General features: G+C 40.5%; 14 protein-coding genes across 19 annotated transcripts; 8 read left to right on the forward strand and 6 right to left on the reverse strand.

Moving 5' to 3' along the window:
* Positions 1-2,524: 2,524 nt before the first annotated feature.
* On the reverse strand, positions 2,525-55,476 carry hk2 (hexokinase 2). The gene is made up of 18 exons (XM_034692008.1): positions 55,193-55,476; positions 42,908-43,070; positions 40,622-40,770; positions 39,524-39,643; positions 33,353-33,448; positions 32,416-32,515; positions 26,138-26,321; positions 20,854-21,015; positions 17,100-17,330; positions 15,548-15,852; positions 15,293-15,441; positions 13,727-13,846; positions 11,821-11,916; positions 10,268-10,367; positions 9,788-9,971; positions 8,012-8,167; positions 6,052-6,288; positions 2,525-4,088 (listed from the first exon to the last, which is right to left on the reverse strand). The coding sequence occupies exons 1-18, from the start codon at positions 55,253-55,255 to the stop codon at positions 3,944-3,946; spliced, it is 2,760 nt and encodes a 919-aa protein (XP_034547899.1). The 5' UTR covers positions 55,256-55,476; the 3' UTR covers positions 2,525-3,943.
* Positions 55,477-60,375: 4,899 nt separating this feature from the next.
* figla (folliculogenesis specific bHLH transcription factor) lies at positions 60,376-71,627 on the forward strand. Of its 2 annotated transcripts, none has more exons than XR_004632563.1 (6): positions 60,376-60,712; positions 63,392-63,538; positions 63,655-63,744; positions 67,142-67,294; positions 69,050-69,160; positions 71,455-71,627. XR_004632563.1 is itself a non-coding variant. In XM_034692937.1 (6 exons), exons 1-5 carry the CDS (start codon positions 60,512-60,514, stop codon positions 69,065-69,067), a joined length of 609 nt encoding a protein of 202 aa, XP_034548828.1. In that variant the 5' UTR covers positions 60,376-60,511; the 3' UTR covers positions 69,068-69,112; positions 71,455-71,627. The 2 variants fall into 2 exon arrangements, 1 of the variants encoding a protein (XP_034548828.1); XM_034692937.1 differs by having other exon boundaries at positions 69,050-69,112.
* A 1,318-nt stretch (positions 71,628-72,945) lies between these two features.
* add2 (adducin 2 (beta)) lies at positions 72,946-98,765 on the forward strand. 5 transcript variants are annotated; one of them, XM_034692304.1, is made up of 15 exons: positions 72,973-73,376; positions 79,817-80,972; positions 82,202-82,391; positions 82,943-83,084; positions 85,479-85,630; positions 85,884-85,964; positions 87,681-87,830; positions 88,052-88,195; positions 88,503-88,601; positions 89,039-89,215; positions 92,150-92,398; positions 93,166-93,279; positions 93,367-93,450; positions 93,560-93,686; positions 97,385-98,765. In XM_034692304.1, the coding sequence occupies exons 3-15, from the start codon at positions 82,245-82,247 to the stop codon at positions 97,639-97,641; spliced, it is 1,923 nt and encodes a 640-aa protein (XP_034548195.1). In that variant the 5' UTR covers positions 72,973-73,376; positions 79,817-80,972; positions 82,202-82,244; the 3' UTR covers positions 97,642-98,765. The 5 variants fall into 5 exon arrangements, with proteins under 5 accessions (XP_034548194.1, XP_034548195.1, XP_034548198.1 ...); XM_034692307.1 differs by lacking the exon at positions 79,817-80,972 and adding an exon at positions 97,203-97,236 and having other exon boundaries at positions 72,987-73,376; XM_034692305.1 differs by having other exon boundaries at positions 73,001-73,376; positions 79,817-80,071.
* Positions 98,766-100,623: 1,858 nt separating this feature from the next.
* On the forward strand, positions 100,624-105,732 carry snrnp27 (small nuclear ribonucleoprotein 27 (U4/U6.U5)). Its single transcript, XM_034692309.1, has 6 exons — positions 100,624-100,828; positions 102,753-102,885; positions 103,170-103,264; positions 103,396-103,475; positions 104,989-105,053; positions 105,419-105,732. The coding sequence occupies exons 1-6, from the start codon at positions 100,792-100,794 to the stop codon at positions 105,471-105,473; spliced, it is 465 nt and encodes a 154-aa protein (XP_034548200.1). The 5' UTR covers positions 100,624-100,791; the 3' UTR covers positions 105,474-105,732.
* Positions 105,733-107,711: 1,979 nt separating this feature from the next.
* On the forward strand, positions 107,712-127,011 carry mxd1 (MAX dimerization protein 1). The gene is made up of 6 exons (XM_034692782.1): positions 107,712-108,541; positions 109,144-109,246; positions 116,474-116,503; positions 122,964-123,078; positions 123,240-123,399; positions 123,533-127,011. The coding sequence occupies exons 1-6, from the start codon at positions 108,475-108,477 to the stop codon at positions 123,727-123,729; spliced, it is 672 nt and encodes a 223-aa protein (XP_034548673.1). The 5' UTR covers positions 107,712-108,474; the 3' UTR covers positions 123,730-127,011.
* An 8,287-nt stretch (positions 127,012-135,298) lies between these two features.
* LOC117818617 lies at positions 135,299-142,578 on the reverse strand. Its single transcript, XM_034691568.1, has 6 exons — positions 142,569-142,578; positions 139,505-139,828; positions 139,149-139,397; positions 138,893-139,018; positions 135,407-135,493; positions 135,299-135,318 (listed from the first exon to the last, which is right to left on the reverse strand). The coding sequence occupies exons 2-6, from the start codon at positions 139,698-139,700 to the stop codon at positions 135,299-135,301; spliced, it is 678 nt and encodes a 225-aa protein (XP_034547459.1). The 5' UTR covers positions 139,701-139,828; positions 142,569-142,578.
* A 5,460-nt stretch (positions 142,579-148,038) lies between these two features.
* Positions 148,039-154,395, forward strand: zgc:65851 (uncharacterized protein LOC321113 homolog). The gene is made up of 4 exons (XM_034692193.1): positions 148,039-148,952; positions 151,091-151,408; positions 151,550-151,674; positions 152,416-154,395. The coding sequence occupies exons 1-4, from the start codon at positions 148,209-148,211 to the stop codon at positions 152,786-152,788; spliced, it is 1,560 nt and encodes a 519-aa protein (XP_034548084.1). The 5' UTR covers positions 148,039-148,208; the 3' UTR covers positions 152,789-154,395.
* A 14,468-nt stretch (positions 154,396-168,863) lies between these two features.
* cds2 (CDP-diacylglycerol synthase (phosphatidate cytidylyltransferase) 2) lies at positions 168,864-192,575 on the forward strand. The gene is made up of 13 exons (XM_034692224.1): positions 168,864-169,113; positions 179,464-179,606; positions 181,215-181,311; positions 182,557-182,654; positions 183,149-183,288; positions 184,605-184,663; positions 185,596-185,678; positions 185,916-186,003; positions 186,205-186,273; positions 188,192-188,344; positions 188,487-188,606; positions 188,810-188,913; positions 190,883-192,575. Exons 1-13 carry the CDS (start codon positions 169,042-169,044, stop codon positions 191,016-191,018), a joined length of 1,362 nt encoding a protein of 453 aa, XP_034548115.1. The 5' UTR covers positions 168,864-169,041; the 3' UTR covers positions 191,019-192,575.
* Positions 192,576-194,899: 2,324 nt separating this feature from the next.
* On the forward strand, positions 194,900-210,349 carry arhgap25 (Rho GTPase activating protein 25). Its single transcript, XM_034691014.1, has 11 exons — positions 194,900-195,276; positions 199,734-199,936; positions 202,341-202,428; positions 202,766-202,879; positions 204,198-204,402; positions 206,146-206,278; positions 206,395-206,468; positions 206,712-206,833; positions 207,331-207,485; positions 208,438-208,979; positions 209,420-210,349. Exons 1-11 carry the CDS (start codon positions 195,213-195,215, stop codon positions 209,619-209,621), a joined length of 1,902 nt encoding a protein of 633 aa, XP_034546905.1. The 5' UTR covers positions 194,900-195,212; the 3' UTR covers positions 209,622-210,349.
* A 2,693-nt stretch (positions 210,350-213,042) lies between these two features.
* On the forward strand, positions 213,043-215,770 carry bmp10 (bone morphogenetic protein 10). Its single transcript, XM_034692638.1, has 2 exons — positions 213,043-213,457; positions 213,922-215,770. Exons 1-2 carry the CDS (start codon positions 213,043-213,045, stop codon positions 214,998-215,000), a joined length of 1,494 nt encoding a protein of 497 aa, XP_034548529.1. The 3' UTR covers positions 215,001-215,770.
* A 3,422-nt stretch (positions 215,771-219,192) lies between these two features.
* Positions 219,193-226,734, reverse strand: ch25hl3 (cholesterol 25-hydroxylase like 3). The gene is made up of 2 exons (XM_034691087.1): positions 225,918-226,734; positions 219,193-223,047 (listed from the first exon to the last, which is right to left on the reverse strand). Exons 1-2 carry the CDS (start codon positions 226,355-226,357, stop codon positions 222,684-222,686), a joined length of 804 nt encoding a protein of 267 aa, XP_034546978.1. The 5' UTR covers positions 226,358-226,734; the 3' UTR covers positions 219,193-222,683.
* Positions 226,735-230,438: 3,704 nt separating this feature from the next.
* erlin2 (ER lipid raft associated 2) lies at positions 230,439-245,814 on the reverse strand. Its single transcript, XM_034691439.1, is given in 12 exon segments — positions 230,439-233,284; positions 233,370-233,449; positions 235,257-235,346; positions 235,436-235,527; positions 237,674-237,732; positions 240,650-240,723; positions 241,373-241,498; positions 241,625-241,686; positions 241,900-241,946; positions 243,693-243,774; positions 245,709-245,718; positions 245,721-245,814. Coding segments are annotated over 12 exon segments (996 nt in total). The 3' UTR covers positions 230,439-233,104.
* A 13,382-nt stretch (positions 245,815-259,196) lies between these two features.
* LOC117819256 (homeodomain-interacting protein kinase 1-like) lies at positions 259,197-261,609 on the reverse strand. Its single transcript, XM_034692536.1, has 8 exons — positions 261,319-261,609; positions 260,964-261,155; positions 260,634-260,815; positions 260,393-260,516; positions 260,159-260,278; positions 259,957-260,039; positions 259,695-259,867; positions 259,197-259,594 (listed from the first exon to the last, which is right to left on the reverse strand). The coding sequence occupies exons 2-7, from the start codon at positions 261,147-261,149 to the stop codon at positions 259,852-259,854; spliced, it is 711 nt and encodes a 236-aa protein (XP_034548427.1). The 5' UTR covers positions 261,150-261,155; positions 261,319-261,609; the 3' UTR covers positions 259,197-259,594; positions 259,695-259,851.
* Positions 261,610-276,235: 14,626 nt separating this feature from the next.
* znf703 (zinc finger protein 703) lies at positions 276,236-279,839 on the reverse strand. Its single transcript, XM_034691245.1, has 2 exons — positions 279,188-279,839; positions 276,236-278,583 (listed from the first exon to the last, which is right to left on the reverse strand). Exons 1-2 carry the CDS (start codon positions 279,452-279,454, stop codon positions 277,075-277,077), a joined length of 1,776 nt encoding a protein of 591 aa, XP_034547136.1. The 5' UTR covers positions 279,455-279,839; the 3' UTR covers positions 276,236-277,074.
* Between the last annotated feature and the right edge of the window lie 8,519 nt (positions 279,840-288,358).

Genomic DNA, 288,358 nt, shown 5'->3' on the forward strand with positions numbered 1-288,358 from the left:
GCGTAAAACAAAGCTTCAGGTTCATTATGACATTTATAAAGAAATACTTCACATGTTTAATCTAGAACTGAAAAAGTCAAGGCAGACCTTCTTCTCAGACATTATCACCAAAAACAAAGATAATGCACACGCCCTGTTTGCTACAGTCGACAGGCTAACAAACCTCCCTGTGCCAGGGCCCTCTGAACATTTATCTACCAAGGCCTGCAATGAATTTGCATCCTTCTTCACTGCCAAAATTCAGAAAATCAGACAAGCAGTCAGCACTACTGTACGAGGTACTGGGAATGTGTAATCTGTGTGTCCACCAAAAAACAACTCAATCACTATGACACAATTTAATCCAATAAATTACAAAAACCTAAAAGATATAATACAACATTTGAAATCCTCATCCTGCTGCCTTGATATTCTACCATCACCATTTTTCAAATAGGTTTCAGACTGCATGACCTCAGATCTGCTTCAAATTGTCAACATGTCTCTTCTTTCAGGTGTCTTCCCCCAGGCCATGATAACAGCAATAATTAAACCACTCCTGAAGAAGAACAATTTAGATGCATCAGAAATGAACAACTATAGGCCGATATCAAACTTCCCTTTTTTAAGTAAAATTATTGAAAAAGCTGTTTTTCCAACAATTGAACAATTATCTAATGATAAATGACTGTTTTGATGTCTTCCAATCAGGATTCCGATCACATCACAGCACAGAGACCGCTCTAGTCAAGGTCCTCAATGATATTAATTTAAACACAGACAATGGCAAATTTTCAGTTTTGGTAGCACTTGATCTTAGTGCTGCTTTTGACACAGTTGACCACAAGATACTACTGGACAGACTTGAAAACTGGGTGGGACTCTCTGATGCAGTACTAAATTGACTTAAGTCCTATTTAAATGACCGGGACTATTTTGTGTCTATAGGTAAATACACATTTGAGCGGATGAAAATCGTATGTGGAGTACCTCAGGGATCCATTCTGGGGCCTCTGCTATTCAACATCTACATGCTCCCCTTAGGTCAGATAATAAGCAACAACAAAATAAAATACCATAGCTATGCAGATGACACACACATTTACATCACCATATCACCAGGGGATTATAGTCCCATACAAACACTGAGTAAATGCATTGAACAAATCAATGACTGGACGAGCCAGAACTTTCTTCAGGTAAACAAAGAAAAAACTAAAATGATTGTTTTTGGAGCCAAGGAAGAAAGGTTAAAGGTTACTGCTCAGCTCCAATCTGCACAGATGAAATGTTCAAACCAAGCCAAAAACCTTGGTGTAATCATAGACTCAGACCTTAATTTCAGCAGCCACATTGAGACCATCACAAAGTCTGCCTACTATCACCTTAAGAATATATCAAGGATTAAAAGGACTTATGTCTCAGCAGGATGCAGAAAAACTCATCCATGCATTTATCTTTAGCAGACTAGACTACTGTACTGGGGTCTTTCTGTATTAGTAACCCTAGGTCTTCCTTGTGTTTAGTGATCCATGTCTTGTGTTGTATTCATTGTGTACCTTAAGTCTTGTGTTTACTGTTTTAATTTTGTAGTTCTTGATCCCTGTGTTTCCAGTTTAGTGTTACTTCCTGTCCTTGTGTGTTTCCCTCATTCTTTTTGATTAACCTGATTAGTCTCACCTGTGTCCTGTGTTCACACCTGTGTCAATTACTCTGTGTATTTAGCTTCTCTGTCTCCCCTGTCCTGTGTTGGATCATTGTTTGTCTTTTTCTGTTCTCTGTGTTTCGTTTTCTCAGTGTTTTATTTTGGATTTGGTTCTTGGACTTTAAGAACGTTTTGTTTGTACCTTTTTATTCATTTATTATTAAAACTTGTATTTATTCTGCACATGGGTCTTCCTCCATTTTCCCCCAGTGTGACAGAAGTACACATTGGCAGGCAGGACATCTCCAGTTTTCTATGTGAACTTCAACGGTCTTCTTCGTCTCATTTTGGCAAGAAAAGATGTGCACTGCATGTAAAAAAGTGATGCATCTTATTACAGAATTCAAAGCTACAGGTAGAAACAGCAAGAAAATGCTTAACTCTGTGTCACACTCACTCACCTACACTACTCTGCCTGCCATGTCACTGTCCCATACTCTTATTTTAAACTGTTATTATTACTTGTATATAGTTATTATGCTAAGTTATTTAAGTCTAAGTTATAATAGGATTTACTGCCCATGTACACTGCTGGTCCCAAGGAGAGATTTGTTTTTTATGTGGGAACATGTAATGACAATAAATAACCTTGAACCTTTGATAAAGGAGATTAACCCAGTTAGTTTTTAGACCGAGTTATTTTGTATTCTTTTGTTTCTAGAATCAATGCAACACATTTTGTAATCATGTACTGTATTCATCAGCGTTTTTGGTTAGGCCTCATTAATATTATTGACATTTGCTAATCCCAGAATCTCTGTTTGTTAGATTGAAGCAGTCCCAAGTGTGTGCATGTTCGAGCATTGACATCAACAAGCATTGAATAAGAACAGACAGCAGTTCAGACAATTACTATATTGTGGATGTTTTGCTTCATGACATTGTTCAGACTGCAGCAGTACATCAATGATCATCGTAAAACAGCTGTTAGCCTACATCTAAATGAAAAAGCAGAAAAACAAGCTTTCTTCTATAAATATTGGACAAGTACTTACTGGAGCAGATATCAGTGTAGCACAGGGAGATGTTTATTCTGGTGTAATCAGTGAAATGGATAGAATAATATAAAATATCGAGGGTCTTTTGGAACAACTCCAAAAACACTTGTTCCCACTGGTGGAGATTTGTTTATGGTTGTCACATAGTTTAATTAATTGTACTTTTCTTTGATTCGGTAACTTTCAGAGATTCCTGTATGGACAGTGGACAGCTGACTGGATGCCATAGATGGTCAATATTTGTATTTCTTCATACAATCCAAATTAAATACATGAGAGAAAAAATAAATAAAATAAAACAAACACACAGTAAGAAAAAATACAAGATTTAACACCCTCATTATTCCTTTGAATCCCCTTTAACCCCCGGAGCGCTGCTTATCTTTGGATTTTACTTTCACACCACTGCGGTTTTATTGAGTCCCCCCTTCAGTGAAGCAAACACAGATGCCTTTGTTAATCCCTTTTGGAACGGTTTGATGGGGGGCTAAGCTCGCAACAGGTTTTAGATGTGCTCACACAAAATAAAGGCTTTTCTTATCAGTGGTAGATCAACTCAATTCACCTGCTTTACTTACTTACTTGCTTTCCGATGTGATTTTAATGACCCATTATTATGAGTTATGCTGCGATGACATAACTAAACTAACGAAACTAAAAGGCATCAAAGGTGACTGTAAAGTTGATGTGAAGCCATACATGTGCTGTGGAAAAATGCATTCAGTTTTGATTTGATATAATATAGAGCTAAAGGCACTGTTTTAAAAATGTATTCGTAATACAAAAATCCTGCAGGTGCATTTCATGTAGTTACTCAGAGTATTTCCAGGTAGAGCCTGATATTCAAGGGTGAAACTTTTCTGTATCTGGTGTCGACAAAACTCTACTAATTACCAACGAAATTCCTTTTACAGTGTCTTTCTTCTCACTCGATCCTGAGGATGTGATGTTTGACCTGCTGTATAAATAGAGGGAGTGTACAAAAATAAGCCCCACAGCTTGTAACAGTCATATTTCTCTAAAGGTGCAACTCTCTACACACACAATGAACAATGTTTAACTATGATGAACTAATTTCTGAAGCTACATACTAAAATCATGCGATGGACTCAGAGTCACACGTGTCATGTCAGATTAAACTCTACAGCTGTAAAAATTTGAAAACTCAGGGCCAGGCCTGTGGGACTTTACTTTCCTGGCCTATTACAGTGTGTCAGTCTTAGAGGCTCTGGCTCGACCTGTCAGCTGCTGTCAAACCCTTTCAGTGCTGCTCCTCGTTTTTGACCCGACAGGCCACAGCTGTGATCAGAGCTGCTCCCTTCCCACTCCCGTCCTCTGACTTGTGGAAAGTCACCTGACACTGCGGAGCCAAATCTTGCAGTGTCTCTTGCATGATGCTGGAGAAACTTTAGAAAGAGAAAAGAGATTAATCAAGCTTCAATATTAATATCTTATATTAGATGGACTGTAATTGTGAGGTTTTATAAATATGAAGTACAGCTGAGGTTTCTCAACTTTAGGGAATCTCCTATCACTGTTATGCTGACGACATTCAATTGTATGTTTCTTTTAAGCTTGATGACACTGAAAAACTGTCTACTCTGCTCAACGGTTGGACTGCTGTACAGGACTGGATGAATGACAATTTCCTTCAGTGAAACACAAAAAAAACTGAGGTCCTCGTTATTGCCTCTGACTGCAATGCGGCCAGGGTTACTGATTATCTGGATTCCCTTTCTACGTCTGTGAAAAAATCTCTCAGAAATCTTTGTGTACCTTTGATAATGGATTTCTTTTTGACCAACACATTCAATCAATAACCCATTCATGTTACTTCCACCAAAGAAACATAGCTAAAATTAAATCCCTGGTCTCACATGCAGTTAGAAAAGCTGGTTTATGCTTTTATTTCCTCACAGCTTGATTATTGCAATTCTCTTTTCACCAGCCTTATTAATCCTCTCATGACCGACTACAATTCATTCAAAATAATAATAATAATAATAATAATAATAATAAGAAGAAGAAGAAGAAGAAGAAGAAGAAATGTTTTTTAAAGGTGCCTTTCTCTGAGGGAGCGGGAGGTAGTGGGAACATGGAGGAGGTCGGACAGATATGGGGGGGCGAGGTTGTGGATGGGCTTGAATGTTAGCAGGAGGACTTTGAACTGAATACGGAACTGAGGACAGTTGGAGGACAGGAGTGATGTGGTGGATGGAGGGGGTTCGGGTAATGATGAGGGAAAATGCTGCCGCAAGACTGTTAACCAGGTCCAGTAAAACAACCCACATCACCCCCATCCTAATCTCCTTACATTGGCTGCCAATCAAATCCAGAGTACAGTTTAAGATCCTCAAATTAACATATAAAGCAATCCATCATCAAGAACCCACATATACCTTCGACCTGCTCCACCCTTACATCCCGAGTAGACCCCTCAGATCCTCAGACCAGGGTTTACTTGCTGTGCCTTGTGTCAGGCTAAAAACCTAAAGGTGACCGCGCCTTTGAGCTTATGGCTCCCTCCGACTCTGTGGAACAATCTTCTGCTCCAAGTGCGCTGTGCTGTCTCCACTGAGACTTTTAAAAAGCATCTTAAGACACATTTGTTTGCTATGGCTTTTGACCATCTTATGCAATTTGTTGTTACTTTGTCTGCTTGCATTATAATCTTATTTATTGCACATTGTATTTTCTTGTTGATACTCTGTGAAGCACTTTGTGACTATGCTTTGTGAAAGACGCTATACGAAATAAAGTTGACTTACTTTATAAACTTTAAGTGTTTGGTGTAAAAGTACATTTTCTTACACCCTAATTAAGTTAATAATATCACAATTAAAAACCTTCTGGCCTAAAACAATAATAATACATGATCATAATAATTCAAATATCATTTTGGGTCATCACTGAATGTCGAGCATCACTTCAGTCAACATTAAACTGCATCATAAGACCAGCTTTACCACTTGGCGTTCGACTGTTTTTTTCATTGTTAATGAATAAATGAGGAGTCTGATTGTGACCCACACTGAGCTGTTAACATGGTTCACACTATATTAGACATCAAGTCCACTCTGATACTCCCTGAGGTTATACAAATCGAAAATCACTGAAGTAAACTGTTAAAGAATAAGGAAATTAAAGAAACTCTCAGTGCTCTTGAAATGGATCTGACCTCCATTAAACTCTTCATTAGTTCATTGATTATGATGATGAGGATGAACTTTACGCACAGAGTGAGAAGAAGGCTCTTTAGCTGCACAGAATCAAGGCAGGATGATTGAATAAAGGTAGTGAAAAAGCTGAATTCTCTATTTCTGTTTGGTGACCTAATTTGGAAACAGGAAGAACGTGACAGCTCCTTACTGAGGGTGTGTCTTGTAAAGGGTGCCATCCACTCCCACAGTGATGGACAGCTGATTCAGGTTGCGGTTCTCTCGGATCTTGTCGACCATGGCGGCTAAACCGGCACCACAGAGCTGAGCTGCACGGCGGGCGACCACACTGCACACCTCCTTCACCAGGACGCTGTCGTCACACGTGGAGCTGGTGAGGCCCAGGTGCTGCAGAATGGAGCGGACCTGTCGCATCGCCAGACGATCCCTTTGGGATCAGGGAGAAGGACGAGGGTTACACATGTGAAACATGGGCATCAACAAACCAATCAATCTTTTTTATATAGCGCCAAATCACAAGAAATGTTGAGACGCTTTACAAAGAGAGCGGGTCTAGACTGTACTCTATGTTGTATTATTAACAAAGACTAGGGATGTAAGGGTATATCCAAAATTGGTAAAAAATTGTTACAAATAAGGGTGGATTAAAATCGATTCAACATAATTTGTATCTGGATATTATCTTTAAACAGAATAAGGCGCTATCTACACTTTACTCCGCTTGTTCAACATCATTAAGTCTCTTGCGCTGTTCTCTCTTCACTCGCTGAGTGGAGGTGTTTTAAGTTTAAAGAATGTTTCAGAATCAGCTGACTGCACACAGCGGAGACACTGAGCTGGGGGCTGCGGCTGAGTGACAGGTCTCCACGAGCGCCGTTTTTCTCCACTGCCGGACTGATTATGACCCGGTTGCACTCCCGGCTGACACATGACCTTGTTCACATGCTTATTTTTCTCAATAAGAATGAGTAGGCAGAAAACTGGACACTGTGAGTCTGAAATATGATCCTGTTCAGTTCCCTTGTTGCAGTAAATCCACATGTTGTAGTCTGAGTCTTCACTCTATGACCATTCGTCCACAGTGATTATTTATAAGCCTGCTCCTCATGTTGATATTCAGCGTGTTTAACATTTTGAACACCTCAATATGATCAGAAGCTGTTTAATACCGTCAGTAATATACATTGTGTCGTGAAGGAAAATTTGATTTAGTGGCAAAAAAACGCATTTGGCATTCTTTTTGACATGGAAAACATTCACGTTTTTTTAATGATTAAACGATAATTGATCGTTAACATTTCCAGAGATCGATCACAGAGAATTCTTGAAATTTACATCCCTAGTTTAAAGAGATTTACCTTATTTGCTTTAATATTTACTTTAATTTGGGAATTGTTCACTTTCCATTTCTCTATAATTTTTCTGAAATTTGCAAACAAGGTATTTTTGTGTGCAGTGGTTTTGAGTTACAACACACCTTAAAAAAGAAAAAGGATTACTTTGTTTACAAAGAAATATGAGAGAAAAAATATATATTGCAACTGTGTATCCTTACATCCCTAATCCGCGTGTTGATACTTCTTAGCTTTGTTGTCTCAAACCAGTCTCAGAGATCTTTGTTGAATGCCTCTGTAAAAGTAATCCCTGAGATTGCTTTGTGACAACAAAGCTGAGATGTGTCATGTGAATCCATGCTTACTGAAGCAGGCTGATAAATCAGAGCTAAGAAGCAGCTTAGTGAGGCCAGATGATCCTTCGCTAACTGAGTCTTGCTAAGTAACGGAGCCCCAAGCCTGTATTTTCAATGATTATCATATGAAATGTTTATCATCATCCATGACTTTAAGTTCTTGTTGTTTTCTGATCACTAAGTTACTTTAGCTAGGTATTTGAGTTAAAGGTTTTTTCCTCAGCTGGTTTGACGATACCCTGCAGCACAGCATTTTACATGCTAGAGGGGAAAACATCCTTCAATAAATAAAATATTTCTGGTACCAAAAAGCTGCAGGTTTATGCAGCGCCTCCATGATGTCAGCCTGCTCCACTTTCAGGTTTCTCTGTATGTTTTAGACATATCACTTGGCGTGTAGCTGGACCGCTCCCACTGTTCCGTTCACAGTGAACCAACACAAGAGCTGTCTATCACTCACTTTTCAATCTGTGCCAGGAACTTGGTCTCAAAGATCCCCCGCGTCTTGAGTCGCTCCGACAGTTTGCCTCTGAAGAGCAAGCCCTTGGAGGTGTAATCCATCAGAACGTTCCTCACTATTTCCCCCAGGTACATGCCGCTGATCATCTTCTCGTACCTCAGAGAGAAACAAACCCAATCTGATTACTCTCGACAGATACTGTGCAGATACAGACATGCTGAAAATAACAATGATGAAATGCTACAGTTCATTAGTTTACGGGTGAAAGCTTGGTAAAAAAACAAAGGTTCCTGTAGCAAAGTTGCTGCAGAGGTAGGTTTAATTGGCATAAATTAGCAGGTCATCTGAGAGAGGCTGCACCACCTCCAGCTCCTTTATAAGTCTCCACCCTCTCCTCCCAGTGCTCTTGTTTTGAAGACTGCTAATGTAAAGGATTTACTGCACTCCAGATTCTTTATTTAAAGTAATGGATGTCTACCCTGAGGCATCTCAGGGTTGACCGCATGATCAATCAACCAGCTCACTGTGTTAGGACTAAAAATAGAGATCAATCTGCCCACACATTGTCCGTACAGGAAGATTTGGTGGTCTTGGAGCAGCAGGAACAGCAGACTTGTTTATACGAGCTGCTGAAGTCAGGGGACTTCTTTGAGTCCTCTGTGTTTACAAGTGAGTTATGTGTCCACATTGCACAGCCTTATCCCCTCATGAACTGCACACAGTTCCAATGTTCTCTAATATAGTGCCTCTAAAACCAAAGCTGTTTTTACATATAACAATGAACAAACTGACTGTGTAAATCATTTGGAGAAATGAAGTAGATACTTTATTCATCTTAATCAGAATGTTTTTGTTATTACCATTATTTTTTATCTGAAAACATCAAATTCAAGCAAATCTATTTTGGTGTCCAGCTTTTCTTGTGCAACCAGTTTGACAATCTTGCACTATCTTGTAATCTAAAGCTCATGTGAGGAACTTCTTGTTTGTTGATTTGCCCCTGTGGAGAAATTAATGCCTGTTTTATCTTTAATGACCACGTCCTCTGTCAGTCATGTTTCCAGACAGAACATCTCCTCCTGTTTTCTGTTATCAGTCAGATGTATCTTTGCTCTGGTCTTAAAAAAGTATCAGTATTTATTTCAATCTGTTTCACAGCCAGTCAAAAACTCCTCGCAGAGACTGTCATATGTTGCTTTTGTTTGGTTTTGATTGCTTTTGTTTGCTTTCCTGTCATATAGTTGTAGGTTCACCTTGCCTTTCAGCCCCGTTTATATTCTGTATTAGTTATAAGTTCCTGAAGACCTCCTTGTGTCTCTTGGTACCTTGTGTTGTGTTGTATTCCTTGTGTGTAGTTGTAGTCTAAGTTTCATGTTTTATTTTGTAGTTCTTGCTCCCTGTGTGTCTGGTTTAGTTTTACTCCCTGCCTTTGTGTTTCCCTACATTTTGATTGCACTGATTAGTTTCACCTGTGTCCACACCTGTTGCTCGTTACCCTGTGTGTATTTGGTTTCTCTGTTTCCCCTCTCCTGTAATACTTCAAGTTACTTGTTTTTCAACATTACATGTTTGGTCATCAACCAAGGGTCAATCATCAATCATGGCACACAAGAACAAAACTTTTAAAACAAAATGTTGAGTGTATGTAGAATCGTCACTGACATGTTTGGTTTATACTGAGTATTTGTTGACATGTGATGCAGTTTGAGCTGGTTTTTGGTTATTCGTAGAAACTACAGGGCAGATTTGATCGGTCAGATATCACTCATCCAGTACCTTTGTTTCCCGGGGTAGTTAGAGCTCTCATCCACAACGTGATCAAACTCAGTGCAGAAGTCATCAAGTTCCCCATATTCCCCAAAGGCTCCCCACTCCATGTTGACACACATCCGACCTTCCCCTCCCTCCACCAGTTCGATGTTCCGCATTTCCTCCATGTAGCAGGCATTGGTGCCTGTGCCTGAGTTTATTACAGTCGAGAAGTTATCACAAGCACAGTTATAAAAGATAACTTCAGGAAGTTCATGCATTTGTTTTGTTTTTTCATCCCACACTAAAACAAATATATTTTTAAACAACTCCAGGTCTTTTCACAGTCAAAGATGTTCATGCTTCATTTGCATGTAACAATGAGTCTGCTCTTTATGTCAAGTGTCTTCAGATAACATTGATCATTCATTAGTTATATTAATAATACAATTGCTTTCTGGATTGATTGATTGATTAAAAGAAGTAGCTGAGGGCAAACAGACTTACCAACAATGAGTCCCACTTCACATTGGGGGTCTTCATAGCCACATGTCATCATTGTCCCCACTGTGTCATTTACCACTGCCACAAAGTTCAAGTCAAACTCCTGGAAGCAGTGACAAACTGATGATGATTTTCATTTCCCAGCAAAACAATCAAAAAATATTAGATCTAAGGTGAAGAGCGATAGCTTCAAAAACTTGTTAAAAAGACTTAAAAGAAATATCGAACTGTGAACACACAGTAGGAGTCTGTGGGCTGGAAGACATGGAAGTCAACTTAACAGCAGATGCAAAGTGTAGAATATCTAAATATTAAATACACTGGCTGAATGCACCTTGGCTTCGTGTCTTCTTCGTCTTCTCTGGCATAAATATCATTTGACAAAGGAGGGACTTAAAATAACTCTAAAATACTCTTTTCTTTCCAGCCTCGACCATTTACTCCATGTCCTCCACTCCCCACATTTCCTGTCTCTCTTCAGCTGTCCTGTCCAATAAAAGGCAAACATTTTCAAATATATGACTTAAAAAATAAATAAAAAGTTACTTTGAAAAAAGGCACAATTATATAGATATATTTTCTTTTGTTGAGGCTCCAAAACGGCCGTGACTTGATTGGACTGACTTCTGTTCAGGACAGATTTTTACCAAGCAGCAACCTCCGGTCTCAAAATATGAAGCCCATGCACAAGTAAACTGTAGTTCATTGAGTGTCCACTTGAGGCTAGCTGCAGAAACACTTGAAACCGCATATACACCAGTTCAAAGCGACGATCTTTGCAGCAGAAATAAACACGTTTACTGCCTAGTTCAGAAAACAGCTTTGGTATGAAGAGCTAATTTCTTTATTGGCACACGCTGTCCGGGGGGTGAATTCATTTCTGAAGAGATGACGAGTTTTGCCCATTTAAGGACATGACTGACTTGATTGACAGGCAGGAACACTGTAGCTGTTGGCGAGGAGGCTCAATGCCCACCTCTTTAACTCACACTAGCCCGACAGAAGTTAGGTTGAGTTCAGCATTTTCAATATGGCTCCCGCCGATGATCGGCTTCAAAACAGCGCTTCTTTGTTTACATGTTTGTTGGTAAATGCATTTAATTTCATCCAAATGAATGCATGAATACAGATAACCTTTATTATTCTAATAGCTAATAAAAGTGTTGTGGTTAAATAGTGTTCAATGTGTTTTTTATGTCCCATTTATTCAAGGTTTAATGGAAAGACCCTAATAAGATCCTATCTTGCTTTAAAGTGAAGAGGATAGGGAAAGACTATTCTGGACAGACTTCAGGGTGAAGAAGATGACACCTAAATATGTGATGGCTGAATCAAAACATAAATCTCTGAGGAAACAAACATGATCAGTGTCACTTTTTCAGCTCAAGTCTGCACATCAAGAAGATGACTGCTCCTTTGAGTTCACAACAGAGAGACAGATCATTATCTTCCAGTCAGAGTACAAGTTGTCTGTAAACCATTGTTATTCAACTTATTATGTGTTTCAAGAGTGACTCACAGGCTGTGTCTCAGGAACAGTTCACATAAATACTGACCTGTCTGCGGCGGACAGCATCTTTGAGTAACATAATGACATCTTGCCCCTCACAGCCACTCGCCTTGAAACCCTTTGTCCACTTCAGAAGAATGCCCTTGAGGAAAAATAAAAAGGCCACCATTGATTTATGTTCAAGTGTGTGATTCACTGTGTACCAACAACACACGCCTTCCTATCTTAGCTCATTTTAACCCACTTTAAATAAAAAAATGTAATTTTTAATATATTTCTAATTTTCCTTTTCTTTTCTGTTTTATCATATTTGTCATTTTAATTGTGTTCTTTTGTGCCTGTCTGAATGTCTCCAATGCTTTTAATGTCTTAATGTAAAGCACATTGAGTTGCCCTCGTGTATGAAATGCGCTATACAAATAAAGCTGCCTTGCCTTGCCAAGCATCTGACTAACGTAACATACACACGAAGATCATGGCAAGGGCTGCTGTAACTAGATTTTCTCCTGTAATGGCACATTACTTCATCTTTGTAAACAACAGTCTTTAAGATATATGTGTTAATGTGACATACTGTTGTGTATAAATTTTGTATTGTGTTTAGTTGTTTGAAAATTAGATTGTATTGTGTGTTCTGAGATTCCTGCCCAGAGACCACAGATGTCAATTAGCTCCTTTAGCTGACTCTGACTCAGCAGTTGTGTTGTGCATGGTCCCTGTCAAATAAACTAACTAATAAACAAAGAATCATGATACAAGTTAATTACTTTAACTTGAAATTAAAATGTTGCATACCACCTTATTGTGGGAAATAGCGTTGTGCTATATTTATCCAAAATGAATGAACTCAATCTGATGTCTTCTAATGTAGTATTGTAAGTAACTTTGCATTTTATACAAATGTTCAGACAATTCACAAATATTACATTACATTGTTTCACTACATACGATATGAAAAGAAAAGTGAAATGATTGTTTTTGGTAAACCTGATCTTCTTGATGGCATAAACAGTGTTTTGGGTAATTTAGTGTCTCACTGTCACCCTTCTGTCAGGAACCCTGGTGTCATCATTGACAGTACTTTTCAGTTTGACAACAGATTTGCTCTGTTGTGAAGATGAGCTTCTTCCTGTTGAGACTTCTAGGCAAAGTAAAGGCCTACCTCCCTCTTCATGAGGACTATTGTAATTCTTTGTATGTTGGTGTTAATCAGTCGTCTCTTTGTCGCCTACAGCAGGTCCAAAATGCAGCTGCACGCCTGCTGACTGGGAGGAGACGGCGAGATCACATCACGCCTGTACTGGATTCCCTTCACTGGCTTCCTGTCAGTTTCAGGATCCAGTTCATGATTGTGTTGTTGGTTTTTAAAGTTTACATGGGTTGGCACCTCCATACCTGAGTGACTGTTTGCACCTGCATGCTCCAGCCAGAGCACTCAGGTCAACGCACCAGATGCTTTTAGATGTGCACTTCATTTATCTTCCATCACGATATTTCAACTCAATATGTATGAACCTGCTTTTCAATTTACCACTATATCTACCACAATTTATCACTTTCAGCCTTTCTACCTGTTTCCTGATACCCTCCAGAGACAAAACAAACACATCATACTTCACAGACACAGGCCAAGGTGAGTGCGTATTTGTACGAGTGTTTTCTTACTCATCTGTGATAATGGGTAGAGCCATAGAAGCAAAATGCCATAGCCTCATTCTAATATGATAAGAGCATTATATTTCTATTCAATCTTAAATGATGATGATATTTTTAAGTATATTGTAAAAAGGACGAAGAATGACACAGTTGATACAGCCCTGGTTGCTGTTGCTTTAATATCATGCACAGTTGAGGTTTAGGTTAATGTGTGGTTAAACGGGTCAGTTTAATAGGGTATCATTTGTATGATTGCCCACCCTGCTAAATTTGATTGACATTACATCAAACATTACCTGATCCAGTCTGCTTTGATGACAGGGGAAGGAGAAGGTAAATCCCAGAGGTAAGGATGCCCCTCTCATGCCTATGTAATCCAGAAAGTCAGCGATGCAGTCCACGATGTGATTGAAGAGCTGGCAGATATTGAAAATGGAAGAAAATGCAGAAGAAGTGCAGAGGTATACAGATATTACAGATAAAGGACTCTGTGATTTGTATTCTACAAATGTATGACCATAACCACTACTTCTGCAGTTTGATTCAATTATTCTCTGTTTAAGAAGCAGAAGCTGTTCAATCTGACATGAGGGCATTAATAAAGAAATGTTCTCTACAACATGCATATCATTTCAAATGTCACTGTTTGACTGCACAATCTTTTACAGAGCGGTGAGCCTCTCCACAGCTTTACATCACAAAGACTCAGCCTCACTGGGATGTTCTTTTTATACTCAAACATATGACTAACCTGTGTAAACAACCTTTGCAGCTTAAAGATTCTGAATCATATGTATTATTTTAATATTTCACAACTTTGCCCGCCGTATATTTGAAAAATGTTGCTAAACTAAAAACTCATTTTTGCTGTCTTTGTGCCATTTCTAATAAAAAACAGGATTTCATTGTGTTTCAAAATGTAACATCATGTTCCTATTTTCATTTTCCACACGGTTTAGACTAGCGATGTTAAAAATGAATTGAGTATTGATTAATTGATTGTTAAGAACTTACTGGAATAAGTTTTTTTGTTTATGGTTTTCTATCACGTGGAGCAAACATCATGTGGTTCCATATTTCGTTCATCTATCATGGAGGTGTTTTAGGTTTGAAGCATGTTTTGATGTGCATCAGCTGCTTGAAGGTGTTGCGCACAGCGGAGACACTCAGCTCGGGGCTGTGCTCCCGGCTGATAGCTGACTACGTACATATGCTTATTTTTCTCAATAAGAATGAAAAGGCGGATGTTGCAGTAAATCCACATGTTGAGGTCTGAGCCTTCACTTTATATGACTGTACATCCCCAGAGATTATCTTCTTGCATCTGCTCCACACCTTGATATTCAGCTTGTTTAACAATTTGTATGCCTCAATATGATCCATAACTATTCAATATTGTCAATAATATATATTGTGTAAATAAGGAACATTTGATTTAGGGGAAAAAATGCATTTGGCATTGTTCTTGAAATGTAAAATGCTGAAGTTTTTTGTGTGATTAATCAATAATTTATCGTTAAAATTTCCAAAGATTGATCACGGAGAATACTTAAAATTTACAACCCTAGTCCACACCTTGTTTTGAAAACAATCAAACTAGAATCCAATGCAATGTTCCACTGTTAAGCATCAAACCTCTTCTCATGTTGAATTAAGCTTTAATGTATGTGTGACTTTTCAACTGCAGTTTGCTTGTGACCAAAAACAACTTTGTTTTAGGATCAGATCAACTGATGACACATTATTTGTTGACTTGTTTTTTTAACTTTACAAACAAAGCAGTGCTCTCCTTCAGTGTCATCTTTTTTAGATTGTTAATAACGTATTCTGTAAATTATGAAGTGCCCAGATTGATGTTTTACCTCTTCCCCTGTGCTCTGCATGGTCTCCTGTGGGATACTGTAGATCTTCTGTTGCATGTCAACAGAATGCTTCTTTCCTTTTCGCACTTGCACCAGCAACACTCGGAAGCTGGAGCCCCCAAGATCCAAAGCCAAGAAGTCGCCGTGCTCTGAAGGGGACATAAAAGACGAGAATGACGAACGCTTACATCTACATGATGGACAATATGAAAACACTTCTCTGTAACATGGAAGGTGTGGGTTCTTTGAGGGTACCTGTTCCGTCTGGTGTGGATCTCACATAGGTGGGAAGCATCTTGACACTTGACTGCTCATGGGATTGCCTTGACAAACCTCGCACCATCGCTTCACTCATCCGATTCTTCACATCTAGGAGCTGCTCTCGACTCAAACGCAGGGTGTCAAGGATGCGCTGACGCTCGGCATTTTGAGCAGCAAGACGATACGCAACTGCTGTTACCATAGCAGCACCTTTACCGCTGCCACACTGAGACTGCAGAAAGCGTACATCACAGTCTGGCACGAGTCGCCGTACCATCTTGTGGAGCCTCCTGGAAAACCTAAAAATAGAAGATACATTAAGCTGTGACAAAATAAATCTGGGCTGTGTTGACCACCTCTGTGGTTCCTTTCCTTTTGCTTGGCTCAGCTAAGGCGCCAAACATGTAGGTGTCACGCCATCTCTCATGTCTGCTATAAGTCCTCCTTACTGCCCCTGTCACTCCTTCCTCACAGGAGCTCTCTGAAAGGCTTGTGAAAAACTTTTATCTACACCAGGATCTCCTCTTAACTTCAAGGGGAAGCTCTTACAACACATCATGAATCAAAGAATTTCATCCCTGGTACTCTTTGTAAACATGGCCGCTGGTCTCTTACTGCACGCCTCTCTCTGTTTCTTTCTGTGTCTGACCTGCTCACTATCTTCATGGTAAGTATGTTTTTGTACTTTCAGACTCAACTGGCATTTTAAAATTGTCCCTTAACTTATTTTAGCTTAACACTAAATCCTGGGCCTGCAGAGGATCTTTATTAGGTGCTTGGGTACTCATATTCCCAATGGCAATAGCTTTTAATTTATAAAGCATATTCCATCACATGTAGGTCTAATCTAAAATATAACTTCCAAAGAACATTATAATTTTACTGTATAGGAAAAAATACTGAATAAAGCAGCTTTAGATTCAAAGTCTACATTTAAAACTTCTACAGACCTGTTTGTATGTATGTTTGTTTTTTTCAGCTTTGCCTATTTTAAAACAAGTTGTAATGTTATTTGTGTTTCTTATCCAAAGAGCTTAACCAGAGTCAGGCCATAAAACTGTCATGTGCTGCTTTTGTTTTAGTTTTGATTGCCTTTGTCTTGTTAGATTTACCTTGTGCTTCAGGTTATATTCTATATTAGTTGTAAATTCCTTTAATCCTCCTTGTGTACCTTGTTTTATGTCAAGTCTTCCTCTGTGAGTTTGGTTACGTTTTCTCCAGAGCTTAACATGTTTCTCTTGCTTCTTGTGGATTTTGAAAAAAAAGTGTTTGTTTTTCTCTCAGGTTTTTCTTTCTTTTGTTATCAAATCTTAAATTTTTAGTCTGCACTTTGGGTCCTCCTCTTTTTGTTTCCCTTAAACGTGACAGAATGAACTGACCAAACTTTGAAAGCATCTAATTCTGGAGCCACCCTAAACAGATCATCAAAAACATAGGTTCAAAGGTTCATCACACAGGTAGGTGTGTAGGTGTGTGTTTGTGTGTGTGTGTGTGTGTGTGTGTGTGTGTGTGTGTTTGTTTGTGTTTGTTTGTCTGGATTACTTACTCGGTATGATTCTTGTAAACAGAGCCGTCCACTCCAATCGTGGTACGCAGCTTCTCAGCTGCTTTGTTGTCCCGGATCTGCCGCAGCACCGCCACCAGAGAAGCAGAACACAAGTGTGCAGCCCTTGTAGAAACAATCTCACACACCCTCTTAGTGGCAATGCAGTCCTCAAGTGAAGGGTCCAGGCCAAGGTCCCGAAGCACCTCTTCAGCCCTCAAAAGACTTTCATCTCTGCAGTTAAGGCACAAAAGCAATGCTTGACTAAGGTTGTGTAAGAAGAGCCCCTTTAAGAACAGAAAAGTATTTTCCGCTGGAGTACACATGGATGCTTAACAATGTAATGAAACACCACCAAAGAACCATGCATTGCACATAAAGCTGTTCTTCTTCAACAGAGCAATGAGAGCAAACAAACATGAAGACTTTGTCTTGAGAAGCATGTTAACAAACTCAATAGTCAGCAGCACAAACACAGCTCTGTAGTCATATCCTCCTACCGGCACATTTCTATTTGGCTGAGGAAGTTAAACACATGCGAATGGGGCTGCGATGTCATCGCTTTCAGAGGAACCATATTGTTTGTTTACATGCCATGGATGGGGGATGCCTTTTCATAAATTACACTCCATTTTCAAAAGTTTTCATTTACAGTCACCTGAAATACTGATTCTGTGTCAATGAACACCAAAATAATAGTTGAGCATTTTCTATTGCAAAAGGTTTCAGTGCAAACAGGGCCTCAGACTGTGGCTGTAGAATGTGATGAACAACAGACTGAGCAGTGATGAAGACTGAAGAATTTAACAGACATGCTGTCACGGCCTCAAGGCTGACCTTTCTATTGTTTGTCGTTTCCCCCTTTGTTGGCTTCTTGTTTCAAGTAGATGTGGGCGGAGCCTTCAGTGAGAGTTTGTCAGAGATGCAGCACACCACTCGGTCTCTCTGCCCTGGCCTGCTGACTGCCTTACACTTTTGTTTTTAGATTGAGTTGCTGGACCTCTACACATTTACATACTTACACTCAACACTGCATACAGCTGATTACCTCACACATTCACACTTTAAAAAATACATTATATATATTTGCAGAGTATGTGCGGTCTCCCTTCTTGAACATTGGATGGAGAAGTCGGTTATCCTAAAGGGGGCAGAGCTAAGTCCCTACTACAACCCATAGCTAGATTCAAAGTTTTTCACAACTCACAAGATCATACTCCTCACTCACTCTCCTCACAGTGAGCTCCTGTTTATTCCTGATCCCATAAAAACGGGTAGAGTCACAGAGTTTGGGGAGTCGTACAGAGATATGAGCAATGTCCCATATATTCCAAATGAATGAATCTCTGCTGGTCCATATGTCACACCACACGTCACCCAGAGATCTGCACACTGATTGTCTATCGCAGCGCGATGGATAAGCTGAATTTGCGTGTATTGCTCGATTCGTGCTCAATTTGCGCCGCCAGACCAACACATACAGTTTTTTGGTACAAATGCACACACATGCAGTGAACGTGCTTAGGGAGAGATGTCAGAGTGAGGATACTGCCGTCAACCAGTGCACCCAGAGCAGTTGGAGGTTCAGTGCCTTGCTCCAGTGCACCTCTGTAGTGCCCAGGCAAGTGAACCAGCACCTCTCCAGCCACCAGTCCACTTGCCAAACTTCATCCATACTGGGACTCGAACCGGCGACCTTTCGTGCCTATGGACTGAGCTACTGCCGCCCCCAAATACTATGTCCCTTATTTATACAGCCAATGAGGTGTTGGCATGGATTAGGAGTTGAAATTCACACTCTTCAAGTGACTTTGCATGATAAACAAAAAAAGCTATTCAACAAAGAAGGTGAAAAAATGTCCTTTTGTGATGACAAAAGTGTCCTGGTGGAACCTTGTTCAACTCTACGGGAGACGAATATTAAACCAAACACAGATTAAAAACACGTAATCAGTAATTGAGGACAGGCAAGATCCGCATGAGACTGTCAGAGCTGGAAAACATTGTAACTCTGGCAAAATCTCTTAAAGGACTGATTTCCAAGATATATACTTCACTACTTTATTCTGATTCTTCAGGCTATGACCCTCTGAAGTCGTTATGGGAGCGCGACCTGGAGGTGACATTTAATCATGTGGACTGGGACAAAATTTGTAGCAGGTTTTTTCCTAAATGTACCTCAATCTCTATTCATGAACAGAACTTTAAATTTTTTCACCGAACCTATTACACACCGGTTCGCCTCCAGAGAATGTACCCTGACACTTCCAATCTTTGTTCTAAATGTAATATACATAAAGGTACAGTTATCCATTTGTTTTGGTCTTGTGACCGCATTCAAACTTTCTGGAGGGAGGTTCACTCTGTGATCCAGAAGGTGATTGGTAAACAGCTTTCGCTGACTCCTTCTTTCTGTCTACTTAACCACGCTCCAGACAATTCCTTCGACTCGGACACTACATCTCTGTTGACAATTCTTTTGTTTCTGGCTAAAAAATGTATCTTACTGCGGTGGTCTACTCCCCAGGCCCCTTCAGTTGACATGTGGATATCACAAATCTCTGCTCTTATTCCTCTCGAGAAGTTGACTCATGACCTTAATCAAAAACCAGACAAGTTCTGGAGGATCTGGAAACCACTGCATTCCTTCTTGCTGAAGACATAACCTATCATATGTGCCTGGAGGATAAGGAATGTTTGCCCTTTCATTTATTTCTTATATGTGCTCTATGTTTACCTGTCTCCTGTCGTCTTTTCATTTACTTATTTGTCTTGTGTATATGTACAGCGCAGCGCTCTTTGTTAGTTTGGGGTGGGACTTTTTATGTTTTCTATGTGTTTTGCTTTATTTTGTTACAATGTTTGTGTTTATAAAATTGAAAAATCAATAAAAAAGAGTATTATAAAAAAAAAATAACTCATGTAGTTGATCAGATATCAGGTTCAGGGTTGTATCAAGTGTTAAAATGGTCAACTTTTCCCTCTTTTAACACTTTTGCTAGTGTAATATCTTATGTTAAGTGATTCAGCCTGTCCCTGCTAAAAAGTCAAAATAAAACATTCTTGATGTGAAAAAAAAATTAAAAAAAACAAAAACACGTAATCACCGAATCTGAGTCTGATTGAAGAGCTGGTAGATATTGAAAGTGGAAGCAAATGCAGAAGAAATGCAGAGTCTGTGATTTGTATTCTAGAAACGTATGACCATAACGACTACTTCTGCAGTTGCCTGTTTGAGAAGCAGAAGCTGTTCAATCTGACATGAGGGCATTATTATCAAAGTGTTCTCTATAAGATGCATATAATTTCAAATGTCACTGTTTGACAGCACAATCTGTTTCAGAGCGATGAGCCTCTGCACAGCTTTACATCACAAAGACTCAGCCTCACTGGGATGTTCTATTTATACCCAAACATATGACTAACCTGTGTAAAGTCAACCTTTGCAGCTTAAAGATTCTGAATCATATGTATTATTTTAATATTTCACAACTTTGACAGCCGTATATTTAAAAAATGTTGCTGAACTCTGAATGCTGAAAGTCAACAGACTCCAAGTAAAACCACACAACTGCTGCTGTAATTTAAAAACACATTCTCAGCCTGTCTCATAGATGACAGTGGAGAACAAAGTTTTAGTGACTGATGCAGCCTGCAGAGTATTCTTATTTATGCCTTATGATGCCAGGTCCAAGTAAAGCTCATAAGATTTCACTGAAGCATTGGACACTTTTCCCACATACACACACAGACTTACTTGTCAGAGTCAATGTTATAGATGTAGCTGGTTTTGAAGCGTCCAGTTGTAAGGAGCTGTGCTGTAGTCTTGCCTTGAAACAGCAGCTTGTCTTTGGTCATCTTCACCAGGATGAGACGCACCATCTCCCCCATGTACATGCCGCTGATCATCTTCTCAAACCTGCAAGCAAATATGAAAAAAGACAAACAAACATTTTGATTACATCCTTGTTTTTAATAAAATAGATCCTTCTGCTCATTGTGCTCGAACTTAATCAAAGCTTTTAGGCTTGGTAAAAAGAGGAAACCTGTGAGAATACATCCACTCTAGAGATAGACCGATATGTTTATTTCAGAGCCGTTACCGTTACCGATAATTAGCAGTCAAGGAGGCCGATAACCGATATTTGTAGCCGATATTTATGTGGAAGAGCACATCTATGTTCGGGCCGTAAATAGTGCAAAAATGAACTGACTTTCTGGCAGCAAATTTAAGTGCTGAAAAAATCCAAGTGGAGCGTACACCTAAACAGAAGTAAGGGCTTGGGTTCATAGACTGTAAATAAAAATGGACAGTGTTGCTCCGCCTCTTCCCGTTGTACGGTTCTGAAGCCAAAAAATCCCGCTCCTGGGCGCCGCCATTGTGCAGCCAGAGCCTGTGAAGCCACTGTAATAAGCTCTACCCTACAGCGTGACGTCACGAGACGCTGTGTGTCCTTTGAAGTTTCCCTCTACGGCGGCTGTGAATCAAAGGAAACCCGGAAGTAAAACCCCGTCTTTTCAACTCTAATAACTAACGAAAAAGAAACTTTTCAGGAAAAAGATGCCTTGAACACAAAACAGTCACATACTAACTACATATCACCACAGCATACGGATGTGAGAAACATTCGTACAACTTGTATTCATTTTTTAAAGTTTGACTGACGGATTTTTTGACCTATACTGCAGCCAGCCACCAGGGGGCAGTCACACTGCTGAAAGCCTCACCACCAGCCACCGGAACCTCTCCCTTGCTCGGGTTGGAATCTTTCAAAATACGCGAAATCAAGTGGCAGAAATGACACCGTCTGCAGAAACGGTAGCCTAGCTTCCGTTCCATTTCTCCCTGCAGTTTCTCATTGGCTGATACCCATGCAGTGGCTCTGTGTGTAACCAATCAGATGGTGCTGTGAGTGGAACAATGCTGGAGATAGAGAAGTGACAGCAGACAGAGAGGGGTGGCTGTATCAGAGCCAAAATAACCCAGTTTTAAATTGATCTCTTGTCGGCAGTTGGATTTTTAAAAAGGCCGATGCCGATATGCGTCAAAATGCTGAATATCGGCGCCAATAATCGACCTGGTAGATAATCGGTCTATCCCTAATCCACTCTCAGCACTGTGGTCAACATGTCAACAGCTTCATGACAGACTGGCAACAAACTTTGTCTGTTGTGCAACACACAACATCTCACAGAGCATCAATCAGCACAGAGGAGCTAGAGGGCACAGAGTTAATGCCTTTCGCCTTTCATTTCTTTCAATAACACATTGACAGTTTCATTGATTATGTACCGACCTGCCATTCCCAAAGAGTGAGTAGAACCCTACATACGATAATAAAATCACTACATGGTATGCTAATTATCAATGCTTTGGTTTGCATTGCCTCTGCACACTGCTGGGGTATATTGTGTTTGTCAGTAATTGCATTGCAGCTCTTGATTAAAGTTGTTATCCACTTTTATAATGGATGCTAAGAAAGCCTGCAAGTATGTGATAGTATGAGGGAAGTAACATTTAAAGACATTGTAAGACGAAGTGTTGCTTCAGAGATAAGCAGGTCAGGCAAACTAAACCTATAAATCAATCAACGTAGTCCATCCATGAACGAAGCGTTATAAAACTGCTTTAAAAGTCATCTTGTCTTTGAATTAGAGCCATCTGAAACCTTGGAATAAAAACTGTCCATCAGTGGATAAAACTAAAAGTACTATCTACAGTACGGGACCTGGCCTTTAAGTGTTTGAAGGGTGAGGAGACAGATGTCAAGCTCCCTTCTGAATTTCACAGGGAGCTTGAAACAGTCTCTTCTCTTAGTTCTCATCAGTGGAATACACACAGTGCTTTAAGTGAGCTCTAGATTGTAAACATGGTCAGTCTGATAACTGTATAAGAAACTGTAAAGTGGAGATGGGACATGATTTTTGAATGCTGGAATATTCGTTCACTTACTAAAAATCGAAGAGTCAAAACGAATATTATCTAATTTTAAAAGTATAATTTTACTCGTTTTCATCTGGTGCCTGGTTGTAATACGGTATTCCCTCAAGACGGTGACTGTAGAGCATCTTGATGATGTTTGCTAACTGCATTAATTGACAGTAGGACAAGAATGCTAACTGCTTTAAATATCTAAAGAGGAAGAAAACATGAGCGGCAGTCGCTGGAAATACGTGTGCAGTGGTGTGAGATGCAGAGAAAATCAAAGAGACTGAGCGTGGCTGTTAATGTTAACAAACACGCCACGCTGCTGCGTCACAGAAACACCGACATGAAGGTCGAGACAGACGCTGCCAGTGACCGCTACTAGCAGCACCTCGTCCCGGTGCTGGTTAACGGGACTGTCACACAAATGGACCGTTAACGAGACAAGTGTCTCGCGGAGTGTTTACTATTACTGTCAGCACCTGCAGCACATTAAGTGAAGAGATGTGTGAGTCACTGTTGTCTCTACTGAAACATACCTCTATCACAGAGCCTTCCCGGATTTTATCTGAATCTTATTTTATTTCATTTTAACCTTCTTGAAAAAATTTTTTTTAAATAATTGTATTCCTTTAGAGTTCGTTTAGGGGAACTTTATGTCTTTTAAAATATGTTTTATTTCTTTATCTTGACTCGTGGGTTTTTATTAACTGCCTGTTTTATTTTGCTGCCCATGTAAAGCACTTTGTAACTCAGTTTTGAAAAGTGCTGTATAAATACAATTATTATTATTATTATCATTACATAACATTTCAAACCCGCAGTCAGAGGGCTGGAGCCTTTGAATACAGACTTAAAGATTCAAATCAATAACACTGGGATCGTATGAATGATCACTCAATTAATATACATGAAATCACACTACTTTAGGAGTCACAAAAGGAAGTTCTAAAGACATTTTGCACTGTAAATAGCAAAGCATCATATCAACTCACTCTAGCACAGCTAAGAAGGGAAACCCTACAACACTGGTTAAACTTGAGTTCATCAACTGCTTCTCAAAGATGCAGATCCATTATTCCCACCAAAGAAAATTAAGCATAAAATACATCAATGTTGGCAATTAATTCACTGCCACAAGCATGTATGATATGGATTTATGATCGATGTTGAGACAGTGAAAGGGGAAAGCAGAGGTGTTTTTTTGTTGATGTTTGACCATTTAATGAGTTGAAATGTTAGAGACTTCCACAAACATATTTTAAAAAAAGGTTGCAGCTTATGATTTCAGTTGGGAGTTTTTAAAGTCTGATTTTATTCTAGTCTTCATTCAAACTGAATCAAAATATTTGACAATACAGGTGAAGATGTTTTCTTTTGCTTTCAGAGGAGGCTCACTGTGAACAGCTGGGTAATGGAGGACTGGGCAGCCTCTTAAAAAAACTACAACATCTTCAATTGACTGAGCGACTGTGTTTGAATCTTGTCTTAAGTCCCACACCAGATCAAAACTCTGCTGACAACTACAATAATTCTGCAGCTTCACTAGGTCACACAGACTCCTCGGGTCAACACCAAGGCAGATAAACACTGCTCTGGGAAATCTACGGGGCAACAACCCTGAGGAGTATCAATATAAAAAACTATTTATCTCTTTGAAGCAAGTCAATTTCACTGAGACTGGAAAATACTGTTGAAAACTTAATACATCTAGACTACAGTGGGACTTATGTAACTATGTGCAACGCTGATATACACAACTAGAGAGCAGATCAAATCAAACTTGCACAGGAGGGAGAGGCATCTGTCTGCTTTCACCACAGATCACAGAGGTGAGTGCAGCATGACGAAGATGTTGTCCAGTGAAAAACAGAAAAAAAGGAAATGTTCATTATTCAAAATCAAGCATAACAGAGGATATTAATTGCAAGGAACCTTGGCATTTGGTTTGATAGCAACCTTAACTTTGAAAACCATCTCACAAAACTTCTAGTCATGTTTTTATCATCCTAGAAGTGTTTCAAAAATGCTATCTTTTTTAACTTTTAAAGACACTGAGATGATTTGACATGCTTTTATATCAACATGGCTAGATTACTGCAACAACCTTTTTACCTGTCTTAAAAAATCCCTCAACAGACTGCAGATAGTACAGAACTCAGCTGCCTGGGGTTTTATCTGGAACAAAGAAATATCCCGCCTGTTTTAGCTTCTCTACATTGGCTGCCAGTACGTTTTACAATTGATTTTAAGATTTTATTGGTTTCTTTTAAAGCTCTGCACAGTCTCGGCCCAAGTTTTATCTCTGACCTTTTAACATCATACACTCCAGTGTGCAATCTGCGATCCTCGGACAAAGAGCTGCTTTTGGTCCCAAAAGCTTGTCTGAAAACCCCACAGCTGCGGAAATGAACTGCCGGAGGACATTAGGTTGGCGGTCTCTGTGCTCTCTTTTAAGTCATTGCTCACAACGTACTTTCATCGGAGAGCATTTCCTGATTTTATTTGATCAAAGTGTATTACACAAGGTCCTGCTTTTATTTTGTTTTTATTTTATTTTTATGATTCTAAGTTATTTTGATAGTTATGATACTTGCACTAATTGTATGGTCTTTTAAAATGTTCTTTATTTTGCACATGTCCTTTGAGGCATTGTAAAGCACCTTGTAACATAGTTTTTGAAAAGTGCTCTATAAATAGAGATTTGTATTATTATTTTATTATCATTATTATCATTATAATCATTATTATTATTATTACAATTATTATTATTATTATTACCATTATTATTATTATAATTGTTGTTATTATTATTATTATTGTTATATTATTATAATTAAAGATCCGTGATCAACAGTGATTGAAACATGAGCAGACATTAAAGAGGGTTTGACTAAGAAACGATCTGACACACGCCTTCAACACTAAATTAATTATCAAATGTATTAAATAAATTGTATGTATATACTAAACTGAGTGTGTAGCATGACCAAAAAATAACACAAGTAGAAAAATTGAATTTCCCCCATGGGGATTAATAAAGTACGTTTCTTCTTCTTCTTCTCTCTTCTCTCATGTGAAGCATCAACTTGTAGTTAATCTCAAAGTAACTTACAGCTGCTTGCCAGGGTTGAAAGAGCCGGCGTCTATTTCACGGTCAATATCAGTGCGTAGATCCTCCAGGGCTCCATCATCTCCAAAAGCCCCCCACTCTGTGTTCACACACATCCGGCCCTCGTCTCCATCCAGCAGCTCCAGATTCCTCATCTGCTCCATGTAACAGGCGTTGGTCCCGGTTCCTTCAGGGGAGGGATTAAACATTAGTGTTTTTCATCTAAATTGAAGACATGAATGCCAAAAAAATAAGTTTCTGTATGTGAATCAGTCATGTTTGTATCAGTGTTGTTTTTGGCAGCTATCTTAGTTTTAGTCTTAGTCTTATGGACCAAAATGCTCATTAGTTTTAGTCACATTTTAGTCATTTCTAAGTGTGATAGTTTTAGTGCAGTTTTAGTCAGTTTTAGTAAAAAAGGATTAGTCTTTTAACAAATTAATTACTGGAAATTGTATCAAATCTCATATTGTTTATTGTTATAAATAAACAATATCAGATGTATTATACACAAATTCCCAAATTGTTCTTTCTCATAGGCTAGGCTTATGTTAAAGGGGACATATCACGCTTTTTTCATCAATATATATTGGTCTAAGAGGTCCCCAAAACATGTCTTTAAAGTTTATGCTCAAAAAAACACTTTGAAATCAGATTTTGGCATGCCTGAAAAGCATGCCTCTTCTTCATTCCTCATCAGAACACTCTGTTTTCCCTCTGACCACGCCCCCTCCGGAAGTGGATGTGCCTCGGCTCTCCAGCACGTTGATCTAATGTTTACATGTTGGCTGAATATACAGGGCTGCTCAGAGATCGCGTTACTTCAACCCTCTGAATCTGATCCTGACGGAGAGGCGCCTGTAGCAGGACCTTTCTGAACGATTGGTCATAGATTTAGTATTTCTTGTTGTTTTATTTATCAGTATGTAGACGTGTGTCTTGGTACACAGCTACGAACATGTAGCTATGTGGCTATGCTAACTAGCGCTAGCACTTATCCATGATAAATAAAAATCATCCACTAGATCTTCAAATCTGCAGACGTGGGGAGTAAAACAGACCTCTGCCAGAAAGGCAGCGGGACCTTTCTGAAGGATTGGTCACAGATTTAGTGTTTCTTGTTGTTTTATTTGTCAGTATGTCGACGTGTGTCTTGGTACACAGCTACAGCTACAGCTATGAACATGTAGCTATGTAGCTATGCTAACTAGCGCTAGCACTTATCCATGATAAATAAAAATCCTCCACTAGATCTTCAAATCTGCAGACGTGGGGAGTAAAACCGACCTTTGTGTTTATTAAGACAGCCTACAACTAGCATGCCTCCCTCCTAAGCTCCTTGTTAGCACACATTTGTGCAGGGAATGAAAAACGGAGGAGGGATTCAGTATTATTTTATACAGTCTATGGGCTGAACAAGCTCCGAGCTCTGACTTTGTGACAGACTGGATATTGTTGTTACGTAACAAAAACACGGAAGTCTGAAACGGCTCGTTTCACACACATTTACAGAAAGGTGTAGAAATCAAAACAGGGGCAGAATGGATTTTTTTCATTCTCGGGGGGTTTGTAGACATGCCAGGGACACATATTTCAGGTAGAGAACCATTAAAAAGTCCATTTTGCATGATATGTCACCTTTAAGATAAAGGCAAATGAAGCATGAATTAATATAAAAGACGGTTTATTTATCTACTTCAATTACAGTTGTAAGCTTACTAAATACTTTGACTTGCAGTCTTGTAAGCGTTCACCACAACTATTTAACAAATTCTGCCAAACAAGTGTTTTAAGTTTAAAGCATGTTTCGATGTGAATCAGCTGACTGCGCACAGAGGAGACGCTCAGCTGGCGGGCTTGTGGTTTTACCTCGTGAGGTAGAAACAGTAGCAAGGCAGGTTCTGCACAATACCTGACGTTGCACAGCATCCTCTTGTTTACGGCAGATTACTCGCACAATAGGCAGAAATGTCATGCATTTGAAACATCTTGACAGACCACTTACTAACATTTTAGTCCAGTCTCGTCTCGTCAACGAAAACTCACACACGTCTCGTCATGTTTTAGTCATCAAAGAGCCATGTTTAGCTCATCACTGTCTCGTTATCGTCATGAAAAAAAGGGGCGTCAACGAAATAATTTCGTCATCGTCATCGTTGACGAACACAACACTGGTTTGTATCACATGTGCTACCCTTTCAAGCTGTTACCCTCTCCTATGAAGGAAAAACGTACTCAGGAACCAGAAGTCCCACCAGAGTCTACCCTTTTATTTGAATATTTATACTCCTGGTTTTTGTCATTTTAAATATTTCCCTCCTCAAGTTTGAATCCATTTCTGTACTGACTTGTATAACTAACTTCCTGTGACAAACATGCAGCTTTCATAGCAGCAAAACCCTTGAAACTCAAAATCAGCTGGACAGGTGCGTTTGTGTTGGTCTAACGCTGGAACAGGAGGGGTCCAAATCAATGAAAGTTTAACCCTCTAGGGACCCACGATTATTTACATTCCCTGTACAGGGGCTCCCAATCTTTACTCCCACAAATTCTAGTCTCTCTTAAAGGGCCGGGAAATCAATTGTTCTTCAATTTCTAATACCATTTTGGCTTCTCACAGTCATGACAATATGATAATCTAGAATAAACTATTACTGTGTCATCTGCCATGCAGCCCTCTTTTAGTCCCACATGCAGTGAATGGAGCCCACTCTCCCTTTCATCCTTCATAGCAAGGCATGTGCTCTGACCCTCTTCTCACAAATCAACACACAATAAAGCACTGAATTACAAAAATGTCATTTTGAGCGGAAGCAGGCCTGTAGTCATCAAGTCAGAGGTTTTCAGAGGACCATAAGGACAACATGGATGAGGAAAGGAGGAGGATAATCCTAGATTCAGTGATTAATGCTGGAAAACCTCGGTCACATGACTCCAGCTCTCCGGCGGTCATGCTCCGTGCTGCGTTCCGAAAAATGAATGAACACCGAGCCGGACTGCAGCGGATGGGAGACCAGACACGGATCTAGTGGAAGTCCCTTGTCACAGAAAAGGTAAGATGTATTTTTTCACTCTTTCATTTTAATTTATTTTGTTTTTCAAAGTGTTTGAGATGTTTCAGTGTTGAAACTGTGGAATCATGTTTGATCGTCTCAATATCGATCAAAATAATCGTGATTATGATGTTTGTCATTTGAGCTTACCCTCTGATGTGAAATCTGTACCAATCCAGAAACACAGACGCATTAGCAAAGTTCTACAATTCAAACTTGCTAATCTCATTCAAAATTCTTTCAAATGTTTCTCTTCATCCTCATCAATGCCATTATTTCTACCATTCTTAGGTTTGCCGTTGATATTTCCATCAACACATCAATCAGGGTGCAGATTTCACTCAAATGGAAGAGAAGCCACCCAATTTACGGAGGTCACACTGGTCATAGGCTATTGGTAATTGATAACCAATCCTGACATGATCTGGTGCGTGTCAACCCCATCCTCTCCCCACATTTATCCCATCTATGAAAAATGAAAATCACAGTATCGACAAGTAAGGGGCTTCATTACCATGGAAATAATCAACTCAAGGATCACCACAAGGATCACCTCAATCGATACTGAATTGGAAAAAAAATTGTAATGCACAGATGAATGGATTTTTTTATTCAGCCCTTGGCACAAAGGCACAAAGGCCCAATGAACCTTTTGATGACCAGGAAGTTTCTGGAAATCATTTGTATGTGGCCTTCACAGTCACCATATCTTAACTATACTGAACACTAGGGGTGACCCAAAATGGTCGAATATTCGACGATTCGTTCTAACGAGCCTTAATCGACTGCCAATCTCGTAGTCGAATATTTGCATATGAAATGTGGATCATTCCATTCAAACCATGGGGGTGCTCAATGTCTAATTTTACATTATTTTCCTGTTTCACGTAAAAATAGTGTCTCATTTAGCCTATTTTAATATAAATGTAGACTTATTTAATGTAATTCTGAGAACAGGTCTTGAAGTGTTAAATCTCCTTAAAGTGGTAATTAAATCTCCCCTGGTAATTAAAGGTGGACCATTTAGCGGGGACCTGTGGAGCAGACGTACCTCAGCTGGCCTTTTAATCTTTCTACGTTAATGGTAGCTCAAAATGTCAGGAAATAAAACTTCAGATGATCCTAAAAAATAGTGATGAAGATGAGGAGCAGCTTCATGAAGAGGGCTGTGAGATCAAGGATTACTGGACCACACAAAAACTGTACGGGGCCAAAAGAACAAGGAGGAATACCCAAAGCTGTCCGACGCCTCAAAAACAATCCACAGCATCCCATCCACCTCAACGCCATCAGAGAGGATATTCTCAAAGACAGGATTTACAGTCAACAAAGCAAGGAGCGCACCTCTGCCCGTAAACACGATGGTTTTTCTCACGTACAATGTGAAAAGACTCAAGCGGACAAAGACGCGATGAAAGACTGTTTTAAAAGGTTCTGTTAAAAGATTTAAAAACCCTTTAGCTGGTTCAGGTTTGATTTTGAACATTATACAAATGTTTAGGCTTTAGTTGGACGAACTACCCTCCGCAGCGCTGCTCTCCGCTGTGTGAACACTGTTTACATATCTCCTGATTCCTTATTCTATAACGGCGCATTGTTCCATGTTTAACGGATGGTGGCCTTATTTAAGTTTTCTCTCCATCACCTCATTGTTTTTGCAATATAGATTTAAAAAGTTAAGTTTTATGCTTATAATATTCTGTTGTCCCTTTTACTTTAAGCTATGAGTCTCTTAATTGTAAAGGGTTATGCGTAATATTGTCATGCGGTCACCATCATGCAGACTTTGGGTCAATAAGGAAAAACAACAAACATTTGAATATTCGTCGACTATGGGCAAAATCTGATTAATCAGACTCGACTAAGCAAATCCTTAGTCGGTCTCACCCCTACTGAACACCCATGGGAGATTTGGGTTTGAAAAATTATGTTAGCTTGTAGTCTTTTTGGAATTGTTTAGATTAAAGCTGGGGTTGGTAGTCACGTAAAACTAGCATGAATTTGAATGTAGCATTTCCCTCGGACTCCATCTAACCCCTCCCCCCTCCCCTCGGAGCTCCTCCAAAACGACGCCCCCGCTCACATGCACAAGCACCGCTGATTCATGACCATATGATCGTGACTGATTCAAAACCGGTCCTTAGCACATCGTTTGTGTTTTGAACTACGTCAACTCATGTCTCACTCAGCGGTAAGAAAACATCAAAACATTATCATAGTGAAAGTAAAAAAATAGGGATGCACCGATCCAATCCTGGTATCCGATATCGGCTAGATCGGACTCAAAAAGCTAGATCGGATATCGTTGACAAAGGGCCGATATATAGTGCCGATCCATATGGCAGATCTATTCATCTCAGTTCTATGCTTTTCTGTGTTTACAACAGCCATGTGCGTCTCCTACGTCATCAGCGCCGGCCAGTCTGTGCATTTACCCCGGAGGAGCATGATGACAGATAACTATAGAGGCTCTGCAGTTTAAGTGCATGCTTCTTTTGCTAACAACTCCTCCAGAAACTTGCAACATGTGCAGCAGTAATGTTTCGACGAATGGCAGTCGCACTGAAAAGTATAATGGGGGCCAAAAGGAAGAAGTTTACGTCAGCTGTAGCCTACTGCAAAGAAGCAAGAAACCTTCTATTACACATTGGAAGGATTACACCTGCTGTGGGCGGACAGGATACAGGAGAGCAAGCCTGAACACAATGGGGAGGAAGGCCAGCTTAGTCCTGGACCCTGTGGAGGTGGTGGCTGACTGGAGAAGTATGGCCAAGCTGTTGTCTTTGATGAACTTTTTCCATATATATTCTTGTTGAAATTATTCTTTTTGTTTGCTGATGTAACTCCATGAATTTCCCCATTGTGGGACGAATAAAGGAGTATCTTATCTTATTTAAGCTCAACGTGTTCACGAATCGGGGCGGGCAGAACGGCAGGACGGGATTTGATTAGTTTCATAAAACTGGACCCTAATGGCAGGGATTGGTTGATGTTTTCTCAGATTTACTCCGGCTGTAGATAGCGGCTTTTTTCTCTCTTTTTTAAGAGCACATTATGTATTGATTGCCATCGGGACATAAAGATCATTTTAACCAGTATAACAAGAAGTGTATCTAAATCTGACTACCAAACCCAGCTTTAAATGTCAGCACCAGTATTAAGTCTGACAGAAAGGGTTCAAAGTCCTTCACTGTGGTATTTGTATCCGTTCAGTCACAAGTGACTCACCCACTATGAGTCCAATCTCACAGAGATGATCATCATAGCCACAGGTCATCATGGTTCCAACCGTGTCGTTGATCACAGCTAAAATGTCAACTTTGAAGTCCTGCAAGAAGATGTTATTGTACAGTTACTACAGGCTTTAAAAACACGTAAACTTCCGATTCACAAAAATATTTTCACACAGTATGTTTCTCATGCCTTCAAGTCCCTACACTACTCATGCAGGTTGAAAGCATAAAGTAACATCTGCATTACATTCCTGTGTGGATGCAGTCGTATTTGTAAGAACGCTGCCTGCAAGCAAAAGGTGCATAGTCCACCTTTTAGAGTTACTGACTGAAAGCTGGAAGGTCACAGAAAATCGATACATTTTGACAATGAACATCTGCCCGTCTCCCAGCACTCTCCATATATCAAGTTTATTGACTGGTTACTGCTGCATCCATCTTTTCTGTATGCCAGATGTGTTTTGAGGCAGAACTGTTACTTTCATCACTTATAATAAGAAAGATGTGCCAATACAGCTTTGAGCGAGCAGATGGCTCTCATCAATTCAGTCCAATACCTTCTTGCTTAAAGTGACTGTCAGGAATGATGAGGGCAGCTTGCGTGAGCCTTTGCTCTCATTGCTACTCCTGCTCTGTCCATGGAAAACTGAAGCAAAGGCTCTCTGACAGGATGCTGCAAATCCCCCTGATGGACACTCGCACAGGAATTAAGAAATAACCAGTGGTGGACAAAGTACACAGCTTCATTACTTAAGTCAAAGTATAGATCCTCCTGGTCAAACATTACTCTAATACAAGGGAAAGTTGTTCTGTCAAATTATTACTGGAGTTAAAGTCCCGGAGCACACTGGATTGACTTCAGAATTTAAAAGAGTTCCAGGCCATTATAGCTATGGAAGCATTGCAGACAGAACTGTAATTTGGACGCTTACCCCTCGTTTTGCGATGGCTTTCCTCAGGAGGCTGACCACATCCTTTCCCTCTACTCCACTTGCCCTGAAGGCTTTGGTCCAAGACATCAGAACACCCTACAGACATCACATCAAAAACACAATTGAGGTATTATGCCTGTTTCATCTGAGCTAGATCACATGTCAAAATCATCAGAAGTCTCCCCAAAAACATTCAGCCTGCCTGACAACTAAAACCAAAAACTGTTTTCATCCTGACTCAATGCGGACTTTGGACTAGGAGGAATCAAATCAAGCCACATTTTGACGGTTCCATTGTTTTGCATTTCTATACAGTTTTGAACAGTCTTTTAACAAACAACTCTTACCAGTTCCCTTATTTAGGAATCAAATGAGCTATGAAATATACCTCATGACAAAAACAAGGCTGTCAGAGCTTCTTTTATCCTTGCTTCTGTTGAAACGCTTAATTTGCCAAACTCAGTTGTTGTTTTTTATATGAAATGTATTGTATCTAGAATCTTAGTTTTACCTTCTTTACTTACATATTTCTATATCTATTTATCCTAACTTGACTAAATAACCGTTAATTCTTCTTGCCCCTGCACAGCACTTTATCTGACTCATTAAAAGACTTAACTGTGCCGCTTTGTAAGTGATTACATTTCTGCTAAGCTGTAGTAGGAGCATCTTAATCTCTGCTTGATTTTGTGGAATTTATTGAAATAATTTTGTATCTTAATGCTGTACTTTATTTCGTTTCTGTGTGTTCAAAGAAATGCTGCTCTGAAACCACAACTTAGAGATGGGAGACTGCTTTAAAGTGCTTACAGTATCACATGTATATTTATATTTATGCATATATTTATATTTATACATGCACATTTACAAAATTCACTGTTTATTTTTGCATGTATGAAATGTTCGATTTGGTTTCATCCACAGAATCTGAGGTGATTCTCCCACTCCAAAGTAATGCTCTGCTGGTTTTTGTGACACAGTTACCCACTAACATCCCTTGTTTGCTCTGCCTGCAGGTGGTAGCTCAAACTCAAAGGGACAAGTACAAACTACTTTTGACCTATTCAGGGAGTTAGTATTAATCGCACCGTGACTAATGCGTTAGCATTGGCAGGGTTTTAATTCATCTTTATGTAAGTGTCTTTAATGAAACGCTGCAATTGACACCAAAATAAGAGGTCCTTGTATAGAAATATAAAGTTAAATGAAAAAGCTCATCATGCAGACTGCAATTATCACAGCAGCAGCAGTGAGTCGCTGCAGCAGCTGAAAGGGACAAATTAGGATTAACCGCACCATGATTAATGTGTTAATGCTGACAGGGCTGAAATTAATTAAGCTAAGTATCTCAAATGAAGCGCTGTTGGAAGGAAGTCCTCGAATAGAAATATAAGGTTTAAGTGAAAATGCTCATCATGAAGACTGCAACCATTGTTGAACTGGGAAGCTTCAGTAGAAGAGGTCCAATCTGGCACATCTGCAGAGTTGGTCATATCTGGAAAGACCCCAGCATGCAAAAGAAGTCTGAAAGATTATTCTTACAAAGGCAGAAAGAGGAGTGAGGAGAGAAGGAGCTTATTAGAGATACAAATAGATGCTGCTGTTGATTGAAGAGTAAGCAGGGAGATAATGGGTCCATACTACAGCATTGAGGTAGGCCATAATGCAAACAAATGTATATCACATATTGGTAGAATCATGATCAGGAGGTTTTTTTTTAATTTCAGATGAAGACAAGTTACTTCAGGAATGATGAGTGTTGAATGAAGAAACCCATCCCATCACGCCCTCCACTTGTATGATTTGTCACCTACCACAAGGCTCCTCATAACACCACACAGCCCAAAAATGGTTGCGACAGATGGGCAGCGAGAGCCAGCACATCACTGAGGTTATCAAGTGGGCACCTCCCTTCACTGATATGTCGTTAAGGTAAGTACACAACACCTCAGAGAGGCTTTAAGGTTGGCTCTGGCATCCCAGGGCCAACCCCTCCATGCCAGCTCCCACCACCCATCTTACCCACAAGCAGAACCTTCCTATAATACAACACAACCCATTCAGCACTGTCACATTCAAAGGACCCAGGATCCAGATAGTGACAACACTGATGCAACCTAGCCTACCACAAGGGCCCTACTGGCCCCCACAACCCAAAACACATCAAAGAGAAGGGCAGAGCCAGAAGCGAAAAGCCTGTTTGGGTTAGAACACATCCCGGCTGGTTTAGGCTATATGCTCAACCTCCTGAGAGGATAGAAGAAAAAAAACAGAGAAGCTGTAGAGAGGTGTTAAAGAGAAGGCAGAGCCAGGGCAAGAAGCCCATTAAAGCTATAGAGCTTACCCCTGCCAAATTAGACTGTATGCTCTACCTACCCCAACTTCCCAATTTTCATGGGGGATGAGAGTTGATGGTTCGTGTAGCCTACAACGATGCTGCAGGACAAGAAAAGTATTGTGTAGTCTTTAATGTGAGTGGTAAAAAAGACCTAAAAGGCACTGTCAGTAAATGTACAGTCGATGATAGGGTTGCAAAATTCCGGGAATTTTCAAAGTTGGAAACTATCCATGGGAATTAACAGGAATTTATGGGAAATAACGAGAATAAACCAGGAATTTACTAAATTGAAGGTTGGAATTTAATAGGGAACTTAAAAATAGTTGGTGAAAATATATATTTAGCATAATCCTGACTAAAACAACCAGATTTCATGCAAGTACAGTTGAATATCTATGCTATTCCTCAATCACATGCACATAGCACACTGCTTACTGCAGGGCTATTGAGACCACGCCCCCTACATGCACTGTGCATTCCTCCATCACATGCACAGATGATTTCTAGAATCCTGCAGAGGCTTGTTAATTTTTGAATGGGTTGGGTCGGGGGATGAGTAATATTTAACTCCACATTGATGTTTTTGTTCTTCAATGAAATAATTGATTGTTAAAGGTGACATATCATGCAAAATGGACTTTTTAATGGTTCTCTACCTGAAATATGTTTCCCTGGCATGTCTACAAACCCCCCGAGAATGAAAAAAATCCATTCTGCTCCTGTTTTGATTTCTACACCTTTCTGTAAATGTGTGCTGAAACCTGAAACGAGTCGTTTCAGACATCCGTGTTTTTCATACGTAACAACAATATCCGGTCTGTCACGGAGTCAGAGCTCGGAGCTTGTTCAGCCCATAGACTGTATAAAATACAACTCAACCCCTCCTCCGTTTTTCATTCCCTGCACAAATGTGTGCTAACTAGGAGCTTAGGAGGGAGGCATGCTAGTTGTAGGCTGTCTTAATAAACACAAAGGTCGGTTTTACTCCCCACGTCTGCAGATTTGAAGATCTAGTGGATGATTTTTATTTATCATGGATAAATGCTAGCGCTAGTTAGTATAGCTACATAGCTACATGTCGTAGCTGTAGCTGTGTACCAAGACACACGTCTACATACAACAAGAAACACAATCTGTGACCAATCCTTCAGAAAAGGTCCCGCTGCCTTTCTGGTAGAGGTCGGTTTTATTCCCCACGTCTGCAGATTTGAAGATCTAGTGGATGATTTTTATTTGTCATGGATAAGTGCTAGCGCTAATTAGCATAGCCACATAGCTACATGTGCATAGCTGTAGCTGTAGCTGTGTACCAAGACACACGTCGACATATTGACAAATAAAACAACAAGAAACACTAAATCTGTGACCAATCCTTCAGAAAGGTCCTGCTGTAGAGGTCGGTTTTACTCCCCAGGCCTGCAGATTTGAAGATCTAGTGGATGATTTTTATTTATCATGGATAAGTGCTAGTGCTAGTTAGCATAGCCACATAGCTACATGTTCGTAGCTGTGTACCAAGACACACGTCGACATACTGATAAATAAAACAACAAGAAACACTAAATCTATGACCAATCCTTCAGAAAGGTCCTGCTACAGGCGCCTCTCCGTCAGGATCAGATTCAGAGGGTTGCAGTAACGTGATCTCTGAGCAGCCGTGTATATTCAGCCAACATGTAAACATTAGATCAAAGTGCTTGACAGCCGAGGCACATTCCCTTCCTGAGGGGGCGTGGTCAGAGAGAAACAGAGTGTTCTGAGGAGGACTGAAGAAGAGGGCTTTTCAGGCATGCCAAAATCAAAAGTGTTTTTTTGAGCATAAACTTTAAAGACATGTTTCGGGGACCTCTAAGAACAATATATATTGATGAAAAAAGCGTGATATGTCACCTTTAAATAAAATATTTAACACTTGATAAAGTTCTGCTTACAAATAAATCTGTGTTAATTGTATTATTTTGGATGGATGTCTGTTTATAACAAAACATATTTGTGCTTGGATATGATACCTTTCCATTAAATTACCCTCAATTCCCAGTTAATTCCCATGGAAAGTTTACAATTCAGAATATTTCCAAAATTCCCCAGCTTAACTTCCCATGGAAATTTACCGGAAACTTTCCGGAAATTTTCCACCCCTTTGCAACCCTAATCGATGACAATGAAGGTAGCTGATGAACTGTTATAGTGATGTGTCGGTCGCGAACAATCCGGCTCTAAGAGCCGGCTCTTTGAAGTGAACGACGGGAGCCGGCTCCTGACAGGGAGCCGTTTTTGTTTTTTTTCCTCGTCTTTTTCTGTGAAAGCCTCACGTGATTGGTCAAGACAAGGTGGCGTCTTGACCAATCACGTGTCTACATTGAGCAGAACGGGGAGGGGAGGGGTCAGAGACACAGACAGCACAGTGAGCAGCAACAGGAGGGAGACGAGAGGGAGAACGTGTGCGACAGAAAGAACGCACTGGAAAGGTGAGAAAACGAGTGACTGCAGAAAACACAGAAAACTTTAGACACATTTAAAAGGCATAGACTGTTCAACGGCAGAGGGATGACTGCAAGGTGAAAGTGAAAGTCCCCCCGCCCACCGTTATGGGGAATGTAAGATCTATCTATGATAAGGTGGACAAGCTAACCCAGCACCAGAGGGAATACTGGCAGAGTAGCATCATGCTAACAGAGCTAACACTGGACACGAACACCACATTGGAAGGATTTCACCTGATGTGGGCGGACAGGATACAGGAGAGTAAGACTGAACTAAATGGGGAAGAAGGCCAACTCAGTCCTGGACCCTGTGGAGGTGGTGGCTGACAGGAGAATTATGGCCAAGCTGTCGTCTTTGATGAACTTTTTTTTATATATATATATATATATATATATTCTTGTTGAAATTATTGTACTGTACACCTTTTTGTTTGCTGCTGTAACTCCATGAATTTCCCTGTTGTGGGACGAATAAAGGAGTATCTTATCTTATCTTATCTTATATGGTCTTCCAACCACTCAGGTCAATGTGACATGTAATTTAAAAGAACTCTTTCACACCACATTCCCACCCCGATGGTAGAGGCTGCTCTGTAAAGAGCCCATCAGTATTGACTCATCCCATTCACACCACCCTGGAGCTGCTTTCAGGGGTAGTTTTGAGGTTGAGGTTAAGTGCCCAGCCAGAGGAGCAGGAGCTGGGATGAAACCACCAACATTCCTGCTGACAGATAACCAGCTCCACCACTAAGATATACTCCACCCTGAATATCAGCTATTGCTGCTGCTGCTGCTGCTGCTGCTGCTGCTGGCTGAGGAATTGCATTCCATTTAGCAGGAACTTGCTCTCAGGCTCTACGTGTCAGGTGGTACCAGGGTGATGAAATGGAGCGGACCTAGTCATTGCTTTGCAGAAGAAAATGAAATGGTCATCAATTTCAACATGGCCTAACAAACAGCGAAAGAGGAACTCCGGTTTAAGTCAAAGATCACAATGATGAGGAAGAAATCTGAGTGAAATCTGACATATGGAAAAGACAGGGTCCGAAGATAGTATAAAGGAGTGATATTAAAGGAGTGAGATAATAGGAGTGAGATTAATTGACAACCAGAAAATAGGACAAAATCAGAGAACAAATCACATCAGTTATTTTTAGCATGCAAAGTCACTGATGATTGTGACAGGCTCATGGAACCCGCTAAGAAAGGTGGTGGCACCAGTTTTCTGATTTGCCTGTAACTTGGCAACCATTTCTATTCTCTGCTAAAAGATCTGTGCAGGAAATCTTTACCACCACAGGAAGTTCTCATGATAGTGATAACAAAGTTTCAGTGGTTGAAATCACTCACCTCATCTAACTTTTTCTGCTCACATGGAAAAGAGAAGGTGAAGCCCAGAGGAAGCTTTTTATCCTTTATTCCCAACTTCTCCATGAAGTCAGCCAGACATTCAGCGATGTGATCAAACAGCTTCAGGAGAGACACAAGAAAGATTTATTATCTAATGAAAAACTGAGAATGTGCAAGTTTAAGTTTCAGCATTGTGTATTTTTCTTTACATGAGTGCGTGTATAGTGTCCTCCTCTTCACGAAGGACTGTGACCTCACTAGGGCTGTCAAAATTGCTCCAAAATGACGTTCGAATATTCCCTCTTAAAAAAAAAACATAGGTTCGAACCATTCGAATATCTATATTTGCACATTATGTCAATAACGTGGACAAACTAATACAAGGAGACATAACAACTTGTATAGTTATTTTTATTTCAGATTTAACATTCCTAAAACATACCTACACATTACAAAACAAGTAAATGACCTACCGAAATACTTTTAAGACCATAGACCTCTTGCTCGCTCCCCCCCCGTGCGCAATGCGCTGAGTGAGTGCTGAGCAAGACTTGTTCGAGCAACTAAAGGTCCCGACTCTTGTCCCCAATATAGGCAGGCTTCATTCAGTGATTGAAGCAAATATTATTAACATTAATTGAAGTTAAAGTTAAAACGAAAAATTTGTCCACTTACAATCTTGGAGCTTGTATAAAAAAAAGAGAGGAAAAACTGAAGTGTCCCAGTGTCACTGATTGTCGGGCTCTTTTAGTCCACTGTCAATGTAGGGTCTTAGGCCTGACAGGTTATGCCAAAAACACAAGACAGTCCACATGTGAAGAGTCCACTGAGGATCCAGGGACGGAAAGATTTCTCTCTGCCGTCTGCTTCACGCTGTGCATGTGTGACTCCTGTGACCTGTCCCTGACCCGTCATGCAGTGCATCACTTGCAAAGCAGTCGCTGATGTGTTTTTTTTTTCACAGTCGAATATTCATTTTCACAATCGAATCTCCGTTTTTTTTTTATATTCGAATATATATTCAAATTTAGAATATTCGTTGACAGCCCTAGACCTCACCGTCACCACACACAAATGATAATGTGAAACACTGCTTACCTCTGACCCGCTGCCCCTCATAAGGTTTTCAGGGATGGTATAAATCTGATCTTCCATCTCCACTTCTTGCTTGCCATTGGCCATAACTTTGACAAGGAGCACTCTGAAGTTAGATCCACCAAGGTCAAGGGCCAAAAATTCCCCTTGTTCTGGGAAGAAGAAATAAAAAACAAAAACAAACGTATAAAAAAGAACATATCGCTCATAGAGAAGACTAACACCAGAGCTCCTTCTGTGAAACGCATAAAGACAGCTGTTTTTAAACACTCTCCTCATTTACATTTAAATGATCAGCAGCACACACTCTACTTTTCATTGCCTTTAGCTTGCACACTTCTCATTTCCTTGTTTGTTACTCTTTTCAATCTCAAACCGTCAAAAGCTTGAGTTGACGAAACCTTTAGGACAAAAAAGAGGAATTTGTCTGAAGCAGGAGCGCAACTAATTATTAATTACGATAAAGAAGGAAATTATTTCCTCAACTATTTGATTGGTTATATGCAACAAATTTCTAATTAAATCAATTTGCTTTTTAATTTCAAAGTGCCCAAAGAAATGTCCTCAAATGCCTGCTGTCATTTTTGGACAAAACTCAAAGCAAGATTTGACATTCTGCAGGAAAAACAACCGAGTTCAAGCAAAATAAGAAACATACAAAGGTAAATCTATTTAGCTGTTGCAAACATTATTTGATTGATATTCTTAAAAGGTACAGTGTGTAGAAACAGAAACAATATAAAGCAGTCTGAGTCTCAATTGAGATGCCCTCTTTTTCACCCCTGCCGCTGGAAAAGTTCTAAGTATGATGACGGCCTTCGAGGACAAGAAGCTTCAGTGAAGAGTGAGAACTATGATCCTTCATTTGTTAAGTTTTTACCATCAGAAATGTCTAACAATACAAATTCCTTTGAGTGTGTTCTGCTTAATGTCGTTAAATACTACACGCTGTACCTTTAAAGCACAGTTATATGGATGAAAGGATATATCGCAAGACGGTAAAAAATCGGTACAAATAAGGGTGGATTAAAATCGATTCAACATCATTTGTATCTGGATATTATTTTTAAACAGTAGAAGGCGCTATCTGCATTATACTCCGCTTTTTCAACATCATTAAGTCTCTTGCGCAGCTCTCTCGTCACTCGCTGAGTGGAGGTGTTTTACAAAGAATGTTTCAGAATCAGCTGACTGCATACAGCGGAGACACTCAGCTGGGAGCTGCAGCTGAGTGACAGGTCTCCATGAGCGCTTTTTTTCTCCACCGCTGGAGTGATTATGACCCGGTTGCTCTCCCGGCTGACATGTGACCACGTTCACATGCTTATTTTTCTCAATAAGAACGAGAAAACTGGACACTGTGAGTCTGAAATATGATTCTGTTCAGTTGTCCTGTTGCAGTAAATCCACATGTTGTAGTCTGAGTCTTCACTCTATGACCATGCGTCCACAGTGATTATTTATAAGCCTGCTCCTTATGTTGATATTCAGCGTGTTTAACATTTTGAACACCTCAATATGATCGTAGCTGTTTAACACCGTCAGTAATATACACTGTGTCAAAGGAAAATTTGATTTAGGAGGAAATAACGCATTTTGCATTATTTTTTACATGGAAAACATTCACGTTCTTTTAATGATTAAACCATAATTGATCGTTAACATTTCCAAAGATCGATCACGTAAAATACTTGAAATTTACATCCCTAATTTAAAGAGATTTAACTAATTTGTTTTAATATTTAAAACAAATAAATTTCATTTGTGAATCGTTCACTTTCCATTTCTCTAGAATTGTTCTGAAATTTTCCAACAAGGAATTTGTGTGTGGTGATTTTAGTTTTTTTGAAAGTGGCAGGAAAAAAGTGTTCAGTGGTTTCATTTGAGTTACAACACACCTTAAAAATTTAAAAATGACTACTTTGTTTACAAAGGAATATACGAGAAAAAATATATATTGCAACTGTCCATATCTGAGAATTGAAATAAAATAATAGTTATTTAAATTTTGAGTTATATCCAGTTTTCTTGAAAATCGTTAGAGACTCAGGAGTGAATCGCATTGTGAACCAAAAATTGGGAATTGAATCGAATCGTGGGTTGAGTGTATCCTTACATCCCTAGACCCTGTCTTTTCCATATGCCAGATTTCATTCAGATTTCTTCTTCAACATTGTGATCTTTGACTTAAACGGGAGTTCCTCTTTCGCTGTTTGTTAGGCCATGTTGAAATTGATGACCATTTCATTCTCTCCTGAAAAGCAATGACAAGGTCCACAACACAGTTACCTGTTCCATCCGGAGTGGAGAGCACAAATGTGGGCAGCATCTTGACAGCGGCTGCAGAGTTGGTGTCTCTGCACAGGCCTTTGTCCATCTCACGTCGAAATCTTACCGACACATCCATGATGGTCTCCATTGACAGATGTAGATGGGGCAGGTATCTGTCCACCTTCATCATTTTAGAGGAGGAGAAGGTGTACAGCAGTGTATCAATAAATCAATAATAAATGTATTTTGATTACAATCAATAAATAAAATGCACAATTTATGTTTACTCTACTTTGCATACAAACAGCAGCTTGTTAAAGGTATTGTGCACACAAAATGTAAAAAAAACATTCTTGTTTGCTTAAAAGCAGCTCTGTTTGTATGTTTGTTGACACAGTAAAGACAGTTAAGACATTCAGCGAAGCCCTGGGGTTCAGGGCATTAAATGCTGAGTGGCGAAATCAGTCAAATTACCCAGAGACTGATTTGCAGCAGCACAGCAGTGACGCTCCTCCGTTACACCATATTTATACTTTTACACTCAAATAAACAACCCCAACATAATGGTGTCCCTGTTTGTGATCCTGTGCAGAACTAAGACGTTAAAGCTCTTGATTATTTTTGCTAATCTGAGGAAAAGAAGAAGTGAAGAAAAAAAAAACATAACACCTGTGATATGGGATTATTTTGGATTGAGTTATGATGGCATTGCACAGAAAGATGGGGTGTGCAAAAACTTGCTACATGTATCGACACCTGAACAGCACAGAGAAAACAGTTTATGGAAATACCACAGTACTATTGTCTTTTCACTTTGGAGAAATGCATTCATTTTTAAAGAAAAAAAAACAAGTTTCATTCCATGTTGAATCTGTTCAGTTATTTTGTAAACAGTAGAGTACATGTTTTACTTTTTGCATTTTCTAAATTCAAAATGTATTTACTTTATATTTGTATGTTTTAAATTGAGAAATACACATTTAAAAATGATCAATAATCTCTGCATGTTCCTTGATTATCATTATTATTATCATTATTATTATTCAGTCACAATGTGCACATCACAGTGGATTCTTAAAGATTATTCTGCACTAGTACACTTGCTTTGTTTAAATCATCGGAAGTTGCTGCTTGATTTACTTGTGTATGTCGGTAACGTCGCTATCTATCCGTCTCGTGTTCACAACATCCCTGCAGCTGGCGATCATGGAGAAAAACAATCATGGCGTCAGCTAACAGGTGAACACGTGAAGGCAATTCCAAAATGAGCTCTACAACCAGCCCTTTTAAGATAACCATCATCAGGTCAGTCTGCTAACAACTAAATACACCAGAGGGAAGAGGTGGACACAGCTCAAACTTAGATGAGGGGATGTGGAACGAGTTGAGCCAGATTAAGTTGATCAACCTGTTTCTAGAGTTCTGCGTACAGTCAACATTATCTCTTCTCGGATGAGATAATGAAAGGCACGTACCTGCTTGAGGTGTGCACAGACTATAACTTTACTACAGAGATGCTCAAATAAAAAAAAGAAAAATGCATTAACTTTGAAGAAAACTGGGTTGTAATATTAATATCAAAAATGATAATAATAATAATAATAATAATAATAATAATAATAATAAAATAGTAATCATAATCATAATAATAACACTTATCTGTATTATTATTATTATTATTAATTATTATCATTATTGTCATCATCATTCTTGATATTAATATTACGACCCAGAAAAAGAAATGTATTGTGTCAATTAAAAATCTAAATTAAATTTAACCTCACTTTTTTTTTTCTTAATGCTTTCTGTTTATTCTGAACTTCTTCACTAGATACTTATAAGTAGAACATTTCATTAAATAAATATGAGTCTATTCTACTAGTACAGAGGGGTATACTACGAAGCGAGTTCAGCATATCCTAGATATCTTCTCCTGATCCGGCTTCACTGAAACTGACAAAGGAGATCGTGCTAAACTGTCACACGAAGCTGGTTATCAACATGTTGAGTCAATCCAGAGTTACCCTGAGCGTGTTCACATGAACGGGGCGGAGAAGGCAACATGTGACCAATCACAGACACGGACAGTCTGCCGTCAGCACATCGACATGAAATTCAAACACTGCACTGACATAAGTAAAATATGAAGAAGTTAAACACATAATCCAGACTAAGATCAACACAGCTGTGTTTGAAACATGAAGGAAGAACTGAAGAACTGAGGGATAAGACAAAAACTGTTTGAATGCACAAGTTACGTTTTATTTCTCATCACTTAGTGCAGATAGATCTGACTATAATAACTCTGTTTATTCCCTGACAGTGATCTCTCTCTCTGATTTCATCTTGTGTCCTGTGTGTAAGTTTTAGACGTAATGTTTCAGCTGCAGCCCTGAAGGTATCAAACTGAGCGCTGTGCTTAAAGGACTAATACAAATGAGAACATGATTCAAAGTGATAAGCACGCGCAGTTTTATACTTAATGCAGTAAAACAATTTAATCTGAATAATCTGACTTCAGACTCTGTTTATATATGATGTCAGGAAAGATAATCAATAACTGTCATCAGTATTTTATATATAAAATCATTTAGGTAGACAAAGTGTCCTCACGTCTCTTCTCCACTGTGGGCTTGACCCAAGCGGCAACCTCCGGTCTAAAAATATGAGTCAATGCGGAAGTGTTTAAAGCTGCAGTTCATCGAGGATCCGCTTGAGGCTGGCTCCGGAATTACCGGAAGTCGCATACACATGAATGGGAAAAAGACGATCTTTACAGGAGAAATAAACATGTTTACAGCCTGGTACAAAAGACGAGTGTAGTCTGGATAGCTCATTTCTCGATGTCCTCTCACTGTGAGGGGGGTGAATTTTTTTCTGACAGCAATTTCAAAGATATTGAGATTACTAGTCTTCCAATGAGAGGCACAGCTGCCTGCAGGAACACTGCAGCTGTTGGCTAGGAGGCTGAAAGCCCGCTTCTTTACGTCACACTGGCTCGACAGAAGCAATATGGCTGCTGCTGCCGATTGGCTTCAAAACAGCTCTTCAGAAACAGATGGGTGACGTCACGGATACTACGTCCATATTTTTTACAGTCTATGGCTTGACCGCAGTTCTCCCCCCTTCCCTCGCAATCAGCTCACAGAGCTCCGTGATTGAGCGAGCTGATTGGTCAGTGGGCAGAGTTTTCTCTAAACTGATCTCTGATCCTGAGCATAACCTGCTCCGGAGCAGGTTAGGAGTTCAGCATGAGTGACCATGGTGATCTACCCTGGTAAGGAGTGAATCACCTTTGTAGTCCTGAAAATCCAGAGTTAACCCTGAAGTTATCTCGATAACCGCAAATCCGGCTTCGTAGTATACCTCTCAGGTGTCACTATGAGTGAAATTAAAGAAGCAGCGAAATCTGAGAAAATGTTCTTGTATTAATTTAGAATGATCTGTAATTAATAGTAGAAGTAGGTGGTATCAACAGTAGAAGTGTGATCTTTCAATCTGTGTACTACTAAGTGAAATACAAGGTCTTCTTGTTTTGCAGTGACAGCACAGCTTTGTTTACTGGTAGGTGACTCTCCGATCATACACTCCCCTGAGTTAAGTAAATGTGTAAGGCACAGGTTACCATGGCAGCCTAGCCAGCAGATATAAAATCATTATCACTTTGAGAAGGTAAGCCTTACCATAATACAAGCCCTTACATGTATTATGGTAGTACACTCTACACTGCTTCAATGCTTTCATCTAGATTGATGATTTTATCTCTGTATTGCTTTTGTTTCACCTCATTGTGTTTACCCCTCTTTTAGTGCTTTGTTCCTTTTTACAGCTTGTATCCCTTTTTATTCATTCTTTCACTTTATATTTTCATTGTCTTACTTTCTTGGTCCCTCTGGTCTCAGTTCATATTGTTGGTTCTTGTGTTGCCTGTGTTCTTGTTTTGCCTGTGATATCAGTTCAAATCGTTGTTTTGGTCTTTTGTGTTTGTTTTCTCAATGTCTGATTAAAATTTTTTGTTTAAGCCCTCTCTGCTGTTGAGTTCTCTTTGTGTTTGTTTTATATGTGCCCTGTTGCCTGTCAAACACTTTGTAAGCCGTGACTTTTGAAAGGTGCTACACAAATAAAGGTATTATTAAATGCTTTACTACAAGAACTTGTGTCTTTAAGATGTTTAAATCCAGTGTTTCCTCATTAATATATCATGACAGCATTTACCCAGTTTGTTCAGAAACTTCTTTTTTATTTTTCATTTATCTATTTATTTTATTTGTACTATATTATTATTATCATTATTATTATTATTTGAATATATTGTGTTCTTAAAGCTGGGGTTGGTAGTCAGATTTAATCGGGGGGGGGGGGGGGGGTTAGACAGAGTCCTGAGGACATGCTACATTCAAATTCATGCTACTTGGTATTCACAGTTCCGTGAATTAGAGCTGTAGTTGGGCCTTAAAAGTTAGACCCGACCCGACCCGAGCCCAACAGAATTGTGCCCGAACCCGTCTAAACCCGAATTACCTCGATTTTTTATAGCCCCAAACCCGTTTACAGCCCGAACCCGACTGTCGGGTTGGGTTTGGGGTCGGACAAATATCTTCAGCTCCGCCGTGAATATCAACCCTAGCTTTAACCTTAGGATTGTGGGGTGGGTTTAGGGTCGGGGGCTGGGGTTGGGATTAGGATGGGGAGGTCTTTTTAATTTTTTTAATATTTTTTATCTATTCTATTTTAAGTTGTTTTTATGTACAGCTCTTTGTGTAGAAATTTCATTGTATGAAAAGCGCTTTAGAAATCAAGTCTGACTGATCGATTGATCTAAGTAGTTATGAATTAACACAAGTACATGTTCTTGCCAAATTGGCCACCGTCGTCCAATGGCCTCACTATCTATCTCACAACGCATGAAATACATTCCTTAAACACTTAAGAAAAGAGCTTAAAGGAGAGGTACTACAATATGTGAAAACACATGAAGAGTTTTGCAGGATAAGACCACAAAAGGCAGATTTCACCCTCTTATTATCCTTGGGGTCAATTGGACCCCATTCAATGTTTAACGTCTCTAAATTAATGATTAACATATTTTTTTTGGCTTCATATTTCATGACTTCTTCTAAATTAATGGGGACAACTGGGAAAACATCAAATTAAAATGTTGATATGTTCCAATTTCCTGTAAAAAAAATAAATAATGCATTGGTGTTCCTTGGGGTAAATTTGACCCCAGGTTCTTCTAGCTGTACACAGCATAAGAAATATCAACATTTTACACACATTTGTTTTGGATGATATTGAGGTCACTATAACACACCATGTCTCTAAAGACATTCAATGATGAGTCCTGTGTCATATGTTTTGAAATCATAGAAACAAGGCAGGGCAGACGAGAGCGTGACAGAGAGGCGGCAGTTTGATGTTCTGTTTTATAATAAAGTCCTTCTAAATGCTTTAAATTGTTTTTATGCTTGAAATATTTTATTTAAAGGGCTGTTTAGGTAGTCAACAAAGAAACAAAGTACCTGACACATAAATCTAGGAAACAATCAGTTTCTGGAGGATTGTGATGAAACCAGAGCAGAGAAGATTAGCCTGATAATAACCAACATGGTAACTGGAGATATGCTCCCATTTAGTTTTGTGGAAGGAGAAGGCTTCAAAGAGCCGATCGCGTTAGTCGAGCCGGAGTACAAGCTACCATCACGGAGAACAACAACTACAAGAGTGGAAAAGATGTCTGAAGAAAAGGCAGCAGAACTTACTACAACTCTGGTCTGGTAGGTCCGTATCTGACGGACTTTTATTTATTCATTTTTGTTTATGGTAAAAAAAATAATAATAATTGCGAGTACTTGAGTAATCGTTCATTAGGAAATTCCAGTAATCGATTACAAGGATTACGGTAAATTCCCATCCCTAATCCCAATGTGCTCATTTATGTGCTGATTATATATAGGCAGCAGCAGTTCAAGTTGTTATGAATGAATTGTAAAGCCTTGGAGAAAGGAAAGCTGTAATTTCACCCGCCCATCAGTAAAGGAGACGATCACAACAAGGAACAAAAATCAGCTAAAGGTGTACGCCATCACAAGCAAGTTAACAACAGTTATTCAAATGCAATCAAAGGAGAAGTGTAGTGCTGCGAAAGTGTACTGAATTTTACTGAATAGAAACAAAATATCATTAGGTATAAAAACAACCTGTGAAAGAATATCATTTGACTGTGTTTAGAAAAAAGAAAGAAATTAGCAATTTGTAGAGCCATCTCAGAAACAGTCTGTTGGTCTGCAATAATGAGAAAAGCATATATATATATATATATATATATATATATATATATATATATATATATATATATATATATAGCTACAAAGCTCTTAATGATCAGGCACCTTCATATCTTAAAGAGCTCATAGGGCCCCATATCATTATTCTGCGGCGCTCTGGAGATTTGGGACACATGGATGCATAAAGCTACAAGGGAGGAGAGCTGGTATAAGGAGACGAAGGTTTATGGAGAGGAGATACAACCCGTGTCTCTCCTCTCTCATCAAGGGCAACGTGAGATCTCTGGCTTATAAAATGGACGAGCTAACAGGTCTAGCCAGGAGTCAGACGGAGTTTTGGGAATGGGGCATGGTGTGCTTCACGGAAACGTGGCTGCATCTGGATATTCCCGATCACAACGTCTCCATTGACGGCTTCCAGAGTGTCTGATGGACAGTCATCCGGTATAGCACCGAGAGCGCTGTGGGCCTCCGACCATGTCTGAACAGGGAGATCTCACATGTCATAGACTACTGGTAGCTGTTTACATCCCCCCTCTGGCAACCCGACTACAGCGTACAACGTTCCCAACGCTGCCATAGCCAGACTCCAGACAGACCGCCAGAGTGTCCTCTTCCTGATCTCCGGGGTCTTCAACCATGTATTTTCTACATAGCTTATTCTGTCTTCTGTACTTTTATTATCATTATTTACATTGTATTTGTATTTATATCTTATCAATTACTTCTTCTATTAATATTGTTGATATTCTTAATTATTGTGAATAGGAGCAACTTTAATGACTGACATTCCCCCCGGGATAAATAAAGTATTTCTGATCTGATCTGATCTGATTACCCCTCTAAAACACTACGCTTCCAACATGCAGGCCTGCTCGTTGTACCTAAAGCCTCTAAAAGTAGTATGGGAGGTCCAACCTTCAGTTATCAGGCCCCTCTCCTTTGGAATAATCTACCAGTCAGGGTCCGGGAGGCAGACACCCTCTCTACTTTTAAGATTAGGCTTAAAACTTTCCTTTTTGATAAAGTTTATAGTTAGAGCTGGATCAGGCTTGGACCAGCTCTTAGTTATGCTGCTACACAGTAGGCTCAGACAGCCAGGGGAACTGACACACTGGGATCGTATCCCCCATCTCTTACTTTAACTCTCCCTGTCCAATTAAAGTTACTAACCATAGACCTGTCAGGAGCCCCTGAGCTCCCTTGACTCGTAGGTTCCTCTGAGCTGCCGTAGACGTCCTCCTGCTGCGGACGTTCCAGACTCCAGCTGATCAGATGTGCTGGCCTCCAGTGGCAGCAGCTACTACTACTCGTCTCATCACTATCATCTCTCGCCCTCTCTCTCTCTATTATTCCCTCTTTCCAACCCCAACTTGGGCGAGGCAGATGGCTAACATGAGTCTGGTCCTGCTGGAGGTTTCTGCTAGGGGTGTGTGGTAAACTGGTATCATTACAGTCACCGGTATAATATGTTGCAACGAAATGGATTTTGCAATACCATAGTTACCGCGGTAAAGCTTTGGTTTTCACATAATTTGGGCCAAGTAGTTTTATGTGGGAGATTTACTTAAAAGTAAACGTGCATACACTTTTAAGGGCCGGTGACACTGAGTCACTGACGTCCCTTACTAGAGGAAGTAAACATTTACCGGCGTGCAGAAAGCAAAACAGCGAGCCAAAATACCGCTGATTAGTGGTCCGTCCAGCCGCACCACAGAGCCATATATCAGCCTCACAATACCCTATGTTGATAATGACTGGAATCTGCCCAGCACATACCTCCTGATATATTTATCCCCAATGAGCACACAGGTGAAATAATTGCTCCGATCCTGGCTCTGATTCATTCATTCCTCTGCCTCTCTTTTTCCTTCTCTCTGCTCTCTGTCACACACACACACACACACACACACACACACACACACACACACACACACACACACACACACACACACACACACACACACACACACACACACACACACACCTCCCTCACACACACACCTCCCTCACCCAATCACAAGCCTGCTATCCTGGTCAGCACATTCACTGACATCACGTAAAGCTGAACATCAACTAATTAACCAACATCATAACTAATTAATAACTAACCCTAGCAAACACCAAACAACCAATCCGTTACAATACAGAGCAGAACAGTTCCCAAATGACTTCTCTGTGTCAGGTGACATGCTTTTAGCAAATTCTGCCAACATACTGTTGAATGGAAACGTAAAAGTAAGTGTGATGACCACTTGTCCTCCAAAAGCCATGTGAAAAACAGAGTGTTGCATCAATAAATTTAAGGATTTAATTAACGGACATTTTATTCACTGACACAAAAAGCACACACTATATGGTGGTAAAATAAGTGTAAAGGGTAAAAAACGGAATTCCAAAAAATTAAAAAACAGAATTTGGAATAAAAAAATTTGATTTCATAGGGTCCTATGCTGTGCATGATGATGGACAGTGGTGCTAACATGGTTAGAGCACTGCAGCTCAACAGGCTACTCTGTTTTGGACACAGGCTGCACATCGCTATTGGTAAGTGTCTATGGTCAAACCTTAAAGCCTAATACGTGATACAACCTAATTAATAACGCTAACAGGTAAATAGGCAAAGGTAAGTCCTTGAAGATATATTTTATATTAGATAAAGGTACTGAAAATTTTTTTAACAAAAGTAGTGGCATCAAAATAAACATTTTGAAGCAAAATAATAAATAAAGATATCATAGTATTCTTCAGTTAAGGCAAGGCAAGGCAGCTTTATTTGTATAGCGCATTTCATACACGAGGGCAACTCAATGTGCTTTACATTAAAACATTAAAAGCATTGGAGACATTCAGACAAGCATAAAAGAACATAATTAAAATGACAAATATGATAAAACAGAAAAGAAAAGGAAAATTAGAAATATATTAAAAATTACATTAAAATGTTAATTTAAAGTGAGTTAAAATGAGCTAAGATAGGAAGGCAGTGGCAAATAAAAAAGTCTTAGTCTTTGATTTAAAAGAGGTGAGAGTTGGAGCAGACCTACAGCTTTCAGGGAGTGTGTTCCAGATATGCGGTGCATAATGACTAAACGCTGCTTCACCATGTTTCGTTCTGACTCTAGGGACTGAAAGCAGACCAGTACCTGATGACCTCAGAGGTCGAGGTGGTTCATAAAGTAGCAGCAGATCAGCAATATATTTTGGGCCTAAACCATTCAGTGCTTTATAAACCATCAGCAGGATTTTAAAGTCTATTCTCTGACAGACAGGAAGCCAGTGTAGGGATCTAAGAACTGGAGTGATGTGGTCTACTTTTTTGGTCCTTGTTAGGACTCGAGCAGCAGCATTCTGTATGAGCTGCAGCCGTCTGATGGACTTTTTAGGGAGTCCTGTAAAGACCCCGTTACAGTAGTCTAGTCTGCTAAAGATAAATGCATGGATGAGTTTTTCTGCATCCTGCTGAGACATAAGTCCTTTAATCCTTGATATATTCTTAAGGTGATAGTAGGCGGACTTTGTAATTGACTTAATGTGGCTGCTGAAATTAAGGTCTGAGTCTATGATTACACCAAGGTTTCTGGCTTGGTTTGAGCATTTCATCTGTGCAGATTGGAGCTGAGCAGTAATTAAGCTATAATATCAAATTAGTGATGCATTATTGCTTTGTATCTGGTTAATACAGGGGTAATTTCGGAACTACTTTAAGTGGTGAATTGAATTGCTCAACCTTTAATGATTATACACCATAGTTTTATTACTCAATTTGTTAATTCTGTCTTGACCGGGTTCTACTTGACTTGAAAGACTAAATGAATAAATGAATAAAGTATAGCAACTCTTCCAAAAGCACATTCTGGCCAAGACCTTTTTCTAACACATTAGTAGACATGTCCCACCTGCTAGGATGTGTACAAGGCAAGGCAACTTTATTTGTATAGCGCATTTCATACACGAGGGCAGCTCAATGTGCTTTACAATAAAAGATTAAATGCATTGGAAACATTCAGACAAGCATAAAAGAACACAATTAAAAGGCCTACACTTACAACACAGAACAAACAGAGCCAGAATCATGTTTTGAAAAGACTACCCCATTTCATGTTGGAAAACCGTGATATAATATCGTTATCGGGATATGAAGGAAAAATACCGTGATATAAATTTTAGGTCATATCACCCACCACTAGTTTCTGCCTGTTAAAGGAAGTTTGTCCTTGCCGCTGTAACTTGCTAAATGCTGCAAGGTGCAATGCTCATGGCGGATTAAGATGAGATCAGACTAATTGTTAATATAACAGAGTAGACCTGCTCTGTTTGGAAAGAGTCTTCAGATAACATTTGTTGTGATTTGGCGCTATACAAATAAAGATTGATTGATTGATAAATGAACAAAGGTTGTTTTAGATTCATTCAGCTCTGGTTTTGTGACAGTGAGACAGGCGGTGCAAAGAGGCAGGACCCTGAAACTGAAGTAGCCTACTCACTCACAACACTTGTAAGAAACTGTGTAAAATACTCTTAAATCAAAGGCATCAAAACCCATATATAAGATGTCTCGCCTGGACACATAGGCAATGTTGATTATAGCTAATTAAAGTGGTATTTCAACTAAACAATGAGATGTTAACTCAGACCTGCCAACACTCCCGATTTAGGTGTGAGTCTACAGCTTTATAACTTATTCTCCCGCTGTACTCCCAAGTTGTCATTTTTCCCGACAATCTCCCTATTTCACGTTGATGTCAACTAAATGAGTGTCACTCAACTTCTTTTTCAAGAAGTCCTCTACTTGAGCCTTATATTCAAACCCCAAAAACATCCACCCCTCCCCTCCCTGTAGATGGTTTGATCCAAAAGATGCTGCATGAGATGGTTTATGACAGCAGGTAAACACAGAGCTACAGACACCGGGCAACAGGTAGATCTGTGACACCGGTAGCTGAAGTGTTCATTAGACGAATTGCTATGAGTTCAACAAACTTCTGCACTGTTTAAATGTGTTATCCATCCCTCATTAAAGTGGTGTAGCCCTGTTTTTGTTAGCTAACTTAAATTGTGACATGCAATAACGCAGATCCTCTTTAAAGTTCATCAGGAGAGTTTAGAGCAGTGGGAATCTGATGAAAGTGTGCTGACAGTGTCACTATCACAATATCACATTAGAACTGTTTATCCATGCAGTGCAATTTGAAGAATAAAGACAGTCAAAAGGAACCTGCTGTGAATGAAGGTGTTTAAAAGTTTATAAATAATATACAGACATCAGAGATTGGACATTTTTGTCTAACTTAGAGGGGTCTTGTTTTTTAACTTTATAATAAATTTTTGTAGCACTCTGCTCCATGTTGAGTATATAAATAAATCCTTATGAATAATAAACATTTGATATAATGTATGTTTTTTACATCAGTAATTCATTTTACAAATAATTTTATATTCTTTTAGGTAATACATTAATTTAAACAAGAAAAAAATCTGAGGAGCCACTTGGGAGCCGAAAGAGCCGACTCCTTGTAGTGAGCCGAGCCAAAAAGATCCGACTCTCTAAAAAGAGCCGGAATTCCCATCACTATAAGACATAGATTTTTTTAATTTTGTGTGTTTTCATTGCCATATTGTACTGCAAACCTTAAAATTAAGAGACATTTAAAGTACTTGACTTACATGTCCGTTTATTAAATGTATTAATCTGCAGTTCAGGTTCATATATGGACGGGGTTGCTGGGTATAGGCTGATTTTACCATACTCCAGAAAATCTCCTTATTTTTCACTGTCCAATGTTGGCAGGTATGTATATATAAGATGTCTCGCCTGGACACAAAGTTCATGTTATTTATAGCTAATTAAAGGGGTATTTCCACTAAATAATGACGTGTTCACTGTGTTATAACATGCTAAGAGTCGTGTAACCTGCTTGACCCATATTTTCACTTTCTCACTAGTACATTATCAAATGCACTTGTTACGCAGTCTAAAGTTTACCAGCTCCAGGTGTTTCTCTCTGACACTCACCTTTTGTGTCTGGTCATCGTGGTTTTCCGTGCAGTAGTTAGCCAGTAAACTCGATGCTAACATCTTAAAGTTAGTGATGTGTGTAAAGTCTGTGTCCTCTTCGTCCTCCTGCGTCAGGCTTACACGACGTTTGACGACTAAAGAAGTGTTTACACTGTTTGAAACAGGAACAGTTCAACCACAGCACTGTTTGTAGTCTGAAAACTGGTGAATAAAAAGCAAAGTTAAAAAAGAAAGTCGCACTAACTCCCTCACTCACTACTTCCTGGAGTTGAGGGTTCTCTGACGTCATTATGGACTGAGGGCGCTGATTGGCTGCAGAAAAAGCGAGGCGACGCGTGCCCCTTGGTCTGAATACTCTTCATACATCAAGAATCAAGAAATCTTTATTGCCAAGTGAGCTCGCACATTCAAGGAATTTGACGTGGTGAATGGAACACTGGTACTTAACAACAAGACAGTAAGGACAATAAATATATAAACCTAAAAACTAACCTTGAAAATTCTAAATAAAAATACTATCTGTACAAAGAAAGGTGTAGAAGTATTTTTTAGACATAAATAAATGAATTAACCTAAGCCAGAGTGCAAATTTTAGTGGATGAATATAATAATAAAATATGTTATAGAATAAATTACAATATTGCATATGGTTGTTGAGATATTGCACTGGAAATCAAGGATTGCACATACTGTATATGTGATGTATCACAGGAGTCTTAAGTGTTTTACAGCTCTGGTGCTCAGAGCTCTGAAGCACCTGCCAGAGGGCAGCAGGTCAAAGAGGTGGTGACCTGGGTCAAAAATTATGAATATGTATATGCCTATGGGTATATATGTCTGCATGTGGATAAGTATAGTACACATATGCATATCTGTGTACGTGTTTCTTTTTCTCTTTTTCCTCATAATGATAGCAGAAAATCCATCTACCAAGTATCCTATGCTGGCAGAGGAAAACACCCCCCCACATAAAGATAAATATGTCAACATTATAATAGAAATACACAAAAACATATATATATGCACACACACACGCACGCTTGAAGGATTGCTCTATTCATTGTCCCGTGATCTTTGCAATTGTCTCTTCTGTTATGTCATATGATTGTTTTGTCCATGTGTTGCAATAAAAAAGAAAGAAAAGAGAGAAATGAAAAGCTGCAGCTGTTATGAGGCTGCTCTGACATATCAGTCCCCAGGAGATCATCTCATCCAAGCACAGGGAGTACCGTTCAGATCTCTGCTGAACATCTGCATTCGTGGAGTGTCGGGGGTCATCAAATAATTAAATCCCCGTTTTGATTTAAAATAGTGCAAAGCCAACACATCAAATGTGGATACTGAAAATTGATTGTTGTTTTATAAAAAATATATATGCTAATTTCACTAACTAAATCTAAGTTTTTCACCTTAATGTCAACAGTTTTCGACAGCTAAAAGTGATTCATTGATCCTCAGTGAAATTGACAATCTCTGTACAACTTATAAACATTCTTCCATTGTTTGAGCATTATATGCAAAATTATCCATTCAATTATTAAAAAAAACCCTGAGACATGCATACAGTATGTGCATGCAGGATAATGTCAGCTTCCATCAAGCCAAAGCTGTTTCAGAATGGTTTTCAGCTCAACAAAAACTGGAGTTGATATGATGTCTCTGTTTAATGCCATAAATGTTGCATACAAGCACATCTCATGTGATCAGTGCAGGGGATGGGTGCAGATATTTTCTGCATATGACAGAGAAAACATCATATGTGATGATGATGAAAATCTCTGGCCAAAGACCATCAAGACGAAGATGAGGAGTCTCTTCTGTGAAGGGATACAAAGTTTTTCATTTTTTTTTTTAGTGACTTCTGTAAACTACCACAGTTTTGTTTCATTGTTACCGAATGTCATCCTTATTTTTTGCTCACCGGCTCCGCTGCCATTGCTTTTCAGCGGATTGATTTGACATGACGTGCAATCAGTTTTCCTCTCCTGTTGCTCATGTTAGTGAAAGTTAATCACCATTGTCAAGGGGTTTTGACCAATCAGGATCAAGCATCTTACAAAACCGGAATATCAGTAAGAAAGCCGGGTAATAAAGGTAAGTAGTTATTTGTTGAAACTCTCTTGAAGGGGTTTTATAAATATCAAAGATTAAAAACACTTGAGGGAAATGAAAAGTAGGAACTAAAAGAAACGATAGAGCACATCTCAAAGAACATTGTAATTAAACCTAAGATATGGGAACTGGGTTGTTGCTAATTGGCTCAGTTTGCAGCTTTTTTTGAAGTGATATTTTTCTGAGTTCAAAGAATCTCCTTCCATGTCATGGAAAAAGCCATATAAGCAGAAGGTACTACTGCACTTTAGACAGGTGAGTGTTGGTCGTCTGTTATGTGGGGATGAGGAGGCTTTCTGTCCAAGGCTCTTCAGTACATCTTATATTTTCTGTCGAGATTAGGGCCGGACTATTACCATGTCCCTGAGTATTGGATAACATTGTGTGTATAATGCATGTAATTTGTCAGGCAGGGCCAAGGACCCCTCAGAAAGAATCCACATACAGGGTGCATCTCAAAGCTCTTAACGTCCATGGCAAGGAAATTAAACGAGGGGAGAGAGGAGACTAAGAGCTTTGAGATGCACCCTCAATGAGGCAGAGCACAGATGAATTGTATGATAGTGTCCCTTTCACAATTTGAAAATACATTTTTTTTTTTTTTTTATATTACTTATTCTTTTCAGTTGGTTACTACTTTTGTGTTGTGTGCCCTTTTTTTGTGGTTATAGGTTTGCTTTCATTGGTTTTAACTTTTCTTCGTTTGAGTGAATGCACAGAAGTGCCCTTTTGTTGCCCATGTAGTTTATTATAATAATATAATCAACAATATAGAAATATAATGTTTTTTGTTTACCTTTTTCATAATTCAATTTCCACCACAATTGGTCACAAGATATTCACCACAATGCAGGGAATTAAGTGTTAGATGCTCCAAATGTTCTTGGGGAGGACCTCCAGACCACCCCTCCTGTTACTGCTGCATCAAAACATTTAAATAAACCCTGAACTAGGGGTTTGAAAGGAGGTGCACTTTTTGTTTTTACCCCTGCCCCTCAAAATGAGAAAATCAGAGGAAATAAGTTAAATGGAGCAGCATAGATTGAGAGAAGTGGATGTGATTGCTTAAAAGGCTATCATACTGGGTGGCAAGATTTCTGCATCCTCTTTTGTTTTCTTACAGCACAACACTCGTCAGTGCCTTCATTATGAAGAAGGGTTTTTATAAACCGACAAACAAATCAAAGATCACTGATGTAATGTGTATGTGGCAATACATGAATGTAATTTTAAAACGCACCTGATCATCATATGAATAAGTTATGGTGGAGCAAAAATCATCTGGAAACCTGTAAGACATCAGGCAGAAAACATGAGGAATATGAGCGTGGCTGGTTTATACACTCAAAATCTGTCTGTCGGAATTGTTTACTCTGCCCTGCTTGTACTGTAACAGCATCAACACTACATCCTGGATTATCTTGAATCACACCACCTGCTGTATGGAAGAGTCATGATTATAACATGTTGTTTTAAGGTCTTCATCCAGCCACTGGACTGTCCGACTAAGCATACTCACAACATCAGGACACATGCACAGTACGTGGTGAAGAAAGGAAAAATGCAATTTGTCAGAGTTCTCTACAATTTTTATTGATGTTTAAAATGTACTAATATTGGAATGGAAAAGGCATCCATACATATGAATCGTTCAGGAGCTATTTGAGTGTGAAGGCAGAGTCTTGGGGAATACATGAAAAATAAAGTGGTGCAAATATGATGTAATGCTGTCATACAGTAAAACGGAATAATAAATATATTAATAAATTCAGTAATTAGAGAGATGTTTGAGCAGTTGAAGCAACAAGTGGATGTCCATGATTCTAAAAAATGTAATTCTTAAATTGAAGTTAACAAGGCAAATACACATCACACTTGATAATTGTGAACAAAAATAAAAGGGGGAAAGGATGATTTTTTTCAATCATAGTCTATATTAATCCATCATTCATATAAATTATTAAATTATTTTGTAGAGATGCATCTTAGAAACCAGTCACAGTGCGTGGATTATAAACTCTGAATCATAGAATTAAAGAATATGAGACACATTATTATTAGGCTTCCTTATGGAACATCATGATTATTTTTTATTGAGCTGTTTTAAGGCTTAACAATATACTTAATATGATTTACCGAACTGGAAAACCCATGCTCAAACATGTTTATCTCTCTCAAGAAGACTTTACATTTTGTGTTACTTTTTTAAGTTGACAATGTTAATTTTCAAATGTACCATCTTTCAGAAACTCAAAGACCTGGTAAGAAATTATATCTTTTTAATTAAAGTGGCCCAAATTTCCTATTCTTCCAAGTCCTTCAATGTGCCCTTCAACTTTTAGCATATTCTTTCTATCCTTTCTTCATCAGTCAATCAATCAGACTTTATTTGTGAAGCGCTTTTCATAAAATTATATTGTAACACAAAGTGCTGTACATAAAAATAGAAAAATAGAATACATTAGAAATGCAAAAATAGTAATAGTAAGACCCCCTATCCCCCCATCCCAATCCCATCCCCAAACCCACCCCACAATCCATAAATTAGGTTAAAAACATGATATTTGAGGTTTGATTCACAGGATTTTAGTGATGAACTGGGTGAATTCAGGACTGCTTAAGAGGGAAGTCATATACAGATTGATGAAACTGATGTCTGGAGAACTCTTGAGCAGACAAAAGTGAGGCAAAGTCATGGGCCTGACTGTATTAGTGGCCAATTGCTTAAGAATTGTGCCTTGTTCTTGAGTGGTATCTCTACACTTATTTTCCAAACTTCTTTATCCACAATAAATAAATAAACAAATAGATAGAAACGTACTGAAGAAATAATCTATGCTACTTAAATTGTTTAAAATAAGACAGTGTATACTTACATTACTCCCCTGACCTCCATACTTTTATTATTAGCCTATTATTGAACATATTTCCCAGTAAAGCACGAGGTTGGGTATTAAAATGATACTTTTTTATTTTATTTTAATAATGACTAATGAAAATCGTTTCTACATTTGAACAGGCTTGAAAAAGTGTGTGACACCTGAATTCACCTGTATGATGCAGCTCCAAGTTACCGCAGGGACTTAATTAAACAGCCAGCACAGGTGTGCAGTCGGTTGAGCTCTTCTCCCGTCTTACACAATTACATGACAAGACTCGGCTTACATGAAAATGTAAAATCGAACTGGCTTTCAAGTTCAACATATGTTTCTCGTCAGAATGAAGGTACCAGAGGAGGAATTAATGAGCGATATATTGAAGCGGCTGACGGGTGAGTCTGCGCTCCCTTTGTACAGCAACGTGGAAAAGTTCAAACGAGGGAAGGATGGCTTGTACTTCGTCGCGGAGGACTTCAATGAAACCGTGAAAAAAAGGGAATTGGTCAACGCAAAGGAGCGACTGAGAGTGAGTGTTGGTTGGAAATTATATTGAGTGAACCGAGGAGGAATTGATAGTTTAACTACAAGATTGACAACACTTCAGTTAACATTTGCTGTCATAATGCTCTTCAATTGTTCTGTTATAAAGCTTAGCTCATGCTAAACGACAGTTACTGAGTAATACTGTGTGAAGTAGTCGGCCTTGGCCCACAGTGGAGTGTCAAGTCACGTCAATGAGGGTCATATGGGCACTAACTCACTCATCCACTCACTCAGAACTGGTTCTCAAACATTTTTTACCTGTGAAAATAAAGGTAAAATAAAAATAAATAAATACAAAATCAGGGGTGGCATGTGTGCACACAGGAATGAATAGCATTTATTTATTTACCATGCACATGAGATATTTGAGTGTTTTATTTTTAATTAATTTGCAAACATTTCTACAAAACATTTTTCACTTTGTCATTATGGAGTATTGTGTGGAGAATGTTGAGGGGAAAAAACGAGAAACAAGGTGCATACATGTGCATAATTATATACCTGTAGAGGACCACAAATACAGAATCACCTGCATAATTATAATACAAATAGACACGTCTCAGAAATAAAAAAAATTACCCCTTCCTCCCCAGCCAAACTCAGCAGCAGACATAACGCACACAAATGTGGAATTACAATAAGTATGAAAGAAAATAAGACACCTCTCAGTCTGGCAGAGTCTGCAGATCTCCAACGTCACGTGTGATAGAAAGGGATGCTATTTGTGAAAGAACTGAGTGTTTCCTCTAAGAGTGTATTCGATTTTCTCAAGTTTTAGACAGGAGACTGTGTCCTGGAACCACTGCAACAGATAGAGGATTGAGGGACTTCCAATGTAAAAGTAAACCGCCTCTAGCTAGCAGTGAGGTAAAGTTGATGACCTACTTTTGAACAGAACTGAAATTATCTGACTCATCTGGAGTCCCAAAAATGGCTATTAGTGGGCAAGGTTGTAAGTGTAAACCCATGACGACTGGCATAGTATCAAAGTACCCAGACCAAAAGTTTGGTAAGTGTGGATAGAGAAAGAACATATGGCTTAAATGACATTTTGAACTTGAACACCATTTATCCTCTACCTCTTTATAAAACTCAGCAAGTCTAGATTTAAAGAAATGAACCCTGTGTTCAACTTTAAAGTGAATGAAAGTAAGACTCAGCCTAGTCAAATCAGCCTACTAGGCTGATTTATACTTCTGCGTTGAATCAACGGCGTACCCTACGCCGGGGGTCCGCGTAGCTCCCGTACCTACGCCAAGGCCTACGCACGTAGCTGACGTGCACCTCCTCCAAAATGTAACTAGGCGTAGAGCCGACGCGGACCGCAAGCCCTGTGATTGGTCCGCTCGGCGGCTTTGTCTTTCCCGCATTTATATCACTTCCGGGATCCCGGACATCGGCCGCACATCGGCCGTGTATTTCATCTCCTCCTCTCTATTCTTCATGTAATCATGTCTGTATGATAAACAGCAACATGTATCAGCTGTAGATTAACATAACACGCTCTGAATCTCTGTGGAAAAGTAAACACGTAGTTCAGCCTCTTATTCTGCCCTTTTCACGCCCACATTCAACCATATACGGTCAATGCAAAGCACCTTATGAATGAACATGCATACAAATGAGCTGGAAGATCAGAGGTTCTCACTGTGAATCACATCAACAACAGAGAGGAAGACGGAGAGGATAAAGTTTCTGACACACAAACCGTGGTCCTCGTGAATGAAGCAGAGGTCAGAGAGCACTTGTTTCTTACAGAAGGAGGGAAACAAAAGAAATACAAATAAAAAATAATAATATGGAGGGACTCCACGTCGCTGCAGCATTCATGTATCCGTCAGCAGAGCCAGAGCATCCATCATTCATCATTACGCACGGGTCTCACTGCAGTGTTTCATGTTTACAGGACACACACTTTTTATTTCACATTACAGAGAGCTCACGTCCTTCAGAGATCTCCTCTCTGATATTATCTGACAGAAGTTTGATCCGTGAATATAAGTTTTAATGTGTTGGTTTCATCACGGGCAGCCTGGCCTGCACTCTGTCTGATAATGATGATATGTAAGATAATAACTGTGAGAACTTGGCATGGCTTTACTCCACACTTCCCTCATTAACACAGTAAACACATGCAGGTGAGGAAGATGTGATCAGTGTGTGAGGCAGCCGGGGCCATGTCTCTGCGCTCCTCGTGCTCCGTATGTATAAATGTGACGGTGAGACAAAGCTGATGAAATATTTGATGAACTTTAAGACAAGCTTTTATCTTTTAATGACAGCTTATTGGAAAAGACTCACCACAGACACACATTCAAATAGAATATGCAGATTTTAGTGATTATGGTGATGCTGGTCTGTTAATGTTGTTATTCAATGAATGAAATGTGTAAATGGCATCAAAATATAATCTGACTTCAGTTCTCCCTCTCACCAACTGCGTCGCCAATTTCCCCTTGCCTCTAAAATGTACGTACGCCTGGGTCAGAGTTTCCTGGAAAACAACGACAGTATAGTGACAGTAGGGTTTGTGGACTGTTGAGAAGGATAAGTCAAATCAAGGATTGTTGTTCTCCCAAAAGTTTCTGCTCAGTTTAAACTTTAAGTCATGTCTGTCTAACTTCTGAAATGATTTTGCATGATGCTTTTTTCTCCTGTGCAGATCAGGAACTTGAACACCATGTTCTCACGCTTAAAGCGCATGGTTCCACTGATGCGACCAGATCGGAAACCAAGTAAAGTGGACACACTTAAAGCTGCGACTGAATACATTAGATTGCTTGTTGCAGTTCTGCAGGATGCTGATAGTGTGAGAACTGCATTCATCGGGACTCTATTAAATGAAAACATGCCCTCTGCTGTCATCCAAGGACAGCACTTCCACTTTATTGTAAATTCTAATGAGTGTCATTTTCTTCTTCTCAGGATAATGGCAGTGGGACTGATTTCCTAAAGAATGCAATCACTTATGGCCAGACTGAAGGCTTCGGTAGTGACCTGTGGAGGATGGATGACGTGAGTGTTTGTTTGTTTTTTCAACTTTGCAGGGTGACGCAGGATGACACAGTTGAGCCTTAGTAGCTTGGCATCCCTGTGTTTCAGCAACAATATGACTTTCATTCAAACAAACTAGGGATGTAAATTTCAAATATTTTTCGTGATTGATCTTTGGAAATGTTAACGATAAATTGTCGATTATCATAAAAAAAGGAAACGTTTTCCATGTCAAAAACAATACCAAATGCATTTTTTCCCCTGAATCAAATTTTCCTTCACGACACAATGTATACAACTGACAGTATTGAATAACTACAGATCGTTTTGAGGTGCTCAAAATATTAAACACGCAGAATATCAACGTGTGCAGCAGGCTCATAATCTCCACGGACACACAGTCATAAAAATGAAGGCTCAGACTTCAACAAGAGACCTGAACAGAAACATATTTCAGACTCACAGTGTCAGGTTTTCTGTCTACTCGTTCTTATTTAGAAAAATAAGCATGTGGAGGTGGTCAGGTGTCAGCCGGGAGCATCAACAGCACCGCTGTGAGCAACACCTTTTAGTAATTGATTCACCTCAAAACATGGTTTAAACGTAAAACACCTCCCTGCAAGCTGAACGAAATATGAGACCACATGATGTTTGTTCCACATGATAGAAAATTGAAACAAAGAAGTGTGTTCGAGTAAGTTCTTAACAATCAATCAATCAATGGTCGATTCATTGTTGACATCCCCAAAACAAACCTACACTACAGGTGTCGACAATGGGGCGCCCGAAAGCCACATACAGTGTTTTACTCACCATCCAAGTGATGGCTAGGTTTGACCAAGCTGCAACCTCCAGTCTCAAAATATGAAGCCCATGTGGAAGTGTTATAAACTGCAATTCATGGAGAATCCGCTTGAGGCTGGCTGCAGAAACACCGGAAACCACATACACACCAATTCAAAAAAGACTATCTTTGCAGCATTAATAAACATGTTTACAGCCTGGTTCAAAAAACGTCTTGGCTCTACGTCGCTCATTTCTCTATCGGCACACACTCCACGGGGGAGGATTTTTCTTCTAACGCGACGGTTCAGAAAATATTAAGATTAAGAGTTTTTGCCCAAATAAGGACATGACTGACTTGACTCCCGGACAGGAACACAGAGCTGTTGGCTAGGAGGCTCAAACCCCGCCTCTTTACGTCACACTATGGGTGCATTTCAAAGCTCTTAACGTCCATCCTTGCGTCGTTTTCTTGCGTCGTTTCCTCGAGTCGTTTCCTCGAGTCGTTTCCTCGAGTCGTTTCCTCGAGTCGTTTCCTCGAGTCGTTTCCTCGAGTCGTTTCCTCGAGTCGTTTCCTCGAGTCGTTTCCTCGAGTCGTTTCCTCGAGTCGTTTCCTTGCGTCTTAATCCCGCCCACCAGAGATGCATGGAAATGAAACCAGAGGAGAGAGGAGAGAGGACATTTGCATTTAGAGAAATGAGACATTCTCTCCTCCGGAGCGTCACGTGAAGCAACGCTTTAACAGCTGTTTGTGTCTGCACACATGTTCATTGTAATAACTCTGATAAATATAAACAGTAACAGAGCTCTGTTTCTGTGATTACCTGTTTAACACACCTGCACATGAAGAGAATCTGCTCTGTTTATTCTGTCCTGAAACATCCCGGATCGATTCACCGGTAAAATCCCTCATTATTAAATTATTTATTTACTTTAAGGGAAAATAGAAACCATGCAACTCTTTTCAAACCCTGTGCTCATTAATGATCAGCCTCATATGAAACTTTATTAACCTGACAGGAAATATAACAAGTGTTTTTACTAACAGACAAACTTTACTGTCAGACTTCTCTTCATGAAGAAAACGAGAACAAATGGGGAAACTAACAGGAGGAATAACTGATCATTGATATATATTCTATCTATGATATTAGACTCTATTTCATTAGACAGTAAATCTGAAATAAACAATCAGATATAACATAATCCACCTTCTGTTATATTGAATTTCTGATTTTGCGTTCAGTATTTTGTGTTTAAAACTCACATCAAACACTTTTTAATCTCAGCTCATCACAGACAGACTGTTCAGAAACCGACGGATGTTTCAGGTCTGTTTCAGCGCAGGGACTGTTTTCAGCTGATGTTAAGTTTCGTGAAGTCCGAGCCGCTGCAGCTTCCAATCAGTGAGTGATATTCGATAAGGGGGCGTGTCTGTCAGAGAAAAGACTTCCGCAAAGTCTGCTCTCGTGTTTCCTTGATTATCCTCCTCCGATCAGTCTCCTCGCTCCTTGCTCCTCGCTCCTCTCTCCTCCAGCACCGTTTAGAGCTTTGGGACACAAGTTAAAATGGCGTATCAGTAATTACTTTCGGTTCGGCCGAGGAGCGATGAGTGAGGAGACTGCAGTTTACAGCTTTGAGATGCACCCTATGGTGCCTGGTTGAGTTCCGCATTTCCAGTACTGCTGCCGCCGCTGCCGCCGCTGCCGCCGCCGCCTGGCTTCAAAGCAGTGCTCAGGAACAGATGGGTGACATCACTGATACTACGTCCATTATTTATACAGTCTATGGGTTTGACCCATAGCGTTGTATCAAACATGATATGGGTGACATTCAGCACTATTTTTTATAAGCAACTTTGAGATTTGATGTATTCAAATTGTTGCTAGTTGTCCCTCCTTTGAAGATGTCACCCATGTTTTTGATCTCTCTCAGGGTCTATGCAAAACCCCCACAGTGCAAACATAAAATGTTTGTCTAAAAGCTGACCTCTTTCGGCAAATAAAAAATGTCTTCACTGAATCAGTAGTTAGGTATACTACCTGACACCGACGCTCTGTACATCCAGTCTTCGGGCTGCAAGGAGACGAGGGACAGTCTTTTAATAGGGATAATATTAATTACTTCAACTTGACAGCTGCACATGGTAGAACTTCTTTAAACACATTAGACACATGAATCATGATACTAATTGGTGCAACCTTGATTTCATGAACTATGTTGAGGTCAACACTGTCACATAATGAAGCATGTGTAGTAATCCCTTCAGTTTTGCCCTCTGGTCATATACCACTTGGGCTTTGTAGTGCAGCTCTGTTCTCTGAATGCAAATGTGCTCTGAGATTACTTCTGTTGTGATTTGGTGCCTTTTGGATTAAATTAACTTGACTGGATGTGGCATAAAAATGAAGAGAGCAGCAGTCTTTGGCGTAAATGGAGATAAAACTGTGGAACATTTTGAGCTCTTTGAATACATATAAAGCTTTTAACTGTATGTCCGTTGTAAAAATGTGTCAACAGGCTGTACACTGTTTTTTCTTTTTTTCTGCTCTTGCTCATTTTCATTCCATTTTCATGCCTGAAGCCAAGTATGTCTGCCGTGATACCATTTTAATTAGATGCTTCTCCCTGACAGTTGCTGAACATGACGGAGGAGCACATGGATGATGGGTTCACTTTGCCCCCAGAACCAGTACCAGAGGGTGGAGACATGAGCAGACTGGTGTTGCAACATTGTGTGATGCCCTCGTACCAGTTCATCATCCAAGTAGCCTCTGATCAGAGCGCGGTAACTCAGCCCTCTTTTAGATTGTGCTAAAAGTCATGTTCGGTTTTATCAGCAACTCTCCAGATATAATTCTGACTTTAACTACACTGCTCAATAATCAATCAATCAATCAATCAATCAATCAATCAATCAATCAAGCTTTATTTATATAGCACCTTTTATACAAGTCAAATGCAACCCAAAGTGCTTTACAGCGATTGAAAACAAGAAAGAAGCAGAAATAAAATAATGGCAAGACATCAAAAAAAAAAAAATTGATTTTAAAAAAGAGACTAATGCATACCAACAACAATAAAATATGTGTAATTAAAAAAAGTTAAAGCATCAAATTAATATTAAGAATATAAATAGTTAAAATAATACATTTTTAAGCATAAGAGTTGAAAATAAAAATTAGGGCTAAAAATGTCAATAAAACTGAGTAGATAAATACAAATAAATGAATGAATGAATAAATAAATACAAATATAAGATAAACTGTTAAAATTAGTAAAACAATAAAGCAACATTTAAATCAATATAACAGTAAAAAGTAAGTAATAAAATTGTTAAACCCTACATAAAAGCTGGACTGAGTAAATACATTTTTAGTTTACATTTAAAAGTCTCTATCTCTATCAGATCCTCTCAGATCCCATATTGGTTTTCTCTATCGTAACAAATCCTCCTTTACACACTGCTAAACAGCTTCTGGTTAAGATGACAGCACTCCAAATGTTCTGCCTATAACACTGTCCTTCACAAACTGGATGTCATTTACCACGCTGCCATCCGTTTTGTCACTGGAGCCCCATTCACCACTCACCACTGTCACCTGTACTCTCAGCTGAATTGGCCTTCACTCCACTTTACATTTGATTTGAACCTAAAATGTCAATCACAGCATGGGAAGCTCATTTCAGGCACCTTTTCAAAATGTAATTTCCATATATCTCAGCGTATTTGTAAAGATGTGTTATGTACACTTAGACTAGCTGTGTAATATCCTCCTACATGAGGGTTGATGGGTTCAGAAATCTCATAATATTCTTTGTAAAATAGCTAAATGGATTGCAAACATAACAAGAGCTCCTTTATGTGAATGAGAGAAATGTACAAATGGATTTACAGCCCATTCTTCAACAGAGAAATAATGGATGAAATTAATCATGTTTGTTTTGTTCGGTGAGAGCTTACTTAATTACATCCTTCAGAGATGGGACGAGTAAATGCAAATTTCTGATCAATTATAGACAAGAGGTAAAACCTTTTTCGAACGGATGACAGGCAGCCTACCCGAACATAAACCCTTCAACCAGGAGGCAATCAGACCTGTGTTTAACTCCTGAAATTATCTTGCAGGAACAGATTAAAACTGCCAATCAACACAAAGCTTTTGATTGTCTTCAGAGTAGCTGTAACATGTGATACATTGAAACTGCCCCACAATTGTCTTGTCATCTGATTGGAAAATTCAAGGTGAAGAGGTTTCGAGTGGGACAAGGCTCTGTGTATCCACAGTTCACACACTTGTGCCATTATGCCTTTTCACAAAATTGGCTTGACGAGCTTGTTCAGGTTTTGACCTTTTTGTAGAAACCACAAAGCAGTTAGTCAAGGTACACTCTGATAATCTGTGAAGTTTCATCTTGAGCACAAAGATGTTATGGAAAATGTTTTATAGGGTTAGATTTATGAGTTTTACACTTCTGATTCAGAAAGAAATCTTATTGGAACAAGAACTCTGAACTGTTCACCTTTTTCTTCATTCCACAGATGTCTCAACCCCTCTGAGTTGTCAAGAGCGCATACCTTGGACCAATACTGGAAGTCTGCCAGGTGTTTTTTTTTTATGCATAAATATCAATCAGCAAGCACAGAAAAAAAGCGAGGATTATCCAGATTACTGAAGTCAATATGCTACAGATTTGATTTAGAGTTACTACATCACAGTGTCATAATGATGGTTGCTTCACTCTCTGTTGGCATTTAAGGAATCAATGTAATAGAGATAGTCTGGCAAGTGATGTCACTGAACCTAATTTGGACATCGGTCTACTCGGTATACAAATGTTGCCCCCTTGTGGTCTGAAAGATGATGGTCATGTTGATCAATCCTTCAACTGACAGAACAAAAAAGCAGAGCATGAAATGCTTTGAGGTCTTCAGGCTGTCAGATAGATCTCTTAACAAACTGAGACTAACCCTGAACTCTGATTTCACTCACTCTTAAATAGAAAACTCAAAGTTTTCAGTTGTGGAGCTGCTCTGAGTTACTTTATTCAAATCGAGTCAAACTTTATTTATGAAGGGTATTTTATACACAGCACAACATGCTTTACATTAAGCAAAGATAAACACATCACAAGGGAACAAATAAAGAAAAGAACTATTCAGAGGATGCAGAGCATGGATATATGCACATGTAAACATTTGTAAATACACACGGGCATATACTTGCATACATGTGTTCATAGTCATATAAACATACGCACATATACATACACAACAACTACACGTAGAGATACACACGTTCCCATGTTGCATTGTTTATGAACCACACACAAACACACACACAATTAAAGCTCAGGCATAAACCGTTGAAAAAGGAAATAATTTAATCTTCTTTTCACAGCGCTCAGTGTTGGGACCCGTCTCCTCCCTAAACCGTGTTTCTCTAGCTGCTGAAGGCAGCCCTGCCGGTGGACTCAGAGAGCTCCAGCTGCTGTTGATTAGCATGTTTTTTGTATGCTGAGAAGATAAGCCATGTAGAGCTTTGTACACATGCATAATCATTTTAAAATCAATCCTAGTTGAGACCTGGAGGTAACCAATGGAGGGTTCTGAGAACAGGTGCAGTGTGCTCAGACTTTGTAGTTGTGGAGAGAACTCAGCTGAATCAAAATGTATTGTAGTCACTGGATAGTGGATTTGGGGGTTTCTGGTATATAGACTACTGCAGTAGTCTAGTCTACCTCATACAGATGCAATCAATCTTCAGTGTTTGTCGTGAAAGAAAGCCCTTGAGTTTGTAATTTTTGGATGATAAGTGTTACGGACCGCTCCGAGAAGAGGTAAAAATTTAAGTTTAATGTCAGTCCTAACCTGAAGAGTGAACTATGGAAACGGGATAGAGGTTGAAGAGAAGGGACTGGTTCTCATTAATGGAAAACAGGAGACTGGGTAAGCTCACCTGCTGGCTGGTCTTCCGGGTTGTTCTGGCAGCAAGTGGCGAGCCTAAGCTTCGTCTGTGAGTTCAATTTTCTTATTTTGTTCGGTTGGGTTAGATTTAAAAGATAAGGACTGATTCTCCAGAGTTCATGGGTACATCAGTGGTTGAGTCTCGTCGTAGTTATCCTGGTCAGTGTCCTCATCACATCACCGCTGCAGCCTATCACCTGGATCTTGTGATTTCACTTAGAGAGACAAAGCACCTTCTTGATGGGCATCTCAGGAAAAGGTGCGTTTTAAAGTATCGAGTGACCCAACTGAACCCATTTCCTATTTCCGACACGAGAACCAGTCCAAGTAAATAGAAAAAAAGGAAAGAAAAGGAGGCTTAAAGTACTTATCACTCCTAAAAAAATGTATGAGTTCGTGATCTGACTGATATGAATGGCTGTTGATACTCTGATTTGCTTCATTCAGACTGGCTAAGGAAAGAGAACGAAGAAGTGCTGAGAGGATTGTGTCTTTGAGTCTTCAGACTCATTTCTGTTTTTTCTTTGTTCAGTTTTTAAAGGTTCTTTGTCATTCATAGGATAAAGTCATAATATATTAAATATTAAACCTGGTATATCCCTGCTGCTACACAGTAACCTCTTAAACCTAAAGGCCCAGCACACAAACACTGATGTTTTCATCATAATGGACTTTTTTTATTCTTTGTTTTTTCTCCCCACTGACTTGATACGCTCTGCAGCAGCGCCCTCTTCTGGTCATACGTTTTAAGTTACCCTGACCACTGTTGGCTAGAATTTGTAGTGTGCTCTCTGCACCTGTGACCAGATCTAATGGAGCTGTGTGTATGTGTGTGGGTAGTAAATACATTTACACCAGTGGAGTGTTTTGGTGATGGGAGGACAGGACTTCAGACGGGTCGTTTCTATCAAGCCTCTGAATATTGTGATTGTTTCAAAGCTGTGTTATTTTTAATACAACATTTCTGTTTTCTGTTTTAGGAGCCCAATGGTTTGAAGAAAAGGATCTTTCTTGAAGAAAATACAATTTTACCCATCTTATTTAATTTCGCTTTAGAAATTTACATTTTGTGTTTGAGTCGATATATGTGTGCTTTTATTTTCATTCAACAAGCAGGATCCTTGGCAGCCATTAAATAAAAGCTGTAAGACTTCTTGATTGTTATTATCTTTTTATTTTTGCTTTAAAAGGGCTTCAGATTGTCTAGGTCAATATTAGCGCTGAGATTGAACTAAAACAACTTATTGTTTGGTAGATATGAATTCACTTTTGGGCAATTTTTACCTCACCATCACAACCTAACCATTCAAAGTATCAAAATAGATATATTTGTACCATTTCAGTAAAAAGAGATGTTCCTTTGAAATAAGTTAGGTTATTTTTACATCAATAGAAGAAAGAATCTGGATTTTACCGATGCATAAGAATGTTAGTGTTTTATTCTATTTCACATTGAAGGCTTATTTTCAAATGTAAGCTGAAGTCATAGACCTGTTTAGTCTGACTTAAATAATAGTTCAGGTACTAACCATGCAGAATGGACCTTTCACGGTGTGACATATGATTGGATTATTATTATTGATGCACTGGTACATATTGGCAGCTTTTAAAGTTGAGCAAAGATGACTTATTCTGTATTGTCAATAATCTCACAGTAAATGGGAAAATGATTTAACCCTGATGATCCCAGTGTATTGCATTATGCTGAATTATTATGAACTGTATTTATATAGCACTTATCTTAACAAAGTGACAAAGTGCTTCACAGCAAAAAAAAATGCAGAAATTACAAAAGCAAATAAAAAAAACAGGACTTCAGAATGCAAAAAAATAGCAAAGACTCAGGAGTTGAGAAAGGCCGTCTTATATAAAAAGGTTTAAAGAGAGGATTTAAAAGCAGTTAAGATTGTGGACTGTCTTATTGGTAACAGCAAAGAGTTTTACAGACTTAAGATAAGATAAGATATACTTTATTTGATCCCCATTGGGGGAAATTATTTTGTTATAGCAGCTTACAACACGGGACAGGGGAATACAACAATGTACTTACAGAGTTAGAAATATAATAATAATAATAGTACTGATAAAACAGAATAGAATAAACTAAAATAGAATAAAATAAAATATTGCAAATATTACAGATGTATACACTACATCTACACTTCTATTTGATGAATAGATAGTGACGTAAGTTTGAATCGTTTGAATCGTTTGAATCATAAACAGGAACTACTTGGAGCCCTAAATGAGAAAGCCCGGTCACCTTATTAAGTGACAGCTGATGTCAGCATCAGTGAAACTAGTAGATTCAAAACAAATTTTCAACTGAAAAAAAGGCAACAGAGATTTCAAATACTAAATTGAAGTTCATAAGGTGAAAATATACTGCTATTTTTCCACCCTGTGGATCACAGAAGTGACAAAACCAGGTGACACCTCTCGCATTTTACACTGCATGCTCTTCTGTATTCAGACAGCAGGGGGCGCCTGTTTGATGTGTTCGAGCTTTTTTAGACTTAAACTGGGCCTGGAAAACTAAACAACGTTTTGGGAGACAGCGAAAACCACGAGGGCTGTGTGTATCCTCTTACAACACAATAACCAAGTGGGGCTGCCAAGACTGAATCCCCCTGCAGGAGTGGGGGCCCTCTTTAGGTGTCAGACTGTGGACAGGCGTGGCAGTGGGCTGGTCCAGGCGAGCAGAGAGATGAAACACATCAGCAGGGTCCATTGATTTGGTTTCAGCTGAGGCCCTGATATAGTCTGACAAAGGGAACCTGGTTTCGCGTTCCAGCTTTGATACATTTGCTGTAATTAACCACATCTGCTTATTCTGAGGGCGGCTGTGGGCTGTGGGTGTGCCGCACCCACGCAGAGGGCACCGTCCTGAGGATGCACTGAGGTGAGTACACTGCCTGCTCATATTTGTGTTTCGTTGTGTGGATCGAGGCTATATCATCATGGTGGAATGGCAGGGCGTAGCACGGGGTCCTCCCTGTGGCGTGCATGAGCGGTATGTGCGCATGATGCCTCAGTCTGACACCGCACCGTCCTTACTGCCTGATGTTTACCGTGTTGTTGTGGGTCATGGATCTCACTGCCGATCCAGGGATTTGCTGTGGTTTGTGCTTGAATAAAAGGATGAAAATTGGAATATTTTTTTAAGGGGCAGCACCCTCTACATATTCCCAATGGTTTAATGTCCTCTTCGTGCCTTTATTTGGCTCATGCAAAGCGCAAGGTCCCATACCTGCAGCCAGTGTTTTGTTTCCAGTGTGATGGCAGTGCTTTAACCATGAAGGGTCTAATCTTCCTCATTAGTGATTGATTTCCGCATGTTTCACTCGAGCTCGGTCGATCTAACTGAATGCTGAATCTGCGGGACATCACGAGGCGATTTGTTTGATTTCAACGTGATGGTTTTAAACGTGTATAAGCTGAAGTATTCGCACAAACAGAGTCGTGCATTGATGTGTCGTCGCTGCTGTCCTCTGCATATTGCGGGTGGCCATTAGAGGATGCTCGCTCTGCTGGTGCTGAGGCTGCAGAGCGTGCGAGTGTTGCTAGGCAGCCATGCAGAGCGCGGGCCGCTGGCTGGTGGAGGAGCAGATGATGCTTACATCCCATAAAACAATGGTGTTCTTTCACGTTGAAATATGGAGCTGTAGATGTAAAGCAGGGTGCACTGCACACACATGACTATCTGATCAATAGGCCTGTTCTCTCCTCCTCCTCCTCCTGCTCCGCCATGTGGCTCAGCGTGTTTGGGATTATGGAGTCAATACAGTGTGCGTGCTGTTGAGATGCTCAGAGAGTGATGAAGCTCTATACTTCAGAGGCTGTTTGTTTTACATTTGTTACTCTACAAGTTTATTTGTCAACATTTGACGCATTGTTCTTTTAAAAGGTAGTGTTATTGGCATTATGCCGGAGAAAGTGGAAAAATAGGGGACCACACACACGGGGGCGTTGCCAGGAATTCTGGGCCCCCTGAAAAGATATCTCAGTGCGGGCCCCATCACCACAGCCTACTCTACAAAATATAACATTGCTGCTATAATACTGGTTTATTTGCATTAAACAAAAATAGATAATTAAAACTATCCTGGTTAACTGACTCAAATCTAAGCTAAATATCAATATATTTATTTTTTAACAATTTCTGCAAATGTAACTGCACAATATTGACCTTCAGACTGTCTACCTCTTTAAAGGGGGCATTATTTGGTATAATCTAACCTCATGAAGTAAAATAAAACTCCAAAAGTTTACAGTAGATGACCACATTTGCTGGACATACAAGTTTTTTTTTTTAGGATAATTGTATATGAACAGCTTCTCAGGCTGAATTTTTAAACGTCATATTTCTGAGAACAAACTGAATGGTGTGTTTGTGTATATGAATATATATACATAGGCTGTACATATATACCTGCTACCTGCAAAAGTTCTCTGACGACTCTGCCATTGTTGGCCTAATCACCAATGAGGACGACAGGGAGTACAGAGAACTGATGCAGGATTTTGCAGTCTGGTGCCAGAGAAACCAACTCCAGCTCAACGCAGGAAAGACCAAAGAGCTGGTGGTGGATTTCAGAAGACGCAAGTCCCCTCCTCCCACACCAGTGAACATCCAGAGAATGGGCATTGAGATTGTGAAATCTTACAAGTACCTGGGTGTTCACCTGAACAATAAACTGGACTGGTCAGACAACTCAAATGTGCTGTACAAGAGGGAACAAAGCTGACTCTTTCTGCTCAGGAGATTCCGGTCTTTTGGTGTGGAGGGGGCTCTTCTGAAGTCCTTCTTTGACCCTGTGGTTCTTCCTGCAGGGGTCAGACTCTATAATCAATAATATATATATATAAATATATATATATATATGTTGTAAGATATGCTTATTTTTACCTCTTTAATTTTAATTGCCAAAAACTTTTTAATAATTGATACTTTATAGGCTCTTGTTTGCTTCATATATTTTTTTTTTTGCACTGTCTACTTGCTACTGTGAAACTTGAATTTCCTCGTTGTGGGACGCGTAAAGGACTATCTTATCTTATTTTATATACAGTATATAAACACACACACACACAAGTGTTTATATACTGTATATGTATATGTTTATGTACACTACCGTTCAAAAGTTTGGGGTCACTTAGAAATGTCCTTATTTTTGAAAGAAACGCACTGTTTTTTTCAATAAGGATAACATTAAATTAATCAGAAATACACCCCATACATTGTTAATGTGGTAAATGACTATTCTAGCTGCAAACGTCTGGTTTTTAATGGAATATCTACATAGGTGTATAGAGGCCCATTTCCAGCAACCATCACTCCAGTGTTCCAATGATACATTGTGATTGCTAATCGTGTTAGAAAGCTAATGGATGATTAGAAACATCTTGAAAACCCTTGTGCAGTTACGTTAGCACAGCTGAAAACGGTTTTGCTGGTTAGAGAAGCTGTAAAACTGGTCTTTCTTTGAGCTAGTTGAGTATCTGGAGCATCACATTTGTGGGTTCGATTATACTCTCAAAATGGCCAGAAAAAGAGAACTTTCATATGAAACTCCACAGTCTATTCTTGTTCTTAGAAATGAAGGATATTCCATGCCAGAAATTGCAAAGAAGCTGAAGATTTCCTACAACGTTGTGTACTACTCCCTTCAGAGAACAGCAGAAACAGGCTCTAACCAGAGTAGAAAGAGAAGTGGGAGGCCCCGGTGCACAACTGAACAAGAAGACAAGTACAGTAGAGTCTCTAGTTTGAGAAATAGACGCCTCACAGGTCCTGAACTGGCAGCTTCATTAAATGGTACCCGCAAAACGCCAGTGTCAACGTCTACAGTGAAGAGGCGACTCTGGGATGCTGGCCTTCTAGGCAGAGTGGCAAAGAAAAGGCCATATCTGAGACTGGCCAATAAAAGGAAAAGATTAATATGTGCAAAAGAACACAGACATTGGACAGAGGAAGATTGGAAAAAGGTACGGACGGACGAATCAAAGTTTGAGGTGTTTGGATCACACAGAAGAAGATTAGTGAGATACAGAACAAGTGAAAAGATGCTGGAACAGTGCCTGACACCATCTGTTAAGCATGGTGGAGGTAATGTGATGGTCTGGGGCTGCTTTGGTGCTGGTAAAGTGGGAGAATTGTAAAAGATAAAAGGGATTTTGAATAATGAAGGCTATCACTCAATTTTGCAACGCCATGCCATACCCTGTGGACAGCGCTTGATTGGAGCCAATTTCCTCCTACAACAGGACAATGACCCAAAGCACACTTCCAGAATATGCAAGAACTATTTAGGGAAGAAGCAGGCAGCTGGTATTCTGTCTGTAATGGAGTGGACAGCGCAGTCACCAGATCTCAACCCCATTGAGCTGTTGTGGGAGCAGCTTGATAGTATATGGTATGCAAGAAGTGCCCATCAAGCCAATCCAACTTGTAGGAGGTGCTTCAGGAAGCGTGGGGTGAAATTTCTTTGGATTCCCTCAACAAATAAACAGCTAGAATGCCAAAGGTCAGCAATGCTGTAATTGCTGCAAAGGGAGCATTCTTTGATGAAAGCAAAGTTTGAAGGACAAAATTATTATTTCAACTAAAAATCATTATTTCTAACCATGTCAATGTCTTGACTATATTTTCTATTCATTTTGTAACTCATTTGATAAATAAAAGTGTGAGTTTTCATGGAAAACACAAAATTGTCTGGGTGACCCCAAACTTTTGAACGGCAGTGTATATGTATATGTATATGTATATATATATATACATATATATATACACACACACCATTCAGTTTGTTCTCAGAAATATGACGTTTAAAAATTCATCCTGAGAGGCTGTTCATATGCAATTATCCTAAAAGAAACCCTTATATGTCCAGCAAATTTGGTCATATAAGAACTGATGTATGAAGTAACTGTTAATTACCATACCTTAACTAATGATGGATTAAACACGTTGTCATTACATGATGTCATAGTGACAGGATCAATAGTTCATGGTGAACAAAAGGAATTATTAATTAATTCATCCAGAAAATCATCATGTGCCATGCCTTACTTCAACATGAATTAAGCATTATTTCGCTAAGAAAAAGTCCATTATTGTATAGTGTTACTGCTGTATTAATGTCAGTTATTTTCTAAAAGAGAAATGGTTGATATCACTCTTTGTTCCTGAAGGTGGGTAAAGCTATTAGTGCTAAAGTTGTATTACTTCAAATGTTTTGTTACTGATTTTGAATCCAATAAAAACAAAACAGTCTAACATTTGTTCCAAGATGCTGAAAATATTCACATTTTATTGTAAAAGTGAAAAGTGACAGAGTGAAGGAGTATTAATCTCCCAATCAAAATATCTGATACAGTTTTGTTCCAATTACTTAAACTTTGCTGCTCTTTTTTTTATGTATGTCATTTTTTTAGGACCAAGCTAATCATTATTAATCATTAAAATGTCCTGTGATAGAGCCTCCCAGTGTCTGCACCGCTAGAGATTCATTTTTAACTTTAACTTAAATTCCACAAGCAAATGAATGTTCATTAAATGTGGATATTTAACACTGACTATAGCAGAGGTCTAGGGCCTCTACAGTTGCTCTGAATAGAGCAGCAAACATTATGGTAGTGTGACTCCCGTAAAAGAATCATTGAGGCTGAGCTTCCAGTTCAGGTGCTTTATTTGGAGAAGAATGTGGTTTCTGAGGGAGATACAAATAAACAATTTACAATAACTACGGTAGGAATGAGATAGCTCACATTAACAAGGGAAAAACACTCCACACATAACTATACTGTTACCAAACACAGAATCAAGCCTGTAATACTCAGCAAAGCAACTCACAGAACAACAATAATAGAAACTGGAACAAATGTCATATATTTTAGCCTTCTGCTGACATTCAAGGGGCTTTTCTACACTGACCATGAAGGTCATGCCTGTTATAATTTCGTGTGTTAGTTTCTGTCCGTGAAGAACAATCTAAAACTTGTTATAAAGCTCGCCTGGCTGTTTTGGACTCCATCACTTTATGTTTGAAGTTCCTTTTAGTTTTCTCCTCTAAAGTGTTCTCCATATTTAAGTTTGGTTTATTTACATGCTGCGTGGTTCTCCGAGGTGAGAGCAAAATGTGCCTTTAGAGGCCATGAATAGGGGAGAGTCATCTTGCATGGAGTCAACAAACTGTGTTCTACCTCTACATCATTTATGCATTAATGCATTTTCATCTTGTGTATGCAGCATTTCTGCCAAGCACTCAGTCTGCTCAGTCAGATGTTTAGAGTAAATGAGTCAATTTATTTCAGGCTGAATGCAGCACAATCACCCTTGAATGATACATCAACATGCAATAGGGATAAAGACTGCTGGAGGCATACCCAGTCTTTAACTGTGTGTTATATTAAACTGAGAGTCTCTAGAAATGATGTTCACTAATAATCTCATCTGACAAATATAGATGTTATCACAAATTAGTTCATTAATGAGGCTTCATTCTGTTTACAAGCTGCCATGTGACAGAGGCTGCACTGAGGTTGTGTTGTATCAGAATTCACCTGAAACATATGATATACATTTAAAAAACTGAGGCATTGATTTCTACATTATTCATGTTTTCAATCATTTGATAAAAGCTGCTTTAAAAACTAAGATGACATTTTTTTATACTTCTCTGAGACCGCCATAAAAGTGTAATACAGATACAACCTTAAGTGACCTATTGCTTTTAAAACAGTTATTTACTATAAAACAAACACGCACATATGAGGGGCAGAGTGAAGTTAGATAAAACATGAGTTATTTCAGCTGATGACATCACAGATTAAGGTGGCATATTTCAAGGCCAAAGCATAATCTTTCAACGTGATCACAATTATTGTTGAAAAACTGCGTGTATCAAAAAACAGAAAACTATTTGTACTTGTTTTCCCAAAACCAGTTATGCAACTGGATGTGATCCACTAACCAGCCATTATCATAAAAACCTAATGAAAGGGGAGCCAGGGGAAATCAATCCAGAGCTACTTAGGTAATTATACCCCGATCTGCCTCTCCACTGCAGGATGTCAATGTTCAGACTCAGTCTGCCTAAAACCACGGAGAGTGGGTGGATTTACAGCAGTCAATACAGCCATGGATGTGTGAAGGTGATGTGCAACAAGCAAATTCATGCTGCTGTTCACTTCTTTGTTTGTCCAATGATTTCCAACACAGCAGCAGGTGCAGCATTAGATGTATTAGTCCATGTGTTCTGATGAAGGATACCACAGATAATAACCTTTGTGAAAAACATATTACTTGGGCATTTCTGGATTTCTGTTTTTGCACTTCAGGGCTAAAAGAGGAAGGGGACTACATCCTGAGGATTTTATGAAACAAAGGCGAGGTGATGATGCATCCTTCAGTGTGACCGTGGATTAAGTGGAGGAGGAAGCAGAGGCGGTGGGCCGGCAGCCAGATCTCCATGTCTCCCCTCAGTCATTAGGGCCCTCCCTGGAGAGAGAGGCTTTCTGTCTGCTGCTTGTCAGCAGCTGGGCCCCCTCTACCCCCACAGAGAAAGTCATACTCTCTGTGAACCGAAATCTGCTGTGAGTAAGAGGAGAGGGCTGCTGCTTCAAATTTAAAACGTGGATAGACGGGAGGCTTCCCAGGCAATTTGTTAAAAACATCCAACTTGATATTTTGAATAAAGTCAATCTAATGTATTTTGAACAGTTAAACACCAAAGACATAGAGAATGAGGAGATAAGCAGGTTTTCCTTTAATATCATAACACAGTTGTTATGATCTGGAGGAGGTTTGACAGTGAAACAATGTCATGCAAATCAGGGAATCATTAAAAAGCTTAGTCAATACAGGAGCAAATGGCAGATGAACTTAGATATCTAATGTAATGTCTCACTAATTGTGTGTGCAGAAAGCTTAACGGGATAAAGTGCAGTTTATCCAGAAACTCCATTAAAGGTTTAGTCATCTGTCAGCTTTTCTCACATGCAGAGCTAGGAAATGAGAAATTCATTTACATATGATGCAATGCTTTCTCTGTTGGGAGTAGATGTGATATGAGATGCTCTAATAGTAATGTTGCAGTGATGAAACTAAGAAAGTAAGAAAGTAAGCGAGCCAGTTGGGGAGATGTAGTATAGGAGAGAGGGTGTGGTGCATTTGGGACCTTATCTGCTCCCTGCAGCCCTGTATGTGTGTGTGTGTGTGTGTGTGTGTGTGTGTGTGTGTGTGTGTGTGTGTGTGTGTGTGTGTGTGTAACTGGGGGTGGGGCGAGTGCTCCGTTCAGAAGATCCTTACGGTAACTCTTTACTCTTTCTCCAATTACTGCGCTGTGCACAAGCTTGTGTATCACAAGCTAACTTCCTGTCTGTGGCTCTGATGCTTCTGCCTGCATGTGAGCTCTTACTGCTAATGCTCCATTTACTTCAGCTCTGCATTTCCACCAGCCAGTGCCCTGAGGGATGCAGCATCCTTAATGTGAGGGTAGGTTATTTTTCATCTTAATGCTGCTGCTTGAAAATAGACAGAAACACGGCTTAATGTTCGGTCACATGTTCTGTTTATTTTTATACCTGCAAGATCAAACTCAGCTTTCATATTAATGCAAGATACAAAAGGATTTGCTCTGAGTTGACTGTTACTTAAGTGAGCTTATTGATTGTACTGACTGATGTTATTTAATATTTGATCCTGCATCTGTGTGGGTCATCAGAGTTTCTCACAACCTCTGAGCTTGTTTGTAATCCTGAAGGACTCTTGTTCATGCAGGCTCAGGAAATCCCAAAATATTCTACACTGCACTTCCATTTCTTAGGATAAACCCTGATTTTTTAACCTCACAGGATTATTTCTTTTATTTTCCACCTTTAACCTTTAAATCTTATCTGCTCTATCTCTGAAACACTTTACACTCACCTCATTTGTCCGCTCACTTAAATTCAAACATGGGTATGTCCACTGTTTTTGATATGTTTGGGACACATGGAGCTCTAAGACACAAGAAAGCTCACTTGTTTTGTTTTTGGCTTGTTGCATGCTGTAAAGGTGTTGTTAGACGGTTTGTTGGGCAACTTGAGGCCCCTTAGACTCACCCTGTCTTATCTGCCATCAGGCAGGGTCTGTGCAGCTGCCATGAACTGTACCTTTATTCCAATAAGAAGGGGGCTGTGTGCAATGTACAATGTTCATCTGATTTATGATGTGTCACCATCAATCCTCAGGCCAATCTCCTGTTTTCTCCTACTGTAAATGGACTGTAGTGTGTATTCTCACTTGGTTTATCATATTTCCTACTGATCCACTCATGAAGGATTTAGAAGTAAGGGATCCCTAACTCTGACTGAGTGCTGTCCTCAGATCACCTGCCATTGATGAAAGTGTTGCTGATGTTGTCATTCAGTGCTGTAAACTGAAGGCAGACAGGGGGGAAGTGAGGGTCAGGGAAATATGTGAATCTTACAAGAATGACCAGCCACACCCAGCCTTTGTCATGTCCAACAGAAGGATGGAGAAAAGTCAGAGTCAGGGTTGTAAAGACTTGATGATGTAGCCTTGATGGAGGCTGTACTGATCTGCAGCCTCCACCTCCCAGAAGTCATTGGGCTAGGAAGTGTCTTATCCACTTCTCCTATATGTACCTTTAATTTGATCATAACAGCTGAATAAAGTGCTTTGTAAGCAGCATTACTAACATTACTCCTCTCTCTTTGCAGCTCTCCCCGTCCATCCTTGGTTGTAAGTCACAAAAAGTAGAAGATGAGTAAGTCCCCGACCCCCAAAAGCACCCCGGTGCAGCGCAGCCCCAGTGATGGGGTCCCTGAGAGCCTCCCGTCCCCTCAGCACTCCACACCTGGCTCTGGACCTCAGCACAAGAAACGCATCTCCAGCCTCCTCCAGAGTCCGGTGAGAAGGCCGTTAGTCTCTGTGTGGATGATTTATCGTCTCAATCTTTCTCCTTTCCTTTCTCCTTCTCCGTCTCCTTCCCTCTAGAAGCGGTTATCTCCTCACATTACGATTAATCTGCACTCAAATGCTACTTGACAGCTCAGGCAACAGTCAGTGCAGAGCTCTTCTGGGTGCATGACTCTGTGTTTCTCTGCATATGGGAGGGCATCAGAGAGGATACATAACGCTGATGGAGATCTGTGTGAAGTGCAGAGGATGCTCATGAAGTGATAAAACTGATTTTAAGAGACGAGTCATTAAATTCGTTAACTCAGCCTCACCCCTGGAGTGTATTTGTTCATCGGTGCATGAGTTCAATCCCTCTGTGATTATTATTGATCACTCTGTCTGCAAGAAGTCGGAAAAAATGAGCCAATGTAGCAAAAGACAGGAATGTGAAAATGCTAAATATAAGGCCTTTTGAACATAAAAACTGTATCTATTTGTGACGTATGGTCTGTGAATTCATGTGAGTGTGGTAATATATTCATATCTGCGTTTGTATGTAGTCGTTCAGGGAGGAGCTGGATGTGCTGATCCAGGAGCAGATGAAGAAGGGTGGCAGTTCATCCAACCTCTGGGCACTGAGACAGCTGGCTGATTTCATGGCCTCACATGGCTCTCCAGCCGCCCTGCCAGTCTCCCCCTCCAGTATGTACACATATCTGTCCCTCTCTTCATTTCTCTGCAGAGTCTCATTGTTTCTACACATTTCTTGATTTAATCCATGAAGCTCTGGCACAAGCACATCTTTTTTTAGGCGGTTTAATTAACTTAAAAGCAGCTCTGAACAAAAATCTCTTTGATGTACTTTGTACGGTTGGACTCACCTGGATAGTGGTGACCTTGTTTTTGTATGTTTGCTGTTGACAACTCACTACAGGAGAATCCATCTGCGCCACCATTAGCTTTAATATTCTTGTCCCACTGCTACCTAGCTACCCTCACAAAGACTCACACCCTGAGCTGCAGACAGATTTGCTCAGCAGAAACAGGAAGTAATTGGTCATTTTTAAGAAATATAGTGCTAAGGAATCCAAAAAAAGATGTAGTGGCTGAATGACAATAATTGAATCCTGAGTGACTAAACATAGCTGTTGGCTTTGGTGATCCATTGAGCTGCCCAAACACCTTTAGCATCTTTTTAAAAAAATATGTATTTTTATTGAATTTTCATGGATATACACTACCAGTCAAAAGTTTGGACGCACCTTCTCATTCAATGTTTTTTATTTATTTATTTAAATTATTTTCAACATTGTAGATTAATACTGAAGACATCAAAACTATGAAATAATCTGGTTTTGTCATAATCTAGATTACAACAGTAGTCAAATAGGGCTATCCCTTGTGTGCTAACCCTACCTCAGAACAACACAAGTACACAACTGATGGTCTCAAACACATTAAGAAGGCAAGTCATTCTACAAATGAACTCTTGACAAGGCTCATGTTCATTAGAAACCATTCCAGGAGACCACTTCATGAAGCAGACTGAGAGAATACCAAGAGTGTGCAAAGCTGTCACGAAGGAAAAAGGGGTCTACTTTACAGAATCTGAAATATCAAACAGATTCTGCTTTGTTTAACACTTTTTTGTCTATTTAATAATTCCATATATGTTCTTTCATAGTTTTGATGTCTTCAGTATTTATCTACAGTGTTTCAAATAATTTAAAGAAATACAAACCCTTGAATGAGAAGGTGTTTCCAAACTTTTGACTGGTAGTGTACATTCATAATAATCAGAAACACAATGGTGAATATAGACACACATATCCATAGTATAGTCAAAGTTAGACTATAAAGGAACACTTAGGGTGCTGGTGGAACTTACCAAAACACTACTAGATCATCAACAGAAACCTCCCAAGAAACACCTTTAGCATCTTAATGTAGTTTCTGAATCAGGTGTTCCAATAGTGTGATCAAGTTACTGTTTCTTTTTGTAAATTGTGAATGGACTTGTATTTATAAAGTGCTTTTCTAGTCTTTCTGACCACTCAAAGCACTTTTACACTACTCGCCACATTCACCCATTCATATCACATTCACTCATTGATGATAGAGGCAGTCAGTATTAGCTAACCTCCTTAATACACATTCACACACCTCTGAACAAGAGTGGGAGCAATTTGGGACTCAGTGTCATGCTCAATGACACTTTGACAAGTGACTGCAGGAGCTGGGATCAAACAGCTGACCTTCCAATTGATAGACGTCTGACTCTACCACTGAGCCGCCCAGCTGAACGGTATTTTATAATCAGATTAAAATGTAGAATTAGACAGATTCACCTCAATGTTGTCCAAAGAGCTGCTTCATTGGCAGGTTGACTTAAACATGTATTATTCTTGGTGTAATAGACACTTTAAATCACTGCTGAATCCGTTGTTGGAGATAGTTTTTTTTTTTACTAGCACACCTGTGTGTGTAAGCTAGCTTGGTGAAAAAGTAGCGTATCGCTCACAAGGAACATTGTGGGTCAGCTGGATGAAAAATGGAGAGGCGGTGACTAAACTCAGATAATGAAGCTGACAAAATAGTTGTTTATTTCAAGTAAACAAATGTTTGAAAATAAAGTAAACCTTCCTGATGGGAAAGAAACTATTAAGAGAGTATAACGATAAGCTATTACTGTTGAAAGAGTAATTGTTACACTAAGCTCTGCAAACTCAGGTGTTTTTTTAATTAATGCGTTACTTAAGCCCTCTGCTCAGGCGACTGGACTGTGCATCAATAATGATTGAGTCGCCTGATTAAAACATGGTCAGGGAAAGCTCATCATAAAGTAGTTTGAATGAATTCTTATTAAAAGGTGATATAAAATAACTTGTTTTGGGATCATTGAATATGAATGAAATAAAATAAATCAAATGAAAAGCCTGTTCAAAGCTCCAAGATTAAAAAATGTCCACATGTTATGAGATATTACCCACCATGACTGTTTCCTTATGTTCAAAAGTGTGACGAGAATCCATTAACCACTCACCATCAAATTACACTTCTTCTTCCTCTGTCTGATTTTCCTCTCCTCCTCCACAGACATGATGATGGTAACACCCATCAACGACCTTCACGGCTGGGAGCCTGGCAGCATGGTGAAGGGGGAGAGGTTGATGCGCTGCAAGCTGGCCAGCACCCATCGCCTGTTCGACCTCTTCGGCTGGGTGCAGATCAGCCGCACATGTCTCACTGTGAGTTCCCGTCTCTTTTCAAATGATGCTATTTTCTTCTTTTTGCTGTGAGGCAGAACACACAGTGACTGAACAGGATGTTCATCACATCAGTCGTAGGAGCGGAAAAGAAAGGCTGGCTGTTGACGCTCAGGGCTTTTGATAAGATCGGCTTTGGTCTGCGTTTCTGTGAGAAAGTCACATCAGGGACGAAATGAATCAAACGTTACTTGAATTATCTGCTCTTACATGTGTCCCTCGTTCTCTCTGACAGCTGCGTGTGAGCAAAGAGCAGGAACACTTCCTGGTGCTTCCAGATGGACTGGCCTATAGTGAGGTGACAGGATCCAGTCTGGTGAGTAAACTGAACACAGGACACACTCGCTCTGATGTCTGAGGAAGTGTGTTGTAAATTACTGTGTGCTGTATTATGTTTCATTTTTGTTTATATTCATTTATTTATTAATTTATTCTACTGGTGTGATTTTATATATAGATGTTTTCTTTCAATGAACTTCTTGATTATTTATTCTGCAGCAAAGTCTGAGAAGAAAATAATTTAGTCAGTCAAAACCTGGTTTAACACTCATTCTTACACAGCTTTAAAACTGCTTTAATGATAAACACACATAAGGTCACAAGCTGTTACATGAGAATATCATTGGTGGAGGAATTTTAAAGATCTGATGATGACTTTTGTTTCCAAACATTATAAACAGATCTAGGATCCAGTTCTTCCTTCAGTCAAATCCGTCTGTCTCAAAGCAAAAAAACATTGTCTTATAGCCTAAAACTCTCCACCTTGATGAGCTTCTAAGGATCTTTTCATAATTTATCAACTTCCATCCAAGAGCCCGACCAGTACATAAACTGTCAGGAGCCGAGGACATTGAGACGCAATTGTGGACCAAGGGGTTCTTAAAGTTATCTCAAAGGAATAACCACAACATTGCAAGCGATAAGAAGGGGAAAGGGAAAAGACCAAATACTATTGAACCGAAACACAGGCTAACCAAACAAACAAAGCTCAGAAAGAGAAACAAATGTGGGGCTTATACAGACCCACTACACTGAAAACACAAGGAGCCAACTCTCATTACCTCAGACAGTAATGAGTCAGCCCAGGGAACTGGACCCCAAGAGTATTTAAGCTTTCCACACCTCCAAATCAGTGCCAATCAGGCACACACACTGGACCCTGCACTGAGATGATTACCTCACCAAACTCAGAGTGACCGAACTGAGTGCCCCTCACAAAACTAGTAGAAGTTATCGCCAATATGTGCCGATCACTAATATATCAATAATATCAATGTTGTCATAAATGTTTCCAATATGTCAAAATATTACAGATTATTCTACATACCATATACAGCAAAAAACAATGCTTCAGATTATGTACAATTAATGTCATCATAGTCTGTCCAGTAAAGAGCTTTGAATGTAGTTTTTAAGTCTCTATGTGACCAAAAATGTCCTCCTTGTTGTTTCCTATGCTATCGGAAGCTAACGCTTTTGCCACCCAATCACCATGAGGAAGTGAAATCATGACATATGAATGGTCTGGAATCCTCTCTGACGATTGATTTGATAGGAGGAGAGTGATCTGGATGTCCCTGGTGTTGCTCTAGCTATTCAGAATTAATATCTGTTGTTACGGAGCTTAGACCAATCAGAATCAAGTATGAAACACAGCTGGGTGATTAGTAGGAAAGTGGGGTTAGTAATTTGAGGTAAAAGCTGCAATTCACAGCCGAAGTTGTTTGTTTTGGTTTGGAAAGAGGTGATTTGATGAGGGGGTGAAAAACAGGGACAGGACACTTCCTGTCAGATGAGAGCTAATCAATAAATGATAGTGGTTCTCTTCAATGTTTCCAAAAGTCAGAACTTCTGGTCATGATTAGACCAAAAGGCAACCCCTAAGATTTGAAAACTAAGAAAGCTTTAGCAGTTTTTACTGAAGTCTCTTTTTAGAGCTTTCAGAATGCAGGAGGAATGTTGATGTTTTAAAACAAGAGAGCTGCCGGTGTGGAAAAAGACGCACATTCAGACGCTGCTGTTTGGTTTCCAGGTGAAGGTGAACATCCTGGGTGAGGTGGTGGAGAAGGGCAGCACCAACCTCGGCGTGGACACAGAGAAATTCAGCCTACACTCGGCCATCTACTCTGCACGGCCTGATGTCCGCTGCCTGCTGCACCTCCACACACCGTCCACGGCTGCGGTGAGTCAGACTGAGCCGACACGGGGGGAGAGGTTGGTGTTGGCTGGTCAGATCCAGATGTGTGGGAAAGTGAACAATCCAACTCTGAACATAGAAAAACATTGCATGTTGACAACTTTGATGAGTGTCTGAGTGTGAATTCATCATGTCCAGCATATCTTGACTTCATATGAGACTGTTACATTATCTTACATCCATGACTGACAGCTGACTGTCTCCAGGTTTCAGCCATGAAGTGCGGCCTCCTGCCTCTCTCCCATGAGGCTCTGCTGGTTGGTGATGTGGCTTATTACGACTACAATGGAGTCATGGAGGAAGAGGAGGATAGGGTGGAGCTGCAGAAAAGCCTGGGGCCAACCTGTAAGGTGAGCAGACTGCAAAGGAACAAAGGACCTTAAATCTAATGCTCAGATAGCATCGCCTGGGTCAGCAGTTACTGCTACTGCCCCCCTCGGGAGTTGTTTCTGCTTTATGAATGGATGCAGGAGGGAGAGGGTGATTTAGAGTTGCTTTGGATGATTTATTTAAACCTCTGCTGCTGTGTGGTGACTAACCTTGGGAGCTAGTCATCTGTTCTCTCTCACCACAGCAACATTTTCACTGAGCTGCATCTTTTCTAATGAAAAATGAAGTTGTTGTTTTGTGTGGTAATGTTGCGGTCATGATGTGCAGGTGCTGGTGCTGAGGAATCATGGCATTGTGGCTCTTGGGGAGTCCATGGAGGAGGCCTTCTACACCATCTATCACATCCAGGCTGCTTGCCAGATCCAGGTACTACACACAACTACACACACACACACTCCCTATAGTGACGAACAGCTGACGTACTGGAGACAAAGTGCTACCACAGCACCTGTGTGTGGATGTGTGTGAGTGGAAGAGAGAGCTGGTGTATAATACAGACAAAACTGAGCAGACGTCCTTCTCTTCCTTCACTGTAATTCAGCCAGCAGCTCTGCACTGCAGAGTATTACAGCTCAAGAGTGTGCTGTGCCAAGAGACACTGCAGTCCTCCTACAGGACCAACAGTGGCCTGTAGGCAAGGTCATGAATCCCTTAAACCCACTGAGGATCATGTGTTATGTTTCCCTCTGTACACAGTAAACATGGTGATACTGAGGAGGCGCGCACTCTGCTGGCCTGAATGTTTGTTAGCTGAGGCTTAAGAGAGTCTGAGGCTTGCTCAGAATCTGGTTTATCTTTGCCAGGTGACAGCTTTGTGCTCTGCCGGTGGAGAGCAGAACCTGATCATGCTGGACCGAACCATTCATAAACCTAACATCGCTGGCACCGTGGGCTGGGCTGGCTCCACATTTGGACCTCTTCACAAGAGCCGTGTCGGCGAGCACGAGTTCGAAGCTCTCATGAGGACTCTGGATAACTTGGTGAGTAACAGTCAATTATGCTAAACACAGTCATGTACACAGTGATCATGGATGTTATATTTTTCTACTTTAAATTTGCACATGAAGATCAGCTCATGTTTATAAGGATTACTAAACACAGATCACTGTACCTTAAATAGTTTTCATCAGTGGCTTTTGACCCCTATATACTTTTTAATAAATATCAGGAGCATGAAGGACACAAACTTTTGATCTTGGTTGGCTCCAAGCAGTCACATCTAACGAAAGATGCTATGGAGTCCAATGTTTTTGAGCTTGGTCCTCATTACGGTCTACACGTCATAGTATCTCATCTTCACTGTGATTTGAAACGTTCTCTCGTTCAGTATGTCTCTCGTGTTATAACCCTCTCCTAGCTTTGCGTCAGCTTTGTCTACTTTGCTAGATTACCCCACTTAGATTTTTTCAAATTGAAGCTCTCCATCCTGAAAAGTTTGAGATCCTGATGTGTGGGAGGTTTGCTGATTCACACAAACTTCAGGAGGCTTGTCAGCTTGCACCTTCATCTCAGCAGCTCAGTTTGGATGCTGCTTCTGTAACCACTCATCCTCTTCTTTATTAAAACATCATCCTCTAACAGAGTGGGCCAAAACGGCTGCAGCTGGCTGTGTAGATCAACTTTAATCCAGAATAACTGGTCTCATGCTGATAAAAGTAATTTGGAAGTAGAAGAGGAGAAGTAAGTAGAGAACGTATCGATCCTTCAATCTTTATCAATCATCCATCCAGATTGTTGTGCTACCAGATTAGGGTCAGTCACTGTTTCCTTTCTGTTCAGAGTCTTTATAGACATGTGATACTGACTCTTGTCCTTTCAGGACCCTTAATTTAATTGTTTGAAACCATATCATAGCAGACTTTGTTGTATCAGCAAATATTCTTACCTTGTTCACAAGCTGGACATTATGTTCTGATAAAACCTGGGCTTTGCACCTTTGGATGATGACATATTTACTTATGTGACGGTAAAAATATTGAAATACCATGAAAACATGCCAGCCAAGGTTTTGATTGAGAAACTTGTGTTTTTTCTAGAAGCTACGGTATTTCCAGCTTGCTTTCATCGTCATGTAAACGTGCCAAAAAGACAAACTATATATATACTTTATATTTTACTTCAGACCTGTAGGTCCATATCAGAAAAAAACACAAGAAACATAAATACAACAGAGACAACAACAATGCTGAAAATACAACAGTTCAACAAGTTTAAAACACAAAAAATGAATACCTTGTGTCATTTAGTTAGTCAGTAATTTACTCTAAATAATAGACACATCATTTTGTACATGAAATTTCTCAGATCAGCATGGATCAAGGGGATATTACGGCTAACACTCGTCCGTGTCAGTATCTTGGGAAAGATTCTAAATGCACCATAAAAGTCACCCAAAGCGTTTTCATGAAATGTCTCAGCTGAATGCATCAGCTTAAATAGTTCAAGGTTTGTTTTCAACCCAAATGTATTCAAGGCTGTATCTTTGAGCAACATTTTTAAACCTCTTACAACCAACAATGAAATCCCACAGCAGTGTTAGATAGTCTCAATATGTTAACGTATCTTGTGAACACAGCACAAGTCAATCTGTTTTTCCATTAACACGTTACCGGCAACAAACCCACTGAACGTCAGGATTAAAGGTGAACTTATTGATCAGGTAACAGAGGTAAATCAGGTAATCAGGGATAGTTTTAGATTCTCAGTTCAATTTTAAAAGCCAGGTTGAAATGATTTGATAAAGAATTAAGGCTAATCTTTGCTGTTTTAAGAAGTGCTTGACACTGGACCGTGCCTTTCTATTTTTAAATACGATGATACTTTCACATCTGTCTCATGGACACAGGCAAACCAGTTACTAATGAAATCTTTAGAGTGCTTTCACAATCAGGCCTCCAAGATAAAAAAAACAAACATATTAGACATCACTACTGACTGTCTGAGGTAAATACAAGATTTGAATGTGAGTATTTGTACTGATTTCCATTTTGCAACGCTTTTGTTCAAATGTTTTAATGGACTCGACCCTCAACCTTTCTGCAAATACATAAAGAGACGACAGAGCTGCAACAGATCAAAAAAGGTCTCACAAATGTGAATGTTACAAATTAGCATCTGCTACAAACTCTGATACTTGCACTGGATGGTTGTTTTCAATCTGTCTCTGATAAATAAACCAACATTTTCTGAGGCTACATGACAATACAAGTAAAAAAGCTTTCCTTTGGTGACCAGATCAAATACTTGTAAGCTGATCTGCTGAATAAAACGTGGACATATCAGCATTTAACTAAACAGCTCATACATTTGATACAGCTAGAAACCAAAGTTACACGCTGCAGCTAATGAAACCGACTTAATGAAGGCTAAACTAAGTCAGTGTTTTGAAAATGTTTCTTACTCCCTGGCCGTCTATACGATCACAGACATGAGTTAAAGGTTAAAGCTCAATAATACGACATAATAATGATGGTACTACCCTCTGAATAACCAGTTAGCTTAGGATAGCATGAAGGTCATTCCAAACCTCATCAACAGCACTGGCTTTAGGTCCTCATATATACTGTTAAAACCAGAGAACTGTGGTGTTCTCTGCTGGTTTCAACTGAATTTCACTGTCACTAAATACGCCCACTTCAAACTGGAACTTGTTTATTTTATGGATTCAAAAATAAACATGAGAAATCACATATCAGGACCAAAATATTGTGAGTCAGTGCTGTTATCACCAGTGGGACCTCAGGGGAAATGCACACACACGTACAGCTTGACATGACATGATGCAGCAGAAGAGTGTAACAGCAGTGCAGTGGACATGAGCCTTCTTTTTGTCTCATAATCTCCACTAAACTTTGATTGAATGTTGCATGCAGCTCGGACACATTGAAAAGCGTCTCACTCCTGTTGTGATTCAGGGCTACCGTACAGGCTACGCCTACCGTTTCCCTGTGCTGCTGGAGCGAACGCGGACAAGGAGGGAGGTGGAGGTGCCCGCGACCGCCACCACTTTTTACCAGTTTGATGATGATGGCGTCCACCCCGCTCTGAGGCAGCACCCGTTTGCTCAGCGTCAGCAGCAGGAGAGGACCCGATGGCTCAACACCCCAAACGCCTACCAAAAAGTCAACCAGGAGCAGGCCAGCCCGGGACACCAGCGCACCACTGTGAGCCACTACTTCTGATTTGATGAACAGACTCAATAAAGAAGAGAGATGTTGAATATGAAGTTTAATGTATGCATTAAGAATAAAGGTTTCCTGCCTGCTGTGATATCTGGATTTAAAGAATATTTCAAGAAGCTGGAGGGCTATGGGATCAGAACCAGGGGTGAGATTAGTGAATGTTATGAGGAAAAGGCTTAACTTATGCAAATGTGCAGAGCTTCATTTCAAAATTATAATTGGTGCAAAGAGAGACCAGGTGACAGAGCTATTAACTCACCATCTCTCTGCTGATCAAGAGATGGACTTGTTTTATGTGATGTACAAAGAACTGAAGCTCATCCTTATACCTTAGAGAAAAAGATGAAGCAGAGCTGCAGTGATGAGTCCTCTGGAGACAAAAACAATATGAGAGTGGTTGCCTTCCATCAGGGGGAGGAGCTTAGCTTTCCCTTTCTGTTTTCCCTCCTCCTCTGTTCCTCCCACCCTCTTCTCTCTCCTCTTCTCTGCATTGCAGGGGAAAGCAGACAGCTCTATTACGACTACTGCCGTGCAGAGTCTGCCCTCTGGTGGACAAATATTGTATCAGGGCTGCATGATTGAAAAAAACCCCATGCTTTTCAAAGAGGAAAAATGTATTTTTAATGAGGCATGTTGGTTTATTCTTCAAATCTGTCTTAAGATCTGATCGACATGACTTTCTACAAATGAGCATATTAAACAAAACATGTATTTTAAGATATTCCTCTGATGTTGCTTTCCTCTCTTAGTGGTTAAAGGCAGAGGAGATGACCCAAGCTGGCACAGCCATCAAGATTGAGAATCCAAACCAGTTTGTGCCTCTTTTTACCAACCCTCGAGAGGTTATTGAAACACGGAACAAGGTTTGGCTCTTTCTCTTCACTATAATCCCTCTCTCTGTATCCTGTCACATGAAGCATACCAACAATGTATTATTCCCCTCCCTTAAGATCCGACAGCAAAATCGTCAGGACATGAAGACCGCCGGACCACAGTCTCAAGTCCTCGCTAGCGTAACAGTTGACGGGCCTCCGGTAAACTGCACTCTCACTATTTGTCAAGCATCCATCTCTTTTTCTCTCCATGCCTCCTCTTGGCTGCAGAGTTAAAAGCTATCATTTTGTCTCTTTGCTTGTGGTTTAGTCTCCAGTCAGCCCACCTAAACTCCCACCAGAGCCAGAGCCTCCCAACCCCTTTAACCAGCTGACAGACCAGGAGCTGGACGAGTACCGCAAGGAGGTGCAGAGGAAACAGGATGGAGGGACCGATGGTATGATCCTCAGCTCATCTCCACTAACTCTGTTTGAACTCTATTCAGTCAATTAACCATACAGTCACACCATATTTTATTGTAAACAGTAGATGTCTGTTTATTCCTCAAGAGTAATCCTTAAAGCAATTCTTCAATGTGAAAATATGAAGGTAGATTGATACAATTAATGTTGCTCATCAAAAACCTGCTGCTTTAACAGCCTTGATTCCTCTGGGATGACCTTCACCAGATGATGGAAGAGGTTTGCTGCTCTTAGTGAGGTCCTGGGTCAGCAGGGCCAGAGTGCTCTGATTAAACTTAAGAAATGTAGCTTTGGCTAAGTAGCTGATGTTGAAAGGCTTAAAGTGTGCAATTATTGACACAAGTGCTCAGCTCCAACATGTAAGTGATTTCACTATTAGAGTTGGTATTCATGTACAGTCCCTGCAGGTTCATGGTCCTATTACAGTAATTATGAAAATGTGAACTAATGCAAAGAAAAAATGAGCTGATGAAAAATATGTGGAAGAACAAAATGAAATTAATGTTTGATGTTGTTCTCAATGTATGAAAAAAGGGAAAATAAGACTTTTTGTTTCTCATATCAATGCATTTAACACTTCAATCAATCAATCCATCTTTATTTATATAGCGTCAAATCACAACACATGTTGTAAAAAACATGTATGATAAGATAACGATTAAAAAAAGGTGTTAATAATAAAATAACACAATAAGTGAAGGGGGGATGGGGCTGCTTGGTCAAATCTTTTATGTGACAGTGAGCGTTTCGTCTCATATTCAAACGATCAGGGTTGTAGAAATAAAACAGGACATGGGCCGGGCCAAGAACCGAGCAGCACAAAGGAAGGTTTCATTGGGGAATAACTGGGAGGTAATTTTTCTCGCATGATCCAGGAAAGGGTCCCTCATCTTATGAAACCTCAATGAAGAGCCCTTTACTGTATATCTGATCTTTTCAAGCTTCAGGTTGTTAAATACTTCCTTAATCCATGGAGTCTTGCCAACAAAGTAACAACATATCTGCAGACTCTTTCCAAACAGAGCAGGTCTAACACTAAATGATAATTGATAGGATTTATACAGCCTTTTTCATGGTACTCAAAGTTGCTTTACCATACTCTGTGTTCTATTACCCAACATCAATACAGGATAAGATCCAGTCCCTTTTACAGACAGGACCCAGTCTGATCTTATCTTAATCCACCATGAGCAGAGCACTTTGCAGCATTTAGCAAGTTACAGCGGCAAGGACAAACTTCCTTTAACAGGCAGAAACCTCCAGCAGGACCAGACTCATGTTAGACACACATCTGCTTAGACCGAGTTGGAGAGAGGGATAGAGGGAGATTAAGAGAGAGATGATAGTGGTAAGATGGATAGCAGTAGTCGTAGCTCTGTTTATTTTTTAAGAAATGAAACTCCAGCACAAAAACTACATTCATGAGCAACATGTCAGTCCTTAGACCCTCACCAGACAAACTGTTTATTTATTACTCAACCATCTGTCATGTCTAGATTTGTATTTATCTCATAACTGTCTTAATGTCTAAACTTTCAGTATCTAAGGAGGCCATAGGGATGTCTGCATACTTTAGGATATATATTCTTGTAAAGGCAGCTTAAACACTCACTTTCACTATTAGTGCATTGCAATCCTTCTTCTAACCTCTTCGGGGGCTGTGTGTGGTGTTCATCAACTCATCTTGTCTTAATTCTCATTGGATGGTCAAAAATGTAAAATGTCAAATATTATTCCTGAAGATTGCCCTTAAGGAGTGAGTTGAAATGAAAGCACAGTCATTTTTAAGCCTCTATGCGACACACAGCCCCTATCTGAGAATGAATCTCTCTCGTAACTGTCTTGTAAACTGTGTTCACTGCTCTGTCTTACATTTCTAACTTCCTGTGCAGCTGAACTCTCACTGTCCCTCACTGTGTGTCTTTGTATTTATCTGTAAGTAGGGGAGGAGGGGGCAGATGACAAGGAGTCTTCCCCTGCTACCTCCCCCTCAAAGGGCCCTCCCCCCTCAGGTGAGGCTTTGCAGAGCGCTGACTGTCTGCCCTGCTTGCCTCACACTCTGCTTATCTGAGCTGCAGCCTGCTCCAGTCCTACATGAGCTCATGTGTGACTCAGTGCTGCTTCTGCCCTCTCATGTTTCAAACTCTCCCTGACAACCGTGTTACACCTCCTCAGGAGTACTTTACTCTCTCTGTTCTGTTAAAACACAGATTAAACACAGCTGGGCCATCTAGTGCTCTTCCTTTTAGAAAATCAAACTGAAGATTATTGAAGGACTCACTTTGAAGACTAGATGTACAGTTAATTATATTTTAATTTATATAAATATAATGTGCAGAAATATAACAATTTACAAATAGCATATTTGACTTGAGCTGGACACCACATTGCCAGGACAGTATATGTCCAGTCTAAACAACACAGATAAATCTGTGCCTAAGATAGATCAACTATGACACTGTCCACATCTTTAACTGAAGTGGAAGTGGAGGTAAGGCAATATGCATTTAAAATCCTCCCTATGTAAAAGAAAATAAGTATTATCAGCAAATTCAAGAAAGTAAAGGTTCAGTTGGTACAGAAAACATACAGGGTCATTACCACTGCTGTGGTTATGTGCACACTAATGTACATTACTGTTTGGACATTTAAAACTGGAACAACATAACTGTTTGCTATGGTCGTCAGTGTGTCTTGTCACTGAGCTAACATTAGAAAACAAAATTACACCAAGCAATTAAAACAATAAAAGAGTGCTTATCAGCTTTGAAATGCAATTGTTTGGAAGTACAAAGCAATGTTCAATGTGAATCCTCAGGTAAGATGCATAAATATGATTGGATTCTTCCCTGCGCTTCATTAATGACCATTCTTTGAGATTAATGTGGGTAAAAATGTTATAATTCAGGTAATAGGACACAACAAGTTAAAAAAAACACACATATATAGCCACTTACCCATTGTCTGAAAGTCCTCAATCCGTTCCTTTACTCAATTTAACAGTAGTAAATCATTTGTGAAGCTCACTGCTTCAAGAAATGTCACTTTTTCATACTGTAGACAGAGCCGGTGTGAAGATGTGGGCAGCTTGAACTGTGTATTGGGAAGAAAACTTATTAAAGTATCAATACCTGAAGGAGCAACAGAGGTTGTCAGGTTTTGTTGGCATGTGCTTCTGATCTTTCCCATCAGACATCTTGTCTCCACATAACGGAAACACAGACTCAGCTTATTGCATGGATAACCCCTCCGGTACATGTTGCTCTGTAAACAGAGTGCACATTTTATTCCTGCTATAAGTCTCTTCTTGATAAGTCAAAACCTCTCATACAAGTCTGTTGGCTTAGTCGTCACGCTTTGATTCCCATGATCCACATTACAGCCCGCTGTAGGGAAATCCATCTGTCACTGTACCCACTGTATCTGTTCTCCATCTGCATCTCTGTGTGTGTCCGTCTGTCTGTCCTTTTCTATGTGACACTGATTTATAGGGCAAACTTCAGGTGCTTTGGTCTTGTCTCAATAGTAAGTACAGAAAAAAGTACAGCAACCCACTTCTCATAAACAAAGCATGTTCATCTGCTGTGTAGCATGTACCTTTAAAGCTCCATCCAACACAAGGCTCTTTATTTTGTTGCTAAATGTTCTTTATTTTCTTCAATGCTCCGAGCAGAAGAGGCAAAGCCTGAATCTCCAGCCATAGAAAACGGAGGTGAGGAGGAGAAGCAGACGACAGAGGAGCTGGAGAAAGGGATGAAGGCTCTCTCAACCAACGACACCTCCACCACGCCTGCTGCTCCGCCCGCTAAACCGCAAGGTGTCACCCCTGAGGGCTCTCCTTCCAAGTCCCCGTCCAAGAAGAAAAAGAAGTTCAAGCCGCCGTCGTTCCTGAAAAAGAGCAAGAAGCAGAAGGAGAAAGCAGAGACCTGAGGAGCTCAGACGACATGGACCTCGGTGAAATACAGCTGAGCGACATTTTCAGTGTGTGACAGATGACTCGACCACATCAGATCTATTCAAACACAGTCACTTCAGACGGCACTTACAGACACGGTGTTCCAAAACAACAACAAATACTTTAACAGAAGTGCTTGCTAACTATGTACATCTGTGTGGTGATTTATCTTCAGCAGGTTTAAACACTGATAACTGCTTTCACATATTATTTCATCGAGGTCTGAGACAACATTTTGACACACTACGTCTTGTCACACAAACAAACACAGTCCCTGTACTACTCACTTCTTCTTTTCACCTGCTGTGCTCAAACCATTATCTAACTACACTGTTTACGCAGTCAGACATCTTCCTTTCTAACACTGGGGCTGCTGGCGTGATCCTGTGCACTCGCCCCTCACAGTTTATTTAAACCTTTTTTTTATATCCACATCTTTGCAAGACACAGTCAGAACGGGCATCTCTTTGAATTATGCACCCTTTCTCCATGTGTAGACACTTACCACATGTATATTTACATTTGAGTATGTTGCATTTGTTGATCATCTTAGGCATCCTCTTGTCATGATTTGGTTCTATTTATCAGATAGGTGTTGCAGGTATGCTACGTGAGCACAGGTGTAGTACATGTAGAAATATACTGATAGCTACTGATTGTGCTGCTCTGATGCTGGTTTTGTGTTAAACTAGTCCACCAACATAACTACTACAGCAGGGATGAACAATGAAAGCGAGAGCGGAGAAAATAAACTGGCTTGCAACAAAACCCAATCCGCCATAAGAACCACCACGACTCCAAACGAAAAGATGAAGCGTAAAGAGTTTGTTGCTTGCCGATGCAGTCTTAACAACAGTAACAGAAAATACTGAAGGTACGAAACATTCCACTTTCCCATTTTCTTTTAAATGTATGTGTGCAAGATACCTCTGTACTGTTGTAACTTTCTTTCTGTTTGAAGTAGCTGTTAGCAAAACTGCTGATGTGCGATGTTTGCTCATTGTTTTTATTTATTTTATATTAGGATGTATAAGTGTGTGTTGCAAGGTTACCATGTATCTGTCATTAAAGATCAACTTTGATTTGAACCAGCTCGACACCCTGTTTTTGTCTGTTGCTTGGTCATTTTTTTTGCTTTCTGCTATAGATCTCTTAAAACTTTGATCAAATGTTAAAGTGGCAAATACATTCCTTACAACGCAACTCTCTTACAATTGATTCAACAGAAACTGGAAGCGAACTTCATGCCACAGATGATCACTTTCATCTACAGTCACTCTGTAGGGAAGCATCACAAGAGTGCTGCAATCAATCTTAAATTAACAACTTGAAAACTGGTAAAAATATTAGCATTGTATTCATTCACAGGGTTTTTTATTAGCCGGACAACACAGTATTTTTCCTTTCATGCATTAACTCTGACCATCCAAGATCAAAATACAGACCTTTTTATTCTCTCTAGATAACATTAATCTAGATCATTGGTGGCCTCTCCAGGATTATATTGTATGCACAAGAAACATCAGCCTTTGTATTTAGGCTGGATACATACACACATGCACATACACGTCTCAGTAAGTGAACATGCAAGAGAAAGGGAGAGAGAGATAAGTCAATTCAAGACTTTTCTATTTGCATTAACATTACCATGACAAATTCAATGTAAAACCGACCAACCAAATGCATTTCAAAGGCCAGCCAGCACAGCTGGAAAGTAACAGCCAGTTTTATATGGGCAACAATATGCTTATAATAAACAATAAGATTATAATAAACAACAGAATTGTAGAGCAAGAAACACCTACCCCCAAAATAAGCAATAAAAAAGCCTGATGAGAAAATTAGATCAAACAGCATTCCTAGTCATTTCTGAGTCATTGTATTCTTAAAATATATTATGTCCCAAATGCTGTAACAGCACACAGATCTCGCAGTGACGACAGGCTTTGATTCAATTAAATTCAAAAAATGTTATTTATCCAAAGGACAGAGTGCAGTTGTGTAGGAACAAAAGTTTGCTCAGCAATATATTCTTTCACACATTTTCACATTCATACATATCTATACATACGTAAAAAATTTAAATTTACGAAGTAGGGAAGGTGCCATGGTTTTATGGGTGGATAAGAGAATAAATTAACAAGTGCAAACGTCCAACAGAGAGTAAAGTAGGAGCATGGTCGTGGGAAGTAGGGGGGCTGAGGGTGCTGCAGCACCCACTGTTGGAAAAGGCATCACACAATTTTTTCTGAATGCATAAATAAGTTGAAACAAATACATTAATTAACACAATAAATCAGTTTTTTTTTCATTGTATTATTTTCTGAAAATGTAATGCCTGAGGAAGATTTGAGAAATAATTATAGCAATTTTAAATAATTATTCATTTTAAAATAACCCAATGCATGGGCCCTGTGTGTGTGCCTGCTTAAAAACTAAACGTATTTGAATAAGTTCTGTTCAGTGCGCTTTACTGCCTTTTGGGCCTGTTTTACCAGGTTTGGCTTGTATGCTCTTTGCTGTACAACAGGATATGGAAGTTGCAATTTGTGAATTTATAATGAAAAGCTCTCTTTAAAGCTTGTATTTAAATCAGATGAATACAAATAAAATGTACGTGTGCTATAGCCTATCGGTTGCATAAGTAACCTAAATACAAAAATAAATAAAAATTGCACCTCTTACTGCAGCACCCCCAACTTAAAGCCACTTCCCACGGCTCTGAGTAGGAGTAACAATTCATGCAATTAACAGAAGAAAATGTATGACAGGCATTATGAAAGCCACTGCAGTAATATTCCTGAGGATTACGGCAGCTTGAGTCACTGGATATTATAGAGAGTAAAATAAAATGCATTGATACCATAGTTCTCACTTACAGCTTCCACTCAACATTGTAATGTTGCCATTGCTTGTGAATTAATGTTCTCCTCCGTGTCGCTAGGGGGCGCGCTCGGGACGACATGTCACCGGAAGTTAACATATAGAGACAGCAGGATCCTGAACCGCAGCAGCACCATTACCAAACAAAAGCTAGTGCATCGTGTGTGATTGTTTTTCACCTTAAATTGTTTTGTATTCGGCTATCGACTGCTTGAAGAAGGTAACATTTGAAAGTTGTGATAATGGGCAGGAGCAGAAGTCGAACTCCTCCCAGACGAGGTAAGAAGAAGACGAAGCTAACTTAGCTAACGCTCACTGTGCTGTACAAGCAGTTACCTTTTAGTTACACCTTTAAAATAGCATGTTTACTGTTCCCTGTACAGCTACAAATATATTACTTTTACATACCAGTGTGCCAGCTGCTTAAACTTATTGTGTATATTACAAATGGTAGATATTCTTATCCACCTTTTGTATTTTACATTCCAAAGCCGGAGTGGTAATCACAGAATAATTAACAATATGATATCAATAATATTTAGACACATTGATAGGTTGCATGACAGTGATATAAAGAGTGCATCATGATATCTGATCAGTTGAAGATTTCCAAATGTCCCTAAAGGCTAAACGATTGAAGTCATTAGGGCCACTGTGAGGAGTCATGGAGGGGAGATATTTGGAGTTAAATTAGACAGAAAATCTTCATATATCTTCATCTATAAGCAAATATGGACACAGTCATACACTAACTTGGCTTCCTTTCAATCTTGAAGGATGGAAATCACTTCCCTTGGTGTCATACTTCATGCAAATGTCAGTTCCTAAAGTTTGAACTGCATTTAGAAATAAACCTTAACATACAACTCAGTTATTGATTTTAAATTGCAAAACTTAGCTAACCTGAAGTGAACTATCTTGAATTGCTCTTTTTGTTTTTAATCAGGGTTCACATGCGTCCTGGAAAACAGTTCAACAGTTTTCCAGTACTGGAAAACACCTGGAAAATGGGAGAAAAAGTAAAATGTCATGGAAAATCACATATAGTCCTGGAAAATGATTCCAACATGACTGCATGCGACCTGACCCGATTAAAAAACACGTCCTCATTCATTGAAAGCTGATTGCATTCACCAAAAACGGGGTCTATTGTTTATGTTTATGGTAAATTAACCTTGTGGAGTTCTCTTTTGATTCAAAGAGTCTTATATTTAAGTTAAAGAGTGACCAGTGGAGTCGGGCAGAGAGCTTTGGGGTCTGTGCCTCACAACTTTCCCTGCAGGCTGAGAGCTCAATTACCGTACTGTAGCTAGTAGGAGTGCAAACTCCTTATAGTGAAAACAAACGGAACAAAAACACATTGCTGATCATAATAGACATCGCCACGCAGGAAAACAGTTTAAACTTTTTTAAATCTCTGAGAGAGTTCAACACTTCACTGAAAATGTCCTGGAAATGTCCTGGAAAATGATCTCTGGAAAAGAGTGGGAACCCTGTTTAATGTTTTATTCCAATCAGCTACATGAGTCTGATTGTCTTCTATAGAAGCTTTGTGTTGCTGCAATATTTGGGCCATGTCTCCTTTGGTAAAGAGATCTCTGATAGCCATGGGACTGAGTTAAAAATGGACCCGAGTGATCAAAAGCTTTGGATTAGACAAATTATAGTGAAAACTTTAAAGTATCTGTACATTGATAAATATACGACTGAAAGGGGATTTGTAAGAGTCAGAGTTTGATACTTTTCTGTCCCAATTCTGATTCAATGTAAGTTTCATATTCAAACGCCACTTTCATTCATTTGAAGCTTTGTTATGAAACTGTTCTTTCAACTCTAAAAAAGGATTCATAACTAGATCACATATCGTACTTTAAAATTGCCAAGGAGTGAAATGCTGTTTTTTTTTTCTTAGACACTTTTAACTTAGATACTAAGTCAATGCTTTGATTGGATGTTGGTTAACACAAGGTACCCCTCAGATACAGTCAAACATTTTGTTTTAGTTTGAACTTCTATCAAATCTTCTACCAAATTGATGTTTTTTATTCTCACATGATATCGCACCATAAACCTATTGACTGATTTTTAAAGCGGTGTTTGGGTCGATGTGTAAACTCCCGCACTCTGAAGGCCAGCACTACATTTTAGGAAGTATTTGGCCTCATAGAAAATCTGCATGTTAACATGTACTGCTACCTTGCAGAGAGGAGGCGTTCCCGATCTAATTCCAGGGAGCGTGAGCGAAGGAGGAGGGACCGGGATCGATCTCGATCTCGTGATCGGGACCGTGAACGCCGGAGGAGTCGCTCTCGGTCTCCTCACAGGAGGCGCTCAAGGTGAAGAAACACTGTTTGTAGTCAGAAATGATCAGCTTGTGTGTTACTGTAAAGGGATGTGGGGTGGATGGTCATTTTTAATAAATATGACTGTCTTTATTAAATATCAGTCAGCCAAGTCAGCTGATCCATCACCTACAGTCTGGATGAAACAAACATATTCATCTGCAATTCAAACAGACTCTATCAAACAGGATGATGTTAATCACTTCAGGAGGCAGAGCTGTGTCCTGTTGTTAGTCATGGTAACCTTTCCTGCAGCCATCTTTGTGTTTCTTCTGCAGGTCTCCTCCTAGACGTCACCGCTCCTCCTCCCTCTCTCCCACCAGAAAAGATGGCAAAGACGGCAAGGACAAGTCAAAGCCCATTCAGATCTCAGGTATGTAGTGAATGTAATGTATGTAGTTCCTAAATTCGCAAGTATTAAGAAGTTTGGCTTCCTGTGCTTGTGACAGTTCGTTCAACAATCATGGTTTGCTCAGAAGTCAACATCTTTGTTTTTTTTAACAGCTGAAGACATGCAAGGCAAAACAGAGGAGGAAATAGAGATGATGAAACTGATGGGATTCTCTGGGTTTGAAACCACCAAGGTGAGTGCAGGAGGCTGTCATGTGATGTTCAGCCACAGGGGGTCGCAGTTTGTTTCAAACTGAGCTCATTGCACCCTGCAGCTCAAATGAAGATTGGCCTACTGTTGATAGCACCAAGTGGGTGGGCCTTCTTGATGTACTAATTTATTGTCACTGTGCTCTTATTAAAAAAAAAAAAAAAGGTTAATGTGTACGGTATCAGAGCAAACAAGATTCACAATGTGGGTCGCTGCTTCTCGGTACGGACAGTATTCAGATGTGCTCCTACACCTTTGTTGTATCAGTGGTGTAATCAAGGTAAAATCAACCCTTTTCCCTTTATTTTAGGACCTGCAAATGATCTGAATCTTAATTTCAGCAAACTCTTGATACAATCACATTTGGTCAATGGAGTCACTTTAAAAGAGTTGTATAGCTTTTACAAATCTGTGATGCAGGAACAGTCTGATGGGCTTATCAAAGCTTAGATTGACCCCCATGTGTGCATTGATATCAAGGTCTACTCCTCTCTAAAGCGAAAGACTGTGATACATGAAGTAAAATCTAAGCAGTTTGGTTTCAAGAAGTATGAGGTCTTCCAACACACAGTTTACACAGCCCCCGAGCTGAGCTGCATTTATTAAGCTCCAGCAACTGATGACTAAAACCTTCATCCTGCTGAAGGAAAAACCTGAAAATGACATTAGTATGACTTTAAAAGAGTCAGCAGGATATATGTTTAGCTGTCTGCCAGTGCTTTTGAAAAACTCTTATTAATTTGTGTCATAGCATGAGACTCCTATAGGCTCATTTGTAGATTTTCTTTGGCACGGAACAAAATGAGTAACTGACAGTAAAAGCCTTGTATTGAACATCCAAATCAGGTCTGAATAAGTTCTGATTTTGGTGAAGCCCTCTAATAATCATTATCTACAAAAAAAAGGACAAAGCTAGAGCCATTGAAACTTTGAGTGCACACACTGCTGGCCCTCCAAGGTAAAAGTCATGTTTGATTTGAATCATATGCTCAACATGCAGCTGTCTCCCAGTAAAGTCTTCATGTCTCGTGGGTTTTTATTTGATTCTGAGCAGTAGGAGGTGTTTCATTGTGAAGCAGGTGCAGGTTTCAGGGTGGAGGAAACGGTATAAGATGAAACTCTGTTGCGAAAGAGCTTTTGGACTCGTTTTCTTTAGTGTTTCTTATTAAATCAAAATCAATTTAGAGTTTATGTTTTACTTTTCTCTCTTTCAAAAAACATGTGAAATCTGTCCTCCTGGCTTTCTTTGCTAACAAATTGAATATAAGTTTCTCGACCCATCTTTGACCCATTTTACAGTTTTACTAATAATGTTTGATCACATTGAATTGAGTGTTTTTCACAAGCTTGTCTTCATTTAACCCCCGGCTTTCTTGTGAAGGAGTGAAAGATGTCAATCTAAATAAAACTCAAATTTGCTTCTTAAGTAACAACAAACTTTAACACTGTAGTACGTGGTGTTGTGTTTGAGATGTAATAACGTTGTTTTCAAACAGGGGAGGAAAAGTGATGGATCAGCCAATGCGCATGCTGTCAATGTGACCATGAAGAGGAAATACAGGTACGTCAAAAGAGAGAGATCTGCTTCTCACTGCAGAGAGGTGTTTGTTGGTTGTGCAGCATCACGTCAGGGCTGAACTTATCAGCAGACAGTTTTTAAAAATGCACCACAAGGTGTCATGTTGTAAAGGAATCTTTCTGAAGTTACTGTTTTGACTCTTACTGTTGACTTAAAACGTCAACTTCTCAGCTCCCTTACAGCGGGCACTCTCCGTGCCAACCACTGTTATTGTAGCCAATCACCTCTGCAGGTGTTTCTATGCAGACATCCCGACTCTCCCATTGGTGCTCGATGATGTAATCTGCAAGTGTTGCGAGGGTAACAGTGATGCAATGTTTTTCTTATATATATATATTTTTTTTTAGACAGTACATGAACAGGAAAGGTGGATTCAACAGACCACTGGATTTCATCGCCTAAGAGGATCAACAACTCACTGTGTCACCCGAGAAGATAATATCCATTCTAGTAGTGAAATATCTCGTGTCATGATCTGTTTATTCCCAACATGCTTAGTGTTACGCAATGGATGTGTATATAACATTTTAAGTCAAAATACATGTAAATAGTATTACTTGCTATGAGCCACAGCTGAATATTGCTAGGAGAGCTGCTGTGGCGTCAGTGCTTGGAGCTTTTTGTTGTTGGAGTGTATTTGAAATAAAATCATTTAAACTTGTGTGGCTGAAGTCATTATGAGAATTGTGTATATTTTTCAATCCTATTTCTCTGATATATCTAACATAATGTGCAGTATTGTTTTTGTAGGGTTCTTGTAAATGCAGACACATTTGATATTCTATCTAGTTAAGCATAACTGTGGTCTGAGTGTCTCAGAGTCTAGAACAACAGAGTTTATAGGTAGACATGTATCTAGGTATTGGTTGTCCATGTATTATTTTTGAACTTACTAGAATATTTGTCTCGTTTAGCCACAACAATCTGTTATGTTCGTTTCTCTGGAACAGCAATAATGTTCCTGGGTCAATTTGACCTGGGGTATATTCAATTATCCAAAAGTGTCAGAACTCAAAAAAATCCCAATACACATTTTATTGAATCTAATTTTTAACTCGCATTACTAACCATTTAAATCAAGATTTAGTCCATTGGTGTTCTTTAATTCTCACAGATCATAGTTCAATGAGGATAACTCACTCATGTTTCATTAAAATTAATGTTCATTTTTTTTAATGTACATTGGAAAGCCCTAAATATAAATAAAATAGTTTTACATGACCTTAATTTTTGTTTATTTTATTTTAGATTTAGATTTTGTTTTTATGAAGTGATGTTGATAAATTAACACGACACCTCTACTGTCACATACTGATTTTTATGCTGCATTTAGCTGGTTTGGAGGGCATATGGTGCCTAAAATAGACTTTAAAAAGGGTCAGTTTGACCCACGAATAACAGGAGGGTTAAGGAGTTCCCTTTCAACGTATGGTACGAGCTGGCATCTCATCCTGGAATTAAAGGTAGTCACTAAAGGAACAGCATTCTCCTGGTTGATGATTTTGAACCATGCTGTCAGATTTGGTTCATTTTACATCCGTCTCTGTATAAAACAGGCATTCGAGGTTCTTGTTACAGACAATAGAGTGCTGCGCCTGCGCGGGCATCCACCAATTTGATAGGAGAAGCGATCAACCAATAGTAAAAGAGCATGTGAATCCGACCAATCACTGGAGAGGAAATAAGACAACACGGCCAGGGCCAATCACAGCCATCCACCGCGAAACAGCATGGCAGAGGGGCGCGGCCTCTGTCAGAAGCGGGCGTTGTCTTCTGAGCTCGTGGGCAGAAAGCGACCAATCACGTTTCACGGGTATGTGGCATAGTAATCAACCATTTTGGCTCTTACAGTGAGACCCAACCTTTATACAGTCTATGGCCCCAATCCCTAACCAATGTAAACTTAAAAAAAATGCTTTTTATTTAATAGTTTTCAATATATAAAGCAGAATGAAAATACTCATACATACACACACAAAAAAACAAGACAAAACAAAGACGTAACAGCACGTCAGCATTAGCATGGATGAGTTTGCTTATAATATGTATAAGACTACCTTCTGTAAATAAACAATTCATTTTTAAATCATCCATGAGTATAGGATTTGATACCTAATGCAGAAACAAACTTTCAAGAAAATGTTCAAAGAATAAGATCTACAACGTCGACAAGAATAACAATTGAAATATATATATATAAAAAAAAAAAAAAAAAAAAAAAAAGAAATACATAGAACAAGTTTAGTCTGATTTTATTTAGGATATAATGTATATATATATATATATATATATATATATATATATATATATATATATATATATATATATATTGTTAATGTTAATGTTCTTCACCGTCTGTGTCTAGCTCAAATCCAATGCTCAAGTGCAAGCACATCTACATTTGTCATCTATCTCTTTTCATGTTACATCAATGTTGATATTTTTTTCCATCGTGACTCAGAAACATCGCTGAAATTCCTTATCTTATGTGTTATTCTCTCCCTGTTATGAATTTCATTACTAGTTGAACCAACGTAAGCTTGAGCCAAAATGGCCGCCCCAGCACGTCAGTTGCTGTCACCGGTGCCCCTCTCTGTGATTGACACTCACAACAGCCAATGGGAGCGCGATACGCCGTGTCCAGTACCCAATCAGATCGCAGCACACGGAAGCTTTGTGGCAAAGTACAGTAGTTAGCTGTCGCTTAGATCAACAAGCCACTATTTTGGAAGCAGTTTGATAAACACGAGCTTATTCCTCAGTTGATGTCAGTCGCTTTCCGCGTTTCCAACGAGACATATCATCGATAAACCAGCACAAACTAGCCTGACACGAAGCCCTGAAGCGAGCAGTTTGGAAGACACCGGCGGTTTGAACTTTAAAAACAGCTAGCTCGATTTTCTGTCACATCTCTGATCACCACCGAGCTGCCATCGTCTTTGTTTTTCTGACTGCTAAACCCTGACATCAAGCTGCAACTTTTTGACTACTTGTCACTTCAGACAACCCACATTTTGAATTTTTTTGCCAATCACAAAAACACTCGGCTTATTTTTTTTTTACACGCCAAGCTCTCTGCTGTGTTGTTTTTGTCAACAAGCTGTGTTTTTGTGTTTATTAAAGCTAAATTATTAAGCTCGCCTGATGTTGTATAAGTGGTTGCCTTAACCAGCCTGCTTACCAACCTGTACCTGAAGCTTTTTAACAATCATCAAGGAGGAGATCACTTAAAAACTGTCTGCAGCTGCAACTATTAAAGAGCCAGTTTGACACCCTGCAGGAGACACTAATAGCTCTTTAAATCTTAGCTGACAGCAGTGTGTGAAACCAGGACCCGAAGCAGGCTGTGTACATCCACGGAATCCCTCATCGGATTATTATAATATCAGTGTTATTGTTGAAAATGGCGGCGATCGGACTGGTGCAGATGTTGATCGAAGCAGCCGAGTACCTTGATCGCAGGGAACGAGGTAAAGTGTAATTGTGTTGTGTGACACGGTCTGTTGTCTTTCTTGAATTTGCATATCACTTCATAAGTCAACCCACGTCATTACAAATCTTACATTTTGTCGCAGCCCTTTAATCGGGTCATGCATTAAACAGAAGTGTTGCTGTGTTTTCTGCACAGCTATGCAGAAGAAAAACACAAATAGGTGCTCAGACTTTAAAAAGTAAATGATCGCATAAGTGGGAAAACACATATTCTTTGAAGCTGAATAATAGATGCATTTGTGGCAGATGCAGTCAGATGTGCAGGGAGACATTGTTTTCATTGAAGCCCCTCCTTTCCCTCTGTTGTGGTTTGCTAGTGGGGTTTATTCCAGTTCAAGATGACATCATTGTCCAGGCTGAGAGAGAGAAAATACTGTAGAAAGATACTGCAGGAAATCCATTCATCTCACACCTGTGCCTGACCACAAGGCATTGCTACACAATTCCAAAAAAGGCTTGAATTAAATGTGGCACATTTTGCAGCTCTTCCTCTTCCTTGTTTGTCTTAATTTTTTTTTTGCTGTGCCACTGCCAGATATCTCGGACATGTGACCACTATGTTGTTTTTATTTGCCTGCAGAAGCTGAACACGGCTATGCCTCCATGCCACCCTTCATCAGCAGTCGAGAGAGGGAGAGCTTGAAAAGGAAAAGCAAAAGCAGCAAGAAAAACACAAGTAGCAGGTAAAGGACATTCAGCTCCTTGTGGGCAGAAATGCTCATGATTGTGTCATTATTCAACTCTGCAACAACAAGGCGCTGATCATTCCTCCACTTCAAGTGTATCCCTGCATAGTTTTCTCCTGAAAATAAACCCATGTCATGCCAGGGATATGAAATGCAGATCCCAGACCACTGCAATGAAATCTTTGTGATAATGGTGGTGAAAAAATACTGAGATTTTACGGCATGATACTGAATAAGAGATCGTTTCATCATCCTTGACATCAGCATTATCTGCACTGAGTTAACCGATACAGCGGACATTATTTTCCCACTGCTGTCTGACATTTGCACAAACATAAACACAAACAAGCCTGTAATTGTGCTGCTTACACTGAAGTCTATGGGAGTCCATTGAGTTAAAGCCCCGTTTTGAATCCCCCATGCTCTTCCTTAAAGTGTTTGACTGACCGCAGCAAGCATCACGCTGCTGATAGTGAATGGTCACTTGTTAAAGGAGAAGTGGGTCAGTCAAGGTGACTGCAGATGACATGTTAGTATGGGGGGGGGGTCCTAACACCTTCTAATCCCTCAGCGCAGAAACTTAAAGTGTAGCTGCAAACTCTGTAACAAGGAGTCCATCAATCAGTCATAACAGCACAGATAAGTATAATCCACAACCACAGATCAATGTGCGATCTGTGATCAGAGTTCAGTTTGGATTTTATCATTCTGTGTTTAGTCGAGAGTAGAACTGCATCAGGAGCACAATCCAAATCTACGTGAGCAAAAAGACCTGAAATACAAACAAAAAAACATGACTAGTGCTAAAGCAGGGATCATGTTTGCTGCAGTAAAAAATAACTGGTGTGCCGATGAAGGGAACATTTAATAAAGGTGTATAAAAAGAGACTAACAGTGAAGAGCTTTCACCGTGCTCACACCCACCGCAGCGAGGTCATATAAGGCCAATCTGCACGTTCAGATTGATTGATCGCTCCTGTTGAATCCACATCAGGTATGTCCTGCACCATGAGGGCACACTAGTCCACCCTGTCATTCAGCCATGTTCCATTACACTGGATGCTCTCTCCTGCCGGTCTGATGTGTTGAAATGAACGTGTAGAGCTCACGAGGTAACGCATATAAATAGGAATCCAAAGGCCCCTTACCTTCTTTGACCTAATGTACAGTATATCCAGCTGTACCATCAAGGTGAATGCTATGCACTGACATTTAATATGCTCTATAGGTAGCCTGTCATTAATTTGAGTATTTCAAACCATCAGAAGGATTATTTATCTTGTACAACAGGGAGCACATTTCAAACACTGCTCTGTAAAACCATCATGATGTTGCTCAAATATTTTGTCCATCCACGAAGAGATCCTCCTCCACTCATCTCCTCCTCCTTTACACCGTCACACTCGTATGTGAGCGCGTTGTTTGATTAATGCTGTGTCCTCAAGTGTCTGAGGGATGGCTTCCATGTTCAGTATTCAATGCATGGAGCACATGAGGTGAAGCATGTATTGGGTCATATAAATAGGGTCATAAAGCGAGCGGTTACCCCTCCTAACCTTATGTAAAGCAGGCTATGTTATCTGTTGATCTAAAGTTACTGCTATATGCAGACATGCAAGTATTCCATACGTTCATATGTGCACATTCCTGATGTGGAATCAGAGCTGGCATCGCCGTGTGTGGACTCAAAGGAAGAGTTATTTCATGATCGGTGAATAGTTTGAATATTTTCTACATTTATTGTAAACAAACAAGATGTATGAGCCAGGGTTACAGGCTAAGATGTGGTTTATTCCACCCAGATAAAAGAAGACAACATGATTTCTTCATATCAGATGTCTAAAGAACAAGTCCATCAAAATGTCACATGTTCATCTCATGTCATTTATGAGGAATCAGAAGATCATCTTATGGATTCATTTAACTACCTGGCTGATTGTCCTAAAATTGCTCCTCAGAACGTACTGAAGTGATACTCAAATATTTGGTTAAGCCAGTTCTCAAAGATCACGCCTGTAGGTCTGTCTTGTTGTCACGGTCGTCAATGACAGTTAAAGATTTGTAGCGTCCTTAAAGGTGCAGGATGTGGGGGGCTGTAAGAACATATCTCCATGGAGCAGAACATGCCTGAACATGCTTAAGAGGCACTTTATTTTTAGACATGCGTGGTGAAGAAAGAGTGGGACCAGCTTTGTGTGTCAAGTAGCCCTCGAGCTGCTGCAGGTTTGTCTTCTGTTTGCAGTCGTGGAGGCTTTAAGCGCTCTGATGTTTACTCTGAACGCTCACTGTCGTTTCATCGCCAGGTTATGTCAGGCTGCAGCGACTCCCTCATCAGAGCTCCTGATCAGATACAAGTCATTACTATTTAAGGACAGCAGAGCCAGTCTTGTTGTTAGCAAGGCGTTGTGCTCAGACTGGATGATTTGATATGGTGTGTAATGATATCTGATTATTAACAGGCAGACTGTGACTCCAAGGGTTTCACTGATGGGGGGAGGTTGATTTCAGAGAGTAGAGGGGTGAGTGTTGAATTGATCAGATCAGGCGTTGTTGTGTTAAGTCTATCAGCTGCTGGTGAGACCGGTGAAATGTAGGCCAGGCGGCCATGTATGTGTGCAAAGTCAGTGCACTGTCCACTTTCTGTTGTTTCTCAGTGGCGTGGACATATGAGTCGTGGGGGAAGGGAGTCACCCTGTCTCTGGCGTGTATGTGTGTGCATGTGTGTCAGTAGTGGTGACTCCACCATCCCCCTCATCGCTCTCTCTCTCCCTCTCGTGTTTTCCCTCTCTCCTCACCTCCTCCCCCCTCTTCTGTGTCGTTCCTGCTCTCTGCTCTCACTCTTTGCAGGCAGAGGAGAGCACCGGCTCCTCCATTACATAGATGGAGAATCCTCCCCCACCCGGCACGCAAACACACACACACTCTGTGGAACTACAGTGCAGTATGGAAATCATACAGTGAGCTCGCCCTCCTTGTTGAACAGCGAAATGGAGTTTCTCTGTGCCGCCAACACTGTTGTTGTTTGAGTTAACGTGGCTGCGGGGGGGAGGGAATCTCTCGTTAGATCACAACTGGACTCGATTCAAATTTGATTCCCGAGGCAACGATTGGATTCAAAATCAATTCTCAGTTCAAAGCAGTTTGCTGCTATCTTGTTGTCACATAGGGCTGTTTATTTCAGTCTGCTGTCATTCATTATCACATGACATTAAAGGAAAATGTGTTTACGGTTATGCAGCTTTCATATTTGATTTTTTTTTACTATGAATGCAGTAATGTAGACACACAGAGGCAAAACTAAGACCAACAGTAACATTGGTTCATGCTTAAAGCTGCTGTTGGTAGTCACAGAGTAAACACCTGTTCAGAGAGAGGGACTTCGAATGTCAACACTATCCCTCCCAACCAGATTTCATCTTAGCCCCCCAACACAGATCGGCGTGTGCAGTCATGATAGTACTGGACTCATAACCAATCGGAGGACGTAGTAGGGGCCGCGCCTTAACCAATCAGGACAGAGGATTGGAGAGTAGCTATGATTGGTCCGTCAACACGGGAACGAGGGGAATAATAACATTGCTTGATATGAAGGCTTTGGAAAACACAGAGATTTTGCTATAGTCTCAAATTACTCCACTTACCGATGAGTACCCATGGGCATTATGACCTTTTCACCAAACCCAGCAGAAAAGAAAGCAATGGTTTTTACACCATTCCTACCAACAACAGCTTTAAGTTGCAAAAGTTGTGCTTATTTTGCACCCCTCAGTTTTCAGTGAATTAACATGTTAAGAAGGAAAAGTTCAGCTTATAAAAACTGACAGCTACATTTTCTCATATAACACCTCTGTATTTACCGGGGACTTGATATCAAATGGTATTTTAGAACATTTGACATATTTGTATGATTTATAACCGATCATACAAAACAGGACTTTGACTCGTCTCTAGATATTTCTGCAGAAGAAAGTCAAATCTTCTTTATTGTCAAAAACTGCTGTATGCACCAGACATACAGAGGATTTGATACGACGTTTCTCTCTCAGACCCTAGCAACGACAACTACAGATAAACATAAGAAATACACACAAGACGAAGAGAATGGATTAGACCTAGCTAGAAAAAGAGAAGCTAAAATTAAAAAGAAGACTTGAAGCGAGAAAACGAGAGCTAGCTTGATAAGTTACCACACTCCTTGCTTGCAACTGCAAACAATGCCAGCAGCAGGTTTGACGTCAGTAAAGAGGATGCAGAAGTAAAACAGGTTAATGGTAGATTTCAGTGGAAGAAGGAAACGGTGATGCACGGTGAATTCTGTTGCTGCAGTTCGTGATAAATTATAACCAGCCTCTGGTTTCAGAGTCAAAATGAAACAGCGTTCTGTTTATCGAACTCCTGCAGCGTTACCTATCTCTGAGTGAAACAGGGAAGGCAAGAAGGGACTCAATGTTGTGGAGAATTTGATTGAAAGTTTACAGTGGGTGATCAGCAGAGGACTCACTGAGAGGGCTGTAAGCTGAAGAGGAAGAAAACATGATTGGGTTTTCATGTTGATATTCATCACCCGCTCTGACTTCTTTGTAGAAATGTCCTTGTAGCATAACAGGATTGTCTTTTTTATTTCATCCTGTATTACTCACACGAAATTGATGCAGAATCTGACCACGAGTATGATAGAGCATAGACTGGAGATCAGCACGGAAAGACCAAAGAGATGAAATGAAGGCCTAGAAGTTATATTGAGTGGTTCACATAAACGTTTGTCCGTAGCTCAAATGAAGTTGTGTCTCCTAGCTTTGGACATTTTTTCCTGTCCTTATGAGGAACTTTGTAAACACCAGCTTTATAACTGAAAACAGCAAGCTAACAGGCGTTTCTTAAGAGAGGAATTGACCGGGGCGAGGACGATGAGCAACCAAATATACCAAAAGATCTCATAAACCATATACATTTTAGATTGTAATCCTTCCATTTCTTTCATGTAGTAAACACACTGCTTCTTAAATTACCTCCAACAATCGGGCTAAATGCAAGTGAAGAGTAGCTTGAGCTGATATTTTTAGCATTGCCACCCACTGTGGCTCGTCCACTGGTATCCACCAAGCGCCAACCTCCGGTCTCAAAATATGAAGCCCATGAAAAAGTGTTATAAACTGCAGTTCATCGAAGGTCCGCTTGATGCTGGCTGCAGAAACCATAGACTGTTCAATAATGAACGTAGTATCCGTGACGTCACCCATCTGTTTTTAAGCGCTGTTTTGAGGCCAATCGGCGGCAGCAGCCATATTGGAAATGTTGAACTCAACGTAATTGCTGCTGTCGAGCTAGTGTGAGGTAAAGAGGCGGGGTTTGAGCCTCCTAGTCAACAGCTACAGTGTTCCTGCCTGTCAGTCAAGTCAGCTGTGCCTCTCATAATGGAAAACTCGTAATCTTAATATCTTCGAAATTGCAGCGTTATGATAAAATTCATCCCCCGTACAGTGTGATTGAAAAAAGAGCTATCCAGACTACACTTGTCTTTTGTACCAGGAAGTAAACGTGTTTATTATTGCTGAAAATATCTTTTTTTGAATTGGTGTGTATGTGCTTTCCGGTACTTCCGGAGCCAGCCTCAAGCGGATCCTCGATGAACTACAGTTTTTAGCACTTCCGCATTGGACAATATTTTTAGACCGGAGGTTGATGCTTTGCAGAAACACAGGAAACCGCAACCGGTAAAAAAAATGTATAACGCCACAAATCAGACAATATTAAGAATACAAGTTTTGCCCACTTAAGGATATGACTGACTTGATTGACAGGCGGGAACACTGTATCTGTTGGCGAGGAGGCTCACACTAGCTCGACACCAAGCGGCAACCTCCGGTCTCAAACGATGAAGCCCATGCATAAGTGTTACAAACTGCAATACATCGAGAGTCCACTTGAGGCTGGCTGCAGAAACACTGGAAACCACATAGACATGAATGAGAAAAAGACGATCTTTGCAGCATCAATAAACATGTTTACAGCCTGGTTCAAAAAACAGCTTGGCTCTACGAAGCTAATTTCTTTATCGGCACACACTGTATGGGGTATTATCATTAGTCAAAGTGGTTCAACTTGGTATCCATTCGATGAGGGATTCAATGTACAAAGAAAACTAATAGCTGTTTAGCTGGGGAAGGAGCTGAGGGTCTGAAGTGTAGCCTGAACCACTGGATCCTGTCCCTGCCAGCACTGTTATGTCACCAGCGGCTGTCTGCCCTGCGCTGGAATGCACACAGGCCGGAGGTGAGATCAAGACCCAAAGCTAAAACATGATACCCCACACCACACACAGGGGGCACAGCACACATTACAGTCCAGATAGATGTGACTGAGGATAGTGAGAGACAACATTTGTTAGCTTGATCCTGAAAATAACATCAAATATGGAGGTGGAGAGAGCTGTGGAGTGAGGAGGAGTAGGAGTGAGGGGGAGTGAGAGTCCCTTCAGGATCAATGGTGGGGGGACAGTGTCAGGCCCTGCTGAGCTGAAAGTGCAAAGGCTATTTTGGGACGTGGGGTGGGGGTGAGAGGGTCCAGAGGTCAGATGGAGGTAGATTAAAGTTCAGGGATGGTGAGGGGATCTCCTCCACAGTCGTTCTCTCCCCTTCTTCCCCACGCACTCTCTCTTTTTGCAGTGTGCTCCCTCCAAAAAGTGCTTTTGAATCCATATCTGTCTGCTTGTTTTTGTGTGTGCTGCTCCAACACTGCAATGCAGGAGTCCTCGCTGCCCACGAGCACACCTCCATCTCTCAGTTTACCTCCAGCACCGTCTTCCCCCACCCCCACCTCTGTCAGTGATCCGTACACGCTGGATAATCAGACAATATGAAGGGGGCAGTGTCCCTTCCTCTCTCCGGCTCCTGGCTTCTGTTTCTGGTTACTGTTACTATGTTTACCCCTGGCCTCCTCATCCTGTATCCGAGTGTGCTTCTTAAAAAAGCTCCAGTCTCCTCTGTAGAACAAGCCTCAGGCATCAGAGTACCCAACCTGTTTTTCTATTTTCCTCGAATCTCATTTTGTCAGCCGCTCTGACTGCTCCTAAACTCCCACACAGCCTTTTCTCTCCCTCTCTCACTCTCCCCTGCAGTAAGGCCTTGGTCTGCATTGATGGCACAGAGAGAGGGATCCTTACTCTGTTTAATCAGCTGCCCTTGTATTATGTGTGGTTTCTCATGTGTGTTTTTATCTCCACAGGTCTACGCACAATGAAATGGAAAAGAACAGGTACGTCTGAGTGTCGTGTGTGGTTGTGTGAGTTAATGTGAGACTGTTGTCTTTTTTTTTTGTCAGTTTGCAAATAAAATCCCCATTTCTGCTCTCGGTTGAATAAGGTCACAATTAAAGTAGAGAATGGGAATTAAATATTGATGTTAAGGTTGTGCCATCACCCTTAACCGATGCCCAAGGTAACAACGTGATCTAAAAGGCTGTGAGTGTGACATATTAAAGGTTTCGACTTACTATAGTCCTGCAGACTGTTCAACTCTCATGTTAGCATGATGAAGGTCTAGCACAGAAACATTGCCGTTAACATTTTTCTTGCATCTTGGACAGTGTGTCTAATTTTGTGAGCTTCTCACTCCTCCTATACGCACAGTGACACAACCCATGATTTGCATGACATGTTTACATGATCAAAATACACTGTGTTATATGCTGAAGGGGAAGACTGAGCTGACATAACAAACTCTAAAACGTCACTGTGTCCGCTGGGTAATCTTAGGCATTTCCTGCTTCCCATTATACAAAACTGAGATGCAAAATGTCACAAATTGACCCTATCTCAGTGATGTACATTAGATCGGATTAGCCAATCAGTGCGCTACAGGCTGAAGAGCACGTCTGTGTTGTGTCCTGGCGGCAAAGTAAAGTACTTAAAAAGAAATCCATGTAGAGTGCACAAAACCCAAGTGAGTGCTCGGGTCAGAGTTTTTCAAAATTAGCTAAATTGTGTTCCATTCCTCCCTGCAGTTTCTCATTACAGGGCTGAGCTGAGAAGCATCTGTTGTGGCTAGTACAATTACTAGTGATTTAAAACTCATACAACCCCACTTCAAAAAAACTGAAATATCCCTTTAAAGCTGGGGTTGGTAATCAGATTTAGATACACTTTTTGTCATACTGGTTAAAATGATCTTTATGTCCTGATGGCAATCAATACATGATGTGTTCCTAAAAAAGAGTGAAAAAAACCTGCTATCCACAGCCAGAGTAAACCTGGGAAAACACCAACCAATCACCGTTTTTTGGCTCCCCAAATTTTAAACCAATCAAATCCCGTCCAGCCGTTCTGCCCTCCTCCTGCGCGTACATTTCCCCGGCGTGCACTACTTCCCCTGACTCTATTTACTGCCCCTCTCGCTCGTCCTCTGGCCTGTCCCCTCTGACCTGATGAGGTGCTTTGCTCAGGACTGTAGTCCGGATCAGAGTCTAAAAAGCTCTCACCAACAAGTAGAATAATTAATGACGTTCAGTAAGTCCTACAGAAATGTATCTGTACTATAGCGTCCGTCCGGACGCTGTAGGGATGACGAGCCGATTCATGAGCACGTTGAGTTTTAATAACCGGTCACTGTCGGCCGTGATCACGCCAACCAACAAAGCAACAATCAATGTTTGAATGAATGAAAAACTTCTCCTCTCCTCTCTCCCACTCGCACACTCTACACCTCTCCTGATGCCTTCACTGACCGTCAACACTGTAGGAATTAAGAACATCTACACTGAACAGGTTTAACAAACAGTAGAGCTGTTACAGTATTACATGTGTTATAACTTAACTCCTGATATCGTGTCACTGGTACAACTGGATAATGCTAGCATGATAGTTGTGAGTACTAACAGCAGCCATGTTTGTTTGTGTTTTTAACTTTCACTATGATAATGTTTTGGTGAGGACCGGTTTTGAATCAGTCACGATCATATGGTCGAGAATCAGCGGCGCTCGTGCATGTGAGCGGGGGGGGCGTCGTTTTGGAGGAGCTCCGAGGGAGGAGGGGAGGGGTTAGACGGAGTCATGAGGAAAAGCTACATTCAAATTCATGCTGGTTTTCCGAGACTACCAACCCTAGCTTTAACACGACACGTTCATTGTCAAAGCAGAGTTTCTGTGCAGCTGGCAGAATGGAGCTGTGCTGCTCCTTCCACAAAGGGCCTTGTGTCTAACTCTTCCTCATGCATCACAGATACACTACCATTCAAAAGTTTGGACACACCTTCCATTCAATGGGTTTCATTTATTTAATTATTTTCAACATTGTAGATTATTACTGAAGACATCAAAACTATGAAATAATCTGGTTTTGCCATAATATGGATTGAATGAGAAGGTGTTTCCAAACTTTTGACTGGTAGTGTACATTTGTGGCTTGCGGTTTATTTTAGCCTCAATTTGCAAAGATCCCAACCCATCATGATGTTACTCTTTATGCATTGATTTAAAAAAAACAAAAACCCACTGATATGTTGCCACACCCAAAGCCCAACCTCAACAACAACAACATCATCATCAGCCGCCTGGATATGTAACCACATTGTCGTGTGATCGCTTGTAGATTCTGCTTCCTCTGATCAAAATGCAAAACTGATTTTTATAAAAACATATATTTAAAAAACGACACCCTTCAATTGAGATTTTCAAACCCTACTTCATAATCTGTGACTATCAGCCCTATGTGACTTTAAATCCTTCAATTAAACACCATAGAAATACTAGATATCAGAGAGTTTATGACATCACTACAGCGTCTGAAGATATTTTCACCCAAACTAAACTCCTTCTGCGGACATTTGTCAGGAGTTTCTCAGAGAGACTTTTAGGCTTCAACACAAATCTTTTTTTTGTGTAGCTCTTGTCACTCTCAGTGCTTCCATCCTGCCTTTGCTAGCTGATCCAAAGCAGCAGCTCAGTGGACAGCCTGAATAATGTATGGCACTGAAGCGTGTGCCTGGGATTTAGCCCTCTGCATGTGTGTGCCTGAGTGTGTGTGTAGACATCTCATGCCCAGCAGTAAGTCAAAATTATGACCACAGTCTGTCCTGTTACACTTCAGAACATGTATAGCCTTTGGCCAGTTTCTCCCACTGGTAGTTTGATGTTAGAAAGCAATCATAGGCAGATAGTAAATAACTCATAGCAACCCACATAGCAAAGCCAGGGGAGAGGAACCAACCCCCCCTCCTTCCTCCTCAAGCTGTACTGGCTCAGAGAAATCTCCATATATTTATTCAACTTCCTATGTTAGAGAGCTGCCTCCCCTCTGCTGCTGCTGCTGCTGCTGCTGCACACACAGCCAAAATGTGAGCGTGTGCATCCAGGAAACACGACTCCAGCAGCCACCACGCCTTTTTCACATGCAAAGTTCTCCTCGGCAGGTCAAGGGAAGTTACTGTAGGGGGTCAGAGGGTGAGAGGGAAGACAGTGGGGTGGATTTATTGCAGGTCTGTCAGAGAGCACCACTGTGACCCAGTTATTTTTTTTTGTTTGCAGTGGCTGCAGCTTTTCAAGGCTGCTGCTAGAGAAACCATCTTGGTTTGCAAGGAACGATTAGGTTGCAACTGTTGTTATGCAACAAGCTCGCCTTGGACATTCACCTCATTTTGGACCCTGCGGGCCCACTCACTCCGGTCGTGTGCTTTCAGAAAGGACACTAGTGGGAAATGAGGGCAATGAAATGTAGGTTTCTGCATGCAGCTGATAACACGCGCCACACATACATTTCCCCCTGTTGACACACTGCACTGAAGCCACACTGACCAGAAATACCTGTTGCTGAAATTGGACTGTGTGTCACGGCCACGCCCGTAGCGATTTTCTTGCACTCAGACACCATGTGACCTGTGCTGTTTCATGAGTCTGCTGCTTGTCAGTGTTGTTTGACAAACATTAACTAGCCCTGCTGAGCCCTCATTATGACAGGACAACACAGACAAGGGCATTTCCATGTTACGTAATAACAGTGTGCATGCCCTTTGGACTGAGTCAGCTGAGAAACAGCCACTTGTTCTCATCTACTGAACACTGCTTTGAATGGGCGTGCGTAGGACTCACATGCTGTGTGTGTGTGTGTGTGTGTGTGTGTGTGTGTGTGTGTGTGTGTGTGTGTGTGTGTGTGTGTGTGTGTGTGTGTGTGTGTGTGTGTGTGTGTGTGTGTGTGTGTGTGTGTGTGTGTGTGTGTGTGTGTGTGTGTGTGTGTGTTTGGGGTTTTTAAAAGGCCATGAGGTAAGAATCTGTTTGTGTCAGCCTCAGTCTTCGTCCGTGTGTCCATCTGAATAAAGTCTGACGCTCACATCAGGATCACCTACAGCAGATGGTGAAAGAACAGCTCATCCAGAGAGTCCTCAGCTGCCGGAAAACCTTTTTTACTCACTCTCAGGAAGAGCCTGACGTACACACGCCCACTCAGTCAGGCATACAGACACGTACACACTCCACAGAGGCTCCAGCCGGAGGTGTGTGTTGTGTAACAGCGGGGTCAAGTGATCACAAACACCCCCAGACCTCAGCAACTGGCCAGGCTGCCAGCTCAGAGTGTGTGTGAGTGTGAGAGGAGGGGAGTGTGCTGTGGATGACATTAGTAATGAGCTCAGAGTGATCACAGAGGGTCTGTGGATTTGAACACTTTGCTGTTTCACTGGTGCTACATTAAAGCCTCAATTAGCAAAACTTTATGATAATGGAGTTACGTATACATCTACATCTTTGCTCATCTTAATCTCTCTTATATTAGTCCAGAAGCTGCTTCTGTTTCTTGTAATGTGGGAGGAACTTTAATCTAACTCTACCTTTAGGGATCAACACACACAGTAGTTCTTGTAAGACTTCCTGTAGACATCGCCTGATACAAAACATGTTTGACTTCTGTTATATTACAAATCTTTTGAATAACATGAGTGGTCTGAATCCATGCTAGCAGCTCTGTGAGGCCATACTTAGGCATGCTTAGGCTCGTTGCCTTGAGCCAAATGCTAACATCTTAGCAATAATTGCTAACAAACATGCTCACAATGACAATGCCGAATATCTTGGTTTAATGGGTTAGCATGCTAACATTTGCCAAGTACAGTTGAGTATGATAGAATATAGAATAGAATGTACTGTATTAATCCCTGAAGGGGGAAATTCAGGATTTTTTTGGCAGGATTACACCATCCCTGATTTACAAATAAAACCAGTCCCCCACCTTTTATTTTGCCACTAGCTTTAGCATCTGTCTGAACGTATCAGAGTGAAGCCAGGTAGATTCACACAGGAGTCTGAGATTTTTTGATTCAACCAGGTTTCAGTAAAGCACAGCTCATCACTTTTGTTGGGTAGAGAGCTAACATGCACCATGATGATTGATGAAAGAAAGGGCTTATATCTCCATCTCCTTGCCTTTACCTTTGCACCAGCACGGCATCCCCAGAAACGCTTCTTAATCTCAGCTGCAATAGGGTGATATCCTCCAGATTTGCTCCATTGTAGTGCAAGAAGCTCCTCTCTGGATAAACTCTTCTCCCCATCAACATATCCATTAGTTGTTGAAACCAACAGCCAGTAGTTATAAAAAATAAGATAAGAATATAAAAAATATAAAGCAAAAACAGAGTAAACACAGAGAGCGGCCAAACTTTGCTGCTACCAGTAGAAGCGCATCATTTGAATGATAAGTATCATCTATTTAACAGGATTATTTAAGCCTCTAAGTAGTGGGGAATATATGTTTTGATCTCATGAAGGCAGACTCATACTGCGATCTTTAAAGCTTACTCAGTAGCTAACTTTATGTTTCTGTTACTCAGAATGAAGTATTATGAAATAGATCTTACCCCAGCTAGTAAAACAACATTTTACTCATGTCACAGTCCTTTCAGTATTTAAGGTAGAAAAGGATTTATACAGCCTTGCATTTATTACAATACCTCTTTAAAAAGTATTCTTAAACAAAGAGACTCTTCTTACTTGCTTACTTAGCTTCAGTCTGGGTCAAAGTGTCAAACAAACTCATACTGCAGTCTTTAAAGCTTACTCAATAGCTAACTTTATGTTTCTGTTACTCAGAGTGAAGTTTTCGAAATGATATCTTACCCCAGCTAGTAAAAAAACATTTCACTCATGTCACAGTCCTTTCAGCATTTAAGGTAGAAAAGGATTTATGCAGCCTTGCATTTATTACAATGCCTCTTTAAAAAGTATTCTGAAACAAAGAGACTCTTCTTACTTGCTTACTTAGCTTCAGCCCGGGTCTCATGTCTCACAAATGGAGTTTCAGTGATGAGATATTTCAGCTGGATGTGACCAAAGCTCAAACTTGGTTCACCTGATTCAAATCTAATCCACTTTATTTAACACATTTAAAACAACTCTAAAGTTTACCAAAGAGCTGCACTGTGAAAATATAACAAGTCAGAGGCAACATAACTTGCATGCTGGGTTAAAAGCCAACAAGTAAAAATAACTAAGCGTACTCCCTGCACAGATGGAGACCATGAAATGAGAATGAAACTCCAGAATCAACCACTGTAGTCACGTGCCAAAGTGTCCATGGACACTGAATCCATACATTGATACATTGAGCAGTGTGTGATTGTTTTAAATTTACAGTTGAATATGTCTCGTGCAGTCAATCACCTACTTGCTTTTTGTGTATCCAATATTCATGAAGATGATTAACGTGTTGCATCTTTGTTTTCTGTTCTGCAGACGGGCACATCTACGGCTGTGTTTAGAGCGCTTGAAATCCCTCGTCCCCCTGGGACCAGATGCTAACAGGCACACCACCCTCAGCCTGCTGATGAAGGCCAAAGATCATATCAAGGTGTGTTTACGTTTGTCTGTAGATTTAAACTGACCAAATCAGAGTTAGTACCTCAATGTATTTCTCTTTGAAGACTTGAGTACCTGAGATGATCCAGATTAGAGGCTCGCACACACACTAACATTCTCCCTCTGTGTCGTGTTTTTCTACCCGCCCTGCAGAGGTTGGAGGAGAGCGATAGGAAAGCTCAGCACACCTTGGAGCAGCTACAGCGGGAGCACAGACACCTGAGGAGGCGTCTGGAGCAGCTGGGGGTGGAGAGGACCCGCATGGACAGTACTGGCTCCACCCAGTCGTCCGAGAAGTCCGACTCTGACCAAGGTTAGTCCCACTCGGACGTACACAAATAATACACACACTCTACTTTCCAGGAAATAGTTAATGTATAGTTGTAGCAAGGTGAGAACAATGTTAACAGTTGTTTTTGTTGATCCCTCCCTCTGTGATCCAACAGAGGACTTGGATGTGGATGTGGAGGGGACAGACTACCTGCTGGGTGACCTGGAGTGGAGCACCAGCAGTGTGAGTGACTCAGGGGACGAGCGAGGCAGCCTGCGCAGCAGCTGTAGCGATGAGGGCTACTCCAGCGCCAGCCTGCAACGCCTGAAGGACACTCAGGAGATGGCCAAGCAGCTGAGCTGCAGCCTATAGACAGCACCAGTCACAGATCCTACACCTATCTCCTTCCCTCAGCCAAACTCCTCCTACATTGTCTCCCCACGTCCTGGTCCCCCTCAGACCTCACTACCATCCCTCCCTCCCTCCCTCCCTCCCTCCCTCCCTTCCTTTCTCCCCACCAGGACTAACTGAGTCTGAGGCCTCTCCTCCATCGATGCACTGCAGACTTCCTGTCCCCACATTGACTTCCATTCAGACTGCAGCTCCTCTAAGACGGCCGCCAACATCCAGCACATCATGAGCGGTTAGTCTATAGGGTGTCACCGGCTCTGCACCAATCAAACGAGGATTTAAAGACACTCCAACCCCTCCATCCGTCCTTCAGAAATACAACTTTCAGCCAGAGAATGTTACCACACAATATCCCACTGCCTCTTTTTCTATGCCTCAAGAGCCATGGGAAGCACTTATGAGATTTCACCCTTACTTCACACCCACGTATAAACACACACATACACACCTCCATCGCTCCTAGTTGTCCTAGTGAGACAGAGTCCTCCCAAAGGTGTGACACTGACGTGACGCAGGGCCTTTTTTCTGCCCTGCTCACCTTCTGTGCATGATCTTTTGCACTTTTTTCTTTTTTTAAAACAGTTGCTGTCTCCTAAACTAGCGGCCCCCTCTACAGCTGTTGCAGTCATGCTGCGAGATGAAGCGAATGTTTGAGAACATGTCAGACGTCTGCAGAGTTTGTGTGGTGTCACACTGTCAGGGCCGACAGCAATATATCCTTTAGTACCAAGGCTTTGGCGGGCAGACTTGTAACTACCCTGTCATTTTCTGTCCACTCCTGCCATTCAGAGGAAAAGTAACACAAAAACAAAACCAACAAAAAAAACTTGTGCAGCATGAGATTGTGTACGGAACGGGGATGTGGGAGGGTTTTGCGGGTGGGTTTGATGTGTTCTGCCTCTCTCTGATGACGGTGGCGTTTTTACAGCATCCTTTTTTTCATGATGTGTGTATGACTGGTACAACAGGGGTCACTAGCAGGTTTGGAAATGTTCAACACCAGCCACCAAGCCGAATGCTGGTATATTTAGGCAGGTGCTGGTATGTTTTTGTACACTACTTCTTCACTGCCCCGTTCACCAGGTATTAATAGCAAGAGAAGAGCCGATCTACTGAGAGCAGTCGAGAGACTGGAGCACATTCCATTATGTAGAGAGGACAGGCAGGTGAGACCGAGAGCATTATTTTTTGAGAGCGGATGTTCCTGCCAATTATTTATGAAAGGAGAGTTCAGTTTGAGACGAGCAGAGTCGTCCTCAAAATAAAAAAACGACTGGCTTTAACTTTTTAGAACACGTGAGGAAGGCTTTCATAAGAGAAGCACTCAAACGTTTAAACCAGACTCTCCTTTGCCTTGACTTCAAAGCTATTTATTGTTTCTGCAGAAATGTACACCTTTTAATGTAAATAGTTCTGAAAGAAAGATCTCTATGTCTATCAACAAATGTATTTATTAGATATACTAAATATATAAATGAATATATATAGATCTATTTAATTAGTCATAGCTTACGTTCTTCTTGTGAGGTTTATTGGGAGTTTCTATGTGTAGTTTGTTTGCACAGCCTAGTCAATCTATAGAGTATTTAGATTCAGTGTCTTTTGTGCCTCGAGGCTTTTGTGTCTGTTCAGATTTCGGCACGGTGCTCCTAGAAAATTGAACCGTTTCTTTGTGATTGATCTTACATTTGAGTTGTTTTCAAAACCATTTGGCCCGTCATGGGAATAAAAAGGACAAAAAAATCTGAATAATTTCATAAAATGTGAGTTAAAAAGTATAAAAAACGAGAGGAGCTGGTGGTCGACGTAGAGAGGTGGTGAGGAGTTTTCAAAATGGCCGCTCCGCCTGCTGAGGTTTGAGGTTTTTTCTGCTTTGGGTTTTGGATCCATCACGCCCGGGGAGAGCTTTATTTGAATGTAGATTTCCCAAAGCCTGCAGCGTGGCAGCACGGTGCCAAGAGAACCTCCCTGCTCCTGCGTCCACCACCTGCGAGTCTCGGCTAAAGCATGAAGAAGAATCAGAAAAATAGTGAAAGCATTGTTTAGTCTTTGAGTGTGGAATGCTGCTTTTTTTGTCAAATTGAAACCTTTTCAAACAGAGAGGATCTGTGTAGCCCCGTTATAAGGGGGACTAAAGGGGACATGTATTTAAAATGAGGTGTGAGAGGGCAGGTGTGGTCACTGAAATGCCATCTGTCGGTGTGTGCGTGAGTGTGAATATGAGTGTGTGTGTGTGTGTGTGTGTGTGTTTATTTCGTCACTGTCTTCAGAGAGATTTTTTGGGGAGGTAGTGGGTGGGCGCTTTAAAAAAATTGTAAGGCTATGTTTCTGTTTAATTTGTTACCTAGTAAAATGCAAAAAAGTCCACTTGACAAAGACGTCATGTATTAACCTAAGCATTAATGTCTGTCGATGGGAGCCTCCTGTTTCCACCTTTTTCCATCCATGGCCTGCTGTCTGTCTTACACCAATTCAATACGTGTGAGTCTGCGTGCATGAGTGTGTGTTTCCTGTATGTATGCATGTGTGAGTGTGTGTGACTCCCTCCTCCACATGCTGTGTTGGCATCTGTGGTGGGGCGGTGTATGTGTCAATGATGCAACTATTGCTCCTCATCTCCGTCCGTCCTTCCCCCCTCTTCTTCAAAGACCCTGGTGCTCTCAGCATCTGCCTTAAGAAGCAGGTGTGGAATCTCTCAAAGAACAAGACTACAGCCAGACCAGTTGTTTAAGCTACAGGTTTCAGCATCAGGGGAAGAGTCATCTTCGTGTGTATATTTGGTTTTTGCACATTTGATCCCTGCATACAAAGTGGCTAATAATGCCTTAAAACAGACACAGATGTACGACCCCCACAAAAGGGTACGATATGTATGAGTGTATAAGATGTATCGACGTGTATCACAAAGGCCATTCCTTTCCATTGTGACGGTCTCAGGCGTGGTGCTTTTCATGAGTTACACAATAAACACACAGACACACCACGTCATAGCTCCATGAACATCGATGTCGCCTGCCGCCTTTCTCCACGGGGAGGTTCAACGTCTGTTTGTTAAACAATAACTTAAAGGGGGGGCGTTTTGTGCACTTACTTTTTAAGAATTGGAGAATTTGGGCACTGTCTTCTAAAGAAATGAATTCAAATGTTGGAAACAAACCCTTTGAAAATAAAATGGAGCAGCAATTTATATTTGCCATTGATATTAAAAGAATAAAACATTTGAAACCCTTGTTTACCTACCTATCACCTTGTCATTGTCTTTATTGTTAGAGCGAGACACAAGTGAACAGTAGTTGCATTCAAGGAACAAATGTCTGCTTCAACCGAGCAGCCCACCAGATTCTCATACAATGAGTAATCTTAATGTCGAGGTTGAATCGACAGTAATGAGGAGGTTTTTGCACAGCAGATGAAAGAAAGCCTCCGCGGGGGCTTGATCCTCGCCAGCCATCCTGTGTGTGTGTTTCATAGTAATCTGTTGGCCAAATCCCAGGTTTGTGGGATAATAGCCATCTGACTGCTGCTCAATAACCAACACAAACAAAGCGTGAAGAAAATGAAGAGAGAGGGGGATGAGCTTCTTGAAAAGCATCCCACATCCTTTCTGAGGCAGTCTGGATGCTTTTGGGGGAGGGGAGCCACAGGAGAAGGCTTTTTTTTTTACACCAGAGAAACTCTGAAACGCCCTCAGTGCTCCAATACAGGTTCAATACAGTGAAGGATGTTTGATTCATAGTCACACCTGATGACAGACCCAACAAGTGAAATGTAAAAATACTCTCATGGACCATTTTAGATCAATGCCAGTCTTTCTCCTCCATTTTGCAGCTTCACCAAAATGCACCATCATGACATTCAAGGTTACATAGTTTCATTAAAGGAAGGCTTATACTTGAGATATGATGAAGAGCATTTTAATCCCCATGAGGTGATTAATTGATCAGCTTGTTTTGCTATCTGCTATCTTTGGAGGTGATGTTCTACAAAAAGGAAGCCAAATAAATCCAGATATTTAATTTATGTCTTTAAACATCTTCTAAATCAGCTCTCTTGTTGAGAATTGTTAGAGTGAAACCTCAAATAGATAGAGTTACTTCAGATGTATTGCTAAATGAGTCTATTTATATTTTAAATTATTATTATAAGTAGTAGTAGTATTAGTATTAGTATTTTATATTATTTATAAGAAATGAATTTGGTCTGAATAGCTCATTTCTCTCAGGGAGCGGTGACATTTTTCTTAAATTATTATTTTTGAAGATATGAAACTTACTAGTTTGCATATGGCTGATTTGACTGACAGGCGGGGACACTGTAGGCTAAAGGCCTGCCTCAACCCCACCTCTTTGCCTCATGTTAGGTCGACTGAAAGTTAGGTTGAGTTAACATTTCAATATTACAACCACCAACGATAGGCTTTGAGACTTCAGAAACGAATTGGTGACTTCACAAAGACCACATCCATACAGTTGATGATACAGCCTGTAGTTCTTCTTGGACCTTCAATGACAAATGATGGTGCCATATCAGATCAACAGATTCTGCTGTCTCACTCAGCTTTTTCAAGGTTTTATTTCAAGTTTAGCTACTATTTTTGTCAATATTATTTATCATAATGGGAAAATGTACTATTTTTAGATAATTAAAAAACAAAAAAACATTCTTGAAGACATCTCGCGACCCCCCACGGGGTCCCGACCCTCACTTTGTGAATCCCTGTTGTAGGAGACAAAGTCTTGAACTTAGCAAGAGATCTCCTCAAATTCTGAGTTCTTCTTTGCTTTGTTGATATATACTTTTTTATTAGATATCATTTTCATGTGTGTTTGAGAGTAATGTAATTCAAGTGACTGGGAATTCATCCAGTAATGCTAACCTAGCAAACATTGTCGGGTCATGGGCTTATTTTATTTCCAGTATGTTGTGTGTGTGTGTGTGTGTGTGTTTTTAAAATCCTGTTATATATTTCAACCTTATCTTTGTGACGTAATAACTAATCATAAATTAGCAAGCTAACTTTTAATTCATCTGCTGTACCTGTGAGCTACGCCGCAGCATTCCCTGATAGAAACTGAAGGTAAACATTTAGCAACAATGCATTTATGTAAGAACTGCTGTGTGTAATATTTTGATAACTAGGTTATTAAAGGTCATAAATTAGCAAGCCAACATTTGATTAATGAGTTATTATTCTTTGCTACCCAGCAGCTTTTCCAGGCAGTAGCTTGGTGTAAATATTATGATAAGAGACACTGACTCAGAACGAGTGTGGCGACGGTTGTAGCCACTAGGCAAAGACTGACCCAAACAGCCGATGTTACAGACCCCAGGCTTGTTGATCATTTCACTTAGAAGGACTGGGCTAAAGGAGGCCTGAGCACCACCTTTGGCCTATACTGATAGACATGAGTCAAACCGTCTTCAGAATTAGGCTATAAAAGAAGGAATCACAAACTAAATGTCTTGTTATACATCATATCTGCACACAAATAGATATTTTAGCAGCTAAAAAGAGCTTTAGTGATGTGCTGATCAATAGTGAAAGGACTGCTTTGTGTCTGTTTTCCAGCAGATAGTATAAAGTGCAGAGGTCAGGGAGGATATGAGGTTGGGGAGATACAACAGGGGTCACGGATGTCAAAGGAAAGTCTGGAGACTCATTACAATGGAGAAGACAGGAAGGGCTCTACCTCGTCTGAAGAACACACACTTATGTTTTCCATTGTTATGTGGACCTGATGTCCTGAGAGCCACTCTGACTTATTAAAAAAAAAGAGTTGATATTGTCTGTCTGTCTGTCTGTCTGTCTGTCTGTCTGTCTGTCTGTCTGTCTGTCTGTCTGTGTTGGAAGAAAACATCCGTACAAAAGCAGCCATTAGAAGACACATTGTACGTGTAATCAGCACATGAAATACGACACGGCCACCGCAATGCAGCTCAGCCTGAGCCAAGCACAACACGCTCCAGCTGAGTGTATTGACATAACCTACCTGCTGCTGGTGTGTGTGTATAGAAATGTTATTGACAGAGTTGTGTGAGCCACTGTGTTTGTTTGCGGGTGTGTGTCAGAGTCACAGCCCTACTGACCCACCTCTCAGCCTTCAGTCAGATTAGACAAATCCAGCAGCTTATCCAGGACCAGTGCTCACACCAGTCTGCTTTGACCTTCGCCTCCCAGGACTGCACCGACCAATCATGCACGTACACACCCGTATATACATGCAAAGCAAGACAAGCAGAAACCTAATGCAAGGAACACACCCCTATGACACACAGGTAACACACCCCTAGACACACAACACAATCAAACAACAAATGGTGTGTGCCATGGAAACACACAACAGTTAGCCGTTGAGGACAATGTCAGTTCAAGTCGATTCAATCACATGTAGGCCTCAAGCAACCAGAGATCACAGAGACCCCCCCGCCCCCTTCACAATCATATTCTGAATGAGGATGATTGAAGGAAAATGAGACGACGGATGGCATTAAGCAGAGATGGTAATCACTTCATGTAGTTGATATTACCATAAACAAAGACAGACACGATCTCTCTCACATGAGCCAGGGAGAGACAGGGTTGGGTTTTGTGAATGCTGGCCTAATGTTATAGCTTGTTGGGACATAAAATGGAATGCAACAGTCATCCGTTTTTTGCTAAACCATCAACCGTCTGAAATATTTCCATTCTAATTGATTAGATTACTCTGGATGTCATATATCAGGTCACAATTCAATTTTTATTGGTTTTCTGTTCTCATAAAGCTGAAAGAGAAGTGTAAAAAGTGGATTATGACTTCAAATAGAAGTCAAATCAATGTTATTTTTATTTAATCCAATGTTTTGTTTTCAATGATTTCTTTCTGTTTATTGAAAAGAGAATATATTTTATTTTTTTCATTTATTTAAATTTTCTTTAATATATGTACATATACATGTGCCGATGTGCATAATTATGAATTTGCGTATATCGGTATGTGTATAGTATGATATGTCTCTCATTAGACGAGCTGTTATGCTCAATGTTTTTTTTGCTGTAAATAATCTGTCAAATTTATGTTTTTTGGTTGAATTTGTTTTCTCTGTTTTTCTTTTGTTGTTGTTTTTTTGTTGTTTGTCTGTTCTGCTTTGTCTTTTGTTTTATTCTATTTGCATTTTATTTAATTTTTTTATTTTAGTGTGTTCATTATTTGTGTCTTTATTTGAATGTTTGTAAAAGCGAATACATTTCAATTCATAAAAAAAGAAAAGAGAATATTTTTTTGTATGTTTTTTTTTTAGTCACATTTAACCTTATACACCTGACACCAAAAAAAATAAACAATAAAACGCAGGGGACAATTAAATTAACAGTAACACAAAACAACAAACAAACAAAAACAAGATCAACAAGGAGAACAGAAAAAAAAGAAAGACTTATGCGGACATTAACTCACTCCTCACACTGACAAGCTCAACCTCTATAATTTAATTTTTTTTCTTCTTTAAATAAATGATAGCTGTTAAAATAAATAAATAAATAAATAAATAAATGAAAATAGATTGAAATAACAGAAAATCTTGAATCACAAATCAAATTTTGCACTACTCTCACTAAAACCTAGGAACTAAGTGTGTGTAATACTTTACCTCATATGTTTTCAAAATGAATTATTTTGTTATTTTCAAAGGCGAATGATTTTCCCAATATCAAATAATATCCCAGGTCGTTTCTCCAGTGTTTAAGTGAGGGAGGACATGTAGCTTTCCAGTGTTTTAAAATAACTTTCTTGAATAGAATAGAGGAAAAAAGAATAACCCAGCTTTGTGGATATCTGACTCTTAAATGTGAGACATCTTGAAAGATGCAAATATAAATATTGAAATTAATTTCCACTCCTTGAAAACAGAAAATGATTACAACTCCAACCAAGACCTGAAGCTAGTCCACCTTTTGGATGAAGAATTTAAAGATCTTCATACTCAAAGAGGGCCCCCGTGGAGAGGGTTGAGATCTGCCACTGTACACCAGAACACAAATATTTTAGTATATTTTAGCATTTCATTGTTTTGGCCCCAAACTTTGCAGTTTTTATTTTCTCTCACAACTCCCAACTTCTTTCAGTTACATCTGTTAACCCTAAACTGGCTCACTGACTAAAAGGGTTAATAACCAGCTGGTGATGATAGGAGAGCATTTATTCATCTAATATTCAAATATTTCACTCAGTAGCTGGTTAAGACTAAAACTGGTCCGAAGGAGAACGACTGGATGGATGGATCGATACTAACCCTGAACTGAAGCAATAGATGAATGCTAAATGATGCTCTTTTGCTGGATGTCTCTGTGGTATTTATAGGTTGTTCTGCTGCCCCCAAGAGGCCAAGAGTTAAGGGCTCTGTCTTTCACATAACAAATCACTTTTACTGTTTTCTGTAGCAGGCTCACCTGCATTAGTGTTTGACTATCATGTTTTCTGTTTTCCTCAATGTTTAAGGTAAAATCAAACTATATTCAAAACACATTTAACTGCATCATTATAATTTTGCAATATAAATTACATACAGGATATAAGGCAAATATCGGTGAAAAAGCATCAGCAATCTTTGGAAAAATGTTAAATTTAAAGGTTTTAAGTTTAAATGATCTTGCCACATCTGTTGGGATTGGAGCACTGATGCTTGTTGTATCATTAACAATGCCTCAGCTTCAATGAATTGCATGCAGCACCTAGAGTCCAAGCTCTGTGTGTGACAAGTCAAACTGTGTGCTGTGGATGTGTTTGAGAGGCTGTTTAGAGGCTGTAATAGCTGCTTAACTAGTCTAGTTTGCAGTTAAGCAGTGGCATAAACCTCAGGTTCATGACTGTTAAATAACAAGACCTCCCAGTAAGGCAAAGAGAGTAAAACATGCTTAATAAAGTCTTCTTTTTTTTTTTTTTTTTTACAGTAAATGAGGAATTAGTCTTTATTCTTTATCATTTATTCGGATCCCCATTAGCTTCCACAACGTGGTTGCTAGTCTTCCTGGGGTCCACACATAACAACAATAAAAAACAGTAATTTACAATCACAATTCAAAACATCTTAAAAGATACAATAAAATATTGCTGAACATAAAATAAGCCATAGCAACCCTGAGAAAAAAATAATCTAAAAGAGAAATGGAAAATAATACAAAGAACACCAAAACAGTCAGAAGATCACAACAGATAGTAATTGAATCTACCTCAAGCTTTAAACAAATCTTTTGATGACTTTTTAAAAAAGAGATTTTGTCCTTGAGTTTTCTATTTGCGATGGGAAGCGTATTCCAGTCAAACTGTTTCATCTTTAAACTTAAGTCTCTGCAGAAACGTATTCTAAAAGGATCTACCGGGCACATACCACATGCATACTAAAGATGTGAGTCAATATTGAATGAACTTGTCTGAGCTTCACTGGATTTGATCAAAGTTATGGAAATCCAGCAGCAGAGAGACACAGTGTGGCCTTATATCTGATCAAAATGTCAGAGCAGGAAGTGGCTGAGCGACAGCAGCCTCACGATCATCCTCCATCACAGCTGACAGCTCGGATCAACAGAGATTTGAGCGTGCATAATGTTTGCTTTGTGTGCGTGTGTGTGTGTAGGTGTGTATGTGTGTGCACTAACAGATGGAGCCGATCGTCCACATGCAGGAGAGAGGGGGTCCTATGGGGCTGGAGTGAAGAGTGCACATCAGACAATATCAGTGCATCCAAGATAGAACAAAAGCGAGCGGGCTGAGTGGCCTGTTCGTGACACGTAGTAAAGCTCTTCACAGAAACCCTCGCTCGGTGCTGTGAGTAACACCTGGCATATCAAAGCACCAAAGGGAGAGGAGTTTCAAAGGAGCAGGGCTGCTGGAGAGAGTTCTGTATCAGGGCCTCTGAGGAGATCTGGGGATTTCTGAGGTATCTTGTGCAGCTTTATGGCGAGGAAATAATGTCATTCAATGATACGTCTTTAGTATCCAGTTAACAGATCCTGTGGTTAAATATTGTCTCCAGTTTTGTTTGTAACTGTTCTGTGTCAGTATTAATAAATTAACTGACTGAGTGATTTCTATTGATATTGTTTTAAACCTACCTCAGATGAACCTGGTGTTTGAGCTACAGCTGAACTGCTGAAGTGTGATAACTATAATATTAACAGTGTTCACACTTCCATTAGACAAACCACAGTGAGGAGAGTGAGGCTGTGCTGACAGCATCAGTGGTCTGGTGAGCAGGAGGAGAGAAGTTAGAGTAGCAGGTAGGTATAGGGTCACTATGTTTGAATACCAGTCCATTGTAAAGAACTGTATTCTTTCCCCACCCTTTGAGGTGAGTGCTGCAGCATGCAGAGTAGGAGACTTTGCAGTCTTTGACTCCCTGCCAACACAAGCTATTTATAGTTTTTACAAAATGTATTGTGGAGTGAATTGTTCATGCAGAGATTTAGATAAGAAGACTGATTCAATTCTGTTTGGATCCAGCAACCTATTAGCTCAAACATTCTGTAATGTTCATACTGATGTTCAACAAAAGTTAAAAGATCCCCTGTGCCAAAGAAAGTTACAATCCAGCTGCTGTGCTCTGACATTTACTGAAAATGAGGAAAGACTTTAGGACTGATACATTAGAAGGCAGGGAAAAAAGCTAAAGTGATTATTATTTTAACTGGTGTTGATCAGGATGAGTTAAACCTGAAGTAGTAAATGAAATAGAGTCTGAAAGTGAAGGGTAAGATTAGTAAAATGGTGAATCATTTTCCTTTGTGCACAGGAGTCGCCAAAATCAAGACAACCTCTTAGTTAAGATAAGATTAGATAAGATAAGATAAGGGGGTGGGGGTGGGGGTGGGGTGGGGATTCAGTTGTTGCAGCAACGATAAGTACGATATGATCAAGAAAAAGTTCCAGTTAGTAAAATAAAAATAGATGAATACAGATAGAATCCAACTTATATATATACAAATGTTACAAATGGAATTTAGATAAATACAAATGTTACAATGGATTAAATAGAAGTAGTTACAGGCAGGGGTCAGTTGTCAGCGTGGTGGAGTCTGTGGTCTCCGTTACTGTTCAACAGTCTGATGGCGGTGGGCACAAAGGAGCGCCTGTGTTCAGTCTTGCACCGTGGTGGAATGATGGGTTGACTGAAGGAGCTCCCCATCAGCCACAGCTCATCATGGAGAGGTTGAGAGGGGTTGTCCAGGATGGCTCACAGTTTGTCCATCAACCTCCTCTCAGCCACTGACTCCAGACTGTCCAGGTCTAGGCCAACCACAGAGCGGGCCTTCTTTACCGGTTCCTCTCTCTAACATACATTTGAACTCTAAATGAGTTTTGTGGACAAAGCATCAGATAGGTGCATTCATGGTCTTGTTTGAGGCTTGAATTTATGTCTGTTTTAATTCACAGAAACAAATGTGTTTGTTTACAGTGTCTCTTGATCCATATCTACGATTCCTTACAACTTGAGTTTCCACATCCGACAGATTATAAAACATTTCATTCCTTTGATCGTCAGACTCACCATGTTTTCATCTGTCTGAGTTTCTCCCTGAAAAGACCAGAAAGAGTTTCTTTTAGCTGCTGTGACAGTGAAGGTTTATTAAACTTCTTGTTAATGAGTTTATGAAACCTCTCACCCTTTACTCTTGTCCACATGTTGACTGACAGAACAATTATGATGAGAGCCACCAAACCCAAAGACACAATAATGTGCCTCAACCAGTCTGAAACATGAAAACAGAACTATGTTAGAGAATCACACACGTTTTTAAAAGTAACTTGAAGTGCCTGCATGTTTTTAAAGTATTAAACACGTTATTAATAAAGCATGCATCACTTACATCTTAGCTGCAGATGTGCAAAGTATGCATGCATTGGTATATGCAATTTTTATGTATTACTGTGCTACGATACATTCTTGTGTTAATTTGAAGCAGACACGCATGGCTATGGAAAGTTCAGTGACTCTTGTGTCAGTGTTTGTTTCGTTTTCTCTCCCCAATCCTCCTCTCCTCTACTAATCTGGTACATAAAGCCTGATTTATACTTCTGCGTAGACTACGCCCTAGGTCTGTGTAGCTCCTGTACCTATGCAGAGGCCTACGCACATAACTGACGTGAACCTCCTCCAAAATGTAACTGCACGTTGAATCAAAGCGGACTGTAAGCCCTGTGGTTGGTCCTCTCGGGGGCATTGTATTTCCCGCATTTACGGCACTTCCCACACATCAGCCGTGTATTTCATCTCCTCCGACGCCTCCTCTATATTCCTCCTTGTAATCATGTCTGTATGATAAACAGCAACATGTATCATCTCTAAATAAACTTAATATGCTCTGAATTGCTGTAAAAGAAGTAAACAGAAAACAGAGCAGGGCTGGAAACAGGCAACCTGACTATATCAAGCATTTCAGCATAGTACTGCTGCACGACACAGACACATCGACGCAGAAGTAATCAGGCCAGGAGCCCATACTTGTCAACAGAGCTGTTAATCAAGCACCTTTTTAAAATCAAATAACTAATTAAATCTAAACTACTCAGAAAAATGAACACTTTGATTTAAACTAACTTTAATGAAATAAATCATGTTTGATAAAAATGTATTTGATGTGAATTTCAATTTTATACGTTTCCCTTTGTGAACATAACAAAGGCAGGGTTTATGACCTATGCTGCAGCCATCCAGCAGGGGGAGCTCTAAATCTTTTGGCTTCACACTGAACACTTGTGGCATTAATTTTAATATACAGTCTGTGGTTGAGCCTTTTTAATTTTAACACAGTATAGATATAAAACTACGTCTCCACATGCTGTGAATTACGCAAGCAGGAAATGAACGTAGATCTGTGAGTGATGTCTGCCACTCTGTCATGTGCGGTCTTGTTTTAGTTAGTATTATATTTGGTTACTCCAGTTCTCAGTTCCAGGTTATTTTGTGATACGGCCTGCTGCCTCATGTCTTGTTTTACTTCCTGTCTTAGAAATGTGACTCATGAATAATACTAACTAAAACCACACCACACATGACAGAGTGGCGGGTATCTCCAGACATCACACACAGATTTACATTCTGAAACTTCTATTTCTGTGCAGCTGATATGCCCTTCTTATTTGGTCACTCCAGTTCTCAGTTCCAGGTTATTTTGTAATACTGCCTATGTCTCATGTCTCGTTTTACTTCCTGTCTTGGTGTTAGTTTTCTTCATATTGTTTTTCACCATTTCCTGAGAATTTCCATTTCCATTTCCATGTGTTTTCACTTGTGTTCCTTAGTTAAGTCTTTAGTGTTATTTTGCAGTTGCTCCTGTATATCTGGTCTTCTTTTACTTCCTGTCTGTTTTCCCTCTCTAGTGATTTTGCGCCCTGCCCTGACTAGTTCCACCTGTGTCTCCTTGCCTCACCTGTGCCTTGTTGCTGCTGTCAATATTTGTCAATTCAACCTTTATTTAATCTGGAGGGGTCAACAAGGGCATGCCTTAAACACAAACACAAAAAATATACCATAATAAAATAATAACAATAGTTCAATAATTACATAGTTATTGGTTGTGAAAAAGAAAGGAAGAAAAGACAAGCAAGCAGAGAAAGGGGAGCACAGTTTAAGACAGTTAGATTTGTGAACAAAGTAATTATTGATCATGGCTTTAAACTGACTTACGGTAATAATTGAATTGAATTTTTGATGTGTGTTGTAAAGTGTTCCCGGAGTGTGCCCCACCAAAACTAATGGATGTTTTCCCAAGTTTTGTGTCTGCCTGTGAAATTTTGAGCATTAGCCAATCACTTGAACAAGTATAATAGTGACCACTGGAACAGATCAATAAAGTAGTGATGAAAGACAGCATATTTCCAGAAAGAGCTCTATAGATAAAAAGAAGCCAGTATCCATCACGTCTGATTGCTAACTCAATTTAGTCCAGGCATGTCCAAATTACGGCTCGGGGTCATTCGCGGCCCAAGGTCCATTTATTTATGACCCCAAGCTTCCATCTTAAATTGTGTTATTTATAGCACAGACATTAATCACATTCTGAATCATCTGTACATTTGCAGTTTCTTTCAAGCACACAAACAAAACTAAAGTCAATCCAGAAACGTCTCAAAAAGCTTCTTACAGACTTCTTGTGTAAAAGCCAAAGCACAGGGAATTCTGAAAGACGGCAATAAAGGTGAAACACAAGAACTCTTAAAGCTGACAGGTTTTTAAATTAATGTTTTCTATCATGATGTGAAATCTGATAAATGTTCTTGATGAACACTAAAAGTTCAGAAGACACAAAAGAGGACACAAGACAAGACCAAAATTATGAAATCGTACAGAAAAGGGAAACATTTCGTGCATAAAAATAGTTCAGAACTCAGGAAAATAATTATTTTCTTATAAAATGTCGTCTGCTGGTCAGAAAAGTCTTAATAACAACAGGAAAAAGAAGTGTGATGAAATCCAGATTGTGATCCTGCCATAGGAAAATAATGATACAATATTTTTCCCACATTGCCCGACCCGAATAAAAAATATTTTCCTCCAAAAGAAGATAACGTTTGCTAATGTTTATGTAGCTTGTGGAGAACTGAGGACTAGTTGCTGTTTTATTGAGACATTTTTTTAAAATAATTGTTATTAAATATATATTTCATTTATAACTTTTAGGATTCCTAAGTCTCAGTAGGAGCCACTGACCCTGAGGTATTCTGACAACATCAAATGTGTCCCTCTTTGAGAAAAGTTTGGACACCACTGATTTAGTCTCTGTGTTGTCTTCCTTCTTATTTTACCTTCCCAGTGCCTTCTTGGTTTTCCTGTGTTTTTTGGATTTGTGGTATTTGATTTTATGTTGGACAGTTTTTGAGAAGTTTCCTTATTTATTTCCTTTTTCTCAAGTAGTCTGCACATAGTTTCTGTCCCTTCGTTTTGCTACATACGTGACAGACTGAAGCCTCTTCAGCTCTCTGAATGTTTTCATTTGATCCACATTGAGAGTAACTTAATCACTGTTGTCCTTATCACTGACGCTGACACAACAGACATCATGCATGCAGGTAAAAGTTTGGGGAGACAAAAGGATCAACCATAGCTTTTTGAGAAGTGACCCATGTTGTGTATCAAAATATTTATTCACCCAGTTTTTTCTTTCCATCATCATCATCGTCACCATCAGCACCAACAGTGCTTGAAGTGTGTGAAGGCGTTGTTCCTGAGTTTATAGGGGTTTGCGTTGTTCCTGGTGCAGTAATTATGTCCTCACCTGAACAGAGGAAACACAATGATCATTAAAAAAACTTGAGTTTGAATCTAATATCCTAATTTCAGTCAATAACATTAAAAATGATTTGTTTTTCTCTGACATTATAAAGTGACTTTTAGTGTCTTCTCACCTGGGAGAAGCTGCTCATCAGTGTTGCTGGTCACTCGACACTTTAAAGGCTTGTATCTTGATTCATAGATGTAATGAGAAGTCTGAATTGTAACAGAGGAATTGCAGGCAGACTGTGATGTCTTCACGCCTGTAGTATGTTCATCAACATCTGCATCCCCAACTTGCCACCTAATTTCATGTCTGCACCATCCATACGTCGTCACTGAGCACTCTAATGTCACTTCATCAGTGTCCTCATGTGCAGTCACTGTATTCAAAGAGACAAGTGACAAGAGTTGAAATACATGAGTCAAATTGATCATAATTGTAGTGTATGTATTCTTTAAATGCTGCAGTTTAAGCCAAGGTACCTACAGGCGATAACAGAGAGATAAACAGCAGAATCCGGATCTTGTTTTTTCCCTGATTTGTATTGTCGACAGGTGTAACTCCCAACATCCTTCACTGTGACCTTTTTCATCACCAGAGAACAACCAGCCGAAACACTCAGTCTGTCGGATTCAGTCTGGACATTTACCCGCCCGAGTTTAACCAGCTCCACGGATGACATGCTGTTTAAATCACCAAAGATCCAGGTAGTGCTGCTACAGTTACCCTCATCATGTTTCACCGTTTCACAAGACAGAGTGACATCTTCTCCGGCTTTGACAGTGGAGAAGAGACGAAGTTGTTGAGACTCTGCCATAGAGAAAATGAGAGGAAACTATCAGAGTACAAATATTATACTTCATGTAAAGAACGAGTCATGATTGTTTAATGATTGCATTAATGGAGGGTGCATCATTAATTCATATTGCTCACTGTTAACACAGACTTTACTCAGTGAGTTAGTCTTATCATGAGTTTACCTTAAGTCACAGTCACTCCACACTTAGCTGAACATGTCAGTTTTATTTTATGACCATGCATTTGTTCAGCCTCTCTGATTAAATATAAAAGCTAAATATTCATATTTATATCAGACTAAATTGCACATCATTAGCTGTATTTCATGTTTTCATATTAGTGAAAGGACTGTAGTAATCCTAATGGCATTGTTATTTTACAACATTTAAGTCTTAAATCTCTAACCCATCACTGCTCCCTGTGTGCATGAGTTGGCTGGACTGCATTGTCTACCCGTAGACCACACCACTGTCATGTCCTTGTTTATAAGGCAATTCTTAACTTGCATCCCTCGTATTTATGTGATTTTCTTCATTTAAAAAATACTGGAAGCTACAGTCTCCGCTCTGTGACCCAGTCGCAAAACTTGTTTTTGCTTTTGGTCCCCAGAGTGTGACTTGAAATGGGTAAAGAGGGTTTCAGATCCACTGGTCTTGCAGCCTGGAACTTGCTGCAGCAGAGCCTGGGTTTGGGGGAGCTTGTCTCTTTAAATGTTTTTAAAAGCAGACTGAAGGCTTTTGAGGAATATGTATCAGCTTGTGGACGCTTTGACTGATGACTTTTGTTCTGAAATCCATGATATGTTGTCATGTTTTAGAATTGTGTGTTGTTTGTCTGTAACTTTGTTGGAAAGTGCTGCTGCCAATCTTGGCAATGATACACTTATAAAAGAGATTCTTAATCTCAATTTGGTTTTCCTGGTTAAATGAATTTAAATAAAATAAATAACATTTTCTGTCAGTGAATTGTTTCTTTATTATCCTGCAGTTTTCTTTTTTCTTTTCTTTTTTTTATATGCAACAGTGCAAAGACATAAATGTGCTCGATATTAAACAGAACAAAAAAGAAAAGAAAAGGTAGTTTTTGAAAGCAATAATCAAATTAAGTTATCAGGTATAGATTACCTTACACTATCCTGCAGTTTTCTTACTTCAATGCACTGTTAGTTGTTCTTCATATAAAAGGTACAACATACATTAGTTTATGGATTTTTGTTCATATTGAGGCAAGTCAAATGACCACACTCCTTTCATCAATATGAAAACAATGAAATAGCTAATGTTTTGCAATATTTTTCATTTTGGTATCAAAATTTGTGATTATGAATAACATCTTTAGCTTTTATATTCAATCAGAGAGGCTGAGTACATGCATGGTCATAAAATAAAGTCACATGTCCAGCACACATGATCCTTAACAAACAGAAACAAATAAGAGTATAACTATGAATGTGAAGATCATTTTAGATACAATCACAGTGTGGCGTATGTACCTCATCCTTGCTTTCAAAGAGTTCACCTGTTTGTTAAACAAAGCTACTCAGCCTGTCATGTTTGAGAAGGCAAACTAAAGTGCAGGACCCAAAATGCAATCATTTGATAAACTAAAACTGAGACAAAACTGAAGACTACAAGAAGACGAAAAACCAAATACACACAGGGTAACGAGCAACAGGTGTGGACACAGGTGAAACTAATCAGTGCAATCAAATGGAGGGAAACACACAAGGGCAGGTAGTAAAATTAAACTAGACACACAGGGAGCAAGAACTACAACATAAAACATGAAAAACAATACATGTATTCTGTATTGTTTACATATTTTTCTTTGAAGTACAAGTGGGATGGGTTTGTGGGAGGGAAAAAAGAGGGAAAAATGGGAAGAATGGAAGTTCTCTGTACCGCATTGTACTTTTCCTTTGTTACAACTGAAACTGCTTCCAATTAACAAAGTTATAAAAAAAAATAATAAAACATGAAACACAAGACAAGGAGGACTTCAGGAACTTACTTACTGTTAAACAGTAACGGAGGCCACAGACTGCACCATGCTGACCACTGACACCCCCCCCCCATGAACAGATCCACAACATCCCTGCTCTGTCTGTCACACTCCATCATCCCATGCCGAACTCTCTCTTGACTGCTGCTGGCATTATAATGTATAATATACTGTATTATATAATTATCTTGCTACATTATATTATGTTATATTACATTACTATTCTAACTACAACCCATGGTCATATTACATACAAATATTCGTTCTATTTATTGCTTAATTTGTCATTACCAACCATAATCACACCATGTCAACCTGTTAATACTGCCTGTAATTACTTCTATTTAATTTAAATTCCATTTGTAACATGTATATATCTAGATTGTACTCTAGCTTTATTTATCTATTTTATTTTACTTATTTTTATTTTATTTTTTATTTTGTTTTATTTTTTTTTTGTACTTATTTTGTACTTATTGAAACTTCTTTCTTGATTGTACTTATGTCTGGGTTGCTGTAACAACTGAATTTCCCCCCGGGGGATCACTAAAGTAATATCTTATCTTATCTTAACTAATACCGAATATAAACGGGGATGAAACACAAGGTAAATCTACAAAACAAAACCAGAAATAAAAGACACAGCCATTTGGTTTAACTCAAGTTGTGGTTATTCGGAAGTAATGGTGATGTAAATTAATTTGCTTTTTCAATGTTTTGTTGATCATACTCATGCATCATGTTTCCTTACCTTTTAACTGAAGCCCAAATATTAGAAGAAAATAAATCTGAACCCTTCTGAAAGCGTCCATCCTGCCTCTCAGCCTCTCTTCTTGTGTGTCTTTGTGCATCTTACAGGGAAGTATTTCATCTAATAATCATTCTCTTTCTCAATAGGTATCCTCGTGTTTCTTAACATGTGTCATCTGTTGTTTAGAAGTCTACTGGCAACATCTGCTTTATGCTCTTCTGCTTGTTGCTGTCATGAGCTGTCATATTCACACTGACCTCAACTATCTGAAATTAACCGGTGACACTTTCACACATTTATTTCCTTTAACACTGACTCTCAGAATAAAACCAGACAAGGTCACCTGTGGTTTATTTCATTCCACTATGAAGCAATGCAAGTGAAACAGTTTGCATATTCAAAGGGTCCTGAATCTAGGGAAAGTAAATATAATAAAAATAATAACTGTATTTATATAGCACCTTTAAAAAAAAAAAAAAAAGTTTACAAAGTGCTTTGACAAACAAAGCATGAATCAAATTACAAAGTAAACCTTTTGACAGACAAGGAGGAGGAATTTTAACAATGCAAACGGAAATGCAACATAAGGTTAAAAAGAATACATGTAAATTAAACAGAATGAAGTGGTGTGGCAAGAGACCAATGAATCATTGTTTAAGAGGTTTTTTCAAAGATAAATAAATAGAATAAATAAATAAAAATAGATAAGTAAATAAAAATGGATAAGTAAATAAAAGCATTAAAAGGACAACTAAATAGGTTTTCAGAATAAGAGGACGACATCACATCGAGAAAATTAGAAAAAGTGAAAAGGATAAATTAGGAACATTAAGATAATAAATGAAAAAATAAATAATTAAATAAAATGAAATAAAAAATGAATAAGTGAAAACAATAAATAATGAAATAAAATTGAAAACAATTAATTAGTTGGATTAAAACTAAAAATAATAATAAAATAGAGGAGAATGCCAACAACACTTTGTACTTGTTCTACAATAACGAACCATAGTGTGGGTTCAAAGGCTCATCTTACAAAAAAGGTAAAGGATTTTAGTTATGGATCTTGAAAAGTCCAAATTTCACAGACACTCCAGATACACAATTTATTTGAACACACCATAAAAGATCAGACTTTTATACTTTAATTCTGAAATATTTAAAGGTGCCTACAAAAAAATCAATGTCTGAGCTTTATAAAAGCTTTATGAAAAGAAACGACACGACAGAATATATGTTCAAGGAATACAGGAGAAAGAAGACGGTTGGTCAACATCAAATAAAGGTTGGTAGTTAACCTCAGTGGAGAAGCACCAGCTCTCACATGAGGCGTGAATGTGATGCACTTGTTTCTTTGTCACACAGCCAGAGCACATTTTTCAGGAGAGGATGCCAAATGTTGGATGCTGGAGAGTATCCGGTGTTAGGACCCTTGTGGGTAGAGCTTCATAAAGCACTAAAAGCAAGCAGATCTCCTGCAGTTCATGATGTTATTCATAGGAAATGTAGATTTCATGTAGACTGATGTGTTCATATTTGACACTTTACTTTGGTCTGCTTGTAAAAAATCCCTCGCTAGACGCTGGTTGGGTCTATTTTCTTCAGAATTTAACCCAGTCATGTAATTCCCCATTTCACTTCACTGATTCACTGATTCACTATTTAACATGTTTTCTTACATTTAAAACAAAGACACAATGTTTAAAACAGTAATGAAGGTTCACATTTATAGCGTTAAAGAGTCATTTGGTGACAGCAGGAAAGGCAAAGTAAGATTCATGTTCACAAATACTTGAACACTTTGAACACTGTGACCATGCAGTAACGCCAGAAACCCCCTTCTACACTACTGCATGGACATATGATAACTCTGATCAACACTTTTAAGGACATGACTTTGGGGCACTGCTTTGTCTCAGTTGGTACATCAAGCACCCCATGTAAAGAGGCAACAGCCCTCGTCACAATGGATGCAACAACAATTCCCTTCATGGGGCGCTTCTCAGACCCAGAATGACTTGGTGCATGTTATCCCCCCACCTTATCACTCTCTCTCCCCACATTTCCTGTCTGTCTCAAGCACTACACTCTCAGCTGGTGTAATCTTCACAAGTGCCAGAAGATACCAAAAGCAATGTTTATCATAGTTCTCTGAGACATGCATGCTCTGGCAGGTAATCTCTAGCATTAACGCCTAGGTGTAAGGTGGCACAGGGAGTAGGTGTAGTCCAGGTTTCAGGCCTACTAAAGTGATCACAACAGAAAACATGTTATTTTTGCCAGGAGTTCAATATACCTAACTTTTTCATTCATAAAAACCTGTGTGCGCACTTCATCTCTACTAGATGCTCTTAGTAATTATTATCCTAAACACACACACACACACACACACACACACACACACACACACACACACACACACACACACACACACAGGAAGGACTGCAGACAAAATGAGTTGCTTTGTCTCAATGCAGTGTGATATATAAACTTGTGTCCAAAACTAAGAGACTAAAAGGAGGGCTGAGGATATAGGGGGTGGGTCATCATCACCATGCACTGATCTGGCTGCTGCATTTTTTCATTTGAACACATGTTGAGTGTATTTTTTCCACTGAACTGAATTTGTTCCTCCATTTGCAATTGCCACAAACCCTCATAGCTCCCTTTATGTCTCTGCTGGGGTAACAGCGCCCTCTTCCTGTTTTTAGCTGTATTTCTTCACAGCATATGCTATAGGTGTTTCCTGTGGAAGCAGACCAGTGGCACAAAAAAAACAAGCAAAAAAGTAAAGCAGGGACTGTTGTTTGTCATCAAAGTTCCAGTGTGCTGTTCGTTCATTGTTGCAGTAAAACTGCACATTGTACCTGCTGCACCTGTGACCTGAGTCATCGTGTTATACTGCAGCTAACCCAACACTTCTACATTGCAGATGATGATGATAGTGTGTAACTGTTGACTGAATGAATGTGGATTTAATGGTTTAATTTAACAGAGGATGAGAAGTTTTCATTTGAAGCATGCTCTGAATTAACTCTGTCTTGTTACAGAGCTTTTGGTTGATTCGAGGGGTTGAGCCAGACACACCATGATAGAGATCATTTCTGGCTACCTGTCATTTCCTGCTGAGTCACTGGCTTCATCTAGCTTTAATGGGCTCATTTTGCACCAAAGAAGGTCAAAATGCTTGGTTGGCCAAGATTAAACTCCAGGTGCTCTTTATTTTCTTCTTCTTCTTCGTTGCCTTTCTCTCTCAAACACACATTTCTCTGCCTTGATGAGCTCCACAGATCTATCGTGTGTTACCCATGGAGTTTATCCACATTGCCGTGAAGCAGAGAGGGGAGGAGGGAAGACTTGGGATGAATTATGTGCTGTGTTCGTGTTTTTCATTGGTGTCATGCAGCATTAAATCCTGGAACATGACTGGATGATTGACCTTGGGGCCTGACACATACATGACAATTTTCTATTATAGACCTGCAGGCTATTGCATGGTAGACTTAAATGCATGGTCTTAAATCCATGTAATATCTGCAGTCGTTTTCATGTTGTATTATCATCCTGTTCAACTGCAACAAAAATCTAACTGTCCAAATGATCAGCATGTTTTATGAAAAGCATCCTAAAGCTGAACATTTAACCTCCAGGGAGATACGATGCACTGCAAGCTGTAAGCCTGTTTAGGTTTAAGCTACGTATTTCTCATAAATTGGCAATAAACATTAAAGTGTGGATATTACTCTGAAGAAATAATAATGTGAGACCTTCAGTCAGGATGTGTTTTTTTTCTTTTCTCATGCTCAGCATCAGCTCAGGTCTGCTGGAGGTGTGAAGGTGCCTGAGCGCCCTCTAGTGTCTGTCTGTCCGTCTGTCTGACTGTCTGAATGTCTAAGCTTAAAGTTAATCTATGGACATGCACAACTTCCTTTTGAAGTATTCACCTTTAATCTAAAAATGTTACCACATTTAAACAACTCTTTTAAACCAAACCATTGCAAAGGAACTCAATGGAAATCACAAGCTCAAAGCAAGAATTGAAGACTGGTCTGTTGATTTGTTTTAGATGACTTCCACGTTATTCTTCTATAAACTTATGATAATGTATGTTAACGAAACACCAAATCAGGTTGGTCCTATAAGTACCAAGTTGGCATCAAAAGTATATCAGAAAATGTATTTAAATACAATATTTTTACCACCTCAAAGAATTGAAATGTTGAGATGGCTTTATTTCAACTATAGTTCCAAAGCTGAATCATCGGAACATGAGTAAGGGGATTGAGGATGACTTAGCAGCGGCTGTCTTGCACGTGTTTTGGGCTGTTTTCCAGCCTGTCGGTGTAAATAGGAGCACTTGAGGCGTGGTGCGTGGTGTAAGGTGGTGTGGTAAGGGCTGCAGTCCTGTGGGTGGCTGTTCTCTTTCCTTCGCAGGGGCGTGGTCCCTCTCCTGCCTCCAGCCTGGATCAGCACCAAGGCCAGCGACAGTCCTGCGCAGCACTGACACACCACACAGGCCACACAGGGCTTCATTTCACTTGCAGGGAGTGGGTGATGATAGCTCACTCAGGATTAGATTATACGTGTGTAAGTCGTAAATTTAGATAAAATGTAAACCCATCAAAATTAACTTCAATCCACTTTGAATTATCCGTGCAATACACACACTTTCTTTCTTATATTTCAACTTCTTAGTTTAAAAGAAATGAAGAAAGAAGGACATCTTATTCTGGTAGTTTTTGAGACTGCTGATGATGATAACAAACTTTATGTTTGGACGATAGGACTTCACATTGCTCTCTTTTACATAACAATGTTATGTTGTTGATGCAGTATGACATGCACGACCAACAACAGGAGGTCGCACCTCTCTAGCTTGCTTCTTTCCAGTACATCACTGGTGCGTTTGCACTTTAGGGCTACAGATGAGACTAATGATGATGATGTTGAGGAGGTGTGGGTGCAAGAATAAGGCGGCTATAATGAGTCTCATCCTGTATTCCGATATTGCGGAGGTCGGTGGGATGAGTGCGGCTGGATCCAGACTGCAGCACCAAAACACTCTGGCGCACAGCTCTATACATCGATCCCATTTGGCATTCTGCTGGGACAGCAAAGAAAAGCTGCAATGACAGTGGACAGTATGGGCCGAGGTAACATGAGACAGTCCTGTGGGAGAACATGTAGCTACTGGTGAAATATGATTACACGTGGGATTTTATTTGCACATCATTGAGACAGGCCATAAAGGAAAACAATGTAACTTAATGAAAAGTGAAGTTCATTAGATATGAAAGCCCTCAGGTCAAATAGAGCTGTTAGAGAAAACGTGCTGCTGTGTGTTGATGCTTTAACTACAAGGCAGAAAAGAGGAGCTGCATGAGTGAATTCGTGTTTCCCCAGAGGGTGGAGGCTTTCTGCAAAAGCTTGCAGGTTTCCCCTCATCTTCTGTTGTCCCTGCGTCAAATGATGCGCTGCGCTTTCGCTATAAAAGCACCTGTCCTGGCCAGACTTCACTCGCATCTCTCACTTTCTCTCTCACACACACACTCACCCTCACACTCTCCTGAACTCCACGCACACTCTCTCTCTCTCTCCCGTGCAGAGCAGTAGGACCGGACCCACCAAGGCAAAGGAATCATGAGTTACTCCAGCGACATTTACAGCAGCAGCTCCTATAGGAAGATCTTCGGAGATGCCCCCCGGTCCGGCCGCATGGGTCTGGGCAGCACCAGCCCGTCCCGCCTGCACCCTGCTGGATACCGCAGTACCCACCGCACCTACGGTTCCCCCTCCACGATGTCCTCCGCCAACTACCGCAGGTCAGCGGCGCCCGGCCGCGTCTTCTCCTCCATGCCGGAATCCATGATGGACCTGACCCAGTCCACTGCGGTCACCAACGAGCTCAAGATCATCCGCACCAACGAGAAGGAGCAGCTGCAGGGCCTCAATGACCGCTTCGTGTCCTTCATTGAGAAAGTGCACAACTTGGAGCAGCAGAATAAAGTCCTGGAGGCGGAGGTCACGCTGCTGCGCCAGCGTCACAACGAGCCCTCCCGCCTGCACGAGCTGTACGAGCAGGAGATCCGCGAGCTGCGGGCGCGTGTTGAAGAGCTGACGCACGAGAAGAGCCAGATGCACCTGGACTGCGTGCAGATGAACGACGCCATGGAGCGCGTGAGGGAGAAGCTGGAGGAGGAGACCAAGTTGCGCGAGGAGGCGGAGAACACCCTGAAAGGCTACAGGAAGGACGTGGACGACGCCACCCTGGCGCGCCTGGAGTTGGAGAAGAAAGTTGAGTCGCTGCTGGATGAGATCGCCTTCCTCAGGAAAGTTCATGAAGAGGAGCTGCAGGAGCTGCAGACCTCTCTGCAGGCCACGCAGGTACACCTCACACTGTGCTGTGATGACCTGTGGGTCTTTCACAGGTGGTGCTCTGGGTAGCTACTTGTGAGACTAATTATCAGCTTGTCACTCCGCCTCAAACACTCTGATATTCCTCCACCCTTATGTCCTTCAATATTTCTTACAACATCCATACATCCGAAAACAGTATTTCCACCTGATATTTCTGCAGGGGCTGCATCTGTGCACTGACTTTACATTGACTGTGTCAAACTCAAGAGGAGGCTGTTTATTTTATTCCCCAAAGGCCTCAAAACAGTAACATCTACATATTTCGTGTTATACCAGCAATACTGTTAGAGGAAGTCTGGGTTACATTGTTGACCGGTCAAATATTGGCATTAATTAGTCGTAAAAGTAATTTACACTGGTCCATCACAGCCTATCATTCAGCTTCTGTTAGCAGGTTATATTTTAGCAGTGAAGCAGAACTTCAGTAACCTGCCGTCCCAACACGGCTAACATTTTGAAGTTGGCTCTAATAAGTAATTTTGCTGTAGCAGGACATCTTCCGTCGTTCTCCATCTGAGAACTGCGCAGCTGGATAATTGATGGCACTGCAGTTCCGTTTCAGCACCGCGCGCTGTCCCTCCCCCTCCTCCTCCTCACATAAATTTTGGGTCTTGCGCGTCCCCGCAGCGTCCTGCGCGCTCTGTCACGCCCCCGTGCGAACTTTTAAGACGTTCAGGCTCAAAGTGACTCATCTTTTTTAATGATAAAGGAGTTACTGCAGTATGCTGTTTATACTGCTTTCTTAAAAACTTTATCTTTATAAGAATATTATGTGAGTAAATGATCTTACAGGTGTGTCTCTTCTAGTGCAACAAAGTCATTTTAGGCTGCTGAGTAACTCCGTCAGTATATTGGAGGGGGCAGCTCATGATGATGTTTTCGTGGGAGGAGGTGACGAAACGAGGCAGAGGGGGGAGGAAGGGTGAGGAAGATGCGGAGAAATATCGCATAATCCAGGGGTGTGGTCTTCCCAAGGGGTAGCAGGCAGCTCACCCCTGTGTGTACATCACTGTTTGTTTCTGTGTTGATTTCAGCAACACCTTTTTTTTTTTTTTTTACTGCAGCACATTAGTGAATATAACCACAGTTTGACATTTTAAAGTTAGTTTTGGCAAAACATATCAACAAAATCTCAAATAACATTGATTCTTGTACAAATATAACAACTCTTGAAGTCTGAGTCACTATCAATATTAGAGCTCATCTTTGTGCTGGTGCAGGAAACTCAAAAACGGAAAAGCCATTTAACACAAAAAAGACAGCAGCAACTTTTTTACTGCAACTTTGAGCAGATGTCAATATATGGAATATGCAGCAGTGTGGTTAAGCCTCACACAGGGCTGATGGTTGCTGGGTAGATCTCTCCAGGGTTTCTCCTCGTCCCTGCAGGGAATATAATTGCCATGTAAGCTATTGACAGCACAGCTTTCCTCGGCAGAGAAGCCTGAGTCAGCAGTCGATTCATCAATCCTGCAACAGTCCACCTCACTGGTCTGCAACTCAGCTCATCAACGCACAGCTCACCTTATATGTATATGTCACCATGCAAAGTGCAGTGATACCCTATATATCCAAGAGTGCAGAGCAACAAAAACAGCGATAACGGTATTAATCAACAGGCAGTTATTTGCTTATTTGGCTAATATATGAGTTTGCATGACATAATGTAAACATAAAGTAAGGAGGACTCCAACATCATTGCAGATTTTTTATTAGAATGTTTTTTTTTTATTGAGTAGTTCAGGCTTTTTGTTATCTGTGGTAACATTCAATGAATTCAGCAAACCAGAGTGTTGCAGAGACTTTAAATTTCCATCTCTGCTGTTTTATGAATGTTCACAAAGACAAGCAGAGCACAAAAGCTCAGAGGTATTCAGGCTTGGTGTGCTCTGGCCTCCAAGTTCTCTCCTCCTATTCAGAGAATTCAGCTTCTGATATTTGAGTCTGAGGATTGCTGAACTGACTTTTTCTAGTTCACAATGAACTGAATGAACGAAGTAAGAGAATGTGAACTAAAGTGATCTTTACATAACACTTAGGTATCTAAACCTCCAGAATACACATTTTACAAACCACCTTCTGTTACCCTCCTCTCATACCTCCAGGTGTCTGTTGAGATGGACATGAGCAAACCGGACCTGACTGCAGCTCTGAAGGACATCCGGGCTCAGTATGAGAACCTGTCATCAAGGAACCAGAACCAGGTTGAGGACTGGTACCGCTCCAAGTTTGCAAGTGTGACCGAGGCTGCTGCCCGCAACCAGGATACCATCAAGCACTCCAAGGAAGAGCTGAGCGAGTACCGCAGGCAGGTACAGGCCCGCACCCTGGAAATTGAGTCCCTCAGGGGCCACAATGAGGCTCTGGAGAGGCAGATTGCCGAGATGGAGGACCGTCATAACAATGAAACTGGAGATATGCAGGTATGTGAATGAAATGGGTGAAAACCTCTTTGCTAACGTTTAGAGATAAAAACGTACTCATCTGTTTATCAGCACATTTTGAATGTCTCTCCTCTCATGAGTGCATTGTTTAAGGATTCTTGTGTGTGTGTGTGTGTGTAGGATACCATCCAGCAGCTTGAGTCTGCTCTACGCAGCACCAAGGGAGAGATGTCCCGTCACCTGCGTGAGTACCAGGACCTGCTGAACGTCAAGATGGCTCTGGACATTGAGATTGCTGCCTACAGGTGAGCCACATTAAAACAACAGAACAGGAATCATTCTGAGAGATCAAATCCACATTCAGAAGGCCAATCATCCAAACTGATAACGTGTTAGCTTTAGATCATAGCCTCATGTCTTTCTTTATCAAATATGTATGTCCATATTAATAATGGGTTTAGTTTGTTTAGATCTTCGGAAGAATTTGCATTGGCATGTTTGAGGTTTTCGTTTCCTCAGATTAGAAGTAAGACACTTCATCTTATCTTTTCAAGTGTCTTAAAAATGTGGTGGATTCTTAATTCAACTTTTATTCACATCACAACATTTATTTGAAGAATTTGGAGTTTCATTCTTTAACGTCTAGTTTTTAGGATGCATAACGTATAATTTTCCCCTGCTTGATTACAATCAGAGACCAAAGTTGCAACTTTCAGTTCAGTCTCGGTTCCTAAATCTGTATCTGCACAGTAAATAAAGTAAAGTAAAGGCTTATAACAGATATCACACTTAAATGTATCATTATAAGTTCCTTTCCAGCTGTAGAATACAAAATCAAAACAACATGAAACTTTGCATTAATGTAACTCAGTAGCTGTGATAAGGTCGTGGCCTGATGTACAGACAGCAGATGTGTTGTCTCTGATGCTCCGGTGACATAAGATCCCTCAGGACAGGCACACGTCCTGAGGGATAATAATAGTAACAGATCCAGACTAGAGGTGACATCATCACTTGTCCTCCGTCTGTCCCTCTGTCCCCTGCAGGAAGCTGCTGGAAGGTGAGGAGTGTCGCCTCAGCTCTGTGGGCGGAGCCATGGTCCAGTCCGGCTACCCCGGCTTCTCCTACATGTCGTCCCGCAGCTACACCCTGGGAGCATACAGGAAGTCTGAAGCCAAGCCTGAGGAGGAGGAAGAGGAGGGAGAGGAGGGAGATGAAGAGGAAGAGGAGGGAGATGAGGGAGAGGAGGAGGGAGATGAGGGAGAGGAGGGAGAGGAGGGAGATGACCAGGAGGAGGGCGAGGGTGAGGGTGAGGAGGAGGAAGAGGAGGAGGAAGAAGAGAAGGTGAAGGAGAAGGAGAAGGAGAAGGAGAAGGAGAAGAAGAAGGAGACCCCCGCTGGCAAGAACAGCAAGAGCTAAACTGCTTGTATTGACATCTTCATCATCATCTTCATCACTATCAGTATCACCTTCCTCAACCCGTCAGTCACTTCTGTGGATCTGATCACATCATCTCTGTCACACACACACACTCACACACACACACACTCTGCACACTCCAGATGCCTCACACCTTCTGTGTTGTTCTGTCTCTGTTTGCTCCGTAACTCAGACGTGATTAACTGAAAGGAAAGAAAAGAGGGGAGTAGATGTTTATCCCACAGAGGAGTTTAGCTGTCTCTGCAGAAGGTAACTGAAGGTGAGGATTGTGTCACAAAGTTTCCATAGATTTCTTTTCTCATCTGAGCAACAGTGAATGTGCCATTAACGACCGATATTTACATTAGAGCAATCAAAACCTTGAAAGTAACAATATGATCAGCACACAAACATAAAGAGAAACGCACAGATTTTGGAGCATGAGTAACAGCCAGTCCAACTTTTACGGTGCTATTTGATTTTTACATATAAAAGTTGGGGAGTACTGCAAGTAGGATATTTTATCATAAACCAAATCTCCACCAGCTCATCCCTGAACGTGGGCTCATTGCAAAGGAAAAACTGCTTCTATTTGAACTCTTAAGTCCACAGCAGGTGAATGCTTCCCCCCGCCCCCCCGTCTTACTCCTTTCTGTTACTCTCCACTTCGCTCTGCATCCCATCCCGCCACGACAAGATGAAATGTACCACTGACCATTTGAGCCCTCCTCCATTCTCTTTTAATCCACTGCACTGTCACGGCACGGCAATAATGGCAACTCGGAGCTCTGAAGCATTGTATGTACAAATGTGTGAGAAGGGTGGGTGGTATTTTCTGTTGCTCGAGAGGAGGAGCGCTGTGGCTCCTCCATGAGGGAGTGCATCTTTGACAGTGAAAAATGTAGAGTTTAAATTGCCGCTATATATCATATTTTTGGAAAATGAATTATCCCCCCTTTGATTGATTCATTTGTCAACTCAATTTCCAGCTGTGGGTTTTATGTTGAGAGTTAATCCATGTCATCTGTAAACCCAGCCTTTCCTTTCTCCTCATCTAAACGTGGTGGTGCTTTTGTTAAGTTAAGCTGTGTTAAAGAAACAAGATGAAGGTGAGCGTGGCTGTTGTTGTCAGGCAGCTGATGATGACACTGACAGCCCTCGGCTCGGACTGTAAGTGGCAGGTGGGGCCACAGGGGTCATGGCTATATAGTACAGAGTCACATATAAGGGCTATTTTTTTCCATAACGTCCTCTATCACTTTGCTCTAAATGTTTTTATGTCCCTGCTCGTGTTCATTTCATCCCTGTGCTTTACTTTCAGACAAATGAATCAACCATCGGGCATGAATGCATGGCCTGACTCTTGGAGCTTGAATATCTGCTGGATGGGATAGATTTTTGCTTGTTGTGTGTAAAATAAAAAACTTGCCTTAACCATGTCTGAAAGTTAAAATAAAACATGTTCTCACCTGCATCTCACTTGTTTCTGTGGAGACTGAGGAGTGCCGTCACTTTATCAGACCTCTGCTTTACAACTGTGACTGTAAGTGCTGCTATCTCATGCAGTGATACTTCCTCTCAAAGCCAAATAAAGACATTTATTAACCAAACATTCCCCACAACTTTGTGTCTTTAATGTCAGAAACAGGACTCAAACTTGCAAAAGAAAATGTATCAAGGCAAGGCAAGTTAATTTATAAAGCACCATTCATACCAAGAGCAATTCAAAGTTCTTTACAGAGTTAAAAACAAAAACCAGAACAGTAACAATCAACAAAAACATAAAGCAAACACTTCAAACATTAAAATTTTATATGCAACCAGTTATGTTTGATCTACTCTCTCTCTCTCTCTCTCTCTCTCTCTCTCTCTCTCTCTCTCTCTCTCTCTCTCTATCAATTCAATTCAATTCAATTCAAAGGGCTTTATTAGCATGGAAAACATACGTAATCATTGCTAAAGCTTAAAAAGAAATAAAACACACAATTACAAACAATTACATAATAATAAGATTCAATGTTAAACTAACAGAGCTGTATAGAAGAAAGAAAATATATGAATAATAAAGATAATAATGATAATAAAAATAAAAATAACAATAATAATACTAACAACAACAAAAATAATAATTACAACAGTAATACTAATAACTCTCTCTCTCTCTCTCTCTGTACTTATGTATCTTAACATACATAGTAAATAGTGTTGGGTCTTATATCGATATTCTTAACCTACTTTTATTGACAGATGGTTTAGGAAAAATAGAAACATACATATTCCTGCCATTGAAATTGAAAATTAGCAATGTAATAAATACAAGAAAAACAATGACATTGTACTCCATAGTGTGCTGCTTGCTTTTCAATCAGATGCTGGAATTATATAAAGCACAGTCAATGTTAAGTAAATTATAGAGTATGTATTAAATGTAAAAACAGGAGTGTAATTTGTATACACAGTGTTGTATAGATTTTACTAGAAATAGGACATAATGCAGTTAAAAGGTTACCAGGATAATCGATATTGTTGTGTCCAGATGAGCAAAAGCAGAATGGCTGTGTAATTAATCTCTTTAATTAGTGGATGTATTATTTTGATTTTCTTCTCTTGTTACATGATAATGAATAGACCTGTTGTGCGCTCTGACCCTGGACTGCATGGATTCACGGTGTCATGTAAGCCCATGCAGACTGGTGTTTAAAAATATGTATAACACAATAATAAAATCTTCAAACTTCAAACTATGAATGTCTGACTCATCAGACTAATAATAAAGTTAATCTAACTTCAGGTTATGGCCACGTGTTTAAGATTGTGACTAAGATTAGACATCAAAATAACTTAATTTTTAGTTAATGATGAGTAACATTTGACATAGAGTGGTCTAGATCTCCTATGTTTGCAAAAGTGTCTTGAGATAACATTTGTTGTGATTTGGTGCTATACAAATAAAGATTGATTGATTGAGTAACAGGAAGTAATGATGCATCCTACATGAATTCAAACAGAAATTCATCATGAGTAATGCATTACTTCAACATGAAGTAAGCATTAATTATCTAAAAAAAAAAATGTTACCTTATAAAGTGTTACCAGAAAAAGATAACTCTGACATGATGATTAGGACCATGAAATAAAGCCTCCATCAATTCATGATTAAACTAGCTTGTCATCATCTGCTGCAAACACAGGTTAGTTGAGTTTATTAAAAAAAAGTAAAATTGTTTCCTTCAAAAATTATGTAATAGACAATGAAAACTTGAGTTAAATTCAACTTATTATCATGATTCCAATCAACTAAATGTAGAGTTGAGTGTAATTAACATCTCTATTGAGGTTAAAGCTTGACATTTAGTTTGTTAAGTTGAGTTATTTTGAAGAGGGTGTATTAAGCTCATATTTAGTCTTTATATTGTCACTCTTATAGCTTTCTGTTTACAGCTGAAAAAAACAATCTATTTATCTCAGATTAATACTTTGATAACCCTGATTTCACCCTTTGCTTTATTTCAGTTTTTGTCTCTTGATGGCCCTCCCCAGCACTTGGGGCAGCCTCCTCCACAGTTGCTGTGCATACAAGTTGGGTTTCTCCATTTACAGTGTCAAATTATGAAATATGTTTGTATGTTTTGGAGCCTAAATCTGACCCAGAAAGTTTGGAAAAGGATGAAATCCCCAGCAACACAGAACAGAGCAGAAAATGTCTGCTTGGTATTATGTTTGCGGTGCGCTTTTGGAGGGGGATTCACCTGCAGAAGAGGATTAGTGCTACTGAAAAAACTACAAGAAAAAAACATTTTTTTTAGTTGCAATTTTTTTTAAATACTTAGATTAAAGTCAGAATTTTCAGAAAAAATGTAGATTCTAATTTCAGAATTTAAAAAAGACAATAAAAACAGTTTGAAACCACACAATTTGAAACGTTGTCCACATTTAATATTTACATCCAACATTTCAACTTAATATTTGTTTGTAAGATGTGGAAAAAAATAATAGCGCCTCTTTAACTCAAGGATCATAACTAATTTTCTAAGGCAACACCTTTACAAGTATTACTGAAGTAAACTCAACTTATAAGGAAATGTAGCTCTGAACTATGTGAACCTTTACAGCCTCCCTATTTGGTCACTTATTCAGTCGAACAGCTTGTTCCACAATGTCTGAGTGAAACCACTGGACTGCAAGTCCACTGTTACCAAATGAGTAACCAATATGTCCAAACACAGTTAGATATTTAAAGAAAAGAAGTCTAAAACTTCTGTCTCAACTGCCTAATTGAGTCAAGGTCATGAGCCAAAAGATGAGTCTGGATCCCTCACCAACACAAAACAAAATCAACCCCGGAGTAACTGTTTGAGCAAAAAATATCCTCAAAGAGCTCCCTGAAGAGGAGCAGACACTGACGCAGAGTTCACTGAGTTCTCTTCAATAACAACAGCAACAAACCTGAGCTGGGTTCAGGATCCAATTATCTACTTCTCAACCTCTCTGGTTTCATACTCTTACCTTTCTCTCAGCTTTTAGGACTGCTTTTTAAAAAAAATTCCAAACCTCATTATATATAATTTTTCATACCACAGAGTAAATGAGACAGTGTAGTTTTAACACACATATACATCTATGTAGTCTCTGATAGCCAATAAAACTTTTATATAATACTGTTTTACAACAGTGTCAATTCACAATGACAACTTTATACCATCCACCAGTTCAACACTTCACATCATTTACATTTTCTACTGACTTTAACTTCTCATGGTAACTGTTATGAACTACTTTTGTTCTCACTTCATCTAACACTTTAATTGCTAAACCATTAAAAGTTGCTGCAATGATCACGTGATCACGTTTCATGTGAGTGCAACTGAATTCAACATAAGTATCACCTGAAACCTCTGCTTCCCTCAGAGTGTGCATTTAAACGTTCAAGTCGTCTGCATAAAGTGTGTACACTTCATCTGACGAGTTAACTGCTATCATTACTTACACCTCAGCTATGTACACCCCTCAGAGGACTCCTCGACTGACACTTCAACTCCTTAAGTGCCCCGGCTGTGGGAGGATACACACTTGACGTGCTCTCGTCAGTCAAAGTAAGAATAATAAACCTCAATGAATGAAGACAGAAGATAGACAGAGCCTTTGCCATCGCTGCCCCCACTCTCTGGAACTCTCTTCCTCCACACATCCGCAGCTCTGACTCTCTCCTCTCATAGACCTACCTGTTCCAAAAAGCATACAACACATGACCTCTCCCCCTGCCCCACCTCTGTCCCTGTTTTGTTTTATTTTTATGTTTTATTTTTAGTTTTACCTTATGTAAAGCGACTTTGAGTACTTAGAAAAGCGCTATATAAATTCTATGAATTATCATTTTTATTATGGTCAATCTTTTGTATAAACTCTATAAGAGAACAGATATTTGGGGCAAAAACTTTCTATTAAAGGAGGTGGTTCTACAACCTCTGTCATACTCCTTGACATACTGTACACAAGTAATACTAGAGCTAAAGTCAGTTCAGTGACAGGGGTTTAAAGACCACAAACTTGGGAGTAGTATTGGAAGAAGTGGAAGGGGTGTCACATGAGATGGAACTACTAATACGACTACTACTACTACTTCTACTACTACTACGACTACTTCTACTTCCCCTACTACTACTACTACTACTACTACTACTACTACTAATAATAATAATAATAATAATAATACCTTTATTTATAGTGCTTTTCAAGACAAGTTACAAAGCACTTTACAAACCATTTTGATTTTTCTATTCATACCTGAGCTCTGTGTATTGACTAATGTCAAAATTGCTTCTTTAGACCCCCCTGGGGGGTTGTCAGACAAAAACGGGGGATGTGAGATGTCTTCCAGAATGTTTTTTTTTAAAAGTTATCTACAAATAGTACATTTTACCCATTTTAGTAAAAAATATGGACAAAAACAGTAGCTAAACTTGAAATAAAACCTTGAAAATAGAAAATGTAATGAGTTTTATGCCTTTCTTTGTGGCCAGATGACTCTTAAGTTTAGGGTTAGTAAATGGTTAATTATCAAAAGCATCAGTAGCAGTAGGGTAGTTCATAACGGCACTGGAAACACAGACATGCTCATAGGTAGGCTAAGTTTCTGCAGACCAGCTAAATGAAGTCACATTAAATCACTTTGAGGGACTGCGGGGGTCACAAGTCTTTGCCACCTAAAGTTTGTGAACCCCTGCATTAGACAACCCCTTTGATTCCTCAATCACTGCTAACATGTGAAAGGTTACATGCCTTGCTCTAAGGCTCTTTTTCAGCCTTTGTTATCAAAAGAGGTGAGCACCTTGTTACTTGAAGCCACACAGAAGTAATAGAACTGTTAACTCTCAGTCACAGGCCTGCTCCTCACCCTTCAGGCTGCAGTCGTTATTATCTTATCGTTACTGGGCCAAGCTGTATAATGTCCTTTGGGTGTTAGTCTCATCTTAGCCTCTGCTGAGATCTGCCTGCACCCAGAGGTGAAAGATGAGGCCGGCTAAGATGGATGGCACTTGCCAACGCCGGCCCACCAGCACAGCTGTCACTGGCAAGAACTTCATCACTGCCTCCGACTGTTTGTTTCCCTGCCCACGGACTGCACTCCTGTGTGTGTGTGTGTGTGTGTGTGTGTGTGTGTGTGTGTGTGTGTGTGTGTGTGTGTGTGTGTGTGTGTGTGTGTGTGTGTGTGTGTGTGTGTAAGGGAGATAATCAGCACTGTAGCCAAAAAATATAATCAGCACTAAAAGACAATCAATAAAACTGTTAGAAAAGCAGGAGGAAAAGAGCCAGGACAAATGTTTTGACTAAAGTATCAGGTGTTAGGAGCAGAGGAGAGTTTCAGGAAGAGGAAATGCAACCTGATACAACAAAGTGAAGGAAAAAAGCTGTAAATGTTTCTCAGGACGTGCTCAGGACAGTCAGTTAGAAGTCAGACCTCTGATGTTTCTCTGTCTGCAGACTAATATGTTACTGTACATGAGTGCTTCTGTAAGACTTGGCTGTGAACAGCTTTGTTAACAGCCTTAATATGATGTTAATGTACTCAAACACCACACACACACTTTATTTAAACTCTTAATGTGTGCATGATTGTAAATCAATATAGTTAATGTTTCTATGAACATATTTTCTTTGACTACAATTCCCTGCTGCTGCTCAAACTTCTCTCTCCCTGAGATTGATGCTCTCTCCTTCGGCCATGACATCACCAGAGTTATGACTTGGCATGCACCCCTGTGATAGCGATTCCGACAGGGAGCGTGTCAGAGGGCAGATTTATTGAAAATTCAAGAGTCCGATCAATCCCACAGCTCTGCAGGCCCGTGGCCAGCCGCTGGATGGACAGCCGAGTCGTCCTTGATTTGGTCATACTGCTGCTGTGTGCGTGCTGAGCTCTGCTGTCAGCACATTCTGTTGTTGTGGAGGTGCATACATAATTGAACCGCTCCCCCCTCCTCCTCCTCCTCCTCCTCCTCCTCCTCCTCCTCCTCCTCCTCCTCCTCCTCCTCCTTCTCCTTCTCCAGTGCCCTCCTGAGACCCTTTGAGATAAAGCAGTAAATGCTCAACCTCAGCGTTTAACAATTTCCGTTCTCTGTTACTGTTGCTGAGGAGTCCACTGGCATGTAATTGTATTTCGTCTTTTAAGTGAGTTAAAGACAAACACTGGAAACACACTCCAACATGACCTTCCCTGAGTGAACCCTCCTGCAGTTTGTTTGTTGTTTTTAACTTTTTTTTAACATCATGAAGTAAAATTAAGTTTAGTTTTCATCTTTTAGTTTGCACAAAATAGAGATGTACTTTTCCTAAGCTCTAGAAGTTTCCTGTGTGTATCAGAAGTGAGTTATTAAAGCTGCATCGTGTCAGTTGTGTATCAGTCTGCGGCTCATTTTCAGTTCAAGAACCTCTCTTTTTACTCATTGTTTCCTCACTCATGTCCTCCCCCTCTCTGTCTCCCTTCATCTTTCTGTCTCTGTGTCTGTCTATGTCTCTCTGTCTCCCTCTCCCCTGCTCTCTCTCTCCCTCTCTGTAACTCCATGTCTATATATAGACTTCTGCATTGCAGATGTCCCAGAGCCCTGCAGTTCTGGAGGAGCTATGAGGAGTCCAAGCCAAAATTTTGTCTGCCTGAGACACACACACTCACACACTCACATGCAGAGAGCCGTGGGGAGCAGAAACGGCAGACTGACTGTGCACCACAAGATGGGACACTTGCAGCATGACAGTGACTCCACACAGTAGCAGTGTACATGTGCAGTATGCTCCGCAGCATGGCTCAGCAGCAACCGAGCATCATACTGCAGCAAGGATGAAGTGCCCCCCACAGAAAGGAGTCACTGCAGTTAGTCTTCTGGTGGGAGGATGTGTGAAGGTTTTCTTTTTTGTCATGCTCATTTTTCTGAACCGCTTCTGATTGTTCAGTGTGATTTTCTTACACTCTGGTTTTCAAAGATATGCTGAGTCATGGCTGTTTTGTAAGAAGCCTTCGATATTTTATAAGCTCAAAGATGGAGACCGAGGAGGGAAGATGGAAGCAGAAAAACTCTCTTTTATTACAACAATACACTGAGTCATATGGAAGAGATGTATTCAGTCAGTCAGATGTCAGTCACGTACAAATAAGCTCTTAATAAAGTCGATGAAAAGATTAAAAAACAGAAGAGCTGCTACACAAATATAACATGTAGGAGAACGCTAACATCAAGGTTCAGTTGTGATAAATGAAATGCAACATTTTTGAATGCATGTTTTGTATGTTTTTTTGATTGTTTATAAATATTTGTTAGTATACACAAAAACTAGAAATTACAGGTGCATCTCAAAAGTTTAAGTTATCTTGGAAAACTTTAAGATTTTCTGTTATTTAAAATAGTGACAATGTAGTATACTCTTAACTCACAACACATAAACTTAGGTGTTTCACATATTTTTCTGTTTTAAATTGAAAATAATGGTATAGATCAAAAATATATAAATACATATCTCAAAATATTGGAATATTTCGTTTCTAATTTCAGTAAATCACTGTTCAAACAGAATAGATGCTGGGTTTCTCTTGGTCCATTTCAGAACATGCAACCATGACCATGGGGAAAACTGCTGACTCGACAGTTGTCCAGAAGACACTCCTGGACACCCTCCACAAGGAGAATAAGCTGCAGAAGGTCATTGCTGAAAAGGCTGGCTGTTGGCAGAGAGCTGTATTAAAGCATTTTAATGGAAAGTTGACTGGAAGGGAACGTGTGGTAGGAAAATGTGCAGTGATGACCGCAGCCTTGAGAGGATTGTCAACTAAATTCAATTGAAGTGCTTAGGAGAGCTTCATGAGGAGGTGACTGAGGCTGGTGTCAGAGCATCAAAAGCCATCATGCACAGACGTCTTCAGGAAAGGAACTACAGCTTCATGCTTCCATTGGCTGACAAGCTTTAAGGAAATGCCTATTTTCTTTTCCAGCAGGACATAGCCCCTGCCCACAGCGCCAAAATGACCACCATATGGTTTATTCACCATGATATTACTGTACTTGATTGACTAACAAACAGGCCTGACCTGAACCCCGTAGAGAATCAGTGGAGTATAGTCAAGGGGAAGATGACAAACAGACGACTCAGGAATACAGATGAACTGAAGGCCGTTATCAAAGCAACCTGGACTTCAATAACACCTCAGTAGTGCCACAGGCTGATCGCCTCCATGCAACGCTTTAATGATGCAGTAATTTATGGAAAGAGGCCATATCAAGTATTGAGGAACATACATTGAAATGAACATACTTATCAGAAAAGAGACATTTCTGTATTGTGATTCCATTTTTTTATTGATATTTGGAAATCTATTAACTTGAGACACTGGATTTCAGTTTTAATGATGTTAAAGCCATAGTCATCAAAATGAGAACAAAATAAGCTTCAGATATTTCACTTGACATCCACATTTTTTTACATGATATTTTAATTTTGACATGCACCTAAAAGACAAAGGATTTTTACATTTGTTTTATGAGCTGTTGTTGTGTCATGATTTGGTTTTCAACTTAAAAACTGAATAAAATACTGCAAAGGTACTATCTTTTGGGAAATCAAGACTTATTTTTGCATCTAACTGATTTTCAAAGCAAGTATCTACTTTTTTACAAACAAATATCAAAGTGGTTTACACGAAAGAAAACTCTTAAAAGAAAGGCAAATAAAAAATAATCATTTCAATTGTATAAAGTTATTAAATTTAGAGATGGGAAATGTGATCTGAGGCAGCTTCATGAACTGTTTAGTGAGAAGGTAATTTCTCTGTTTACATGTTCTTAACATCACCTGCACAAGTTTATTTCATCTTCACTCCTTGAAGCTGTCAAGTCCTGGTGAGTCATGATCCCATGTACATTAACTAACATTAACTAAAAAAACTGTAAGAGGTTAGAGTGCATTCACAAAAATGCAGTTACAAAAATGTATTTAAAAAAACACTGTTTGTATCACCTCCATGAACCTAGATAACATTCTGTTCTTCATCACAGCTCGTTTCAGATTTCCAGGCCTGTTAGCAGCACTGCTCTCTGTTTGTGGAGAGTGCTGCACTAAGATGTCAGGTCTTATTGAACTGTTTTACAGCTGCATCGCTCACCCCCTTTCACTTCTGCAGTAACAGTGGTAGGCCATTAAGTATTTATATCTGCTGGCTGCCGACAGGCCACAGAGCTGACACACACAGACAGACGGACACACACCCACACACAATTACAGTGAGCTTTTGCTGCCACTTGGTGTTAAAGGTGAAAATTACATATTGGGTTACAAGACGAAGCAACTCGCTGACCCCACAAGCTTTGGTGTACTCTTCAGGGACCCTTCACTGGCAGACATGGGCCTACATTAAACTGAGAGCAAACACATATCTGATAAAATGTCTTTGAAGTTATTAAAATGTTATTTGCTTTTATTGAATGGAAAATGACACAGATGCTTTTTCTTAAGTCCAAACAGGTGGGACAATTTCTTGTTTCATTTTCTTAAAAACTGAATTTATTTTTCTGTGAGGTTAGTAAAATATAATTTGTTACCATGCTGTCATGTCACTCTAAAATACACAATGCATGATAAACTGTGCGCAGAGAAATTGAAATGTTCAAAGGCCTCATTTGACATAGGTTTTTCATCAGTTATGAAATAGGCAAAGCATACGTACTGTTTTGTGATTTATGATAAGAAAAATCCCAAATATTGAAACTCATAGGTTTTCCACATCAACAACAGCAACAAGGCACATGAAACTTAAAATAAGACTCAGTTCATAGCACAGAAAACTGAAAAATAGCAAGAATTACAATAAATATGCAGCTGGTTGCTCTGAGCACAACAAATGTCAGATGAAGTGAGTCTTTTCACTTTAATATTTGGTTTGCCTACCTTTTGCAGCAATTACAGCAGCACATCTCTCTGACTGTGTCCATATATTTCTTGAGATCTTCAACACTAATGTTATCCCATGCCTTCTACAACTGAAGGCAAAAGCTTTCCTCTGAATGTACATTAGATCCGTCCAGTTTATTCTCCAACTCGCCCCAAATTTGCTTGATGGGGTTGAGGTCCAGACTTTGAGGGTACCAGTCCATCATTTTCAAAGTTCCAGCAAATTCCATCTGTCACAGGTAGTTCAGGCAATAGTTAGAAGAAAGGTTTAGGGTCATTGTCCTCTTGGGAAATAAATCCAGGACCAATAAGACGACTCCCAGATGGTTCTCTGTGCCTCACCAGAATGTTTGGGTATACTTTCTTATCCATGAACCCATCCGTTTTACTAAGTCACCTGTTCCTGAGGATGACATTTTGAGATGCCTCACTTGTCTGTCTGAAAGTTTCTTTTTTCTACCTCTCACCTTTCAGTTCTGGTGTGAATTGGTGGCATCATGGCAGTCTAAAATGTTACGGTGCTTGGACTGCATCTCAAGTCCTATGCGGCGGTAACGCCAGCCAGCATCATTAATGGCCTTTATTCAAACCCGTTGCTCACTCGTTAGCTTCCTCTTCACCTTAACATGTGATCAAGACTTCTTCTAGAGGCATGGATTTATACCTATTGGTGGTGTGGCTTCAGTGACAAAACCCTGAAGTTACCATTCACCTAAAGAGCAGGAGAGGCCTTCTACATTCAAAAGAATCACACAGCTGTGTCCTAAGACTCTTGCATCACCATCAATTTAACCATGATCACACCTGACCATGATAACACAAGTACTTTGTCTTTTTCTGTGAAGGAACATTATTGTGTGACATTGCAGTGAAATGGGCAAAGCTTTTTTTTTGTAGGAAAAAGACCTAAATGTCCTTATGATGGCTCTATTCTATGGTTGATAGAGCATGATGATGACTTTGTAGATATTTCATTCAGTTTCTGGGTGTTCTAAAGGCTGATTCAACAAAACAGCTGGAACCTCTTAAATATGAGAAATGTTGTAATAATGTTGGCCACCACTGTAAATCTATTTATAGAATTTTAGATGAGGCTAGTTTTCACAGTGTAAGTGTTTGTGCACTTTGGGATTTTTACTAAGATAGGGGGCAGTAGGGCTGTTTTTTGCAACTTTTACTCAAATAGGCCAACTTGAAATATCGTAAATAAAGACACAAATATCAACACAGTATAAAGCTTGAAATGCATTTCATCAGCAAAGAAAACAATAACAAGGCCTTAAATTAATCTGAAGTTTGTGTTGGGTTTTCTACGTTTCTATTTACAGAAAGATGAAGGTGAAAGGTCTGACTAAAGGTACAGTTCCATAATCGATGCCTTCACACAGTTGCCAATTTGCCTTGAAAATAGCACACACCTCCAATGACGTCAGACGACAGTGATGGAGAGGTTAAGTTAGCGTGAATACATCTAAATATGAAGCGACTACACCTTCAAAATAAAAGTTTTTTCTCTCTTCAGGGTAATAAACACTCCATATCACCTACTGTAGTGAATTAGAAATCAACTGAACAATACAAGATATAAAATATGCTTTAAAAACTATGGAGAGAAGGATGAAAATGCAGGGTAAAACTATTGTAGCAACTTATTTCATTAATTATCTAAGTGAGGTGCAAGGTGACTGCTTCTGTAAAAAAAAAAAGTGTTTAATTATCTAATAAATCCTCTTTAAGCTTTATGTTTGTCACCTTATAATAATATATAATGAAAATGTTATTTGTATAGTGCTTTTCACAGACAAAGAACGTCACAAAGATAAAACGTACAGTTTCAAAAAGAGATAAACAGGGGTCAATAAAACTTAAAATTGTATAGCTGGTAAATCATACTTATCCAAATGTCTGAACAGGTGAGTTTTGAAAAGCGTTTTGAAGAATCAGCTGATTCTGCAGAGCGTAAGGATGTGGGCAGGTCATTCCACACCTTGTTCAGTTTGTGATGTTGATTTTAAGTACTAGTTTGCAAGAGACAAGAGCAAAGCTGGTAGACCAAATGTATGTAAAGGAAAATCAAACATTGTGCTCTCTTATGTAAATTAATGTTTGAATTTGAAGCGTTATATTATCTGGAGGTAAGGACTATGTTTTATATTTGCAGTTCATTTTTTGGACGTTACAAACAGATTCCCAGTTTGGCCTTACAGTTTTTACTCCTCATTCTCTAGATTAATTTTCTGTTGATAAATGGAATGTATTATTGGTATGATTTTTATTTTTTTCTATGGAAGACAAAATCAGACATGTAACCAAACTTCTTACTTATACCAAAATATCTGTGATAATAAATAAATACTGGTTTCGATATTGAATTTTGCTTTTCATTAATCCAAGATTAAAAAAAAGCTGTTCCTCCAGTTCTAAAAATGAAGTTTTATCATTATCTCAGGATATAATGATATAATAAAAATAATTGATAGGACTTACATAGCGCTTTTCTGGGTACTCAAAGTCACTTTACAGAAAGTATGAAAAATAAAGCAAATAAATAAAACAGAACAAAGCCAGAGGTTAAATGTTGTAGGCTTTTTTGAACAGAAAGGTCTTGAGGTGGTTTTTAAATAATTGAAGAAAGTCAGAGTTGCGGATGTGTGGAGGGGGAGAGTTCCAGAGAGTTGGGGCAGTGATGGCAAAGGCTCTGTCAAAAAAATGTAATCTAATTTTAACAGGATGCTGTTATCATGAGGAACTGAGCCTGAAATGAAAATGTACTTATCTTCACAATACAGAGTACAAAAATTAAGGGATGTCAGTTGAGGGCAACCATATGATATATTTTCTTTTCACGTCACTTTTAACAAGAATAAAACCAATATTCCTAGATTTGCATTGATGTCTATGTTGATTCTTCCTTATATCAGCCCCGGATCTACCATATGGGCAATATGGGCACGTGCCCAGGGGCCCCTGAGCACGTAAGGGCCCTCAGCGATGGGAGTGGGAGAAAAAAAAGGTGCATTTCCATCCTATCAAATGGCTAAAAAAAGTGATAACTAATTAGCAAATTGCAATGCACTTTATAGGTTCTAATTAATGTGTTTCTCATGAAATGTCAGTATTAAAACTGTTATTCATTTTACCTGACGCACTATCAGTTAAGATGTGTGAATGTGTGTTAGAGTAGAAGAGGGCGTTGCTGAAGCATGACTGTGCTCAGCAACAGCATAGCGAACCAATCATGTGTAATTCAAGTTTTAAAAAAAATGTTTCAGAAAGGAAGTGTAGGAAAACTCGCCAAGCAACAGAAAATGGACATCCAAAAGCCCAGCGGAGCGGCGAAGAGAAAAAAAGAAAAAGAAAAAGACGAGACAGACGCGGCAGTAGGACAAAATGTCCCGCTTACAAATAGCTTTTTCAAAAAAGCGGAACAAAGTGAAGAGACTGAGGATGAGCAGCTAGCTAACGATTGCCTGTGTGTGTGTGTGTGTGTGTGTGTGTGTGTGTGTGTGTGTGTGTATGTGTGTGTATGTGTGTGTATGTGCGTGCATGCGTTTGTGCATTCGAATACATTGTGAGCATAGGCTGTATAAAATATGGACGTAGTATCCGTGACGTCACCCATCTGTTCCTGAGAGCTGTTTTGAAGCCAATTGACGGCAGCAGACATATTGGAAATGCGGAGCTCAACCAGGCAGAGTGTGACGTAGTGTGAGCCTCCTAGCCAACAGCTATGTGTTCCCGACCGGGAGTCACGTCAGTCATGTCCTTATTTGGGCAAAACTGGTAATCTTAATATCTTCTGAAGCGTCACGTTAGAAAAAAATTCAAACCCTGTACAGTGTGTGCCGATAGAGAGATTAGCTTCTTAGGGCCAAGCCGTTTTTTGAACCAGGCTGTAAACATGTTTATCAATGCTGCAAAGATCGTTTTTTTCCAATTCATGTCTATGTGGTTTCCTGTGTTTCTGCAGCCAGCCTCAAGCGGATTCTCGATGTATTGCAGTTTATAACACTTCCGCATTGGCTTCATCGTTTGAGACCGGAGGTTGCCGCTTGGTTGTGAGGGGTACATGAGTCTCATTGCCCAGGGGCCCCTGGGGGTACTAATACGGCCCTGCTTAGAAAGAAAAAAGGTACTTTATTAATCCCCAGGGGGGAAATTCAATTTTTTCACTAGTGCTATTTTTGGACATGCTACACATACAGTTTTTTTTGGCATATGCATACAATGCACACACACATGCAGTGAACATGCTTAGGGAGAGATTTCAGAGTGGGGATACTGCCATCAACCTGCGCACCCCGAGCAGTTCAGGGATCTGTGCCTTGCTCAAGGGCACCTCGGCAGTGCCCAGGCAAGTGAACCAACATCTATCCAGCCACCAGTCAACTTGCCAAACTTTGTCCATACTGGAACTCGAACCGGCGACTCTTCGGTTCCCCAGCCAAATCCCATGGACTGAGCTATCTTAATATTTTTTCACTCTGTTAATTAATAGAATAAATACTTTTATGTTTTTTAAATATTTTTCATGGCTGTTATATGTATATCTCGAAAATAATTTAGTGTAGGAATACTTTATTTTACATTAACTAAAATGTCATTAACGCGGACTTTATTTTGAAAACCGGAAGTCATTCTTTATTCCTCACACCAGCTGACTTGACATCGACTGGACTGGGTTCTTCGAGGGAAAAGTGTTGCTGTGATATCGAAAATATAGCTAGAAGCTCAGCAGGACCTCTGTCAGTCCACAAACCGAGTTATCATCTCGGAACCACAGGACCCTCGCTGTCATCGCACGGTCACGACCCGCAGAGATGGCGGAGCTGAGACACCGAGGAGGCAAAGACACGGAGCCGTCGCTACAGCAGCAGGCGTCAGAGGACAAGGTAACCACAGACCGCTCTACACCAGCAGAAACAAGGCTAACGCTAGCTAACCCAGTAGCTTTTTGGTACTGCCAGTGTATCATCCCGTGGTTTGGATAGCTGGAGAAAACGACAGGTCACAATTCATTCTTAGACCAACATTATAACGCTTATATCCGCGTGCAGGCCAGAATTAAAGCTACTGAAATGCGCCATACCAAACAAATCATCCGCCACAGGGCTCTCAATGTTGACTTGATTGGCTGACGCTCCTTACGGTCTTCCTGGGTGTGATGTCCTCTATGAAGCAAATCACCAAATGTGAAAATACTAAATATATTCTCAATTTTCTCATCTTTCTACATTAGAAAAAATGAAGACGAAAAGAGTTGTTGTAAAGTAAACAACAGAGAGTTCAAAGCTCTTGAACGAACTGCCAACTTGTGCTTATTTACTGCAAGAACATCAGTCTGCCTCCAGATATAACAAGAATATGTCTGTACAGATACTGCACTGCCCTATTCAGGGGCGTGTGCAGAGGGGTGGCCAGGTAGCACGGACCCCCCTTGAAGTTTTCTGGCTGACCCCCGTGCCACTTGATCAATTTAATGTATGATTGGCTATTTGCCTTGATGAGGCAGGACTCAACTAGTCACACTGTGTTGCAACCACAGGCAGTATAACAGAACGCATAGACCCTTGTATTGTTAAACAGTATTTATGGTGGGTGGGGCATAGCTAGGAGCAAAACAAGCCTCAACAAGCACAAGCTAGTAAGTTGGCTAGGTTTTGACTGTATGTAATGGACGTAGTATCCATGAAGTCACCCAGCGGTTTTTGAAGTGCTGCTTTGAGGCCAATCGTCAGCGGGAGCCATATTGGAAATGTTGAACTCAGCCTAACTTCTGTCAAGCTAGTGTGAGGTAAAGAGGCGGGCTTTGAGCCTCCTCGCCAACAGCTACAGTGTTCCCGCCTGGCAATCAAGTCAGCTGTGCCTCTAATTATGGAAAACTCGTACTCTTGTTATCTTCGAAATTATCGTGTTATTAAAAAAATTCTACCCCCGCACAGTGTGTATCAATTCTTCTTAACAACGATTGGATTGATATCATGAATCGTGGTTGCCAATACGATTAAAGGACAATATTGTTTCATTTAGAACGATACGATCGGAAGCGATTCAGTGACTTTTTAGCCAAAAATTCAACCAGTGTGACTGTGAAATAAATACCTTGATACTGGACAGTCCTAGCTTCCTGTTGTTTCTGTTCCTGTTGAATCAGGTATAAATTAATAATGGATATAAACAAACAAGTTAACAATTAATGGCAAATGCATTCACATTTTATTTGAATAAAGTGCAACCAACACTTCAGGTTGAATAAACAGGAGGTTAACCTTTTCTGCTCTCATTTTCAATATTCATTACATTTTTTGATAACAGTACAGTAGAGAGCGACTTATTTAGAACATCTCAGTCTTTGCAAAAGCTAAAGTGTTTCTCACACACTGGACCGCAATGGTGGCTTGATCATTTCTCGCTCGCCGGCTTCTCCTCTGCCATCCACCATGCTTGTTTTTTGGTCTGCTGGTGCGTGGTGATGACATCACAGACGGGCAGCCTGAATTGAGTAGCGTTTAATGTCTTTATCATTTAAAGTGAAAAAAAAACAAAACACATCCATATAAAGTGTGCCGCGCTTTAATCCAATGCTTTTTTTCCTAGTATACTATAATTTGATGATACTATAATCATGGGAATATGAATCGATACATCAATGTAGTAGATGAATCGTTACACCCCTACAGCTACATGTTTGTTTTAGCAGTAGTCATTTATTTTGAGTATTTGTTAGCTTGTGTCCCGATTAGGTCAGCACTGTTACTTCCCCTGAAAGACACTGGATGCAGCTCTCTCCCTTTCGAAAATTCAGAGCATGCAAGCTAATTGTGGCTAATGATCCTGAGCTAACTTAACAATCAATTCCCCCATTTTCAGCTACAAGCACATTCAGTAACCTGAAACTAATGCCTCCGGTTCACTGGCTGCTGACGCTGCTGATCCGTTCTCTGTGGATGCCGGCTGATGAGGTTTTGCCGTGAAAAGCTCAATGTTCATTTCATTAGCCCACAAGCTAATCAGCTAGCCAGCTGACATGCTCACTGGGGTAAGATGATGATCATCAATAAGACTCAGGCTTTGGACAGAATTCTTGGCATAAGCCTGCTCCGCTGTGGTTTGTGTGTGTGGAGCGTACACTGAATGATGTGATGATCATGATGTTGTGGCTGATGGTGATAGCATGGAGGGGTGAGTGAACGTGTCTATCCTCCCCCATCCCCACCCCCTGGCCCTGTTAATGTTGATGCATTGATGTTCTGGAGGCGTTTCTTGGAATTCCAGGGTAGATGTAGTTCAGCGTAAACTCTGGGTTTAGTCACTCTCTTTAACACTGACTGACCAGCACAGGCTGGGCGATATGTAGGCTCAGTGGATAGATGACTTGACAGGACTGCCAGAGGTGAGAAAACCATGTGTGTATAGTGAAGACAAGCTGTGGGTGTTTAAGTCTTTGGATTTCTATGTTCCTATAGTGGATTACAATGGCAGTCGTACAAAGGAGCACAAAAAATAAACAGTTCACTCCTTTTTGTTTTGCTAACAAAGATAGATTATGTGCCAGAAATGCGTTTTTATGCAGTAATCCCAATATTCCTCTCAGTGCCTCTCCAGTCTCTAATGAGAGGGTCATTACAGCCCTCAGTCCACATAACAGGGAGGCCCCCATTCTGCTCATTTTGATCCATTCAGTACGACATCCATACTTCAGTACACACTTGTGAGTTGTATTAATGTCTTAAGTTAGCTTCATATTACTCTCTGAGTTTGCTCTGTTAGTGTGAGCCTGTGAGTCCACACGCTGGGATGAAAAACTCCAATCACTTTGAGTTCTAAACATAGCAGAGCCAGGTTTAGCAAAGCTAACCTGGTCTGGACCATTAACCAGTCATACACTGTGATTGATTTATGTGTCTCATACCGTCAGGCAGCACAGTTCATGTAATAAAAAGGATCTATTTTTTAGTTAACTTTAAACAGACTCTTGATTCTGATGAACTGCAGGTTTACAAGAAAGTTTCACAGACAGAAACAGACCATGGTTGTGACAACGGCCACGCTCACTTGCACCTTCACATGAGAGAGAAGCATGCTGCTTCTGATCACTACTTAAGGAAGTACTCAAGCATGCACAGAAAACAGCGACAACGTCCTTATCATGCAGTTTGAAATAGGGACATGTAACGATTCATCTACTAGATCAATGTATCAATTTATGACTATGATCTGACTACATCGATCTGTGCTCGGCAAGTTGGCCTTCTGGACGACATATATCGATCTAACATCATTTAAAAGGTTATAAATCGATACTAGGATAAAGGCATTGGATTAAAGCGCGGTAGACTTTATATGGATGTGTTATTTTTGCACTTTTAATGATAAAGACATTAAATGTTACTCAATTCAGGCTGCCTGTCTGTGACGGAGATGTTCAAAATAAGTCGCTCCCTGTTTGTAGGATATGTGATGGTCAAGTTAAGTACCACGGCAACACAACCTATCCAACCACCTACTAAGGCGCCCATGGGATTTCACACAACGCTGGCCGTCCAGGCGCCTCTTGCAGTGTTCCTGCTGCTGCAGCAGCGCAAGGCAACATCAGCTCTGCAGAAGCCTCTGCCTCGCCAGCATGTTTAGTCAGAGACTAGGCCAAAGCTCTGCTCGGGCCAATAATATCACGCAACAATTTGCTTACAAGAAACAACAGGAATCTAGGATTGTCCAGTATCAAGGTATTTATTTCACAGTCACACTGGTTGAATTTTTGGCTAAAAAGTCACCGAATCGTTTCGGATTGCATCGTTCTAAATGAACCAATATTGTCCTTTAATCGCATCTGCAATCACGAATCATGATACAATGGAATCGTTGTTAAAATTAATCGTTACTCCCGTAGTTAAAAAGCAAAGATTTGAATAATATGGATGAAGCTTCAGAGCTCTGGATGTCGTGTGCATCAAAGGTGATTACAGCCTTTGTTACAAAGACAGAGGAACAAAGCGCTGATCAAAACCAGATCAAACCATATCAGCTGAGTCGTTGGCTGGTTGGGGGCCATGTCGTGCATCAGAGCCTGTAAATAAACACAAACAGCTATCAGGGCTCACCGCTGTCTATTTAAAAACAACAGGTAGATATCAACCTCTACACACGTTACTATTTCTCATTTAGTCTCTCGATGTTCTGAAGTGTTGCTTCCTTTGCAGCTCATACCCCCATTGTTTTAAAATGTTTAATAATATCCATAATTCATAGAATCATAAAACGTGTAGAATCACATCCCTGATATTAACAGAATTTTCAAAAAGGCAGTCTTGGTTAAAGATATATAGATATTTAGTTTTCCAACAGCATTAATGTTAGCTTACATGATCCGTGTACTTTGTCTTGTTTACTGAAGGACTCGTTGAGTTCAGCCCGCTCAGTGAAAGTTAGTCTGTCAACAGTTCTAACAGCTCACACAGACACGTTGATGTCTGGAAAGATATCTTACTCTGCTGCTGGATGCAAAGAGACAGGAAACAAAGGCAACATGGAGGTAAAACTATGACCCAGTGAACAGCCGGGGTGTGGAAAGGGGCGTGTTGATGGATTGATTGTGATTGTGATGGATCAGGAAACAGACGTCCCCCGGTTGTGTCTTTGTCACTCACTCACAGCATCATCAATGTAAATGAGACGGATGCATGGAGGTGGGGAGAGCTTGTTCAAACAGCACACAGGTCTGCTGCAGGTAGTGACCAAGCGGCAACCTCCGGTCTCAAACGATGAAGTACATGTGGAAGTGTTATAAACTACAATACATCGAGAATCCGCTTGAGGCTGGCTGCAGAAACACCGGAAACCACGTAGACATGAATGGGAAAAAGACGATCTTTGCAGCATTAATAAACATGTTTACAGCCTGGTCCAAAAAACGGCTCGGCCCTACGATGCTAATCTCTCTAAGGGCACACACTGTACAAGGGGGTGAATTTTTTCTAATGTGACGGTTCAGAAGATATTAAGATTCCAAGTTTTTGCCAAAATAAGGACATGACTGACGTGACTCCCGGTCGGGAACACATAGCTGTTGGCTAGGAGGCTCACACTACGTCACACTCTGCCTGGTTGAGTTCCACATTTCCAATATAGCTGCTGCCGTTGATTGGCTTCAAAACAGCTCTCAGGAACAGATGGGTGACGTCACGGATACTACGTCCATATTTTATTCAGTCTATGGTAGTGACCAAGCTGCGTCCCTCAGATAACATCTCTGCCTATCGCAGACTGCATCACTTTAATTTTGAAAGATTAGACGCATAGCGTGGGAAAATCTGGATTTTAAATGTCTTTATACGTTCGTCAGGGTTTTTATTATCAGTAATGCACTTTAGCTTGTCATACTCTCGTTTTCGTCATGAATATAAGGGTCGTTGATGAAAATATACCGTCATAATTTTCGTCAACGAAATGTACAATGCTCTGTTGGCATTTGCTGCTCACTCAACTAGTCCTGTAACACCGCCAAAGCTTGAACTGTGTTGCAGTTTGTGGTTGCTTCGTGTTCGGTTAATGTGTCACTGAAGTGTTTCATCTGCAGTGTTTTACCACTTCTCTTCTTTTCTCTGCATGAATCAAAAGTTTTGTGTTCTCCAAATAAACAGAGAGTAATATTCAAAACATGCGCCATGTTTTATTGCATTGTCGGCAGGAAGAGGTGAAATCATGAACAGTTGACTAGATGTGGTGTTGCTCCTTCTTGTGGATTGATTTCATATGAGTGATGTGTGATCAGGTCGTCCCTAAGCGGCAACCTCCGGTCTAAAAAATATGAGTCTAATGCTGAAGTGCTAAAAACTGCAATTCATCAAGGATCCACTTGAGGCTGGCTCCGGAAGTACCGTAAACCACATACACACCAATTCAAAAAAGACGATCTTTACAGCAGAAATAAACATGTTTAAAGCCTGGTACAAAAGACGAGTGTAGTCTGGATAGCTCATTTCTTGATCGGCTCACACTGTACGGGGAGCTGAATTTTTTTCTAACGCGGCAATTTCGAAGATATTGAGATTTCAAGTCTTCCAATGAGAGGCAGAGCTGACTCGATTGACAGGCGGGAACACTGTATCTGTTGGCTAGGAGGCTCAAAGCCCGCCTCTTTACGTCACAATCACTCGACAGCAGCAATATGACTGCTGCCGACGATCGGCCTCAAAACAGCGCTTCAGAAACAGATGGGTGACATCACGGATACTACGTCCTTTAAATAGTCTATGGTCGTCCCCAGTGTTGCCTTTGCTATTCAGGATTAATAAACTGCTGCCGAGGGATTTTGACCAATCCGAATCAAGTATTTAACACAGCTGAGGGATTAGTGAGAAAGCAGTTTAACTCATAGTATTAAAACCAGTAGAATGAATGAACCAAAACCAGCACAAGCATCCTGGTTAAGATAATATTATGTGAATGTGACACTGATCAACAACAGTACCCTCTCTGTGATTTGCTCGTTGTCAGCTCTGTTAGAACAGCTCTTAAGGAAATGACTTGTTTATGAGATGAGGAGAAGGACTGTAGTTTTAGGCCAAGAGTAAAGTGAAATCCAATTTTCAGATTTAGGGATGACTCACACCGTTGGTAAGCCTGTTTCTGGATGTCTGTGTGTTGCATCATCAGGTTGTGTGCAGGTCTGTTGTTCCAGTCGATGCCGGGAAGTCTCTTTTTAGATGACATCCTTTTTACTCAACGTGCTCAGCTATTCTAACGTTCTGTAACAGGTGCTGAGAAATATTTGTGCCTGATGAACTCTCAGCACCATATGTTTCATCTCTGCTTTATTTCTTTAAGCTCCTCTAGACTTTGAAGTGAAGGTCTCTACCTCCATCAAACATGTTCTCCTGTTATAGTGCGGCGATCGTTCTCTGATGTATTGGAGATAAACAAAGCAGACGCTCAGGGTTGCCGCTGGTCGACCACAGAGCATTTAAGGGGGAGGAGGGAATTGTGAACGGAGCGCCTATTTTTAACCTGAGCATCCTGAATGACGGATAGTGTTTCCATAGAAACCAGTAGGCGGAGAATGGGTCTGTCTGTGTGTGTGTGTGTTTGTGTGTGTGTGTGTTTTCCTCTGCATGCTCCTGGATTCGTTCAATGTGTTTTGACAACTATTGACAGTGTGTGTGTGTGTGTGTGTGTGTGTGTGTGTGTGTGTGTGTGTGTGTGTGTGTGTGTGTGTGTGTGTGTGTGTGTGTGTGTGTGTGCATTTTGAAGTGCATCAATGGACTTTTTATAATCAGGAGAAATAAAAGTGTGTGTGTCAGACAGCAGATCATGTAGGACTCTGTAATAACACTGTGGACAATCATATTACTCTGTTATAGCTGTTCAAACCACCTCCCTGATCTAATATTGAATCTTTTCAGTTTTAATGCTGCAAAAAAGAATCTTATTTTTTGTTAAGATGAGGAACCAAATGTCATTTAAGTGGAGTCTTAATGTTGCATAAAACGATATGTTCTTTTTCTGTCAGTGATAAAATGAGGTTTATTTTTAACTTTGTTGGTTAAAATAATCACTTATTCAATGTGTTCATTCTACTTCAGTTCATTGTTTATTTGATATGACTAGCAACTTGTTTCAATGTGAAAGAAGTTATTTTAAAAAAACACATTCTAAAAGTTATTTGAATGTCTTTGTCAAACCAATCAACAGATAGATCAAATAGACCTTACATGTTACTTATGTCTCAAGGGTTATTTGTGCCTGATCTGTTATTTTAGCATTTGATAGAACCATCAGACTCTGATATCCTACCATGGACCAAAAAAGTTCATGGATTAAATGTAGGCACCGAAATGAACATTTTTGGCCAAAACCAAAAAAACGAAAATGAGGAAACCGAGGCTGGAAACCGAAGGAAACTATTATGCCAATTATTAGTATCATTGCATTTATGGCTAGGACTGTGTACTAACCTCACTAAGATCAAGGCAAGCGGGTTCTCAGCATCCATCGTGGCCTGGATCATTTCTCGTGCGCGATGTTTTACTCCCACATCCAAGGAATGATCTTTATGACGTGATGAAGTGCAGAGGATCCGAATAGATCTCAGTGAAACGTGTGCTGACAGACTCTAAAGGCTGATTTATACTTCTGCGTTGAATCAACGGCTTACCCTACGCCGGGGGTCCGCGTAGCTCCCGTACCTACGCCGAGGCCTACGCACGTAGCTGACGTGCACCTCCTCCAAAATGTAACTCCCCGTAGAGCCGACGCGGACCGCAAGCTCTGTGATTGGTCCGCTCGGCGGCTTTGTCTTTCCCGCATTTAAAGCACTTCCGGGATCCCAGACATCAGCCGCACGTCGGCCGTGTATTTCATCTCCTCCTCTCTATTCTTCATGTAATCATGTCTGTATGATAAACAGCAACATGTATCAGCTGTAGATTAACATAACACGCTCTGAATCTCTGTGGAAAAGTAAACAGAGATCGTAGCGGGACCGGAAGCAGGCGGCTGGCTATCAGAGAGACCGCACTGCCCTCAGGCGTTTCTGCAGAGAATAGCTGTGCGACACGGACACACCGACGCACAAGTATGTGGGGCTCATGTCTGCGTCAGCCCCTGCTGCGTAGGGGAGACGCAGAAGTATAAATCAGCTTTAAGAGTGTACTTTTCATTGTTTTCACTCCGTGATCCTCTTTGCTTAGAAGACGCTTTAGTGCTGCAATTAAAGGAAGAACGAAGGCAGACATGTTGGCCCTTATCCAGACCATGATCCAGACAAGCGCGTACTGGACGCAGTTTTTGCTTGTGTCATCACAACATTCTGTTTCGGCCGTGTTGTTTCAGAGATAAAAGTCTTTAGGCCGAAAACCGAAAATGCACTTTTTCACCGAAAATTTTCAGTGGCCAAATTTTTTGTTTATCCCTAGATTACATGTAATCGTATGCTTTGGCTAATAATTGAAATAAAACAAAATACTAGGGATGTCAATTTTAAGTATTTTCTGTGATCTTTGGAAATGTTAACGATCAATCATCAATTAATCATTAAAAAACAACAACATACGTTTTTCTATGTCAAGAACAATGCCAAAGGTGTTTTTTCCCCTGAATACAATATCTCTCATTTTACAATGTATATAACTGACAGTGTTGATTAGCTATGGATCGTATTGAGACGGACAAAATGTTAAAACATGCTGAATATCAACAAGTAGAGCAGTTTCATAATTTGTGTTGGAACGTTTGGTAATAATTAAAAGAGAAAGTATCCTGCTGCAGTGATGTTGAGTTGTCTGATTGTAAGAGCCACAGCATGAGAAAACGGCACAACAACAATCTGTGAGCCGTTCGAGGTCACCAGCAGCTCAGAGGACGGAGAGGACCAAGTGACCTGAAGACAGCTCTCTGTTTTCCTCTGTAACTGTGTGCTGCTCTCTTAGCGTCGTCACCATGCAGAGGCAGAGATCAATGTGTTTGAGCAGACCTTCATTAGTAAACAGATGGTTCTGAGATATAAACAATATGGAGGAGTTTGGCGCAGCAGTGTTTAGCTGCCCACACACACACACACACACACACACACACACACACACACACACACACACACACACACACACACACACACAGTCCTGTTGGTGCTTCGTTCTGCATGTTCACCCTGACTGGTCGAATCACTGCTGTTCAATCACAGGTCCATATTTTGAGAGTGAATTTCTCCACAGAACATAGAAAATGTTTGAACATGTGCTGTATCAGTTTACCTTTATCGTTTTGGCTGATTTGACCTTTTCCCAGCACAGTGTGTGTCTGTGTGTCTGTGTCTGTGTGTGTGTGTGTGTGTGTGTGTGTGTGTGTGTGTGTGTGTGTGTGTGTGTGTGTGTGTGAGAGACAGAGAGAGACTGTGTTTATCTAACATTTGTTGAAGCGTCTCTTGAGAGGTTCTTAGTCTTTGAGAGCTGAGCAAACTGAGCAGGCACAACAGGTCTGTCAGGCTGTGGAGCGTCCCCCCTTCTTGAAGCCGTGTTAGTGAGACTGTAGCCACTCTCACCAAACTAAATAAGGAGAAGTGGATTGAACAGAGAACTGTGTATCTTTGTACCAGGTCACCCAAAAAACACGAGTGTTACTGGCTAACTAGTTTACAACCCACAGCGGTAACAAAGCCACCCTGTGTTACTGCCAATACGTCAACACAGTCACATGTCATAATTAACGAATGATCATTTCTCCTCTGTCTGTTTGTGTTTCTGTCTCAGGGCTCTGACAGCGAACTGAAGGTGGAAAAAGATGGCATGTCCGACAGTGAATCCAAAGTGGACTCAGGGGTCCCCGAGGTACCAGTCCCTGCTGATGACACACCCGAGGTTCTAAATAAGGCGCTGTCTGGACTCTCCTCAAGGTACAGCACTGACGTGGAGTCCTGTCCCTGAACAAATGGTGGCCAGCATGAATTTTTTAAAACATGCCTGGGAGTGAGACACCGTCCCTGTCAGGATCTGCAGTGTAGTCTGAGTTGTTCTGTGAGTCACCATGTTGTTCTAAAAGCAGCCATCATTGTAAAGGAAATGCCTTTCCAGCACGGCTACACATGTGGAGGTGTCATGATTCATACAGGGAAAGGTCTTAGTACACACATTTCACTCTGAACAAAAGAGCACTATTCCTTTTTTTAAAAAAACCTGTGCTGTTAGAATCTTACCCTGTGAAACACTTCAGGCAGCATGATGGTATTAAAGGTTTAAAACAAATTACATTTTAAATAAGAGAAGAGAAGATAATTATTGTTGAGTGAAAACATTCTCAAAATCAATTCCTGCATTATTATTGAAGCATATTACTACCAAGGATGGGACATCATTTTCAAAAGCTTGAATATTCGTTCACAAAGAGTTGATGTTGTTTCATTTTGAAAGGGCTCTTCATCGTTTTCATGGGGGACTGGTTTTAATACGGTATTCCTGCCAGGCAATGGCTATAGAGCGTCTTAAAGCTGTTTGCTAACCGCATTAAATAACAGAAGAAGAAGAATGCTAACTGCATTAAACAGGGAAAGAAGTTGAAAACACTAGCGTCAGTTGCTGGAAATATGTGTGTTGTAGTGTGAAATTCAGAACCGGAGATAATGGCCGGGACTGAGCATGGCTGTAAAATGTAAACATACACGGCACGCTGCTGCGTCACAGAAACACCGTCACAAAGGTTGAGTCAGACGCTGCCAGGGCCCGCTACTAGCAGCACCTCGTCCCGCTCGGTTATGAATAATTGCCGAATCGATGCCAGTGATTATCGAATAGTATTTTGGCTTGAAATTCCCATCCCTAATTACTATTTCAGAACTGTGTTATATGGATAGTTGTTAGCATACATAGAGGTGAAAATATGCAGCGTGGTGTGTTGAAGGATTTATATGCCAACCTTTGTCACTGAAACATTAAATTTGTAGTCTGGAGGTTTTTTAATCCTTCACTGCAACATGTGCAGTAGTCAAATGAGAGATTTCTTTGATTTACTTGTGCATTGAATACGAGTTACAACCTCCGGTCTTGAGAAATGAAGCTGATGCTGAAATGCTACAAACTGCAGTTCCTCAAGTGTCGACATGAGGCTGGCTGCAAAAGCTCCCGAAACCACATACACACCCATTCAAGACAGCCCACCTTCACAGCAAAGTAAACATGTTTACAGCCAGCGTCAAAAAATAATTTTGGTCTGAATATCTCATATCTCTATCTGCACACATACAAGGAAATGAAGTCATAACGGTTACTAGTTTGTCATAATAAGGGGCCTGGTTAACTTGACTGACATGTAAGCCGTCTAGCAAATCTTTATCTCTAGCTTGGTTGTCAGAAAGTTAGGTTGAGTCGACATTTCAAATATGGCAACTGCCAACGATAGCCTTCAAAACTAGCTTCAGAAACCGATGGGTGACGTCACAGAGACTACGTCCATGTTTCATACAGTCTGAACTTAGGACTTTGATCTGACTGTGTGTGTTTCTCTTCAGATGGAAGAACTGGTGGGTACGAGGCATCCTGACACTCGCCATGATCTCCTTCTTCTTCTTTATCATCTACCTGGGCCCCATGGTGCTTATGATGATTGTGAGTACAAATTTACACTTGTGTGTACATGATTGGACAAAGTAGCTTGTTGTTCTACAGAAGATTTGAGATAAAGTCTGTTCGGATGTTTACTATTCTGCCCTCCGAACAGGCATGCCAGGAAGCACACAATGTTTCGACTCGTGTTTTGTCTATATTTGTTTTTATTTCTAAACTAATTGACCACAGGTCAAAAACCTGAAAACAATAAATGCATAAAGTATTACAATATGTTACTCTCACACATCACGCAAAACAACAAACTGAAAAGAAGCCTTTAAAGCCCAAAAGTGTAGCAGAGCTGACATGAATAACCGCAGTGGACTACATCACCCAGGGTGCTTAGCTTTCACTGAGCGTGCGCAGAGCAGCTCTCTGCCGCTACGATAGCATACACGTAAACAGTGCTCATAATCTACACGTGTTGCTCAAACAAGGCATTATACACAAAAGAACCAACAACCAAACATCAACCCGGCACTGCAGTGGACATCTGCTGTCACTGCCAGCTGCCGGTGTTAAACAAGTGCTCCGCCCGGCTAACGTCATTAGCCGGACGCTACAAGTTATAGATTACAGATTACAAGCCGGTACCCTTCAATGCAGCAACCCACACTAACACCGCGTGGCAACACTAAGGTATACACATATCCGGACATTATTAGGCAGCGCTGTAACTTACCAACGGGCTGTGTGCTCCTGACGATGGTTCAGGTGAAAGTGTTTAACCTGCAGTGGGTGCGCATGCGCACAACATCACAACAACACAATGTAGTGCAACACAAACAACACCCTGACCCATTCCCCTCACTAAGTGACCCAAAGTCTTATGTGGCTTCATAAGAACATTTGTCCAACACGTAGTAAAGGTGCAAAATTCAGGGCTTAATATGTGACGTTTGATCATATTTTATCTGTGTTTATATTCATGATGCAGGCTCAGTTCACCTTCTCATTAGCTGTGTTTGATTTTGGAGCTCATATCTGCTCCTCACATTCAGTTGAACTTTAACAAGCTTATGAAAAACTGAAACTCCAGGATGAATGTGTTCTCTAATGACAGTCAGGCTGCTCTTGTCATTCGGGAATCCCCTGAAAATAGGCCTGTCAGCCATTTTGTGTCAGGATGTAGGACATATTTGCATGAGCACACACACACGCACACACACACACATTCTGTCACACTCACTGGCTCGTTAAGCTCCGGGGGTTCTGTCCCTGGTGACACAGTGTTTCTCTGTGCAGGTCCTCTGTGTTCAGATTAAGTGCTTCCAAGAAATCATCACCATCGGCTACAGTGTGTACCACTCCTACCACCTGCCCTGGTTCAGGACGCTGAGCTGGTGAGGCTGCACGCAGACACACTCATTAACATGGTATCACACATTCATGGAGGTGTAGTGAACACAGCACATTTCTCTGCATGCATGTTTTTTATTGTTTTGTCTCGTTTTTATTTGTTTCAGACTTCCTCAGGTTTGTATACTCACCCGTTTGAATCTTGAGTAGAGTTTAGATGACTCAGCTAATCAGCTGCATTGATAAGATATTGGGAATCAACAGTGCTGATTGATTTTAGCAATGGTGGTGTACAGTTTAATGTATTAGAAAGTAGAATCCTCACATTCAGTATGCCGTGAGCCCAGAAAACCAGATGATAAATTCAAACTGAAGTCCATTTATAGTTCATAATTCAGCTTTCTTCAATTTTTTATTCAGAGATGAGTCAGCGTCTCTGCTTCACTGATTTCTCTGCCGGCATAGTGAATGCAGGGTCTGATTAGCTTCCGTCTTAAACTCTCGGATGATACATCTGTTCTAACTCTCCCTGCCACAGGTATTTCCTGCTCTGTGTGAACTACTTCTTCTACGGTGAGACGGTCACAGACTACTTCTTCACGCTGGTGCAGAGGGAGGAGCCACTACGCATCCTCAGCAAATACCACCGCTTTATCTCCTTTGCCCTCTACCTCACAGGTACAGACATTGCACCTCACTGCCTGTTTATTACTCAGGGACCACATCTGAGTTTTGTCAAGTACTTCAACCTGCATTGATAGCATTAATATTGAAGCCCCAATTATAGCCAGTCCCAGGTTTTCTAATGACTACATTCTTCTGAAAACTGACCACAATCCAGAGGTGCAGCATGGTAACCTTGCACAGTACTTAGTACCTTGAAAAGTAATGCATCATCAACAATTAATCAGATAAAATGAATGCATTCAGTTTAACAGAAAAGAGTTGTCTTGGCAGCAAATGTCTGTGCATTTGATGAGGGAAGCTTCAGCTGAGATGTCATCTGCAAACTTAGTTTCTCACAGAAGAGAAGAAGGTATCATTCTTGTCTCTGGAGAGAAATATTAATAAACAGATCAAAAATGTTTCTGCACAGGCAGAAAAAGGCTGACAGTGTTGACTATCAACAGTTGAAAGATCACACTTCATATCTCAGTAACCCTCCTCTGTGTGCATAACAAGGCTACATAGTTCAAAGTTGGTTATTTCAGGCACGGCTGACTGGAGGAGTCCCACTTCCTGCACTACAGGTTGTCAGTTAGTTGTAAAGTGCTTCTTCAGCTGCTGACTGGTGCCAAACAGGATGTGCAGAGGAAGGAAGCACCCTGTCTGTTTCTGCCTCCTGCTTACCAGAGCTATAGTGAAACTGAACGGCCTCCGAGACAGAGGTGTCATACCTTCAGGTATTAAGAGCCAAATAGAAACCAAATATGTCTTTATTTTATCAGAGCAGTTTTCACAAACAGGAAAAAAGACGACTTAACTTGAGAAGAAAGAGTCTGAGTGTGGTTAGGATTTGTGTTTGTCCTGTTTTTATTTTTATGATATCAGCCCTGATAGATTAAAGGCCTTATAAGCACACTTGACTAACTCTAGCAAGAGTGCTTAAAGATAGCTCTGTGGCTTCCCTCTTATTTATTAGACGGTGAGTGTGTTACATTCAGTCTGAAAAAGACTAAGAGTCAACTTTGAATCTGTAAGAGAGACAAGCTTTTTATGTTCAGCAGCGTCTTTGGTTGTGCTCTCCTGCAAAAGCACTCTGTCTGCCCACAACATCCTCTCCTCACCTCAGTCTCATCGAATCAAACAGCTCCAGCAATCCTCGCCAGCTCTCTGCACGTTAACTCAGGGCTTTGTCTGAAATAGGTCCAGCTATATTTGGTCAGAATTTGACCAAAGAAGACCGCTATTCAGGATGAACTAATCTCCCCCTCTTCATTCAAGCACCTCAGCCCTGGATGTGTCCTCATGAAGTGTTTTTCCTGTTTCTGCAGGCTTCTGCATGTTCGTGCTGAGTTTGGTGAAGAAGCATTACCGTCTTCAGTTCTATATGGTGAGTGGCTCTCTGCCTCCTGCTGGCCCCCAGCATCAAGGCTGCTGGGTTATTGATGAGACCAGCCTCAGTGGAGTCAGATGTCTGGAGAAGTGGGCCACAGATCGCTCTGATAAAAATGTATTACCCGCAGACGAGCTGAGTGTACGATGAAAGTGTTGCTGGTTTCTACAAAGAGCATCTAATTACTGTATGTAACTCAATAACTATTTATAGGATAAGTCCACTGAGTCTGACCTGCATTACAACCCTGTGTCTTCGTTATTGAGCAGACACAGACAGAATAAACAAAGGAGAGTTCACTTACTGAAAGACATTTGCTCTTATTGAGTGGAAATTGTGAGAATTAAAGATCTGATACCCAAACTAGAATCAATAACAGCCTTCAGTACTGATAATATTCAGATAACAATAATGTAAGCGAGCAAATCATCATGCTCTTTCTATGAATTATATAAACACAATCTGAATGCACTGGATTTGGAAGGGACTCTCCATCAGCCAGTACTCAAATTGAGAGATCTGAATGAAGGGATCAGGAGTGAAGACATGAAATAGTTTACTGTGATGGTTTGCAGAGTCAGGGCTACATAAATACAAACATTACTGCTCGTCAGCAAATATCAGCCCATAATCTTGTACTGTCTGTAAGTGAAGAGTGCTTCAAGCTCCTAATATCAGGAGGAGACTCTTAATCCACACAAACATTCAGTCACATCAATGATTTAATCAACCTATTATCTGCTGCTGTCCGGGAAAAACCCCTCTCTGTGCCGGCACTGTTCTCATTGATCTTTTGGGATGCACCACTTGGAGCCCATTAGTCTTGGTCTATGTTGTGATGTAGAATGAGACTCTAAGCCTGGAACAGTAAGATTTGAATGTCAAAGTTTATTCTTTAAAGATTTAATCTCTCTGTTTTGTTTCCACAGTTTGGTTGGACTCATGTGACTCTGCTGATCGTTGTGACTCAGTCTCACCTCATCATCCACAACCTCTTTGAAGGGATGATCTGGTTAGTGAACCTTTATCTCATTAACTATTAACTGAACCAGTTCAGTCATGTCTCTCTGATGTTAAGTCTCAAGGTGAAATCAAATCATGTGGGAAATGATGTTTGTTTATGTAAAGGAGGCCATGAGTGTGTACAAACAATGAGCTGGTGAAAAACATCTCTATTTGAAATTATAGAAGCACCACTTTCACGTCAGTCTCACAACTCTCTGACGTTTACTCCTCTTTTTCTGAATAGGTTCATCGTGCCAATCTCCTGTGTGATCTGTAATGACATTATGGCCTACATGTTTGGATTCTTCTTCGGCCGCACCCCTCTCATCAAGGTTTGTTTTACCACTCTTATTCTGATTCACAATATTCAAAGTGTATTCTCCTCATGCTTTGTTTTAATGCCAGCACTTCCACACTGTCATCTGCCCTGGTGTTTTTTCAGTATTGACTCTAAGCTACAGACTCTATAACAGAATTGAGTGTCCCTCAGTGATATATTAACCTAGTATACACACTGTGACTGTCTTTTGCAGTTGTCACCTAAGAAGACATGGGAGGGATTCATTGGTGGGCTCTTCGCCACTATTGTGTTTGGAATCATGGTAAGATGGATGTTTATATTTCTGTAAGGAGACTTTGACATATTTTTTAAAGTTTTAAATCAAAAAGTGTGAAATATATATATCTCCAAAGAATGAAGAGAAATAGGGAAAAGACGTGAAAGGACTGAATACAAACATTGTGTTTATTGTATTCGTCTGAATCTGAGACGACCCGGTTATAAGCTGGACCCCCACATTGAAGCAGAATAACATCACGTTTGTAAAGGAAGGATATTTTTTATTTGAATCAGTATTTAAATACCATATAGATTACAATAACCTGCAGTCTCTGGATGGATGGCAGGTCTGGTAATGGGTTTACCTTCAATCCCTTCTTCTGTAACAAACTCGAAAGCATTAGAAGACAATCTTTTTGTGCTCACCATCTTCAAACATTACACTCTGTGACACCATATTTTTTGTCGCGAATCCCATTAGCTTTCACAACATTGTCGCTAGTCTTTCTGGGGTCCACACATAACAATAAAAAACAGTAATTTACAATCACAATCCAAAACATCTTTAAAGATATAATGAAATATTACTGAACATGAAATAAACCATAGCAACCCTGAGAAAAAAATAATCTAAAAGAGAAATAGAAAATAAAACAAAGAATATAGTCAGAAGGTCACAACAGATAATTGAAGCTACCTCAAGCTTAAAACCAATCTTTTGATGACTTTTTTATCAAAATATAAAGGTTAGATGAATCTGCTGCATTAATTAACGATTCCTTAGAAAAGGCACGATAACTCCGCCTCAGTTGTTGTTTAACCCCGGAGCTGTAGTAGAGGGCTTATCATGACTGGTGCACTGACTCTACTGCTAAGTGGCCCTGTCCGAATATTAACATTTAATCACTGAACTTGGAATATGTTAACAAAGGCATGGGCCAAAGTACAGCTAAAATGATAGGGAATTATTTTTTTCATATTTTAACTTTTAGCTGATGTATTTCAGCTGATTTGATGAATTTTGGACCTGGAATTAAGAATGACCTCTTTTCTGTGGATGACACGAGTATGCAAAGCTGTCATGAAGGAAAAAGGGGGCTACTTTACAGAATCTAAAATATAAAATATATTCTGGTTTGTTTAAAACTTTTTTGTTCATTAAATAATTCCATTTATGTTCTTTCATGGTTTTGATGTATTTGGTATTAATCTACATTGTTTCAAATAATTAAAATAAATACAAACCCTTGAAGGAGAAGGTGTGTCCAAACTTTTGACTGCTAGTGTATGTTATTAAACAGTTCTAGTTAGGACCACTGACTATTAGGCTGCTCTGCATCAGCAGAGAGTACCGTAAATGACGGAGACCAACATTTCACCATTTCTATATAATATGTGCATTACTTCTTTCTACAATATTATATTGATGCATTCCAGTAAACATATATGTTGATATCAGTACTATATCTGTGATAGGCCCACACTGGCACATTATACCAGCAGAGCAACATAAAAGTCTAACCATTTTAATCAACTCAAAGCTTTAGTTCTGGATCTTCTCATTTCCTAGCATGGTAAAGAAAGCTGCATCTGTAGCCTCGTGTCTTTAAATGAGTGGTTTGTCTAGGTTCACAGTTTTGGTTTGATGGACAAAGTTAACAACAAAGTTAAACAAGACACATCCTCTGAGCTGAAGTACAATTTTTTAAAAGATCTCAAACTCATGCACTGGTTGTGCATCGTGAATGTATCACTGAGATCTGCAACATGTAGTTAAAGCAGTCACATGATTTCTGAACTAAAATGAGCTTAATGAAACACTTTCATAGAGAATAATCTGCATTGTGCTGCACTGTTGCAGATTGTATTTCCCTTCTTTGATGTTTTACTGGTCTCCTTATCAAAGAGCCAGCAGGCTGAGGAAGTGACAGCAGAATAACTGAAGCCGTCTCTCCTCACAGCTCTCGTATGTGATGGCCGGCTGGCGCTACTTTGTGTGCCCGGTGGAATTCAACAACGACTCCAACAGCTTCCAGGTGGACTGTGAGCCGTCTGAGCTTTTCCAGCTGCAGGACTACGCTCTGCCCAGTGTCCTGGAGTCTTTCACTGGATGGGTAAGACTCGCCTGCACTCTTGCTGTTTCCCTCGTTAGCTGTCTTTACTGCGCTCATGACTCAGATCGCATCATGTCACATGTGAATTTTTGATATCTGCTGGTCTCTGTTTCGATCTAAAGGTTCCTTCTTGTCTCCACAGACCACAGTGCGTCTCTATCCATTCCAGATCCACAGCATTGCTCTCTCTTCCTTTGCCTCCATCGTGGGACCTTTCGGTGGCTTCTTTGCCAGCGGCTTCAAGAGAGCCTTTAAGATCAAGGTAAGGATGAAGAACTCTTGTGCATGCACTTACAGTCTACTGCACCGCTGATTTATTTTTCTATTATTACAGCATGTCGTTAGTTTAATATCTCAGCAGAAAAATGTATTATGCTCTATTACAAATAAGACATTATATGTCTCTTTATGCTGCTATGCTCAGAGAAACAGTCCAGGCACATGCTCTGCTCTTTGTCCTTTCAGGATTTCGCCAACACGATCCCGGGTCATGGTGGAATAATGGACAGATTCGACTGCCAGTACCTCATGGCCACGTTTGTGAATGTCTACATTGCTAGCTTCATCAGGTAAACGCAAACCTTTGTTCATCGCCATTACCTGCATGTTTTCACTGGGAAGTGTGTTTTTAGATGAAGTGCCTACACTAGCATTACACAAATGCAACTGACAACTTTAGCATCCAAACATTTGAAACGTGAGATAAGTGACTGTTTGTGGAAAAAAAGGAGTGGGTCTTTGATTTTCGACAGGTAGACATTAACATTTCACTCTGCCAGATTTAATCAGATAAATTACCTTCTAGTCCCTCAGTTATAGTTTCCCTCAGTCTAAATGCTTACAGCAGCCTTGTATAAAAAATAAGTTTAGATCCTGATCCTATTGTGGAGTAGTTGTATTCAGTCATCAAATGGGACAGATAATCTGGCATGTCTACAAACCCCTGAAAATGAAAAAAATCCATTCTGCCCCTGTTCTGATTTCTCCACCTTTCTGTAAATGTGTGCTGAAACGAGCCGTTTCAGTTTTCAGTGTTTCTCTGACGTCACAACGCCATCCGGTCTGTAACGGAAGTCAGAGCTCGGAGCTTGTTTTACGGAGCTTTACTCCCCACGTCTGCAGATTTGAAGATCTAGTGGATGATTTTTATTTATCATGGAAAAGTGCTAGCGCTAGTTAGCATAGCCACATAGCTACATGTTCGTAGCTGTGTACCAAGACACACGTCGACATACAGACAAATAAAACAACAAGAAACACTAAATCTGTGACCAATCCTTCAGAAAGGTCCTGCTGCAGGCGCCTCTCTGTCAGGATCAGATTCTGGATCAGATTCAGAGGGTTGAAGTAACGCGGTCTGTAAGCAGTGTGTATATTCAGCCAACATGTAAACATTAGATCAACGTGCTGGTCAGCCGAGGGCACATCCACTTCCTGAGGGGGCGGGGTCAGAGAGCTCATTCTCATTTAAAGGCACAGACACAGAAAACAGCCTGTTCTGAGCAGGGCTGAAAAAGAGGGGTTTACAGGCAGACCAAAATCTGTTTTCAAAGTGTTTTTTTGAGCAATAAACTTTAAAGATATGTTTTGGGGACCTCTTAGACCAATATATTTTGATGAAAAAGAGCATAATATGTCACCTTTAAAGCTGTTGTTGGTAGGAATGGTGTCAAAAACGTTACTTCTTTTCTGCTGGGTTTGGAGAAAAGGTCATAATACCCATCTGTACTCATTGGTAAGTGAAGCAATTTGAGACTATCCCGAAATCTCTGTGTTTGCCAATGTCTTTGTATAAAGCAACGTTATTATTCCCCTTGTTCCCGTAATGACGGACCAATCATAGCTAATCTCCAATCCTCCGTCCTGATTGGTCGAGTGGCGGCCCCACTACGTTGCCCTGATTAGCTGGGAAGCAACTACTTCCTCATAGAACACGCACAACAATCTTTTGTGGGCGGGGTTATGGGAGCAGAGAGGGAAGGGGTAGTGTTGACATTTGAAATCTCTCTCTGAACTGATGTTTATATCACGACCACCAACAGAAGCTTTAGCATGACCGTTTTGGATGCATACTATACGATCACATACTTTGACTAGCAACTCAGTGCTTCCTTTTGTACTTTATTTATTCCTGTTTGCAAACAGTCTGTAACTCTCCTATCAGAGAAATGGCTTTAAACTGAGGACTCACTAAAATGTGACTCTATTAGCATGTCAAGAGTTGCAGGAATCTAAACATCCCTCATATAGTTAGCTTAAACTTAGGTGTAGCAGTGTCCAGGATGCAGTTGTAGAATAAAACAAGGATAATGCAACAGTCATGGGCAGAGCTTTTGCAGAGGAAATCCTAAATCCAAAGATATTAGGTCATGCTAACAAGCAGCGAAATAAGATGTTGAATGAACACTTTAAACCCAGTTATGGTTGTGAAGTGATGATTGATCTGTCACTGTTCACTGAAGACATTGAGCAAAAGATCAGTTCTCATTTCACCATGGATAGTAACGTGTATGTCTGATCATCCTCTCCTCCTCTCAGGGGCCCAAACCCCAGCAAGGTGATCCAGCAGCTCCTGGCCCTCCGAGTGGATCAGCAGCTCCACATCTTTAACTCCCTGAAGACTCACCTGACAGAGAAGGGCCTCCTGCCAGCTCTGGAGGAGGCCGCCGCGTAGAGCCACCCACACCGGCTCGCACTGAGAGGGAGGCCTGAGAGAAGGGCAGAGGGCAGCACCCCGGGGGGGCCCAGTGCTGCCTCTGAGCTTTTGGAGACTCACGATGCTTCGAGTGAGCTAGAACACATCCGAGAAAAACAAAAAGAGCAACAAAAAACTTCAGTTTTGGGTCATTCCAGTTCATTTGGGTATGAGAGTGGAGTGTTTTTGTCCTTACTGTCTGTGAATCATGTTTCTGACACCAGTGTTTTCAGGTTGAGTTAGTGAATTACTGTACTGTCACGCATTATAGCCAACTTCTATCTATTCACAATGTTGAACAGTTGGTCAGCTGTACATTTCTACTTGTATACAGGAGAAGCTCTATATACTGATAAATGTGTGTGGATATTTTATTGTACTTTTGTTTGTATACACTGCTCAGCCCTGTTCTCACTGTATCGTTACCCGAGGTGCTCCCCCTCGCCAAGTCTGGGTTTTAATTTCCTTTGTTGTGATTGTTTCTATTTATACATAGATGGTTTTTATATTTGGTATGTTCTATTATATATTAATTTTGTGTCTGTTTTATCAGACTGAATTCACATTGACCATCACTCACATGCATTTAAGTGTCTTTTTGTTGTGTTTTTTTTTTCACTGTCATTCATCATTTCAAAGCCTCTGTTCTGCCAAGTCTCAAACATCATATAATTTACTAAGCAGTAGCGTCCTGAGATGACCAGCTGAGTTACTCTGTGTTTGAGGGATCACTGAATCTCATAAATCAAGTCTCTAGTCTGAGGGTTTGTTGTTTTTTGTTGGTTGTAAGGAGAGGTAACAAATGCTTTTATTAATCAAAATACCTCCAGGGGTCACTGCCATATACATGGCAACTATTTCAGGCTAATAGTCACAATCTCTTCTTACTTGTTCACTGATTAATGAAAAATCAGAAATGTGGATCAAAATCTTGTTTTGTATTTTGGTTGAGCTGATCTGTTCTGTATTAATACATTCATCTATAACACTGAGCTGTTATAGTTTTAAACACACGTCCAGTAAAGTGGACGGAGTTATTGCTTCTGTTTATGCCATTACAGGGACCGTGGCAGCACTAGACATGAACACTGGTTTCCACACTGCCATTTTCTGCCTCTGTGTGGTGTACTGCTCAGAGCACAAACACAACACATGACTGACTGGTCAGATTGAACTATATTACAACAGGTGTGCTATGTGTTATTTCTTACATTGGACCAAGAGTTGGAGTTTGTTGATGTTGGTCAGTGTTTAAGAAGGTAAATTGGCAAATGTCTATTTCATTGAACAGTAAAATACTAAAGCTGAAGATTCTGTAGTGTGTAGTTTTGTTTGATGGGACAGCTGAAGAGAGGAAGTGTGAGGAGAGATGGTAACAGGAGCGGGAGTCAAATGCAAGTGTCCCAATTTTTTTGTCAGATGGGCACACTACTGATTTTTACACGAGATCCACAAGAGGTACTACTTGGCGTTACACGTTCTTGTCTTCTGTGGAGGTTTTGTATAAGAAAATAATTATTAAACCTATTGATGTCATTTTGATGTCAGCCTGAGTATCTAAGATTGAGTGTGGAGACAGCAAAAGCTATCATCCATAACCGAGTCATAGTCAGGGATTTGATGCATGGTGTCATCTTATTGTATGGGAAGTGTAGCATCAAGTATTAAACTTGTATTAAGGCATTCTTATTCTTGAATATGTCACCTGCTACTTGTAGTAGTAGTAGTACTTGTTAAACTTCTTAAAACAATCAGATTATTTTGGTTATATAAGTATTTATTATTCATGGGAAATACATGATTTGACTTTAAGTCCTGCTGAAAATATCGAAGTCAGTTTAACTCAGTTTGCAACAGGTGAGAGAATCCTGTCGGTACAGTCATAAAAATGCATGTTAAAGATATTTATAGTAATCAAGACTTGTACTAAGAATATCCAAAACCTTTAAAATAATATGAATACGTAAATCTGCAAATGATCCCTGGTCTTTGTTTTCGAGAATCGTCCCAGAGGAAGTCCGGTTTAGCTGCAATCGTTTAAAGTATGTCCGGTCATCTCACCATACTCACCACTGAACTCATCACTTGAAACTTTCCATCATGTTTGTCCACGCCTATCACATTGTTTTTATCCAATCAGAGAAAAGAATTGATTTGTCCTCGTCAATCAAAACCAAAGTAACTGTGGAGGTATTACAGACGTTACTTTTACCCAGACACAGTGACTCTTGTGTTATAAAAGATAAAACAGCAATATGAACATCCGATCCATACTGTGTCGGTGTAGCAGGGATGTGAAGAGTCAGTACCTCTGTCTTCAAACAGCCTATAAATGTGTTTAAATCACGGCCAGTTTGGAATCAGGTTTAAAGTTCACGTCTTCAGATTTGTGCGTGTATTCTGAATCAAATGAGCTACTTTCTGTTGGGTGTTGGCATCAATATTATTTCATGCAAAATCAACTTCTGTGCAACCCAACCCAGACGTTACACGTTTATTCCAAGCTCCTAACACCACTCATGTATCTTTGAATGCTTTCACTTGATTCATGTTGAATTCAAGTTTGAATCATGTCACATCCGATCAGTCTCCCGCTTATATTTCACGTCTTATTTATTTATTTACTGAAAGCAAAACTTTGAAAATGATTCTATTGTACATTTTAAAGATGTTAAGAGACATGTTCAGTGTTCTTTAGTATTTTTGGTTAGAGGAATATTTAACGTTATTATTGCCATATAAGAGAGTATTGAGATAGCAGAGCAGTATTTTCTCTCTGTCGTTTTTTGCTGTGACTTTTGTGTAGTTGGGTGTTTTCTAGGCTCCCTCCCTGCTAGCTGTGGTGTGCCAACTTCTGTGTGGCAAGTTGATGCAACAAAGATCTGTGTAGCGCTGTGTTGCATTCTCTCCCTTTTGAGTAGGAAGGAAGTGTCCAGAGTTTTAAGCAAGGACTATCTCCTCAGCAGTCTTACATTTCTAAAGCCTCTAACGTGGTCACATCGCCCCCGCAGCTCTAAACTGCCATTTCTCTGCCTGGTGTTACAGACGGCCACTAGAGAGAGCTGGAGCTCCTGTGGTCGGCTGGTCGAGTGTGACACTAATGCTGCTTTGAGCAGAAAGGTTTGACCTTTTGATACATTCCAGCTCCCCCCTGATGATGAGGTTAGCTCACAGAGAGTCAGATTGTGAGGGATGAGTTACCACTATAAACAAAGCTGATTGTGTTTTAGCTTCACGGCACGCAGGAGACACCTCTGTGCCATTTTGAATCCAAACAGTGCCACTTTGCTGTTGTGAATCCTGCCAGGCCAGGACCCTTTTTAAGGAATGTATGGGAGATATAACCGTCCCCACCTCTTGTAGGCCCCCCCCCCCCCCCCCTTTTTGTGGAAGTTTTATTTTGTGCTTATTCTAAAGCTGTATCATTTCTATATATTCTTCTAAAACAGTGCAATGGTTTGTGTTGAGTTGTTCATTTGTCTGGAGAAAAAATGTACTTTTTCATGCTGAAATGTGCTTCAAAGAAAATTAAAGATATGGAAAAAATATCATGTGGCTGGCTTTGTGTGACCTGGTTTCTTCCCTCTTTTTTTCTTCCTCATTCTGAAATAGATATTCAGTTAATTCCCTTAACCCCAGAGACTTTAATTTGAATTTCTTTAAACACTATAACCACAGCAGACACAGTCAGTGGATGATGTCTCAGGCGTCATTGTCAATTCTTACTGCTGCATTCTCGTGGCACCCTGAGCTGTGAGGTGACAAGCTCACTGAGGGAGTCAGCCCTGAAGGTGAAAACCATTTCCTTTCTGAACACTTGTGGGGTTTTTGTCTCCTACTGATACCAGTGAACATTAGTCATTTGTAAACTTCTCTACACAGAGACCTGGTGTGCTGCGTCTCTGAGTGAATCAGCCTGTGAGCCGTTTATTAAACAGAACTCTGTCAGAACAAGTATGAACATGGAAGTGAAGGCAGCATGAGAGGACGCGTTTAGAAAGGCTGAAAAAAAGAAGAAGACAGATTAACACACAGGAAGTAGGAAGTGTGATCTGCGATATCTCCACTTTGTGTGTGTGTGTTTGAGTGTGTATCAATGTGTGTAGTGTGTGTGTGTTCTGTGGAGTTGTATGTGTGAAAAGAAACACTGACCTGTGTTATGAGTGAAGGACAATGTCTCTGAAACTACCTCGCAACTGGGACTTCAGCACCTTCAAGGCTGAGACAGCTCGCATAGGTAAGCCAGTGGCCGTGCTGCGTTCACTGACAGCACTGAGGATACATCCTTTTCACTTAGGCACTGTGCAGTTTGAACATTTAGTTAAAGCTATCTTTAAGACATGTAAACTAAATGACAGTGAAATAAGCAACAATATCTTGTTTTCTATTAATTAGAGATGTTTTGATCAAAGACATAAATCAACATGTGGTAGATGATGCTTTTTTTTAAGTAATATTAATATTTTTATATAAATTTGTCTACAACAATAATATTTTTTTTAAATATCATTTTTCTTGTGTTCAGTTTAATAGAGTTCTCACTATTGTTAAAGTTAAAACTCCCACACTATGAAAGAAGTAAATCTGATAACATGAGGTGACACATTCTGCACCTCGTTTTTTTTAGCATTGGTTTTTGAGTACGTTGGTGGCTTCTTGCTATGTGGCCATGCACACCTGAGCTGTTTAAGGCAAAAAAAAAAATCACTGTCATCAAATAGAGAACATTTCAGTTCGAACATATGTTTATTTTTTTACACTATGACATGTTTTTGTTTGATTCACACAAAGGTTATTTTCATTGTTTGCCATGTACCAACACTTGAGTCTGTGTATGTAAAACTGTCTGCAGTCATGTTAGCGTGCAGGAGTCTAGACTTGGAAACACTCACCACGGTTTGCATAGAGCTGGAATCAGTGCTATAACATGCCCTGTTCCTTTCCAGCTCAGATGGCACAACATTACAACATTCATATAAGATGAGATTGAATACATTTAGAGACTGGATTCATTCTTAAGGGTACAGTCTTGCTGTGGCACACAGCTCTTATCACTTTTACAATCTGTGGGGCTGATTGTTCAATAATGCGAGAGGAAGTAACTGCTGTAGACACTTTTTTAATCTGCTATCTGCTAGTCTGAATATCAGCTCATGCTCTTACTTCAGTATGAAGGCATAGCTGCCTGAAAGTGTTTGACTCCTCATCGCTTTAGCTTTACATGTTTTGTGGACCATGAGACATTTTAGACTCTGAAACTGGAGTGACTGATGCAGGAAACTGACGCAAGAGCTGAGTTTCTGCAGTGCTCTGTCTTTGTATCTACCTGCATGTATCTGTCTCTACTTTTGTGTGTGAATACTGCATCTGAATGTCACTGGATGCTGATTTAGGGATCATTACCAACCTGATGCAGTAAACGGTTAAGTATAAAATAAGTAGTTGGACATTTTGTGAAATGTGCTCATTGGCCAGCTTGTAAAATGTTTGATTAGAGGGTTGACAGGATGATGACATTACTGGGAACTATTCAACGATTATTCAAATACTAACCCCCCCTCTCCACATGCACATGCAGCAGTCATAGGGAGCTACAGACCTACGAACATTCATAGTTGTAGGTGTGTATGAAAATGCTCTAGATAAGCTAGTTTGACCTGACAAAGTTTCCACTTGATGTCACTTTCATTTATTTTTTCAAAGGAATTCCAAACAGGATTCTTTCACAGCCGCAGAGGTCCCTAGATTTTTCTCCAGTTCTGAACCTCAAGGCACTTCACCCGTATTACCCATAGACTGTATAAGAGATTACTGTAGTGTCAGTGATGCCACTCATTGGTTTCTGAAGAGGCGTTTTGAACCCAGACGATAATGGTGGCCTTATAGGATATGCTGACTCAACCTATCATTCAAACAAACTAGAAGCAGAGCGGAGCCGGCCGTTAAGTCTCCTGGCAGCTCAGCTCAGCTGTACCCCTCAAAAAATTCAGCCCGTACAGTGTGTTCAGAAATAGAAACAAGTGTAACCTCTTTTTGAGCTGGCTAGTAAATATGTTTAATCCCTGTGTAAAAATGGGCATTTAATGTGTGTGATAAGGGTACTTCCTTGGCTTTCATTCTCAAGTGGACACAAGAGGAACTGCAGTTTTTTGCACTTCTACCTTGGCTTCATTTTTAACACTAAGTTGTTGCTTGGTTTTACCAACGAATAGCATGTGTGTTTTCTTCTTCTTTTGTTATTTTGAAGGTAGTTATCAAACATCTGTCACTTGTACTACAGGCACCATCTGGCAGGTTGTACAATGTCACAACAGGTGCTGGTAAAAGCAGTTAAAAAACACACACTTTAAATATGAGATAATAATCACTTAAACTATTATTCTTTATTATTAAATGAATATAGTTTCTTTTTGGAAAATGACAACCCATCCTTACATCAACTTGATTTTCATGCATGCTGCAAATTCAGAAACAAATGCAAAAGTAAAAAACAAATGCAAAGATGGAAACACACTGCAGATGAAAAAAACATGAGCTAAAACGACTGCATTTATAGTAGACGCGCCGCAAATACACAAATGATATGAAGTCAAAACCAACCTTTTTATCATACACTGTTGTTCAACTATAATGCAGTTGTCTCTGCTTTAAGCGGCACGTTTTTCCATTTGCAGCAGGTTTCCACTCTCTTGTTTTGGACTTTTGTTAGTGTTTTTGAACTTACATCATTTCTGCATTTGCCTTCCGGTGACGAACACAATGAAGATCGATCGTCCGTTGCAGATCATCTGCCCTTATCGGCCACCATACATTCATAGTGGACACCACACATTCATAGTGGACACCACTATTATCTTCCTGCTAATGAAGCTGCATCAGGAGTTAGTAAGCTTTGTTTAGCTTAGTGTAACGCAGAGACTGGATAAAGGGAAAATCTGTTGTCTGGCTTTGTTCAAATCTTTAGTTCAGCTAATATCATTTTTTAACCTAACGGAGCCAAGCTAGCTTTTTTCAATTGTTTCTATTCTTTATAATAATGCTAGGCCAGGGGTTCCCAAATTTTTCAGCACGCAACCCCCAAAATATAAATGCCAAAGACTCGCGACCCCCACTGTCCCTCAAAGTCATTTAATGTGGCTTCATTTAGCTGGTCTGCAGAAAATTAGCCTACCTATAAGAGCATATGTCTGTGTTTCCTGTGCCATTATGAATTAACCTGCTGCTACTGATGCTTTTGATAATTAACTGTTCAATAACTCTAAACTTAGGAGTCGTCTGGCAAAAAGAAAGGCAGAAAACTCATTACATTTTCTATTTTCAAGGTTTTATTTCAAGTCTAGCTTCTGATTTGTCGATATTTTTTACTATTATGGGTAAAATGTACTAATTTTAGATAACTTGAAAAAAAAAAAACATTCTGGAAGGCATCTCATGACCCCCCATTTGTGTCTCGCGACCCCCCAGGTGGTCCCGACCCACACTTTGGGAACCCATGTGTTAGGCTAACAAGCTACTGGCTCCTGCATCATAACTAACGTACTGACATGTGAGGTGTATGGATCTTCACATTCGACCCAGAAAGCACAAACATTTTTAACCCAATTGTAAAACATCACATACAACAAATTAAACATACACACATGGGAATGTTTAGAGTACTACCATCAGAAAGAACACACAAGCACTGATACATCTGGGAAGGATCATGGACATCTAAACCAACACGTCCAATTTTGATTTATCCTTTTCAATATTTAATGTTGAAACTGAATGAAATGACATTTTTGTTTTACTGTTCTTAGTAAAACCTTTGAACAACAGTGTGGGCTCATCACACACTGAGGGCCAGTTTCGAGCAGCTTTGTGTGTTTGTCAGCTGAGGGTGTGGTGTGACATCTGCCTCTGTGTGTGGGCTCAGGGTTCCTCAACAGCACTTTAACTTTCCACTAATCTTGGGGAGGGTGACGTTATTAAAATTAGACCAAAGAACTCTCAAACCTCTAGGTGGAGACCTTCAAAGTGTTGCCAGCCCTCAAGCGATGATGTTGCAGCTTCCTGTTTATCCAGTGCAGTCCTTCCTCTTCTTTTCTCCTCTATCATCTTCCTGAACAAGACACAGTGAATTTAAGAACAACTGAGCGAGAGGGCTCAATCTCTTCGATCTGTATCTGCGGTCCTACCACCCTGCATGATATTCAGACCATCTCCACCTTCTCTGGGCCACGTAGACCTGTTTCCTCTGTTCTCTTAGCTCTCCGTCAGACCATCACATGTTGACCTCACACAGGCACAGGCGTCAAGGGTGACAAGTGTAGGCAGAGGGTGACATTACTCCAAATTCTCTACAACAGAACTTAATGTTTGACCTTTTGAGCTTTTGGTCAGCCTCCTGCTGACCACTCTGCTATTTCTGTGGAACAATCACAGCAGCATTCATGCAGCTTCCACAGGAAACTGGTCAGCTTAGAGCGGCGGTTTCCTTTCTGTCTGAAACTGGGAACAAAAATAGGCTACAGTGAGCAGCCCCTAAACCTTGATAGGCTGATGCATATACATGTCAAAAAGAGGAAGTGCTGTGCTGCAGTTGATCACAGCGCTGATGTTTTACTAATCTTCACAGCTCTGGCTGTGACTCAGCCAGTTTGCTGGTGTTAATCACACTTTTACCAACCCCTGTCTTGTGGCATTTTCCAGCTCGATCCAAGAGTGTGATACCTGGAGAGGGCAGCCCTGGCCAGGGCTCACCGCGCTCCTCCAGGTCCATGGAGAGACCTCTGAAGGCCGGCTGGCTCAAGAAACAGCAGAGGTCTTTGGTGAAGAACTGGCAGCAGCGTTACTTTGTGCTGAGAGGAAGCACGCTGACCTACCACAAAGATGACAAGGAGACCACCGTCCAGGTCAGTGGGTTTTAGCCCTCACTGATGCTAACAAGAACACTTGAATGAATCTTGTCATCAGCGTTTCTGTCATTTTTCAGCAAAGAGAAAACAAATTAATTCAAACGCTTCATATTCTAAAGATATCTCTCTTATTAAACCTTTTAACAAGTGAATTAATAAAGTAGCCGAGTATCATCCGAATGGTGCATTTAATTATGTAAAGTTAGTTTTAAAGTTTTAGATGAAAAGAGTTGAAGAGTTGCAACATTAATTTTACTAGTTGAACAGAAATGTGTCCGCTATCATTTCCAATCAATACCACAAACACTCAGCTCTGTGGCTAACTTTGCACACTTCCTGTGAACAAAACAAATGATGTTTCTTTTAAAAGAGACCTTCTGCGATCGAAGGTCTTTCTATTAAACTTTCCTTCTGTTTTCAAATACTTGACGAGTTAACCGACATTCATCCGGAGCATTACAGTCTCATCACAGATGGGGGTTCGATGACAAAGTGTCGTGTGGGAGGAATGTAAGATGATCATTCTCTGGTATTATGTTAGGTTAAGTGTAGTTCAGCTTCCAAAGAAGGTGGTTGCACCTCCATGGTGTTATAAATAGTTGAAACTTACAGAGTGGCTACATGTGTGAAAAGGCAAAAAACCAAGCGATGCCAAAACCATCAACGCAGGTCGTTTCAATCTGAAGAACAAAATAATGTGCTTACAAATCAAACAAACTAACAAAACAAACTATTGATCGTATGATGAGGTCACTTTATTCTGTTCATCTTTCCATATGTTTCCCCAAAATCCAATTCTCTTCCGCCCCATTGAAGGTACAGTGTGTGGTATTTAGCAGCATTTAGTATGTAGAGGAGCAGAGAGTGGGGGTAGACATGCAACAAGTGGTTATAGCCGTGATTAAGGTAGAGACCTCTGCGAAGAGGACCATAGTGTCTGAACATGGGGCACATGCTTGAACCACTAGGCCAGCTGCCCAGCCTTAAGAATTTTTGAATTTAGTGAGTGGCAGTGTAAAATGCAGTGGATTGAAAACAGAGAAGAAGACAATTTAGATTGATAGATGTTTTTGATGGTGACAAATGGAGGATAATACTTATCATGCATGACAGGAGCTTCTTCCTCTGCTGACTGCTAGATATTGCTAAATATTCTCGTTTCGACACACTGTGGCTTAAGTTAGATTTGTTAGGGACACAGACAAAGTAAAACAAACAAAGATATGAATACACACAAACCCATTCATGCTCACTGTGGGACATCACTCCAAAAGTCTTAGAGTCAGATTAACTTTTGGCCTTGGTTTGAATAGGAATAGGAATTAGAGGAAGTACAGTGTACACATTGTGAAACATGAAGTACATAACACACTACATGCCCCCTTACAGTGATCTTAAAGAACATGCACACACTCGAAACAGAACAGGGACAGGACTCGAGGGGTGAAATCTGATTGGCCATTCCAAAATTGTGAGCAGTGATTGGCTATTTGCCTTTTTAGTGGTGGGACTTGTGTTAAGACCAACATTCCTTCTTAAAGTTAAAACATATGCACAGATTGAATAACATCTGTCTGTGAATTTGATGTGAGAAGTCAAAGAAGATATGATAAGTGGAGATGTAAAGGTTAAGGTTCCAGAGCATGGTGCACACATACTTCATGCAAACCTTTTCATATCCTTGGTATCAGATATATTTCACATCCATCTGTGTAGCACTAAATAGATGGTGTTAGGGAAGTGCAGAACCTTTCAAATAAAAACTCAGAGGGTGACCGGACAAACTTTGTATCCATCATACTCAGACCGGGCCAATCAGAGCAACAAAACACAACTATAGCTGCATCTACGGTGATCTCTTCACGAGCCGCTGTTGTTTACAGGCTTCTTGATTATGCTACAACTAAACTGCCACAGTAGCTGCTGCCCTTTTCTGCTAAAATGATGCTGATTGGTCAGTTCATTCACAAGTGTATCAGCTTGAGGCTTTACGAGATGGATCATCTGCCTGATGACAGACAGAATCTGGCCAATCCATCATCATTGTAAGATTAACTTCATCCCCCCGTGTCGGTCCGTGCATCAGCCGGGCCAACCCTGGTCTGGACACGCCTCTGAAACCAAATGATTACAGAACACCAGTGGGCATTTTTTTGCATTTTAATTTGTTGATCATATGTAAAAGCCACAGATCAAACAATCTTGCAGTAAAATTCCTGATCAAGCCTTTATGTTAACAAGACATGTGGACTCTCGGTGACACTGAAAGTGAAAAGTTGATGTTAAAATTAGTATTGGTCTATGACTGAATATACCCACATGAGTGGTTGTTTCTTGACTTGACCAACTTTTGGTTTTCAACCTTACCCTGATGTCCTCTTCTTTGTTCTTTGGTCTACAGGGAGTCATTCAGCTGCGGTTCAGTAAAGTCAATGAACTACCTTTAAACTCAGAAGAACCGGGGAAGTACCTCTTTGAGATTGTACCACGTAAGCATACCACTTATCTTTGGAAAGGAGCATAACTGATTGTTCCAGCATCTCATGATCATTGTGTGTGTGTTGCAGATACAACACTGATAGCTGGTAGAAAAAAAATACTTTTAACATTTCCTGTGTACTGTTTCTAAATGATGGGTTCACTTCTGCAATGATAACATGTTCCTCTTTGATATCTGCCCTTAATGACACAGCTTTAATCAGAAAGTCAGCTAACCGCAAGATCAGTTTCTTTGAAGGCTACTCTGGAAATTCTCAGATCATTTTTCAACAGATCTTATTTTCAAGGGAGATACTCTATTTCCAAAAACTACCTGTTTTCTCACAGGTACAACAGGAGACAGAGAGCGATGTCCCTACGTGTTCATGACAAGCTCCCAGAGCGACATGGAGGAGTGGGTCCGGACCCTGCGCAGGGTCATAGGAGTACCAGCAAGTGGAGGTTCAGTAGAAATTTATGCTGTTATGAAAACTGTGCAGAGGTGGACTAAGGACACAGCTTCACAAGTCAGAGCATAGATGCTCTTAGTCAATTATTACTTTGATACAAGTGAAAGTTGCTCAGTCAAATGATTACTTGAGTTAAAGTTCTGGAGTAATCACTTTTAAATACTCATTTAAAAAACTTTATTTAATTGTTTTAAACTCACGTTATTCATTTCAAGATTTGCAGCTCCAAAATAGGAGGGACAAAAAAAGGAATTAAGCATTAAAACAGCAACTAAGTTATAACTTGCACAGACAACTTTGTTTAAAATGTTCATCTGAGATACAACATTTAGCGACTCTCCTGCACACTCTTTCGTAGATTAGACGACACATTTTGCGGGCTGTGATGAAGCTTGTGTGAAAAGAGCAAACATTTAAAATGATACTAATGCATCTTCATTTTAAAAACCTCAAACATGGGCTAAATATACGCTCATGGGTACTGAGGTGGAAAATCATCACCCTTCTCTGCTGTAGCCATCATAACCAACACTAAATTAAATGTCTGGTCTGAGCGATGTTTGCTCTGCGCTTGCCCTACATTCAATCATGGATGAACCACTGAGACAAACCACTTGCAGAACTACACAAACACAGTTTATTGTCTTTTGTATTTGTATAGAAAATAAAATGAGTCAGCTGACTTCAGAGTAAAAGTAACGAGAACATTCACGAAAATGCAGTGTAGTGAAAAGTCTGATATCTGTCCTTCAAATGATGTGGAGAAAAAGTGTTACGTTTCCAGATACAGATACTGATGCACTTAACTGAATCTGTGGTTTTATATATTGGATGGAAAGCTGAAAATGTTGAGAAACACATTTGTTTATGAGGTTTCTTGCTGACAAACAGCAGCTGATTGTCTTAGCTAAGCACAAAGACTGGAGTCAGGGAAACAGCTTGTCTCGCTGCATATACAGGTGACAATAAATCTGACTACCAGCACTTCCAAAGATAGAGACTCTAGCTGTGTAAAAAAAAGTTTTCTTTTTTTTTTACCTTTTCTTTAAAAACAGTAAATAAATTGTAGTGAGTTTTTATTTGTAGACATCATTTCTCCTGAAAAGCAGTACACTTTTTTGACGTTTTTTAAAGGAACCAATAAAATATAAATGTTTCCAACAAATCAGCCGTCAACAAAAGCCACAACTCTATTACGTGGTACAGGTTAAAAAAATAACGAATTTGTAAATTGTGATGAAAAGTCTGACTTTACTGTATGAACACTACTGGTCCAAAATGTCATGTTTCACTTGTCTGCCTCTCTGCAGTTTTTGGAAAGGGTCTGAAGGACACAGTAACATATGAGCAGCGGTTCGGGCCTCACTTGGTGCCCATCCTGGTGCAGAAGTGTGTGGAGTTCATCAAAGAGCATGGTCTGGATGAGGAGGGCATCTTCCGCCTCCCGGGTCAAGACAATGCTGTCAAACAATTCAGAGACGCCTTTGATGCTGGAGAGAGGCCCTCCTTCCCCAGGTAACACACACACTCACGCTAACTTCAGTGTAGGCCAGAGCTGCATGACACAGAAAACACTCAGTACACAGGTTATTAGGTGATTAGTTCATCACATCTGCAGAGTGAGACATTTACACACCTCTTCAAAGGAATGACTCGGTTGTGGATCTGTTAAGATTAAGGAGATCACTGCTTTATAAGGAGAAAACTGGCACCATCAACTTTTTGCAGAGAAACAAGGAGCAATGAGAGAGATGTAGAGTGTCTGATAGGTCTGTGTTTCAGAGCTGAAGGCGATACCACATCCTGTTCAGGCAGGCACACAGGAGGAAGCCCGCATTACTCAACATCACAAGCTCCTCTGACAGAGCACTGTTGATTCAAACTTTTACTCCACCTGTTTGTCTGCAACCCAGAGTTCAGGTGATGCTTTGTATTTCATTTCAGGTCAAAATGTTCTGCTTCCCCTTTAAAATGTATTCATGGCAAAGTTCAAACAACATGATAAAAGATAAATCTAGTGGTAATACTTTTAAAAAGGCTCAGAGGCCCCAAAGAGGCTAAAACCACATCTACATCTACATCTACACCCCATGCAGTAAATCCTTTTTTCTCTTTTAATCAGTGACACATTTCACAAACTTTGTCAAAATAGAAAAACCATAAGAACATCAAAGGTCAAAGACACTGAGTAAAAACTTTTAGGTCACATTTAATAAAAACAAACTTGATATGCTTAAACTAACAAAAGCTCTCCTTTGCATGTATTTGTAGACAGACATGGCCTTAGATATAAGCAGGTCCAATGCTTTTATGTACATCATAATGGAATTAATCAGGGTGCATGTCTCTAATGTAGCAGGAAGGTTCAATTTCAACAAAATATCACAACTTCAACCAGAACATGCTGCATGTTCATGTTTTAGTGTGTTCATCAGATGTGTGTCTAACATGAGTCTGGTCCTGCTGGAGGTTTCTGCCTGTTAAAGGAAGTTTGTCCTTGCCACTGTAACTTGCTAAATGCTGCAAAGTGCTCTGCTCATGGTGGATTAAGATGAGATCAGACTGAGTCCTCACTGTAAGATGGGACTGGATCTTATCCTGTCTTGATGTTGGGTCTTTGTTAATAATAGAACATAGAGTACGGTCTAGACCTGCTCTGTTTGGAAAAGGTCTTGAGATAATGTTTGTTGTGATTTGGCGCTATATAAATACAGATTGATTTGATTAATCGATTGATTGGTTGAATGTGTTTGCAGATCATAAACATGGCTTAAATGGGGCACACACTCATGCAGGGATGGCATAAAGAATGTCTGTTAATGTTTCCTTTATAAGAAACGTTGCCATTAATGTATTTCAAATAATTAATGTGCAGGAGTTTGCTTGTACCCTTTCTTATGAAACAGGTGTACAAAGTATTTTACTATGTACCAACAAAGGAGAACATGTGCTACATTTAAATGCAAAGAAAGCTATCAGCAATCTGTTGAAGAGAAATAGCCAATTCCATCCATCCATTATGACCGCTTATCCCATTGGGGGTCACGGGGAGCCTATCCCAGCTGGCTTCGGGTGGAAGGCAGGGTACACCCTGGACAAGTTGCCAACCCATCACAGAAAATAGCCAATTATAATCAAGAAATAGGTCGGTATCAAGGATGGCCAGTTAGACTTCAAGGGGGCCCATTCCACCTCTCTGGACACGCCCCTGTCTGTGTGCACCAAGTCTGATTATTGTGTCTGTGTCATTTCCTGCAGTGACACAGATGTCCACACGGTTGCGTCACTGCTCAAACTTTACTTGCGTGAGCTGCCGGAGCCGGTGGTGCCCTGGACTCAGTACCAGGACTTCCTGGACTGCACCATGATGCTGGATTCCAACAACACAGAGGTACACTAAGTTAAAATGTGACTTCAATATGACTGTACTGTAAAGCATGCATACATCCTTATTGTAACCTTTTTAGAGCTCTTTTTCATCAGTCTCTCGTTCATGTCTCTTCTCAGGGTTGGGAGAAGTTTGAGAAGCAAATCGCTATTCTCCCCAGAATGAACTACAACCTGCTCGGCTATGTCTGTAGGTGAGTAGACGTTGGGGCACAAAGCATTATGGGATTATGCAATGATGCCTTTTGAGAGGACATCCCATTATACCTGTTGACATACATGAGCAAGACACATCACAAATCAATCACTGATCAGTCCACCAGAGTGAACAAAATTCCTCTGAATGCTGCTCTGAGATCAGTTTCAATACAGAACCATTCAGAACGGATGCTGTCCTCTATCGCTCTTAACGCTGATAATGTTGTCTCTTTTTGCAGGTTTCTGTTTGAGGTGCAGCTTCACTCCAAAGTGAATAAGATGAATGTGGAGAACTTGGCCACAGTGATGGGGATCAACCTGCTGAAACCTCAGATAGAAGACCCCATCACTGTGATGAAGGGTAAGAATGCAACACTGATGGTCCTGAATTAACATACAGTTGCACCTCTGATAACATGTGTGTATGTATGTGTGTGTATGTTTTTTTTCAGCGTCCGAGAAACACCAGAATGATGGTCTTATTAAGCAATGATATGTGGCAACACTGCAACATCTTTTCTCCTGTAACTTCTCTTTTCTAGGCAATTTTCAGTAAAACAAAACAGCTTCAACAAAAAAGTATGGAGGGCATGTTTCATATAGAAACCTTGTCATACGATGTATTGATGAAGTAGAAAAAGCTTTATGCTACTTCCTCATACATCCTTTAAACTTGACCTCATAATGCCACCACTCCTGACCTACAGAAAGTCACAGCCCCTGAATTTAACCCAACAAAAATCCAGTTTTCAAAAGATTTCTAAAGGTTTTAGAAAGTGGATCTATAATTTGCATAAAACCTGCAGACTGGACATCTTGATTATAATCTCTCACATCTTTGTTTGTTGTTCTTCGCAGCGACTCCCCAGATCCAGAAGCTGATGACAGTGATGATCAGACAGCATGAGAAGTTGTTTCCTCTCTCTGAAGACGTGCTTCCCTCCTCTCCCTCAAACAAGGCTGAGAGCCAAAAGAACACTCCCCGGAGCTTCGTGGGCTGGGAGTCTGCAGAGGTAGGAGCTGCAGACCACACATTAAGCCCTTGTCACATCTTCACTGATATGTGTTTGGCATCCTCTGATGTTTCAGGACGATGCTGCCATGCATTGGTGTATATATTAACAGCAAACAGAGTTAATTCTATCAGCTGTGGTCTAAACGTCACAGTCAGGAGGGTTCTTACATTAAGCTATGAAGCTGCTGAGATGAACACAATGATTTAAAGGCAGAGATGGCAAAAAGGATCCATACTCAGTGATTGATTGGGTCAGTGAATAGTAACACTAATGTATATGGTGTATCTACACCAAATGTATCTCAGCATAAAGACAGGAAACACAGAGTTTGGCTCTGTTCCAATGTCTCTCTATCTGTGCATCTAAAGCTGATCTTTTATGTTTTGCGACATCTATAAGAGCGTTATTTCATGTGTCCCTTAACTTCAGGCAAGAGAAGAAGAACATTAACCCTCTCACTTAAGTGTCAAACCACATTTGTTGCCTGTTTGATGTTGTGAAACACAGTGTAAAAATATGGTTAAATGTCAGCTGACCAGTTAAGATGACTTGAGGCGAATACCTCTTGATACTTTGTATGGCGTCTCTCTGGCATAAGTTTTTACACTTGTTTATCAGTTGTAGATGCTTAGTGTGAATATGCTGCCATTACATCTCACTGCTGTTTGGATTCAGTCTCAACATAAACAAAACAGCACTACACTTCTAAAAAATGAACTAGAATGTTTCAATCCATTTTCTTTAGCAGTAGCTTGCTTACAATTTGTTGGTTGAGTGTTTCCACACCGAGAAATAAAAAGCTTTGTAGCTTCACAAAACTAATTTATCCCACTGACTTTTTATGACTTAGTAAATAATCTACCAGAAAATTAAAAAAATGTATTGCACTAAAATAAATTAAATGAATTATGTACACTCTTTTCTAACTAATCTTCCTTTATTGTCTCAGATGGGTGATGCATCTCTCTCTGAGTCTCCAGAAGAGGAGGAAGACAACGACAGTCCAGTACCAGACAGAGGACGCTGCAGCCCCCGAAACGCACGTCAGGAGACTCTCTCACCCACGACAGATGACTGGTCTGGAAGCCCCCGCAAACGCACTCAGACCCTCCCCACCTTCAACTGTCCCCTCACTGGGATGGCAGCCAAAGCTGATGCCCTCAACAGATGGAGTCGCATCCAGGAGAGTGTGGATGAGAACAGCGGGACATTATCAGAGGACATTTTTAAGATATTGGACCAGCGCTCAGGTTCATTGTTTGGGAGGCCTCAGTTTAGCAATAAGGAGGGAGAGGATAGACTAACAGTCAGAAGAGGAAGTGACAACACGGGTTCTTCGACTGCTGGCTCCCAGAAACCTGATGCTGACCACAGGCCTACTCCTGTGCTGTCTCGTCAGAAGAGTGTAGGGAACATGATAGAGAGCGTCTCGGTTCAGCAGGTCAACATCAAGTCTGAGCAGAAGAAAAACAGCCAGCAGCCTGGGGACAGGTAACCTTTTGGAAACACAGCAACTGACTCACTACACACAGGACTAACCCATATTTATCTCATCTTGATAGAGTTCATAATAAATATTGAAACAAAAACACATTTTTACATATCTGTCAGGTTAATGATAACATAACCACGATCATTTCAGAAACCACTTCAAAACATTTGCAACCCTAGGAGGACAAAGGCAAACTAAAACAGACCCCTGGACAAGAGCCAAGAAAATTACATTTCACTCTAGGGCTGCTGATTTATATTAAAACCAGATGAAGCAATCTCTCCACTCTAGCAGAATATTTATTTTTGAACTTAATGTTACTTACACAGTCTTGACATTTGGACTGAGTCCTTCTGATTTTGAAATATTAAACACTGTAGGAAATAGATTCCAGAAGTTGTTACTGATTATCTAACCCCTTTTTGTTTCTCTCTTTCAGTCTACAGCACGAGAACAAGGAGCTGAAGGCCACAGTAGCAGAGCTCCAGTCTGCTCTAGAGGCAGAACGCCGCCATGTGGCCGCTCTGGAGATCTGCCTGAAAAATGCTGAGCGCAGCCGAGATGAGGCTCAGAAACGCAACGAGGAGCTGCAAAGAGACATTCAGCAGTTCCTCACCAAGGAGCCACAAGCCCCCACCTAAAGCCATGCTCAGATCCACTAGAATATAGAGTTTTGACTTCATTACACCCAACAGAAAGTAATATGGTCCCTCATTGGGGCACAGGGTCCTTTCCATTTGAGTTATGATTGATCCTCAAGATAAATGATTGGCTCATTTATTTGTCCCTGGAAGAAAGTGTGAAGACAGGATCTGATAGTCTGAATTATCAGTGTGCTAATTAAAGGCTTTAAACTGTTCGACCCTCCCTGCAGAAGGATTCACGTTCCTGCACATGAACTGTCCTGGCGTACACCTGAAGCTGTTACACAGGACATGCAGGAAAAGGAACACCATGATTGTTATATAAATGATTTACAAAGAGGGCATTTTGCAACCAGAAAATGCAAGAAATGATTTTGTGATACAGAGCTATAAAAAGCATAATCTGCTTTTCTGAGGTCAGCTGGACTGAACATGTAGATGGTGGACAGAAAATATGATGTTTCATATATGAAGTAAATTGTCCTGGATGTTTAATGTGATGGTAAATTAACAAAACTGTAGAAATTTACGTTTTTTTATTCAGGCATTGAATAATGTTTCACCATATACAGAAAATGTAAACTTTATGTGAAGTGAAATAGTTCAAGACTTTTTTGCTCGAATTAGAATATCATAACTCATGGAAATCAGAAATCCAGTAACTGGAATGATTCGAGTTTTTCCTCAAATAAAAAATAAAAAGATCTAACATTTAAAACGCAAAAGTGTCTGTATAAAAAGTATGTTCATTTATACTCTCAGCACTTGGTTGAGTTTCCTTTGCCATCAATGACTGCATCATCACAGTGTGGCATGGAGACAATCAGCCTGTGACACAGCTGAGGTGTTACTGAAGCCCAGTTTGCTTTGATAGCAGCCTTCAGCTCGTCTGTGTATTTGGGTCTGGTGTTTCATCTTCCAATTGACAAATGTCCCAGATAATCTCTATGAGGTTCAGATCAGGCCAGTATCCTGGCCAATCAAGCACAGTAAAAACACAGTCAGCTCACGATTTGGTAGGAGTTTTGGCGCTGTGTGAGTTCTGCTGGTGAAAGAAATCAGCATCTCCTGATTCATGTCAGCAGATGGAAGCATGAAGTGCTCTAAAACATTGTTGTGGGCAGCTGCAGTTCATCTAGCGTCTGCTTGAGGCTGGCTGCAGACACACCAGAAACCACATACACACCAATTCATAACAGACAATCTTTGCAGCATTATTAAACATGTTTACAGCCTGGTTCAAAAAACGGCTTGGGTCTACGTAGCTAATTTCTCTATCGGCACACATTGTAAGGGGGGGAATTCCTTTCTAACGTCCCAGTTCAGAAGATATTAAGAATACGAGTTTTGCCCATTTAAGGACATGACTGATTTGACTGACAGATGGGAACACATAGTTGTTGGTGAGGAGGCTCAAACCCCGCCTCTTTACCTCACACTAAGTTAGGTTGAGTTCAGCATTTCCAATATTGGCTCCCGCCAATTGGCTTCAAAACAGCGCTCAGGAACAGATGGGTGATGTCACGGACACTACGTCCATTATTTATCTAGTGTATGGTAAAATATAAGACTTTGGCAGCATGCTGTTAAATGATCCACTTAACACCTCCCCTTCAGTTGCAGACATTGGAAATTACTTCAGTCTTGTGGATGATGGTCTTGTTTGCTTTTGAAGATCATATAAATGTGAAAATGGCAACCTGTTTCATTACCAGTTAAAACCTTTTCATTGGTGCTCTGAACTTAAAACACTGCATAAAACACAGATGGAATAATAAAACAGTAGGATGTTAAACATCATCACAGAGCAGGTTTTCTGTTTTAAGGTTCAGTCATAAAGAAGAAATACAGGCCTTGATTAAGTCCATTATACAGACAATATGGATGGTACTGACTGTGTGTGTTTGTGTGTGAGTATGTGTGTGAGAGAGTGTGTTTTAAAGGACATTGCCATTATCAAGCCTTCTTACATCCACCAGGAAGATGTGATAGTCTGTTGCAGCAGCAGTTTAACAGAGCGACAGAAAACAGAGCATCTGTCAACCGTCAGCCTGGCAGATGAGTGGCAGAGGCAGGAAAAGCTCATTCCTTCCAATCTCAGTGACGCGCCGCAATCAGGAGTGTATCAGCAGGTCACACAAAGAAGCTCAGGAATGAAGGACGCTTGTGTAGTGGAAGGAAGGTCCAGGTGACGTATGGAACAGTTCCTGGAGACTGGTGAGGAGCCAGTGTCAGTCATGATGAATGTTATTGGAAAATATCCCACCAGCTACTGGATACCAAGTTGGTAGCTCTGCTGTATTGACTCATTTCCATACCCATCAAATTTGACTTGTTACACTCTCCCTTATCGAGAGGATTGTTTCTCTGTGCCATGAAACCCACGAAATGTGCCTCTCGTTCTCTTGTTCTCTTGTTTTGAAGCCTCCCATGAACAGATCACCCACTTTAGCCATTTTGCAGAAGTGGAAGTATACAAAGAACATTTCAGCAATCACAAGGATAGATAGTGATTGTAACTTTGTTGAATAAACACAATGAAATATTTTGTAGTAGTAGTAATAGTCTGGTTTTCTCAGAGGCAGCTCAATATCATCCTCGATCATTAACGCCTCACACCTCATTGCATTTCAATTTCAGTTCGACAAGTGTTGTAATAGATATATCCTGTTACATTCAACAAGATCAACAGACACTTGGCGTATTATGTCAAAAAGAAACACTCGATGGAACCTAGACAGCAACTTGCAGAACGCCACCATTTACAGGGCAAATAAACAAATGAAGAATATCAACCCTGGAGCACCCACCCAAACAAAATAGCACTTCCACAAGGAAGAGGCTACAGGACAGTGTTTACACGAGCCTCATTAAGGAAGTTGTGAGATAACACACGCTCATGTGCATCACACAAAGTTGAAGGCACGCACACAAACACACACACACCAGCAAAGAGACCATAAGCACTGAGCTATGCAGAGCCCACCATATCATAGATAAGGGACAGAAAGAAAGGGCTGGAAAGAAGAGAGCAGAGCCCAGAGGGAGACTGACAAACCAAAGGACACAACAGAGATGACTCGGATGGACAAAGCCAAGCCTCGGCCACCCTGTCATCGGAACTGCAGCCCTATCGCATAGGAGATCAAAAGGTGTGCATGAGAATAAATACTGTGAGATCTGGAAGAGAGCAACAGGAATACACGCTCCTGCAGAGGGCTAACTGTGCAAGGGTCAACAGCACTATTGTCCGCCGACAGGGAACCAGAACTTTCTTTGACTGCTGAGAAACGTATGACTTTTTCACTTAACCTTTTGATTTAGAGCTCACAGTCATTTTGTCTTACTGCAGTGCAAACATATCCATAAACAACCCTTAGGGGCATAGAATAGAAAGCTGCTGATTTGTTTTTTTCCCATGGCGAGCATTTGGGTCTCTGTACTGGGAACCATCTGCAGCTCCAAGACTTTGCTCCTGCTGCTTTCAATACTGCTGCTTCAGGGGCCTCTCAGTGGACAAAGCAGCCCGATTTCAACAACCCATCGGAGGCATCGCCCAGCACCAGGGCTGGGAGATGGACATGGAGGGGTTGTAGATCCATCACTGCTGGAGCAGGACAGCAACATGAACATGAACATGCAGAGCCTGCTGGAGAGCCTAAAGGAACAGTTTATGCGGACTTTCAACCTGTCTGGCGTGGGTGCTCCTCCCTTGCCTCCTGGAAGTGCCAGAGAAGAACCACCGGAGTACATGATGGAGCTCTATAACCGATTTGCTAATGACCGCACTGCAATGCCCACGGCCAACATCATCCGCAGCTTCAAAAATGAAGGTATCAATCCTCTTCCCTGATAATCATATTCATCACATACAAACAAATATGGCTTTTTCTTAAGTTGTGGCCAAGTTTTTGAACAGGTTTACGAAATGCAAAATAATGTGACAGGGGACATCTTCAAAAATGACCCTCTGAATAAATGTACAGTTTGCTGTGATTATAGATTGAAGCATGTGCAAACTAGAACTTTGCAGATTAAATCAAGCTTTGCTCATGACCCTGTTTCCAGCTCTTCTGAATGCAAAAGTTATTTTAATATAAGATATGAGATACTTTTTACTCTCTAAAAATAAGCTACTTGATATCAAGTTCAGATAATAGTTACAGGTTTTCAAAGGAGGGTGGAAACCACCACAGGGGTTCATTAAAAAATATTTGCATAATACTTGAACCTGATTTTAAAAAGACAATACTAACAGTACAGAAGTTGAACTTGATGGTGTCTTTCTCTTCACTAGATTCATCACCGAGTGTTGTGGGTGCCGGAGGAGTGAGATGTCACCCACTCCTCTTCAATGTGTCCGTCCCCCATCACGAACGCATCACATCGGCTGAGCTTCGCCTTTACACCCTTGTCCAAATTGATCGCCACCTCTATGCTGGGGTCGACCGCAAGGTCACTATTTATGAACTGGAATCCCACGACGGAGACGATAACACTACGGATGAGAACCCTGTGAGGGGAGATGCATTCAGAGGGGGAGGAGAGCGCATTGAGTTGGTGGAGCTGGCTTCACGACAGGTCTATGGCAGGGATAATGGCTGGGAGGCTTTCGACCTAACTGCTGCAATTCAGCGCTGGCGCAAATCTGACCATGGAACCACACACCGCTTGGAAGTGCGTATTGCTAGCATGGCTACAGATGATAACGAAGGCATGACAGAACACAACAAAGAAAGGAATCCACCTGAAGGAGACATGAAGATTGACACCAGCCCCGACGAAAAGCACAAACCTCTGCTGATTGTTTTCTCTGATGACCAAAGCAGCGATCACCGCGATGACAAGCGCGAGCTGAACGAGATGATTGACCATGAAACCTCGAACATGGTCCTAGAGAATGACTTTGGAATGGGCCTGAATGAGCTGTGGGGAGAGCTGGGGAGGGACATGGACAACAGAGATGAAGAAGCTGAGCCGGATGAAGAAGATCTCATCCAAATGCGCTCCAATCTGATCTACGACTCAGCATCCCGCATTCGCCGAAATGCTAAAGGAAACCACTGCAAGAAACAATCTCTGTACGTGGAGTTCAAGGATATCGGATGGAACAGTTGGATCTTGGCACCCACAGGTTACGATGCCTTCGAGTGCAGTGGGATTTGTTCATTCCCACTGACTAAGCATGTCACACCCACCAAACATGCCATAGTCCAGACACTGGTCAACATCAACAGTCCTCAGAAGGCCGCAAGAGCCTGTTGTGTGCCCACCCAGCTGGATCCTATTTCCCTGCTATACCTGGATGACACAGGCGTGGTCACCTACAAGTACAAGTTTGAAGGCATGGTGGTGGCTGAGTGTGGCTGCAGATAGTCTGTGCTTTGAGGAAGTTTAACTCTTTGTGAAGTCTGACTTTAAGAAGAGGGACTGAACTTACAGAAACCCGGACATGGGTGTAAGCCAAAACTGTTTTGAACAAAGGGATACTGTTGGGATCCCTGTAAGGGTTGCTAAGCCAGATTGCAAGTTCACATCAGCCATTCATGAGACTATGTGCCAACACATGATGAGTGTAGACAAATCAGTGTTTAAACAGCAGAACAGACACAAGTACTTCTTCTTGAATGGCCATAGACATGGATGCCACTTACAATCATTCAGACTGTGGAGAGACAGTTTGTTGTAGATTAACAATCACATGACAAGTGACGCCAAGGTATGTCCTCATACCTTCAAGAATAATGAGGAGCGAGAGTTCCTGAAGGACCTCACCAAGCACTCCCTACAGTGTGTGCGGCCTGGTGGGAACCAGTGGGCCAGTTATCCCCCTCCCTCTCTTTCCCTCTGACATCTGTCTTCCTCTCCACTTATCTCTGGCCTCCCCACTTGATGCAAACATTAATCAGCACTTCATGTGTCCTGGCGCAGTGACATGACCTCCCTGAGGCAACCTGACAAGACATGAACTCTCCAGGCCCACCTCCTGCCTCCTGATACGTAGGCGCTCTTAAGAGGTCCTGGTGGCAGGGTTATCTGTCCCAACTCTGTTTCCCACTTCACATGCCTCTTTTCCACTCCCCCGGACAACAGCGATAGCAAGGTGTGGGGGGTTGAGAAACATGTATGCCACCACTCATGCTTTGAGAACCGGATCCCCCTCTGGGCAGCTTTTGGTGGAAAGGGGAGTTGGACAGGATAAGGGGTGCGGAAGTTGCCCACATTCCTTGGTAACATAATATTTCTGACTCCTCAGTCGAATCCTGCATCACCTGTATGGTAACATTTGTCTTTTGGACAGTTTTTATCTGAAAGCTAAATATAGGAGTGGGACACTTTGTTACTTTTCTTTGTGGATATGCAAGAAAAAATCAGTTAAGGTTTCTTCTTTTAAAAGCCTCTTGATACCTCTGCTGCTTAATGTCAAATAAAAGACTATTTATTGTTCTAATTTATTATTTTTTACAACAGAGAAGGTAACTGTGTGTGTAAATTTGCAGGTTATTTAGTGTTGTGCAGGTTTCTGAAGATTAGATATTGCTGGGCAGAGAAATGGTCAAATTCATAAACAATGAATCCTGAGTAAAAAAGAAATCACCTTTATTATAAACATATCACTCATCTTTGATGTTTTAAGAAGTAAACATAGAAATGTTATTCATGCTGTCATTTAAGTTCCATTAAATCAAATTGAGCATAAACATGTCGAGCTTAACACCATGTGTTGTTTTTCCTCATAAACAATTATCAATCAAAGGATCTCAGTCCATCGACGTTTTGTTTGATCGTTTGAGGAGGAAGCTGCCTGACCAATGATACCATGCATTGTTGACGTTGAGATAATTTAGCTGGTCGGTATCAGCTGAAGGGTCATAGTTCATATATGACACAAACAAAGAACCATGGGAAACTGAGTGGAAGGCCTACTAATGAACAAAATGGATAGCCTGCTGCTCACACTGACAGCTAGCAGATGCAGATAGCTGTGATGGAAAACCTGTCCATGAAGAGAAAATGTGAACTAAACCCAAACAAAGATTTAGACTCCAGTGTCTCCTTCTGTACACATTACAATTTCTATGAATGTTTTTGTCGGTAAGAGCATTGTGTTGTTTTTTCTTCATGTACCAACGCACACTAAGAATATAAATAAAGGTTACAGATCTGACTCGTGCTCTGAAATGTGTTATCTTATTACAATGTTCTTAGTGTCACACTATTTCTTACAAACTCTATTCTAAATAAAGGGATTTGATTTTAGTGTATGCAGCTACTATCTCTAATCTAGGGGAAGATAGTGTTTGATATGTTTGGAGAATTCACTTGTGTGGTGTTGGGGCGTGGTGCAGGCTCAGCTGCAGGGGAGCGATGTGTTTGTGGGAGCAGAGCCAAAGTAAATTAGCACAGGTGTAAACTGTTGACTGATTGCTCTCTTCTGCTCTGCAGCAGCATGCTGGACCTGTCGGAGAGACAGAGACATGGTCATTATGCTGAGGTAAACTGTAACCACAGTCACGTTACAACTTGTTTAATATCCTACTGAGAATTCAACAATATTATTAAAGCCACTCTTTTGTCCACACTCAAAATTCAGGGCAAAGTCCTGGAGACATTTAGTTTAGCTAAGCATAAAGTCTAAAGCTGAAGGAGAACAGCTACAGTAGTCCGGCCCACGACTCTTAGATTTTTTTTAAAGATTGTGTGCAGGAAAATATCATTTGTTTTCCCTTGTGTAGGGATCATGCAATCTTGTGAAGTTGTGATGTAATTGGTGCAGATTCAATGAGGTTTATATTGTGTTAAGGGCTGTCAAATAATAACTTTCTTAACATGATTAATGGCTGAAATTCAATAGTTAAATGTGATTAATTGCACTTTTAATTTCATGTTAAAATTACATTATTTTATCAGTTCCAAACTGTTTTAATTCCATTTTAACAATGTAAAACAATTCTTGCAGTGTCTGGATTTGGGAATCAAATGAATGCATTTAAAAGTACTTTGTGATCTTGACTTCAAGATTTGTTATTATTCACCAGTGCACTCTGAATCCATGACCCGGAGGCTATGAAGTGTTCATCCACAGGCTTATGTTGCTTCGCACAGTGCTAATTAGTGCTCTCCATGCGTGATGTGCTCAGCTCATAAGTTGTAACTCAAACTCAAAGTACTTCAGTGATTATTTAATTCTGTTTGACACAAATTGAAAATCACTTTTGACTTGTCAACTGAGCAGTCTGGGAGTTTTGTGAAATGTTCTGTTCAAAAGTGCACTGGTGTTATTTTCCATCATGGCGGCAGCAGGAAGCAAGAAGATGCTGCGGCAGCTTAACTATGGTGTGCTGAAAGGGACAACATAACAAGTGCTTAATCATTGAAGGAATGTGTTCATTTCAGACCTTAAACACACTGCATGCAACACATTAACACTATTGGTCCTAATTGTGCTGAAAAACTTTTGGATGGAACCAGCTGTTTCCCTCTGTGTTGCTTTTATAGCTGAATCTTTATAACGTTAATGTTGAATCAATTTCTTCATCTAACTATCAGCAAGTCAGTAAACAAACATATCGTACACACCCTGGCCACTTTTATTGCAGTGATTATGGTCACTGATTTGGTAACAGGAGAATAAAACTTCTTCAATCATAACACCATAACACATGGTAACAAAGACATATCTGCTTTTCTCTTGGTTTCTGTGCAGCATGCTTTTTGTGGATCACCAGACAGATCGGCCGGTCATGCTACCACATGTTCTGCACATATGTGTCTCGTCATCTCCATTCATTCAGTGTGTTGTAACCGTGGCAACAGTTCTGGGGCTAATGACAGTAATGTTGAAAAGTCCTCAGAAAAGAGTCAGCCCACCAATGATGAGTACACTGAGATGTTTCAGAAAGCAAACAAGATCTCCGGCTGACCTCTCATGTGAGATGAGAACAGAGGTTTTCTATAAATGGTTACAGACCAGAGGTCAAGAATCTCAGCCTGTTACAGTGACAGCAGCGGGGCTCAGCTTTGTAAAGCTCACTAATTAAATATTTACAGAATGCTGGAGGAAATATGAATCTGGCCTTTGTCAATGCATGGCAAACTTTCAGGGAACATGATGAAATGGGAAGTGTTCAGTCTTTGCTTTGATTGGTACCAGTGGACAGAGCTGTGTGCTTTTACTGTATTGTTTTTAAATGGCTCCTTCTGTTGGGAGAACTTGTGTTGTTATTCAGGAGTTTGTCAGACTATGTGCTTATCTGTGGTGCACACCTAACTACAAGTAAACAACCCAAGCAGTTAGAATATGTACAGAGATATCAAAATCCCATGCCTGACATCCAGACGTCAGCTGCAGGACCTGGATGTGTGTCACGCTGTGAACGTGTGTGTTGGTGTTTCACCCAAAGAAGCATGACTCGCCCTGAAGCTGACGTGGGTCTGTAATAAGGCCTGATTGTTTCCGTTTTGGGTCACGTGCTTATCAGTCCATCTCTTGAAAAACAACCACCCAGTCGTTGTTTTCTCAGTGTGCTTCACAATTTCTCATGAAAAGTACACCCGTACAGTCAAACACCTTTGACAAATCTTTTATTGATTCAGATATTGCGAAATTTCAAAAAGCCCATTTAAAGAGCTGCAATGAGGAGCAGATGTTTGGAGTAGTTCACATGCTCATGAGGGCCAAGTAATAGTACCCTAATTCCTCAGCAAAATTAGCTCAGCGAAAGTCCAGACCAAAAGAGCTGTTAAACCTTTATTAGACATACGAAGAAATATGGTTTACATTTTTCTGTCACAAGTTTAAATCATGCTCAAGTCAACAAACCATCTCTTCAATCATATTAAATCTGTTATCTCCCAAGAACGCCATTTGATTCCCTACAATGAGTCATTAGGCGTTAGGCAACTTATCTGTGTAATGAAGTGTAGGAAGCTTGAGCAATCTCCAGCTCTTTCCTAGACAACCTTCATGTGAAAAGAGGATCAGTGCAGATCCTGCGGCACAAACCCAGCTGGCTCCTGTAGAAAATAATGAGTGAGACCACAGGATGCTGGGTTCACTGGATCACATACATATTGATGACTATTTAGTGAAAAAAATAACAGTCAAAAGGTAACAACTGCAAATAGTGACTGGAAGCGTTCTCCTCTTTGAAAACACGTGGCTCTGATTGTTGGGTCAGATCCCTGAGGACCCCGTTTGTGGAAAACAAGGACGGCTGAGACGCCTGGGGCAAACAGATCACTAACCTCAGCAGCACAACAAACAATCTGTAAGACCTCGTGTGGAGACGGTGGGGTTCATTTAAAAACTTTGTGTGAGAAAGGCCAAATAAGGCACTGAGTATAACAGTCTTTACAAACACTCATCGAGAAGATATGGCACCAATTACACATCAGCTTTAGCTCAAGGAGGAGGAGTGCTCACATTACGTATTCACACTGTTATTGCAGTGTAGACAGGTCCATTAAAAATGTAGTTTTACTGCACCATACTTTATATGTAATAATAAACAAACCACCATTATCACAATATTTTGTCATATGAAACCAATAGTTTGACATTTTGTGAAATACTTAATTTAAAAGTTCATAAACTGCCCTCATGGATACCTCTTATAGTTGGCACAACTTTACCAAATGCCCTCTCTGGTGCCTTTTCAGTGGAAGACATAATAAATGGCCCTTGTATGTGACCTTCTAGTGGCTCAATCATGATAAAGTGCCCTTTGGATGACCTTCAGGATAAAATGTAACAAAGTGCCTCCAAGATGTCCATCCAAAGGGGAACATGTGATAAAGTGACCTATTGGAAATTTAACCCTATTATTGGCGTTAGGAGGTTAATCTGAAAAGTCTTTATTTAATTTAAATGTTAAATCAGTGAACACAGTTCTATCATTTCATTATGTGTAAAATACTCACTTTTAAAATGAGTGTGTGAAAAATTACAGATGAAGTCTTACCAGAAGGTGAACTTCATGCAGGGAATATCATGCATTTTGTAAGTAAAGTATTACAAATGTTGTTTTCCTTCTAAATAATTAAACTTAAAAATGTTGTAAAAATATGTACAACATCTTGGGAGGCTTTCCACAAGATATTGTAGGTTTCTGTGGGAATGTGTGTACCACAAAGCAGGGAACTATGTGTTAGATCCTCATAAGTTCCCCCAGACCCCCCTCCCATTACCTGTGCCTCACCATGTTTATTGAACCAACACTGTGGCTACCAGGAGTTATACAAAAAAAATATATACAATAAATATATACAAAAAAATACATCACCATTCTGTAACCTCCAGGCTTTTTTTTTGCTCACCAAAAGTGTGTACCAGCCCAGCCATATTTTTGACCGGCTGGAACGAGGCCTGTTTTGCAACTAACTAATGATACAGAATGCCATGGAGAGACCGAAAACTGAAGAGCATGGTAGTACACTCTCAAGTTCAGACTGCATAAACTAGTTACAATTAATAGTTCCTGCTATCAAAAAGTGAGTGATTCACTAAATTACTGCATTTAAAGTAATTACATACTCAGGGAAGCAACTTTAGCATCACTTCTTTTTGCTCTCATAAATGCACCCTGCCTCTCGTCTCTCTGTATTTGATAATTAGCTCTCTCGAAGCAGCATACTCAACAGCTGATATGGGAAGTATGTCTTCAACAACATACCTTACAATCAGTCTGTTTAGTTCTACCTGGCTTACAGTTTTTGGAGCTGGTGATAATTTCATATCAAGCTTGGCTGTTTGGATGGAGTAGCTCCTCCTTGGTGGTCTGCTGAGCCATCTTTGGCTGCACCTTGGTCGCAGGTATTTCTGTCTCTGGCAACTAAGGTGGTAGAAAGATCTTATTTAGTTAGGTGTTTAGTGGGATCAGTTTTGCTATTCTTGGCAGTGGACAAAGTTCTCATTCCTGCACATAGACTAGAACTCACAACTATGTTCTTGTCCTTGTATGTCAAAGGAGGAAAATACTGCTGGTATTGCCAAGACCTTAGCGTAACCTTGACCCAGACTCGGATGACTGATCTCATGTATATGTCAGCTAGTTGACATAAAGTCATGAGTCCTTTGAATTTCTTTAATTTTCAGACCGACATGCTTGTAGCTTCTGATTTGAGAGGTGCATCGATCTTTCATTGTGGCATTCCGCAACAACTAAAAAACATTTTTCTCAAATGTTGTATTATTCCCCTCTAGTAGTGTTAAAAAAAGTTAGCAATACAGTTAGCAATTTATCTTTTCTTCAAACATATCAAATGCATTTTCAAATAAATGTCATATTTTATCCTGACCATTCCGACAACAGGAACTAACAGACATTGTATTCAAACACATACTTTAATATGGAGTTGGTCCCCTTTTGCAACAATAACAGCTTCCACTCTTCTTGGGAGGCTTTCCACAAGATATTGTAGGTTTCTGTGGGAATGTGTGCCCACTCATTCTGTGGAATATTTATGAGGTTAGGCACTGATGTTAGACGAGAAGGATTAGCCCACAATCTCCGTTCCAATTCATCTCAAAAGTGCTTGTGGGGTTGAGGTCATGGCTCTATGTGGGCCAGTCCAGTTCTTCCAAACCGAGCTCATCAAAGCAGGTCTTTATAGTCCGTGCTTTGTCCACCAGGGCACAGTCATATTGGACTAGAAAAGTGCTTCCAACAAACCGATGCCACAAAGTTAGAAACATGGCATTGTCCAAAATGTCTTGGTATGCTGAAGCATTAAGAGCTGCCTTCACTGGAGATAAGGTGTCTGACTGGAACACCCGAACTCAATGATTAACAGATGTGGCTGAATACTTTCATCCGTATACTGTACCTTACACCAATGTAGAAAGCAAGCAAATGAGTTTCAGATTAGTTCAGAGGGCTTAAGTGTTCCCTTGTCTTGATCTGTTTTGAATAACTGTGCCTTCATCTCATGCTGCATTCACTTGCTTGCAGAACAGCTGTGAATGAGAGTACAATCGTAGCACTGTCAGCACTGCAAACTGTTCTACAAAGGTTGTAATATATAACCTTCAATGCCAAACAGTTTAAAACTCTGATGCTAAGACAGCCCTGATGACCGGTATGTGCCAAAGAGGTGGTCCCAGTGAGTGAAGTAGGGAGCGTAGTTGCCACTGTGGAATCTATGGTGGGCCTGGTGGTGGGGGGCTCCTCCCAGACAGGGCAGCAGTCTGTGCAGAGACCATGGCAGGTTGTAGCCACAGTGGTCCTCCACTGCCAGCCAGCTGTTGATGAGATGGAAAAAAGCCTCGCTCAGAGGGTGACAGCCCAGCACCCAGGCGCTGCTCAGAGCCAGCAGCAGCAGAGACAGCAGCTCGGCCGAGCTGCTGTCCTGAGCAGCCAGAGCGAAGGGTGTGTGGTGCTGGTGGTGCAGCTGGTGGACGTTTCGGTAGAGCCAAGGAACCCTGATGAGAAACAGAAGACAAGCTGGTTATGTTTACACAGTTATTGTAATGGAAAATCACTGAACTTTCATGTAAGTGACATCAGTGGGTCCACTGGAGTCTAAAAAGTGAATTGTACCATTCCTGTAAGTACTCTGTAACATCTTTATACTGCTGCTACTGCCAGCGCCTATCAATAATCATGAATCATTATATTAGAAAAGAGCTGCAGACACATCACTTAATCTTGATAATGACTTTTAAACTGCCTTTTTTGCAGAGTAGGAACTGGAATTCACCAACTTAAACTGCAGCTTGCACAGCAGCAGGATGGAAGGCATCCACCTACCCTGTGTAAATTGGCTGCAGCGGTTCATTGTAAAATCAACAGAGTATGTTCTTTCACACTTGTAGTTACTGGATATGAACAGAGGAAAGTTTTGAGTGAACTGTCTGAGGGGGCTGAGGAACTTTATGGTTCTGGCTCAAAAGGAACACCAAGTGGGCAGAGATGGATCAGGTCCAGTTGCAGGGAGTGGAAAGGAGATGCTCGTATGCTGCTGCACCACCTGGCGATGTTATGGTATCAAAGGATCGAAACATCTGCAAAGTGTGGCTCCCAGCTGATGACCCTACACCTTGTGGCTCTGGCGGAGGTGCAGCTGGCAGTAATACCCAGCAGGTAGCCTGTGCTTCCATCTACCCAGCACATGAGATCTATGGAAAATGTTACAAAATGTTTGCCTGATTGAGGTGTAGTAGTGAAATGTTAAAATTATTTTACAAGTTGGACAGTATGCAGGATTCTTGTTATTTTTAATTAGTTGCAATATTAAATATTTGAGATCAACTGTTTTTGGAGTTTGAATCACCAAGGATTTAAAGTCTGGATATCTTGGGCACTTCAGCTTTACTGTCTAGACTATTAGTTCCCATTGTGAAGTCTGGGCCCTCCCAGGGGGGCGTCAGAGATACAGGGGTGTGAGCCTTTGTCTGCTCTGGGGTTGTCAAAATTAGAACATTCAAACTAATGGTTATCTATTTTTGTGGGGGTCCTGGGGCCTCAGCTCAGGGGGGCTCTCTAGGGAAAAAGGAGTAGGAGCCACTTGTCTACACTTCCTTATTTTTCGGTCATATTCATACAGGTTCAATACTTTTTGTCCTCTTTTATAAACAATTCATTCAAGTAATGTGACCATGTACGCTAAAGCTATCTTTAGAAGTTTGATTTAAGAAGTAGATACATTGAGATGATTATTTTGCCATTCCTACGTTATCAAATGCATTAATCAAAACTCTGCAAGGCCAGATGGAACACATTAGACCTCACAGCTAGTTATATGGACTCATCTGTTCTCCATGAAGTGCACATTTTCATTGTCTTCAACAAATCCCTTTGGTGTGAAAAAGCAGTGCAAAATGATGTTGTAAGAAATGCTGCAGTTTTTCAAAGTTATAATGCAGCATGAAGAAAACAAAACATAGTGAAGCTATGTGTAAAGTGTAATGGGAAATGAGTGGTCTATGATCAATATTTACTGCCAGTGTACAATTTAGTGTACCCACTTTGCATGCATAATGACCTGTGTGAAATATAACACTCCTCATGATGTTTTTTAAATCCTACAAATGGAGCTGATGTGCAGTGTTGAGTGGTGGATTCATAATTTATTATATCCAGTGGTGGACAGCAACAAAGTAAATTTACTTGAGTACTGTAATTAAAAGTACATTTTTGAGTATCTGTACTTTACTTGAGTATTATTTTTTGGGGGGAACTTATTACTTTTACTCCACTACATTTCTATCAGTGCTCTAGTTACTCACTACTGTTGCTTTGAAGTCAGCTGATTAATTTTATTTTCTGAAATCAGATCCCAAAGACTGCAAACTGTTGGTGTACTTGTGTTTGGTTTGTCTCAGTGGTGTAGCCGCAACTCGGTCGAGTATAGATCAAATGTTATTCAGATCAGTCCGTTCATTTAGTCGTGACGATGATGTCTATGGCTGAGAAGGATGATGATTCTCTACCTGAGCACCACGGCCATATTTTAAACCCACGTTTGATGTTTTTGAAATAAAGAATGATTGTTTGTATTGTTGTAAATCTCTGATCTGATCAAACATCATCACAGCCTACAAAACATCAGCATCTAACCTGAGAAAGCATGTGGAGGTCTGGAGCTAACACACTGGTTTGATTCCAGATGAACATTTGAAACTTGTCTGTGCTTGTAGTATCTTAGTTTATATTTTATGGTATACTTTTTAGATATGAAATAATGTTTTCTAGATAAACAGAACAGAGCAGAATGTACACCCATGCATTCTTGACTGCACTCGTGCTTTGTGAAAATACGTTCTGAGATATTTCAAAAAGTACTTTGAATACTTCAGTATTTTTAAAAGCAAGTACTCCAGCACTTTAACTCAAGTAATAATCTGACAGAGCAACTTTCACTTTTATTGGAGTAATGTTTGACCAGGATGATCTATACTTTGACTTAAGTAATGAAGACATGTACTTTGCCCACCACTGGTTATATCTAAAATTCGAGTGTGAGGTAACTACTCTCAAATGTACTATTAGGTATCACTTAACTTGAAATAGACTGATTAGGACACTATATTATTTTGCCTAAAGCTGCCATCAGTTGAAATTTGCTCTAGAAGATGCAGTCTCTTTAATGTTTCTAGATTTTGCAGAGTGAGAGTGCCCTTACACTTCACTGGGAACCCAAGGAGCAAGATCCCAACTCAACTCCCCCATGATCAAAGCAACACCAGTGATAAAAACAAAGTAAAGTCCAGCAACATCAGAGGGGAGAATGGTACAAACACATAAACACATAAACACATACAACATGACATAGGTGCCTGCTGCTGCTCACCTGTGCAGAGAGAAGTGCCACATGAAGAAGAGGGTGTCAAACAGCAGGAAGCACGCAACGACCTCCACAAACAGCTGCCAGCAGGACGGGGCCAGCTCTGGTAGCGTGGGGCTCCTCAGGGTCTGAAACACGGCGGTGGTGGGGAGGACAGCGGTCAGGTATCTGTACAGCACCCTCCAGAAGCAATCGACCCACTCACGGAGGGATGGACGCGGACCCGAGCCCGCAGCGATTCTCCACGACCGAACCCGCTGACTGACGCTGCCCAGCGCGTCCAGCGCGAGGAAAGGTGTGCTGAGGAGCACATGGATGAAGAAGGCGCAGGACGCAGGCAGGTAAGGAGAGAGCAGGATCTCCTCCTGACCTGCTCTCACATACTCCCATAATCCCTGCAGAATAGGCTCGTATGCCTCTCCATGCGCCGTGGAGGGTTCATTCATCACCGCTTTTACTTCTTCTCAACGACCTCTTACATCACCAACTGCTCCACAGAAATCACTTTTCAAATGTGGTCATTAGTTCTCTCTTTTTAGCCTTCAGCCTCATAAAAATACCGTGTCTCCACTTCAAAAGCGCTTCAGAGGGATCTGGATGAACTCTCTTCCATATATTCTAAGAAAAGGTGATTGAGGTGTTTTTCCTCGGCTGCTCCCCCACTTCTTGCAGGAGTCGAGTCAGACTGCTGAAGATTTTTTCCCTCCTTAAAGGAGGAGGGGCTGTCATCTACACAAAAGTTTCAACACTACATTTCTTGTTTCATCCATGTGGAAGTGCTTTGTTACTGAGATGAAGCAATGACCTTCACAAAGTGGCTTCTGGAAATGTAGGGGATTCCTGGGTGAGGGCTGTCACATTAAGAGGCATTTTTTTCAGGTGATTGTACCATCATCACTAATCTGATTACGCACCTCACTGCATACTACTTAAGATGAAGATCATGTTTCTCTGGTGCATGTGCTTTCCACAGAAAGACATCTACAGGCATGAAAGAAGGTGATTGATTTCCAGGAGAAATACCTGACTTCATTAAAATGCTCTTGCCTTGTGTTTTCAGCACACTGATGAAATCAAAGATCATTATAAATAATCGCTGAATAAGTTGTTCAACAAGTTCATTTTTAAAGAGAGTATTGTCTTTAATAATAATTCAGTGGACACTGAAGCAGCAAACAGGCAAAGTTGGCACCAAGCCTCAGACTCTGGGATTTGATTGGTTTCACATATTTTGATGAACTGCACAAATGTGTGGGCTGGAATGTGTTCAATGTCGTGGAAGGAGGATCCAGCATTATTATAACCTCTTCTGCCCTAGAGAGGGTCAAGTTATTTAAGACTTTAAACTATAAGCAGGGATCAAATTACTGTGTAAAAACACACGTGGCAGTGTAGCTTTATAGCAGTTTCAGCTCATTAACTTAGTTCACTTCTGCTCTCACAGTAACAAGCTGAAGAACTGACTATCTCTCTACATTATAGTCAGGTCTTTCACTCCAGACGGGGTTTTATGTGACCTCAAAAAGCTTGGCTGCATAGTTGAAAGTTTCAATTACTCATCAGCAAAGTGGTCAGAATGTAAATTCCTAATTATATGACATAATAATGACACAATGATTCATAATGCATCAACTCCCTTTTTGGTCGAAGGACTCCAGCATTGTTTCCTGTGAGTAATCTGGCTCCTGCATTTTGTCAGAGCAGATTTCTCCAAAGTCTGTGGTTCTGTTGTTGAATCACTGACCTCTGATTAATCGATCACTTCATGTCAGGCTTTGGGTCCCATCGTATCAACAACAGGTGAAAAAACACAACTTACCATTCAGCAGAATAAGCTCTCTGTTTCCCTCGCTCACTGATCTTTACAGCAAAGATTACTTTCAGATTTTTTCAGTCAAAATGTGTAATTCAGAAAGTAAAACTCTGCATGTTGTGGTGGTTAGTGAACAGCTGCTTCTTATTACTGGTTCTCACACATTGTAGCCAGAAGCCCAAATGAGCTCTGAGCTATGGCCAAAAAGGTGATGTGACATATTATGCAACCGTTCAAGGTAATTTCATTTGAAATGAGTCACTCCATCAGTGATGATGCAGAGACCAGAGAGATGTTGACCTGTCACTCTTCTTCAGATGTTTTAAAGAGATCTAAATAAAATCATATTTATACAAATGGTATTCTGCCACATTGAAACATGGCACCAAAGCATCTTTGTGACTCATTTTTTCAGGATTATAGAGAGAAACAAAGTACAAAATGAAAAGTGGAAGTTACTTAAAGGCCAAAAGCAACAAGTGAGGAGGAATATGTGGGAACAGTGTTGTTCAAGTCAGGTTTCAGAATAAGTTGTATGTAAAGCTGAATAATTGATATGATTAACACTGAATGATAACATGTTGTTGTTTACCTCAGTTTATCTCTGTACACCATTTTAGTACTGTTGTATAAATGAAATATCCCACTCAGTGATGCACTATTGAACTGAATGTCCACCCATCAAAGCAAATTATGGCCTTGCAGATACACGTCTGGTGCCAACATGTCTGAAAGAAAACACACTAAAGTGCCCCCTTGGATTTCACTATAGATAAAACATTACAAATATCCTTCTCTGCTGTCCTTTCAGGGGAAAATGCATGAAAAAGTGCCCTCTGGATGCCCCAACTATGTAAAATAAAAATGCCCTCTTGATGCCCCTAAAATGTATAAAAAGTTTTTAAAAAAAAGTGCTCCATGGATACCCATGTAGTTCATTGTGTTATGTTAATTATGTAATATAATCAATAATATAGAAATACATAAATAGTTTTGTGTTTTTCTTTTTCACAATTCAATTTCCAGCACAAATAGTCTCATAAATACTCATCAGAATGCAGGAATTAAGTTTTGCTGCTCAAAATTTTCTGCAGGAGGACCCCCAGCAGCTTCCACAGGAGCCATGACTGTTTTTACAAGTAGACCTGGGTCAAGATGCTTTCAGACAAATGAGAAGTGAGGACTGGTCTCATTATTTAAAGAGGAGGCACTATGCTCTTTTCATAATAAAATATTAAGTTAAAAAATGTTGGATGGCCATACTAAATGAGGTAAAGGTTTGTTGGAGTAATTATTATTACTCAAACGCACGTTGGTTGTGGGACTTGTTCAAATTGCCCACAACATTTCAGCAAGATCAACACCAGATTTGCTTAAATCACGGCATCACCAGTTGATGAATCTCCTCACAAGCTCAAAATTATCATTTAAAAAAAAAAAAACATAACACAGCAACAGTTAAGGAGGCTGAAAGAATGCTGGATTCTGCAGTGCTGTGGTGCCCTTAGAGACAGCAGCTTAAATGAAGCTTTTCAGACAGGCTGAAAAGAGGGTTTTTCAGAGAGAAGTAAAGAATGTGGACTGTAAAGCTCCTAAAAAGCTATCAGCGGGATGATAAAGCCTAAACAATGAACATAAGTTCACTTGTTCACACTGTAGGTTTAAAGCAGTTCACGTGTAAAACTCTTTTCTTGTGACGGAGTGTATTTTTGTTGTTTACAGTGGTGGACAGTAACAGAGAAATTGAATTGAGTACTGTACTTAAGTAAATTTTTTGAGTATCTGTACTTTACTTGAGTATTATTTTTTTTGGGGAACTTTTTACTTTTACTCCACTACATCTAAAGACACATTTAAAGACACATATCATATGTTTGACTCCACTACATTTCTATCAGTGCTCTAGTTACTCACTACTTTTGCTTTGAAGTCAGCTGATGAATTTTATTTTCTGAAATCAGATCCCAAAGACAGTAAACTGTTCGTGTACTTGTGTTTGGTTTGTCTCAGTGGTGTAGCCGTGCCTTGTTTGAGCATAGAGCAAACACAGATATAACGTTATTCAGATCAGTCCGTTCATTTAGTCGTTGTGATGATGGCTATGACCAAGAAAGATGATTCTCCTCTACCTGAGCACCACGGCCATATTTTAAACCCACGTTTGAGGGTTCTGAAATAAAGAATGATTGGTATTGTTGTAAATCTCTGATCTGTTTACCACACAAACTTCATCACAGCCTTCAAAACATCACCATTTAACCTGAGACAGCATGTGGAGGTCTGGAGCTAACACACTGCTTTGATTCCAGATGAACATTTGAAACTTGTCTGTGCTTGTAGTATCTTAAGTTTATATTTCATGGTATACTTTTTAGATATGAAATAATGTTTTCTAGATAAACAGAATGTAGAAGAATGTACACCCATGCATTCTTGACTGCACTCATGCGTTGTGAAAATATGTTTAGTGATATTTTAAAAAGTGCTTTGAATACTTCAGTATTTTTTTAAATCAAGTACTCCAGGACTTTAACTCAAGTAATAATCTGAGTGAACAACTTTCCCTTTTATTGGAGTAAAGTTGACCAGGAGGATCTTACTTTGACTTAAGTAATGAAGACGTGTACTTTGTCTACCACTGGTTGTTTGTACCAAACATTCTCATTATCACTACACACCACAGTGTAAAAAAAAATCATAAGAATGTCTCATTCTCAAAGAATAACCATCAGTACTTTATTGTCAAACGACAACATCTGGATCAGACATTCACAACTGAAATCAGTGCAAAAACATTTGACTTAAGTTCAAGTTTTAATCATCATCCAGTAAAACTCTGGAAGCTGGAGGTCAATCTGAGGGACGACTGTACCAGCCTTAGAACAAAACAGTGACTGATGCCAAACAACACTGCATTAAATCAATGTTTTACTCGACATGAGGCTCCACTAAATTACAGGGAATTTGGCTTCGGACTGTACAAATATGTTCTCACTGCGGCACCATGTTTGCTAAACCAAAGATAGCATCACGCTAAAGCATTAATGCTTAAACTTGCCTGAATGTCGTTTAAAGATGAGAAAACTGTTCTTTGGAAAACAGGTCAGCCATTCAGTGCTGTCTGACACCGTGTCCCTGTAATGAGTTGCTCAAAAATCTAAATGAAATCATGGAGACAACACTTGACATTGTGCAACAGTTATGCAAAGAATGCTTCAGTCATCCATGAATGAAGACAGGCGCTCACACGGTAAACAATGATTGATTTTGGTCCTCATCAAGAATGAATAAATGTCTCTTGAAGACTATTTTGATGAACACAGGTTGCCCGTTTTCTGTAGCCAGTTCCTCAGTAGAGCTCAGTCACACTCCTTTCTGATGTTTCATCAACCTGGATCGTGAAGTACGTACGATCTCTTCCTCCTCTGGGGAAATGCGTCGTTATCAAAAGTCTCTAAGGCGATTATTACTCTGTAAGAACCCTTACAGGACACACACGGAAGAGTTACAGCGTGTTATTAAACATAGCAGAAAGAGGTCTTTAGTACAACTCAGATTAGACATTTATATGGTTTAGTTGTGGAGACTGAGTACAGAGTGGTTTTCCCTGTCATTAAAACCTGACGTAATCCTTTTAACTGCTTTAGAACAAACTGCTGATCCAAACCAGATACTAGTAGCAACATACTGTCGTCTAAATGTACAGAGTAAGACACAAAGTGCTACATAAATACACAGCTATGTCTGACAAAACTTCATACATAGATTTCAAAGTTTATTAAACACGTCCATGCTGGAATTAAAAAACAACATAAACAAACGGAGTGACGTTTTTTTATCTGGCAGGCAGCAGAGCTACCACACAGTACATTCGTCCCCCTCCGCTGTGTCAGCAGACGCTTCCTGTCAGGGTTTATATTTTCAAGCAGTTCAGAGTAAGAGATCACGGCCTGAGAGTGACGTTTATTTGGTCCTTCTTTACAGCAGAATATCAACATTTTACCAACTCTCTGTCTCCTGGACTTGTCAAGTTGTTCTCAGTTGTGAAGAGCTGCCCTGGACTGGAATGTAAAATATGTCACTGAAAACAACACAACTTCCTAAAATTAATTTTTAACTGATTCTTTTTCCAGGGATGCAACTGCCTCATTAAAAAACACAAACAAACCTTAAGTTGCTGCAGACTGATGAGGGTTTGCTTAACCTCTTCATTGAACAGTGATTGCCTTTGAGTGTTGAGCACTGGGCTGCAGAGAGAATCCACATCTACCTGCAGCAGACATGCTAACAGCCACAGTACTTCAAGATGTTACAAAAGAAATGTGTCCTTTTTACCCATTCAGCTGAGTCAGGTCTTAAAGGATATCAGGTGTTTACAACATAACAGCTCTTTCTTTCCTAACATGAAGACACACTGTTTCAAAACAAACATGAAAATCTGAAAAAGAGCCAACAGGCTCAACCCAACCGGTACAAGATTATTCAACAGCTAACTGGCTCTGCGTTACAGTACAGGTAAGATGCAGTTTCATCACGGTCATTTAACCTACATTCTTATTTTGTGTTATTGTTTATGAATCCACCAAGCGCGTTAGCTTGAAACGTTAACACGCTATTGGTTGCATTGTCATCCATGTCCTTAAGTTTTAAGCTTCATGAGCCAGAGACCTCTATCATATCAGCTGGCACAATCCACAGTGGCTGGTGAGGAACGAGAACCCTGCTGTGTTGTCCCTCTGAAATCAAGAACCCAGTGTTTGGAGAAGTAATGAGCCGAATGGCTGATAAATCTGTCCTTCAGTTGCAAGAATAAAAGCTTGAAAGGAAAAGCGACAGTGACTCAGAGGGATGAGTCGATGCATGTTACCAAGAACAACGCAGCTAAAGGAAGCGTGATGCTGTTTTGTTAACAACATAGCATCTAAAAGCTTCATTCAGACGATTACTCGATCACTTGCTGCTTCAAATGCTCAGTGAGAACACATGGGCTTCTAACAGAATAAAGACACACCTCCAGTCGTGGATTTGTGATCCCTGATGTTGTGGGTTAACATGAATGTGAGCTGAGCTGACTCGTCCCTTGAAATGATTGTTTTGGTTAAAGAACAGTTTGAAAGGAGAGATGATGATTAAGGTTTGTTATGTTTGGTTCCTCCATCTAATTACATAAGAACAGTACAGAGTAGAAGCACAGGACGCCTAAAAAAATGAAAGTCCTTTGCCCTCACAAAGATGAGCTTTTGATTCTGAGATTGTTGAGGATTACAGGCAGCAGAGCGTCAGAGGAAGAAGCGTCCATCCAGCTTGAGGGCCCTGCTCTTTCCCTCTAACAGATAGTCCTCCCCTCCTGGGTGGTCTTGTGAGTCTGCTACTTTCTTTCCTAATCAAGGTCCAAGATCTGCTCACCAACAACGTCCAGGGCTGCAGAGGCCTTGATAGAGCTCCCTGCAGAACCAGAGTCCACAAACATTTGTGGTATGTCATTCCCAAAGTAGATTTTACTGTTCGACGAGATGGCCTTGTACTTCATGAGCTGCAGGTACTCTGGGGTTAACTTCATCTGCAAGAGATGAAACAAGATTCAGATTTAGGCAGCGTGAACTTTCCTGTCTCTTCAGCTGCAGGTGAGATGTGTTTGTCTTTACCTTGTTGGCCTCAGCAGTTCGGTGGGATGTGTAATATTCTGCGTCTGCCTTGGCTTTCTCCCGCGCCACAAAAGCTTGATCTAAAAATCAGAGACAAACAATGTCAGGATCAACAAGAGGAGATCAGTTCAAAAAGTGAAATGGCTTCACTGCTGGGAAAGTAGTGAACTAAATAAAGAGATCTGTCTAAACATCTGGTCCCCAGACACAGAGACCAAAACAGTGCTCAAATGTTTGGAAATAAGCATGTGTTCTTGTACACAGCACGGCTGCTGAAAACCTCTCAGTGATCTATTCATTATCAAAACACCAGGTTTTCTTAGCTGTCTTCTCATTTTCAGAGTTATGTCTTCACAGTGCATGTGAAGAGATAAAAGAGAGACATTTTTCTCAAGGCTGAAACATCAGAGGACAAACTGAGAACACAGATAGTTGTTTGATACACCAAATATCATTCCCCCTGATTCAGCCTACACAGCGAGGGGAACTGAAAGTAGCACCCCTGAAGAAGAAGCTGTGATCATTCATGTTAATAAACGCCTAAATGTGAGCAGAGAAGGTCTACAGAGGAGAGAAAGTCTTTTAAGCCCCCTTACTGTGTACATGAAGTGGGATACAAACAACAGTGAGGAGTAACTAAGTACTTATATCAAGTTCTTCTCTCAAGAACTTTGCCAATAAAGCAACATTCAAATCCATGCTGCAGATTTTAAAGTGAACTCTCTGTAGGAGCGAATCATTTATGTCACATGGTGAAAGCTAATGATCCATGAACGGTATGACTGTCAGGTGCGACCTAAATGCTCACAAGGGTCTTGAATCAAGAGGGTGCTTTGACAATCGTCAATAAGTTAACCATGATAATTACAAGTAAGTTGAAGTCAGAGAATAAGACTTTGACCATAAATATAAACGACAATCGTCACCTTTCTAACATGACGACAAACTCTGAAAATTTAGGAGCTTCTTAAAAGAAGAACTTTTGGTAAAGCTGTGGATTGAATTAGATTGCCCAAGTGGTCACAGTGTTGTAGCTGATCTTTTATAAGCATGTGTATTGAAGTTGTCTACATCATGTGCCATGTTGCTGTGGTGCTTTCAGGCACAATCAGAAAGTTGGTCCAGAAGTCGGGGAATCGGCTCGTAGCTTTGGCTGTGTGAGATGATGCAGTCGGCTCCCCAAATTTCTGACATGCCAGAAATTCCTCCCATCAGTCACGTGAAGCTTTCACCAACTCAAAAAACTTCGACAAGAGGTCAGAGCACACTGATTTAAAGGCGACATATTATGCTCTTTTTCATCAAAATATATAACACAAAATCTGTTCAGAAAGGTCCTGCTGCAGGCGCCTCTCCGTCAGGATCAGATTCTGGATCAAATTCAGAGGGTTGAAGTAACGCGGGTCTGTGAGCAGCCGTGTATATTCAGCCAACATGTAAACATCAGATCAACAAGCTGGAGAGCCGAGGGCACATCCACTTCCTGAGGGGGCGTGGTCAGAGAGCTCATTCTCATTTAAAGGCACAGACACAGAAAACAGCCTGTTCTGAGCAGGGCTGAAAAAGAGGGGTTTACAGGCAGAACAAAATCTGATTTCAAAGTGTTTTTTTGAGCATTAAACTTTAAAGACATGTTTTGGGGACCTCCTAGACCAATATATATTGATGAAAAAGATCGTAATATGTCACTTTTAAACACTACACAGCGAATACTGCAGTGTCCTTTTGTCCATGCCTCGTCTTCCCCACCCCCTCTTCATCTGACAGAGAAAGCTTCACGCTCTGAGGGACGTGTGAATGAACAACTTTTAAGAATTCCTGGCGTAGATGTTCCTGCAGTGTGTAATGTGTGAAGAGTCTCTACTTCCTCTAATATCAGTCACAAACCTTCAATTTCAGAGATCTTTTTCTCCGTTTCCTTCTCCATCACTTTCTGTCCAAACTTGATCTCTGCCACTTGTGCCACTTTCTCAGCCTCTGTGGAACGAAACAAGAATATATATATAGTTTACAACACACTTCTCCCCAAACAACATACATATACGATTATTTGTTTCATTTCTCACCTATCACTGCTTTGATCCTCTCGGTCTCCGCCTCCTTCTCCACAACCTTCTGTGTCTGTTGAGAGATGAGCAGCTTCGTCTTCTCGCTCTCCCTGCAGACAGGAAAACACGCTTAACACTTAAAGTATATTCAAGATTCCTATTTCCATGAAGCGTGAGCACGTCGTTAAAGTAACAGAATACTTTATAACGGGAGTCTGTAACACAAGGGTTAGAATACGGGGAGGTGAAGATGTAATTCAGACTAATTAAATTTGGGTTTCTTGACCATCAAGAGTAGACCTCTGCTGACATGAGGCGTTGTTCGTCTACCCTGTCAGGCTCGTTGTGGAATCAAGCACACAATCAGATTTTCAGGAGCTTTCAGGACAGACCTTTCTTTGGCCGAGCTCAGGACTTCATATCTCCTAATCTAAGAGCTGTGATATCGACAGCTGCTGGCATGTTAATCTGCTACTGGCAGCACTTCTGTTTTTGGACTCCTTTACGTTTTGTTTTCTTCAGATTTTTGAAGAGAAGAAAGAGAATTGGATTGGAGTTCATTTCCTGAACACTGAGTTTCATACCGAGGCTGCTTCAAGCCCTGGTGAGTCCAACTCCATCATTTCTGGATAAGCGCAAGTGATGGTATTCTGCTGTTCCCTGGAAAAGCTAATGCATAAAGTGAAAGCACATGAGCAGGTCTAGAGTCATCTCTTACATCAACAACTTGATATTAAAGGAGAAGGCGCCCTGCTGCACTCCCCGGCCTAAGGAACAAGAAGAGTGTGTGCATGTTGTTAACCCGCCTATGTAGGAGCATCTCAAACTCTGACTGATGTGCCAAGTTAATGCAAAATACTTCACCACTGCCACTTGTGAGACAATGGCACAATGTCTATTAGGGCCTAAAAATGGCAGCTTCATAATAGCTATGAGGTTTAATTTCTTATAGGGATGCACTGATCCTACTTTTTAGGTCCCGACACCGATACAGATACCGGGGCTTTGGTATCTGCTGATAACGATACTGAACCAATCCAATCCCGGCACAGGGACAGGGAGAACATGCAAACTCCATACAGAAAGTAGCTCGACTGGGGCCTCGAACCAGGAACCTTTCACTGTGAGGCAACAGCGATACCGACTGCACCCACGTGCGGCCCCTTATTTACTACTATCTCATCAAATTGAAATCTAGAATATAAGATTACCATGTTTAAAAAATACCAACTGAATTAAAAAATCTGGTTTTGTTTTTTGTCCTTGTGATTTTTTTTTTAAGGGTGCTGGGATGAGCTTAAGCACCCCTAACAAAGGTCTAACAATGCCCCTGCTCTGGACCATCTGCCTGTGAGCATGTTTAAACTGCTGAGTCCTGTTTACACCACTGGAGTGCATTGTAGTGTGCAACATCAAAACCTAAAACCACTTCACAGGCTGCAAAAAAAAACTTACTTCAAACATGAACCACTCACTTTAGAGTCCTTACTTATTAGAAAGACGTGAGAGTAACATCACACTCGCTATAGGAATGGCAAGTTGAGATGTAGCTCTAACATATCTTTGATTGTGTGATGACTTTTTAATATTATCAGGGGAGTCTGGTTGCAACTTCTGGGATTTCCAGGATTCTGTGTAACTTTCTGTTGCTTTCCATTTACTGTAAGTGATATAATGCCTCCCCCGATCTCAGCCCTCTGGTTGGTGAGTAACTTTGACTGTAAGCCACAGGAATGATGGAAGAGAATGTGACAATGTGAACAAGAAATATATCAAAGTGAGCACAGTGAGAGCATTTTTCTACCTGTGACACTGTAACAGAAGACAAAACATTCCTCCGGAGTACAAAAGGTGTGAAACTGCTCCATAAACAGAAAGCTTCACAAAGCTGGAGGACTGTAAACAAGACTCACCACATGATCTTAACAACATGACTTTGCAACATTGAATTTTGGCCGAGTTAAACACAAACCAGTCGATCTCCGCCCCTGGATGGATAAACTCTGTTTGACTGCAGCTTTTCTAATCGGCTTCACATTAAGTTTTTCATTTCCTGTTCTTGCTAAGGTTGTTGTGACGAAGCACACAGTGATACACAGGCTGACATGAAACACAGTCTTCCATTACTCTCAGGGGTTAGCAAGGGGAGCTGGATGAATATCACATCAGTCCATTTGGGAAAGGAAACAAACACAACACAAGCTCAAAGGTCAGAGAACATTCTTTGTTGGGAACGGGAGAAAGAAGAAAACTCACATGAGCTCGTAGTTTCTGCGGATACTCTCTGGGATGTTGGGTTTTGTGACACGGACGGCCTGCGGATCAGTGACACACACAATCACAGAGAAACAGTCAGCTATGTGAGACGGACATATCAAGACAGATACTTTAAGAAGAGGTTTCCACTGAAAGGGCTGGAACAAAGACAGTCCTGTAAACATCTCTAAGAATATTTGTTTGAGGAGGAAATGATATTGTTGTTTCAGCTTTGGAGAGTTAGGGATAACACAAGGACAGAGTAGTAAAGCCCAATGGAGCGTTCAACACTGGAGAATGAAGTGTGTGTACGTGTGTGCGTGTGTGTGTGTGTGTGTTTTTGAAGAGGGGAGGACGGTGCTGTAGGTCCAAAAAGGGGCAAAAGCACTCAGGCTCCTTTTAAAGTCAGCCATAATCCTGAAAAACAGCATCCTGTGTGTTAACGCTGAATGCTCTGGTATGTCAGCTCCTTAGAGGATGTTAAAGTCAAAGCAAGACTGCAAACTATAGAGACAGACTTTAATACTCATGGACTCTGTAAACAGAGACCCATTGTGCTGACTGTATGATTTAGAGCTACAGTACTGTGGCTCTGCAGTCTGACTCTAAATGTCTTTATTGTTTTAAAAGTTTTTTTTCAGAGCGAGGAAGGTATTTGCATCAGAATCTTGGTTTCAGATTTTTAAAAAAGCTAATAATGTGTCAATCAGGTAGATATAGATTTTATTACAAATGGTCTCTCCTAATTAAGAAGTCATTTTTTAGATTGCTCGACCAATTAATAAGTTCTTTCCTCTGGGGCAATAAAATCCATGCATCAAAAGATCAGTGCTCCAGCTCCCCAAAGCTCTTGGTGGCTTAGCATTGCCCAATTTCTTACACTATTACTGGTCCTGTAATATTTATACACTGTTGTACTGGATTAGCGATATAGCAGACGACATGCGCCCCACATGGGTGGATATGGAACTTGCATCCTCTAAACTCTCTCTCCACTCCCTGGTTTGCTCTCAACTCCCTTTGACTGCCTCTAACTTCACCTCTAACTCAGTTGTGATTAACTCTGTTAGGATCTGGATTCAAATTGGGAAAAGCCTAGGCCTTCATTGGGCCTCAGACCTCTCTCCCATCTTAAATAATCACCTATTTATGCCATCTTGCACTGATTCGACCTTTCAGACTTGGTCTGACAAAGGGATAGCAACGCTAAAGGACCTTTACAACCAAGGGACTTTTATGTCCTTTTCAGAGCTCTCTAAAAAAATTCGACTTACCTCAATCTCACCTATTTTGTTTCTTTCAGATGAGGCATTTTATTCAAAATCAGAACCCCAAATTCCCCAGTCGTCCCCCGGAAACACTAATGGACTCTCTACTGGCTCTCGATCCTGAACAAAAGCGGCTAATCTCGAGCATCTACAGCCTCATTAATGTTACCAGCAACAGCCCAGCGCCCTGCCCCAGGGACTCTTGGGAGCAGGAGCTGGGAACCACGCTTCCTGATGTTTATTGGCAACAAGTTTTACGTTTGGTTTACTCCTCCTCAACCTGTGCAAGGCACGGCCTCCTACAGTGTAAATTTGTGCACAAATCTCACTACACTAATTTGAGACTATCTCGGATTTACCCCAACGTAACTGACTCATGTAATAGGTGCAAACAATCCCCAGCCGACCATTCTCGTATGTTCTGGTTCTGTCCCAGGCTTGCCACATTCTGGTCCGAAATATTTCAAATGCTTAGCACAGCATATAATACAACTCTCACTCCTGATCCTCTGTTGGCCTTGTTTGGCGCCCCCCTGCAGCCCGTTTCATCTAAAGTCATGCAGACTGTTCTTGCCTTTGCCACCCTCTTGGCCAGGTGACTTATACTCCTCAAATGGAAACACATAACAGATGGGTGAAAGAGTTGTTACTGTCTATTAGACTTGAAAAGCTCAGGTTTTCCCTCAATGGTTCCTCGAACTCATTCGATAAGACTTGGAGCCCTCTCTTAAATCATATTGAATCTTTGACTTCCCTGCCTGATTGTGATGACTGATGATTGTCAGTCAGTCAGTCAGTCAGTCCCTTAAGCGCCCTGAATTAGAGGAAAGAAAGAATTGCGCAAGGTGAGCTACATGACGTCCTGCAGGTTTTCCTATTGTGATGTCCAATTCCCAGTTCTACAGTGTTGAGTCCTTACAGCCTCCGGCCCTCAATCACTTTGCAGGTGACGTCAATTAAGTCAAGAAGGTCTCAGGGTTCAGGGTTCAGGGAGGACATTGAGATTCAATCTTTGTCTACTCGAGATAATTTACAAAAATGAATGAACGTTATTCATCGTGCTTTCCTGATATCATCCTCAGAAGAGACTAATATAAGCTAACATCGGAGCTTTGTTGTCTAACAATTAGATCTGTTTATTGCTTTGAATCATGTTTTCATATTCATTACAATGATCTCCATACCGCTCTGTTTGACACAGTCAGGGCTGAGGCCGAAATATTACGTTGAAGACCGTCATACACGCCACAAGAGTCACTTGTTCGTTCACTCACTTTGCATTTCTTTCTTTTTCTGTCCCTTCTTCCTTGAGTTTGTAAATCCACCTGTGTTCGTCTCAGTCTGGACTTTGTAACATGAAGATCTGCAGACAGTTTACTGTTGATTGTATATTGCTAACTTTGCCCCGTTCATGTGAATGCGCTCACAGTGACTCTGGATTGATTCATCAGGCTGATAACCGGCTACCTGGGACAGCTTAGCATGACCTCTTCTGTTAGGGTTAGTGACGCCAGATAACCAGAGATACTCTGGGAATGTTGAGCTTGCTTTGAAGTACGCCTCTGAGGTATTTTATTTGTTGTTGTTTTGTGCCATCTCTCTGTGCAAACTCTGCCATCTCTAGTTTTGACCTGAGTGGACAGACTTGCTCTAAGCAGCTTGATCTTTACTGACTTTGTTCTGCAGCCTTCCTGGAGTCTTACCGTACCTGTATGATGAGTCCAGGTGCCATGGCAGTCAGATCCTCTTGTAGTGTCAACTTCAGGTTTTCATCAATTTGGTCTGTTGGGGATGAAGAGAAAGAAATTATTCAATTTTCATCCCTCAATTTGTCTCATCATTTAGATTATAGCGATGAAGAGTATTGACACATTTCTGTGGAACTTCTCTTCCTCTGTTAAGTTTTATCTGAAACACTAGCATGTACGTTTACGTGAAATCAAAGATATCATAACAGTGACATGGATATAAATATAATGTCTCAATGGGTTGATCTGCTTCAATTCAATCATGGAAGTTAAAGATTTAGAGCATTCTGCAGAGCTGTGTGTTGAGAATCGTCAGAAATATTCAACATCATTTCTGTCTCATAAACTATAAATAAACATCTTGTAATGATGTGCATGTTTACTCTCATCATGTCATAGCTGTTTATGTTAAGCGGTGGATGGTTTTACAGTGCGGTTTTAACAGGAATGAGCTCACTGTAGTATAGTGAACAAAAAAACAGCCAGCACTTTGTCCACATGTAAAGCAGTCGTAGAGAAACGAGGTGCTGGCACCCCATCAAACTAGCTGTAAAGCGGGTACTTTTGATCCCTCTGCTGTAGGCTGACCCTGCTGTTCATGCAGATGTGCTTGTAAAGACGCTGAAGGAAGGTGTTTAGGACATATAGTAAGTTTACATCCAGTCTGCAGCTGCCAGACTCACCGAACAAGCCGATGTAGACCTCCTGCAGCGAGTGAACACTGCAGAACTGGTTGAGCTCATGGTGGACCTTGTTAAATATCAAAGCTTTGTCATAGTCTGCCGTGAAGTTCCTCACGATGTCGTACACTGCAGAGAGGGGAACAAAGAGCGTGCATATTTGGCAACGAAATCATGTCCCGTGTGTCAGCTGGAAATGAAATGCAGATGGGGGTTTGAACAAGCACACTGTTTGATGAACAGTGGTGAGTTTACCTGCTGATGGAACGAGGTAGTTCACCACTTCGATGCGGTCAAAGTAGATCATCACTCCTCCACTGAAAGACAGGAAACCACACGAACATCAACTACTGGACGATCTGCTCATAAAACGAATACAACATAAAAGACGTCTCAGTCTGGGGGGGGGCGGTGGCTCAGCAGTGCCCTAAAAGCGTGTTGTTTGAGAGTGTGTGCAGATTTCTCAGTGTAAGAGATCTGTAAGAGACCACATCTGAAACTACTTAAGTCAATCCTGAAGGCACACCTACCCCGTTCCACACGGTACATTCTTCACCTCGTCTGTCTGCAGCGTCGTCTGCAAGACAAGAACAAATATTCATGTCAAACTCCTTTCGCATGACTTCATTATAAAAATACCAGACACATACGTTCAAGCTGAGGAACCTGACCCTGATTACAGATGTACACACAGCTAGAAGGAGAGCTGGTTATTGTCACCAATGTAATACAACACCACTGAGGGGAAAGCAAATATTGATACACTAAGATATCCAAACACGTCATCATGATGTGATACTGCATCAGTTCTTTGAAGCGCTGTAAAGATATTTTATTAATAGCTTGGCAGCAGGCATTCCCCCTCCTTCCACTCCTCTCACTAAACAAAGAGATCTTGTGAGTATACAGGCCTCAGGAAGTTGGACACAGAAGTTAAAGTGAGGGTGCTGGACTCTCGGCTCAGCAGAGTGTTGATGTGAAATACAAAAGCAGGTCCAACTCAGTGTTTACCATACACAGGCGATTTCCAGTCAGGCCGCCTCATCATACGCTTGGCTTTCATAGTATAAATACAGACTAGTTTCACATTTTTCCTTTCTTTTTTAAATTAAAATCAAGATTGTTATCTAGTACTAATGTCTTGGACTAGCTCTGGTTTCTCTCTGCCTCTGCAGCTGATAACCTGCAGTGCCTAACACATGCAATAGCGGCATATCCAGTGAAAGATTACTAACCAAACTTGGGTTGTGTTATTTTGGTGTCTTTCTAAAACGTGCTGTTGATTTATATTGTCAAAACAATCAGACACAGAGAAATGGAAACAGTAGGGGTAAGGCGGGACACACTTCTGTTTGTATAAGAAGAGTAAAGCTGCAGGTGGTGTGTGTGTGTGTGTGTGTGTGTGTGTGTGTGTGTGTGTGTGTGTGTGTGTGTGTGTGTGTGTGTGTGTGTGTGTGTGTGCGTGCGCGCGCGCACAGGGTCAGAGGGGTGGAACTGAAAGAGAAGAACTGAAAGAAAAATGAGGTGAGCAAATCAAAGTCATTCATAAACATTCATATTGAAGTTGGATAACCAATCACTTTAATGTAATAACTAATACAAACTGATAATAATAGGTAGATGACATAAAAACATCAAAATTATTTAAAGGGTAATGTATTCTATATTTCAACAACCCCAACCCCCCACCTGCTTCGCTGACACCCAGTTATGAGGTCATTCTGTGGGAAATATTGCAACTATTCTGAGTCTGAATTCATACAAATATCTGCATTTGTTACATATAATAATACAATTGCACCTCATATTTTCAAATCGACTATTTTAGAAAATACAAAAACTGCAATATATCACCTTACTCATGGTATCCATACATAGTTGTGCTCATAAGTTTACATACCCTGGCAGAATTTACGGTTTCTTGGGTAGTTTCTGTTGTCATTATGATATAAAAAGAGTAAACACAGTTGTTTGGCAATAAATGGCTTCAACCAACCACTAACCATGAGTGAAACAAAAGTGTATCTCTTATCATTCATATTCTCTGAAAAAAAGCCCCCCCAAAAAAATCACAAATTCTACCAGGGTATGTAAAGTTATGAGCACAACTGTATATCACAGTATATCACATCGTCAGCCCTGTATTATAATATGTATCTCATCACCAGATTCTTGCTGATGCACCGTCCTAAAGTAAAGTATCAGTTGTATAATCTTTTCTCCATACACAGTCACTCCTGTTAGTAGGTTGTCCCTGAGTTTTTCTAACCTGTATGAATCGAGACTGCTGAATTGAGGCTACAAGGACAAACACTTGACTCACCTGGACAGGCTTGTAGGTGGTGATGAATGGAAGCATCAGATGGAAACCAGGGCTGCTGGTGGTGGTCAGGAGGGCCCCTCCCCTGCATAACACAGTTTAATGGTTAGATCCTGGTCTACATTTTAGAACACAATGAAAACATCATTTTAAGGACTTGTAATAAAAAAAGTTATTTACATAAATTGTTGTAAGATTAATAAAATGATCTAGGGATTTGAGGAGGTCTTTGTTGGCAGGACTCGGGTGCTTTCAACCCCATTTCAAAAAAGTTGGGACACAGTTTGAAATGTGGATAAAAATAGATTTGATGGTTTGCAAATCATTCAGACCCAATTTATTTATTAAAAATAGTACAACAACAAGATATCCAATTTTGAAACTGAAAAATGTTATTGCTTTATGAAAAAGAATATTCTCATAAAGTCTCATTTACAACGTGTTAGTAACATGTTAGGGTATAACAATGACACTCCAGAGAGGATGAGTCTCTCAGAAATGAAGCTGTGAAGAGGTTCACCACACTGTGAGAGACTGAGCAGATAGGGATTTCATCATCTATGGTCCATAATAGCTTTAAAGATTCTGATAATCTGGAGAAGTCGCAGTACAAAACGGGACAAAGACCAAAACCAAGAATGGATGGCTCTGATCTTCGGCCCTCAGGCAGCACTGCATTAAAAACAGACATGACTCTGTAGTGGGAATCTCTGCATTGGTTCAAAATAATTTCCAAAAAACCACGGTCACTGCATTAACAAATGCAGGTTAAACTGTACCATGCAAAGAGAAGAACATATAAAAACATGTGTGTGACTTCTCTGGACCTGAGCCCGTTTAAGATGGACTGAGGGGAAGTGGAAGACCGTCCTGTGGTCTGATGAATCAAAATTTGACATTCTTTTTGGAAATCATGGACGCTACAATCCTCTGTGCTGAAGAGAAGATGGACAACCCGGATTTTATCAGCTCACAGTTCAAAGCCAGCATCCCTGATGGTATGGGGATCATAAGTGTTCATGGCATTGATAGCTTACACATCTGTGAAGGCTCCATTAGTGCTGAACTTAAAAAGGTTTAGGAGCAACATGTGCTGCTATCTAGACAATGACGTCTTCAGGAAGAACTTACACATTTCAGCAATACATGCCATGCCCCTATGTGAGAAATACAACAAACTAGACCCTGGACTGTTGAGCAACGGAAATCCAATATCAGGCAAGAATGGGACAATACTTCACCTTCAAAACTCAAGAAACTGCTCTTCCCAATTCCCAAACATTTACAGAGTGTTGTTAAGAGTAGAAATGATGCAACACAATACTAAACATGCCTATGTCCCAAAGTCGTTTGAAGTGTGTTGCAGGCATCAAAATTAAAATAAGGGGATATTTTAATAAAACAACAATTTGTTTCAGTTTCACAGTTTGATTTGTTTTCTATTGTGAGTTAAATATTGGGTTTAATGATTTACAAACCATCCAATTCTGTTTTTTTCCATTAACATTTTTTTTTATTACTTCTGATGGCATGAACAGATTCCCCTATCTTACAGTCCCACACACTCATGTACCGGCAATTAATTTATGAGGGTTTCAGATAAAGATACACCCACAGTTTTCCCAACATAAATAATCTAATCTTTACTTGTGAGTGCTTAACCATGACCCATAAGAGAGCACAGTTTGAGTCCTAGCCTGCCAATTCCTCTTCACTGAGCTGCACTGATGCAGGTATTGAGTAATCATTTAATCTTACGTTATGAAAACGGTGGTATTTACAGCACGTCTCTGCAAGTGATTACACTTTAAAGCTCAGAGGCACACAACCACACAACTAGCTCTTTATGCCATCTTTCTGCCCAGGTATTTATAGTGTTCGGCAGATAAGTTGCTTAAGGGCAACACCTTGGAAGCAGATGCTCTCTTCTTTACAGCTTCTTATGGTTACACAACAGAGCAGTTTAACAACACTGTCTCATATAAACACAACTAAAAACAACAATGTCTGCTGTCTCACCTGTAGTAACTCCAGTGTGCCCCTCATCGATCTTGTGCACGGATGCTAAGAGCGCCGCTCCTCCGAGAGCAGCGATTATTGAGAACAAGGCACCCCACTGTGCCATCCTGTGCAGAGAAACAGGGAAGTCAGCATGAACGTTAACCAATATCCAACTGTAATTGCAATCTAATGTTCACAAGTGCCAATCAGCTGTCTGTCCGTGCAGTCAGCATGACCAGCACTTAGCCTGCAGCCTGTAGCAACACGCTGTAGCTGGCTTCTTTCTCAGTGCTTTATCTCCTCTCAGCTCAGGCTTAGTCAGGTATCAGCTGAGACTCTGTGACCTTGTCACACTTAAGAAAAGAGGATTTGGACTACAGCAGAAATGGTTGACCTTTCATCAAATGCAACATACATTTCACCTTCTGCAGTGGTATCTGTATTCTTTTTAACGTGTGATGTTTGTTTCAATCGGATCCTGGGGGTGCTGCTCAGCTTTGTGTTAATAGGGATTAGAGTAATTGGTAACCCTGCAGACTCAGCACTGAACTGGTCTCTGGGATGCATTGTTGGTAAAGCTGTGATTGAACAGTTTGTATCTGTCTGATAAACCTGTCATTGCATAGAATTTTCTTTAACATGGTGTCGGCTAGTGCTGTGCGATATTACGATATAAATCGTAGTGCATTATAAAAACGTCCACCGTACGATATAACCCTCTGTCTTTATATCGTTATTTTGATGTGTAGGGTATTGGTCTAGCTCTGTTGCTTCACTGACATTGTGATGACAATGATGAATGCAGGTTAATGTAAGCTGCAGCACCGCTACTACTTTGCGGTAGCAGTTTTTTACGTCCTACACAACTACTAGTTTACGGCACTGATAGAGCATGGATGTAACAACATGGCAGAAGCGGAGAGCTTAGCGGAAAACAAAGTGGAAACAGAACCGAAAGAGGAGTTGGTGCCGAAAAGAGGGAACCGCAATTCCATGGTTTGGCTTGGGTTGGTTTTAAAAAGTCGGACACCGACCAGAAAACGGTAATCTGCAAAACATGTTCGCCAACAAGTCGTTTACGACCGACTCGAACACATCTAATCTTATCTATCTTATCTAATCTAGTCTTCCTATATCTCAACCTGTGAAACGTGAAACAAAATGTAAAAAAAGCAAACAAGTTATTTTAAGAGGTTTCATTTCATGTCAGAACAAGCCTGACAAACTTGTGTTCATAAAACTCAACCTCTGAAACAGTTCATTTATTGCACTTCTCTATGCACTTTTGTTATGTGCACATACGTGTTAATGCACGAAAAGGAATTAGCACTTGTTAAATGTTGGCATACTTGAATGGTACTTCAAGCACTTTATGTTATTGTTATTGTATTTATTTAATTCTTTGCACTTAAGTGCATTCCTTGAAAACTGGTTGTACTACCAGATATTTTGAATGTACTTGTCCACTGGATATTTGTGTTTTATTTTAATTTGTCTTTTATACATTTTATTATGTTTTTATACATAAAATATGTGTTCATAATAAATTGAAAAATATGAGAGAAAACTGCCATTCATTCATGTAATTTTAAGGAAAAATACTATATCGCGATATATATCGTTATCAGGATATAAAATCACCTATATCGGGATATAAAATTTTGTCCATATCGCACAGCACTAGTTGTCGGCTGTGTTGTGACAGTGACTTAATAAAACACTAGTCTGCAGCACTTTGTTTTGGTCAGGCAAGTCCAAAGTAGGGGATAGTAAAGACAGCTGAACTTGAGGTGAGAGGACTTTTTGTGTTTTCATGTTAAATTGTAAATATTCAGCTCCTCAGTATTTTTCTTCTAGGCTTTAAATGATGGGTTATAACAAAAGAAGTGTTACCCTTAAAAAGTGTGAGGGGGAAAGCTAGAGTTTAGATTTTTATTAGCTAGCTAACTAGTTGTTAGCCTTGATGCTAGCAAAAAATTCCAGTTGGGTCGGTCGTCACATTCTCTATGTTGGCAAAATCATGCATGGTGAAGTGAGTTGGAGTGTGCAGACCCTACATTTGCCATCACTGTAACTCAGACAGTGACTGCATGTAGCCTAGTTGAGTTGGCCATTATTGTTCGGCCTATTTGTTTTGTTCTTTATGTTTTATATAGGCTGGCCTAAAGATGTGTTTCCTGTTCATCGTCCTTGCTGATAGGCCTAAATATTATACATATTATGTAGGCCTATCACTTGTCAGTGCAATTAAACTTTGAAATTAAGTTCTGCCTTCTTGCTTTATTAAAATATTTTTCCCATTGAAATAACATTTTGACGGCCAACCCCATAGTGTGTGACAACCATCCCATGTGTCAGAGTGTCTTTGATAGTTAATTGCCTCTTTGTTACAATGAGTTGGCAAATGAGAGGGATACACATTTCAAGCCAACACCTTAAGCTTCAATTTAATGTAGGAATGACTATTGAAAGATGTTTGATGATGAGCAATCATCAAAACATTAAACAGTGTGGACAACCAACCCCGTTCTCCCTACGGCCCAGGGCCAATCGCTGCCCACGGTCCATTATTTATGACCCCAAGCTTCCATCTTAATTGGTGAATTTATAGCACAGAAATTAATCACATTCTGAATCATCTGTACATTTGCAGTATCTTTCAAGCGCACAAACAAAACTAAAGTCAATCCAGAAATGTCTCAAAAGCTTCATATGGACTTCTTGTGTAAAAGCCAAAGCACAGGGGATTCTGCAAGACGGCAATAAAGGTGAAACACAAGAACTCTTAAAGCTGACAGGTTTTCAAATTAATGTTTTCATCATGATGTGAAATCTGATAAATGTTCTTGATGAACTCTAAAAGTCAGAAGACACAAAAGAGGACACAAAGACAAGATAAAAATTATGAAATCGTACAGAAAAGGGAAACATTTGGTGCATAAAAAATGTTCAGAAGTCAGGAAAATAATTATTTAGTTCTTAAAATGTCATCTGCTGGTCAGAAAAGTCTTAAAAACAACATGAAAAAGAAGTGTGATGAAATCCAGATCGTGATCCTGCCATAGGAAAATATGATACAATATTTTTCCCACATTGCCCGACTCTAATAAAAAGCATTTTCTTCCAGAAGAAGATAACGTTTGCTAATGTTTACATGACTTGTGGAGAACTGAGGACTACCTAGTTGCTGATTTATTGAGAAAAATTAAAATTAAAATATTGTTATTAAATAGATATTTCATTTATAACTTTTAGGATTCCTAAGTCTCAGTAGGAGCCACTGACCCTGAGGTATTCTGACAACATCAAATGTGGCCCTCTTTGAGAAAAGTTTGGACACCACTGGTTTTGGTAGTGATCATGAGTTTCCAGGAAGTGGTTCTAAATTTTAATGTAAATAAACAAAGATCCGAGTAGAATATAGAAACTCATGATCCATTAAATGTGCTGTAAGTTCTGATAATTGCATGTTAGATAATGTGTTATTAGAGATGTTTAGCCGACATCCTGCAGTAACAGAAAGAAAGACAGTAAACTCACAGTTATCTGGCATCAGTGAGGAGGCAGAGGCTTAAATATAATTACAGGTGTCATTACTAGAAGACATAAATATCCCACACACTGAGGTAAGTTCAGATACTGCATAAATGACTTAACATAAAGCTTTTCCGGTTCACTGAAACAACTACATCCCTAAAGCCGGTTCAAGTTTAAAATGTATGAAATGAAATACAGTTTCATGTATCACACTTACGCCGAATAGATGAAGTGATTGTAATGATTGGTGTACAGACGTGTAGTAATAGAAACATTGAGACGGATGTGATGAAATAAATAGTTAACACAAAATGTCCAAACAGTGAACCGGTTTCCGTTTGGAGGGCTGTAGAGATGACACTGTGATAGTTACAACGACATTGCAGCGATAAACATGAGCTTTAACAACATTAGACAGGTTAATATATATAATTAATGAGCTAACTGTAACAAAATGAGCGCACTTTAGCGATAGCGTCAAAGCACAACACAAGGCCAAATGAAGCGAACCTGTGCTAACGATACAAGTTAGCAAAACAATCTCAGCTCGTCTGATCTTCTCCGGGTACACTGATGTCAGGTTAAACAAGTCTGGAGAAACCAGATACTTTCTTTACAAAGATACAGAAATGTGTCCTTTAACTCGGCGGGGCTTACCTGTAATTTCGTCCGAGAGGACACCTACAACAGATAAAGGGCAGGCACTTCAGACACCTGCTACCATAGCTCCTCTGCTTCTTCGTGGACGGAGTGAGACATCAGCACTCAGAAAGTGGCCACAGCGCCCCCCAGCGGGCGGTGCACAAACTACCTCTGTCTTCATCTTCGTTTTGTTAATGGCGGTTGGCAACCAGCGTTAAAGATGCATTACCGCCACCTACTATGCTGGAGTGTGGACCAGAGATCCCTTTTCCATTAATCTAGAAGGAAAAAAAATTATTAAATAACTAACTTAAAAAATAAAAAGTAAAAAAAAAACATAAAACAAATACATAAAAATGGACTGTCCGCATCAGGATTCAAACCAAGGACCCTTGCATTGATTGGCAGCAGCCCTGTACACTACACCACAGAGCAACTTTGCAGTGCTTACATCTTTAGGTCTTTTCATTTCCCAATTTTTGTGTAGCAGTGTAAAGCACAGCTCGTGCACATTGTGAGGAAAAAGATTAATTTCCACATCAGAAGCCCTTAATTGGAGTTGAACCCACAACCATTACATTGAAAGGTAGCAGACCTATTCTCAACACCACAGGGCTGCTTGAATGAAAATTATTTTTTAGGTCTTTTCACTCCATGGTGTTTATATTGTACTTCTAAAGCACAGTTCAGACTATAGTGTTAGAAACGTGTTTCCCCGCTGGAATTTGAACCCAGGACCCTTGAGTTGAAAGGCAGCAGGCCTGTCCACTTTGCCCCTGCTTGTCTCTCTATGTCTTTTCATTTATATCTTAATGGTACTTCAAAAGCACAGCTTGTCTCCTTTGTGATGAAAACATTTTGTTTATCACCAAATAGGTCTCTGTCCAAGATTTGAACCCTTAAATCACGCCTCACACCAACCACCTCATCACAGGTCGGCTTGGCAGTGCTTATCTAACTGAGATTTAGATGTTTTCATTTAAACATTTTATTGGGATAAAATGCCTGTAATGATCAGAGTTCTTCCCCTAAACTAATAATCCTGTTACTGTTCCTACAGTCATCAGATTACATGTAATCAGAGTACTTTCTAAAGAGTAGTCAAATTACATGTAATCAGAACGTGAAAAAAGGGAAAAAATGTGCTTCCGATGTGAAAAAGACATGATGCTTTTTCATCTGAGGTCGGACACCTGACTCCGAGACCTGAGGATGTCCTAATATGTAGGCTACACCAGGAGTATTAGGCTACATTACATATGTATCCTTTGTCGAAATATTCCTTTATCGTTTCCATCTCCTCTTCCATTCCTTCCAACCCAGTTATAAATTTGTGCAGGGACTCAGTGGTTATAGAAACAGGAAATGATGTCCAGCTGTCAGGTTCTGTCCAATCAGAAACAAGATGTGCTGTCCTCCCCTTTCAGTTTTGTGAAATGTTGTGTTTTGCCTTTCAGGGCCACCGTAGTATATACAGCAACTTGAACACAACATCTTCTAACATTATCTGCAACCTGCCATAAAAGAGAGTAAGCTAGGTCACTCCAGGATCAAGCACACTGCTCGCTGAGTACTCGACTGACCTCCTTCACTGAGCGAGGACTTTGTTTCTGATCACAACTTCTGCATTAGTCATCTTTCATACAAATACAAACTTCTTTTTAAGAGTATTATCCCTGAAAATGATTACAAACTTTAGTGAGTTCAAACATTTTTACTTTTGTGTAAGATAATGTAAACGCTTCAAGCATTTGTACAATAATGTCTATGATAATTAAATGAAACAAAAAATTGCTAGGCTAGTACACTCACATATATCAAACTTACATAGGCAACGTATTATTAATCACATTTTCTCTGTATCTATATCTACTGATAGAAATTAATCACTATTTTTGGGTATTGACTTATTTCAGATCTTCTGGCACATCAGCCACTGAGGAGCAGTTTCATCCATTTTCCTGAAGTGAGCAGCAGATGGCGACAGAGACCATCTCAGATGTGCAGCTTCATTTTCATTAGAGAAGTGAAGAGAGGACTGCATTATATAACCAACTCAGTCTGCAAGTCAACAATTTAACATTCAGAGTATTTCACTGCTGTCGGGCAGCATGTTTATTTAAATATTGATTTATCTATAACAGATATCATGATTGGCTGTCAGCAAAAGCAACAAACTAAAACCTGGAGATTTATTTAAAACATGTGGAATAAGAAAAATGAAATCAAAAAGTCAATAAAAACTCAAGCATCTATTTATTTTCTTCCATCAGAAACAAGCCAGTGGAAGTGACACACAGCCAAGGGTCCTGACACTAAAATGGCTGTGGTGCTTTATTTTTAGACGTTGGCCTCTTGAGAAATTTACAAAGGACCAGAGCTAACCCCAAGGTGCTGCAGTGGCAGCTCTGTGCCGTGCATTTTAAACAGGGAGGGGCGGGGTGGGGGGGGGGGGGGGAGAAAGGGAACAACAGAGCAAGGGAAAAGAAGTTTGTCAGAGTTCAAGTATCAAGGGAACATCGCTGGAACTGGCAGAGTAAGCCGCGCCGGGGCCCTAGTGCCATTAATCACGACTGACAAGAAACCAGGGGCCGAGGGAGGAGGTGGTGGAGGGGAGCAGAGGGAGGGAGGGAGGGAGGGAGGGCAGCTCTGCCAGAGACTCTGGTAGTGATTATAGAACGGGGTCCAAGCAGTGCAGGCTAGGGGTGTTGAAGGTAAAATACACCACAGCCAAGGCTATAAAGTTCAGGTACCTTCATACAGATCTCACTCACATCATCACAAGAGACTGACACGTCGTGCAGCTTCAGGCTTTGAAAACATGACAAGGAAACTGCAGAGGGAGAGGAATGTTTGGGTTTGAAGAAAAGTGAAGTGCAGTGTAGAGCCTGGATCTCTCCCTTTGTGTATTTCACCCTCTCTCCCTCATTTATATGAGCTGAGCCTCTGGCTTAATAGCATGCAGGAGGAAGAGAGTGGAAGTGCAGCAGTAACAGAGTGTCGCCCATATATCTCTGTCGGCCTGCCTTTTTTCCTCCTCACCCCAAGAAATGTGGAGCGAGCTTGCCACACTGCTGCCACCCTGGAAGAAGAAATAAATGGGAGAGAGAAAGCGAGGGGAGAAAAGAAAGGGGAGAGCTCGTGACTCGCGAAGATGGAGGCCTCTGTTAAGTGCTGTGCTTGAAAGCCCGTCCGGCCTCATTAGCTGTCAGTTGTAACAATACTGAGCTGGCAGCGAAGACTGCTCCCAGTCTCGGTGCCATAAATCACAGGCTGACAGGGCCCTGACAGGGCTGGGAACCAACACACATGCAAGACTTGCTTGCTTTCTGTCTCTTCTGTTCCCTTTTCTTTCTTTTCTCTCCCACTTTTTCCACTGCTCATTCTTTTTTCTTTATCGCCCCTTCACACTCTCATTTGTCTCCTTCTTTGTCAGCAACACTCCCTTTCTTTTCTGTTTCTCTCTTTTAGCTGTCTCCCTCCCTCTTTCATAGACACTTACAACACATTGCAGCATGTCAGCAGACAGTCCAGGACACATGTGCTCACATGAAAACACGCTCGCTTTTTTGCTCAATTTTTTTAAGGCGTCTCATACCATAAGTGTGCCTGACAGGCAGGTTTGGAAAAGTCTGTGATTCCTTCATGAATGAGCTGTCTTTACTGGCTCAAGCATATATGGCCTTACTGGGAGTATATGATTACAAGTAGGACATTTTACGAGTCTAATAGGTCTCACCCTGCTGTCTAATAGTTCTTGGCTATAGTCTAGACTCTACTGAAGTGTTCTTGAAGCTAAATTAACTATGAATGAATAACATAAAATGGATTAGACACTTGCAATGCCTTTAAATGTGAAAGCTAGTAGATAGTTATGAAAGTAAATATTGGTTACCTACTACTTGATGTTAACCAACCCTTACTTCATGTTGATGATCAACATTCAGGTAACCTCTTTGCCCAGGGGTGAGAAGCTCACCGTCACTCTGATTTTGTCAAATATGTGCATCAGCAAGAGACAAGAGCAAATAGCTTAGCCTAGCAAGAAGACAAGATGCCTGGTGCTGGTTAAGAAAACTTCAATACAACTAACTATGTAAGATGACGAGCTGTTACAGAGGATTTTTTTAGATTTTGGAGCTTGGAGGTGCAGGTGGGCCATGTTTTCTCCTTGGACAAGGCGAGGGGAGATTTTCTTCTCATGTGGTGTTTCCACCAATCATATGACAGAAGAAAAAGATAACTCTTCCATTACTTTAAAGTAGGGGCGTAAAGGTAATCATACTAGACCTTTTTGCTAAAGAACTTTTGGTACAGTGTAGATATGTATTGATCTGAATGCATGAGGGACAATCTGTTACTTGAACTCCATCAGGGAGCTAGTTGACCTATAGAGGTTAAAGTATGTGCCCCATGTACAGAGGCTATAGTTCTTGTTGCATGGATCACCACTTTTGCAGCAACCCTTTGCTGAATATCTTCCCTCTCTCTGCGTCCACATTTCCTCTTTCCTTAGCTGACTTGTCTAATAAAGGCAAAAATAACTTAAGAAAAAAAGTATTTCAAATACGAGTTCCCACACGGACTAGAACATGAAAGTGCACTTCACACACAGCATGCTTAGGCATTCAGAACACAAGAACGAAGAGCTTGAAGATCCCTTACTATCCTTAAGGGCTGCTTTTGGGAAAACTTTTCAGTTGCAATCGGGTTTCGTTTCTGGAAATATGTCCATGTTAACACATTTGAAATGGCAAAACAGGAATCTGAATATAGTATGTAACCGTGTCGTATAGTATAAAGTACATAGTGAAGTGTATAGTATATAACATATAGTACAAGAATATTGTAAAAATAGATAAAATAGATAAAACACCATAGTGCAAACTCAGCTCCCTCTGGTATTCAAACAGCCTTTAGCTGGTCATTCTGAGCGATTATAAATGCCATCGATGTAAAGCAGCAGATCTACGACCACACTCAGCTTTTGGAAACAGGATTTAAACACATGTTAAAGGTACTTTCCACTATTGCTTTTCACATTTCTGCAATAATGTCATACCAGCCCTTTCTGAACAAGCTAAAGCTCTGTTGTGCACAACTTGTGTGGAATCTTCTGCAGCAGCAATGACTGATGGATAGACATCCAGAGCTGGAGATATGTTTTTTTAGGTTAATTCTGAGTTTATCCAAAAAGGTGTTAGCTAAATAAACACAAATGTGTCAGTGCCTGTCTCAGCCCTTTGGAAGACAAGCTGGGATCTTTAAAAATATGTGTTTTGTCTAACTTATTTATTATCTTGTATTTATTGAAGACATATTTGGTAGTTGGTTGAAGCATTATTTTTCAATTTTCTGTTTAAACTTAATTTTTCAAGATAAAGTTTCATTTACAATGTTGTTGAATTACATCTGAGTGGGCCTATACGCATGAACTGTGGATGCTGCACTCCAGATAATGGGTAAAAGGAAAGTACTTCAAGTTCTTAATGAAGTAAGTACTCTTAAGGAATAACGCTAAAAAAAAAACCTTGTAGTTTGTTTTTTATAAAGCCCAAGAAGTTCATTTCTGAAAATGTTGAACTAGCCCCTGAGATAAAGATACTTTCTCTATCCTAATGGTATGAAAACACTTTTCACTCTCTCTATTAAAAAAAAGAAACTCCCGAAGCCTCTTCCAATGCATGTCAGCTTCACATCTCTCTGATGTGAACTGTTGAAAGGTCTCTTAAAACAGCACCCAGTGAAGAAGTGGACCATCACAAAGCTGACCTCCGCTTCAGGTCAGAGAAGAAAATTTTACTGATGTCACTTTATGTTGCTACTGACATGCAAAAACATCCCTGTGCAGCTTTAAATGTAAATGTGTCAGTGTATTTGCATGTGCAGGATGTTATGGTCTGTTGTATCCATGAGGCCAGGCTGGAGCTGCTACAGCCGTCTGCCGACATCCATTATAGTGAGGTGTGATGATGTGTGTGACACAACCGGAGAGGAAGGAAGTAGAAGAAAGCAGGGCTGTGGGTCATTAATCACAGGTCGCTGACACATGAAAACACACACACACACTCATACGTATTTCTACTCACACAAAAGTAGCTGTGACACATGTTGCTGAGCTTGCAGCTGGACTAAATTCAACTGAACTTGTATACACGCTGAGTGAGTACATACAGTATGTGTGTACATATACACAGAGAGAATGAGATCACAGCCGGGCTACATCAGGTTTCGTTGGACTCCCTCTCAAGGATCCCTCTCTCCTCTAGAGCTGCATACTTCTACCAAACTCCACCAGGACTCATCTGGATTTGGCAGAGCTGGGGTCAACTCAGACTGGATTTAGTACATAATGGCTCCATCCTGAACAAGGCTTGGGCGGACCAATTTGGTGACAGCTATTAGCAATTCAACATCAGTGAACATGTCAGCTCACTAAATGCTTTCTAAAGTCTGGGTCTGATTTGTGCAAAAATAAGTGAAGTCATGATTTCAAGCTGCTTCTCAATGCATGTCACTTTTTAAAAGGAGCTGTCCTTCTCTCAAGTCTGAATACAGTTATTTTTCCTCTCAACTAAACATTAACTGTCAGGTACCGACATTTATTTAGAACTTGTTCCTTATTATCATCCAAGAACAGCACTCACAGACTTCTGGCTAATTTGTGTGAGCAAAGTTTCCAAATTTAGTATGGGAGGCATTTCACGAGGATCCTTTCTATCATTCACTTGTTTGGGTTCAGGGAGCATGTACACTTCCTACTTTTAAGAGTAGGATTAAAGTTAAACTTTATATATATATATATTATATATATATAATGAGGTGTTAAGACAGAACCAAAGCTTTTATTGATGTGGAAGAAAACCAAAACATTGAGTCACAAAAAGCTTCAAAGTTAAGGTACTCCTTGGAGTACAAATTCCTTCTCTGTGGATTTGTCTCTTCATGATGAGGGATGTATTTCTATTTAATACAAATTATAACATCTTTTAGGTAAAGTTAGAATTTCTGCCTGACTCTTGTTGTCACCCTTACATATCTTCACACTAATAAGTCCGGGTTCAACAATGAAGGTTTGAATACCCACTCTTAAATGTCCCCTCTCTCTTGGTCTTGAGTTATCATTACTCTTGGAGGGTTTAGGAGATCCTGCTCTTCATGGTGCTGCAGAGTCCCAGAGGAGGTCCCAAACACGAGTTGCACAACTTGACTCTCTTCAGTGTGAGATTGATCTTGTCTTGAGTCTTGATCTGATTATGAGGATTCTTAACAGACTGATTTAGAGTAACAAAGTCCCAAAGATATTTGGTCCCATTATTTTTAATTGTGCGCACAGGATATTCTTGTGCACACAAATAATGATTGTTCCCATGAGATAATGATATTCATTATATTAACAAGGTTGAATAACTAAAGCTGAAGAACTTGAATGTTTGGGGAGAAAAAGTACAGATTATTTACCTTCTTTAGTGAATATTTTAAATCTACTGGTACAGTTGTCAGACATGCAATAAATTCAAGTTTAGTGGATGGCATTTTTTTGTTTCCTAGTTTATATTTCCTCAGAACCAATTGTAAAAAAAAGTACTACTTGACAAATAATAATAATTATTCAAGCTATTCAAATAATTGTCAAAGCATAAGCAAGTTTCTATAAGTCAGAGTACTGTACTGCAACTTACTTTATTTACAAAGCACAAAATACAAATGTGAACGGATTTGTTTTACTTTTATTATTTATTAAGTCCCCTCAATCTGTTAGCCTTGATTAAAGGTCAGGAACTCAGGGTTTATTTTGTTTAAAGTAATAATTTGATGAACTCTGTCAAACAGCAAGTTTGAAAGAAAATGAGTCTTATGATTCTTGTTGTGATCCAGATCCGCTAATATAACTCTTACTTTTTTTTGCTTTAAGACTGTTTTCTTGAATTGCATTGTCCCAGGCCCCCGTAATTGTTCCTGGATTAAGTCAATAACAAGACTTAAATCTGCATATTCTTTTCTTTAGCTGAGACTGTTGCCTTATAAGAAAAATAATATTTCTGCTGATTACAGCACCTTGTCTGAATACAAGAGCAGCTAGAACACAACAGTATGACTAGATTAAAGTAAGACTTGATTAAAAGAGTTATTTCTTTTAGGCTTTATGGTGGCAATGTGCATCTGAACTCATTGGAAAGGCTATAATTATTGTATGCACATACAATAATAACTTAGCATTTCCACAATTCATTGTGGAATTTTGTACAACTAAATATAATGTGTTCAGAAAAATAACCAGTGTAGCTGTTTTGGTCACAGGACCGTGCACTTACAAACAGTGCCCCCTCCCTATGCACAGAACATGCACAGCGTAAGTCCTCATCATTCATAGCGTGCAATGTTATGCAAGTAATTGCAAGAGGCAGCCTACTCATCAGGCTGGTGTCTGCAATATGATGTTACTTTATAATTAACATCCAGTGTTTGCCACGAATCGACTCTACCTGGGCGTACAAAAAATACTTTAACAATAAATGCGACAGAGCAAAGTCAACAGACAATAAAAAGTTGATGGATCACTTGTATCAGCCTGTCAGTCTCAAACAACAATAACACCTCTAAGGCAACCAGCCAACCTCATATATTAACCTGGAATACTTAGTGACTGTAAATTAGGCTTAGATGGACAGGACCTGGTCGCTAGCTGTTAGCATGGTAAACAAAGCTTTTAATAATACAGTGAACCTTTGTTTAAACTAAGACAGCATCTCAGGTTCTCTCTGTGTGTTTAGGAAGGTTTTAGAGCTGCTGCAAAGACATAGATGATTTCAGAGTAGCTGAGTTAGTGTCGGTCAGCCCTAAACCAAGGAGGGAGAAGCTCAGCACATTGTAGCACAGCTCTCACGGGGTTCAGGAATAAGTCTCTTATTTGTATAAAACAGCCTCTGTCTGTTTGTGAAGCTTGTTCACATTTTCAGCAAAGAGTCGGATGTAATTCACTTCAAACCAGGAATTTCAATATTGCTTAGATGCTTTTGGAAAGGCAACAAAAAAGCCATTACACAAATGAAAATAAAAATGAAAGTATAGTGTATTGACTAGATACTGAAACTTTAGCCTGTAAGAAAAAAAAACACCCATGCTAAACATATGAGCATAAACATCACTTTATGTTTTCATCACCTGACACTAAACTTTAAACACCTTTTTGAATTCATCAGTTAGTCAAATGTCACACAAACAAATCAAGTCATTCTTTTTATTTATCGACTTCAGCTTAAAATGTGAATGCTGTATTTCAATCAACTTTTTCAATGGTAGAAGAAGCAGAGGCTGTCAAAGGTGTTGTGTTTAAGATTTCTTTTTTATTCTAAACACAGTCCTTATGGCCCGGCTGAAGAACTTTCTGATTCTCCTCAGAGAGCTCCTCTTCACCTCAGCAGTCTCTTCTTTGACTGCTGACCCATCAGTGGCCGACCTCAGCTCCTCTGTATCCTCCTCACTGTCCTCCTGTGCTGCACAGCAGCTGACAGCTGATTGGTCCTCAGTTGGGGCATCTGTAGCTTGTAGCACCATCAGAGGTGTCCTCACAGGAGCCAGGGGAGGCTGATCCTGCAGCATCTGCAGGAGGACAGGCTGGAGTTTCTCCAGCTTTCAGCTCTTCTGTTTCAGAGTCAAATATCAGCTCCTCATCGGAGTCATTACTCTGGCTGAGATCCATTTTATCGTATGAATCATCAACACTGAGAAAAACATGAAAATCAGGCAATGATTAGTATTCAGAGTGTCAGTGTTCATCAAGGCAAGTGTCTATGCAACCTGGTTGGCACAATGGTCACTTACTACATGCTGGTGTCCAGCTCCTCCTGTAGGTGCACCATCAAGATGAACGGGTGCTTCAGGGCCTTGTCAGGACTGATCCTCTGTTCATGGTCAGTCTGAAGGAGACACTTTAAGAGGCTCAGGAAAGCTCTCTTATCCTCAAGCTCTATGCACTCCTTTATTTCTGAAACGATCTACATTTGAAACCAAATCAGAAGTTTAGTTTATGCAGAGTAAATGATTATTAACTCTTTCTTCACTCATTAAAAAATGTCTCACTTACTGTAACAATCTCATCCAGATGATTGAGAGCCCTTCACATTCTTTGGGCTCAAGCCCAGTGGTCAGCTTGTACTCCATCGGAGTCTACAGGAACAAACATACAGTACATGTCAGATACTTTGTCCTTCAAGCTCATTCTGAAGAAAAAGATCTTGTTCAGTTACAGCTGAAATAATGCAACAGTGTAGGGACAAGCAGAATACCTTAAGCCACCACTTTGGGTAGTCGTAATGCCGGTTCAGCTTGAAGAAATTATTAGTGAAGCTGCCGGCATCAAGGAGGTGGTCAGCTGGTTGACCCAGGACATCAACGATGTTCCTCATCTAAAACAGATCATAAATAACCATGATACATCACATCTGTGGTTGGGTTTCTACTTATCTGGGACAATTTTTCACCATCTGTGCAATCAAATGACAATGTAATGAGTCACTTACCTGCTGGTACTCACAGAGTACCCCAAACAGGTGACATGAGAGGTACAGGACTGCAAGGACACAACCCAGACTCCACATGTCAATGGCCTCTGTGAAGGGGAGGCCCAGGATGACTTCAGGTGCTCTGTTTGAAAATACATCATCACAGACATGTGTCAGAAAGCTTGAAATAACCTCTGTGTGATCATCCACAGCTGGAACAAACATCTGCACAAACATGAAGTTTGCAGAATGCCCCTACCTGTACCCGATACCCTGTGCCTTCAGACCCGGCCTCACTTCACTGGTGTGAAGTGACAGACCAAAATCAATGAGCTTGACTCTGAAGGGCTGGTTCTGATGGTTCACCAGCATGATGTTATCCAACTTCAGGTCAGCATGAATGACACCAATTCCTTTAAGTGCATCAAAAGCTGTCAGCAGCTGCAGGACGAAAGAGGACATGAAGAGGCTTACAGACACGACTGACAAGTGTGCAGAGGTTTACAGGTGCAAAGTACATGTTCTCTTTATGAAGTACAAATCTGTTTCACTTTATTATTTTATTCATCTTTAGACACAAATTCTTTACCTGATGTGCAATTGGTCTTATCTCATTGAGCGACAGAGGATTCTCATGTCTGTCCATCAAAAGCTGGAACAGGTTTCTGTCCAGCTTCTCAAAAGCCAGACAGGTCAGACCTCTGTGCTCAAACGTCTCAAGGAAATGAACCACATTTGTCTTGACTGGGTCAAGACAATGGATAGCCTCCAGCATTTTGAGCTGTTACAGAAAAAGAAAATGACTCTGTGTTAACTACACTGTTTAAAATACATCACAAAGTACAAAACATCATTCTGTAAAATGGACTTATATAGCACTCTTCTAGTCTGTCTGACCACTCAAAGTGCTTAAAAAAGACTTAAAAGACTTGAAGGATCTATACCTCTCTTTTTTAGGCTCTGCTGTCCTCAGATGTTATAATCTTAAGAGCTACGTCCTTTCCTGTGAATAAATTCACGGACTTGGCAACTTTGCCAAAGCATCCTTTTCCGATGAAGTCCTGGACGAGATAAGAACTGGTGCTGTTGATGATGATGTCGTTCACCAAACAGTCTTTATCTGCCGACAGACGGCGCGATGAGGCTGAACTCTGAGACATTTTACTAAAAAGGTTTTCCAAACAAATACTACAAGGAGATCTTCAACTAACTGGGTCAGTGAATAGTATTGCAGTGAAGGTTTAACTGACCGGTGGTCTTATTTATACCCCTCGGAATTCTACAGTTGTTTTGTCATAATGAGACATCATAACAACAGTACCATTCCAAACAGCTACTTTCTACAGCTAACATGATGATCACTAATGCTATACCACTTTATGCTAGCGACCACCTTATATCAAACAAAAGGGCTACTTATATAACTTTAGAGGTTATTATCAGGCTACCAAACCACAAACATCTCAGAATTGGAAGTCACAAAGACGATTAAGCACAGGTTCAGAAATATAGGTCAACAAATCGTCCGGTACAAGTACTAAGTCGTTTTTCTAGGTCAGAGAAGATTTCAGCATCAGGCTCCTTTTTTGTTATCATAACATATCCAAAGGTTTTACCCCATGTATGGAGATTTAGTATTGCAAAATAGCATGGCAAATAGCCACTCTCATGTTCTTTCTTCATTCATTTATCATTTATTTTTAATATACCAACTTAAAGAATCTGGAAATGAGCCTTTGAACAAAATGTCTTTATGATATGAAAGTTGAGAGTCTTATAAATACTGACATGGAACTGAGTGAAAACATTTGTTAAACTAATAAATAAGTTCAAAATACAGCTCAATATATGGTTCAAAGCATCTCTGAGGTGGACATCTACCCAGGCCAATGTGTGCACCGAGGCCAGTTTGACAATCAATGAAGTGCAGCCGTAAACATGATGTTTGAGTTTTCTCAGCCAAACTTAAAGACAAGGAGGAGCCTTACATACTCGTTTCCGACTGTTGAGTAACAATATTAGCTTTTCTTATCATTAGCCCTTTTCATACTGCCAGTTAAAGGCACAATATTATGCCCCTGTAATGTCCCACCTTCAGTGTGAATATCACAGAGGTGTCAGAGGCCAGCATCAGAGGTGGTAACAGAGGCGTTACAGGCGTTTTGTGTGTCCATGTCTGAGTGTGTGCATGTGTGACCCCTGTTGTGTGTTTACCTCACATGCTTTCATAACGCTGTAACACACAACATGAAATGACACACTGGGACACCAGTGTTATGCTGCTGCCAGATCAATATGAAAGTGCAAAGGCGTGATGATGATGGTGGAGCTTCGTTATGGCACTGTTGGTAACTGGCAATATGTAAAAGGTTGTTGTTATCATCTGCAATGTTAGCTGGGAGGCCCCAAATCTAGCCATTAATCCAATGTCAAATGATGGCTGTGTAGTGTTAGCTAATGCCCTATAATTACAAAGCTGAATCTCCCAGTGTCAAGGCTCCACCTGCATCTGAAAATAGATCAATGACGGCCAAAACTAATGACCTGCAAACGTTAACCAAGTAAAAATTCAAAAGCTTCAGCTGTCTTTCTTTTGCCCTGAGATGATGCTAAACATTAGAGTAGAATATGTCTTTATTGTCCTTGTACATTGTACAACGAAATAGTAGTACAACCCATTTCAGTGCAAAAAGATGCATTAAAAGAACAGTAGTAAAATAAAAAATCCTAAAAAAAGTAGACAAACATAAAATATAAAAAAAAACAAGAGACACACAGCATTCAACAGTCAGATATCGAGTGATCAAAAAGATTGCACAGTCCTATTTTAAATTGCATTACTTAGCATTTAGTGCACTTAGTGCTTTGGGATAAAAAAATGTTTTTCACCCTGTTTGTCCTTGTTTTTAATGTCCTGTATCTCCTGCCCAAGGGCAGGAGTTCAAACAGGTGATGTCCCGGGTGTGTTTGGACCCTGAGGATTTTTTGCTTTCTTGAGGCACCGGGACCTGTAAAGTTCATCCAGGGAGGGGAGAGATGTAAATACCCAAAAAGATGACATTCCCTGTGATTGGATGATTAAAGTTATATGAAGTAATTATGAAAGCCAAACCACATTTTTGTTGTTTTGGGTCTTCTTAACACCAGAGACGTTGGCTGCAGAGGTCTTGGTGTCTTTCTAAATTTCATGTCACTGTCTTTTAAAACCTGGCTGTAACTTGTATTTCTTGTTGTTTACAGACTGTATTCTAGCTTGCATCTGTATGTGTGTTTGTGTGTGTGTGTGTGTGTGTGTGTGTGTGTGTGTGTGTGTGTGTGTGTGTGTGTGTGTGTGTGTGTGTGTGTGTGTGTGTGTGTGTGTGTGTGTGTGTGACTAACTCTCTGTGTGCATGCATGTGTGGGTGGACAGAGTAATTGGTGCAGAGTATGGGCCCGGGTCTGCTCAGGCCAAATGCTGCAGCAGTGTACTTACAGTGTGGTGCTGTGCTGAGCTGAGCTGTGGGGGTGTGGGAAAGTGATCACAGTGGACTTCAGAGGAAACTGAGGAAGAATGAGGAAATTGCAGACAGATAGGACTAATGGTTGTGCTGAGGGAAGAGGTTGTAGGGCCAACAGCTGCTATCCATCTATCTGGACCAGACTGGAAAGCCGACTTGAGAGATCCACAGTGACGTATTCACCCACTGAAAAAGAGAGCGCAGGAACTTTCCACCAAGCGGGGTCAGTGAGTGTTTAGAATAAATGCATGTTTTTTTTATTTTAATGCTTCTTGTAGGCCCCATTTATAGAGGTGCATTACAAGACACGTTCAGTAATGTTATTGGAGAATCTGGATTGTTTAAGCAGAAAACAGCAGGAGGATACAGAAAGCAAACACACAATAAAAGCTTGTATGGGTTATCTACTAGAAGTGTTTTAACACTGCTTCCTGCTCAGATCATGATTTGTTCAAAGTTACACTACACAATTCTCAGAACCAGGAGGATCACTAAGTTGGATGAGTGGTCTGAAAGCTTCTGTAACTCATCTTTCTTTAATTATTTCTTGATGAAGTTTTAGGTTCTTTAAACAATCATTCATTTTCCACCTTTAGACTTTAGACTTTTATTGTCCTCTTGGGCAAATTATTTCCATAGCCCCTCCTGTGTTCCATAGACATCACATCACAAAAATAACATGAAATACACTTCAAGTAAGCACCAACATCAACCCTCAAACAAACAAAGTGTGCACTCTGCACCGTTCAGCGAGGCCTTTTGTTCAGGGCCGTTAAAGCAGCAGGGATCAGGCTTTTTCTAAGGCGAGCCCTTCTACACCTCGGTACCCTGTATCTATGTCCTGAGGGAAGTGGGATGAGGTAAGTGTTTAGTGGATGTGTGTGTCCTGTTCTATTGAGGTTGCAATGTGTGTAATGGCCCTGTTGTTTGTTGCTTCTCTTTCTGGTGTAATTTTCCCAAGTTGGAAAACCTTAATTCCAAGGGTAACAGACTTTGCTATGAGAAATCAAGAAAGAAACATCATGTGGTGTTCAGCTGTGAAAACAGGGGCACAGAAAAACAAAGAAGAAGCAAACAAAGTATATTTCAGAAACTGTTTGAAAATTGGACTATTAAGGTGTAAATGGATGAAACGCATAACACAAACACTGAAAATGTTTTGGTTTATCATAACACTGCAATATTTTATGTCATGCTCTGCTAAAATATTTTTTCTGTCTTAAAAGAAGTTAAATTAAATTTTGACTCTTTGATAATTCACCTCAAACGACAAACTGATTTCATAAAAATGGAAACACTTTTTCAACCTTTTTCCTCTAAAGCATGGTTTCTGCCATGGTCTGACAAGTGAAGTAGTCCAAACAGAGTATAGAATAAAAACTGAACAGAATACTTTGATACGTTTGGAAACCTTTAAAAGTCAGACCAGCAGAATGATACTACTCTCTTTGTATGTTAGATATGAAGCCAGCCTGCAGCGGGTTAGCTTAGCCAGATTAAACACATTGGGAAGCTGCCAGCCTGACTCTGTTGAAAGGTAATACAATCCATTTACCAGCATCACTGCAACTCACGTATTTACATATCATATAGCTACAGTTTGTCTAATGCACACAGAACCACAAGTGTAAAAATAATCATGTGGTTTAATGTGTGAGGCTTTGTATTACATAGAGCAGTAACTTCCTTGAGTTCTGTCATCAGTTTCAGAGGTCCAGGGGATGAAATATAACAACTTCTTAATTTGTCAGCTTAACAAGAGCTTATGGGTTGATTTTTTTTTGCCTCGTATGCTAGGCTAAGCTACATGTCTCCTGGCAGATATGAGAGGGTTATCAGTGCTATTGTGTTACTCTCAACAATAAAGTGAATCAACAGATTTTTCAAACGAAGGAATTTTTATTTTAGATCCCAAAGGTTTATTTCACTCCTACACATATATCAACAGTTGAAGGTGTAGTGTGTAGTATTGCGTGGCATTTAGTAACAAGCTTGTTAGAAATATATATCATATAATATTCATGGGTATATTCAAATTAGTGTATGTCATCTCCTGCCATATTTCTGCATAGAATGGACAAACAAGTAAATAACAGGAAGAAGTAGAAAAGAAGAGTGGTTGTTGGGCACAAAATATTTTTATTGATGGGAGCTTTTGATGGTAAAAACTGGACAAATGGAGATCATATTTATCTTACATCAGAAGCTTCTTGTCTCAAAGGCCACCATCACTTCACGTATGAGAACGGTGGGGCAAGGGAGCGTTTCACTCGGACCACTAGATATCTCTAAATATTCCAAATTCTACAAGACTGTACCTTTAAACAACAGGCAAGAGTTTTATAACTACAGATTCACTGACAACATGTGGAGAATGTATTTAGACTGAGAAGAGTTTCAATCCTTGGCCAAGGTCCTTTCTATCACAACATCTAACACAGTCTCTATTATCCCAACAAAGCTCCTTCATTTGCCAGAACCTATATTTTTATTCTGCACTGTAATGCTAAGCTAAACAAAATACACTGCTCCCTGTAGCTTCATATATAGAACGAGTAATAGCACAGAGTGGTTGTAGATGTTCTATCTTCCTCTCAGGAAGAAAACAAATTAAGATGTTTTTCCAAATGTCAAAGTATTCCTAAGACATCATGTCCATTTCAAAACCTTTCCTGACACATTGTGTTTATGAAACTCAAACTGATGATTGCCTTGCCCCATGAAAAGGTCCTGTTGGGTTATTTTATCTACAACACAGGCCAGAGAAACATCAGCAATAGTGAGCAATGGGAGAAATATTACTCGTTCTGTTCCAATCTCATCTGCGCGGAGGGATATTGGCGAGTGACGAATGAAAGCCTAAGTACTTCTGGACAGCTGTTTGATTCATTCTGGATGAATCATCGATCCTGTTGTTGATGTTCAATCATCAAGCCATAAAATAAAAAAGAGCTCAGCAGCTAACCCTCTCTGGTTGTGTAGCTGATTCGTCCGGGGCAGAGGTTTGAAAGCTGATGAAGGAGAACTTTCTCACTGCCCTCCTCTGTTGCCTAACCTCTCGTCTGCTCCTCCGGCTCCGGTGGACCAACATGCTCCTTTCCCCCCTCTGCACTGCCACACACACACATGCCTGCGTGTGCAAACAAAGTCAACATGCATGCACTCAAGCAGGTGCCATACACATGCATACAATCAAGCACGAATGCATGCACAAACGCACTCACACACACACTCTTATACACACACAAACACACACACACCCTGTAACCTCACTATGGTCTCACACAGCAGGCCCTGCCATAAATCAATGGGCAGGATCGTGTCTGCAGTAGACTAAACAAGAGCATTTGTGAGGATTTGCTCTCGCCCATTAATCATCTTGACAGCTTGAAAACACATTTCCCCTTAATGACTGTATTTGGATAATCAGCTCTGTTTCCCTTCCCGCCCTCTCCCTGGCTCTCCCTCATATCCCCTCCCCATTTTTTCTCTTTTTTTCCCCCCCGAGCACCCATGATAGGCATGTGAGTAGCTCACTATTAGGGGAGGAGAAGGTGGAGGAGGAATCTGCGGAGGTGAGGGGAGGGGTCTAGCCGTCTAAACGGGTTCTCCAAAAAGTAAAAATAATACGCGCTGCCTGTGGAAAACCGTTTTTTCATCCTCACTCAACAAACCGCAAGGCCTCTGCTAATATAAACTCTTGTATGTGAGTGCACAGCCTGACACTGACACAGTCCGGCTGAATTCAACACAGAAAGCTCATGGATGGAGCAGAACCACTGACATGAAACATGAAGGGCTTAATGTGGAAAAGGTTGTCAGGAATGTGTGAATATGTGTACTGGGAGAATACTAATAGTTGATTTAACAGGAGCTGCAGGAGTTTATTTTTGTTTTTCTAAAGTAAAATTAAACTGATGAATTAAAGCAGTTTGTTATCTGAACTCTAACTTAAGGTTGTCCACTAAAACGATAGTTGAATAAAGCAGTTAAAATAATAAAGCAAACAATATCGCAAAATTAAGATGCTTAATTTCCACTCTGTCTGTTTAACTGCAAGAGAGAAGCTCAAGATCACCACGCTACATCTAACTGAAACAGAATCAAGCTGCTGGACGCCGTGTTTGGGGACTCTTGAGTTCTTAGTGCATCACGCTTGTGTGTCAAAGGAAGCATAGATGAAAGTTTAACAGAGAGAGGTCTACAGAGATTGAACAGTCAGTCACTTTCAAATGGAAAGGTTAGATTATAACTTTTATTCAAATGCCTTTCCTTTTCTGAAAGCATATCCTAGTTCTCCAGCATCTTTCAGCACATACATTTATTTGGAGTTGTGTCTGGTTTTGCCGGAAAATTAGAAGACAATGAATTCATCTTCAGATCTTTTTTGCCATTTACTCATGGAAACTTTCAGCTGAAAAGTTTCTGTTGGTTGTAAACATTTGCCTGCTGGGGATGAAAACGAAGCTATGAGAGTGTTTATCTGAAACAACAACAGTAAGGCTGTGGGTCTGCACAACCAAAACACTGAGCTCAAAGACACTAAATGACTTCATGGAGCCGAGGGGGACTAACAGGTGATGACCACTGACTGTAGCTAGGATGGACAACATGCCTTCATTCTACCCACTGTGAGATGTGAAGCCAAAGGGCCATCTCCTAAAGGTCCCTATTGGTACCGTGACCTGACTGTATATGTTTGGTTGTAATGCAAGGTTTTTGAATGTAACACATTACAATAATGCATGACTCGTGATTAATTTCTGTTTGAATAATGTAGTTTCTGTTATTCATCATTAACTAATAATGAACTGCTCCTGAGTCATACATTACTTCAACATGAATTAAGCATTAAATCACGACAAAATGTGTACCATTATTTTAAAGTGTTACCTTTGTGACTTCAGTTTGATACTTTAGAAAGCCTTCTTTTAAATGAGGGGTTAAATCCATCAACAGATTCTATCATTTGATTATTTGTTTGTGCTACATTACACTCTCAGTTTTAAAATGACCATGTGAAAAAAACAGATGTGAGCTAGGAAGTAACATTATCTTTGTGTGTATGGGTTAATCATTTTATGTTTTACTTTCACGAAATTAAATTTCCGTCACAAATTGATGCATACATATTCATTAGAATTAGGGGAATTAATTTCCTGGGGGAGCACCCCCAGACCCTGTCTGATTACTTGTGCCTCAGTATGTTAAATTGAACCTGATGCTGGGGGTATCAGGGGTTTGGGAGACTGTCTAAATTTGGTACGCTTTGTCTACTTACTGGCCAGATCGGGCCACCTTAAACTTTCATCAGCCCACTCTTATTTTAAACAGGCTAGAACCACACCTGTGTAACTATGATGATTACAGAATGACAAGATGTGACAGAAACTGAGGAGCTCACTGGAAGCAAATCTTTGTAGACCACAACTTTTACCACTGGCGCTCCATGGCATACAGCAGGTGCCCCTTTTCACCCCTGCCCGAGTATGCCACTGTCTGATGGGTTTGTATTACAGAAAGAACCTACAAATAAATGTAATTGTGATCTACTCCTGATGTAAAAATACTTATCCTCTTATCCCAATAAGAAGAATTCTACAGCAGGTAAATAAATCATAGAGTAGCAGCGTACTGATTTTACACACCAGGTTTAATTACATCACACATTACTATCTATTTGGAGAACTCTCTAAGAAGTTGCATGAGGACTTCTGTAGCCGTGCTGGAGCTTAGTCAACTACTTGAAGATGTCACCAGGGTCATTTTGGCCAGGAAATTACAAATGAACATAAAGTATTGTAACAAATCCAGAGGAGATAGTGTCTAAGTGGGTGGCCTTTTGGAAAGGAGTGCAAGATAAATATTCAGATGCTATCAGGTTGCTTTATGGGAAATGTTGCATCAGGCATTTTTTCAGCTTGACATGCAGGAGCTAACATCGAGGTATCTTTCTCTCTAATAATGTGCCCTGATTCCTTGTTTGTGTTTGTTTATTCATCCATTACTCTTGAGAGTGTTATATTAATATTATTCTCTTACCTGATCTAATAGCATTTGATTGCTTTAATGACATTCATAGAAACTACAAACAAACTGTTTATGGCCTTTTCCAGGCAGTGACATAAAACAAGAAGACCTTAGTAACAATAATGACTAAAATACTCGATCTGTTCCATTCAATTCAGTCCTTGTATGCACATGCTGGCTCACTGAAATGGCTTACAAGGACACTATGAGAAACTGAGCCAACATTTTATATTTGCTGCACTTCTCATTCTATGTCCATGGGGGTGATACTTGATCAAGATGGCGGCACATTTACCTGCAGTGTACTCTTTGTATCGGTTCGCTTTTGTTTGTTGTTTAACAGTTTGTTTTTTGAACCGGTATTGAGTGCACCTTCATTTTGTTGTATGTTTTGTACAATGACAATAAAGAATGTTGTCGTATCTCTTATTCGTACTGCTCTCCTTTCTCACTGATTCACCGTTGTGAACTAAATATTACTTTAAGTGTTGACTTTGGTGTGTTTTGCTGCCTGATTATGGTCTGTGTGTTTTTAAGACGTGTACAGAACATAAAGGAGCTGATCTTTAAATCAACAACAACAACAACAAATTAAATCCAAAGAAAACTAAACTGACTAAAAATGATGAGTCATCCCTCAGCTAGAGTTAAAATAACTGGTGTTGTTGTTGTAAACATCCAGTTTACCCAGTTATTCCTAGCCTTAATGCATGGTTAGACATGCTGAGAAACACAGCTCACATGTTTATTTAGTGAATGTGTAATGTGTACAGATGAGTCCTTGTCTATATAGCAAGTCTGTCTTTGGGCTGGGCTCCTGCGATGTGTTGACACGTGGAATAATGTATCTGTTTGAACAGTTGTGACTCAACTATGTCTGGATGCCGCACAGCTGAGTGATGGTGGTACACACACACACACACACACACACACACACACACACACACACACACACACACATACACACACACACACACACACACACACACAGACACACACACACACTCACACTCACACACACACACACACACACACACACACACACACACACACACACACACACACACACACACACACACACACACCAGCATTATGGCGTCCCTGCAGCTGTAGTCATGCTATCCTGCGAATTAGCTAGAAAACATCATCTTCAGTGGCTGAAGAGAAGGGACATCTGGGATTTTTTCCAGATCATTGGCAAGGAAATAAAGACACTACGTTTATCAAACACGCCTCATTTCATTTTCTGTGACTGTTTATTATTACATGTGATAAATAACAATTAATTGAACACTGTCACACTGAATTTTACAGTCAGCAGTAATTTTTCAGGCTGTTTGCTCTGCTTTCAAAGCGTTGCTTCACAATCCATCCATCTTTTCATTTTCAGAAAGGTAAAATCTGCTTTAATGAGGCAGCAATAATCCTGTCAGAGAAGTTAAGCAGCTAATGTATAAGTGGGCATTAACTGTGTTTCCTGGCCAGCAGTGCACTGGATAAGATAAGTGAAATCATCATAATTGAACCTCAGAGTCTGGATGCTCATCCAGGGGAGATATTAAACAGACATAAGGTCTGTGATGCTCAAAGTGTGTACATTACAACCACAGGTCGTCCCAAAGTGGAAGAAGAAACCGAGGTGTCAATCAGAGCGTGAATCCCAACCATCACAGCTACCCCTCGTCCTCTGCCAAGGCACGTTCGTTGGCCATCAATCGTGACATCTTCCCCGGCGAGCTCCCAGTGCGGCAACAAATGGAATCCAGCTGGACACGCAGTCCAAGTGCTATTAGCAATGCACCATACTGTAATTGAAACGTTCATTTCACCACCGGTGGTTAGGGAGGGTATGTCTATTAACAGGGCTCGCTCACACCAATGGAACTTTGGAAAGGCCACAGCAGCTCTGGGCAGTTTTCTATGTCGAGGCCAGCTGAGGTTTGCCAAGGTCAGGGCTGGCTGAAAATTAAATCAAAAGCTGAATTTCTCTCTTTGAGACCCAACTGAGTCGACACCTTCTCTTTGTTCCTAATCAATAAATAAATCAACACGACAGTGAGACTTAACTGCACCATGATGTGAGCTGATAACTGTAGAAAGTGCAATAAAAGTGTCTGAAATGTGTTGATCTGACTGAATGGTTGGTATGTTTGCATTACTTTTTTGATTCAGAGCATAAAACAAATTTGAGATATCTACAATTTAATGACACATTATCAAGATCTTGCTGTGAGCCTTGTTGAAAACTTATCTTTCACATCACTACAGACTACTCTGCAGAGTGACACATACAGGGAGGACAGAATAAAGTCTTAATGGAGTCTGAGAAAACACACAGTGAAACTTTTTAGGATCTGCGAGCATGTTGAATATGAGAACAACTTTTATAATGGGCCTACAATTCCCAGCTGTGCCATGCTAATTCAGGAAAACGGTTAGCTACTAACTGGATTTTCCTGTAATGTCTAAAAATTTGTTGTAGTGGTTGGTTAGGTTGTGAAAACTGCACACTTCAGCTTTAATTCCACTCCTGGCAGAAAACACGAACCAGCATTTTGTGGTAGGGTTGGCAAATTAAAAACAACAACAATGATGAAACAAGTTTACACAGCACAAAAAGAGGAGTTAAGTCCTCATTATCTCTTCATTTCCACAATTTAGTGAACATTTGTGTGCTTGAAACTGTGGCATGACATCTCTCCAACCAGCACACAATCCGCCTAATAACCTGGAAGTCCTTAATGTGGCTGTTATAGTTTTCACAGTGAGCATTACAGCATGGCTGACTGCAGATGTGAATGAGAGGGAAGCTGTAGCAGGCATGTAAAGTAGTCAGGCACAGGGTTTATGTGGAGAAATAAAGCAGAAAGTGTGTGACAGGCCCTGATGAGCGATGTGTTCACGCCATCTGGGTTGCTTTAACACTGCGGTCACTGTTGGATGCCGAAGGCTCTGTATTGTGTCCTGATGTTAAACACAGAGGTGGTAGTCATGGAGCTGAGGTTAATGTTTTGTTCAGGAGACACAGAGGGTGAGTGAGTGAGCATGAGCCTGAGTACCCCCCCTCTCTCTCTCTCTCTCTCTCTCTCTCTCTCTCTCTCTCTCTCTCTGTGTCCTAGCTGTCAGCAGGGATGGTGAGCTGGGGTAGAGCTGGCGTCTAATTGAAGAGCAGCTCCACACCCTGTCGTCATTAATCACCAGGCCTGTCAGCCGGCTGCTCAGGACCTCACAGTGACACTCTGCACCGTCTCAGCACTGACGCACACGGGGGAAAATATTAGTCCCTCCATCAGCATCACTATCCCCACTGACATAAACTACTGCTTCTTTGATTACTACTATTCCTGAGACGCTGCTGAACTGGCACTGCCATCTGACACAGGCGGTGACCTTTGGTAATAATACAAACTCTCCATGTTTCCAAAAGCTGTAATATAAAAGCAGAGTATGGAGGAGTGTTTTGCAGATTCAGTTGTATTTATTGAGCCCAAAGTGTACAGTAGTAGGAATGCAGTGTGGGGATCAGGCTGCGGCAGCTTGTGCACAATGCATTCTGGTACATGAAGGCTCCCCGCCCTGCTTCACAGAGGACAACTTTACTTTCTCGGTAGAACACAGGCACAGAATGATTTACTGTATTAATTGTCCATGTAACCATCATGGATTCAGGCTTTGAGAAAGGTAGGCGGAAATTTAGCATTATGAGGAACTGTGGTTAACTTGTGTCTCCACATGTTGTTAAAATGTATTAATTAAACAGCTAGATCTAATATATTAATTAGAGAGGCTCAAGGGTGCGGATAGATTTTTCAACCCTGGATGGAGCAGGAGCTTTCTCACCTTGGTCGTGTTTTTTTATGCTACACTAGGCTAACCTTGCTGTTCTCTTTGCTGTAGCATTTCATTCACCAAACATAAGAGGCATCCATCCTTTATCCAAACGTGTGTGACAGTAAAAGGGATTAAATCATATTGCCTGTTTAGGTGACCTAAGGTTCTCAGCACAGTGCAGAATTAGAGAAAACGAAATACACGCTCAGGTAGAAACACAGGTAATGCACAATTAGAATGTAAGTTAAAAAAGGACAACTTAAAATTCCACCAAAGGTCTTGCGCAACAGCGGATTTCAATCTTAAGATAAGATATTCCTTTATTTGTCCCACAGCGGGGAAATTTAAGGTGTTACAGCAGCAAAGTAGATAGTGCAAAACAGTGTAGAGTAAACAAGAGCATATAAAATAGTAATTATTAAAAAAAATATTAGCAATTATTACAAGCAAATTAGCATATCTGAAGAAAAGTATGTACAGAACTAATTGAGTAAATCTACAATATATTCACAAAACCAGAAATACATTAAGAAATGTGCACAGAAGTAACATAGGATCTTAACCATTAAAATCATTTAAAGGTGGTAACTTTTTGTACTTCCTAAAAAAGCAAACACACGTTTAACTAACTGAAATGTTTTTTACAGTGTAATGCCACTTTGAGCTTTGACAAATAAAGTTTAATAAAAAGGTTACGGTTGAAAAAAGCTCACTCAGAAGGAGGGAGTGCTTATTCAATAGGACTGTTGTTGTATAAAAAAAATCATAACTTCAAATTATCTTTTCATGCATAAATGTTTGAGATGACATCATCAAATAATCCTCTCAGACTGAAACTGTCATTTAGGACAAAGCAATATGAACCAAACTGAGAATTCAGCTCCACATGTGTAACCCTCTGTGGACAAAAGACTCAGGCTGAAAACACTACTCACACTCACACACACAGCCTCTCTCAGGCGACATAAATGGAGTGTGTGGGTGTTGACTCAGCTGTGAGAGTGTGTGGGGGAAGAAGATAGATGGAGGAGATTGATGAGTGCGGGGATAGGGAGAATAGTGAGGCATTTGATGAACGAGTGTAAACTGGCAACAGTGGAATTAATTCCACCTCCCCGACATGATTGAAAGTTCTCCCCTCTGCATGACCTCCTGTGTGACTCATCCTCTCATTCAAGCCAATGTAACCAGAGCTTTATCTGCAGTTTGTAAAAGAGCATCCTGAGATCCACATTAATTCTGATCTGAGGAAAGTCGGCACTGGACCTGCTCTTCAGATTTCACCTGCACTTCACTAACACAACTTTAGAGGGCAACACAATCCAGTGCTATTTTATAGAAGAGCAGCTGCAAGTCACAAAGAAGTATGTTGCACCTCAATGTGCAATGAAGCATTAAAAATAAAATACCCATGACCTATTTTGTCTAGACTACTTTATAAAGTCCATCACAAAAAGTAGCAACACAAAAGTTTCTTCTGTTCCAAAGATGTGCATGGCTCCAGTTTCTAAGGAAGAAAAATAAGCGTAACGTGCCACAGAGCTACCCAGAGCAGTGATCAGGGCGCCGTGACCTTGCTGGTGTGGCAGGGGCTGGATGTGGTTTGGGAGGGTCATCCATTTTGTTAATGGTCCTGTCAAGTGACACCTGTGCTCGCCTTTCCCCTGTCTGGAGTGCTAATGAACCGAGAGAGTAGAGGAGTCTGGGAGTCGGGGTCAATAGCTGCCTCGGAGACTACAGCCTCTTCGTTTTGTGCCACCTACACCCTGTCAGCCAAATAGAGCGGTGATACAGAGACATTACCAGGGCCGATACACTCTAATGGCAGCCGTGTGGCTTTAAGATAAACCCACTCCTTCTCTTTGAATTAGTATCTAACAGCCCAGAGACTTCGTTTAAACTACAGAGCAGCACAGAGCAGCCAGAAAATAGCTTTGCACATCAGCACGGCCTCTATGTCCGTGGTTCCTGTATGAGAGCCCGCTCTCCTCAGGGGAGGTGTCAGGACTTTGATGAATATTTCTCTATTAACCGCCTCCCATTGTCAGCGCTGGCCTTTGTGTTGCAGGCCAATCCGTCAGACTGTGAGGAGATCCTGGGTCGACACCTCCCTCAGGTCATTATTGAAGTCCCAGTGACCCAGCAGCCACTCCACACAGCCATCCACTCTGCTGAGGAGGCTGTTTCCAGGCCTCGCAAACACGAATCAGCAATTAAAAGCTGCACTCGCAACAATAGCAATGTGGGTGATGGAGAGAGGAGGAGAGATGGAAGTCCTCAGAGACGAGCTAACAGGGCTAATGTGACCCGGCCTGCCCTGTCTGGGACAGCCCTGTCAACTGATATGAGCCTTGAAATATTACACATAGCCACATCCAGCCTGGCTTCAACAGCTGTAATGATGGATGTAGTGTGAAGCAGCAAGATTTATTCATTCCTCTGATGCTTGTGACAAAAGCAGCTACCTTATTGCTATATATAGTAATAAGAAAAGAAGACGAGGTAATATGCAATCTTGTATTGTTTATTAAACAAAATAAGACATCTTTTGTTGGTTTGATAGCACAGCCATCAATAATAATTTTATTTATGTCATTTCTCCTTATCTTTGTACCGTTTGCAGGGGTGACCCAAACTTGCTGACCCCAAGCAAGCTTGAAAAAATATTACATCTTTGCATATTTACAAATAAAAATAATGGCATTGTTTAAAATCATTCTCATGGACATGCAATTCTCCAGAGTCTGAACAGGAGGATGAAGAAGAAACAAATATAACAGCAGAGTTAAAAGGAGAATAAAAAAGGTCCCCAGAATAAAGCCTCACAGTCCATCTTCTTCATGGTGCAAGGTTTTTATTTTTAGAGTGTATGATAGGCATAATGGTACTATAATTAAATCATTCTTTGCAGTTAGAATACTTGAGAACAATTTATTCGGAAAGCAAAACTTTCCCCCAGAGTTGAATACCAAGCGCTTAAGTGAAAAATAAATACAGACTTTCAGTTCTGAGAGACGGATATTGAGTAAAATAAAACAGAAAACAAAGTCAAGACTGTTGCAATAATCCCACAATTCCATCACTTTCAAGCTCTGTGTCCCGCCATTTTTTTAATCGCTAAAGTCTGTTGGTTCTGTGCTGCAGACAATCCGTCATAGGATCTCTGCTTTTGCGGTGCCAGTCACAATCCTGAGGCTAACAGGTGGCATTCCTGGCAGGCAGGCCAGCAGGCATGATGCCCTGTACCGATGATGACCCCAATTTCAAGAATCCATCTTTAGGACCACTCTGGAGAGTCCAAGCTGGTGCCTGCAGTCAGTGGCGTTAACACTATTTCAAATATCACTGGTATCCGAGCGCTGAGGCTGAGCCCAGTCTCTGGCTGTAGAGAGCATAGGGGGAGTAATAGGCTGACGAGGAGGGGAGGGATGGCATGGGAAGCCCTGGGGCTCCAGGCATGTGGGACTTGCTGTAAGGATGATAGCGAGCCAGGCCCAAACCAGGGGAACCTCTGAGGGAGAAGGAGCTAGGAAGGGCACCTGGGCTGCTGGGTGGGGGCAGGTGGAGGTGGCAAGAGGCTGAAGATGAAACTGATGAAGGATATGCTGACAACAATTTACTGTCCACCATGCCCGACAGAGCAGTGTGAGTGCGCAGGTGGGCTAGTAGCTCCTCTGATGAGGCAAAACGTTTGTCACATGGACCTCCAACCGACACCCAGTTACAGGCATGAGGCTGCGGCTCATTGGGGAGCATGAAGCCGTAGGTGTAGAGTGGATGGGACAGGGTAGGGGTGGTGCTGGAAGACAATGCACTGGAGTGCAGGGAATGTAGGTGGTGGGAGGGGTAAACCAGGGGGTAACCAGACTTAAGGGTGTTGGGATCGTGGACACAGGTGGTGCAGTTACTTCCTCCAAGGTGAGGTGCATTGTGGTAAGTAAGACAGTATGGGTCCCGGCATAAACCCTGCATCAGGGATGGAGGTGAAGCTCCAGTGAGCGGGCTGGAGCTGGGGTGCTTCCCTGGAAGTCCCAACGCCAAACCAGACTTGGTGGGATCCAAGCCAGTAACAAACTGGGAGGGATAGCCAGCGTAGGCCCCCACAATGGAACCATGGTAGCCCATGGAAGCAGGAGGCAAGGGGAAGACAGAATGTCCTGGTTTAAAAGGGGAGACAGGGGCAATGTGCCCAGAGCCCAGGCTCGGCTGTGAGGAGGCTTGTGGGTCAGCCTTGCTCTCCGGCCGCGGGCTGCTGGCAGAGCTGGCATTGCTGGAGTTGGCGCTGGCCCTTATGTGACTCGAGTTGGCTAACTGAGCCCCATCCATCCCTGTTTTAGCTGCATCCGAGTCTTTTTTGCAGGCACTATTGCTGTTACTGTCCGAGCCAGCCTGCTCTGAGTTCCCGGGTTTGTTGTCCGTGTGCGGGGCCTGGGAGTTTGGCGGGGGCTGTGTGGAGGGGGAATGGCTTTGTCTGTGGGGTTGACTCTGGGTGTGCAGGGGAGGAGAGCTGGAGCTGGGTGAGTGGGAATGAGGAGGAAAAGATGGACATGAAGCAGCGCCACTGCTGGAGCTTCCATTTGGCACCCTGAAGGCTGCTTTATCCAAAGACCCCTTTGTCATAGAAACGTCCTTACGACTGTCGCCTGGGGATTTGGAGTAAGGCTTGAAGCTGGACTTGTCCTCGCTGGAGTGGTGCTGCTCCCCGGACTTGGAAGATCGGCTGGATGACTCCTTGTCTCCTAGACTGCCAGAGGAGAGGGAGGCCAGCTTCGAAGAAGAGGACGGGTCGGGTTTGCCAATTTGAGAGCAGGTCTGGGCCAGCAGGGCCAAAGGACTCTTCTTGGCATCCAGCTTATAAAAAAACAACAACAACAAGGTGAATAAATTTAGTTTAAGTAGATTCAGTTTTAGCATCAACACCCCTATCCACTTAGTGTGTTTGCTAGAATTATAATATTAATAATACATAATACAAAAATATCTTACTCCCGAACAATATTTCAGTATAATAAAAAACAATCCAGCCCCCTTTAGTCCTGAGTGCACTATGTATGTTTTACTTAAAGTTAAAAAGTCAGGATTCAAAGTTATACCAGAGAGGAAAAAAGAAAGAAAGATCAAACATCATTGTCAGGGCACCTTTTAAATATTATGACTTTCAAATGTCAGATTGAATTAATAACAATCATTGTTAATATAGAAATTAAAGACCGTTCACTAACTGCAATACTTTTTATTTATCCCCGAACTCTGCCGTCTTGCGAACTTGCCAATGAATCGCTGTGCGTAAAATGGCGCATAAGCCTTGGTGTTATTTTTTTGTCTCTTTTTTTCTGAATAGGATTTAAAGAAACCTTCATAGTGTGCTTATTCCCGGGTTGTCATTTTGCAGAATTACGACCCAAAGAGATACTACTATGTCGAAAACAATGGCATGTATTTGTTAATTACTTACTTCAATGCTGACTGGCGCGGACGTGAGAGGCTGGAGGTACTCCGGGTGCAGCAAGTGGCCGCTGTGCGCCGTCAACATCTTTATGATCCGGATAGGGAGCCTTTTAGCCTGGCGCGAGGGATCCGCAGGAGAGGGAAAAGATGTGGCTTTGAAAACGGATGGTCTGTCCGCTTCGATGCGGTGTAGATCACCGCTTGCGTTGTTGGCGCTGCGCTCCTGGGACTGGCTGCGTAAAAGCGTTTCAGTTCCAATGGGGGGATCTCTCATCTGGATCGGAGCACGAAATAGGACGGCGGCATATAACGATTGAACGCAGGATCGAATATCATTTACCAGCACGGTTCATGATGATCAATTCAGTAGTGCGGTAATCCCAGGACCATGAGCGCAATGCGCGTCCAACGTTTCGTACCAAGGCTGACTTCAAATACGGACAAATCGCCCAAATGTCATCCTCTGTCAAGCTCTTCAGTATCAGTATTCCTAAATATTCCTTCAGCAGTGCTGGAAAAGCTGGAATCAAGAGGGAAAAAATGAATAACAGAAGAAGTCACTTTTCACCAAAATACGGAGCAAGTGGAAGAAATCTCCCCGCAGAAGTTCGTATGAGACTGTCCTCCGGCGTGTGTATCTCACTCCCTCTGCATCAGCTCCTCAGTACCTTACTTCTTCCACATACTAACGACGTGAGGGAGGGATTTCAAAGCGATGAGCCGCTGTCCAATCAGAGGTCCCCGCATTCACAAGCTGAGGCGGTACAATGGGAGGGGGTGTGGTTTGTCTTCAGGCCTCACCCTCATAGCCCGGCTGTGTGAGGCTCGAGATCTGTGTCACTGACCTCTAACAGCAACATGCTCTCTAAATATACAAGATTCAAAAACTGCACTACAAAAATCACATCATGAAGAATCAACACTATCTAAAGTGATGTGGAATGAATCCACCTTTTCTTGGAAATCAGTGGGTTGAATCAAAATAATAACTTAATGTCATGATTGTTCTGGTATGCATAACTTTATTCTATTATAGCAACCACACTCAATTGTATTCTTCAGATAAAAAGATATCTACATGATTCAATTCTCATGTATTTTGCAGTGACAGTGAACAATACCTTTATTTAAGGTTTTCTAAATACTTCAAACGGTAGGTAGGGTATAACATGATTACTACTTCTAAAGTTTCAACCAGCTTGTATATGAGCATAAAACAGAAAAGAGAAGAACACACAAGAGTTGCTTCTTGGTTGTCATATTAAGATGCCTGTAACTTAATTTTATTTCCCATAAAGGAAACAAAGCTTTGCTTTGTGGGGAATTCCCCCCCTGTTTGAAATGCCTCTTCAGTTACTAATCAATGGCTTGGCTGATTCTTAGTCCAAATATTGAACGCAGTCACATTCGATCCGTCTAAAGTGCTGTCATGGATCACTGATTACTGGTTACAGAACAGCAGAACAAGTCTTTCTTTGGAGGCGTAATAGTTCAACTTGGGTTGACATTTTACAACAGCAGTTGGCTTTATCATACTGTACTGTCATCAGCCAACTCCTTGATTTAATGGCTTCTGCCATTTGTCTGCAGCTGAGAGGAAAAGCTGTCTGAGGAGGATGAAGTCACTTCAGAATCACTCAACAGCATCACTGTTTGACCTGTCATCATTAGGCTTAGCCATCAATCATCACCCACACACTGCCACTCACGCTTCAATGACCTGCAGAGATCCAAGAATATGTGAGCAGCACAAATGTGCACATCGCTGGGCTAAGTGCACTACAATCTCCTTTTGAATCAGTCTGTTTGTTTAAAACTGTCTGTCACCACCTCGAGCCGAGACACATAAACAGGTGACGTGTAACAACTGCTTTCTCACTCTGAGACTTAAAGGTGACGCCGAGAGCTTAAAGGGGGTTTCAGACATTTGTTTACAGCGCAGACTGCTAGTTAAGTTGTGAGATTTCTGATTGTTCTCTTGTTTATCACCCACTCATCCACATGTTAAAGGGGTGAGTGGGTAAGTCACTGCAGTGTGGGTGGAGTTGCATAAGGAAGGGGGCGTTTAAAGGGAGACCAAAGAGGAGGGCATGAGGAAAAGCCAGACAAAGGCAGCAAGAGAATGAAACAAGGGAGGGCTCAAACAACAGGGAGCGACTCCTTTTATGTGTCCCCTTGATGTAGGCTGGTAACAGCTGTTTTGGCGTGTCGATGACTGATGGCTGTTTCCTGTTGTGGATATTTTAAGGGGACAGCTTTCCCGTTAAAGAAGCTTCTCAGCATGTCCAGGTCCCGCCAGCCCTCCGGGCATTTCCATACCTTTCCATGGCTGTATCAAAGCAGTTGGTTTGGCTGGAACTACAGCCAAACTAAAGCCCCAGGATGGAGTGGATAGGAGTGAGGAGGAGTGAGGAGGAGCAGACCCCACATGCCCCTGTGATCCTGTGATTTATAGAGCCGCTGAGGCCTGTAATGGACGCTATAGCTCTGTGGCGGGGCCTAATTCATCCCCGTGTTGAAAAGCTGCTGTTTGCCTGACTCCAGAGTAAATATATAATGCTGACATTAGACAGCTGAATTCTTCAAACCTGGCTCAAACAAATCCTCATCTGCTCATTTGTCTCTCAAGGTGTTTAGAAGTGCTGGGGAGTTCTGTGGCGCGCTCTGGGATTAGCGTGATGTAGATGCTCCGTGTGATTGTTTAATGAGGGGCTGACATTGATGTGAGCTCATAAGAGTCTTGTTTTTTCTTTTTCCTTTTCATGTTATTATACTTGTACAGACCTTCACTGGTGTCAGCCAGACTCTGACAAGGCCTGGCTGCGTGTTGTACTGTACAAAGAGACGGAGAAAGAAATGATAAAAGCGCCAGAGAGGCAGAGGAGGGAAACGAGTGTAAATAACTCCTATTTAATTATCTGTGACTGACTTATGGGGTGTGTGGAATGGGAAAAGAGGCCTGAGGCTGGGGCTCTGCTCTACCCCTAGTGTTTTCTCCAGCAGTAATAAAACCAAAGGGAAAAAAGTGGATTAAGACAGTTTCATGGGGTGTAGCAGACATGGCATTTAGACCCAAACACTTAAAAAGAGCCTTGCAGGCAACATTCCTGCCAGGGCCGAATGTTGAAACAAGGATTTCCTTGAGCTGAAAGGTCCACAAACAATATCTACACAGTGTACTTAATGTATTCACACTTCCTCGTTTATCTTTGTGTGGTTGCCTCTCCCTCTGTCTTTGACACACACACTAATCCTTTTACAGTTCAATGTTCATGCGTTCACACGAGAAATGTGGGCCCAAACACAAGCAGACAGGCCATACTGAGCATGATACCATCTTCAAGGTGTTTTTTGTACTTCTTATACAGTATCATCTATCTAAGTGTCTGCACGGTATATCCATATGTGTGTGTGTGTGCGTGTATGTCACAGTCAGAGCTGCGGCTGACAACCTTATCTCTCCAGTTTAGGAGGGAGATTGTCTCTCTTGTCAGCTCCTCACGTCTCGCAAGCTAACGCTCTTATCCACTCTGCCTACCTGTCGTCTATCTGTCTGCATTATAATCACACCAGGATAATAGGCTTCCCTCTGTGTTCCCTGATTGGCACTTTTATTTCCGAATCCTACACCGTGCAGGGTGCCACTGTGTCGCTCTCGCTACACCTGAAATACGCTCTCAGACAGACATGTAGGCTGCACACCGCCCACACCCATGCAACCTCAAGTCCTCTCTCCACACTCAGAAACAAAAGCCCCTATTGTCCTCCACACGGAGAAGTTATCAAGAGCGTGGAGAGAGGAGGAGGCGGAGGTGGAGGAGGAGGAGGAGGAGTTGGGAAGACAAGCGGAGAACAGGCCTGATCTTCCAGACAGCGTCTGCCTCAAATCAGATTGTCCTACATTGTTGTGTGAAATTTCAGATGACATCAAAAGTTTTTTTTTCCATTGGTCCGATGACGAAGAGGGTCATTTTGATAGAAGTACAATCAAGGTATTCACAATCTGGACCTGTGACAGGTCTTGTAAAAGGAACAACAACAGGCCTTGCAAAGGAAATCTTCCCAGCACATTCCTCACGCTTGTTAAAGTCAGTGCTGCTTCCTCCACTCATGGTCAGAGTCACCGCCTCTGTGTCTTCATCATTCAACCTTTGTTGAGGAGGAGGCTGCTGGGAACACTCTTGTCCAAAATATTTTCTCAGCAAGATGAAGTTGAGTTTTAAAATGAAAGTTGCTCAATCTATCCTTTTAATCTCAGCCCTCTGAGTCTGTTCAAGACATTGACTCATTCTGGCATTCGGAATGATAAACAACAGAAGTTATTAGAGGTTTCAGTAGCCATAAAGTTCCGGCCAAACACAACCAGGGATGATGTTGGTGATGATGATGAAGGGCGGGGTGGGCAGGGCTCAGAAGTACATGTCACCACAACCCGCAGCAAAGCCGAGTCATGTCAGCTGCCCTGGATTTGACGTGACAATAGATGGCATAGCTCAATTAAAAGCCTATCAATGCGTAAGTAAATCAGCGCCTTTCAGCCTTGACACATCAAACAAACAGTTATTGAAGCAGCTTGCCCTGCCATTAATCTCTCTGCATGTGCTTGCCAATCCTGGGTCACCGCAGGAGCAGAAAAACCTGCAACACTGAGAGTATTAAATGCAGGGAGTATGACAAAATCAATATAGAGTGTTTTTAAGAGCAAATGGAAACAACACATGCAGTTGGGTTTCATAAAACTACTCAGCTTATTGAATGTAACGCACTGAAGCAGAAGTCAGGATTTACTTTTATGAATTCCCCTTTAATAAAAAAAAAAAAACAGGGTTTGAGAACAGGCAGTAATGGAAAATGCATTCCAGACATAGACCTCGTGTGGCCAAAATATTTGTCTCACCAGGGTCCTTGTGGTGACAAAGCACCGTGCTTGTTCCTGGCAGTAATTCACTGGCTCAGATGAATACATGAAAGTGAAGCACGGCCATATATCAAGCGCGCCCCCTCTCATGTGCTCTGTGTGAGCCTTGCAAAGTCACACACAGCCGTTTGTTATGCGACCGTGCATTCTCATTTCGAACTCTGCATTGAGGGCTACGGGCCAAGCTGACACTTATGAAATATTTCCCTTGCTGACCTTAGCTACTGCCTCAGCTGGGGAGATTAATCCTCTGTCTGCAGACACTGGGAGCAGACTGAAACAGCACATATACGCACACACTCACTCACACACTACCTCTAGTGACTACAAAACAGTGGCAACAGCACTGGCAACAACTCTGTTCTGGTAGGAATAATTACAGCTTCTGCTGATTTATTTCAGCTCCTCTTGATATGGTGCCAGTTGCATGGAAAGAGAGTTAGAAGGCATGCACTGAAGGTTATGAACCACAATCATTCAGCTAATATTGCACACACCCAAATGAGCAATTCCCAGTCAAAGGGAAATGTTGTACTCTAGAAGTGTTCTGGTATAATCCAATAATCCATGCCTCCTTACACAGACTTTAAGTGACTCATTGTGTGGACACAGTGACAGGCAGGTCTATAAATACAGTTCATTAAATCCACTCTATACTTTGTTTTAATTTGACTGAATTCTTATTGTGAAATGTAAATTCCAACGCAAATATAGTAAATATTTACTGTGTAAACTTTTTTATCCCAATGTAACGGGATAAAAATGGTTAAATGTGCTTTTTAGACAAGTTTGCAGATTTAAAAAAATCTAGTTTATAGTAAATATTTTATGTAAGGTTAACTATACAACCAGGGTTCAATAAATCTTGGGCAAATTATGTTCACTATTTTTTAAATATAAAAGTTTAATCCAGTCAAAATAAAAAGTTTCATTCACCAACATTTAAAATCAATATTGAGCCTCAGAGCTACCAAAGATGATAATTGTCCTCCGTCCAATCAGGTAACAGTCTATTGATCAGGTGATCAAAACACAAGTTCATATCAAACAGCAACCTATGGTCTTAAGAAATAGAGCCAATGAGGAAGCAACATCCTTGGACATCCAATAGAGGCTGGCTGCAAAAGCGCCAAAGCCACATCCACATCCATTCTGTAATGACAATCTTTACACCTGTGGTGGGTTCAGAGGGGTGGCCAGCCAAAATTCTAAGCTACAATTTGCTGTTTGCCTTGTCAGAAGTAGGACATTTATTTAATTCAACTAGTCCAGATGTATCAACAGTGCCTTCAGTTGTGACCTCGGACAAACATCGTTTTGAGTTCTTAAAGAATTAAGTTTTAAGATTTACATATGTGTTGCCAATCACTTATGCATCTTTTAAAGTTAAACAAACAAATATAAAAACTCAATGACACTTAAATGATAGCTAGTAGCCCTCAAAGACATAGATGGCCAGCGACAACTTTTGGACCGCTAATCCTATCAACAAGCCTTAAAAACTCAGTTACTGCGGACATTCTCAGCTTTCCATTGATACCGCATGTGTCTCATTCAGCATATTCAGTATAAAGTCAGGAGAGAATGGTGCCCCCAAAAATGGTCTAGCCCTTTTATGGGTTAAAGTAGACAGTGTAGACAGAAAGGGTGATATTAATGCACACAAATAGCTCAGCGACCCCCTGCCTGTATCACTGCCTGGGTTGGGCCACCCCAGTCTAAACAGCCCAAACACACTGCTGCTTTAAAGCCAAATCACATGTTTAAAGCCTGGTACAAAAACTATTATGGTCTGAATAGATCCTTTCTCTATTCTCTCACACTGTACGGGGTTGAATTCTTTATAACTAATCAGATTTGACAATATTATGGTTACGATTTTTGCGTAAGTGATAGGCAGATAAACTGTAGCTTTTAGCGAGGAGGCTAAAGGCCCGCCTCAGCTCAGCCTCTAAGCTTCTTGCAAGGTTGACCAACAGTTAGGTTGAGTCAGCATTTCCAATATGGCTGCCGCCTTTGAAAGACCTCAAAACTTGGCTTCAGAAACCAATGGGTTACGTCACAGAGACTGTTTTTATTCAGTCTATGGTTCAGATGGGTGTCTGAAAAAAAGAAAGACAAAGAAAGGATGAGAAAGGTAAGTTTTTCTTTCGAACTAAATAATACCTCCTCCTAATGTCACAGCAAGATGGCAGTAATTTTAATTCAAAACAGCTGGAAACCAACATGTGATACTGAATCCATTATCTAAAGGCACTGTGAGGAGGTTTTAACTGATATTGAAAGAGTTTTACTCTTATTCTGATGCCCCTTCATGACCTACTTAGAAAAATGAGATCATCAGCAACAATGAAATTATTTCTTTATACTGAATTTTAGTGCCAGTGTTCGAAATCTTCATGAAGAAGGCCGAGTTGATATTCAACACTCAACCAGAAGTGTCTGTGTTTAAAACTTTGCTTGTAAAGTTTGAAAGTAAAATGTAAGTTTGTGAGGGTTGTTTTAGGGACACTGAAGCACACCAGGGCTGTGACAATTAATCATAAACAGTTGTCTCTTGTCACTTTTTGTGAGCTAACTAACGTTAAGACATCAGAGTTTACAAAGTTTTGTTGTTGTTACATTTTGTTACGTTAGAAATTTTACACAACTACAAATCAACACATTACCTCATCACTCTGCACCCTACAGGCTGCCTTAAAGAAAAGTAGTATTAAACAGCAGTTCTGTATTCTATTTATTTGTTACCATAACACATGCCACATCTTTACAACAGCGTGTGACGGTGCTCATGGGAAACGCAGTCTTCGTCCTAGGAAAACACTAGCTCAGTGGTGCTCCATGTATAAAGGCTACAGTCCAGGTTTTACTATAATCTTCTGGCCCTTGCCTTCATCCCTCACTCTCTCTTGTGACGCTATCCACTGTCCTATTTTTTCAATAGAGTAATGAAATAAATCTTCAAACAAATAAAAAAGCACCCTGCCCTGAGAATTATGATCCTCTAAAATCAAACATTTTATATTTACATTAGCCCTCAGGATGCCACCTCTTCACCTTCTTCTCCTTCCTCCTGCTCGTCTCTGCTAACTCTGACCGGCTCCGGCCTGCCTTAATGTGCAGCAGCAGATGACTTGGCCAAGTTTTTATAAAAGGTTATTTAGTTGCCAGGAGAGTGAGAGTGCAAGCTGCTCTTGCAGTTCCTGCCAGAAGGTTGCACCACCGGTGTATCGTAAATTACTCACGACAGCGTACAAAAACGGGTAAGGGGGATGAGGGGTGAGGAGGGGAGGGAAGGTGTTAGAGGAAGGGTGAAAGAGTAAGTGCAGTTTTCTTTTTGGTCCATGGTGATGAATGAGCTTCTGAACAAGGCAGAAAATACATCATATCACCTTTAATGGGTACACATTTCTGCAGCTATAACTCAGTGTTTAAAAATAGGGAGGGGAGGGTGAAATACGACATCATATATTCCTCCCAACGACACTTTTACGAGCCCTCCCTGCAGTATAAAGGCATTGATTGCTATTTCAAAGCTCCATGTTAGAGTCGGTGCTGAGTACCTCCAGCTGCCAGAGACAGGGAGAGACAGAGAAACTCCATAAACACATGGAGCCTTAACTATTGACTTATTCTGTTGTGTAGGCTTGTATTTTGTGTGGTTTTCAATATTGAAAAATTCTACCTTGAGTCTTTAATCACAAATAAGAAATGTTTCAGAGAGACTGGAGCATAAAGTGCATAAGGATTGTTTTATTTTCTACGCACCATGGGTGGGCAGAAAGTGAAAAAGCAGCTGTTCGTTTGGAAAAGGACCGAAGAAGATTACTGACCTTTCAACCACACTGGTCAAATAATGTCAGATTTTAAAATCTACTTTGTGGTTAGATTATTTTGTTTCCCATCTGTTATTGAAGTACTATAGCTGGTTATGTGAAATTACAAGTCCCCATCCTTAAAGAGTTTGTGTGGAACTAAAGCTTTTGTGAACAGCTGCCACGGGGTCCTTTATTGAGCGTACTTTAGGAGAACAAACTGAAGTGAGTACGTGTTTCATTCTTTTATTAACCAGCTCAAAATAAATGTAAGCACACATTATTTGTATTCATGTCTAATGAGGGCACCACAAATTACACAAGCTCATGCATGATACCTGTCTTTCTACGTTCAGTAATATGTTCAAAACTGAGAGGCTGCAGTTAAAAAGTCTTATTGGGCTACAGGTTGGCTTAGAGGCTCAAACATGTGCCTCAGACTACT

The sequence above is a fragment of the Notolabrus celidotus genome, chromosome 9, assembly GCF_009762535.1.
Source record: "Notolabrus celidotus isolate fNotCel1 chromosome 9, fNotCel1.pri, whole genome shotgun sequence".
Classification (NCBI taxonomy): domain Eukaryota; kingdom Metazoa; phylum Chordata; class Actinopteri; order Labriformes; family Labridae; genus Notolabrus; species Notolabrus celidotus.

Coding starts and splice junctions, on each gene's coding strand:
- hk2 (XM_034692008.1), bottom strand. CDS start 55,255: ATGTTAGCATCGAGTTTACTGGCTAACTACTGCACGGAAAACCACGAT. Junction 33,449..39,523: donor AGCAGAAAAAGTTAGATGAG/GTGAGTGATTTC, acceptor TGATGTCTGTAG/GGTGTTCTGATGTCTTGGAC. Junction 11,917..13,726: donor ATCAAAGCAGACTGGATCAG/GTAATGTTTGAT, acceptor TTTTTCCTCAAG/GGCATTCTTCTGAAGTGGAC.
- figla (XM_034692937.1), top strand. CDS start 60,512: ATGTTTCTCGTCAGAATGAAGGTACCAGAGGAGGAATTAATGAGCGAT. Junction 63,539..63,654: donor TTCTGCAGGATGCTGATAGT/GTGAGAACTGCA, acceptor TCTTCTTCTCAG/GATAATGGCAGTGGGACTGA. Junction 63,745..67,141: donor ACCTGTGGAGGATGGATGAC/GTGAGTGTTTGT, acceptor TCTCCCTGACAG/TTGCTGAACATGACGGAGGA.
- add2 (XM_034692303.1), top strand. CDS start 82,245: ATGAGTAAGTCCCCGACCCCCAAAAGCACCCCGGTGCAGCGCAGCCCC. Junction 87,831..88,051: donor ACACACCGTCCACGGCTGCG/GTGAGTCAGACT, acceptor GACTGTCTCCAG/GTTTCAGCCATGAAGTGCGG. Junction 93,451..93,559: donor TAACAGTTGACGGGCCTCCG/GTAAACTGCACT, acceptor CTTGTGGTTTAG/TCTCCAGTCAGCCCACCTAA.
- snrnp27 (XM_034692309.1), top strand. CDS start 100,792: ATGGGCAGGAGCAGAAGTCGAACTCCTCCCAGACGAG. Junction 102,886..103,169: donor CCTCACAGGAGGCGCTCAAG/GTGAAGAAACAC, acceptor TTTCTTCTGCAG/GTCTCCTCCTAGACGTCACC. Junction 103,265..103,395: donor AAAGCCCATTCAGATCTCAG/GTATGTAGTGAA, acceptor TTTTTTTAACAG/CTGAAGACATGCAAGGCAAA.
- mxd1 (XM_034692782.1), top strand. CDS start 108,475: ATGGCGGCGATCGGACTGGTGCAGATGTTGATCGAAGCAGCCGAGTAC. Junction 108,542..109,143: donor CCTTGATCGCAGGGAACGAG/GTAAAGTGTAAT, acceptor ATTTGCCTGCAG/AAGCTGAACACGGCTATGCC. Junction 123,400..123,532: donor GAAGTCCGACTCTGACCAAG/GTTAGTCCCACT, acceptor GTGATCCAACAG/AGGACTTGGATGTGGATGTG.
- LOC117818617 (XM_034691568.1), bottom strand. CDS start 139,700: ATGTCATCCGTGGAGCTGGTTAAACTCGGGCGGGTAAATGTCCAGACT. Junction 139,398..139,504: donor TTATCTCTCTGTTATCGCCT/GTAGGTACCTTG, acceptor CTTTGAATACAG/TGACTGCACATGAGGACACT. Junction 135,494..138,892: donor TGATGGAAAGAAAAAACTGG/GTGAATAAATAT, acceptor TTCATGTTTCAG/ACTGGTTGAGGCACATTATT.
- zgc:65851 (XM_034692193.1), top strand. CDS start 148,209: ATGAGTTACTCCAGCGACATTTACAGCAGCAGCTCCTATAGGAAGATC. Junction 148,953..151,090: donor CCTCTCTGCAGGCCACGCAG/GTACACCTCACA, acceptor TCATACCTCCAG/GTGTCTGTTGAGATGGACAT. Junction 151,409..151,549: donor ATGAAACTGGAGATATGCAG/GTATGTGAATGA, acceptor GTGTGTGTGTAG/GATACCATCCAGCAGCTTGA.
- cds2 (XM_034692224.1), top strand. CDS start 169,042: ATGGCGGAGCTGAGACACCGAGGAGGCAAAGACACGGAGCCGTCGCTA. Junction 181,312..182,556: donor CCATGGTGCTTATGATGATT/GTGAGTACAAAT, acceptor TTCTCTGTGCAG/GTCCTCTGTGTTCAGATTAA. Junction 188,914..190,882: donor TACATTGCTAGCTTCATCAG/GTAAACGCAAAC, acceptor TCCTCCTCTCAG/GGGCCCAAACCCCAGCAAGG.
- arhgap25 (XM_034691014.1), top strand. CDS start 195,213: ATGTCTCTGAAACTACCTCGCAACTGGGACTTCAGCACCTTCAAGGCT. Junction 199,937..202,340: donor ACAAGGAGACCACCGTCCAG/GTCAGTGGGTTT, acceptor TTTGGTCTACAG/GGAGTCATTCAGCTGCGGTT. Junction 208,980..209,419: donor AGCCAGCAGCCTGGGGACAG/GTAACCTTTTGG, acceptor TCTCTCTTTCAG/TCTACAGCACGAGAACAAGG.
- bmp10 (XM_034692638.1), top strand. CDS start 213,043: ATGGCGAGCATTTGGGTCTCTGTACTGGGAACCATCTGCAGCTCCAAG. Junction 213,458..213,921: donor CCGCAGCTTCAAAAATGAAG/GTATCAATCCTC, acceptor TCTCTTCACTAG/ATTCATCACCGAGTGTTGTG.
- ch25hl3 (XM_034691087.1), bottom strand. CDS start 226,357: ATGAATGAACCCTCCACGGCGCATGGAGAGGCATACGAGCCTATTCTG. Junction 223,048..225,917: donor TGGCACTTCTCTCTGCACAG/GTGAGCAGCAGC, acceptor GTTTCTCATCAG/GGTTCCTTGGCTCTACCGAA.
- LOC117819256 (XM_034692536.1), bottom strand. CDS start 261,149: ATGCTGGAGGCTATCCATTGTCTTGACCCAGTCAAGACAAATGTGGTT. Junction 260,816..260,963: donor TAAGACCAATTGCACATCAG/GTAAAGAATTTG, acceptor TTCGTCCTGCAG/CTGCTGACAGCTTTTGATGC. Junction 260,040..260,158: donor ACCCAAAGTGGTGGCTTAAG/GTATTCTGCTTG, acceptor TTGTTCCTGTAG/ACTCCGATGGAGTACAAGCT.
- znf703 (XM_034691245.1), bottom strand. CDS start 279,454: ATGAGAGATCCCCCCATTGGAACTGAAACGCTTTTACGCAGCCAGTCC. Junction 278,584..279,187: donor CCGCGCCAGTCAGCATTGAA/GTAAGTAATTAA, acceptor TTTTTTTATAAG/CTGGATGCCAAGAAGAGTCC.